Below are 288,358 nucleotides of genomic sequence, written 5' to 3'. Positions count from 1 at the left end.
ACTTTGTGCTGGTGTCTGTGCATTATCCCTTCCAACTACGCCAGCGACCAGATATTGCAAAAGTTGTACGAAAGATACCTTAATACTCCGTAAGTATCTATTTATTCTATTATTACTTTATTTGTCATTTACGCGATAAAATAATAATTTTTTTTCCACTAAATCTTACGTAACAATTGAATTGCATTTAATTTAGAAGACACAGTCATCCACGTTTACTACACCTTTCATTCAAATTGAAAACTTCTAAATTCACCGCCACCCCCCTTTACCTGAAATTAAAGTTATTCTCAATCATTACCCCTCTCCTAAATTTACATCTTCTGTATTCACTACCAACTTTCCTAAAAATAAAGTCTTATACATTTACCCTTCCTTTACCCAAATTAAAGTCCTACTCAATCATTAGGAGAGGGGTCTCCTCAAATTATGTCTTCCGTATTCACTACCTACTTTCTCATAATAAAGTCTTCCACATTCAATATCCCTTTTCTAAAATTAGAGTGTTCCACATTCTCTACCTCTTTTCCCTATTTTTTTATTTACATTCACTAGAAAAATTCCTCACGTTAAAGTCTTCCACATTCTCCATTCCTTATCCTCAAATTAAATATTTTCACATTCACCACCGCCTTTCCTCAAATGACAGTGTTTCACATTCGCCACCGCTTTTCCTCAAATGACAGTGTTTCACATTCACTACCGCTTTTCTTCGAATGACAGTGTTTCACATTCACCATCGCCTTTCCTCAAATGAAAGTGTTTCGCAATCTTTCATCAAAGTCGCATGCCTCACTGCGTTGTAAATATCCAAGATACCAGCAAAATACTTTCGGGAAAAGAAAATTAATAACAAATATATGTGGTTAAAGGTGACATAATGAGGGTATTTAGTCTGTGTGCTGTAGGGCGGCGCATCACGCAAGAAGTGCTGCGGTTTTCGGGGCCACCCTGACGAGGACGATGGTCCTCCATGTTCTGCGGGCTCCATTCAACAGGGCCGTGACCTTCTTCCACCACTGTGTCAGACATAACCTCACTTTGCACCCGTGAGAGAATCGCTGTAACAGGGTAAAGTGCAATCATTGACGATAATTCATTAAGGGTAAGTCATTTTCTTACTATCAATATACTTTTTACATCTTTGTTCTAAACTCCATTACATTTATTTGATTATTAACGCCATTTTAGGGGGCTTACAATATTAGTAAAAATTACCGACACCGTGTTTTCTTTCTTCAGACACAAGTGAAATTGCCCAGTAACAATCTTTTTAATGTGTTAAGTGATAAATTGAAGATGTCCACTGACTCGGTATAATTAATATTCTGGGCAATGAGGAATACATATGGTAGTTGGTCCCAGAATGTCTGCACTGAAATAAAACCCGACTTCTAATACCTATCGTGTAGTGGAATCCGAAAGCTTATCAATGCAGGCAATTCTTGACCATCAAATACATAATTAAGAATTTTATATAGAAATACGAAGTCAGTGAAAATCCTTTTCTTCGACAATTTAAGGCGATGCCATACGTAGTAATGCAAAATCATGTGTTTTTGGTTTGAAAATTTGGTCGCCTAGAAATGTTTCAGATGCTTTAAATAAATACTGCGAGTAGAATACATCTTGGCTTTTGAAATAATCGAGTATATTTTAGATAAGTCTTTTTATAAGCCCAGAAAAAAATTATGTATAAGGCCTATGAAAACTGCTTTAAAGTTCAAAATCTCCTACTTACGAACCCATTTTCGGCTATGATTTTATTGTATATTGTGGAAAATTAAATTATTTATAAAATGATCGAAAAAAATTAAATATTTATGCCTGAACATCCACAAAATAAAACAAAAGGCACTTTTTGGCCATGTTTTTTTCTTGCATAAATCAAAACAGGCGGATGGTGTTAAGCGGGAATTTAAAACTTATCGCCATCTACGTAAGGGTTGTTATTGATGGCGGCTCAATTTAAAATATTACACGTCATAGTGCATTGCCTTAAGCATATTCAGATCAAGAGTGTTGTAGTTCAACAAAGTTGCTGTAATACGCATTTTAAAACTTATTGAAAGCCCAAGAACTTATTTTGCAATCTTCCAATAGCTTGTACACGAATATTGTAAATACGTCAATTTGGTACCACGAGTTTTCTCGCGTTGATATTTATAATATTAAGCCTGAGGTTTACTTAGCTTGCTTTTACCTTTTGAACAAATTGTGACCAGCTGAGAAGCATGACAACGCACAGTGGGCTGAAAATCGCCTTTCATAGACATAGAGACTTGAATTTTCAAGGGAATTTTTTTTGGCTAGAAATGGATTCTGCTGATCATTACTATGCTATAAAATTTCGTACGAAGCAATTACGTGTACAAATGAAGGAGTTATCAAATTTTTAAGAAAAAATTGTTTTTTTAAGAAAAAATTGTATGGCACTGACATTAAAAATGAGGCTATCTCTGGAATCATAAGGTTGGCCATTCTATCCTTACACACAGATATACTACTATTTATTTGTAATTTTTTGACATACTTCGTATTGTGGCGCAAGGTGCGATTTTTTTTTTTTTAAATTCAAGTTGAAAAAAAAACTTTTTTATGTTGATGATTCATTTTATTGCTTAAATGCTTTACATATGAGTATGATTTGTCTAGTTTACAATATTTTATTTACACTGCAAGTCAAAACACTGTGCACAGTGGGCTAAAAATCGCCTTTCATAGACATAGAGACTTGAATTTTCAAGGGTATTTTTTGGCTAGAAATGGATTCTGCTGATCTATAGCTATGCTATAAAATTTCGTACGAAGCAATTGCGTGTACAAATGAAGGAGTTATCAATTTTTTAAGAAAAAAATGTATGGCACTGACATTAAAAATGAGGCTATCTCTGGAATCATAAGATTGGCTAAAACTTTTTAATGTTGATGATTCATTTTAATGCTTAAATGCATCTTGTATGCTTTGTCTAGCCAACAATATTTTAACACTGCAAGCCTACTCATATGTAAAGCATTTAAGTATTAAAATGAATCAATCATCAACATTAAAAAGAGTTTTTTTCAACTTTGAGGATTTAAAAAAAAAATCGCAAGTTGCGCCACAATACGAAGTATGTCAAAAAATTACAAATAAATCGTAGTATATCTGTGTTTAAGGATAGAATGGCCAACCTTATGGTTTCAGAGATAGCCTCATTTTTAATGTCAATTCCATACAAATTTTTCTTAAAAAAATGAAAACTCCTTCATTTGTACACGCAATTGCTTCATATGAAATTTTATAGCATAGTAATGATCAGCAGAATCCATTTCTAGCCAAAAAAATACCCTTGAAAATTCAAGTCTCTATGTCTATGAAAGGCGATTTTCAGCCCACTGTGCGACGTGACGTTAGAGGCGTTGTCCCGGAAAGACAGAGATCCTGGGTTCGATTCCCATTTGAGACCGTTACAATTTTATTAGTCTGTGTTTTATTCTGTTTCATGTTTCGTTTTGATTTACAAGTATAAATCAATGAAATTTATTTTATCCTAAAGGTTGGCATTTTGGGTTACTCAAGTTTGTCTGTTTGAATTACGGCTTTCCCGACGCGATTAATGAGATTCTCTTTTATTATTATCATTATAGTTCCTTGTTTCTTCACCACTTTTGTTTTGTGTTTTTTTTTTTGATTTGCTTAAGTTCCTGGATTAGCTTTTCAAACATCCTAGCAATGTACATCATCTGCTGGAGGCTTAGTCTGTACCTTTCGGGTTAACAAACAAACCAGTTAGTTCGTGATTGATGTTTTAGGGTTTGTGACGTAGCTACTTTTGAAAGATACGGACTAGGCCCATAACAAAACTATTGGATACGATAAATCTTAAAACATCTTATCATATTATATTTCAGTTGAAGACAAAATACACTTCACAATTCCATTCCGATGCTGAAACATGGTATGTCCCTAGAAAAATCAATTGCACAGGTATGATCAAAACTTTCCTTAACTAAATATGATTCCTTTTTTCTTAAGCTATAATAACATAGAAAGAAGAGTTTCTTTAACGGGTGGCCAAAGCTTTACTTTATACTCGTAAATACAGATCTACATTCCGAGATTGATACAAGTTTGCAGAAGAAACAAGCACCCACCCGAAGCAGCAATTTGATTTTTACTGATGAAATTGTGCACACTTGACGTTCAAAATAAATGGAAAATTACAGTGTATGTGATTTCCAAAAACTCTGCGTAAAGTCGGGGCAGCACCACGCCGCACAGTGGGCTGAAAATCGCCTTTCATAGACAAAGAGACTTGAATTTTCAAGGTTATTTTTTTGGCTGGAAATGGATTCTGCTGATCATTACTATGCTATCAAAATTTCGTATGAAATAAGGCTTGCAGTGTAAATAAAATATTGTAAACTAGACAAAGCATACTCATATGTAAAGCATTTAAGCATTAAAATGAACCATCAACATAAAAAAGTTTTTTTTTCAACTTTGAGGATTTTAAAAAAAAAGTTGCGCCACAATACGAAGTGTGTCAAAAAAATAGAAATAAATAGTAGTATATCTGTGTGTAAGGATATAGTGGTCAACCTTATGATTTCAGAGATAGCCTCATTTTTAATGTCAGTGCCATATAAATTTTTCTTTAAAAAATGACGACTCCTTCATTTGTACACGCAATTGCTTCATACGAAATTTTATAGCATATTAATGATCAGCAGAATCCATTTCTAGCCAAAAAAAATACCATTGAAAATTCAAGTTTCTATGTCTATGAAAGGCGATTTTCAGCCCACTGTGCGCCGGGACTAAAACTTCGTGGATATAAAGAAAGTAATTGTTGTCATTTATGTCAAATCACGGAGTGATTGCTATCTACAAAAATATTTATTATTGATGAGAAATTGGTTTCCCGCCTTCATTTCAACCCAAACACCAAACGTATAACTTCCATTGCGTAGCCGTTTTGATAGTCAGTGCAGTCTGATCGTAGCTCAGCGACAGCTGGCACCCGTCCATGTAGTATCTCCCTTTATTTCCACTTCAAATGTATGTAACGCATAGACATATGAATATTAGTAGACCTGCCCTAAGTGATTAAAAGTGTATTATCCCCACTCCCCATACCGGTTCCATTGGAGCCGGCTGGGCTCGCGTATGGCCTCAAGTGAAATTTGAAAACGTGACGTCATCATTCTTGTGCGAACTATGGTCGAGGCATCATCGGTTCATTTTACGAAATAACACGGCAAAATGTTGACTTGTGATATGAAAACTTGTAAAAATAGATGTGAAAAAGAGAATAAACCCAATTGTCGTATTACATTCCATAAGTAAGCATTATTTTACTTTATTTTAAGCTTATTCACACCGTATTATATGGATCAGTTTTAGAAACATATACTATCACATCACAATGTAGCGATTCTCAAGTGTGCTCATCGTTGTTTACTGGGGTAAGTAAATTATGAAACATTTGTAAAAGTGTCTTAACTAAATACTCTGAAACTAACTACGACTCTGCAAACAGAAGAAATTTACTTTGCCGAATTTGGACTTCGCAAATTAGTTCATAACGTGGCGAGCAATTTGCGCTCCCATGTAAAAATGTCTATTCATTCAAAAGCAGATTTTACTTTTAAGAACTAAATGGTGATATTATAATGCGAGATGCCTATTTACTGTCAGATTGATTTATTGACGAATCACAGTCAGCTTAACCCCCTTCGTTCTTCAACAGTTGATTTTACCCCTCGCCATTATCTTCTCGTCTATTAATTCCTATGTCTGTGATGTAACGGATGAAAACGTATCTGACAGACTTGATAATAAGTCAATAATGGGAACTGTCACTGAGCTACGACCAAATTGCACGGACTATCAAAGCAGCGTGGCCAATGAAAGTTATGCGTTTAGTGTATATGTAGAAATAAAGACGGAACATCTGTGTGTAAATATGCGGTTTGCAGTTGTGTGGGTGAACTATGCTGGCGCGTTTTGTGCCACTGATACTAATCATTATTGTTCATGGCCCATCTCCCTGGTTTCTATTATTTATGGTTTAACTAGTACGCCTTTATTTATAGTCGCAGCGTATATATTAGGGTGCATTTAAACACGCTAGCCAAACTGTCGAACTGCCGAGCTGAACCATGACCACAAATAAACCACCTACGACTAATGCGAAACGAACGAAGCAACCGCAAATAGCGCAAAACGCCACTTGGTGCTGCCTCGTTTCTTCCCAAATTCGTGGCTCAGGTAGCGTGTTTTTTCTCACGTGTATACGCAGCATTAGGTACGCGGTGCGTAAGGTCGGAATAGTGTAAAACTTGACTTATTACGACGGCGTAGGTTACCTACTCAGAATAATGTAATTAATTAATAATAATTTTCCCATGATTACGAAATTCAAATAAGATGGTGATATACAATTTAAGGCAAGTGTAAGAGAGACAGACCGCCCTTTAAATGAACTTATTAACAAAAAGTTACAGTCATTGGAACATTTGTTTCCATTCAAATTAGTATTGTAGATTAATTATGTTACATAGGTATGGTTATGTGCCAAGTTGAAACGGCTCGAAAGAATCCAATGCTCCATATACAAGTACGAAAAAAAGCGCGAGCCCAGCCACGAATTATGGAAAAAGGTACCTTTTACGTAATTCTTGGCTTAGCTCGCGCTTTTTATCATACGTTTATGTGTAGCAATATAAGTAAAATGGTTATGTGATGTATTTTATTACCGTTAATGTTGGCAGATAACTTTTTTGATTTTAGATATTCGACTACCTGAAATGTGGTGATAGTATAACCTCCGTCTTCCCCACCGTCATATTCCTCTTATCGGCCATCAGATTGATATGTCAGCTGACATATACTTTGTTCAGGAGGTCGATATTCCGCCGGGTTCCGTGGTGGGAGGGGTGCATACAGGTAAACAATCATCAAGATTGCTCCATTGTTATCTTATTTTTAATAACTTATCGTCATTTTATGTATGATCGAAATATTATCGTTTTTGGCGAAAAATATGTTTAATATACAAGACACTGCATTGTACAATAAAATATGTTTAATATACAAGACACTGCATTCTACAATAAAAAATGTTTAGTATACAATAGGACACTGCATTCTACAATGAAATATGTAGGACACTGCTTTCTACAGTAAAATATGTTTACTATACAAGACACTGTATTCTACAATAAAATATGATTAATATACAAGAGTACACTGCATTCTACAATAAAATATGTTTAATATACAATAGGACGCTGCATTCTACAATGAAATATGTTTAATATATAATAGGCGACTGCATTCCATAATAAAATAAGTTTAATATACAAGAGGACACGGCATTCTACAATAAAAACGTTTACAAGTTCAATTTAAAAAATATATGACTAAGATTATCTGTGACAGTTTCCCTTGATCAACCTTTTTGCGTTCTTATAAAATTGTTTACAAAATAAATTAAAATCACTTTTGCACCAAATATATTCGTCACCTAATAAGGCATATCAAGAATATACGTATTGTTGGCTTGTAGCTTCCTCTTAAGGGCCATCAATCCCGTTGTTAACCAGATTACCAATAATTTGAAGAGATTCTTAATAAATAGGCAATATTCATTATTCTCCGTGTACTTAGTAGGTAACTTGATTTTTTTAAATCCATGTTTTTTTTGTTGTAATGGAAACACTGCTGTTGAAAATTTGCCTGAAATCATTTTGTAAACTTACGGTTAAGGTTAAGGTAAGGTAAGGTTAAATAACAATAAAAAGCGAATATAGACCACGTTTGAATATGGTATTTGGCCTTCCTGAACATTTAATGTTACACTTACTTGGTTTTAAATTGGACGGCCAATTATCTCGTGTATTATTTATTGTAGAGCCAATTTCTAGGGGTGGTCGATATTCCTTGGTTGTTTTGTGGCCATCGAAAGGGATGAGTGCTCATGGCCGGGTACCCCTGGTCCGTTATCTGCGTATAAAAAGAGCAAAAAAGCGCGAGCCGAACAAATTATCGGAAAGGAACGAAGCAACAGCGACCGGGGCGAAACGGCGCTAAACGCCGCTTGCGGTTGCTTCGATCCATTGCCATAATTCGACATGTTTATACGCAGCCTTATGTAATGAATGGTATAAAAAAACATGCACTATGACCATAGTGCTTGTTTCAAGTTCTATGTTTTACCTTTGGATAGCATTGGTGTTGCCATTTTTCAAACCAAAGTAAATTATTGCAGCGTCTCCATTTTTATAAATTTATTTGTTAGACTGTACCGGAGGCTTTACTGATGTTAATTTCTTCTTTTAGGACTTCATAAACATGGTATTGTCAATACACAGCCTGAAAACATGGAGAGTTTATGTTCAAATGTTGGGGTGGCTCGTCTATGTCGCTGCTAATAAGGTTTGATATTACATTGAAATAAATTGGAAACGGTTCTCATATCACGCCAAAAATAGTTGTTCACCATCGCAATAAATATATATTTAGTTTATATTTGTACTGTCCTGATGAAGGTTGAGTTCAACCGAAACCGGTCGACGTCTATAAATGTAATAAAGTGGTTTAAAACAAAGTTATTCTTTAATTTGTGTAAATATATATTTGTTCAAATCATGCTTACGTACTTAAAACCGACTTACATGACTAACACTAGACGCTATGGTATTTCCTTCGATAAACAGGGTTGGGAAATCAGAATTTTTAATTAATTGTTTAATTTCCCAAAATCTCAAAATACTGAGTAGATTTTGGACACGATGTGGAAAATATCCATAAAAGTGAATTTATTTCGGAAATAGTATTACCTTTTTTATTTCTTTGTAAAAACACCACATCTGCTGTTCTTTAAAGCCTGTGACAGACCACGCTATAACCTCGCTATATTTTCGTGGCTTTGCCTATTTCAGCGAATCGCTCGACATACATTGCCATTGGTAGTGTATGGCGAGCAATATGCTGAAATAGACCAAGCCATGATTCGTATAGCGAAATGTGTAGCCTACCTTAACCATAATTATTTTTGCACTACTGTTCGAATTTTTAACACCTTTAAATCATCTATTTTTTCCAATTAATCGGTATTGCTTGATAATTTTGAAAAAAATTACATTTTAAGCTCCCCCAAAAAACCAAAAGCGTCCGGGTTCTATTGATTAGGTTCTTTATAATTCACTGAGCATAGCAAAGTCCTGTTTTAACTCGGACATTTGTTTGTTACGCTCCGGTTCCGGTTCAAGATGGTGGCCGTGTTGGATCCTTACTACATTTCAATCCCGCCAGAGTTTGCATGATCCTATTACGAGCTGTCAAATCTGTAATACTTAAATTAATAATTAATTTTATGCTACCTACCTAATGGCCTCTGATGTACAGAGCAATGAAGATTTAGGAGAATTAGCAGAAGTAATAAAATTAGAAGAAAACATTAACAAATTTAAACTTAAAATACGAAAATATATGATCATTTTTTTAATAATATGTTCATGTGTACGGATTGTTTAGGACATAGAAAAGTATCTACCTATTTAAAATACCACAAATAAATAATTCCTTATTTGAAATTTAAAAAAAAAACGTTACTTAGATTATTTATGGTTGATAATTAAGTAGGTGGATATTTAAGTACCTACTTACAAATCTTATGATTTCAGAGGAAATTTTGGTTTTGATTTATTAAATGAGAAAAGTAGACACATTCGTTTGGCCGTGAGGTCTACAGCTACTGTTCACAGAACTGATGGGTTATTATTAGAGATGGCAAAATTTAGCATTAATTTTCAGATTTTTTAGCATTAACAATTGGAAATTTAGCGTTTTATAGCATTTTGAGGCATAATTTAGCGTTTTGTAGCAAAATAGAAAAAATGTATTTCCTGAATGTTTTTAGCGCATATTTTAAGTACTTTTGGTAAAATATATGTTTTACCTTCATTTGGAAGTATTTCCATGTGAAAGATTATAAATAATTAATTTTAATATTAAATTAATAAAGAAGGAAACTCTAAGTACGGGTCAAACACATACACAACAAATTCAGATTGCGATTAACATCAATAGGCGTTATTTATTTCGCACAATTTGTGTAATGTCAAAAAGCAATTTTAGCCTACAGTACAAAAATATTAAATATTTACACATAAAATAGTAACAAAATTATCAAAAATCGTAGGAAAGGCTTCCAATAGTTAAATAAAGTAGGCATAATACTTTTCCCTGCACATTCACATGAAACTACCTTCCTTATGCATTTTTATCAATTCTTCTTTAGTTGTACTGGACTAAATATTATTTTATCAGCTTCTCCAATTTGTATGGTTCTTTGACTTCTGAAATACGCTATATTCTCGGAAAGCGTTTAAATTCAGCGTACAGTATAAATAAAAAATATTGAATATTTACACATAAAATAGTAACAAAATTGTAAAAAGAGGTAGGACAGGCTTCCAAAAATGAAATAAAGTAGGCATATTTGAAATACAGGTAAATACAAAAAACAATGGAAATGGCGCTTTACTGATTGAATGATAGCATTGCGCACGTTTCAATAGTGGGCTCCTTCATTCTCGAACGCAAATTGTAGTGACGTAGTATAAATATCGATTTTTTGAAATTCTCACATATTATTTTAATACCCGGTATTTTCGGAAAATTCGCGCCTATTTCGCTAAATAGAATAATTTAGCTGAAATACGGCCAAAATCGCGAAATAGAAATCACTGGAAACACTTTCAAATGCCTTGAAACGCAAAGAAAACTTATAAATGCCCTATTTTCGAACCATAAATATTTTTTTGCGTTTTTAGTTAAAACGAAATATTGCCATCTCTAGTTATTATGTAATATCTTGGATATTTTCATAGAGATAACTTTTTTAAATTTCCAGTACAAGTATGTCAAGGGGTATGCTGCATACTTTGACTTGACCATCGGCACCCTGTTGGAGCAGCCCTACTTCCTTCACCAGTCACTGTGCTGGCTTTCCAGTCTCGCAGTTCTCTGGATCACCGTGGTCCTGTTCAGTCAGCGAGACGACACCCATCATCTGATTATATGGTGACTAAAAATCGTTATTTGTTAAAATTATTCACTTATCTTTGGATTATCAAACAACACATGTAGTTATCAATTTTATCTTAGAGCACCAACAATACGATTCATCGTTTTTAATTTTATTTTAAAAAGTCTGTCGTATTATGACGTTGCTTAATTGAAATCCTCATATTCATAAATATCTATGGCATAGCGAACACGTGTTAAGTCGGACATTTCCGTTTTTTTATACCCCGTCACTTAGCTATCTTATTTTATTGAAATGATTACAGATCTGAGAAATATATTTAATTTGTAACGTATGAAAACAATCTTTTGGTAGTTTACTTTATCATACATTTTATATATTTTTAAATAGTTGTTTTTTTTTGTTCATAGTAAAATATATATATTTTTTTTAAATATTATAGTGCGATTCATAATGTCGCTGCATCATTTAAAAAATCTATATCTTAAGGTTATGGAATAAGGCGATGCACTACGTAGTAATTTAAAATCATGTGTTTTTGGTTTGAAAATTTGGTCGCCTAGAAATGTTTCAGATGCTTTAATTTAATACTGCGAGTAGAATACATCTTGGCCTTTGAAATAATCGAGTATTTTTTAGATAAGTCTTTTTATAAGCCCAGAAAAAAATTATGTATAAGGCCTATGAAAACTGCTTTAAAGTTCAAAATCTCCTACTAACGAACCCATTTTCGGTTATGGTTTTATTGTATAATGTGGCAAATTAAGTTATTTATAAAATGATCGAAAAACATTTAAATATTTGTGCCTGAACATCCACGAAATAAAATAATAGGCACTTTTTTGCCATGTTTTTTTTCTTGCCTAAATCAAAACAGCTGGATGGTGTGAAGCGGGAATTTAAGCCTTATCGCCATCTACGTAAGGTGTTTTATTGATAGCGGCTCGATTCAAAATATTACACGACGTAGTGCATCGCGTTAATTACTTTATATTATTAAAAAAAAAGAAAACATAAAAACTCCGACAGTAAATTCAAGCTTTGGACAAAGACACTACCAATACCATGCTATAAAAACTTTCAACAGTGTAAAACTTGAAATTAAAATTGAGGAAAATAAAAATAAATTCACAAACAAAATTACAAAATGGATTAAAGAACAAAAAAGACAATATTACCAAAATGTCATAGCATAAAATAAAAATAAAACTTACAGGTAACACACAAAACCAATATAAACACATATCACTCACAAACACACAAGATTATTTTCAGTGTATTATTTTTTAATTTTAAATATATTATTATGTATTTTTAATTTTCAATGTATTATTTTCTCTTTAAATTTATTATGTAGATTATATTTTCATATTATAAAATGAAGGCCTCAGCACGGGCAAGCCACCCAGTGAGGCCTACATTACTGGAAAACTTAAAATGTAAAAACCAAAATATTGTACCAAATAAAAAAAAATAAAAAAAATATAATTATTTTGTTTCAAAACAGATAAAACACAACCCATAATAAAAGTAGAAAAAATATTTTTTAAGAGGCAATAAACTTAGATATATTCTGCTTCATTTGGCACAATTACGTGTTTTGTAAATAATTAATCTAGATTAACTTTGTAAATTGTTGTTTCTTGGGAAATTTACATTTCTCATTTTATCTAATTTTGTTGCTTTACTTGGAGTATTCGTATAAATTATTTTCAAACACATGTTTATAATTGACTATACCATCGATATGTGAGCAAATGGAGCGAAACACCGCTTGCGGTTGCTTCGTTTCTTTCCCTAATTCATGGCTCGGCTTGCGCGTTTCTTCTCATGTCTATACGTAGCATAACACATGTAAATGCTAAGATTTTGAGTCGATATAATAATAATAATAATGTGTTTTATTATCTTCTTTTTTTGGAACAAATAGATATAATGATATCCTCACTGGGATCTCCCATGCTGAGGATTTCATTTAAATATTATTAAAATTTAGTGGTATGTATAATATAGTGTAATTATAAACATATTAAATAATGTTCTGAATTAATTATAAATAATGTACATGGTGTTTTTCTTTGTTCAATTGATAGGTTTCAGTTTCAGTTTGTATTTGGTGTCAGTATATTATCTATTTCTGATGTCCTTATGTTTTGAATCCAGCTTTTTCTTTAAGATTTAAATGTTAAAATATTGTTGTGAGTTTTGAATGAGAGTGGGATTTTATTGTAGAGTTTAGTACCATAGTATAGGAAGCTTTTTTGCCCAAATTTATTATGTGCGTACAATTGCTTCCAACCGTCTGAAGCCAGTGATATTATGGTATCCCCAATTATTGGTGTATGTTGTGGGGGTATGGGGGAGGTACGGGGGTGAAAAAGATGGGGGAATACAAGGTGGGGAGATATCTGGGAATTCAGCTCTGGTCACCAAACACAAGAAAGATCAGTAAAGCAACGTTTCGATTCTCAGTGTTGGTCTTTCAGCAAGGCGATGCTGAAGATACCTAGAGGTGATAGAGAGGTAGAGTTGTACAGATGCCTGTTTATATGTGTGTACCTAAATGGCAATCAGTATATATCAATATTATGGTTATTTCACTGTCTTGTAGTGCGTTACGTAGTGAATATCGTTAGGTAGGGGATACTGGAAAACATTTCAGAAATTTTTAGTATCAATGGTATCAATCGGCTTATATTGGCAGCGATTCTAAAAGAGTACAACATGACAAATGTAAATATAATTTCTGGCCATAACATTTTGCTTTGTGAATTAGTTTTTCGCCAACTACGCACGTGTGGTTCTTCTCCGTACGTGTGTAAGTTATGTGAAATTTCACGGTCGGCATGTGTCAGTTTGATATATTTATAATACAATCAATACATTATTGTGCCCTCCGTGGTTGAAAGGTAAAGTTTTCGATTAGTATTCCGAAGGTCACAAATTCAAACCCCGGCGTACGCAAGTAAATTTAATTTGATGAATTTGTGCTATTTCATAATTTATTGATTTAAAATAATGTATAGTAAACTTGCGGCACGTTCCATAGTGGAAGATACTCTCAACGCAAGGAGGTGTAAGACAACCATTCTGAATTGAAAAGTTGCATGACATTGTTTTAGCCGTGTGTGGTGACCAGATCTGAATAGCTAGGTACTCTCCCATCTTCATCTACCCCATCGCCTTCCCCTTCCTACTACCTTCAGCCTCACAAAATACCCCGATTTGGGATGCCATAGTCTCACTGGTTCCAGACGGTTGGGAGTAGTTAGGACTCTTGTGCAATATTCACATAAAAAAGCTATATAAAGATAATAGAAACAATGGAGACGGTCCATGAAGGAACCATTATTGGTTTGAAACCGCCAAAAGTATCGCTAACGTCGTTAAAAAACTAACACTACTGAAAATTTCAACTACACACGCTTTTGTTATGTGTATTGAGAACTGATAACGATGGACACTTCTTTGTAATTAAAATAAAATAATTTGATTTTTTTATATCCAGGATAGCCACAAGTCCCTGGACCCACACGGAGATAGGTTCCACGGCCTACTACCTCCACAGGCCCATAGCCCTGCCGGCTCGCAGGTCCGAGAGCACCCTTAGGCTTCGAAAGACCCAAAGTGCCATCACCATCAAGAGGCCCATGTCCGGACTAGTTGCAAGGGCCAGGTCCAAATCTCTCTGACACAATAATTGGTGGCTTCCGCCAAAGTACCACACCTTTTTAAAAACACACACCTTTTTAAAAACACACACCTTTTTAAAGCCTACTTTTCATTAGTTAACTAAAGTTGGGGAGTTACAAACTACATCACATTTGATAGCCACGAAATCGACGATCTGCACCATTTTGTTTTTTTTACATTTAAACGGTCCCCGTTATGGTATCTAACGTTTTCTTAGAAATCAATTCATCGAAAATTAATTCACAGATTCTCGGACTATAGACTATATTCATAGAAAGTTCGACAAAAAATTCATAGAATTTGAAATAACTCTAAAAACCGGTTTGTATGTTTCCTTAAATCCCCGACATAAATAGTTGTCTCCATTAAATATTTAAGTTGAAATCAAGTGTTGTTTTTTTAAAGAAATGCAAAATTTCAAGAATTCGAGAAATTTCTATTCGAAAAATTGATTTCGGTAAATTGATTTCGAAGAATTGATTTTCGAAGAATTTACCTTAAATCTCCCGTTATACACAGATTTTCGGGTTCTTTTAGATTTTTATCGAATTGGGATCATCCTTGTATCAGCTTTCATGCTGTTCAATATTTTGTTATGCTTGTCAGCTGACCACAGTTTGATTAAAGCTCAAACAAGCCAGAATCGGCGTATACGCGGGGACCGTTAAATTGCCAAAAAAAAAAAACACTGGCGTTGGTCGTCGATTTGGTGATCATCAAATGTGTAGGAGTTTGAAACACCTCAAACTATATCAGTTTCGGATAAAAATGAGTGGAGAGCCACTGACATTAACGAGATAATGATAAAAATATGAGAAGTCTGATAGAAAGTAATGATTTCTCAGTAAAAAATAATTGAAATTTGATAACATATCCTCCAAGTGTGTTGTAATTTATTTTTAAAGAAATTACAGCGGTTTTGCGGAAAAACGTGAGCATTGGACAAAAAATGACGTTACGCTTATATTTAAATACATATCCCTAAATGGGCAACAATTTACTTGATAGCAAATATTTTTTCTAGATATTTAAAGAATTTTTAAAACATGTTGCGACTTTCATTTATCAAAAGAAAACTATACGTAAAATAATTCATAATTTGCTCTTTCATAAATGGCGCTAACTTAATTAATTTTGTAAAAAACACCATTTGAAAGTTAAGCATTAAAATATTAAGATGAATTATTATCTATTCAGCGCTCATACATACGCAATACGAATATGAATAAATAGTTTTGTCCTGTATAAACTCAATTCTTTCAAAAGTAAACAAATACAATATTGGATTGAATCACCGATACAATATTGTATTTGTACGCCTTTCTTGAAAGAATTGAGTGTGTATACAGACCAAACTATTTAATTATATTCTTGTTGCGTATGCACAGGCACAAACAAATAATTCGTGTTAATATTTTAAGGCATAATTTTTTTTCCTAAAATAATTAAATTAAACCATTAATCATTTTATGTTTTCTAGTTTAGAATTATCTTTACCTATATATAAATAAACATGTTTAATTAATATTATTGTGCATTATTTAATTGTGTTGTCAGGTTGATAGCTAATTTAATAATTCTCATGACTCATCTCACTATCAACATAATGATCCACGTTTTTACCGATAAGTCATTGCACATGTTGTGGGAGTATGTAATGAGTTTTATATAAACTGACATCAATAAAATAACATGAAATGTTATTCTATAAGACCAATCGTATAACACGACGAAAATAATAATTAAACAAACTAATTTCGGTTGCTGGTGTACGGGTTAGTAAGTAATGTGAAATATTTCTGCATAAGTCCATCCTCTCACGGGGCAACTTTAACTGGTTGGCAACCGAGCTTCTCTCACAGTGCAACTCATAAATAAACCGCAACTCAAGTCTACGATTTCACTAATTATCTAAGCTTGTTTAACCATAGAATGAAGAAGAACACTTCAGCTGTCATCTGTCACTAGTGATGATGAAACCGCTATTATTTTTTTTCTTTGCATAATCATGAAGCCTATAGTCGTAAATACGCGGGAATTTTTCAACCTCCTGTACAAATTTAATTTTTTCCTGCTTGGATAACTCTTGAAGCATGGACTAATCACAAATTTCTGGAAAAATTACATTTCTATGGACAACTGGCAACTGAAAACGCGCAGGCGGAGTTACGAGTGACTGGTTGCGCGTCGCCGTTGAAAACTGGTTTTTGGCAAGTTGCGCCACACAGGATAGCAACTTGAGTTGCCAACTGTTTTTTTTTTCAGTTGCCCCGTGATGGATTAATGCTTAACATTATTCAAGTTCAATGAACTTTTAATTTTCAGAATTGGAACAACTTATCATATCAGAAAAGCTATATAGTAGGTACCAAAAATATTTAATGAATTTAATTATTTATTTTAAATGCAGATTTGTTTTGTTCAAATGCTTCACAAATGATGGATGTCGTAATTTTTCATGTTTACTAATAAACATTCGATAGTAAAATTTATTATTTCGAAAGGTAATCCAAAATGATTTTTTTTAATGCTGTCAAGCTGTCAGCTTAACAAATCCTACAATTATAATATCCCTGGTCGGGTCTGCGCTAGAAAAACATTCTACTGCAAATAATTTTAACAAACGCATTTTAATTTGCCGCCCCGGGAAACATTTATTAGATAACCAACACCTCTGCCATAGATCACCCCAAGTGGTTCGCTACGTTTGGTGACTTAGCAGAGGTGCCCGGGTTCATGGGGTGAGGTTTTTCCGGGTCTTGGCGACATATGCGTCTGCCCACCCCCCACACAGCATACCCAAAGATGACCTAGGCCCCGAGGGGAATTATTTTCCTCAGGGCCTCCTGTGTGGAACTAAAAAGTAAAAATATTTAATATGAAAGTTTTGTGTTGTTACGTAGCTTCTATTATTTATTGAGAAAATGTAGACACTAACAATGACGCCAAGATTTTCAAGAACGTTGTCACAATTGGAATTTGCTTTGTCAGCATTACATCTTTGACATTCAAGCGCGGAATTAGCTAGGCACTAAAAGATAAGATAATCATACTATCTACTTACTACGTGTTGCATTATCGTTTATATAAAATGAAGAATAGGTACCACTTCAAACTCATCAGTCAGACTACAATAATACAGGAGAGGAGTAGTGTTCCGATATTCTGTTTATGCAAAGAAACCTCAAGAAACCCTCCACGTATCCAACAGAAACACTATTCACAGATTTCGGGGTACCCCGAGTAGAAGATATATTCAAGAAAAATGCAATTATCCAAATTTATAAAGATAATATAATCAAAAAAATTGAAACCCACTTATCTAAAAGATATCAATACAATATCAAAATTCCAAAATGTAATACCAAACAAATGCAAAATAACTATAAATATTTAGGAATAAAGTATTTCAACAACCTTCCGATTGAAATAAAGAAATTAAAGGATATTAACATACTTAAACTAAAACTGAAGTTACTCTTTCAGAAATAATTAACTAAATAATTGCCTGTTTTTCCCTTCATTGATATTTATTATCAGTCTATACTCATCTCCACTGTATTTAGATTTTGTCTCTTTATATATTGTTCCTATCATATATATACTTACTTATAGCATAATGATTCTATGTTTCTTATAATTAGTGTAAATCTCTCACCAAGCACAAGAACCAGTTTCTTCATTGGTGAGATTGCGAACATAAATATATTTTGTAATGTAAATATATATTTTTATGTACTCATATTATATCCTGTACCCACTTTACATATATTAAATAAAAAAAACTTCTTTAAGTTGGGTTTCTGACCATTTTCAGACCCTTAAAAATCTTGCAAATGCCTACTGAAATTATTTTTGACATGCGGCCGTCCTATTCGGTTACATTCCACATATTTGAACATTTTCTCTATAATTTATTGCGTACGTACCTGTGAGAAGACATTTTTTTTATTACATATTATAGTTAAAGAAATATTCACATTTTACTTTCTAACGAAATAATAATAATAACATGTAATATTAAGGCGATGCCATACGTAGTAATGCAAAATCATGTGTTTTTGGTTTGAACATTTGGTCACCTAGAAATGTTTCAGATGCTTTAATTAAATACTGCGAGTAAAATACATCTTGGCCTTTGAAATAATCGATTATTTTTTAGATAAGTCTTTTTATAAGCCCAGAAAAAAAAATAATGTAAAGGCCTATGAAAACTGCTTTAAAGTTTAAAATATCCTACCTACGAACCCATTTTCGGTTATTATTTTATTGTATAATGTGGAAAATTAAGTTATTTATAAAATAATCGGAAAAAAATTAATATTTATGCCTGAACATTCACAAAATAAAATAAAAGGCACTTTTTGGCAATGTGTTTTTCTTCAATAAATCAAAACAGGCGGATGGTGTTAAGCGGGAATTTAAACCTTACCGCCATCTACGTAAGGGTTGTTATTGATAGCGGCTCAATTTAAAATATTTCACGACGTAGTGCATCGCCTTAACCTACATCACAATAATAATTTTACACAGTATAACAATAGTACACACCATCTCATTATAATAATCACTCCACACGCTGTTTGCCAATATGTGGGCTTACGTATTTTTCACTATCTATAATGTGTAGATTTAATTTTAATCGTATCATAAACAATTATTTTTCTAGGATGTAATATTTCCGTTTGACAAGGATACTAAATAAGTTAACGCTGTTTATGTCTCTATTTTTTATTATATAAATACTCATCTGCCCCTGCTCACTGAACAAGAACAGGATGTCTTTTGAAAATTGAATGTAGAACACGAATGAATTCTGACAAACCTCCCGACTTTCTCTATGTTTGTACATACGTAGCTACTGAAAAACCTCCCTACTTGCTCTAACTTTGTTATTTGTTCTATGTTGCTACATAGGTACGTGTCGTTGATTATGTAGTAAGTTCATTATTTAGCAGTAAGTGACAACTTGATGACGTAAGACACGATTAAAATATTTAAAAAAACTTTTTAGGCTGTTATCAGCAGCACAATAACAATCAAGTGTAAACATTGTAAAGAACAGGAATGAAAATTGTTAGGTAGATACTTGATTACCCTTTTCTCACACTATACGCTAGTTTCAGGTTCTACGCTCTCCGCGTAGTCTACACTCTTCGCATACAGTTTCCGCCTAGTCTACGCAAAGCGAATTCTCCAAGGCGATGCCATACAGTAATGCAAAATCATGTGTTTTTCGTTTGAAAATTTGGTCGCCTAGAAATTTTTCAGATGCTTTCATTAAATACTGCGAGTAGAATACATCTTGACCTTTGAAATAATCGAGTATTTTTTATATGTTTTTTTATAAGCCCAGAAAAAAATAATGTATAGACCTATGAAAACTGCTTTAAAGTTCAAAATCTCTTACTTACGAAACCATTTTCGGTTATTATTTTATTGTATAATGTGGAAAATTAAGTTATTTATAAAATGATTGGAAAAAAAATAATTTTTATGCCTGAACATCCACAAAATAAAATAAAAGTCACTTTTTGGCCATGTTTTTTTCTTGCATAAATCAAAACAGGCGGATGGTGTTAAGCGGGAATTTAAACCTTATCGCCATTTACGTAAGGGTTGTTATTGATAGCGGCTCAATTTAAAATATAACACCACGTAGTGCATCGCCTTTTTATTTTTTTGTTTAGTTGGCAATTAATTACTTTAAAAAACAGTTACTTTATAATTTTGCAAAAAAAACCATAAATTCTTTGCAATTTATTAATAAAGAAAAAATATCATATTTTAAAATAGTTTTTCAGTAAATATTTGCTTATAATTTGTTTCTAAACAATTATTAGAACGGTCTTGGCCTATGGATGTGAGGCGGGAACACTGACAGCAAAGTCTGCGGAATGGCTGGACACCTTCGAAAGAAAGGTACTTCGAAGAATCTTAGGAGCGGTGCGAGAGGGAGAGGCATGGAGAATCCGCCACAATAAGGAGCTATATGACATCTACCAAGCTCCCAGACTCTCTACTCATTTACGGCTCCAAAGACTAAGATGGGTCGGACATGTGCACCGAATGCCAAGCACACGTGTACCAAAGAAGGTTCTAACAGGACACCCGGGAGGCAAACGAAAGGCGGGCAGACCTAGGCTGAGATGGGAGGACGATGTCAGGAAAGATGCCAGAGGACTACTCCATGTTGCAGATTGGAAGACGACGGCCGAGGACAGAGGGCGGTGGAGGCTCATTTTAAAGGAGGCCAAGGCTCGAAATGGGCTGTAGCGCCATTGAAGAAGAAGAAGAAGAATTTGTTTCTGAGCCTGTTAGGGAAGACATTTTTCCAACAAAACTTGTATACAGCTTTAAAATTATGTGTATAAAAATAGGCTTTATTAAAAACGTACGTACCCGGTACCCGGCATTGCTGGGAGTTATCCGTAGGCCTTTTAATGATATACAATTCCGTAGTACATTATTTTGATGTATCTCATAAGGTTTAGCCAGCGTTAGCAATGTAAGCGCCCGAAAATATATTTTTTAGGATTTAATTACAAAACAACGACTTTTATCTACATTCTATAAATAAAATATGAATGTATTATATATATAAAACTTCCGGAAGAAATTCTCTAAATGATAGTAAAAGATCTATGAAAATACTTTGCGTAGTGTAGAAGAACTAAACGCACAAACAGGCAGGCGGCTCGGACACAATTTTTGTTCGGGAGGGGGAATATTTTCCCCTACCCAATGAAGGGCTTTCAACCTGAGTTGAATGCTCAATGTTCTAAAACTCTTATGTGGAAATTCTAACTTGTTAATATTATTACCACCCATCAATAACAAAACAACAAATCACTTAAAATATTTATTTATAAATAAATAAAATAGATAACTTTCAAACAAGCTACTTAAAATTTGCCTAAAAGAATCTTGCACTAACAAAACGGTTTGTAAATTCCTTGTCTATGACAAAATTAGGCAAATATTTTAACAATATTCTCGTCAAGAGAGTCTTCCGTTTCTTTTCCATACTGGGTGCATTCAGACATGACAATCCGTTCCAATGATCGCACATGACAGCAGCTAAATCTATATCTTGTAATTTCCACATCCAGACTTACAGGAACGGGACGCAAGAAAGAATGTCATCGGGAGCAAATGGTTTCGTAATTGATACTGGTTTTAATACTTTCTCCTTTCCTCCATTTTCATTTGCACACTCATACCTCCTGCCCCAGTTTATAGGGTTTAATTTGTTTCCTAACCAACACTGTACTTGAAAATATATTATGCTCTCAACAAATGTTGATGACACGATTCTAAAGTCGGTGGTAATTTTGCTAAGTCAAATTTAGATTAAAAAGCTGATTTTGTCGAGTACGGTGAACTGAAAGTATCAAGTATTTCTTAAATTATAGTAGCTACCAAGACCATGCATAGCGAGTACGATTTTTTTATTATTTTTTTTTATGATTTTTTTTTTATTCTCTCTTACACTTTCATGCAGTAGGGGGTTCCAAGTATCCACATTGACCAAGTGCCGCTGACTGTGATTCCAAGCCCGTGTGTCAAACCTCCTACAATGATTTCATTAGTCGCATGAGAATATAATTAAGAAAATAACAGAGAATTAGTCTTGTTCTATGATGACAATATTGTTTTTTTGTGATTATATTCCTTAAGTAACTTAAGAGACTGATTATGGCTAATGTGCACTCTTAATAAAAAGTATTTTGCGATCTCAATCAATAAAATTGTTTTATTTCTTAATTTTAAGTAATAATACAGTTTATATTGGGTTTTTAGTCAGTTTAAATTTGCATTTCATATGGATCTAAAATACCTATCAAACTGCCCCACCCCATGTATCAAAGTGCACCACTGGTGGGGCAGAATGATACAAATATGATTTTTTCTTAAAATCAGTTTATCTCTATACGTCGCCAGTTTTTGCGGTTTTTGCGTAGCCAAAATATAAGCTGACATATCAGTCAATGCACACATCAAAACAAATATTTAAATATAATACTTTATGGTCCTCAGAAAAGAGATTGAATTTTTGTGTATCAAAGTGCCCCCCCTCCCCCTAATGTTTATATTACATTTGTCTAATAAAATATGTATTTTTTTGAATATTAGTAATTTAAGTTCCGTGTTTAGACGAAAAAACGTATGGTGAGCCATTTATAAAACTTATATTATTTGATTTCAAATAGTGAAAGTTTTATTATTTAAAAAAATATATGTTTATTTCTAATAATAAAAATAGAAAGCTTATTTCTTCACCTTTGAAAAATAGCTTTTAATTTTCGAATACGTTCAGAAATGTCCCATTTATGTGGAATTTATTTAAAAGCGGAGACACACAATTTCTCCGACTTTTAAAAACCTCATTGCTTTTAACAGCATTTTTTTAAAATATAACTGTCAGTGCGCTAGAGGCCTGAAGGGTTCGGGTGAAAATACATAATATTATTTTTAAGAATTGAAAAAGCATTTGTGTCAGTTGATCGCGCCATCTCTTTCTCGTGTGTCCTCGACATTTTCTATTATTCACTTACACGACATACATTCTCCTTACATGACCGAAGAAAGGGGACTTACATACCCCTAATTTTATCATACATAAGTATTTGTTTCACTTCATCGTGCCATGTTTTCTCGCTCGTCCCAGACTTTTTCTACCATTCACTACTGTAGACCATATTGTTACTGTTAAAAAATCTACATTATATCGTCTTCAATTTGACTCATATCATTTATATATCATTTCATTGCAGAGAAAATGCGTTAAATCTTTCTCGGGCGTCCCCTACTTTTTTTACCATTCACCACTGATAACCACATTTTAACTGTTAGAAAACAAAATTTTATCGAATTTAATTTGAACCGTATGTATTAACATAAGTGCGAGAAAATTAACTTAAAAATAATATTATGTACATTTACCTAATGAAAAGTGAAAAAGATCGTTCCGTTCAGACTCCAGCTGGACTTCGAGCTACGCCACTAGCTTGCGAGCGGCCCGATGCATTTTTTTTCCCGAAAAGTGCCAGAACGGATGCGTATCCTTATTTATACAAAACTTAAATTTAAATTTCACACCAAAATACCCAACGAAACTTTTGGTCGATAAATTGTACAACCATCCCCGGTATTTACCAAGTAATGCTATTTTTTGTTTATGGTCATGGTAGCTTTATTTATGCTTACTGTACTTGGGACTTGGGCATCTATCTATGGAATAATTGTTTATTGAAATTTTGGAGCGTGTCGTTCGCCCGGCGTTTATATTAATTTTAATTTCCAGTAAAAATGTCTACCGACTTTTATATTCGCTACTATGTTGGGCACAAAGGAAAGTTCGGCCACGAGTTCTTAGAATTTGAATTTAGGCCCGATGGAAAGCTGCGGTACGCTAACAATTCAAACTACAAGAATGACACCATGATCCGAAAGGAAGTTTACGTTCATACCTGCGTTATGGAAGAACTAAAGCGAATAATACACGATTCCGAGATAATGCACGAAGATGACTCCGTCTGGCCGCAGCCTGATCGTGTGGGAAGACAGGTTAGAATATTATGATACATTCAACTTTTATGCGAAATTGAGGTTAATGTCTTAAAATTGAGAAACTGTTACTGTTATCAAGGCAGTTATGTCAGAGTAATACAGTTATGTGGATGTTTCTATTGTTTATTCACTATGATGGTGCTCCAGCAATCACAACTTATATAGCAACCACAAAAGGAGAGGATTACGTACTCCTGCTTGAGTCTTTTAGGCTGTAGAAACTTTAAAAATGTCTTTATATGGATTGTAATCTCTCAGGTCCTTCGTACACAGAGATTACATTACACTTACAAGCTACCTGACTGTGATGCAACCACGAGTCGCATACTGATGTGCTACTCTTTAAAGCTGGTTTTCGTGAACAGCGCTACCTGAATCATAGTGAACTTGATAATTTTTTCACATGAAGTTGTGGAGTTAATACAATGTCAAGTGACTAAAGTGATGAAGACAATATTGTTCTTCTCTGTCTTTATTATAAGCATAAAAAACGATCTAACAGATGATTTTGGGTTCACCCATGGAACTAAAAAAAATTGTGTCAAAATGACTCTTTTCCATACTTCATCCACACCTTTTCCGCTAAATCCTTTTTTACGTATTCTGATAAATTATAGTTCCTTAAACATAAATATTTCCAAACTTCTAGAACAAATTTAATATTCAAATCATGCATCATCTTTTGGCTTGTTATTTTTCCTGTCAAGACTTATGAATGTGCCTTTTTGTTTTCAGGAATTGGAAATCGTCATCGGCGAAGAGCACATATCCTTCACCACCTCTAAAACCGGTTCCCTCGTTGACGTCAACCAGTCCCGTGATCCCGAAGGTCTTCGTTGCTTCTATTACCTCGTGCAGGATCTGAAGTGCTTAGTTTTTTCACTGATAGGACTCCATTTCAAGATCAAACCAATATAAGCCAAATCATTCATTGACATCCATCACGCAGTGTATTTCCCAACTATTAATAATTTTATTTTATGTATTTTTTGTCTAATAAATCTAATTGAACCAATTCATACTCTTTTAATTTAAGTCAAATTCTCCCTTGGCCCTAATTTTATTTTATTTTTAATTATGTATTCACCTTTTGACAATATTAGTTTTCAGGACAAATAGCGACAGTTCAATATAAATACATCCAAACAAACGGCAGGTTTGCTTCAAATATTAAATTCATTATACATACCTGTTTGGTTTATTCTTGTGAAAATGCTGTTTATTTATTTATCATTGATTCAGTAGGACCAGTGAAGTCATAATAACATTAAAATTGAAACTGTCATGTTGGTCGACAGGAAGTTTGGTGCATTGTGGATTTTAAAAATACTTTATTATTTAATTGTGAGTGGGGAAGTGTTGACGAACTGCGTTTTTCAAATTGGCGTAAGTTCCCTGGGTAGGATTCGAATTTAGACAGTTTAAGAATTCTGTTCCCACCCATCATTTTTAAAACTTCTATACAATGTCTTCATTTGAAGGCATCTCAATTACTGATCTTGTCTGTTTGATTCAATATCCACTTCAAATTCTCATAAATTAGATAAAATCCAGTCAAAATCTCTTTGCCTTGTCTAAGGAGCCATGAAATCTTCCCCAATCAACACAATGCAAGTAGAATGCTGCAAACCTCCTTTATATATAAGAAGGCGATGCCTAGCAGAAAACATGTTTTCAAAATATGATCAATAACATCCCGTCCCTTGATTCATAAAATTCATTAGGTTAATTCAAATCTCTTCTGGAAAAATCATTCCTCTCCCCTTTTCTACTATTGCTACAACTCTTTATCTACAAACACCTATCTTAATGAATCTCTTCCCTTATACTCATGTCCCTATGAAAGCCTTACTTTTTATCCGAAGGTCCATCAGTTTATAGGAATATAAAAAAAAAACCATTAAAAACTCAGCTCAATCAAATAATGCAAAATTTAACAAAAATATTGAAATCAACTGGCCAAATAATTAAAAAAAATTCACAGATGGTTCCAAACTCAGTCAGAACTCCCATTGCGGGGCCAGTGTCAATGTTCCTCACAGAAAATTGAGTTTCCCACACAAACTTCCCAAAGAATGCTCCATTTTTTCTGCTGAATGCAACTCATCAAATCATTAAATATTAAAAACGCACTCATCCTTTCAGACTCGCTTAGCTCACTACAAGAAATAAGCGCATCCCCACTCAATTCCAGTAGCGACTCTCTAATCTACTCGATCAGGAACCTACTGCATTCCATGTCGCTGGCTCATGCGTTAGTGGTCCTGGCCTGGATTCCGGGACACCTCGGTATTACTGGAAACGACATGGCTGATTATATTATTTATTAATCATTAACGCCCTATCGGGATTTTACAGAGGAAACTGACAATTTATGTATGTAAGTGTAACATAATACACGGATAATAGCATAACTATATACAAAAAAAATAAAAATCAAATGCTAATACTAAGATTAACATTAAATCCAAATAATAACACCTGATATTGTAAATAAGCAAAGTTTCAAATATAAAGTAAGTATGTACATTCGTATATGCATAAAATTATTCATGTTTGTTGCAAACCTGTAAGACTGAAACCAGGAAAATAATTTACTCGTAAGGTATATCAAAAAAAACAAATATTTATAATAAACTGATATGTATTATAAAACAAATGTTTAAAAAAAAGAAGAAAAATAGTGTAATGTAATAATGGCAAAATATCAACGCTGTAATTAATATCGAATTTAAATAATAGTACTTGAAATGGTAAAATAAATCAAAGTATAATATACATATCAAGTATGACCGTACATGCATACAATCATTAGTATATGTGTAAAAAAAAAAAAAACAAATAAACACAATCATATTTCTAAGGAAGCCACTGCCCATGGTCTGTTAAGTGATATCTCTATTCTGTTTAGAGACCATTTACCTATTCTAAAAACTAAGTACATACCAACTCCAACTCCTGCTGACAAACTGCTTGAGCAGTTTAGCGGGTATAAATAATTAAAAAAAAAAAAAATGGTCCTCTGAATGGAAAACATCATCTCTGATAAAAGGTCCCCAGTACTCATTAATTCAACCTTCTATTCCTGTTAAGCCATAGTTTCAGAAATACACTGCCATGCCTAAAAAATAAACCAAATGCGGCTGGGTCACACTTGTTTTCTTGGCCATCTTGCTAAGTTCTACATAGTCAGTTCGCCGTACTGTGGGTCAGAGTGGTCAGAGGATACTCTGGACTATACATTTTTTGAGTGTCCTATCAATGACCAATTTCCAAACTTCATGCATGAATTGGTAAAACTAGATATTGAATTCCTTACCAGTATACCCTGCCTTCTTAGTCTAAAAACTCCTTAAATTTACAATTTATTGGCGAAATTTATTTATAAAAATGTCTTTAATATCTGACTAAGTAATTGTTGTTCCTACTTTCATTTGATAACTAATCCCAACTCTATATATTTTGACTGTTTGAGTTAAAACACTATTTTATAATCATCTGTATATTTTTAATTTTTTAAATATTATTTATTTTTGCTTTCACCCAGTAAGGGTGATCTGGCCATACACGATTAACATTTTTTTTATAAACGAATACAGCAAATGAAAGAATATAAATATACAGATGATTATACAACATAATGTAACATTATTTAACCAAACAAACTTATAAACAAATACATAATTATTTTTAAACACACTTGAAAACAAATACAGAAAAGGCAGTATATAAATATACAGGTGATTATAAAACATAAAGATAAATAAACATAACATGACTTTTTCTACTTCTGTTGATCATTTATTTTTGTCTACTTTTGTTCTTCAAGTATGAGTCATCGTTCGATTTTCCCGCCGAATCGAAACGCGTGAATATATGTTTCAAGTAGCTTGCGATTTTTAGTTCCCTGCGGTTCACTTGACGCCATTTCGATTAATCAATATCGGTTCGAGTTATTCCAAAACGTCTGAACCAAATCCTGTTCAATTTTTGTCGTTCAATAAAAGTCATTTAACTAAAATCGCTCTGTCTGACGGGGCATAATACTCGGCGAAAGTTGAAAGCCCGTCTACTTTTTTTGTTCAAGTATGTGTCATTGTTTGATTTTGCTGCCGAATCGAAACGTGTGAACACATGTTTCAAGTCGCTTGCGATTTTTAGTTCCCTGCGGTCAAAAGTTTATTTTTTTTAAAGAAAGACAAACATTCCAGGGTAACGAATAACCTGACAATATTTGAAAATCTCCTACTACCACCACAGTAAGCTAAAAATGTTGCTTGTGTCGTGATGGAGGACTTGGCCAGCCGAGGAATTGAACACACTACGCCTGGGTGGGTCCCAAACGCGATGTCAACTCAGCCAATGACCGGTCAAAGTAGACGTTCCTAGGTAGTGGTTTTTTTATGCGTACCTAGTACCTACCATCATCGCATCTACTTCAATGAAAGAATGTTTTAAGTGTTCGGATGATATTATGTTTAGATTTATGGATCTATACCAAAACCATCCTTATCTTTGGGATCAGAAGCAAGAAGTTGACATAAATAAGAATGCCCGTGACACTGCAATTAATAATATAATCGATATTTCGATCATGTAAACGTTTCGAACCTGCCCATCACTAGATCAATTCGATTATACACTCGATTTGTATCAAAATATTTCGATTATTTAAATGCTTCGATTATGTCCATCACTAACGACGACCTACGAAAAAGCAGCATTAAAAAATATACGTTCGCCCATTATCTATTTCTATGGTTAGTTTTCACAACACTTTGTAGATGGCGCAATTTTCAAACGCTCAAATCGATTTTTTCAGTTTGACAGGTGCAAGTCGCGGCGTTATGTTTCTAATGATTTGTTTTGGTTATTAGTTATTAATAATTATCAAATATTACAATCTTAGAGTATTCATGTATTGGATATAATTTAATTTTAGCAGTTATGTCTTCAAATGTATTCGAGTGTTCGTTCTGTAATATGAAATTGCCTAGTCAAATCGAATTTCAAGAGCATTTCAGGTGATTACAAACTTCAACCCTGCTACAAAAACATGACTTAAACCATATTTTATACGTTTAGATGTTGATTTTAATCCATGCTTCAATGTATTTAGGTCTCATGCTCACGTCAAAACCAAAAAAGCGGTCAACAAAAGTTTCGAGAGTAAAACGCGGAGTGTTGGAAATCATCAAGAAAATGAGCTGGTTTCGTGTGATGTTTGTGACGAGAAGTTTGAGACAGTTACGAAAGCCATATCGCACAAGTTTAGGAAACATCCCGACACTCCAAACAACAATTTTTGTCCCTGGTGTGGCAAGCAATTTCCAATTAAGGTTTGTCAATTTCTTTCGAAATATCTTCCTGGGGGTCCTGGCTAGGTACTCAATCATACATCAAGTGTGAATAGCACTAATATGCCAATCATCACAATGCACAATGACTTGGGCCTCTCAAATTTATCTGTATTTTCATTTAATACTAGATTATTACACAGGTTGAATAAAAACAAACAGAAAGGAGTTAAATAACCAAATATACTTGAATGGTGGAAAGCAGGTATAAATAAGATTTTAACGTCGATTACCAGATTTTTTAAGGAGCTATGTGGCAGAATTTCAACAGATTTTTTGATGGTTTTTCCAAATTGAGACATTTAATTATATTTATTATTAAATGAATCTGGTCAGATACTTTTCCTTGATTTTCTTATGCTCCCCCATTCCTTACGAGTAATAACTCTTCCCAATTGGGGGCACCAGTTGTGTGGTGTTCACATAACATATTTTTCTTCTTTGAAACTATATTCTAGAGTTTGGTAGGGTAATTACATCATAACACGAGTTTTCAAAATGGAGAAATTACCTTTGTGTTTATATTTCAGCAAGTTCGTGATATCCATCTCAAGACCCACAAAGACCTGACGGAGCCTGTTTTCAAGCTGCCATGTGCGGAATGTGGACATGAGTTTTTCTCTGGAGAAGCGGTGAAGTACCACAGCCAATCTTTCCATAGAAAAGCACATGTCTTTCAGGACGTGCAAACCCCTCCTCCGTCCAAAAAAATCTACCTCAATGGCCACGGAGACCTTCTGTCTGTGTACTACTGCCATTTGTGTGGACAGGAATATGTGATCAAGTATAATTTGCAGGTAAATATTACTTCCCCACCTTCCTCCTCCCCATTTCCTTCCACTCCCCACTACCTTCAGCTTCAAATAACCCAATTAGGGATGTCTTAGTCCCACCGCTTAGAACCCGACATTGAAGCTCTTTCCTTACAATATTTGAATTCCTCCTACTTTCATCATAATATTGTAATGTTGCTTGTGCAATGATGGAAGATTTAGCTGCCATGGGGAGCCATAGCATTGGGCCACAATCAGCCACTGACCATTTAATCTTAATAATGTATTTTTTCAAAGTCAATCACAAAGGTATCTTTGTTCTGCCTTCTTTATCAACAGGGAAAAGTTCTTAATTTTTTACCTAGTCAGGGGTAGGCAGAGAGGATGGACTGCATCTGTGCATACCCTGCTTGCTTCATTCACATTATTAACACATTGTCTCATACTCTTCTGTTATTCTGACTCTTGTCGTGGCCCGACTCAAAAATTTGATTCATTTGACCGTGTCATGTCTTACTCGGGCATTGCTGATTTCTTTTACAATTCATTTCCGCTTAGTAATGTTCTCCTTACACTCCTTGCTTTGTGCGTCCGTTCTACATACCTAAACATCCTAGGCATCCCTTTCTTAATCTTATCCATTACATTTACATCAGCGCATTTTCTGTAACTTTAAATTACCTTATTTGGAAAATGCCTGCACAATTTTTCAACAAACTAGCATACAAGTCCCAGCGAGAGATTGTATGTGATGTCATTGTTCTAGTATCATCTGTCTTTTTTGCTTTTAAACAATACTCGTAAGAAGGAAGATGTCATCCGTACAGGCTCTCGCTGGGACTATTATTTATGTCAGGTCTCAGGTTACAAATTTGCTTACTATTTATTCCAGAAACATATAAATTCTGTACACGGAACAGACCCTATGCCACCACCTGGCGATATTGTGAAATGTAAAACATGTGACGCCCTGTTTTATTCCGTGGGAGCCTATGAATTCCACAACACATTCCACAAGCCGGGGGACTTGTACGTCACTAGCGAAGAAATGAGGTAAGTCTTCAACTGACTTAACTAACCTTTACGCTGTTTCCTGCCAGGGGTAAGCACAAGCCGGCCAAGAGCGAAACGGCGCCTGGCGCAAATAAAATATTGACATACCTTGTCAAAACCAGTTGAATCCTAGATAGGTAGGTGATAACCAAAGATATTAGAAGAACGAGATGTGCTATGCGCAGTTCGTACTGAGTGGAATTGTTTTGCCGAGTGTCGCCGGTTTTGTTCACCAATACTACTGCACACCTTCGCTTGCGCTAAGGTATCTGCACTAATACATAGAACAGATTTCTGTGCGTACACGTCCCGATACCGTTCAAAGTACCCTAATTAGGTAGTACTCCGGCTACGGTCCGGCGGCCAACATAGCATATCTCATTCTTCTAATATCTTTGGTGATAACTGTAAATAATAATATTCAAATGTTTTGTGTATTTTTGTAGCGCTGTTTTTGTGAAAAATAATCACAAGGGCAATGTTTCAGGACTGCTAGCGCCTTGACAATTCGGCACCCGGAGCGGACTGCTACAATTTCGTCTGCATAGGGCCCGCCCTCGGTAGTCAAAGAGATAACCCTTGACTCGTTAAAAAATATTTCCTGCTGTAAAGTTTATACAATGAATACAATTTTTTTTATTTATTTCTTCCGTCATGCTAGGAATGTCCCTGTGTTACGGCGGGTGAAATTTTCAGGTTGAATCAATATGTACCATTGATTATTATAATTGTATTACACAATTCAGATTGATTTATTACATTGTCGATGTGAAAATATTGAATATGGATAATTAAATTAGATAGGGAATGTGAGACATATTATAAGAAGGGTGTTGAAGTTTTCAGACCTGAATTAAAACTGGCGCTGTTAGAACATATTTGATGCTGATAAAAATTGGTAGAGTTATTTGAAAATTTTCGACTTTTTTTTTTTTTTCAATAGTTTATAAGTTATTGCCAATTTCATTTGAAAGAACATTAGGTCTCAGAAAGCGTGTTTGGCATAAAATGACAAATCATACACTGAATACAAAAAACATAACATTTTATTCAATGAAAAAAAACAAACACATTTCAAAAATTTAAAAAAATACCTTCAAAACTTATATTTAAATAAAATCGGGATAAAATTTGGTCCAGATTGAACACAAAAACACATTTCAGAATATTAAAATAGCTACCACCTAAATTAGTAGCTAAAATACAATAAAAAATTACTGCGCAAAACCAGTTGTACCAGCAATTGAATAACGAAATGGCAGCGTATGCATTTGCCCACCTTCTGTGTGATGGGGCGGGGAGACTTGTTGAAGGAGACCTTTTGACCTCTCCAGCTAGACTCCCTCTCGACCCATCCTTTTGCACCGCGGAGGGAGGGATGAATTCATTCGTTCGTCACTCCTAGACACATTGACCCCCAGATTCCTACCCATCACTCTTACCTTTTTCCTTCTCAGAACTTTCTCTCCTTCCTTCCTCCAAAAAATATTTCACACAGCATCCCCAAAGATGAAATAGGCCCTGAGGGATTTTTTTTCCTCAGGGCTACCTGTGTGGAGCCAATGTAAAATAAGAAAAACCAAAAACTGCCAATTTTTATTCGTTCAAGATATGGAGGAAAAATTTCTCAAATCTATATATTTTTAAATATACACACGGTCTGAAAGGATTAAGAGGTAAAAGTGTAGAATATATGGGTATTATGATTTAAATGTACTGCAGATGTAAGGATCACAGCTTGTCACAGAATGTGATAGTGTGAAATTTAGAAACGTTTATATCTAGACAATTAACTTTGCAATACTTGCAAAGCCTATCTAGGTCACTCTGTAACGCTCCGCAGTCAGAAAGAGAACGAATAACTTTGAATATTTTCATGTCATCGGCATAAAGTTCATATTTGGAATTTTGAAAACATGGCCCAGTGTCATTTATATGGTTTTCTAAGTTATCAGGGAGAAGTTAAAATGTTTTTAGGAGCTAGGTACTGTAAAATTCTCAAGAAGTTACAGAAGTTACATTTTTTTTTTATTCTTCATACGAGCACCCTTGCTTCTTCTGCAAAATTTGAATAATAATATAAATTTGCCTATATGGTTTGTTTGTGCTCATTTCAGAAAACAAGTTGTAACAAAAGTTGATCAAGACTTTGATTTCCGGAGAGTGAAGTTGCCGGCACCGGTTCCAGCAGGGAAACAGACTGCCAACAGGGGACCTCTTGTAAGTTACATATTTCATTTTATCGATTGAGCGTAGCAAAGTCCTGTTTTAACTCAACTGTTTTGCATTTCGTCTGTCACTAAATTTGTTTGTACATTCCATATCCGGTTCAAGACGATAGCCGTTGTAACAGTTCAGTAAAGATTCTTTTTTCAAATTGCAAAATCGTGTTATTTAGACATTCTTATTCCCATTATTTCAATATTATGGTACCTACCTGAAGAATGTTTGAAAAAAGAATTGTTGTTGAGATATGTAGTTATGTTTCTTTGGACAAATTGTATAATTTATATTCGAAATAAAAAAATATAATTAAGTGGAAATGTATTTAAGTACCTACTTACAAATCTTATGATTTCAGAGGAATTTTAGTTTTGATTTATTGAACATACTTTTTTGGACGCGACGTCTACTGTTCACAGAACTACTAGATACATAGTAAGTAGTTGAACGGTCAGATCGGGTTGTTTCACAGTATTTGAACAATTCATCAAATTTCGAATTTAAAATTCAAGTTCTGTGGATGTTCTATTATGTGGGAACCTTTCGTGCTTTTATTTTCCCAAGTACTCATTTCATCTGACCTTGTGTCATAGTTTTACATAAATGTGTTAATTTCATTTAAATATCTGTGTGTTTTCAATTTGTGTCAATCATTTTTACAGAAAAACCCCACATTACCTGTCAAACAAAAAAAAGCCAAAGCGTCTCCTGCCGATTCGGTGGAGTCCGGACAGAACGCCATAACTCTTGACGAATTTGTCAACATGAACAAAGACCTGTTTGGAACTCTGGATTCGACTCCAACAGAACCCGTCTTACAAAACCCGGTTAATTCGATTTTGTCCGATGTGGTCATACTCGGCCCAACAATCAACGGTAAGAATATTAAAAACGTATATCCGCATGTGAAGGAATCTTCTGTAGTCATCAAACGTTTACCCTTGCCGAAAGGTGTCTTGAAAGCTGGATTAAAAGTCATGATGAAAGGTGATTTGGAGCTCATGCAAAAGCAAGGCATCGTTTCCCTCGTGAACAAACCCAAATTACCCACAAAAGCCAACCAAGCCCATTCCCAAAGTGCAGACTCGGTAAAGAATATGAGAAACTACTCAAAACCTGAAGATAAACAGATTGTGACGAATGGTGTTGAAACTGGTTTGGTTATGGCAAAGAAAAATATGAACGCAGACAACTCCGCCTCTGTCTCAGTGAACTAAATTACTGTAGGAAACTTTGACAAATTAACCATACTGCCCAAATTTTAAAATATAATTTATATATTAACCACACACATCAGGCCTTGAGGGAAATAATCTTTGGGAAGGTCTTCTTGAGGAGAAAAAGGAATGAACATGGGTATTGAAGAGACCCATGTTGTAGGAGGGAGGAAACACAGAGGCCGGCAAATTGGTCCATAGCCGAGCTGTTGAACTTAAGAATGAGTCGTAGAAATGATCCATTCTCGTATGATAAATGTCAAACGTTGGGCATGCTTTTTGCATGTTTCCCAACTTAGCACCGGTGCTGAATGCATTAATGACCCTAGTTCCTCTGAGCATCTTCCATTGAAATACCGGTAGAAGACGAACAGCATTCCCACCTGACGCCTGCGCTCTAAAGATTGCAATCTGTTTGTTAAGAAAAGGGAATCTTGTTAAAAAGGGGCTAGTAATTTGAAAACAGATTTTATTTTCGAGAAGTGATATTAAAATGCGAGTCACCTATATACTCACAGATTCATTTATTGACCAATTATGGAAAGGGAGACGGTCAGCGGGCTCCCCGCTCCGCGCAAACTGCTTTGTTCCTCTTAACCAGTTTGAATGTCTACGATTAAATTGAAATTGAAAAGTCCTGGATATTTTGTGACAAATAAATTTCAAACGATGAATAAATTAAGGCCATACCTACTAGTAGGTAATGTCATGATTCTGATAAATGAAGAAATCTTCTTGGACATTTTAAAATTGCAATTAAATACCTTATATTTTTTTAACATACATATTGCAACCATGAAGTAGTTTTTTAAATGAATGTTACCATTTAAGAATTTTGATCTCTGTTCTTAAAAATGTAATAATACTATAGTTATAATTTATGATAGATTTTTAAAGTTAAATGCTTTCAATTAATATAACCATTCAATTTATACATATTAGTTATTTAGTGAAGTGACGGAAAAATACATGTTTTCTTTCACGAGTGAGAGATTGATTTAAACCAAATATTTTATTTTAAAAAAACACTATGTGTACAAACATTTGGTTACTTAGAATGAAATGAAAGCATTTGAGGCCTACCGTACCAATTTCCGTTATTTGTCGATTTGGACAAAAATGATGCATTACAACCGATTTCTTATATTAAAATTCCAAGGTTTTTATTTTATACCAAAGGCGACATATTGTCTTTTAAAAATCAGATCATTTCTAAAATCCTTCATATGTATTGCTCTCAAAACCCTCTTATTTGCGTGATTAATTCCTAAACTCGTCTAATTCCATGTAAATTATGCTGCTGATCCAGTTACAAATTCCTGTGTATGCACCCTCGCTTTTAATAACTTAACTGTCATAAGTAAAATATTTTAGTGTGTTTAAAAAAAACCTTCATTATCTGCACTTCGATTCCGAAATCTGATATATTACAAAAAAAATCTTACGGATATCTTGACCTTCAAGTTGTTAATTCCTTTAATCTTTGAGAGACTGTTTATTACGGTAAATATTATTTGACCGGTCAGTGGCTGAGTTAGAATCGCGTTTGGGTCCCACCAAGGTGTCGTGCATTCTCTTCTTCGGCTGGCTAAGTCCTCCATCACGACACAAGCAACCTTTTTCGAAAATATGAAAAATAATTTTCGTTTAAGAATCGCTAATATTGTGTTCATTAGTTAAATATAACAATTTGAGGTGTTACTCATTAAGTTATTCCAAAAAATAAACAACCTTTTTCGATTTACTGCGGTGGTAATAGAAAATTTGCAAATATTATCAGGTTATTCGTAACTCGGGAATGTTTCTCTTTCTGTAAAAAAATAGAAATTTTATTAATTAAATAATTACATTTTCACTGTTTCTTTGTAATAAGTACTCAAAATCATTTTTGTCAATTTTCTCGAGAACAATGAATTTGACGTATTGCGGAAATTGGTACTGGAAATCTTATTTAAGTGAGATGCTCAAATCTATTCATTAGGTAGGAATATTTATTTGAATAAAAGTATTAATTAGAATTATTTGTAATACCTCAATGTGTAGTAGCCTGGCTGACTGGAATCAATTATTATTCCTTTATGATATTATTTTTATTCAATAATTTGTGCCATAAAATTTGTACCTAAAGTTTTAAGTATTTTGTTGTCTTAGTAAAATGATCCTTATTAGTTAAATGATATTTCTTGCCATATTATGTATAATTTATATTATGCTTTGAAGTGAGACATAATAAATGAAAAACATAAACTTAATATATAATTTCAATTTGTGAATCAAAACGACAAATTTTCATATATGTATTCCCCGTTGCCATAATATTACAAAAGTTAGGTTATATCACTCCACCCTACTTATTTTAAAATATTTTCAGACCATAGATAATGGAAACATGGGAGATGGGTCATTAACCATTATTTTTTAGTATGAAACTGCATGCACAAAAGTGTCGCCAATATTGTACATTCATAATACTACAAATCGCATCTGTGCGCAGTGGCACCCCGCCTTTGTTTCTGCTTACACACCAAATGCATAATTAGCTCCGCCGCTTTGTCCATGCAGTTTGGTCATAGCTCAGCGACAGTCAGTATGCTACTATGAAATATATCTTTTTGTTTCTATCATCTATGTCAGTGCTCCGCAACCTTTTCTCACCTACGACACACCAAATTTCTTCCTAGAATTCCGCGGCACACCAAAAGCTAAAATATATTATAGAGATGAGATTGATACACAAATTCATAATATTCATAATACTACCTACCCATCGTGTGTGTGGCAGTGAAATACACTCCACATTAAATTTACTTAAAAACGAGCAATTTGCAAGCAAACTTTACAAAAAGTGTTTCAAAGTTTAATTAATCTGGTGTTTGACGTATCAAGACAATTAGAACTCTGCATCATAGTGATTTCTGTATTATATTGTGAATCTATAATCAAAAATATTCCAGATAAATTGTCCTAATTAATGACAATCTAAACACGCAGGCGCAAGCATAAGTGTAATCAGTTCGGTTCCCCATTGGTTGATAGTGTCGTCATCTCGTTTATCATTGGTTGAAAGTGTTGTCATCATTGCTTAGTGCTCAATTGATTGTGGCAAACAGGCACTACTGCGGAATAAAAACAAACCAACGATTTCAACTTGTCATCGCGCCTCTAAATTCGCAAATTAACCAAGTACAATATGAGTAAACAACGAAAAATGCAGAAAAAAACAGTGACATCGAGTGACACAGACGAAGATGATGTTTCTTCAAACAAATTAATGAAATATATAGATAAGAAATTTCAAGAAATGAGTGAACTCTTTATTAAATCAATTAAAGAACAATTCAAAAACGAATTAACCGACCTCAAAACATCGATTGACTTCTGCTGTACTAAAATTGACGATTATGAAGCTAAAGTCAAAACCCTTGATTGTGAAATAATAACCCTGAATGAACGTGTAAAGATGTTAGAATTCAAAAACAATCTAAGGGATCAATGGGACAGATCCTGTAACATTGAAATCAGTGGAGTCCCGACCTCAGAAAAAGAGAATCTAAACGACATTATTGGCAATATATCCCAAAAAGTAGGATTCCCCATAAAAAGAGAAGACGTTGATTTCATCCATAGAGTTCGCCAATGGCCTAGGTCAACGGCAACTCCCAAAGTCACACCCACACCTACATCTACGTCCAACATTATTCTACGTCTCCTTCGGCGAGATTATAAGGATGCTTTGCTGACAGCTGCTCGACGCCACCGGACCCTGACTTCAGCAGATATTGGTCTTCCAGGAGCAGCCATGCGTATATTCCTCAACGACCACCTCACGCCTTCTAACAAGCTACTGATGAAGAAAGCCAGGGAAATTAAAGCTGAAAAACAATATCGTTATCTGTGGACAAAAAACTGCAATATATTTATGAGAAAAAGTGACAGCTCTCCTGTCATTCGAATTTCCTCTGAGGCAGATATAAGCAAAATAGCATGACTCTCTATAAATACCGTAATAATTTCACTTATATTATTCAAACAAAATCTTTTTTCTTTTCATTTAGTTTCGCATTTTAATTTTATTTCACTTACATTATCTAAACAAAGTATTTTTTTCTTTTCATTTAGTTTCGAATTTAATATTATTAAGTCGCACACAGAACTTAAACTATACTTCATTTTTTATATACTAACTGTCAGTAAACAAACTACTTTCAATCAGATTATGGCATGCTATACATCTCGTGAGGTATTGAATCTGCATCGAACATTTTTTATCTATATGAATCGAATTCACATACTTACTTCATCATACCATTATTATTATTTTTATTATGGAAAATGTATTTTTCTGATATTTTATCTGTGTAATACAATATGGCTTCTTTAACTATATATTATCAAAACGTGCGAGGATTGCGCACAAAGACACATAATTTTCTAAGGGCTGTTCTAAACAATGACTTTGATATTATCTGTATTTCAGAAACTTGGCTTCTCGATAATATTTGTGATCCGGAGATTTTTGACGACAGATATAATGTTTTTAGACGTGACAGAAACTATAATCTCACAGGTCAAACATTGGGAGGGGGTGTTCTTATTGCTGTCCAGTCCAAATATAATGTCACTCATCAAACTAGCTGGTCCACACTAGAGGCTGAAGATATATGGGTAACTATTACTTCAACTACCTCTAATAAAAATATTAACATTTGCTGCTCTTACCATCCCCATGGTACGAATCATATTAGAAATCTTAAAGCTCACTTTGAGTCCGCTAGTCAGCTCCGATTGAACTATCCTGATGATGACTTTCTTCTGGTAGGTGATTATAACATTTCTAGACTTATCTGGAATCTAAATTCTGAAAGACAGATGATACCACAAATACCTGTTGACGAAGCCAGCTTTACTGTTATAGACTTTTTATCTCTTTGTGAATTTTTTCAATATAATAACATCTTAAATGTAAATCAACGTGTTCTTGACCTAGCCATTAGCAACATGAACTGCTCATTACAACCTTGCATTCCTCCCCTTTTAACTGAAGATTTGCATCACAAATCTTTCAAAATAGAAATAAGACTAAAAAACGAACCTTGCTTAATACATCAACCACGACAAGTCTTATTATTTAATTCAGCTGACTACGTCAAGATTAACGAGTTTTTGGAGCAATTTGACTGGTCAAATATTTTTAGTTCAAGGGGTATGGAAGAAGCAACTGATAAATTCTACGAAATTATTAATGAAGCTATTGATCACTACGTACCATCAAAAACCATTTATCTGTCTCCCAAATATCCTCCGTGGTACACTCCCTACCTAATCAAAATCATTAAAGAAAAGCTAAAGTATCACCGAAAGTTTAAAAATTATTCACACCCCTCAGATTATCATACCTTCTCATTACTCAGGACTCGCCAAAAAAGAGCAGAAAAAGAGTGTTATACTAATTATATAAAGAAAGCCGAGTTAAATATAAGGAAAGATGTGAAATATTTTTGGACTTTCGTGAAATCAAAACAGTCATCTTCTGAAGTACCTAATAACGTGTATCACAAAAACATTTCCTCAAGTGATGGTCAACGAATTTGCAATCTTTTTAACGATTACTTCCAATCTGTCTTTATCCCCGATAAAACTACTAATAATACTTCCACAAATATTGTTGATACAAGTAATGATGTTACCATAAATTCAATTAATTTTGATTCAATTGAAATAACTGCACCATTAGTGTTAAAACATCTCAAAAATGTGGACACAAAAAAGAGTGCCGGTTGTGATAAGTTACACCCAATTTTTATTGTTAATTGTGCTGAAACACTAGTTACTCCTGTAACACTACTGTTCCAAAAATCTTTTAAAGAAGGTGTATTTCCTACCATTTGGAAACAAGCTTTTGTTTCACCTGTTTTTAAAAAAGGGGACAAACACAACATTGAAAATTATAGACCTATCTCTAAACTTTGTATCTTAAGTAAAATCTTGGAAAAAATCGTGTGTAACCAACTTTTTGACTCATGTAAAAATACTATTATTAGCCCCCATCAACATGGTTTTTTTCAAGGCAGATCTGTTGATTCAAACCTAGGACAGTTTACTGATTTTGTTCTTAACTCTATGGATAGTGGGAAACAGGTAGATTCTATCTACACAGATTTTTCTAAGGCTTTTGACAAAGTAAATCACGACATACTGTTAAACAAGCTCTCGAAGATTGGTATATGTGGAAATCTTCTGAGATGGTTCTCTTCATATGTTAAAAATAGAAGTCAAGCTGTTGCTTTAAAAGGTTACATGTCACAAATTATAATTATTCCCTCAGGGGTACCGCAAGGCTCCCATCTAGGGCCTCTCTTGTTTATTTTATACATAAACGACATGAATCGTGTTATTAGTAATTCTTTTTTCCTATTTTACGCTGATGACATGAAATTATATAAATGTATTAGCTCCATAGATGATTGCGACCAATTACAAGAAGACCTTGGTAAAATTGAGGAATATTGCAAAAACAATCAACTATATCTAAACATAGATAAATGTAATGTTATTACTTTTACACGAAAAAAACATTCAATTTATTATACTTACAAACTAAACTATGTACCCTTACAACGAGTAGAAACAATAAGAGATCTTGGAGTAATACTAGATTCTAAAATGTTATTTAGGGATCATATTGAAAATATTCTAAAAAAAGCTTATAAGCAATTGGGTTTCATTATTCGCATTACAAAGCCTTTTACGGTAGCACACACCCTAATTCTGTTATATATGTCATATGTACGGTCACAACTAGAATTCGCATCAGTAATTTGGAATCCTCAATATCAAACATATATTGATCGCATTGAAAATATTCAGAACAAATTTATGAAACACCTATCGTATCGTTTTAGTGACCATCGATTTGTCCCTGTCACTTTGTATAAACGCAGAAAAATCTCTGATGCATTATTTTTACACAAAATCGTGAACTGCCTTGTTGATTCATCATATCTGTTAGAAAGGATTGCATTTCGTTGCCCCAAGCAAAACACCAGATCGAACGATTTATTTAGAATACCACATTGTAAATCCAAATACGCGCAAAACTCTGTAATAGTACGTATCTGTGAAACTCACAATGCCTTACGAGATGTAGACATTTTCAACCATAACTTAATATCATATAAAATTCAGCTTAATAAATTAATAAATTAAAATACTTTTATTTTATTCGATTTTTCTGTTGTGAAAATTATATTATTATCACCCGTAGTGAATAGTATAGCTATGCGAAAATTTTTATTTTTTCTATTTGTTTTTAATTTTATGTATTTCTATATTATGTTTATTTTTTTGCCATTTAATATGTTGTGTAGGTAAAAAATACTAAATCAACATTTAACTCAATGGAACTTAATTGGTCTAAAATATATGAATATTTATTGTTATAATTTTTTACTGTACGACTGTTTGCTTCCTAAATAAAAAGAAATAAAAAAAATAAAAAAAAAATTTTACAATAATTTCTTGTTTTTTATTTGAAAAGTATACATGGATACATATAACTATAACATATTTATTTTTACGCAATCTTAATAATTATTATAAAATAAGTATAAATTAATGAGCGATTAATTGTTAAATTAACCTGCGGTTGTTTCAATGAACACAAAAGTTTTATATTCGGCTCGATTTTTGACAGCGCAACCCAAAGTTCCCGGTCAAGACCTTTTAAGCATGACCGTTAACATTTTTAATTAATACAAGCGTTGAAAAACTTTGCTCACATAAATATGTCGTTAAAAATGGAAGTAGTGTTAAGAATGCTTTGACGGAAATATGAGGATATTCTTTTTTAACGTAAATCCATAAAACATCTAATTGATCTTCGGAGAAGTGAAGTTTTAATGTCATGTCATTATTTAAATCTGTAAATTCCACTCGAATTTGCAGAGGCATTGCTTCCGTAGAATTTATTGCATTGGTTGCAAAAGGATTTCGAATCCAATCGTATTGTTCCGTATTAATGGAATAAAAATACCGACCAAATTTCTGCTGAAACATTCTTAAATGTTGTTGGGCCAGATCCACAGTTAATTGTTTGTTTTCAATTTTACTACGGTTGATCCTTTTGTACATTTGCAAACATCCTTTTTGCAACTCTTTCTGCCAAAGTTCGTAATTAAGTTCATTCAAATACTCGAATATATCAGCCATGTATGCAAGTTTGGTTATCCAGTAATTATCATCGAGGTGCTGATATACTTTGGGCATATTTTGATTTAAAAGAAACTCACACACCTCGTGACGAAGTTCAAACAATCTAGCCAAAACTTTGTCTCGGGATAACCAACGAATTTCAGTATACAACAATAAGGATTCATATTCGGCTCCCATTTCTGCACAGAGTATTCCAAAGATTGGCGACTTTAGGGCTCTTGATTTAATTATGTTTACGATTTTAATGCATTCATTCATCGTGTTCAAAAGTTCATCCGGTAAATTTTTGACCATAAATACTTCTCGATGTATGCAGCAGTGTGTACATTGTAACGTTGGATTTTTTTGTTTTACACAAGAGACAAAACCCTTTTTACTGCCTGTCATTGCCGCATCGCCATCCGTGCAAACAGCAATGCAATTGCTCCATTTAATATTATATATTTTGAAGAAATCATCGGTTACTTGAAAAAATTCTTCACCGGTAGTTCGCTCTGGAACCTCCTTACATAATAAATAATGTTCTTTAATAAAGTACTCGTCAACGAAATGTACAATAGCTATCAACTGTGCTTTATTTTTAATATCGGTTGTTTCGTTGATCTGAAGTGCAAATTTTTCAGCCAATTTTTCAACACTTTTCTAATCAGTGTTTCTAATATATTGTGAATACGTCTTTTAACAGTATCTGCAGACAATGAAAAATAGACAAAATTATGAAAAATATGTTGTCATTGTGTATTAAATACATAATGAAATATTGTAAAATGTCAAATACATTGAATTTGACCACGGCACACCTGTGTCCCGCTCACGGCACACCAGTGTGCCACGGCACACCGGTTGCGGAGCACTGATCTATGTTATGGATTGAATGGAGCTTGGTACTAGCGAAACCTGACCATCAACTTAAATATTGATTCCTGTTGATATTAAAATTTTAGTTGCCACGAAGCAACGTGTATTGAAAAATATTATTTTGGAAATTCAGAATTTAAAGTTGAAAAAAAAATTGTCTCTATGGAAAAAACTACAAAAAATTGGCCCGATTGAAAAAATTTTGGGTCTCATAAGAAGTCTAATGTTTATAGTTTTCTAAAAAAAATTGCATTTTTTTTTTTTTGTAATGTTGGATGAAGTGATTTTTTTTTCATATTGAGAAAAACAAAAGTGAAATAAGAGTATGTAAAAAAAATACTTTAGTGCAAGGTTTATGTCTCCTGCACTTTGCATAAAATTAAGTAATTTAAGGCGATGCACTACGTCGTGTAATATTTTAAATTGAGCTGCTATCAATAACAACCCTTACGTAGATGACGATAAGGTTTGAATTCCCGCTTAACACCATTCGCCTGTTTTGATTTATGCAAGAAAAAAACATGGCCAAAAAGTGCCTTTTATTTTATTTTGTGGATGTTCATGCATAAATATTTAAATTTTTTTCGATCATTTTATAAATAATTTAATTTGCCACATTATACAATAAAATCATAACCGAAAATGGGTTCGTAAGTAGGAGATTTTGAACTTTAAAGCAGTTTTCATAGGCCTTTACATTATTTTTTTCTGGGCTTATAAAAAGACTTGTAAAAATACTCGATAATTTCAAAGGCCAAGATGTATTCTACTCGCAGTATTTAATTAAAGCATCTGAAACATTTCTAGGCGACCAAATTTTCAAACCAAAAACACATGATTTTGCATTACTACGTATGGCATCGCCTTAACAATATTTAATTAATAAAGTGACAATATGGTGCTGGGAATGACAAATCTTATAATTTTTTTTTTTTTTTCAAGCGATAAACTATACTGTATTTTGAAAATTTTTTGTAATGACCAAAAAAAATGGAATTTTATTTTTTTTTAATAAAATTATAAAGCTTAGGCCTTCTGCGTCAATATGGGGAGACAGCTTTTTAAAAACGTCTGTTTGAATTTTGATTTTGTTTTTGTGAATGAATGAATGCAAATCTTGGAAGTGCAGATTAACCCATTTCCCGACATCTGATTGAGCTGAAACTCATTGTCGATGACAATGCATTCTATCAACTTTTGGTGGAAATAATGCGGACGTACACGCATTTCTCTGAAATTGGATTACATTACAGCAGTTAATATACGAAATAAATGTCGGTCCTACCCAATCGGGATTTGGCTCAGTTGTTAGCACAATTGAAATCGGCTACTAGCCGGCCCAAGTGATGACGAAACTAGGTCGAAAATTGAAGATAGATGTAGTAAAAAACTTTCTTACGGGTTGATTTTTTTTATCAATTTGAAATTTTGAATTTCCTCATTCTTTTTGTACACCCACCTCAATGTGTTATAATTTTTGAATACCACTAATAATTCCATTTTCAGTTAAAATTTAGCAAGATACACTGCTACCTATAAAAGAATCAATCTTGCTCATAATACAAAAAAGATCTAGATTCTAATTACCAATGTTTTATGATTGATATTGTGTTTAGAAAATAATAATGAAGTGCTTAGTATTTTATGTTCCTTTTATTTATTTATATGATTGTTATGTAATTAGACATTGTATTTTTTACTACGTACCATTTGAAAAGCCAAATTTATCACCAAACAATCGCACAATTTTAAATTTGTTTTAATCTAATGATGTTTATTCCTATTTTGTCGCATTCTCTAATTACTGTGTGTGTATCTATATAATTTCTGTGTGTATATCTATATAATTGTATTATGTTTTATGTGTCTATTAAAAATGATAAGCTCAAAGAATGCCTTTTATCTCACACTTTTACCACCGAACTTCGCACATAGCTTCGATTCTTATTATTTTTCAAAGAAAGAAATACATTCCTAGATTATGAATAACCTGACAATAGTTTAAAATTTCCTACTACCACCACAGCAAGTGGAAAATGTTGCTTGTGTCGTGATGGAGAATTTAGCCAGCTGAGGAAATGAATTAACGATACCTTGGGTGAGATCCAGACGCTATGCCAACTCAGCTACTGAGTCATTGATGACCGGTCATATATACATAATGTATATATACATATATATTGACTAAGCGTAGTTATAATTTATTGACCCCTGTTATAACTTGACCGTTTGGTATTTCATCTGTTCGTAAATTTGTTTGTACACGCCGTTTCCCGCAGGGGTGGCAGAAAGGACGAACCGCCAAACAACTCGGTCTTGGCACACACTTCTTACCTCATTCACTCTTGACATGGCCCGACTCGAGTATCTGATTCACTTGATCGCGCCATGTCTTCCTCGGACGTCCCCAACTTCTGCTACACCTACCTATTAACAAATATTTAAGTTTTGAGCTTTAAGAGGGCCACATATAACTGCACACGGCTACGCTTCACAAGTGACTTTAGCTTTGTTCACCATGAGCTGGTATACATATCAACACGCGTGTGGCCCGCTATGTATGGCTGCGTGGGTATCTGACGTCAGAGGCACACGCGTGGGTTGCAACGGATTCGCCGCCCAAGCGAAGCTTGCGGGGCCACGGTAGCCACTTTTTCTCCCGCTCCCGCCTTTTCCACTCATCAAACTGTCGCAAGCGCTTGAACGAATTACACATGTTTATTTTTTATTTGATAAACATCTTGAAAATGGACGTTTTCGTGGCATTGCTCAGCTAGCAATGTGACCACATTGATGTATCAAGCCACGTAGCTTTCATGTTAACTGTGGCCGTGGACTATGTGCGCAGCTATCTGTGGCCCGCTTTAAGCTTTGAATTTTGACTTTAAAACTTTAAGTTTTATGCTTGGAGCCTTATTTTTTAAGCTTTAAACTTTGAGCTTTAACGATCAAGTGAATGAAATACATGCTTGAGTGAGGTTATCTCACGATTTAAAATGACAGGAGGACATATTTGTATGAGACGATGTGTAAATGTGAATGATGCAAGGAGTGTGTGCCAAGACCGACCTATTTGAAGGACCATCCTATCTGCCTACCCCTGCGAGAAACATTTTCCGTGTTTTTGTGAATATAAAGCAGGGTACTCACCAAGAGTGTAGCACCGTGTAACGTGTAACGTAACGTAACTGATACTGTATCAATCTGCAAGTGGGTACGGCTCGTCCACGGTAACCGCGTATCCAGCTACGAGCTCCCGGATCCGCCTTTAGTGCTCGCAGTGTGATCGCAGTGAATCCGCCGTCGGCGGCTCGCTGCGATCACACTGCGCTCCACCCGCGAGCGGCTCGCAGTAGGCTCGCGCCTACGTACTCACTTGATACAGTATCAGTTACGTTACACGGCTAGATGAGTACCCTGCTTAATAATAAACCACATAGGTACTCCAATTGAGGATACCATGTAAAAAAAAATTGCCTGTGGTGTTTTTCCTTGTCTTTGTGAGATTTGTGCATCTAGGAATTTAAACCAGGACCTTAGACCTTAGTCTTGCCGGGGCTCTACTCTACCCCTGAGCTAATCCGACACTATTTCTTTCAGTCATATTTAACTGTATCATACGTCGTCTAAGAACTACCAACATTACCTTCATCTTCCGGAGGTACTGAGTTCAATTCCTTAATTCTACCGAATCTTTTTTCTGATTTTTGAGGTTGTACTCATTAAGTTATTCCAAAAACACAATACATTATTATTTTTAAAATTTTTATTTTCAATTAAATAATAAATATTTATACATTTCGTAATAAGGTAAATAGTTGAATAGTAATTATAATAATTGGCAGTTAAATTATTAAAAGTAATTTAAATAATTAGGTCTACACAATACATAATTTACAATTAGTTCACTAATGGTCTTTCTGTAAAATAATGTTCCTTTCCCAAATATCACACCAATACAACAATACCTACATAATATTATTATGTAATTTTTCGCCTCATTTTCAAATAAATTTTAACATCATCAGAACAGCCAGGCTCTGCAGAATTTTAAAGCCAAGAAATCTCGAAAAGTACACTACATATTTTATGTATTTAACCCCTATTTTGTATTATGGTGAGAAGTATGATTGAATCAGTCTTAGAAAGAGAGAATACAGTGCTTTCAGTTTACATTAAAAATTTTACATAAATGCTCCAAAAAGTTTTTAAATAATTTTATGAAACGAGATTCATTTTTCTAGGTTCGCAAATTTTGAAAATAAATATTTTTATACTAACCAAAAAATTCAAGTGACAATAACTTTTTAAATATGTACCTTTTCCTAATTAAAGTTCTTTTTTTAATTTAAAAGGTACTTATTTAAAAAGTTAATTGTAATTACAGTTTACATGATAAAGACCATCACTAAGCGACTTTAAAAACTTTGTCTTGTTTGTATTCAAAATTTTAATATTTTTAATTGCGTATGTAAATTTGTAATACTTTAATCTGAAAGAGTCGTTCATCTGCTTTTAAGAACAGTATTTTATTTTGAAAAACATTCAAAAACAGCGAATTTATCTGGAATCAAATGTAATAACATTTTCGGCAGAAACTTTATTGTGACAGTTCTCCTAAGAGTAGTTAAGTGCAAAATATCAGAGGCTTTAGGGATCAAATAATAATGTAGTATTAAAAAATCAAATTATATCATTTTATATGCGACGAACACTAGCAAGCCCCTCACACCTACACGTATGTATACATCCATATATGCACCACATAGAATAGACACATTACGCTGTATTATGCGCGCATAATTTGGGCGTGGCATATAGGTACGTATTAAATGTTGGGGTGACACACTTACGCTATAATCTTCCCCAGGAAAGGGGGTCGGATCAATTGGGGGACTGCCGCGGAATATCATTTCTTTGTATGGGATCTGTCACTTTGACAGATGACAGCCGCGTAATTACGGCGCTCCGTAAATTGTTCCGACTCCTTCTCCTTCCGTAGGTAGGAGAGGGGGTCGCATAATTTTCAAATATAGCCTGGCTAGCAGATCACAGCGAATATCGTCGCCACGCCCACACTTATAACAAGTCATCTTTTTAGGTGTGACTGGTCTGTATGGGATTGTATTTGTCACCCTCCTTAATACCTACTAATACTTCATGTAATTAAATAAAGTATGTTTTCAGAGTTTGCCACTGGTAAAAACTGTACCTAAATGGGTCCGCATGCGAGATAGCAAAGGTATTGTAGATTTGATCAAGCTCAATAAAGAGTTTTTTTTAAAGAAACAAGAAAGATTTTTTAAAAGACAGAATAATGTAAATAAGTTAACATAGGTGAATGTTTTAACAATCTTTATCTAAGTTTTTGGTGCTCATTTTTCGTTTTAAACTACAAGTGGTTAATTAATACATAATACGGTTTACTAAAATATTGGCTAAAAACAATGGAGTTTTTATTTGTACTTGCATAAGTTAAGTTATTAGTGATTTGTCTAATTCTTACGACACTAAAATTAATTAGTAGTATTATTTTACAACATGGCTACTTAAATTATTTTTGAATACCAAGAGTATAATAACTACACTGAAAAGTGTGAAAACATTTTTTTTTAAACAAATCAAATCAGATCTACAAAACTGATATTTATTATACTAGTCCCAGCTAGAGATCGTATGTGACGTCATCGTTCTAGTATCTTCTGTCTTGTTTCGTTTTTAAACAAGGCGCGTGAGAAGGAAGAGGACGAACGTAGATGATGTCCGTACGAGCTCTCGCTGGGACTAGTTTATCTGCAATGATGTTTTTTAACATATTTTTTCAAATTTTGGAATGTATGAACATTCTATTATGTTTTAAAAAGGTTTAATTTTAAAAATAGGATCCAAATATTACTTTTAATAATTATTGTAAAACATTCTAATTTTACAATCTTTTGATATGAAGACAGCATTAATTTCACATATAACTTAGAATTTTGTTCCAACTTTACATACACTATGCAAATGGATTAGTTGTTTGTTCTACTCTTAACATATAGTAATTCTAATAAATTAATATTTCTTATTACAAATACACGTATCACACATGTTTTTTTCTTTCACCACGTGAAATGATCTCTACTTTTGTAATATATACACGACCTATTATTCCGTATCAAAGACATGGACCATCATGCTTGTATTTGAGATCTGCAACAGAAAACAACAAAATAAGTATGTAATCATAACAAATAATACACTAAAAGTCCGACAAATGAATGTAGAAAAATTGGAGGACACTGCAATCATACAAATGGCAACACCTTAAAGGAAGTAGCTTTAAAAAAGCTGTGTCGTCTGGCTTGGTGCATATTTTTCACATTACGGATTAATGGTATTTAAGAATTATTAGGGGTACTTTCTAAAAGGAAATGATTCTACATAATTTTATATTCAAAATTCAATTTAGTGGCAACCCAGAAGTAACTAATACACGTGATTTAAAAATAAGTTTGGCTCATAATTCATAATGATGTCATATTTCTCAAGATACAATATTAATTATCCACGGAAATCACCATCTTAAAGTCAGCCATAAATAAATAATCACGGCATTATGACATCATATACGTTAAACAGAATCCATCAAGAACAACCACATCTATTAATTACTCAATCCCCTTCAATTGAATACCTACGTAATGGATGTATCAAATAACGGGCAAGGTTATTGTCTATGCTATTGTGATCTTGACCATTGTATTAATTACCCATCTGCGGTGTATTGTCATCCGTGGTTAAATCTGGAATAATGCACTTTGACTCAGCTATACTAATAGAGTTTTGTCATTTCAAGGCCTGATTCTAGATTGAAATCACGCAGGCAACTATATAATATTATTTTTATATAGAAACTTACTGAAAAACTTGACAATATTTTAATTCATCCTACTATGTAGTTGCCACCCTTATAAATGGGTGCAAGTTGCTGGTGCAATGATACAACGATAGGGAACGAGAATTAGCTAACAGATGATTGAACCCGCAACGCCAGGGTGGGAATCCAATGCTTTGGACCACTCAACCAAATTAGATAATTTTTTTAAAATAAAGATAAATATTCCCGGGTTAAGAATTTATTTATTTATTTTTCATGTTCTCCGTAAAACGGTTATTCACCAATACATTATGACCTGACAATATTTTAAAATCTCCTACTACCATCACAGTGAGCGGAAAATGATGCTTGTGTTGTGATGTAGGACTTAGCCAGCCGATGAATTGAACACACTACGCCTGGGGGGGACGCAAACAAGATGTCAACTCTGCCACTGACCGATCTAAATATGTTCTCCTTTCACAAAAATGTCATTTTAATGATCCAAAGTTTATACTACAACTAAACATATTTTACAGGTTGAGAAGTAGGTACCTAAACATATGTACGTGTTCTCATAATTTCTAGAAAATTAAATTCTTTTACCGCCGACTCCTACTATCTACTAACGTATTTTGACTCATTATCAGCTGAGTTCCCTAATTCGTCGGGTTCCCAGACGTTATGTATTCAATTTCTCTGGTAGACAAATCCTCCATCTTCACACAACAACATTTTTCATTTATTATGATGGTAGTAAGAGTTTATCAAATATTTTCAGGTTATTCATAGCGGAATGTTTGTTTTAAAAAAACCTATATAGGTAATACAGAATACAGTTGGCATACGATTAATAGAAGTTGATTGATAATTGATACCTTTCTTCCCCAAGTGCTTGACGCACCACAGCGAGTGTATGGAGGAGTAGGAGAGGCCATCGGAGCCGCAGACGGGTTCGCCTCGGTTGATCAGGGGCTTAGTGGTCAGAAGACAGGGGTCGTAGGTCCGAGTGCATCTGCCGGTGCTTACTGCTTCCAGGTCTGCAAATAAATAATGTGATTGAATTTTGAATTTGTGATGATACGCAAGTTTAACGGCTTGCTTTTAATATGTGAACAAGTGCGCGGCCATTGTGGAAGTGTGGAAGTATCATCGACTTTACTTACCTTCTTCTTTGTGTTATTATTTAGATTCATTGTAAATGATCATTATTGTGCTGAAAATATAAAAATTCACTCAGATTTCTTTTTTTTTACTTATGTATTTAAAATAACGAAGAAAAAAATTATTTCTCTGAATATAAGTAGCTATTCTGTGGAAACCACTATTGATGGATATTCACAATTATATGAGAAGACGGTACAATTTAAAGTAAGTTCTTATTCAAAATGTTTTTTCATAAAAACCCAATATTCTTTTTAAAATTATTTTCCCTTAATTTATGACTAAATTCTATATAAAAATATTTTTTTGATAAAATAAAAAAAAAACATGCATTTAAGGGTTAAGGGAAGGAAGGAGAGGAAGTTCTAGGAATGAAAAAGTTGTGAATCTGTGGATCAGTGTGTCCAGGAATTACAGACATATGAATCTGTGGATCAGTGTGTCCAGGAGTTACAGACATATGAATCTGTGGATCAGTGTGTCCAGGAGTTACAGACATATGAATCTGTGGATCAGTGTGTCCAGGAGTTACAGACATATGAATCAGTGGATCAGTGTGTCCAGGAGTTACAGACATATGAATCTGTGGATCAGTGTGTCCAGGAGTTACAGACATATGAATCTGTGGATCAGTGTGTCCAGGAGTGAATATGAATCCATCCCTCCCACTGCAGTGCAAGGTCCAAGTGTTCCTTCTCCCAATCCAGCTGGTCACACAGCTGGTGGGCAGATGCATCCTCCGCCAAGACCTGAAAAAACCTCACCCTTGAACCCGGGCACCCCTGCTCAGTCACCAAACGAAACCACTCAAAGTAACGTAACGTATGGCAGGGGTTTTGGTTATCCAATGAATGGTTCCCGGTGCGGCCCATACCAATACCGGCCTCCCAATTGAAACAGCACTGCATTTTAGTAAATTGATAGCGGTAAAAATCTACATACACCTACCCAAAGAAAAGTAATCTCACCCTACATAATCATAGTGGAATTTCTCAGTATTCCCTCATGGTAAGTGGTACGGTGAGTGGTTTATTTATGGCGGTATGCAACACAAAAACAAATGATGTGAGGATGTACTAAAGTTTCAACTCCAGGACAAAAAAATCTTTGACATAAAATCGTATCTCAGTTAACCTGTGGAATGCCGAGCTCCCGTGACCTAATATATCAGTACCTACTCCGTAGTGATAACAGGGTAAAAATCCCACAACTAAAATTATTAGTGTCAAATTACCAAATGGATACGCCGGTGCTCAAAGGATACGAATTTTTCGTAGTTAGTCAGGGAGGAATCTGCCTAATTTAAAAAGTTAAGTATACATAATAATATTGCCTGATTTGGCGCCTTGGTGAATGGTGGTGCTTGGCAACAAGCTGGGTACTTACATCTGTCACTAGCTGTGGCGCAGTGCAAGTGCTCGTAAGACCTGTAGGAGACACCGTTAGACCCGCAGACCAGGGAGCTGGCCTTCAGTAGCCGGTGATTGATGCTGTCCGCCCGGGAGCAGGCCAGCTGGCGCAGAGTGAAGCACTCACCGGGCTTGGCTGCGCACTTACCCTCTCCAGCTGGGGAAAAGGAACACGATTAATATGAGTCGATCTTATTCTGTATGGTATCTATTGTGCAATTACGAGTTTCGGGGAATATTTTCTCCATGTCTCGTGAACTGAGGGTGTAAAGTACCTGGGGGATGGTTTTTTTCTACCCGATGAGTGGGCTGCCTATAGCAACTTATAGGACTGAAATACTATATTTTTTGTATTTTTTATTTTTTTTTTGTCTGTAGGTATTTTTTAAATTTTATTTATATATATTTTTTTTTGTAAAAGATTTTTTTATTATGATTTTTATATATTATTTTAAATTAATGTGTTTGTAAAATTTATACTATATTTTTTGTATATCTGGTTGCAATTTATTTTTTATTTGAGTCCACTCATCAAGGGGGGAAGGTAATAGAGACTGGGAATGGATAGGTGGGTTTGTCGTCGGGACTTGAGCGCCCGAGACATGCTATGCTCGGGTTTGTGTGCATAGGAAGTTTCGCATAGAATGATTTGGCTAATTCTACCACATGTGTTTTAAATGGGGGGATTTTCGTGCCTGAATTAATAATGCTATTTCGGACAAACCAAGGGCTTTTGGTATATCTTCTAAGTGTGACATTCTGGAATGTGGCAAGACGTTTTGTGTTTCCTGTGCCCCAAATGGGTGAAGCGTATGACATGATGGGGCGTATTTGTGTTTTGTAGATGAGTAGTTTGTTTTGTATGGAAGTTTTTGAGTTTGAGTGTAGCAACGGGTAAAGGGCGTTGGATGTGTTTTTAGCTTTTTGTAGAGTGATATTTATGTGTTTTGTCCATGTGAGTCGTCTGTCAAGTGTAACTCCAAGATATTTGGCCGATTTTTGCCATGGTATAGTCTGGCCGTACATCGTTATTTCCTCTCGCGGGGCGCGGCCGCCCTTTCTACGAGAGAAAAAGACGGCCACGCTCTTTGAGGGATTCACGTCTATACGCCATTTATCGTACCAATCTTGGAGTAAATCTATGTTTTTTTGTAGTCGGTAAGTAATCATCCTGGGTGAACAGTATCTAACCATAACTGTGGTGTCATCTGCGTACAGAGCTTTGTGAGAATTTGAGTTTTCAGAGAGGGGGATGTCGTGAGTGTAGACATTGAAGAGGATTGGAGAAAGCAGAGAGCCCTGCGGGACCCCTGCTGTCATGAAACGTTTTTTTGAGAGAGCGCCACCGTATTTTACTTGAAAAGTACGATGGCGTAGAAATGATTTGAAGGCACCGAGTAGTTGGGGATCGATGCCTGTTTCGTGGAGTTTGAGAATAATAATAATAATAATGATTTATTGTCTTCTTTTCTTATTAACACATAGATATAATGATATCCTCACTGGGATCTCCCGTGCTGAGGATGTCATTTACATATTATAATTTAATTATAAGAAATTAATATTACAACAAAGTATAATGTAGTATATATATATTTTTTAAGTAATTTTAAAATAAGTAAGGTACTGTTTTTTGGTATAGTTCAGTTGATTCTGTTTTAGTCTGTGTTTGATTTCAGTAAATTTTCTATTTCAGATCTTCCTATGTTAAGTATCCAGCTTTTTATTTCAGATTTAAATGTTAAAGTGTTGAGGTTTTTGAGTGTGAGTGGTATTTTGTTGTAGAGTTTAATACTGTGATATAAGAAGCTTTTTTGCCCAAAAGTTGTATTTGTAATTATTTGTTGGATAAGTTTTTGATCATGAGATCTAGTGTTTCTATTGTACGTGTTTGTTGTTATTTCTTGTGTTTTGTGTTTATGAATGTAAATGAGTATAGTTTTAGAATATAGTTGTTTAATAGACATGATGTTAAGATTGGTGAAGATTTCGTTAGTGCTAGTTCTTACAGGAAGAACTAGCACTAACGAAATAAGCACTAACGAAATAACGAAAGAAGCAGGCCGTTTATCCATACTTTATCGAAAGCTTTGGCTATGTCCAGGAAAATGGCGCCAGTTGATCGCTTGGTATTGAAGCCTCCGATAATGATTTCGGAGACTCTGAGGAGTTGATGGAGGGTGGAGTGATTTGATCTAAAGCCGTGTTGCTCTTCAGGTAATGTTGAAACCTCGTCAATGTGCTTGAGGAGCCGTGTCAAAAGGATCTGTTCGTAGATTTTACCAATATTTGATAGAAGGCTGATTGGACGGTGATTTTCGCAGAAGAGGGGGTCTTTTCCCGGTTTTGGGATGAGAATGACGTGCGCGTGTTTCCAGCTTTTCGGGAAATAGTGCAGTCTGAGGGCTGTGTTGATGAGATTTACTATCGCTAGTATTCCTTTTTGGGGGAGGGCTTTAAGAGCGACTGTTTTTAAATATCAATACATATGCATTTTTCGTGCCTGCACGTTTTGGCACGAGACGCGGCCGGTATCATATATTTGGTGGTTTACTGACCAAATCAAAAACATTATGTTTTGTACCTATTTAAAATCACTCATTAGTTTAATAGGTCAAGGATATTTAATTACATGTTATATCTAAAATAGCGATAACAGAATAATTCTATATAATAACCGGTCAAGTGTTCCACCACGTCACAAAATTTTACGCTTGCAATGATGGTAGTAGGAGATTTTGAAATATTTATTTATTTAATTATTAATTTAAACCCCCTGGTGGGCTCTTAAATTTTACATAATTTACTGCATAATACAGTGACTACAGAAGGTTTTTATTTTTAAAACATCAACACAAAAATAACATTTTTTTAAAGTTCACAACATATCCACAAGAAAACAACAAATATACGCAATCGCTCTTTTAATATGCCACGTAAAAATGTCATTCAGGTATCTCTTGAACACAGCCAAACTTATATTAAATATGTCGATATTTAAGGTGAATTTGTTTCCAAGTGTGTGAAAGCGAGAAATAGGTGCATGTATGTGATAGTTGGTACGAAAGTTATTGTTGCAGGATAATATATTTTGCCTAGTTGCTCGAGTAGGTTAAAATAAAAAAAACTCTGAAATCTATGAATTGTAGGAATTCACAACAGTGAACTCCTACAATTCCGTGAATAGAGAATGTTTGACTTTCTTAAAAAAAATATATATATTTTTTTTTTATTTTTTTTATCACAGTAAACGTCTTACTTCGCGAAATTTGCAGATGGGTGAGGAACTAGGTATTAGCTTTTATAATGATAATGCCAAAATAGGTTCCCTAATTACGTTGCTTAGTCACATTATAGCTTATACTTACGGTCGATCTCGATGATTAGTAATAAATATTAGTATGCACCAACAAGGCTAGAAATATGCCCTAACATTTCAGAAATAATATACGCCTAAAATACAGGTAGGTAGTAGGTGCTTATCTACGATTGTGCAAAATAAACATTGAAACATTGAAAAATTGAATTCTTAAATCATAATTTAAAACACAAATAAATAACATAGCACATACCCGTAGTAGATATTTGCTATACCTTTTGATTAAAAAAATTATTATTCTGTTCAGTTGGGTATTTTGGCTTCAAATCCAAATTAATTTTTTTGTATGTTAAAGGCCGCGCAGTCGTTCCTGTGTGTGTTTACATAAAAAAGTGAATATAAATCAAGTTTACAACGCAATCGCAGATTGAAATATAACATTATATTACAATCAAAATATAAATAATATCAATCAACATACAAATTTGTTTGATCTGTCTTGCTGGTGATTCAAGATTTGGGGTTGAAATTTAGCAGGATTTGTGTTCTGTCTAATGGCCGGTGGAAGTGAATTTAGTAGCTTTGTGTTCGTCTAATGGCCGGTGGAAGTGAATTTAGTAGCTTTGTGTTCGTCTAATGGCCGGTGGAAGTGAATTTAGTAGCTTTGTGTTCGTCTAATGGCCGGTGGAAGTGCACTGAGTAGTTTTACTGAAAACGATCTAACATTTCTTTGGTCAAAAGTTGTTTTAGCCAATGGAATAAGTGAAAGATTACGCCCTTTGAATCTAGCATCACGAGCAGTATGTACATTGTCTAATAGAGTTCTGTATGTATGCTAGGTAGTATGTTTTTGGCCTAAAGTTGCCAAAACTAATTTGAAAAACTAAAACAAAAGACACACATAAATAAATAAACAATATTACACATCTAGGCCCGGCCTTATACGGGCGCAATTGAAGCAGTCCACTCCGGGCGCCGAATTGATAATGGTTTAACACCTAACAGTCCTAACACATTGAGGTGATTTTAATTTTATTTGATATTATCCTAACACATCCCTTGAGGTGATTTTTCACAAAAACGGCGCCTAACAAAAATACAAATCGTCCGAATATTATTTATTGTAGTGATAGGCGTCTACTAGTTGTGAGAAGGGGCCGTTTGGCTCAGGGCCGGCACAAACTGATTTCCATTCATGAAGCTTTTAAGTTTTACGTTTGGTTTCTTGGCTGCATATATATGTCTTCAATTTTCTCATGGACACATATAAGATCACAGATGCATTACGTAATGAAGAGTTAATCGTAAAACGATAATGCATTTTAACGACAACCTTGCTGTTAATGGTCGCACATGCATTCAATTAGGAACCCGCGTCATATGTACTTTTAAATGCTCATCTCATTGACATTTTGCCCATCTTCTATCAGTTCGATTGACAACCGATCTTAAATTATGATGCCCTAGATTTATCACTTAGATGAATGTCATTAGTTTATAATAATAATAATAAGTGTTTTATGGTATTTTTGTTGTTGTAACAAATAGATACCTACGAGTAATTAACATATTATTAAAATTTAGTAGTATGGGTAATATAAAGTAATTATAAATAAATTTAATTGTGTTTTTTTCTGAAATAATTAAAAGTATATTACGCCCCTGAGGTGATAACTTACAAAAGCGGCGCTATAAAAATTGTCCAATATTTTTTTTTTATACTTCCGATTTTGTTGTCCGGGTTAAATCTTCCCCAAAGGAAAAACTAAACCCTTCCACACACTTTTCCACAAATTATCATCTAGTCAATCAACACTATGTAAGTGCATTATATAAGCAAAATAAATACAAAACAATACAAGAACAACACGTCAACTCACCAGAGATCAAATGGGAAAATAATTCACCGACTCCAGATATTTTCATATCAGAGGGTTCGGCTCGGTAGAACTTCTAACAGGGCCTATAAATCCTACTGATCCCTCAACATAAATATTTAAAAAAATCTTTCGTTATTCTACATGTATTCAAAATGACCGACTTTTGCATCTTTATATATAAATTGATTATTATTATTATGGTGTTTTATGTTCAGTTGAGTGGTTTCAGATTCAGTCATATCGTCTTTCTGATCTCCCTGTGTCGTGTATTCAGCTTTTTATTTGAGATTTAAATGTTAAAATATTGTTGTGAGTTTTGAATGAGAGTAGGATTGTGTTGTAGAGTTTAGTACCATAGCACAGGAAATTTTTTTGCCCAAATTTTGTAGTTTGTAGTTGCTTGTTGGATATGTTTTTGACACTGAGATCTAGCGTTTCTAATATATGTATGTGTTGGTTGTTATTTCTTGTGTTTTGCATTTATGAATGTAAAGGAGTATTGTTTTAGAATAGAGTTGTTTAAGTGATATGATTTTAAGTTTGTTGAAGATTTCGTCAGTGAAAGGGACTTTCAGAATAAGTTTCATTATGGCTTTTTGAGTTTTAATGAGTGATTTTAGGATATTGTCATTTGCACTTCCCCATTCGATAATACCGTATTCTAAGAGCGATTGACAAAGATCTATGTAGATCTTTCTCAGAGTCTTTTTTTACTAAGGGCAATCCTGATGGTTTTGAAGAAATAACTTAAAATTTTATTATTTAAATAGTTAATATTCTCAGTCCATTTTAAATTTTGATCAATTTTTACACCTAGATAAGTTACATGGTCAACGTTTTCCAATGAGGAACAATTATTAAAATACTCAATTAAGTGATGGGAGTAATGTATTTAAGTTCTGTTTTCCATCCTAGTTTTTTTGTATTTTGAAAGTGATGAATTTGGTTTCATTAGCAGTGTAAGTGAGTGGTAGTCTAGCCATTTTTTATTCTGTTTACTGTGTCTTCGTATTTCTTAAATGTTTCTGCCCATTTTTTCCCTTTTATTAGAAGAACTGTATCATCCGCAAATATAATCATATTATATATATATATATATATATATATATATATATATATATATATATATATATATATATCTAGAAGACGATTAACAACCACAAACACAGTTATTCTTCACAGCACGTGTAATAAACTTAATTAATTTATGAAAATTTCCACTCAAACGATTTTTTGCCAAATTAATACAGAACCTAAAAATATGAAATAAATGTTGACATTTACGTGGATTCATTGCCTTTAAACCGCAGTAAGCAGTAAATATTATGTTTCTTTACTAATATTTTGAGGAATGATATTTATTAAATCGAACGGCCAAATCAAAAAAACTGAACATCCATTGCTCGAGTGGTTGATACTAAAATATTATGACGGAACCCTCTAGATACCAGATATCTATTCTTCGTAATTATACATAACAATCACAGTGTTGAGTGCATATGTAAATCGTGGATCTGGTAGAGGAAGGGTGAAACAGATTGAATGCAGAAGAGATGAGATCTCAGAGTTGTGCTGATGATCAATGTTTTGGACGTGTAGAATGGTTGGTTTTTACAGAACGGCTGGAAAGACAAAGAATTGTCGGGAAGAAAATTATGCATAAGTGGACGGAAGAAGGAATCGGTACGTCCCAAAATGCCTTGGACACGGTGTTATTTCGAAGCTAAAATGAAGAAAGCATTATTGCAATTTTTTATGTGAAACATCTTTAAAACCGATTCTTGCATAGCAAGACGCTATTGCATGGAATTATACTTCATTCAGCCAGCCTCGTGACTCGTTGGCTCTTTCCGCCCGGCCGCCAAAACTCTGTGCGAGGAAGGCTTGCCGAAGAGTTAGGGAGTATGAGAGGGATGTTTTGTTGTCCTAGAGCTAATCTTAAATATTGTTATTGTGCAGTAAGGCTTTCTTATCTGTGATATCTCTTTATTTAAAAATGATTCTTTTACGGTACAGCTTAACCGCACTGTGTAGTATATTTATTTGTGTTGTTTACTTTACTTTTTATTTCTTTCAATAAAGATCAATTTCGATGTTTCACATCTGAAAGGCGTCCAGCGACGGCTATTTAAAAAAATTCATTGTCGCGGAGGGTCGAAATGTAGCAGATTCCCAGCAGTTCCACTACTGTCCCACCTTCCTCTTGCCCATCTCCTTCCCATCCCCATTACCTACGGCCTCACAACATGCCCCAATTGGGGATGTCATAGTCTCACTGGCTCCAGACGTTTGGGAGCAGTTAGGATTCTAATGCGGTATTCACATAAAAAAGTCCATAGGCAATTGCCGATTCAATTGCGATTAGATAATTCAGCAATCTTAAAAAGCACTAGAGTACCAACTGTCCGGAACTAGTGATCCTGTAGGCACTATGGCATCCTCAATTAGGGTATGTTCTAAGGCAGAAGGAAGTGGGAAAAGGAAGGAAATTGGGGAATAAGGTTGGCAAGTACCTGGCTCAGACATATTCACCAAACACATCTAAAGCAAAGAATGGTGATCTTTCACCAGAGCGATACTGAAAGCAGGTAATCCTTGAAACTCTGCACAAGTACAGTCATTAAAAACTAGAACAAACCAAACATGTTTACATGAGACGAAAGCGAAAAATTGTTTCCACTTTTATACGTTGTGTTAATGATTCCATTACACGATAAATCCGAGACTCCCAAAGCATTATGCGGTTATCAGAAGCAGAATGGGCAAATATAATAAATTGATAACTATGTATAGTGCGTACGCGAACTGCATTTGGATTGGCAGTATCGGCACTCGACACACCGTGCGCAACTATTTAACTTTGGTATACCAGAACCCAGTCGCTGTTAGCATTTCAATTATTGCACTTGCTTCGAGCAAACATTTGTAAGGAATGTTAATTGCATCATCGTATCTGGTTCGTGTAAACATTATGGTGCATATCATTATAATGCTTTAATGTCAAAAGATTCATAAAGTAGTGCAAACAAAGGCAATGTAATAAGTCTGTAGCAGGAAGGAATTTTAGGTACGTGGTATCGAATAATTGAATGTACCGCGGTAAGCAAATCGTGTAATATATTAAACGATCCCATACATTTGCGTCAACGTAGACCAAAGTAGAACTTATTTCATAATTACTAGTAGTTAGTTCTGTAAACAGTAAGCCTCGCGTCAAATATAATAAACCCGGTGATGGTCTGGATTGTAAGCCACACAGACCATCAGGGAATTCCCTATGAAAAAATGGATTGATTACAAAATTCACTTTGCAGGAAGCGTAACAAATCCAGCCACCAAATACAAAAAAACAGAGAACTCACCGAATATATCATTCGCATTGAGATTGGCAGCGATTCCTTATTCTCAAGGTTAATCTCCAAATTCGGCAGCGGACGGCAATCAGCACAATAAAAACTTGCATTTACACCATGAAATAATGATCTGTCACGACAAGCTCTTAAGAGAGTGGAATTTAGAATAAAATTGAATTAACACATTGTAATTCTAAAAGTACTGTCACTTTCTTGTGACAAAAATATTTAAATCTTTTAGTATTAAATCGACCAAACAGGAATAGTGGTGCCCTCTTTTGTCCAACAATATAATTCAGATGAATCCAGCCGCTTAATGCACAGATGACTGTATTTAATTATCACTTACCTGCAGAGCAAAATCTATACAATAACTGACCAGGGATGTCTATCCAGCCCTCTATTTTTAATTTTAATTTTTAAATTTTAATTTTCAACTTTTTAAGTTAAATAATTTTAAGTCTACTGCTTCTCCAAAACCTAAGCCAAAATTTCCTCTGAAATCATAAAATTTGTAAGTAGATAGATACTTAAATACCCATCAGATTAATTATAATATATTTATAAAACATAATATATTTTATGCAAAAAAAATATATTTTGAATACTTAATACAATTTGTCCAAAAAAACGTTGATATCTCAAAAACAGTTATTTTTTCAAACTTTGTTCAAGCAGGTAAGTACCATTTTATTGAAAAAAAAAGTGAATAAGTAAGTCCAAATAAACACGATGATTTTACATTAGAAAAAATAATTTTTATTGAACGAATTTACATTAAATTAAATTACACCAGCCATCCCGAAACGAACACGGAATGTATCAAAAAATTACAGACAGACGATATGCAAAATGGTCGAGTAAAAACTCAGTCAATTATATTTTACCCCTGCCACCAAGAGGGGAAAGATCCTTAAAATTTAATGACATGTTCAAATTCTGTGAATCAACCCCTCCTAAATGTGATTTGTATTTTACGTACTACGAATCTTCTTGGACACATTGTATACCCGAAGAAATAATATAATATGCAGTATGTAAACCTAGTTTATTTTCTCAGTATCAGCTATGATAATATAATATAGCATTCAGGTGAAATAGATTAAGCTATGTTTAGCAGTTAGCAGTGGCGTGCATGGTTCTATGACTAAAGATAGGCTGTGTGCAGTTTTCAAGTACGGGTATGAATTGGGCATTCAATATTTGAAAATGGCTATATTATCATCAACTTCCGCTGATGCGTTTGGTATGTAGGTAGAAACTAAGGCGGGGTGCCGCAGTGGGTACATGCGATTTGCAGTAGTCCGGGGTGAACGATGTTGGCGACACGCGTTGTGTGAGGGGTTATATAATAATACTAATAATTATGATTCATGGCCCAATTCAATTGTTTCTATTATCTGTAGGTGAAACAAATGGTTCGAAAAGATACCACATTCAAACATTGATGTTTCACGTTTAGATGAGACATGAAGCGGAAAAATCGGTTCCACTTTTATACGCCCTGGCTACCAACGCTCTAACGCCGAACGACCGAAAACTACCAAATCCGGTCCACGCACATTGATTATCGCGTTGTAATAGTGGAAAAATCTTTCGGCGAGATGTTAGAGCAAAAGCGCGCCTATAATTGTACAACTCTACGCCATCAAAATAACACATTAAGGCGATGCCATACGTAGTAATGCAAAATCATGTGTTTTTGATTTGAAAATTTGGTCGCCTAGAAATGTTTCAGATGATTTAATTAAATACTGCGAGTAGAATACATCTTGGCCTTTGAAAATTCGAGTATTTTTTAGATAAGTCTTTTTATAAGCCCAGAAAAAAATAATGTATAAGGCCTATGAAAACTGCTTAAAAGTTCAAAATCTCCTATTTACGAACCCATTTTCGGTTATGATTTTATTGTATAATGTGGCAAATTAAGTTATTTATAAAATGATCGAAAAAAATTAAATATTTATGCCTGAACATCCACAAAATAAAATAAAAGGCACTTTTTGGCCTTGTTTTTTTCTTGCATAAATCAAAACAGGCGGATGGTGTTAAGCGGGAATTTAAACCTTATCGCCATCTACGTAAGGGGTGTTATTGATAGCGGCTCAATTTAAAATATTACACGACGCAGTGCATCGCCTTAAACTGGTGTTATTAAAACAGAGATCAGTATACATACGTAAAAGGTATTATTCAATATTTAAGCCATCATTTGTCTGTCCGTGCTTAGTCACAAGACGTGATGACTGTGATGAGATGAAAATTATTTATATGTATAAAAAAAGCGAAAGTGCTCTATTTTAAGTAAATGAAAACGTATTTACAGAAAATTTGCAATCTACTGCACACACAACGAATGTTTCGCATCGTTTGGAATGTTTGCACGGGTATGCAAATGTTATGCAGCCAGAATAATAACACACTACACACGGGATCATTATTTTATACTCTCGATATTACATAAGAATAATATTGTGTCTGACATGATTCCAGATGCCAAGTTTTAAGAGCTTTACCGAATCAGAAAGCGCACAGCTTAGAGTTTACAGTGGTAACATCCAAGTAATTACAATTATGTACAGAATACGCAGATTCCATTCGGATATTATCGAATTACTTGGCAAAGACAGCTCGTTAATTCGTACATCATTGAAATGAGTTTAATGAGAGTCGTAAAGTTTTATCGAGTATGCCATGTAAATGCATTACATTAACTCCACGCTGGAAGCCCTGTGGAAAATGATTACCTCATGGCCTGTCATCTTTGGTGATGCTAAGTGGAGGATCTTTTTAATGAAATAAAGGAGATGATGTCCTAGGAAATTTGTTTTCTATGCAGCGAAAGTCGTAAGAAAACAGTTAAAAAAAGGTTAAAAGAAGTCGTACATGCATGGAAAAAAATTAGTATTGCTGATTTATTAAAAATCTCTTCAAATTTTTGGTAATCCGGTTAAAAGCGGGATGGCTGTTTGTTTCCTGATAAACTTTTATTACATTACTAATATATTTGGAACACGTGTTCATATTTAATGCACCTGCGCCATGCCTTGATAACATATACATATATATTGTGGATTTCCCAATAACATGTACTTAAAAGAAAAATGTGCCGACAGTATCGAAGGTATAGTTAATCTATTTGCTGATTCATTTAAAAGTGTTTACGACACAGATATTCGTGTCAATACGATTCCCGATATTTCAGTGGATGAGGTATTAAATCTAAGCCAATGTTTCATCAAAAAAGAATCTATAGAAAAAGTCATAAAAGAATTAGATAGCAATAAATCTGCTGGACCGGATGGTATTCCTCCAATATTTTTCAAAACCTGTGTTAGTAGTCTGATATATCCTCTTTATAAACTCTTTAACAATTCTTTAAGTTCTGGTTCTTTTCCAGCTCAGTGGAAAAAGAGTTATTTAACCCCTATTCATAAAAAAGGAGATAAAAGCGATATATCAAACTATAGACCAATTTGTATAATGTCTGCTTTACCGAAAGTTTTTGAGAAATTAGTCCTAGATATCATTGTAAAACCAAAACCTATCAACAACATTATTGTTCCTAACCAACATGGCTTCATCACATGTCGCTCTACCTTAAGTAATTTAATGATTTATGAAAATTACATATCTGAATCTTTGGGTCTCACACAACAAGTGGACAGTATATACACTGACTTTAGTAAAGCTTTTGATAAGGTTCGACATCACATACTTATTTATAAACTTCGATTGTTGGGCATCAAAGGTAAATTATTGAGTTGGATTGTTAGTTATCTTAGCCATAGGGTGCTTAGTGTAAAGATTAATTCTGTACAATCTTATATATTCGAGGACACAAGTAGGGTTCCTCAAGGGTCCCACCTCGGCCCAATATTTTTCTTATTATTCATCAATGACATTGTTGACCAATTTAATGATGTAGAAATTCTGCTATTTGCTGACGACTTAAAAAAATATAAAAGAATACGAAATGTATACGATTGTCAAATTTTACAGAGTAATTTAGAACAACTTCATCAATGGTGTGATCAAAATGCTTTATTTTTGAACATTCAGAAATGTCAAGTAATACTATTTTCCAAAACTCGTTATAATATATTACATGAATATACATTAAATAATATTAAATTAATACCAGTATCACATATTCGTGACTTGGGTGTAATATTCGTTGAAAACTTGTCATTCATTGAACACATCAACTATATAACTAATAAGGCTTTAAAGATGCTTGGCTTCCTTTGCAGAACTTTAACTGATTTTAAGTCCATAGATTGTATGAGAACCCTCTATATTTCATTAGTCAGAAGTCAATTGGAGTATAATTCACCTATTTGGTCCCCTTTATATAAAGTTCACTCCAATAATATAGAAAGAGTTCAGCACAAATTTCTTAAGTACGTAAATTTTAAGCTCGGAATTCCTATTGATTACATTAATTATGTCAGTTTGATGAATCAATTGCATCTAATAACACTGTCTGACAGGAGAATTATTTCAGACCTGGTTGTGTTACACAGAGTCATTAACAACTTAATTGATAGTCCTGCCATACTTGCCACTATTAAACTACATGTGCCGACTAGGAATACAAGACAAAATATAACATTCTTCTGTAATACATACTCGACCAACTAACAGACACACTCACTGACCAATAGGATGCATGATCTGGGCAACAAGTATGGGGGTGCTATTTATTTATTTATTGACTCCATTTATAGAATTAAGCATAATCTACACCAACACTTTGTTGATTCCTACAAATTAGAGTAGCGTTGGTAAATTAGTTTTAATGATTTATCTTATATGTAGTGTTGTTGTAACTTCTTTTTTACTTTATGTTACTCTTACGTTTTACTAATATTGCTTCATATTTTTTAATATTTTCTCATTATACTTGTAATCACAATTTTACAAGTGTGTATTTTTTACCTTCTTTAAAATGGATTACATCTATTTACTGTCAATATCTCCTGTATAATACTTATTCTCTTATTGTACTGCATCATGTATCACTTCTATGTAAAAGCCTTTTTAGGCGTATATATAAATAAATAAATATAGTGACGAAAAGCGCAATTATTGTGATTTTTTATAAACACGCGTTCCGACATCGTGATAATTAATTTCTCTTTTACTAAAAGTTTAACGGAAAAACTATCAATTTATTCGTTATTCACAATCCCGTTTTTAACCGGATTACGAATAATTTGAAGAGATTCTTAATAATGTAGCAAAATTTGATACCAGCAAGTTTTCTTCGTGTGATTGGTTATTTAGTTGACCTGGAATACTTTACGATACAAACTTATTCTGCCATGGTAAATAAAAACACAGAATGAACTCGCAATTACTAAAATTAGCTAAAATGAGATGAATGTGTGATGTTTTTAGGTATCGAATTTCTAATGTTTCACCTAAGACATAATTTAATATTATCTACCCGTTTCCCTATTGAATATATTATTGTTTTCTAAGTTATCACAATTTCACCGCTGTAGGTAAATATAAACGTTTATTTCTATTTCTGTAAGTAAAAAACAGTAACTCTTTTGAAATTACTGCGTTTATACCATTGATGTATTATACAGTATTTTCCAATAAGAGGTGTTATTTTGATATTCAATCGTAAAAGATCAATGGTTTCGTTGCTTGTGTGGCACGTAGCGCCGTCTTGTTGAAAGTAAACGTTGTCCAGATTAATACCATCCGATTCCGGCCATAAAAAATCATTAATCATCTCTCGATAGCGCAATCCATTCACCGTAACTGTTGCTCCATGTGGCGTAGTTTCTACTTGTCAAATGTCAAAAAATGACAGCTTCAAAAGTAACATCTACCGAAATAGCGGGCTATTCAAAATAACACCTCTTATTGGAAAACCCTGTATTTAGATGAGAGGAAGAGACACGTAACCTTCACAGAGCTTAAAAATCAACTTTGAAATTTGATGAATTGTTCAAATTAGGTGAAAGAACCCGTCCTTAGCCTTTCAGTTTTGGTCTCTAAGTATAGATAAAACCATTTCAAGAAACATTACGATTCTGAATTGTCACCGGGGTGATACTGATAGTACCTTCCACTCTGGAAAGAGATCCATATATTTTTCAGGCAAAAGTCACAAACCCCAAATACAGTTTTATCTACCGCAATTTAAAAGCAGGGATCTGTATCTAAGTTTATACAATTCAATTAAAAAGTTTCCCTGGATTGAAACTGGATTTTGGGATAAGTGACCACTGTCCAATCTACTATATATTGAAAATTCATGAAATTTTGGGTCCAAAACCTAGAAACTTGCCGTTCAGTTACTGAGGTCGTAAAAATGCATGGACAGAGGATAAAGTAAAATACAAGTTCTTTTAGAAAGTTTTGTGATATTCACAACTTCGAACGATACAACGGGAATTTATTTTTGGGGAATATTCCCGAAATAGGTAATATTGCGAGAATCTTCGTCTAAATAGTGATTTCTTCATGAGGTTTTCTCCTAGAATGACATTTCACGTTATTTACGAATATTTCATATTAATTTCATGACATTACATCTTCATGAGGTTTTCTCCTAGAATAACATTTCATGATATTTACGAATGTTTCATATTAATTGCATGACATGACATCTTCATGAGGTTTTCTCCTAGAATGACATTTCATGTTATTTACGAATGTTTAATATTAACTGCATGACATGACATCTTCATGAGGTTTTCTCCTAGAATGACATTTCATGTTATTTACGAATGTTTCATATTAACTGCATGACATGACATCTTCATGAGGTTTTCTCCTAGAATGACATTTCATGTTATTTATACGAATGTTTCATATTAACTGGATGACATGACATCTTCATGAGGTTTTCTCCTAGAATGACATTTCATGTTATTTACGAATGTTTCATATTAATTGCAGCACTTTCATTCGAATTATGAATTGTCCCGAATTGTCCCGTATGCAATTGTGTCTCGTGTGACATCACGAGACACAATTGCATACGTTTTACCCAAGTTCATTTTGAAAGCTCATAACTTCATCATTTTTGGATATGTCGTAAAACTAGTAATATTATCGTTATTAACTACAATAGATTTTCATAAAAAAGATAACTTCATTCAGAATAACTTTCTTAACAAAAAAATAATAGCTGTCACGTCTGAAGATGAGAAACATCGAAATTGATTTTTATTGAAAGAAGTGAAAATGAAAGTAAACAAGTCTTTACATTTAAAAAAAATCTTTTATTATTATTAAATATATTACAAATTAAAAATACATCAACATTAAATTTAAAATAAATCCATTGCCAATTTTCGTGATAAGAATAAAATATATCGCACAGAGTTTTAACGGCCGGGCGGAAAGAGCCGACGAGTCGCGAGGTTGGCCGAATGAAGCGTCACACCCTCTAGGCGAGCAAACAGATGTTTCACCAAATATATCAATAAATTCCCGACTTTGGGGAATTTATATAGTCGGGGAATATTCCCGATTGCGCATCACTAGTGCCTGAGTATTTTGAAGCCGATTTTTGATATGCAATCAATGCATCAATAGGTACCTTGGATCTAGTTCGTGTTCTGGGCGGTCCGCATTCTGCATGCCAACACGGTGACACCGCTAAAGGTGAATATAACAGTGACGTTCTACCGCATATAAATAAGATCATATCGACTGTGTTTAAATTAGGGCCTATCCAAGCACGACGAGATGGTGAATGAAATCATTTGTTGTGATTGCTGTCTCAATATATCATATTGTACCCGCTGAACAATGCTAAAGTAGATTCTTATGTCATGTGTAAACGTTTCGGCAGTGGATGGCCTTTGAATATAAGATATTTCTCATTTTAGGACATTCGAATAATATGAAACCTTTTGATATTTCGTATCTCAGACTTTTGTCTATAACATTAAGGCCCGTAGTAAGCGTTCGGTTTGAAAGGGAGATATTATGTAAATACGAATGTTAGAGGGAGAGCGCTAATATAAAAAAAAACGATAATAATTACGGCGATCCACTACGTCGTGCAATATTTTAAATTTAGCCGCTATCAATAACAACCCTTACGTAAATGGCGATAAGGTTTAAATTCCCGCTTAACACCATCAGCCTGTTTTGATTTATGCAAGAAAAAAACATGGCCAAAAAGTGCCTTTTATTTCATTTTGTGGATGTTCAGGCATAAATATTTAATTTTTTTTCAAAAATTTTATAAATTACTTAATTTGCCACATTATACAATAAAATCATAACCGAAAATGGGTTCGTAAGTAGGAGATTTTGAACTTTAAAGCAGTTTTCATAGGCCTTATACATTATTTTTTTGTGGGCTTATAAAAAGACTTATCTAAAAAATACTCTATTATTTCAAAGGCCAAGATGTATTCTACTCGCAGTATTTAATTAAAGCATCTGAAACATTTCTAGGCGACCACGATTTTGCATTACTGCGTATGGCATCGTCTTAAGTGAAAATGCTGAAAATATTTAATAAAACCCGATTCGATTGAAATTAAAAATAATCTCGACAAATGCTTCAGTTTCATTTAAAGATACACTGTGCATTCTTTCATGCCTATAACATATTAAATAACTGAACAAAACGTGTTTTAAATAATTTTTGGAGCTAATTTTGCGATTTTTTTCATCGAGGGAATTTCATATAATTAACGTTTCGGCATAACAAATGTATGGATATTATCTTAAAAAATAACATTTTTTTAAACTTAAATAGTTAACGAGAAACTTATTATAAATTGGTATAAATTGGGTATGCGGAGGCTTAAGAACGAGTGAATTCATGAAAATAAGATGTTTGCTTCTTGCAGGAAGAAAAATGTTTTCAAATGCAAATACCTAAATGTCTATTGAAGACCAGAATACCTAAATGTCTATTGAAGACCAGAATACCTAAATGTCTATTGAAGACCAGAATACCTAAATATCTATTGCAGACCAAAAGCTTTTTACGTTAGTTTAATGCCATAATTACAAAATGCATTCGACTTCATAATTCATTAGTTGTTCTAACCACGAAAAACCAAATACATCTTGGATGCCCATTAGTGATTTATGTTTTGAGTTCGTGAAGCCAACATCCAGTTTGCCATTACTTCGTGTTTCTATGGCAAGGAATCTCTTATCAGTTTAGTATTTGCGCAAATTTGCATAATGCATTACGTTGCACCGTATATTTGTTCTGATTCACCTCATTCTCCGTGCAAACCAACATGACGTGTTGACATCATTATTCTGGCGTTTACTGGGATAATAATGCCTCATCATGTTGGTATTATTTTATACATAATATCACTGTTATTTCATGTCTTATAACGTATAGGCATTTTAAATGTATAATCGTAACTCTAGCACAATGGGCAGTAAAACAAGAAAACAATGTAAATGACATTCTTCTGAAGGTTTATAGATAAACCAATAACATGTCGGTTGAGTGAAGGTTGCATGTTTGTGACAGAATGAAATATAATAATAAACCCACTAACTTATTTAGAATATAGATCTGGGTAATTACTGTGAGGAGTAAACTAATTCGTAGTACGAACTTCATACTTATAACGTCATTTACACACAGACCCCTACCCATAGGCAGATAGGGTAGATGGGAATTCATGTAGGTACTGCTTAGTACGTAGCATTTTAGAAAGCGGCTCAATAATTCGGGGACCAGTGAATTTTACTTACTCCCTAATGAACATACAATATTACTCACATACAGTTTCACCTTTTCAAACCTACCTTACACACAACATATTATAGTTATAAGTTTGAAATATATCATGTACAAATATAAATAATTATGTGAACACTGCAAATATTATATAGAAATAAATAAATAAAAAAAAGAGTTTTTAGTGTTAATAAGGGTAATAAGGCTAGATGTGAATATGTAAAAAGCGAATTACTTGTTTTTTTCAATTTAAATGTCAATTGCACTGATTTTAAAGATACAAGTTCAGTCAATAAACGATTATTTAAAGCAGTAGCATCTAGTGCCAAATACGTTAAAAGGTGATTTTTTGCTTACCAATAGTAATAATAAATATATGATTATACCTAGCTCTCTCATTAAAAATTTAGGCGTATTAGATCTATCAAAAAATTTATATATAAAAATGCAAAATCAGTTATTTTAAATACATGTAGGATAACGAAAGATTTTAAAAAAATTTATGTTTAGGGAATCAGTAGGATTTATAGGCACAGTTAGGAGTTCTACCGAGCCGAACCCTCTGATGAAACCCTATGAAAATATCTGGAGCCGGTGAATTATTGTCCCATTTGATCTCTGGTGATTTGACGTGTTGTTCTTGTATTGTTTGGTATTTATTCTGCTTATATAATGCACCTGCATAAAGTGGATCGACTAGATGATCATTTGTGGAAAAGTTTGTGGAAGGGTTTAGTTTTTCCTATGGGGAAGATTTAACCCAGACATAAGGTCGGAAAAAAAAGTTTTAATGTTTATATATTTTCATTGTGTTCACCCTCAGAAATTTTCTTTGTTTTTTTTGCCAAAATCAAGGAGGTTTATGATTATCAAAGGACCCTTTGACTTTCAACAAATTGTACCAAAAAAAAATCAAAGGGATTATTATTGATTGATTATTTGGACCATCTGGCAACCCTACTGAAAACAGTACATAACCTTCTGAAAGGCCATATCTTTAGGTATTCCTGATATCGTACAACCCTTTGAGTTGTATGTTCCCGACAATTTCACAAGAGCGCGCAAGCACAGGGCCTTCGTTGTTCTGAGTTGTAGAACCAACCTTCAATTGGTAATCCACTCGGAAAAATGATTCTATAAATAACTGTCATCCAATTTTAAGGTTGTTTTAAAGAGAGGAAAGAGAGGAAGTTCTGGGAAGGAAACAGGTGTGAGGGTGGGTAGGAATCTAGATACTAGTGTGTCCAGGAGAGACGGACGCATGAATCCATCCCTACAACTGCGGTGCAAGGCGATGGGTCGAGAGAGTCCTGTTGGAGAGGTCAAGAGGTCTCCCTCAACCGGTCTCTCCCGATCTGGCCCGACACGCAGTAGGTGGGTAGTCACAGCTAAGACCTAGACAAACATCACCCCGTGAACCCGGGCACCCCTGCTAAGTCAACAAACGTAGCGAATCACTTAACATGACCAATGGAAGAGGTGTTTATAAAATAAATCTCCATCTTAGCACAAACACTCCTTTCTTCCTTCAATGTCATTTTGATTTCACGAGATGAAAATATTTGATTCGCTTAATTGTGTCATGTCTTTCTGGAAAGTCCCGACTTCTTACTTCACTAAAATATTCTCGTCATAATCTTTTTTTTCTTTCATGCACTACACAATGTCCAAAAACAACTTGGCATCCCCATGTAAAGCTTGTTTATTCTTGATATTCGTAAAACGGTAGTACTTCCAATTTTTACAATTTATTTTAACAAAAATCTCTGAAATAAAAATCCAATAATTGGTTCAGTCGGATTTATAGGCCCTGTTAGAAGTTCTACCGAGCCGAACCCTCTGATATGAAAATATCTGGAGTCGGTGAATTATTTTCCCATTTGATCTCTGGTGAGTTGACGTGTTGTTCTTGTGTTGTTTTGTATTTATTTTGCTTATATAATGCACTTGCATAATGTTGATTGACTAGATGATCATTTGTGGAAAAGTGTGTGGAAGGCTTTAGTTTGTCCTATGGGGAAGATTTAACCCGAACATAAAGACGGAAAAATTTTCGTAAGCCTCAAAGATCTCATTTAACAAATCTGAATACCGCACAAGAGTCCCAACTGCTCCTGACCGTCTAGAGCCAGTGAGACTATGGCATCCTCAATTTCGGGGTTTTTGTGAGGTGGGAAAGTCCTGGCTATTCAGATCTAGTCACCAAACACGGCTAAAGCCAATTCAAGCAACGTTTCAATTCTGAATTCTTCCGAACGTTCTGCAAATGTACTATTATATGATTTACTATTTATCGGCACAGGATTTCCTAGTGAGACAGGCAAAGTCAAAAAGAAAATATGTAAACATTTTTATATAGATGCACATAATAAATAAATAAATAAATAAATAAATTGAATATGGTTTGAAATTTTCACGGCCAAAAGTACTAGTCATTTTTTGGGGGGTATTGTGCCGTTTGGCGCTACCTCATTCTTTGCGGACAGCAGAACAGTGTCCGAAACGTTGGCTAAAGAAGGAGGTAGCGTAACACGGCATAACACCCCCAAAATAAATTACTACAATACTATTGATTGTTTTAAATAAATTGACTATTGTGAAGTAGCACATTTTAACCAAGTGAAATTTACTTGCGCACTTCGGGATTTGACCGCGCGATATCCTGATTGCTAGTCAAGAATCTTACCCTTCGACCGCGGAGGCTGTATTTCTGCTGCATTCAGGTAATAGAAAATATTATGAAAAAATATAACTCGCAAACGTATCCAGGATACTATTTTTTTTCTTTGAATGCAACTATCTTTCGGGGAAGCTACTTATGGTAAATTACCATACTATTTGTAAAAAGATATAAACACTTTATCTGGTAAGACGTTACTGTTTACAAAAACATAATTTTGCAAAAAACAAGTAAGTTATTATGAAAATAGTTCAGCTGACGGACGGCAAAAATTTAGCGTCGGAGATCTAGAAGTCGAATCTGAAGGTTGGAGATGTAGTTCTATGAAAAGAGTTTAAATTATACGAATATTAACGAGGCTTTGTCTGAAAATTGAGACAATTTTCTGAAAAACTGAATTTCAAAGAGATAGATGGACAGTCAAAAAGTTATTTATAGAAAATGCAATACAGTTTTCAAATAAACTAATAATTAAGAAACGTAACTGTTTTTCGAAACACTTTCGGGTGCAGAAAAAAATTATGTGATGTTATTTGTTTTATTTAGAATTCAATAAAGGAATTCGCGTGTTAGCTAATTTTTGAAATTCGTTATCATACCATTTTTATGAGGATGAGAAAGTAATTTGTTGCGGTTATCGGATTTTTAAAAATTGTTTTACCATTTTGTAAGCCGATTTTGGCGCTGATATATAATAGTAGGTAAACAAGCTATTTTGTTTATTTATTGCATCTCACTATACATAAATCATGTTTTTTCTCATAAAAATCAACCTTACTAGGACTAAGCCCGTATCGAGGTTAGGTTATAATATACGCCTTTCATGTTACGTACATATTCTGAAGGGTCTAGATGGGTACATACGTTTCATTCAAACGCAGGTTACTTTGTGTCCCACACTGTTGTTACAACGTATTTACGTGGATATCACGCCTATAATATAATAAAAAGGGTAACCGGATAAATCATCACAATGATAATTCATCACATTTTTTAAATGTTATATAAAGTCATGGAAAGTGATGAAACAAAAAACTTTATTAACTGGGTTATGTAGGTTAGGTAAGGTTAGGTTGGGTTAAAAAAATCATCTTTTCTAATGTCTTTATATCACTCTTTAAAAGTGTGTTGAATTGTCACTGTGTTGAGTTATCATGGAACCAATAAAAGAATCACTGAGGACGGTTATAGATAGATTATGCCTAACTCCCAGTCATTGTGATGTTATATTCAAAACCCTCTGACTGCGTTATGGTATCATGCCGCAGCTTTGTGGTGGTCAAGTCTCAGTAAATCCGAGCCATATCTGATCCGCGTCGAATTCATCGTTCTTTGAATGTGTTATTGAGGCATTATAGGACACTGAAAGAATACTGAAAGAGCACGCTTTAACTTTATGATATCGTATCTGAATTCTGGAATGTATTAGCATTTAGTGATATATTGGTTTGTTGTTTGCGTGATTATTCATATTACTGAGAAGAATTTTTTTAGATAATTTAATATATCGTCGAGTTTTTATTACTATTTCCATTGGAACGGTTAACCAACTTCAAGTTAGTTACTTCAGTGCAGAGACAGCTCTACCTTTGGATTCTGAACTTATTGTCTGTATAGATAAATGAGGATATCTTAAGCGTGTAGTGCATTAATTTCGATTCCTAATAGTTGATTTACTTAATTATTATTAAAGAGATTTACTTAATTATTATTAGTCAAAGGAGTGTAAATAGTTCGAATTATTAAGAGAAACGAATCGCGGAAGATTACAGCTAGTGGTGTACGGACATTGTTGTTTCATAGTTACGTATTATGGAATAATGGAAAATTATATTTTTTAACATGAAAATTTATTAAATTACGTCATTTAGTTGTTAAATACAACTGTCGAGTCTGTATATATTTTTCATTAACTATCTAGTTCAAAGGGTAGTGTGTTTTACCATGTCCCATTTCTACATTCAATATGAATCTCTGATTTCGTAATTAATTTTAGGTACACAAGATTAAATTGGTGGTTTTTTTAAAAGATTACATTGTGTTTTTTTTAAATATACATTTTTTACATAAATTTGGACCAGCGTTGGAAAAAATCCTGTTTAACATATTTGGTATGGAATCCGTTAGTTCCATTCCGTGACCATAATACTCGTATATATTTTTTAACACTCTTTTTAGAGGCTTTAACATAGGAATAGTTTTTAAAATTATATAAAACTATTTTACTATTGTACCGTTTTAAAAAAATTACATCACTAATCTGCCCCAGCAACAATCTTTCGTATTTATTAAAAGGAAGCTACAAGCCAAACATGTGTATTTTCTTGGTATGCCTTATATCGTCATGAATATAAGTAATAGGCATTAAAATCGCTTGACAAACAACGGAGTTTAGTTTCGATTTCAAGCAAAAACTTTGTTTTTATTTATTTTGTAAACAATTTTGTAAGAAAGCAAAGAAGTCAATAAAGGAAAACTGTTACAGATAGTCTTAGATATAATTTTGTATAATTTTTAAGTCGTTTCTTTAATGCGTTCATAAATTTTTATTGAAAAAACAATTTTTTAGTAGCTTTAATTTATATATGTTTTTGAGTAATTAAAAAATATATTTGTATTCTACTCAAGGAAAACTATACGAAAAGCTTCAATATATCCAAAGCATATTTTTGGTATTCGTAATGTAAACCGATTCGTTATAAAGATTAATCGAAATAGTGATTTAGCATTAGGCTTCGCCTTAAGTGATAAATTGAGAATTTTAACTAAAGAATCCACAATATAACCCTCCATTAGTATTCCGGTCAATGAGAAGTACATATAATGGTAGTTAGTCCCAGAATTTCTGAACTAAAAACAAAAAAAATCGACTTCTAGTAATCTGGTATTGGTGGAAACTTCAAAATAATACGTAAACTAATGGAAAGTATAAAAAATGATAAAAACATGTACACTTTGGATAAAATGTCCAAGTATTTTAGGTAAAGGTATACTGATGTGGAGAAAAAAGTTTAGATTTTACTGATTTGGACACCACAAAACAAATGAATATTAACATAAACATAAATGTTGATATACTTATATTTCTTGACGTATTTAGAATCGTTGAATTATTTGTTAGCAGTTGCCAGGTTGTTGGTAGGTACTGGTAGTTATACCTATAAATTTCCATAAAATCTACGGAGCTTTGAAATATCAATTATTTTATAAAAAAAGGAAAGACGTTCCTTCCATGTTTAACGATGTGAATGACGAAGCCGAGTAAGTAGTAAAGCGGGTAGGTACACAGGTAAATAGGCAATAGTTAAAACTGTCGATGACTACCCACATCCACGTCTTTGTGACTTTGACTGCTACAAATCTTGTTTGATGGATCTCGTGGTTAATGTAGAATACACCAATGTGTCAGGTGTCACGTGTAATGGTCTAATTGGCAACACCGCAAGACTAAATAGTTTTACGACTATTTGCAAATCTGCCGTGAATTAGTATTAGCCTTCAGTTCCCTTCAGTTGTTGGATTGGCAACTTAGAAACCATTATGTCCAATCAAAGAAAATTTGTTTTCACGTCTTGAGTACGGGTTGCATAATAATATTGATATGTAAACGGTGGAGTTATATATGTAATAATAATAGTTATATATGGGAATTAAATAGAATATTCAAAAATATGTTTCTAAAAAAATAAGAAATTACACAGATTTAGGAAATGAAATTAAAAGAATTTGGCATTCTCAGAATATAAAAATATTACCATTTGTTATTTCGGCTACTGGTGTTATACCTAGCTCTCTCATTCAAAATTTAGGCGTATTAGATCTTTCAAAGAATTTATACATAAAAATGCAAAAATCAGTCATTTAAATACATGTAGGATTACGAAAGATTTTTTAAATATTTATACTGAGGGATCAGTAGGATTTATAGGTCCAATTAGAAGTTCTACCGAGCCGAACCCTCTGATATGAAAATATCTGGAGTCAGTGAATTATTTTCCCATTTGATCTCTGGTTATTTGACGCGTTGTTTTTGTATTATTTTGTATTTATTATGCTTATATAATGCACTTGCGTAATGTGGATTGACTAGATGATCAATTGTGGAAAAGTGTGTGGAAGGGTTTAGTTTTTCCTGTGGGGAAGATTTAATCCGGACATAAAGTCGGAAATTAAAAAAAAAGGAATAGAACCCGCACCTTCTGATTGCCGGTCAGGAGCACGGAACTACTGTGCGGATTATTTTTAACCGTCAAATAATTCAATGAATACTAGTATTTCATTGAACAATTATTGCTTTTTGATTGGATTTGTTATCCTTTGTGCTTTGCATAAAACCATGTCTTGTAAACATATGTTTACCCTTATTAAAAAATAATTTATTATTTCAACTGATAGGAGATCTCTCAATCTTCGTCTCTAATATGTAGTATTATGGTAATTAAATAAGATTTCCGCATTAAATCAATTCCTGATTAAGTTCTAACTATCATTTACATTCTTACATTTCTGATGTCTTAAATAGGTAACAAGAGGTTCTAGCTAACAAAATTATGGAAACGAAAAAATATCGCAACTGAAAATATCTTTCAAAGAGTGAAATTTTAAAATTTATGACAGAGGCAATGAATTATTTTTTAATAAATTTATGATGTATTGATGTTCTTAGATGTTGTTTTCAGTGAAAAATTCAAAGAATTGTAGACGACATTGTGAGCTTCAACTCAAATTTAAATGATATTACATTAACCAAATGACATTTTAAAAGTTTCACATCTTGTACCATTCATGAGCTTTCAATGGGACAGACAAACCCACATCTTTGAATGATTTCAATCTGCCTAATTAGGAACTAATAACTATTATCTAACACGACAAAACATAGTATGTAACCTAGTTTGTAGGTAATTTCAATAATTTTCATCACGATGCAAAGTTAAAAAATGTTTTCATTAATAAATTATCTAGTTTTCTTCTGCCGTTATTGTGTATAAAACGCTAGTACACCAATATATTACGGAGAAGATTAAGATTACGATTAAGATACAGATTACAATATTAAACGGTCATGGGGAATTTTTTTCTATTTTATGACATTCGTCAAAAGTTATTTGCTGAACTGTACAGTAAGTGACGTTGAAAATGTCGATGGCCAATGCAGTTCAGTCGCTATGTGATTGACGCGTTCTGATTCTTCGCTTTCGGCGCATAAACTAAAACAAATTCCAAGGTGTTGAAATTCATACATTCCTGTTAAGAACAAGGAGGGATACAGGAATTTATAGTATGTGTATTCCTTCATATACAAACAGGTAAACCACTTTTATCTATTTCTAGGAATATGGTTTGTGTGTAGAAGGGGCCCAAATAGTGAAGCTATATTCCAGTGTAGGTACTGCGAACAAGTGCTTCATTTGTTTTCCGTATTTCGATTCCATCAGTAAAAGATCTTGTAGGTAACAATCCAATAAAGAAGTATTTAATATATATGTGCGTAACAATGCGAGCTCCGTTTTAACCCCTTCGCTTTACTTTTGAATAAAGGCGCCACAAAAAAATACATTACAACGGACGAATTATAAATATATTACGCTAATACCATTTTAATATACGGTGACCGGATAAATCATCACATCTTTAAAAACTTATATAAAGTCATGGAAAGTTATGAAACAAAATTTTATTAACTGGGTTAAGTAGGTTAGGTTAGGTTAAAAAAAAATTTCATCGCGTCTAATGACTTTATATCACTTTTTAAAAGTGTGTTGAATTGTCACTGTGTTGAGTTGTCATGGAACCCAAATATAAATACTTCGCTGTACCTACACACTAAAAAGTTATTATTTTATTTATTTATTTATTTATTATTTAACATTATAAATGATAACAATATGCAGACTTGTATACATAATTTTTTCGTTATTCTATTTCTCCATAAGTTGAGCTCCACGAGCTCGTGTTTATGGGAGGAGTCTTTTTTTAAATTTTTTTTTTATTTGGTACATTATTTTTTACAATTTATGTTTTCCAGTAATGTAGGCCTCACTGGGTGGCTTGCCCGTGCTGAGGCCTTCATTTTATAATATGAAAATCTAATCTACATATTACATAAGAGAAAGTAATAAATTTAAAAAGAAAAGAATAAGTCAGTCTATGTTTTTTTAGTATTACCTTTAAGATCGTTTTCTGTGCGGTTTCTATGTAATTGATAGCCGAGTTTGTTGCTCCTCCCCAAGCAATAATTCCATATTCTATTATTGATTGGCAAAGTGCAAAATATATTGTTTTCAATTGTTAAGGTTATGTAAGGTTATGGTCAATTACGATTCCTAGATACTTTATTTGTTCTGTTTTTTCTAGAGGAGGGCAATCGCAGATGTTGGTGTTTAAACATTCGTGTATTTTTATGGTGTTTGTGTTGTTTTTTGGCTGTCCCGTGCTATTTATACTGTATGTTGTGAATTTTGTCTTTGATATGTTAAGTGTAAGTATGTTTGAGTCTAGCCATGTTTTCACTTGCGAGATTCCCAAATTTGCTATGTTATATACATTATTCCAATCCTTAGATTTGAAAAGTAAAACTGTGTCATCAGCATAGCTAACTATTTCACCGTCTATTTTCATGCTGCAAAGTTCATTTATGTAAATAGTAAAAAGAACGAGCCCTAGTATGCTTCCTTGTGGAACTCCATATGTAATCGGCAGTGGTTTACTAGTATGGTTGTTAATTTTGACTTGTTGAGTTCTGTTACTCATATAACTTTTTAATAGTTGAAGTTCCTTGCCTTTGATACCCATGTTTTCTAATTTTTTAAAAAGTGGATTGTGGCAGATTGAGTCAAAGGCTTTAGCTAAATCTAGATATATCGCTATGCATTTGTACCCTTGATCTAAGTTGCTATGTATATAATCTATTGTACATGCCAATGCTTCTTTTGTGCCTATTTTGTCTCTAAATCCATATTGGTTATCCGAGATTAATTTGTTTTCTTCTAGGTATTTTATAATTTGGTTTTTTAATACTCTTTCTAAAATCTTTGAAAGCGAGTTTAACAGAGTGATTGGTCTATAGTTAGTTATTTCCATTTTGTCTCCGGATTTATAAATGGGGATAACTAGTCCTTTTTTAATAGTACTAGGAAAGCAGGAGTGTGTTATACTAAGGTTGATTAAGTGTGTTATAGGTTTTAAAATTTCATTTTTTAGTATCTTAATGCAATCCGTTGTTATCTCATCTAATCCAGGAGCAATTCGGTTTTTTATTTTGTCAATTTCCTCTTCCGAGGTTGTTTTTATTGTAAATCTGTGTTGAGTCGGTTTTTTATTGATATTTGATCTATTTGTTTGTGTTGGTGTGTTTGTGTTATGCAATTTACGGTTCGCTAATATATTTATTGAAATTAGAGAAAAGTCCAGCAACTCCGGGTGCACGTCAACCAGTGCTTATGTAAGTACATTTGGATTTGGCTCACTGATTTAATATTCATTTTTTTTTCTTAAATATGTTTATTCTTTTCTCAGTTTTCAGGCTATCGGGAAGTAGATTGTAAAGGTGGCTCTTCATCATACCACTTTCGTCTTTACTCTATTTATGTGCATAATTTATTATGTTGTCTTGTGTAGTGTTCGTGTACTTATGATGTTTTTTATAAATGTTGTGTTTGTGAGTATAAATCCGTTTTTATTTTTTAGATTGTTCATTTTGATTGATGTATTGTTCTTTAAAAGTAATATCCTGTTAAACTGCAATTAAGCAGTTTGTCAACACGATGTTTAATATGTTTAATTTACAATGTAAATACAAGTATACATATCATTATTATTAATTATAATTGTGTACAAACATTGTAATCGTATACAATTTATTTTTTATACTTGGTGGCATGTTGAATGTGTGGGCAAATTATACTCCTGAGTTCGCTGTCCGTATTTATTGTTATAATAGCTGACGCGTACCCGGCGTTTGCTGGGGGTTATCATTAGGAGATAGACGTATACCATGGCTAACTTTTCTGAAAGCTTTTTTATGATATATAATTCCGTAATAGATTATTTTGATGTATCTTATAAGGTTTATCCAGCGTTAGCAATGAATGTAGTGCCCAAAAAAATATTTTTACGACTTGTTTATAAAACATCGGCGTTTCTCTACTTTCTTTAAATAAATATGTAAACCTTCCGGAAGAAATTCTCTAAATTATAGTGAAAACCCTATCCAAATACGTTGGGTAGTTTAGAAGAACTAAGCGCACAAACAGACGGGCGCGGATAGCGACTTTACTTTATACATTTTCTAGTATAGGCATATCTAATATTCGTACAGTTTTTTTAATTTTCAGTAAGTTTGTTTCTTCATATTTCTATTATTAACGGCAGGATCATATTAACATGTAAAGAAGAAGAGGTACTCACGTGGATGGTGGCAGATGTAGACGTAGGGATTGGCGTATGTGAGGTTGTTCTTCCCGCACACCGGGTTCCACTCGTACCTGTTCTTGGCCAGGTGACACGCGAATCTGCGTCCCTGTGTGCGCCGCACCTCTCTCACTGTGCAGCCACCCGAGTGAAGGATGCTCAAACCTGACAACAACAAAATGCACCATAATGTTATCGGTATATTTTTATGATATTATGACTAATTTAAAACAAGATAATTTTTTGTTTCTTTCATATTTCTTAAAAATACAGTTTTTTTAATGGAGAGAAACATTCCTGTGTTACTACTAAGTCCAGGCGCTCGGGAACTTAGCAACTTTAGTTGCGGCGATGATATTTGGAATAACCTGACTATATTTGAATTCCTCCTACTTCTGTAATGATAAGCGGAAAATGTTGCTGTGCAAGGGTGGAAAATGAACCCGCAACGCCTGGGTGGGAAACAGATTTTTCACCTAAAGTAAGATAAAACCGACCTTACTCCAGGTACACAGATTACACACAACACTATTAGTTTTTTTAAATGGGGAGTCATAAATAGCAATGTTCATGTCTATTGTACCCTCCCCCATTTTCCTAACCTATTTCAACTGGTCGATATCCTGAAACGGTAGGTACCTACTATCCTCTTTATTTTTGCGAAAATAAATAAAATTCTTTGTCAATTTCAGTTTAATAATAAAAAAAATATGAGATTTTAATTTTTTAAATTTAATTTAAAAGAATTGCGAACAATGCGGTACAACTCGTGTGATGATGTGATGTCTTATCATGAAAATATCGAAACCATCCTGTGCAAAATACAAATAATTATTTATTAGTGCATAAAGGAAACAGGAAATTTAATATTTACCGACTGCATATAGTTTACGTATTTACATTTGGAATAATTCTTAGAAATATACATAAAAATGTCATGAATGACTTCATGTTAGCAAGAATTGGGGTCACGAAGAAAAATATTTTTATTAGCATGAAAGTTGTTTTTTTATTAAAATTGAATAAAAAGTCATGTCATTAAAAGGTACAAATTATTATAAAAATACACTACCTATAACAATCTAAGTGAGAAGGTCAATTCTAAAAAATGCACCGCTTTCCATTGCTTGAACACACATGAAGGAAAATTTCTCATTTATTAGTTACATTGCAGTAGGAACTAGATGTCTATAAAACTCTAGAAGTTCATTAATTATATTTGTGGTGTAATTATTATTGTCGACACAAACATGTGTGCGGATCTAATTTGATTGGCAGATCGATTAGATCGTTGATTCTGGATCAAGATATCGTGGGTTCGAATTCCGATATGGGCAAAAAAGGGTAAAGGTCCTGTTTTAATTCGACCATTTGGCATTTCAACTTTAAATTAGTTCAGGTTCCAGTTTAAGACGGTGTTGCCATGTTGGATACTACCTCCTATCCCGCTAGAGATCCTTTATGTAATTTCGTTCAAGGTGAATCATTCGAAATTATTAATGAATCGAAAAATAGTCATGGTTATTGCCGTATGATCAATTATGAGCTGAATTCATTTGAAGTAATCCGCTTACAGGTAAGTTAATGAATTATTTAGATTTGTCACGGTTTTGTTTTCCGAGTGCCCTTTCTAGGTGACCTAAATACCGCGGACTCGATTTCGGCGAATGATAATATATCAATACTACACTGATTATAAATATGATAACACGAAGATATAAAAGAGCTATGGAGGATATGTTACCGACTGTTTTGATACAAAGTACAATCAATCTATTAAACTGAAATCAGCTGTCAAGTCTTTTCAGCCCGTAACGCCATTTCTTTTAGAGTTTAGAAATTAATATATATTTTTTGTTAATAAAACTTTTTTGCATATTTACGATAATCCAGGTTTTACAATGGGTTAACTATTCTTCCATTAAAAGCATATCTTGTAGGTGGAAGAGGAGTGTACATTTGGAAAAAAAATAACAGATTAAAAATATAATGATAAATGCATAATTTTGTGAAATAGTTTACTTTCCTGTTTGATAATTCAAACAGGAATTAAAAAAATATATAAATACACAGTTAATCATATAGGTACATCGTAATCATGATTATGAAATCAAAAGATGTAAGTATATATTATTAAAAGACGTAAGTACATATTATGTATTTAATAAGAAACTAAAAGACGTACGTACATATTATGTATTTAATAAGAAATTAAAAGAAGTAAGTACATATTATCATTTAATAAGAAATTAAAAGAAGTAAGTACATATTATGTATTTAATAAGTAATTAAAACACATAAGTATATATTATGTACTTAATAAGAAAATACACAGTTAATCGTATGATTACATCGTAATTATTATTATGAAATTAATAGACGTGTGTACATATTATGTATTTAATAAGAAAAAATATTATTGAGGATAAATAGAATGTAATAGGATTATTAGTATGATTTCCAGGAGGAAATAGGGAAAGCAATTTTTTGTCAATTATTTCTCTAAAATATTTCTTGATGGAGTTCAATATTAGTATTTCATCATTAAACTTCTGATTTCTTCTGGTAATATATTACAGAAACATTTTCCTTGGAACATATGAAGTGTCAAAATACTCGTATGAAGAAAATATACATACCACGGTGTTATTTTGTTCAAATCTCTAGCATAACCGGGTAGTAATGTAAAAAAAAACAAGACCGGAAAAAGTTGTTATTTTATTACTTAAAAATGTAAGTACTTAGGTACCTATCCAATTAAGGAAGTTATGAAGCTTGATCAATTTAATTTAAAATAAGATAAAATATACCTCACTTTAAGCAACTACTTTAACGGTTTATCTCTTCAGTGGTTTTCTTGGCGTTTAATCAATAAAAATTTAATTTGACTACCTAAGAGTAATATGCAAAACCTTAAATAAGGTTCCATGATAAATTAACACAACGACAATTAAACACACATTTAAAAAGTGATAAAGTTATTAGAAACGATGAAAAAAAATTTAAACCTAACCTTACCTAACCTAACTTACATAACCCAGTTAATAAAGTTTTTGTTTCATCATCTTCCATGACTTTATATAACTTTTTAAAGATGTGATCCGGTCACCGTTTATGTTGCATAATTTTCTGTACATATTCTATTTTATTCTGTCATTTGTTCATAAGATAAAATGTAAATTGTGAATGCAGAAGATTACCCTAACTGGGTGAAGCCAAAATAAAGAATGGTAAAAAGGAAGTGTTGTGACTCTTTGTGAATTGTTTAGTGTATTTTACAAACATTTTCTGCAGTCTCTACGCTTTGGTAATATAAAGACGAATTCAAACAATCCAATTGTAAGGCCAAGTTTAAAATGATCATCTCGCAATATCGCCGCCTTTGATCACAGACACTTTATGAAGTCACATGACGGTTGCCCATTTGACACTTCAGAGATTTAGCTCAATCGATAATATCAATTATCATTCGCCCTTTGAGAATCAATTGAATGATTACCTACTGATCGAAATCACAACGTTTCAATTGCGGCTTCTTTGTCCTGCTTCTGATCTTTAGGGCACAGGTCATGATTAATTATTAGAGAATTCAACGAAACTTTGGGCTAAATTATGTTATTGAGAAAAATATCCACGTGTTTTATACCTACTTTTAATCTTTCTAATTTATTTAGTGTATTAAATGATTGTATTTTTCCTTTGTTAGAAGTCAACTTGAGTACAACGCTCTCGTCTGGAATCCACATTATAATATTCATATACAAGCTATTGAAATAATAAAATAAAAATTACGTTTTTAAGTTTTAAGGCGATACCGTGCGTAGTATTGCAAATTCATGTTTTTTTGGTTTGAAAATTTGATCACTTAGAAATGTTTAAGATGCTTTAATTAAATACTGCGAGTAGAACACATTTTGGCCTACGAGATGATCCAGTATTTTTTTAGATAAGTCTTTTAATAAGCCTAGAAAAAAATAATGTATCAGGCCTATAAAAACTGCTTTAAAGTTCAAAATCTCCTACTTACGAACGCATTTTCGCTTACGGTTTTATTGTATAATGTGACAAATTAAGTTCTTTATAAAATGATCGTAAAACAATTAAATATTTGTGCCTGAACGTCCGCAAAATAAAATAAAACCCACTTTTTTGCGATGTTTTTTTCTTGTATTTATCAAAAAAGACGGATGGTGATGAACGGGAATTTAAACCTTATCGCCATCTACATAAGGGGTGTTATTGTTAGCGGCTTGATTCAAAATGTCATACGACATATGGCATCGCCTTTGGAATGGTATTCCAGCTTTTTTGTTTAACTGTAGAATATGCTTAAATTGTTGGACAGAAATATTTTCACTGACTTGGTATTTCTATATAAAATTCTAAATGATGTATTTGATAGACCAGAATTGCCTGCATTGATTAGCTTTCGGATTCCACTACGTAATAGGTACCTACTAGAAGTCGGAATTTAATTCAGTGCAGAAATTGTGGGACTAACTACCTTAATGTACCTATTCCTCGCTGCCCAGAATACTTACAGAGGGAAATATTTATACCGAGTCAGTGGACATCTTCAATTTATCACTTAACACATACAAAAGATTGTAAAAAATTGTAAAAAAAACACGCGCTATTTTTATCTATCTGCACAGACAGAGAGAGCCACAGCAACGCGTGGCGGGGTACAGCATGTAATCCAATAAATACTGTACCTAATTTTTTACTATTCATATCTAAGAGCCCCTAAAGAGGGCGTTAATAAACATAAATAAATAATTTAATGTTACCCAATCCAGATTTTGTCCTTTGTCTGAGGTCATTTGGTCTTCCCCTTCACATTTTAGAAATATTTTTGTTTTGTAAAATTAAAACATGTTGGTGTACTCCATTTCATTGTAAATAGGAAAATATTTTTGTTTTGTAAAATTAAAACATGTTGGTGTACTCCATTTCATTGTAAATCGGAAAATATTTTTGAAGTAGTAAACAATCTACAAAGCTGAGCTCTTGCGTAATTCACTACCTTATCAAACGGATTGCAATATTTAGAATACAGAAGTCAGGTGGGAATGCTGCTCTTGTTCTACCGGTATTTCAATGGAAGATGCTCCGAGTAACTAGCGTCATTGATCCCTTCGGGACGGGTGCGTAATCGCGAAACACGCCTAACTCGCTCTCAACATTTGTGACATGAGAATGGGTCGTTTCTTAGACTCGTTCTTAAATTCAATAGCTCGGCTTCTGTGTTTACTCCCTCCAACAGCATTGGTCTTCACGAGACTCATCTTCACTCCTTCCTCTCAAAAATACCCTCCACACAGCATTCCCAACGATGACAAAGGTACTGAGGGAAATTATTTTTCTCAGGGCCTTCTGCGTGGAGTTAATGGTAATTTTTTTTATTTTCTTGTGTAATTTAGGCTATGTTGTAGGGCACCCCCAGCGTTGATGTTTAGCAAAATAAATATGTATGAAAAAATTACCATTATTTGTATTTAGTCTATATACTACAAAAAACAGGGTAGGCAATAACATTACAAACACATAGACACTCTATTGTCTCAAAAAATTAAAACAAAATATTGCAAGTAATTTGCGATTCCAGTAAATTCGTAATTCAAAATTTATTCATGAGTGACAAAAATAGACCATCAAAGAAAATGTCTGAATGAACGAAATAGTTATATGAAAAGGCAGCGTTTATGTACTTATAAGTTGCGGCGAAAATACATTCTACATCACGGGTGTGATTGAGATGACAATATACGCTTACTCGCTTACTTAAGACGAATACGGAACGTTGCATGAGCCGACATACTGCCAGTAGGTTATCATTTTTAAACTTAGATATGTATTGGTACGTTTGCTATCTGACTTTATCTAATGGAGCTTAAAATCTCCAAGAAAGTACAACAATTACCGTATATTTTGCTTGCAAGTATGAGATCTCTACAACATGCCTTTATGTCATTGAGTGTAGGTGAAAATCCGATGCTTCAGAATAAATCATAAAAACCGGATGGACATGTTCAATCTTTTATCAGGTTCTTAGTAGAAAGTTTGCTAAAAAGTAAAATCAATAAGTGAGGTTAATTAGCTTATCGGAAAAAGAGCGAGTCAGAATGCATTTTCATCAAATGAGTAGGTACTTAATCTAATGGTTTATTCCCGGCTTGTAGTTATTTGTACTCGTATTATCTGCGATCAACATCGAGATAGTGCGTTCCCCTTGCATTCCAATCGCCACTTCGGTATGCAAAGAATGTAATCGCGGAATTTAATCAAATGCACCGATGACATTTTTATTTATTTTTACAATGGCGAAGCGCGCATGCGCCGGGGCGCGGGATTGCTTTGAAGTCTCGTCCAATATCGTGGAAATAATGAGCTACTTGCATGCATTTTAATTCATTTAAAAATATATATATAAATTGTTCAAATCAGTGCTTTAGATCGTGACCTCACTAATTGAAAACAAGGGCCGACTGATCTGGCCTTGATGATAAGTTTATTTTTAATATGCTATTGAATTGATTTATTTCTATGTTGTTGAAACCTATTGGAAGATTAGATAAATGTTTATGCATGCCGGTAATTGTATTTTCAGAATTCACATCTGACAAAAATTATAGCTGTGAGCAACGGGGGTTTTACATAGCTTATTTAATTATATTATACTACTCTTATGTCTGTTTAAATAACCAAATAGTTAATGCACACTAGAAATGACTTAATACATTTTGGTTCTAACCCATTTAGCACGCGCTCTGTCTCTCTTACACTTGCCTTACATTGTATATAGCCATCATATTTGAATTTCATAATAATGAATGATGATGAAACACAGTTTTGTATTGTAAATTTAATGTCTGATTTTCCAGACTTTTGGATAACGAAACACGCCCGCGTCGCACTTCTTGTATTTTTCTTTATTCCATCGTCAAAACATTGCCATAGATAATTATGGCTTGCATAATTGCCATTTATGGCTTTTAAAAATGCTTCATATTAAAATACAATCTTATCAATATATAATGCTGCTGTTAGAAAATGATCTATTCGCTATTTCGCTGCAGCGGTACAATAGTTAATTTTAATTCTGATGTGAAATAATTAAATTTGACAGCTGAGTCTAAGGTCTGAGAGACCTATTGTTATTTTCTCTTGTTTCGTGCGAGATAATTTTATTAACGGTATACTGAAAACATGCTGAGAAACTTCGCACCGAGAGATGGCGTTATTTTCAATATTGTCGAATAATAACACGTTATAGTTATTAATTGTTGGTTTACTCTTGTAGACAAGATATATAAATTGTTATATTTGTGTATATAAAACTCAGGTCTTTGAGATAGGCATAAAATCACACATGTTTATCGCAAAAACACGTACAAAAAACATTAGCCTGCACGTGTTGCACATCAATAAAGTAAGCAATAGAAGTAGAAAAAAAAATTTATCAAACCAAAACATATTTGGAAAAAAACTGCATCTCAAAGATCTACTGATTAACACATAGGTTCAAAAGAGATGGAAGACCGGAGGATTGTTGAATGCAGTATTAATATTATTAAATATTGTCACTTTGTTTTGTTTATTTTCATTATTTATTATTCAAAAAAATATTTGTGTAAATATAACATTTTTCTGTACGACACCTGTATACAGTTATGAGTCCAACATCATTATTGACCAGTTTGCTTCACAAAACTGAGAACTTGAATAGAACCTCTACAAAACTTAAATCAACTTTTAAATTTGATGAATTGTTCAAATTCTGTGAAATGAGTGAAAAATAAGTGTATGTGGAGTCCACGAGACTCTCAAGTAAGCAACTTCTCCCTGGTGCAATCTGCAATCACTTATGGCATAATAGGATAGGGGGGTGCACCTGATACATTTATTAAGCCCCTACAAATAATTCAAAAACACATAATTAAAGTCATATATAACAAAAATAAAACATTCTCGACCGACCTATTATACAAAGAATCTAAATTATTTAGCATTCGTAAATTATTTATATTACAAACAATGAAATATTTATTTAAAAACAAAAATAATTTCAAAATAAATGAAAAAAGAATGAGCAAAAGAACAAATAATATATTTTACACCCCCCAAACAAATACTAAATTAATGCAGACTTAGCAGTTTCATTGGTCATCGTACATTCAACCTTCTACCAATACAAACCCAAATGATAAATAAAACAATAGAATATGTTAAGGAGGTAAAATTATGGCTGAATGACACAGATATTGAAACGCTTTTTATATAAATTTATTGATCCTTTCTACAACTCACTTGCTGAAACTTTATAAACTATTGTATATAATGTTTTCTCTTTACTTTTATAATAACTATAAACAAAAAAAAAACTTTTTCTACTTATATATATTATACTTAGGTACTTGAAATATAGTAATGGTTTTATATTAACTTATTAATTAATTGGTTTTAACACGAGCTCCTGGAGCTCAACTTATGGAGTAGTAGAATAAAAAAAACAAAAAAATTATATATATAAGTCTGCATATTGTTATCATTTATAATGTTAAATAATTTACAAGTAATAAATAAATAAAAAAATTTAAAAAAAAATATATTACCCACACTCAGGCATTTCTTGTGTATACAATTTTGGTATATATATTATGTTATTATATTATATTATATATATTATATTATATTATATTATATTATATATATTATTATATATATTATGTTACTATTTACTGTCTATTATTATGTATAATATATGTAAAGAAATGAAAATAAATAAAGTAAAAAAAAAAAAAAAAAATAGAAGTTGAAAAAAATATATTTATCATGCAATTGGCTCATTCTGATTTAAATGTATCGATTATGTCGGTATCGGAGCCATCTTGTGCTTTATGCTAACCAGGAAATCATGCAAGAAGGTGGATAATTGAAATGATGTGATCGTTTGTTCTCCAGTGGCGGCGTCCCACGGTCCATCATAGATCACAGGGGAGAAGAAGATCGTTAGCTCTAGAATTACCAGCCTAAGTAAGGCCTCGCAATAGATACATTAGCAAAACGCATCCATCAGTATGCAGCTCTGCACGCGTATCTACTACGAAATTCTAATTATATATCGCGCACGAAAGTGTGTTTTGATCATTAAATCTCTCAGGCTAAATATTGAAGTAATCGGTCAACAAAAATAATACCTGAGCATCAAAACGCGATTGCAATCATTAATTTTGTTAAAGAAAGGGTCGTTTCCACGAGAATAGAGTTCAACAGCTCGGCAATCTATGAAAACTGACAAGTTATTATTATTATTGACTGAATGGTTCAAAGTCGGGATTCCACCCTGGCGTCGCACAGTGGGCTGAAAATCGCCTTTCATAGACATAGAGACATGAATTTTCAAGGGTATTTTTTTTGGCTAGAAATGGATTCTGCTGATCATTACTATACTATAAAATGTCGTACGAAGCAATTGCGTGTACAAATGAAGGAGTTATAATTTTTTTAAGAAAAAATTGTATGGCGCTGACATTAAAAATGAGGCTATCTCTGGAATCATAAGGTTGGCCGTTCTATCCTTACACAAAGATAATACTTCTATTTATTTGTATTTTTTTACATATTTCATATTGTGGCGCAAGGTGCGATTTTTTTTTTTAATCCTCAAAGTTTAAAAAAACCCTTTTTAATGTTGATGATTCATTTTAATGCTTAAATGCTTTTAGGCTTGCAGTGTAAATAAAATATTGTAAACTAGACAAAGCATACTCATATGTAAAGCATTTAAGCATTAAAATGAATCATCAACATTAAAAAGGGTTTTTTTCAACTTTGAGGATTTTAAAAAATAAAAATCACACAAAAAATTGAAAAAAAAAATCACAAGTTTCGCCACAATACAAAGTATGTCAAAAAAATACAAATAAATAGTAGTATATTTGTGTGTAAGGATATAATGGTCAACATTATGATTCCAGAGATAGCCTCATTTTTAATGTCAGTTCCATACAAATTTTTCTTTAAAAAATGATGACTCCTTCATTTGTACACGAAATTACTTCATATAAAAGTTTATAGCATATTAATGATCAGCAGAATCCATTTCTAGCCAAAAAAAATTAACTTGAAAATTCAAGTCTCTATGTCTATGAAAGGCGATTTTCAGCCCACTGTGCACAGTGTTTTGGGTTGCAGTGTAAATAAAATATTGCAAACTAGACAAAGCATACTCATATGTAAAGCATTTATGCATTAAAATGAATCATCAACAAAAAAAAGATTTTTTTTCAACTTTAGGATTTTTTTTAAAAAAATCGCACTTTGCGCCATAATATGAAGTATGTCAAAAAATACAAATAAATAGTAGTATTATCTGTGTGTAAGGATAGAACGGCCAACCTTATGATTCCAGAGATAGCCTCATTTTTAATGTCAGCGCCATACAATTTAAAAAAAAAAATTATAACTCCTTCATTGCAGGACTGAGGAGAAGGATAAACCATTCCAGAAACATTCTTATCATAGAATCCCGTCTGACTTCAGGATCGAGCATTGAAGACCATTGGAGAAAGATACTTGCTCCCACAATCTTAGATCCGATGGATTCCCGTGTCTCTCTGGTTTAATTAGATCTTCAATTTAATTTTTAATTTTTAATGTCTTTTTATTTATTTTACTATATGTAAATATTATCTGTACTCAGAGGCGGCTCTAGGGATTCAGTCGTGGTAGGTCATTTGAAAAAAATGTGTGACTAATCTTTATTTGATATTGTGAAAAATGCCCATATATTATTAACTATATCAATTTGTTATAGAGTTTTAGAGTCGCGGACTCTAAATAAATATTATGTTAATATAATAAATTGGAAATAAATACACAATCCATGTACTTACGGCAAATTATTTTTAAGATATTAAGTTTTAATGTAGTTGTCCACAACATTAAAATAAATAAAATCAGTGTTTGATTCTATTTGACAATGATTTTTTACGTTTTTTGTTTTGTTTCATTCTAAATCGATAACAACATAAATAATTATTCTAATCCTTTCCCGAACTATGCAATTGAAAAACAACCATTGTTCCACACACTACAAGCGTGTAAAATGAAAAAACGACATTTGTTTATGTCACCATCTCTGTAAAACATATAATATTCACCGTGTTGTCTCCCCCACGGTCATGACCTAAGCGTCCCTAAACTTTCTTCGGAAGCTAATTTTTACTTCGACGAAAAATATAGTGCCATCTCGTTTATTCTATGGCGCGCGTAGGGACAGAAGATGCCAAATTGGACATTCTTTAAATTGACCCAGCGAATCGTGTGGACTTGTGAATGAAAGCTTCTATTAGAGACAACAGATGTCACTGCTAGTCACTCGCCGCCGCCGCTGTTTCGCGTTACATTTTAAATGTTTTGATGCACATAATTGATTATTATATTTATTATTGTTGTCTTATAATTTTGGGGGGTCAAACACCAATTGACCTAAGGGAAGAACCGCCACTGTCTGTACTTATATCCTCTATGGGATGTGTGGGATTGCACTAACCTCCCCACATCCTGGAATAAAGAATTTATTATTATTATTATTATTTGTACACGCAATTGCTTCGTACGACATTTTATAGCATAGTAATGATCAGCAAAATCCATTTCTAGCCAAAAAAAATACCCTTGAAAATTCAAGTCTCTATGTCTATGAAAGGCGATTTTCAGCCCACTGTGCGTCGCGTCGCAGGCACCATCTTCTGCTAGTTTTACAGAAGCAAAATTATCAATAAATATCGTCAGGTTATTCATAACCCGGGAATATTCGCCTTTCTTTAATTTAACAAAAAATAAAATGTTGTCTTAATAGATTATGTTCTAGCACGAGTATTTTCATATCGTATCACTATTATTATAACTAATACCTACGTAGATCACGTTCCTACATGACAGAATGCAATGTCCATTTAAAATGAAATGTGTAAATATTACCGACAAGTTCGGCATTCTACCATTTTTTTACCATCCTTTAATATTATAATAGTGTCATGGAATGCAGAGAAAAGATATAGCGGAATGTAGATCAAATGAATAATGTTTTAAATTAATTGCTATTTGTACTTAGAATTTGTGGAATTTTCGCATATTTCGACGTGTCCTGCTTTCAAATCTGCCACTTTACAGCAGCAAACTGTGAATTAGGTAACTAATAAAATTGATAGTTTTGTCATAAATTAAAATAATATAAATAAAGTTGATTTTTGAAACTAGTTCTTAAATAATAAAACTAATCAACTCTTCAATATATTAATCAGAATAATATTTATACCATTCTGTGTCCCGGTTAACTTCACCCGAGGCCGCCAACACAGGCTAATGAATCTCCCCAGGTGTAGAACTAACTTACCAAATGTGCCTGTGAAGGCTTGCTAGATTAACATGCCAATCAATTCATCAATTTTTCCATCTGCGATATTACGGCCGATTATGTGTAACGTTTTCTACTAACCTGTTTTATCCTTCCGTATTATCTATTATGAGAAAGACGGTTAGTATCATAATAATATCTATTTATAATTTCACACATGTAGGGGAGAGTATGGTATATCGTACCACTTCGCACTTAACTCTCAATACTGTATGATTGAAATGGGTTAGAGAATTGGAGTTAGGTTCGAATAAATACTTATTTTATTGGGTACGATATTTATTTAAATCATATTTTACAGGCATCTGGAATGCTTTCAAATTAAACGTTTTATAAAAAATGATTTTCGGTACGATTTAACGAACCGGTACGGTTAACCGTACCACCGGTATGGTAAATCGTACCCAGACCATTATTCCAATTTATATCGAAGAAAACATGGTCATTTTTAAGGCATGCATGTGTCGCAAATGTCTGGGTTACTGGTGCAAGCTTCATGCACCCATTTATGGCAACGAACGCACTGGATCCAGTCTTCTTTGGGTCCTGCCTTTTCAAAATAATTGCCAAAGCATAGGTGGCATACGTTTTCTTTATCGTCATCATCAATATCCGTATCCGAATCATTCGAAACGACAATACTGTCAGCATCTTCACTATCACTACTTTTGCAATTGTCTTTCTTTCGTCGAGCACACTTCTTACCCTTAATGGGCTTTTTATCAGTTTTAATAATCTTATTTTTCTTTATTAAAATTTTTAATTTGGGCATTTTGACAGCTGACCGTCTACCAGCAGCAACTTCTAGTCCTTTTTTATACGTAGGTACTTTCTGTTATTTCAGTAGCCTTTTGTGCCATGCGCGTGTTCTTCTTTCCTTGGTTCTTTGGTATTGGAGAAATCTGAAGAATTGATAGTTGAAAAGATGTCGACGCGTTTGAATTCGTTTACCCCAATTCAACTTTCTGAACTGCATCTGGTGAAAAGGAACACTCTGACGAGGTCACTGGTGGTGGTGGACGCAACAAAGGCTCTGACGAGATCTCTGGTGTTTGTTGTACTGAACTCTTTAATTTAAAACTGGAAAATAATTTACTTAAAAAACAACTAACAAATTACGGTAAATCGTACAGGTACGATTTACCAAACAACTTGTGGTACGATTTAACAAACTCTGAGTTTTTATGCAAAAATGAAAACAAAACATGTAAACGACAGGTGACAATATGATTTAATTTGAGAAAACTAAGTGAACTTAATTTGAGAAAAAACTAACATACCTACCATTGAACACGAAATTACCTTACGCAGGAGCCGAAAAAATTAGATGAAAATTGTGAAAAAACAAAAATACTCCACTGCCCGGGCACGCACGATCCAACACTAAATAAAAATGGCAGGACAACTATGACGCTTCTAACGGATGGCAGGATTCAATGTGATGATCAGGATTAAAAAAATAGAGACCCGTAGCAAAACTATCGAGGTGGTACGAATTACCGACCGGTACGATAACCATACTCTCCCCTATGTATGTGATTTTCCTGGAAAATCTGTATCCCGTACTGAAGATATAGTATAAAAAATACTATTGAGTAATACAACTACGCAATTTCAACTAAATTCTATTGTGTAAAATATCTACGCAATTTCAACTAAATTCTATTGTGTAAAATATGTACGCAATTTTAACTAAATTCTATTGTGTAAAATATCTACGCAATTTCAACTAAATTCTATTGTGTAATTCAACTACGCAATTTCAACTAAATTCTATTGTGTAAAATAACTACGCAATTTCAACTAAATTCTATCGTGAAATACAACTACGCAATTTCAACTAAATTCTATTGTGTAATGTAACTACTCAATTTCAACTAAATTCTATTGTGTAATACAACTACGCAATTTCAACTAAATTGTATTGTGTAATAAAAGTACGCAATTTCAACAAAATTATACTGATTTTTCTTTTTTTCAAAAGAAGCTAATACATTGTGACTTGACATTTTAAATAATAAAAAGGAAAACACTTTGTTTAAAGTCACTTTATTGAAATTTTTAAAGTCTACCGGTTTCGGTACCTCCGTACCATAATCAGGACTGTTATAAAAATACTAACAAATACAGAATAATACACATATATATAAAAACAAATAGTTGAGAGAGAAAGAGATAGAAAAACAGAGAGAGACAGTATCAGTTGCGGGAGGGAAGTGGGGGTGGGGAGTTAGGGATAACAGGAAACATATTTATTATAGGGCTGAATGTTAAATTTAATTGATTATTGATGATTTCAGCCTTTGAATTGACTGATTTCTTTATTTCCAATGCTTCCAAATTATTATTAAATCGTAAACCTATCTCATTTTTGTGTAGGACTTTAATACCCGTGTCACGGTTAAAAGTATGATCTTTATTAATTAGATGTTCTGCAAATTCTCTCTTCTCTCTCAACTATTTGTTTATAAATATGTGTGTATTATTCTGTATTTGTTAGTATTTTTATAACAGTCCTGATGATGGTACGGAGGTACCGAAATCGGTAGACTTTAAAAATTTCAATAAAGTGACTTTAAACAAAGTGTTTTCCTTTTTATTATGTAAATTATATTGTGTAATACAACTACGCAATTTCAACTAAATTCACCCTACACTGCATCTTGCATTACCTCAAAAATAACTCAATAGGCCATTCTCTCTTTGCAGAGCATTTAAGTTCAGTATTTACATTTAAAAAATCAACTCGTAAAAAAAAGTTTTAACTTAATAATAATAAGTAGGTACCTACATCTTTTTTTAAATGTATTTAAAACTTGACTGAGGATTGTACCTTTCTTCCCAGGAACCGCACTAACAATCTCGCCAAATGCCGATCAGGTAGGACCAACATTTAAATAGTATTGCTGCAATGTGTGTTTATACGTGATTGACACCAAAGGTTGATAAAATGCACTGTCATCAACAACGAGTCTATGAAGGGATGTTGGTTAATTTCCGCTTCCAACATTTTCATTAATTCACTATCGAAGTTAAATTCAAATTAATTAAGAAGTATATAATAAGTGATACAGTGCAACAGCACCAACTGCCCGCAACCAGTAGGTCTATGTCTGTGGAATCAATTGGGGTAATGTTGTTGGGCTACAGTAAAAGTGCAGGTGAGTGAGACAAAGAAAATAATATATCTGGAATGAAGTGTAAATATACCATTCTACTAACAATAATTTATAAAGCAAATGATTTTTATTTGTTACAGCATTTTCTTAAATAAAGTTTTTTTACTTCTTTGAATGAACAACTTTACTTTAAATTTATATTGATTAATTTATTCATGAGTGAACTCTACGTATGCCCATTGTTTACGAACGTAATCAAAGTTAAACGGGATTGGACTATCAGCGAATAACTTTACTGCAGATGCTGTCTGCACTATGTTGATATTATGGCAATGATTTAGATTTTCTGTCATTGATATCCCAGCCAATGCACATCGCCGACCATGACACAGCTTTGGTGCAATCTGATACCTGCTGGCAGTCCTGGCACATCTGATCCCCGGGAACAAATTAAACATCTCAGTTATAATATTACGCAGACTATATCAAGGGTTATTTTGCAGAGCCCTACATAGCATAGTGGTCTAAGCACTTGACTTTGAGTCGAAAAATCTCCCCCAGAACGTACAATAATATTGACTGAGGAGCGCAGCGAAGTCCTCACCTGCTTTATCTCGAGCTTTTTGCATTTCTTCTGTCTCTAAATTGGTTTGGATCGGATCAATCCTGTCAAGATGGTAGCCGTGTTCCATAGTACCTTTTTACTCCGGCAAACTTTGTATGAGCATTACGGGCTGTCAAATTGGAATAATCAACACCACGCGAGGTCTACTGTAGACAGAACTACTAGTATTATATCAATATTATACATTTTTCATAATAATTATAAAAAAATATCGCGATTGGCGTGTAAACAGGCGGTATGGTATGTGAGCACTCCTTGGGTTATAGCACAGTGAAATCGATAACTTCACAGTATCGTATCAATAGGCGTAAATACCGATGATTTTATACTGATTTTCTGAGCACGGTCGTGCTTTTGATAGCCAGATCGATATTGATAAGACAATAAATTAGAGAAAGACAAACGCTGGCAACACAGAAGCAAATTTAAGTTATTAATAAACGTTAAAAATACTAATAAATTGACAATGTCGAATTTAAATAATAACTTAAATATACTCGTACTTTGGCAGTCCGCATGCACTTCTTAACACTAAAAAGGGAGTTAATTAGTCATGTCATAACAAACAACCTTTGTTTCTCGATCCTGGAACGGAATAATAATATCAATCGCGTCTTAGATAAGTTAATTAAGTATATGGATCTTTTATACGATTTATTTTAGTTCTAAAATCTTAGTTAGTTCACCCCCATTCATTAATAAGCCAGTAATTTTGCATTCCGAACGACATTATCCAAAAAGTTGTGCATATTGACGCGCCAAAAGCAGCTTGCTTTTATGTACCGACTTTTGGAATCATATTCTGACCATGCTTACAAAAACTGCTAATTGCCCATGGATGACGGATTTCATCAATATCGTATTGACATCATTGATGCAACTCTATGATTGACATAGGGCTTTATAAATCGTCCGTGCCAGACAATCAGTTAGTAGGCAAATGGTTCAACAAATATGGTGCTTAATTCATCAGCAAATGACTGCAAAAGAATGGGTCTCATTTTGCATAACCAATAATGTTAAATTTATATCAATCAAATTAGATTAGTTATAAATATTACGTACAATAATTTTTATTTTCTTGCCGCTTGATTTTTGTTGATTCAAAAATGTGCAGATCCCAAACTGTAAAATTATACAGTTTGCTTTAGCGACGTGCGAATTTCTACGTCTTGATTTTTAATGGAAGAGTGTTGACACGGGATGTCGCCACTTCCTGTTAGTTTATGAAAAAGTCGAGATTCGGTTGCATTACATTTTTTTTAAAATTATTTGCCATGCCAAACAGAAGATGCCAAGCATGCCATGCCAAGCAGGCAGAATTTCTTAAAATTTGGCGAAAATTCTGATAATAATACCACCGGGCTGCAAACTGCACGGAGAAAATGACTACTGCTGATTTATTAAAATCGCAATTTCCCAACGAAATATTAGTATATTTAGAATATTTCGGAACACGTGTTGTCGCAGCTGCGCTTATCCTAATGAATATAATGACGAAATGCGAAAATATTATAATTTTTATGAATCCTCATAAAATATTCGTGTTAATAATTAATAGTTTTTTTAATGAAATCTGTCAAATTATTCTATAAAGGACTGCAGTCCCATTCGGTACAGCAATTCGATAATTTGATCAGGAATACGAACAATTTGATCAGATTTTAAAATTAGGAATATTTTATATCAGTTGAGTTTTCTCCGTGTGCGGGGTAAAGATTTTGCCGATGGTGGCCAACCTCAGATAGGGGACGGCCTCCTTGGTCAAAGGGGAAAGGCACTTGAACTCTTGACTACGGATCCGTAATCCGCGAGCCGTCGCGGGTTCCTTTCCTGGCGTGCGCAAGTAAATTTTAATAGATTATTTTTTGTTGTTACACAATTAATTCACTAAAAATAATTTATGGCATATTTTCGGCACATTCCCTAGTGGTAGAATCGCATTTGAGAAAGACAGCCATTCAGAATCGCAACGTTGCGTGTAATGGCTTTAACCAAGTTTGGTGACCCCGATCTAAATAGCGATTTAATAGGTATATCCCCATCTTCCTCTCCCACAACTTTAGCCTTACAACATACCCGAATTGGGGATGCCTTGGTCTCACTGACTCCAGACAGTTGGGAGCAGTTGGGACTCTTGTGCGGCACTCGCATTTAAAAAAAAAGATTAATATAATTCGCGACCGTCCGACATAGATGGAAATATAATATTTCAATTATAAAATAATTATTGAATGTAATATTAATAATCTTATTTAATCGCCAAAAGAAAAAAAAAAGTTTTTAAGTCTCAGATATCGAGAGGTTAACAACGTCAGTGCTAACTTTATACTGCAATATACAAGGTATCCAGAAATTCGTAGCACAAGCGGGAAACTGGTGAATCTACATCACTTGAAGAACTCGAAAAGAAAAAAAATCGACTAAGCGCTGCAAAATCAACACCAAATGTGATGTGGATTAAACAGTTAACTGTTTGTACTACGAGTTTCCAGACACCGTGTATTATAATGATCTTATCAATTATCTTTATAGTTAATGACAAACTGTATGATTATACCAATTATGTAGTTAAAAGTGACATCTTATTATTAACATCTAAACTCAAAAGACGCTTAATTAAATCACGAAGCTTGAATTATTGCTAAGTAATTTGTAATGTACACCGGAGGAAGCATCATCATTATTTATCAAGTCATTTATAGAAGATAAGCCAAGGCTTCTCTATTGTTAGAGCTGTTTTCAGGTTATATCCACAGTCATACATTGTACCCACGATGGATTTTTGTGCGAATTGTTTAACGAACATACTCAAATTTCCAAGGCTATCTGAAAACGCAGTAAATGAATGCAAGCAGGTTGATAGCGATAAAAATGCAATTAAAAACTTGTAATGGTTTAAATGAGTCACTTGCATGCATTATTAATCTCATTAGATTAGCTATTAATACTGAGAAAAAATAACGTTTTGTAATAAATTACCATACATGTGACGTCCCAAAAATGAAAAATAACAGATTTTTTATTAGCTGTGTTTATTTTTATAAATTTCCATACTGAAAGGTTTTTCATAACTTTACTTTAATATCTAAATCTAAACAATATAACTCGATGTTATTTAAGTATTTTTACACTAACAACGGGAAATGTTAGCTGTAGCCATTGATGTGCAATTGATCGATGGCTGTACCAATACCATAATTGGAATTTGTTAAATGTTACGCATACCCAATTTCTATAACAAGTTTCTCGATAACTGTTTAAGTTTTGTTGTTCCAAAAAAATATATGTTATTTTTTAAGATAATATCTATAAATTTGTTATGCCGAAACGTTAATTATATAAAATTCCCTCCATTGAAAAAAAATCACAATGTAAGCTCCGAAAATTATGAAAAACACGTTTTGTTCTGTTATTTAATATGTTATAGGCATGATAATTCACAGTGTATCTTTAAATGCAACTAAAGCATTTGTCGAGATATTGTTGCTCATGTTGTCATGTTTTACAAAATATTTTCACTATTTTTGCTTAATTATTATCTTTTTTAAATATTAGCGCGCTCCCTCTAACATTCGTATTTGCATATCTCACTTTCAAACGCTTACGACGAGGCCTTAAACAAAGGGTTTATATAAAGTGCTTCAATATTTGCAGGTATTAAAAATTAAACACCTTCTTTAAATGCTGAGATTTGAAGAGTAAAATATATAAACAATGTTGTGAGTGTCTTATTAATATTACCAGTAAAATTATGCTGCATTACATCAGGCAAGTCGTAAACAAATACACCGTATGTTGTTGTTAATTCAATAAAATATTGACAATGATATAAATTTTGTGATTACATTACCAATTAATGCGCATTGTTTATTTAGTTAGTTCTGAATTTATCATTGGTGTTAATGAGATTATGTCAGGCGAATCATTTTGCATTTCCGATGATGGTATTATGCCCTCACCGTCGAGTTTGTTGTATAAATATTAAATTATATCCATAAATATTATTTAATTTTTAAATAATTTATGCATGTCTGTGTGCCCGAACCTCTTGTGAAATTTGAAACGTTTTAATTTACTTAACCTCTTGGGTAATTTCGGGAAATATTATTCACAGACAACGAACAACCGTAGAGTTTTTTTTAGATAGTACCATATACCAGCCTGACACGGTACCGTTTGGTAAAAGTTATGTATATCATTTTGTATTACAGTGAGAAATGTGATTTAAATAGTGTTAGAAGGAGAGAAAACCGCGCTTTCATTTTGCATTAAAAATATCAAAAAACCCCAATACAAAAATACAAAAATTTGAAATAATTTCATAATTCAAAATTTGAAAAATATTTGACAATTTAATAAATATTTTTATGTTAAACGAAAAAAGCGAATGGACAATTACTTTAGTAATACCTTTGTCTAATTAAATATGTTTTTAGTTTCGTGTAAAGTACGTACCACCTTGAAACGGAAACACGTACAAATTTATAGACAGATGGAATACAATTCGGGCAAATTAAAACAGGACATCGCTCAGTTAAACATCGTAGAAGGGGCAATAGTAATTTATTAATTTATACGTGTGCTATAACAAGCATTAGCAAAATAATAGCAAACCCGAGTAAACCTTAATATATCCTGTTCCACGTTAGTAATCTTGCCGCTTTATCTCGCGATTAATTTTAATCTTGGATTCATAAAACAACGGGTCTTCAATGATAGCCACGGAATAATTGGTTTGAATTTCCCTCTGAAGTTAGTACTAGAGCGTGACTCCAAGACGGGAACTAAGTACTAACGGCGACTACTAACAAAGATGGCAAGTTATCGACCCTCGGTTCAGAAGGATAAGTTCTACATATTTAAAAGCAGTTTAAATGAGCTAACGGATTTCTTTGCATATTATGTTGTATGCCTATGTAAGTTCGGCTCGTCCCAGTTGTGAAAGAAACAAAGAAAACGCGTTACATCGTGAACTTGGAGAGATAAATTACTAAAATGTTGTTATTTTGCAGTTTTTCAAAAATGGGTAACTTTTGTATCTAGAATCCATTTGAAAAAAAATGGCTTGCTCTGTTTGTGTATAACCCCTTAGTGAAAAAATATGATGATTCATAACTCAGTGGAACTGCACAAATATCTCTGAATCTTTATATGTATACTCACATTAATTTATTATATGTATAACATACATCAATTTTTGACTACTGTAATGCGGTCTTTCGTGACAGCAAGGTGGTATCAGATTTTTAAAATTTTTGTTTATGATGAAATTATCCGGTATTTTATGGCCCCCGTGGCCGAGATATCGTGACAAGCTATTTGATTAATTTGTGTTATTTAACAATTTATTCAATTAAAATAATATATATAGTAGATTTGCGGCACGTTCCAGAGTGGATGATACTATGACTATCGCCCTGGTGTAAGACCACCAATCAGAATTGAAACGTTACTTGAAATGGCTTGTTTGGTGACCAGATCTGAATAGCTAATTACTTACCCACTTTCTCTTCCCCATCTCTTACTCCTCCCCACGACTTTCAGCCTCACAACTTACCCCGATTGAGGATGCCATAGTATCACTGGCTTCAGACGGTTGGGAGCAGTTGCGGTGTTAAAAAAACATCAAGTTTTGCTGTAGGAGACGGGTCACTTATTTTTTCCACTACATTACTACCAAACCATTTAATTAAAAAAAAAAAAAAAAGAACAAGAATTGCGTAATACTAAAGAAAAAGTCACATAGCTTCTAGCTTGTGGTTTCATGGAAACATTCGCTACAATGTTATAATCTCCATTCCTCCGTCCGAAGGCTACATCACAAAAGCGCTCGGAGCTTTTCGTGTCTTGTCGGAGTCAATTTTCGTCCAAACCAAAGTCTTCATAGAGACCTCGCCATTACTCTCCTTTCCGTACAGTACACGGTACCTACCTTCCTGGTTACTAGCTTAGCCTACTCCAATATCACAGAAGTTAGCACGAACGCCTCGAGCTTGCTTTGAACAATGGTCGATTATCTGTAGAAAGCCGCAGGTTTGCATAGTTGCAAAAATTTAATATTTTTAATAGATTTTTTCTAGGGTGCAATGATTTTTCACAGATTGTTACCAAAATGTTTTTCAAAGATTTATAAATATTCTCGTAATTGAAAATTTTGTCATTTGTTTCTCCTTTGGCTTAGAAAAATTGGTATGCATCAGTTATATGAACTAACTAAATATAATATTTTTAAAAGTTATGTCTATTATGAGGATACTAATTGTGTCAAATTTACAACAAATATATTCCAAATTTTACCTTTGAAACGATTAAAAAATACGGAATCCTCTACTAGACCGCGTATTCATCATACTAGATCGAATCAAAATGACGTAAAAAACTTTCCAAGTTATGCAACCACATTCGTACTAAGAATCTACATATATTTAGCAACAAAACTTCACAACATCCTTTCCCTAGATATAAAACGAATAGATTAGTTTAATGAGCGTAAATCAAGAATTAAAATCTGCCTGAAAGAGGTCAATGAAAAAACTCTGCAAAAACATTAAAAACGACATAGAAGATAAATAAATTAGAACTACATAACTTTAGTCCGCCTCATCACAGGATACCCTAGTTGACTAAGAAATACAATTACTATACAAAATTGTATGTACCTACAATGTCTAAGTCACTAAAATTAAAATAAATTAATAAATCTTCATAGACGATGGAAAAACCCATTCAAAATTGCACCAATGTTTTTTCGCTGTGAATACTTCAAAAGTTGTTCATCTAATTTAATGAAATTTCAATTTTCTATAATGGTCATAAAATTAACTTCAAGTGAAATTCTGTTTATTTTACAAGCATCAATATTATTATTGGTCGTTTGTTGTGCTTCCTTTTCACGGTACATTTGATTTCAATTTAGAAATTGGTTTCAGTAATGCATTATTTGATGTCAACAATATGCCTAGAAATCAAAAACACTTTAAACGTCAAGCTCAAATAATAACAGAGAGCGTTTTAAAATTAGTTGTACACATTATGTACACTCAAATTCAGACGTTCGGAGTGGTAGATTCTAGATAGTGTTTGGTGACTGAATAGCCAGGTACTTCCCAACCTTCCTCTGCAATGTCTCCCTCCCTTTCCCACTCCCACATACTCCGATCGGGGATGTTTTAGTCCCACTGGCTCTGGACAGTTAGGAGCAGAAGAGACTATTTTTCACATTAGGTCCTCGCAGGAGGACCTATGTCATATTTGGAGATGCTGTCTGGGTTTTTTTTTAAGGAAAGGAAGGAGAACAGGGAGAGGAAGATCTGGGAAGGAAAAAGGTATGAGGGATAGTAGTCTGAGGGTCATTGTGTCCAGGAGTGACGGACGTTTGAATTCATCCCTCCCACTGCGGTGCAAAGCGATGGATCGAGAGAGTTCTGCTGGAGAGATAAAAATATATCCCTCAACCAGTCTCTCCAAATCCGGCCCGCCACACAATGTCGGCAGATGCATCCGCCACAAAAAACCTAGACAATCCTCACACCATGAACCCGGGCACCCCTGCCAAGTCACCAAAGGTAGCGAACCACTTGGGGTGGCAGAGGTGTTGGTTATCCAATTAATGGTTATCCATACCCACCCCCCCAAATTTATGACCGCATTCACATAAAAAAGGATTTGTGCCTATGTTCCAATTTATTTTTTTTATATTTAAGAGTTCACAACGTTTAACTTACAACGTTATGGAACGACATTCCGAGTTGTCAGTCACTAAAGTTAACAGTCGATCCTTATAAGTCGGATAATACAAGGGAGGGTATTGTTATAAGATGATGTGTTTTGCCCCATCTATTCCCGGAACGTGCCCATCTAACTGATGATCCTACGTCCTACGAGGAAAACAACCTAACAACAGGCACCTACTATAAACGATGCGGAAGTTAACGGGATCATTCTAACGTGCATCTTATTTTACACGATCCGTCAGACATTATTAATGGGGCCAAATTGGCAAAGACCACATCACTAACTTTTTGCACTAAACGTTCTGAAACTAAAAAAACTAACTAACTAACCATCACGCCGTTTCTCCGCAGGGGTAGGCAGAGAGGACAGACCGCCAAACAACTCGGTCTTGGCACACACTTCTTGCCTCATTCACATTCATACATCGTCTCATACATACTCTTCTATTATTCTGACTCTTGACATGACCCGACTCGAGTATCTGTTTCACTTGATCGTGCCATGTCTTCCTCGGGCGTCCCCGACTTCTGCTACCATTCACATTTGCATCATATATCCTCCTTACACTCCTATCTTCGCTCATTCGCTCTACATGCCCAAACCATCTAAGCGTCCCTTTCTTAATCTTACTCATTACGCTTACATCAGCCTTGCACTCTTTGCGGATCTCCACATTCCTCACACGATCAAACATGGTTTTACCACACATACGCCTCAGGGATCTCATTTCAACAGCATTCAATCTACTTTCATCCTTTCTTTGCCAGTTCCATGCCTCACTTCCATACATCAAGGTAGGTACCAGCACTCCTAAATTTTCCACGTTCTGAAACACTTGTAAATAATGTAGGTAAGTATTGAAAAAGTAAATATTAATATATTTGCAGTGTTTTGTGACCAGATCTAAATAGCCAGGTGCTTCTCAACCTTCCACTTCCCCATATCCCCACTCCCTTCAGCCTCATAACATATCCCAATTGAGGATGCATATACCCACCGGCGCAGGAGAGTCGGGAGCAGTTGGAAAATCCTTTAAATCCTCACAGGTAAACATACTGATTGAGAATGAATCACTGATATATTACTTACTGAGAATATTACGTAGTCAATTACATGGATTTAGATTTTGAACAAATAATTGAGTTGTGATGCTTTTTAGATCTGAGTAATGCGATAGTACCCACAAGGTACACGTAACCAATTATCACTAGCTCTGATCGCCACGCTTGTAATTTAACTGGGAAGTCAGTTAATTTATTCAATACAAATAACTTAGTTAATCTAGTATTCTGATTCCAAGTTACATTAATTCCCTCTTGATTTTAGTACCTACAGTGGGTGATCATCACTTTACGACCAGTGGTATTTTTTTGCAATTATCCTATTTGGATATTTTTGCAAACACATATTATAATAACTGCAATGCAATTTCAAGCTTACGTTTTCAATCACAAGCTATATTTGAATAAAAAATAAGCGTTAAAATAAAAAAAATCACACATTTATTAGGTAGACAAGTGAGTACTATACTAAGTTGCTATTTTATTACGAATTTCTTCAAATTATCGGTAATCCGGTTAAAAACTGGATTGCCGGCCCTTAAAGAATGTATTAATAGGTTTCCCGATTGACTTTTTTCACCATGTCATATGTGTTCATAAGAATCCTAATATTTCCGCATTTCATCATTGTATATTATCAAGGCAAATGCAGGTGCATGAACACGTGTTCCGATATATTAGGAATTTGTTTCGAAGTTTATCAGGAAACGGGGTGAAATCCCCTTTTTAACCAGATTACCAATAATTTGAAAAGAATCTTCAATCACGGCTTCAATACGCCGTGGCATGCTTGTAATGTTTTTCTCATGGTTTTTCGCAACTCTAAGTCATGTTGCCAGTTGCCAGATCCTGATAATCTTTTCTATAAGATCTTGCTTAATAGTTAGAATTTATTTCCATATTTTCCGTTTATTTTACTAAATCTATTAATTCAACTCCGTATCTCATTCCAATGCAGAGATATAGCGTTAAGTTTTCCTCGAACGTCCCCGACTTCTTTATCATTATTCTTCTTCTTTCGTATGGTGGGGGGGGGGGTCAGAGGGGGACACTAGGTCTGCGAGCCATTCTCGGGCCTCAGACGTCGCAATGTGAACCTCATCAATCCCGCCGGGGAATGAATAGAGCAGGCATTCGTTGACCACATCTTCGGTGGTCTGTGCCGCACCACATTCAAGCATCGCCGTCTCTTTAAGGACCCATCTGCGCATCATGTGGGCACAGCGGCTATGGGAGCACCTAAACCTATTGATGGCGTACCAGGTTTTGCGAGGCAATGAGAACGCAGGCTGTCTTTCGGTGGGGTCCTGTATGAGGTGGGCATTTTCCACGTTGGCGGTTTGCCACTCAAGTTTCCACCTATCTTCTGGGGTGAGAGGTAATCGGAGGAGCCTCTGTCATTCCGCCCAGAAGGGCTGAAGGAATATTATTCAAATCATTCTCACATTCAACACTCCTTGCACTAATAAGAAGAACAAACTTTGAAATTTTCAGCGAAATCGGTACTGTAGTTTTAGAATCTTTATAAATTAAATGGTGTGGTCCCAATGTGATGACCACACACTGTACAAGGTACGCGTAACCAATTATCTCTTCCTTTCGATCACCAAGTGTGATTAATGTGGGATGAGTAGTCAGTTAATTGGTTAATCTATTCCATGCAAATAATTTAATTAATCTCGCATTCTGATTCCAAGTTAATTAATTATTCCTCTTTGTAGGAAACTTTCAGTGCGGTTAACGTAGTTTATGAATTAATGGGAATGGTACAATTGGTTTAAACTTTAAACTTCCGTAATTATGTAACTATAAGAATCTAGCTAACGTGATTTATGACTAAACTACGTCACGTAGAAGGTATATTTTGTGGAACATTGTATAATTCAGGGGTGAACAAGTTGTTTTTTTATAGAATCAATTTATTCGATTGGTTGGTTGTTTGAAATGGCCTTAATCGTATTAAGTGACAATATCTAAACAGACGGGTACTTTACAACCTGCAATTTCCCCATTTATTTATTTATAGCTCACTTTATCTCACTATTATCTCACTATACATAAATCATGTTTTTTGTCATAAAAATCAACCTCACTAGGGCTGCCAGTATCGAGGTTAACAGTTTAAATTTAAGTGAAGCAAACATAGAGTAATCACAAACATAAAGTAATACTACATACAAACACAAGATATTTCAAAAAGAGAAAAAATATATGTACAGGGTTTTCCAATAAGAGGTGTTGTTTTGAATAGCCCGCTATTTCGGTAGATGTTACTTTTGAAGCTGTCATTTTTTGACATTTGACAAGTAGAAACTACGCCATTAATAAAAATGGAACGATACACGCTTCAACAAGCACTAGGACTACGAACTTAAAACATTAAAAAGCAGGAGAGACACTGCGGACATGATTTACTTACACAAAGTGTTGAGTGGTCATATTGACTGTCCAGCCCTTTTGTCATCAATCAATATTAGAGTCCCAAGTAAGAAAACTAGAGACAAATCATTGTTTCATATCGAAATTGCTTCAACGAGTCTCAGGCAAAATTCTTTCTTACTAAGTATCATTATAATAAAACTTATTTTGATGCTGATATCCTGTCGTGTACCTTGGGAGCTTTTAAAAAAATTGTTAACAGAGTATTGTAATAATTAACCCTTTTCTAAATTTAATACATTACATTCATCATTTATTCATTATCACTCTTACATATTATTTGTATTTAATATCGAATGTACGTGTGTGTATGTATGTATGTATGCATGTATGTATGTATGCAACTATGTATATGTATGTGTGTACGTATGTATATATATGTTTGTATGTGTTTATACGTGTATGTATATATATATATATACATTTTCTCTTATTATTTCCTTGTTTTAAACATTTCTTTGTTTTTAACCTTTCTTTGTTTTCTTTGTTTGTTTATTGCTTTTTAACCTTCTTTATCTTTATTGCATGATGCGAACATTGGTTATTGGGTTGTAACCTAATTCTTTTACTTATTTTTTCTCTCTCTCTATGCATGTTATGTTATAAACCTGTTAATGTTCCTAATAAAATAAAAAAAAAAAAACAACGCATTGAAATTATTAAAATTCACTTGAGTGAATCAAATGCAAATCATCTTGAGTGATGAGGCCCATTTCCACCTCGGTGGCTTCGTCAATAAGCAAAATTGTCGCATCTGGGGCTCGGAAAACCCAAGAGTTATTGTTGAAAAGCCTCTCTATCCTCAACCTATGACTGTTTGGTGCGGTTTATGGTCCAGCGGAGTCATTGGACCTTACTTTTTCGAAAATGAGGCTGGAGCAATAGTTACGGTGAATGGATTGCGCTAGCGAGAGATGATTAATGATTTTTTATGGCCGAAATTGGATGGTATTGATCTGGACAACGTTTACTTTCAACAAGACGAAACCATTGATGTCTTACGATTGAATATCAAAATAACACCTCTTATTGGAAAACTCTGTATTAGATTTGTTACCAGATGAGTATTTGTAATAACCATAACTACTTATCAATCATTATTCCCAATAGTAGATAATATCCTCATCTCCCTCTACCTCTATGTAAATAAAATGTAAATGTTTGTTTGTACAAAATCTTAAATCTCCGGAAATTCTTCACCGATTGCTTTGAAATTTGAACATTTTGAACATTTCGAATACGCGTGTATTTTTATATACCTATATTAAATAGATGTCACCTTTGACAGGTAAAAATATGCTTTTTTTGAAAAACAGCGCCATCTGTTGGACAAACATATTTTTTTTAAAACACAGCGCCATCTATTGGACAAACATGCATTTTTAAACAGCGCCATCTGCTGGACAAACATTTTTTTTTAACACAGCGCCATCTATTGGACAAACATGCATTTTTAAACAGCGCCATCTGTTGAACGTAAAACAACCAACACGCACTATTATTTCTCTATCTGCACAGACAGATTGAGCCGCAGCAACGAAGGGTACAGCTGGTCAAATATATATTTATATATGTCCAAAATAATTGGGGAGAAGCCGCGAGTTACATTCGTAAAATAGCACACACGGAGAAAAATAACTATTGCTAATTTGTTAAGAATGTCTTCGAATTATTGGTAACTCCGGACAAAAACGTGATTGCAGGCCTTACAAATGAATTAACTGGTTTCCTGATAAACTTTTTAATAGATAAACACAATCAAATATCTAGGAGTAATTATCGATAAAAATTTGAATTGGAAGGAATAAATATGTCAAATTGTAAAAAAAATCAGAAAACTGATATATGTATTTTTAAGAATCAGAAATTTTTTATCTTTAAAAAACCTATATTTAATATATTATGCCTTGGTCCAATCAACGCTACAATATGGTATCATTAGTTGGGGATCCACATACAAAACTAACCTTACTCCAATAGAAGTGGTACAAAGGTTAATAATTAAAATAATATTACGAAAACCTTCCGATTACCCAACGGATCGATTATTCGAAGAATTTCAAGTGCCTTCATTTAAAGATCTTTATATTAAAAATGCACTAATTCAAATCATAAAAGAAAAAGACAAGTATCAATTTCTAACTGAAAACCGTACTAGACTTAAATATATTTTTCCATGCCCAAAATTAAACACTTCCTTTGCACAAAATTATTACACTTACCGGGCAAGAATTTTTTTCAATCGACTACCTGAAGAAATTAGAAACATTAATGATAACATCAAAATAATAAACACTGTAAAAAAATATTTTAAAGACAAACTCACAAAAAATAAAAATGTTTCCAATTGAATTAATCTTAAGAATAACTCACTTCATGAAAAATAACTCACTTCATTTAAATGAGTTTAAAATCATTTTATTTTTAATTACATACTTATTGCAATAAAACAATGTACACTCCTCTTCCAGCCACAAGCTAATGCTTCTATGGAAGAGGAGTCCTGAAATATTTTACCTTATATTGTAACAAATAAACAAAAATGTACTTATATAATAAATGTAATAAATAATAAATAATAATAAAAAAAATAATGAATATATTATCATGATGTCGGAACATGTGTTCACGAAAATTCTTTCTATCGTCAATATATCATCAAGGTAAATTAATAAAACATTCTTAAATTGATTAAATTTAATTAATAAGATCTGTTAATTTATCTGTTTATCCTCTCCGTGTAGTTAATGGCTCTCTATAATATATATATTTTTTTTAAGTTCTTAAAGTTGTTTTAAGTTCTGTGAAGATTCTATTCGTGTTCTATTATTATATTATTAGTTCAATAGAAAAGGTGGTAGAAATGGCAAAGAAACGCTCGGACACGGAGACACCATTTGATTTAAAAATTACGAATGTTAAAATCGGTTCGCGATCGAACAGTTGGCAATCAGTGTTATAGCTTATGTCAGTTGACATATATTCTGTCTTATAGTTAAATGGAATATTTTAGGTCATGAACGACCTAGAGGTATAAAAGGTTAAATTTCTTTTTGTGACGATTACAATAGATGTCTTCAAGTGACTAGTTACTGAATGAAATATGATGGGTTACTAGGTAACTTATAGAGTTTAACGATCACGGTTTTACTATTGATTCTTCGTTTATTTATCAACGAGACCTTCATTATTGTTTACGGATTATTAATACAATTAGTTGATGGATCGATTAAAGCACCACATGTTGGCAAATAATAGATTTTGTAATGACTATGTATCACATAAATATTAATATGTTCCATTGTTTTATATCGATTGTTAGGTGTAATAAATGAATATATGATAATTTTTTAGTAATTAAACTAAATCGAGTGTGTTATTATTATTGTTATAAACAATGATTTAAATTCATACAGAAAATCTAAAAAAACGGATAGAGGAAAACCTTTTAACGGAGGTAGGTTTTATTAATTTGCTATTTGAGGAAAACCTCGAATGTCGAAATCCACCACCATTAACCGAAAATACCTAAAATTCTGATCTTAACCGATTAGAAAGAAAACTGAAGTCACCAATTTACAATAGATTTTTGAATAATTCGTGGAAAAAATTACTGATGTAAAATTCTGCAAATTTATTAAGAATTCCTTCAAATTATTCGTAATCTGGTTAAAAAGGGGATTGTAGGCCCGTAAAGAATGAATTGATAGTGTTCCTGATAAACCTTTACTAAAATGACAATGAATTACCACGATGTCGCAACACGTGTTCATAAAAATTAAAATATTTCCGCAAAATACATTTTCGCATTTCGTCACTATATATTATCAAAACGCAGGTGCATGAACACGTGTTCCGATATTATTACGAATTGACTAAAAGTTTATCAGGAAACGGCGTGCAATCCCGCTTTAAACCGGATTACCAATAATTTAAATTTAAAGAGATTCTTAATAAATTAGGAATACCTACTCATTTTTCTCCAATGACATTAGTGATCTGTTTAAGGTTAAACGCAACGCTCGTTGTATTCTACGTGTTCACAGATGGCGTTAATTAATTAATTTTGTTTAAATACGCTTTTGCAAGGTATTGCTTTACAGTATTAAGACAAATTATTTGTTTGCGCCCTCATATACGCAATATGAATATGAATAAATAGTTTTGTCCATATAAAAACTCAATTCTATCGAGAAAGGCATACAAATACAATATTGGATTGAATCATCGGTAAAATATTGTATTTGTGTGCCTTTCTCGAAAGAATTAAGTCTTTAAACGAACAAAACTATTGATTCATATTCATATTGCGTATATACGGGCGCAAACAAATGATTTGTCTTAATATTGTAAAGCAATACCTTGCAAAAGCGTATTTAAACAAAATTAATTAATTAACGCCATCTGTGAACACGTAGAATACAACGAGCGTTGCGTTAAACCTTAAGATGCGTGTTAATCCCATAACAATATACCTTCCCATAAAAAAAAATTACTTAGGTATTGGCAACAAATCAGCTTATAAAAAGGGTTATTTAAGACCATGATTGTAATTTGTTGGAGTGTTGAGAGGTGGTACTCACCAGGGTTGTATTTCCGCAGGCAGCGCACCTCAGCGACGCTGCTGTAAGTGAGGCCATTGGAAGCGCACACCTTGCTGTATTCGCTGCGGAAGGAGGGGCAGATCAGACCACCGCATTCGCCCCGCAAGGAGAAGCAGACCAGATCAGAGCATTCGCCCTTTCGCACCAGGCTCACATCTAGCGATGGACAAACAATACTTTAGAATCTCGGTATTTGCAAATGCAATATAAAATATGGGTTTTGGTTCTGGGCGCAGAGATAACGGAAATAAACACAGAGAAATAAAAGTAATGAAAGCATGTTTTTCACAAATTTAATTCATAACAACGGTACACTGTTGGTCGCATGCTGGAAAACATCCAGAAATAAATCCTAAGGTAGTCCATACGCTGGATACCGAGGATCATGCACCGTAAGGACTATTAAGGAAATAAAAGGCCATTTATATATTTAGCATAAACAGCAATTATTTACAATATTAGACTAATGATGTTCCATTAATTCTAGTCGTTGATTCAATATTTGCACCTATACAATATATTAATAAATGACAAAGAAATATAAAGAATAAACATTATAAGGAATTACAAAATGTTATAAAACAATTAAAGACAGTTAGTAGTAATACAATTTTCGCATGATTATAATAAAAACCATAAAATAAACTAAGATGATAGGATTATTTCACAAAATAAAAAATTAAATTATCAGTTTAGTAGGTTGCATTTTATATTATTTTATTTTTATTCTAGATAAAAGAAAATTACATTTTCACTTATTTAACTAGAAATAACAAATACATTACACATAAATATATTACAACGATATTATTCACTTTCATTGTTTTGTTGATTGAGCATAAAACTGAACAATTTTTTTTTACATGTACCTACACTTTTTAATTTTTAATTTCGTCTGGGAGGCAATTATATATGTTGCTCCCCTCGTAACCAATGGATTGCTTGCCATAATTAGTATGTATGGTGTTTCAATGTATTTTATCGTGTTGCCGTGTAAAGTGTGTGTGTACTTGGGACGTTTTAATATGTTTTATATGTTTTCAAGTTACACTTGAAAATGTCTACATCTCTAGAGGCATTGTGAGTTTTACAGATACGTCCTATTAAAGAGTTTTGCGCATATTTGGCTTGACAGTGTGGTGTTCTAAATAAGTCGTTCGATCTGGTGTTGTGTTCAGGGCAACGAAATGCAATATTTTCTAGCAGATATGATGAATCAACAAGATTGTTCATGATTTTGTATAAGAAAAGGGCATCAGAATTTTTTCTGCGTTTATATAAAGCGGTAGGGTCAAACCGATGATCGCTAAAGCGATAAGTGTTCAATAAATTTGGATTGGATATTTAATACGATCAATGTATGTTTGATATTGAGGATTCCAAATGACTGAGGCAAACTAGAGTTGTGACCTTACATATGACATGTGTAGCAGAATTAGTGTGTGTGCTATAGTGAAAGGCTTTGTAATGCGTATAATAAATCCCATTTGTTTACAAGCTTTTTCTAAAATATGTTCAATATGGTTCTTAAATAACAATTAAGAATCTAGCAGTACTCCAAGATCTCTGATTGATTCTACTCGTTGTAGGGGTACATGGTTTAATTTGTAAGTATAATTAATCGACTGTTTTTTACGTGTAAATGTAATAACGTTACACTTTTCTTTTTCTTAACTTAGAATCCAGACAGTATACAAATCTTGCAAAACGTAGTTTTAGTATAATTCATAACTCTATTGAGCCCATTCTTCTTCAACCATCCTTTGCCGTAGGATTTAATGACACAAATTTAGTTCGCTACGTATGCTGGCTTAGTAGGAGTGTCCGGTTCGTGAGGTGAGGTTTGTCCTGACTCTGCCCACCAGAGTAGGCCGTAGAGGAAGACCCTTTGACATCTCCAGCTGGACTCTCTAGGTCTCTAGACCCATCGATAGATTCATACGTTCGTCACTCCTGGACACCCTGACCCCCAGATTCCTACCCACCATATCTTTAATATATTTAATTATACCATTCATACAGCATCCCCAAAGATGATACAGCTTGTGAATGAAAATATTTTCCTCCGGGTCTCCTTTGTGGAGTTATGTAAAAAAAGTCCTAGAGAAATTGGTTGGTCCAATAATTAGGTCCCATTGATTTGATTGAACGAAAACCTGTATTTGAAAGGCTGCCTTCTTAAAACGATTTCAATTTAAAGTAATTATCCGTAGAAAATCAGATAACGTCCGCTATAATAATAAAGCTGACGTTATCTGAAGTCTGTTAAGCAAATCTGGGGCAATTCGATAGATTAGTTTACCTTGAGATATATTTTAATGATTGAATGCACTCGATTGTACTACTTTTTTTTATTTTCTAAGACAGAACTTATATGTTCTGTATTGTTCGAAGAAGACAAACGTTTTATATTATTTATTTTTTTAAATAAAAAAAGATTTTTAAATTTTCCCACACGCAGAACCAATGATAGAAAAAAACGCCATTCCCCATATACGTGTGCAGTATAACACAAAATTTCACATGTAGAAATTCTTAACAATAACCTTTAGAAATATCGAACAAAAGTAACGTATACGATCATAAATTAACACACGATTGTGGAATTTATCGGGAGCATCTCCTATCCTTGTCCTATATTCCTATTCATCTGCCATAGAGCTAGTAATTAGTTTTAATACATATAATAAAACTCCTACTTATCTCTTAGCAAATTGAGCTTAAGAAACTTGTTTGGCTTGTAATAATTAACCTCATGATTATAGATAGATTTATTGGGAGCACCTCCTATCCTTGTCCTATATTCCTATTCATCTCGCCTATAGCTAGTAATTAGATTTAAGACATAATAAAAATCCTACATATCTCTAAGCGTAAGAATCTTTTTTGGCCCATAATAATTAACCTCACAATTATAGATAAATATATTAGTATTATATTTTAGCCGTTTGTTTCTTGCAAATAAATAATATATGACATAGTTATTGAAGAATAAGAAAAAAATGCAAACACAAAAAATGGCTATGATCGAGAATTGAACCCGAAAATCGAAAACTGACAAAAATCTACTATGAATATCTATAAATAACTTTTCTGGATGCTTTCCTAATTCGTGTTGTTCGAATGTTATGAATTAATTTTCAACTTATTATCATAAAACAATTTACTTGCATACAAAAAGTGCGGTAAAACACCAAAAATAAGAATTATTATTATTCACAATGCGGAATTACGCCAACTATGTTTTCGTATATCAAATAGCTTTGCAAGAAAATAATTTAAAATAATAAATTCCAATGTACGGCCCAGCAACTGCGTTAATTATGCATCAAGCAGCAACTGGCATGTTGATGATACTGATGTTCCTGATTTCAGAAGACATCTGCCTTTTTTCAATGATTAACAATTGCCAGATCATTCATCTTGAACATTAACGGTGCCAAATTATGTAATGTCAAGGTCACTGTTAGAGCTTTAAAAGAAGAATCACAGGGGTGGATTGAGTGCCGGTAAACCGAGGTATTTTTTTAAAGTAATACCCATATTTTTGTTGTTGTTGGACGTGCTTTGTGTGTTTTGGACGATTTTTTCTCGGAACCGTGTTATTACGAAAAATCGATACGGATTCTTAATTCCGTGTACGTCAGTCTCTTGCGGTATGTGTAGGTGAATCAATGAAGAACTGTTGTGCCAAGCAATTCGCTACGCGTACCCAGCGTCCAGCTCGTCGGCGCTACGTCGTCGGTCGACCAACGGTACATGTGGCACTACTTCCAGCCCTAAGAATTATTCGATCTTAAATTATTAAATTTCCAAAAGTATCTATCTAACAAAGAAAATTTCGAATGAATTCGGTTCGGTTCAAAACCGTGATAAAAATAAACTATTTTGTTGACAATGCAAACTACGTTTTTAATCATAAATCCGTAAACAAACTGCATATTTTATTTCTTTAGGCTATGATTTTTCTTTGATTAGTATGTTATTTTCCCCGATTCGACCTTTCCTTGCTGTGGTTTTGAATGACAATAAAAAATCAGCTGTGAATTCTTGGAGAGTTGTCAGGTTTTTTTCAAATGAACCTACGGAATAATCAATAACCGCCACAAACTAAACAACTTATCTATTTACGGAAAAAAAACATTACCAATTTCAAAATAACTTAAACAAACCACAGGAATTCACTTAAATGATGAAAATTCGTAAAAATAACCGCAGCTACCAGAACTAACTATTTTGAAATTTTATTTGTTTGAATTCACAAAATTAAACTAGAGACGCTACCGTATGTAAAGATAACAATGTCTAGCTGTAAATAATATGTTCTGGTAAGTGTTAGTTAGGTTATAATGAAATTTTCTGGAAGGAAAACGAATGTGTGGATCTATTTTCCATTTACGTCACAATGAAAATAGAAACTGAACGGCCAAAACAATTAGAACCGGTATATTCACGGTCGTGTGTCATCGATTGAATGGTCACGGTCAATCAACTATTCACATGTTAGTCATATTATAAGGATCCAATGGACATATCAGAAGCAGACATAGGTGGGTATTTATTTTATTCGAGTTCTTTTCAAGATCTTGCGATCCCAATGAACAATTTTTTGCAAATTTTGTAATTTTACGCGAACGCTGTGAATTTAAAAAAAGATCTACTAAGGTATGATATTCTGTTGTTTGAAGGTTTGGAGATAATCATGAAAATGTATTTTAATATGTTTTCCCTTACAGCGTTTTAGGGTCATATATGACGGGGCGTGCATATTTTAATATGTTGTCCCTTCCAGCGTTTTAAGGTCTTATATGACCGGGCGTGCATATTTTAATATGTTGTCCCTTCCAGCGGTTTAGGGTCATATATGACCGGGCGTGCATATTTTAATATGTTGTCCCTTCCAGCGTTTTAGGGTCATATATGACCGGGCGTGCATATTTTATAAAAGTTTTTTTTTCTTCATGCGGAAATACTTTTTTTTTTTGAATGTTAAAGAGATACAATAATTCTTTCAACTTTGCTTCAAATATTTTACTGGATGCCATTAATAAAATCCTAAAAATGAATCATTCATATTTCGCACCGCTATCATAATAATCAGTTAAACTTTAAATTTTTTTTTTTTTTTTTATATGAACGACATTTTTTTTTTTACAGTATTACCGCACAAGAGTCCCAACTGCTCCCGTCTGGAGCCAGTGAGACTATGGCATCCCCAATTGGGGTATGTTGTGAGGCTGAGGGTATTGGGGAGGGGAGGGAGATGGGGAAGAGGACGGTGGGGAAGTACCTGGCTATTCAGATCTGGTCACCAAACACGGCTAAAGCCATTTCAAGCAACGTTTCAATTCTGAATGGTGGTCTTACACCAGGGCGATACTGAGAGTATCTTCCACTCTAAAATTGATGTTATAGTTATCTTGTAAATTCCCTAAACAAAATGAATATGTTTTCGAAATATCGAGTTCGCTCCATTTTTTTACGATTGGAGTAAAAAATTATGTTAAAATGTGGTTAGTGATTTTAATTTTATTTTGCATGTATATTTACAATATTGTCGTACCTCTACCTACTCTTTCTATTATCTATCTATTGACTCTATAGTCTAAAGTGTATACAACTTTGTAATTTGTATTTTGATTTAGTTATGCATGTAAGTATCTGAATACGTCTGTCTCGACACAGGTGTACCCTAGTGAGACAGATGTCGATAAATACACGTAAAAAACTTTATATTGATAGATAAATAAATAATAAAAAAAATAACATTTTTCACGTTTGATTTTAAAATTTTATTATTTGGATATAGTAATGTTTATTTCAAATGCCGGAAAGATAAATTTATCTAGTTTCTAAAACAGTACTTGTTTTAACGGAAAATAAAAAAAATAAGTATATATATATTGCATTTGAAATACACAGAAAACATTGCAAACTGAACAAAAGTGCTGAAAGTACTGAAGGGTGAGATAGATTTGTATGGATATGTTAGGTTATGATAAATATATATGAAATTGTTTTAACCAATTTCAACAAACGAATATCTAGAATTTGTGAGGAAAGTAACAATTGATAAAAATATTACATTTCTTTCTAGCGAAACAACTACGTCACGCAACAAATTACTTGACAAAAATTTTTTTCCACAAAATGAACGATCTGCGCTGGTTTCACGAACGTTTTTTGAACGATAAGTTTACATCAAGTTGGGCATTGTTATTATTATATTGGAATTGATATTACATATCGATGGTCTTACCGTATCCAGGCTCCATGGCGTTCTTGCATTTGAGCGCCTCGACGTTGGCGTACGTCATGTTATCACTACCGCACACCGGCTCATACAGCATGTTCTTCTCACAGGCCTGGACAGCGTCCGACACCTCCTGGCACTCTCCATCGTGTTCCACCTCGATACCTGCCAAAATAACAGGACAATAATCAGAGTCAAACAGGGCAAGAGTTTTTAATAATCTAATGAAAGTTTTTGTTCAGGGAAAAGAGAAAACATTCATTTGTAAAATGTATGTAAAATGATAAGGAAATGTAATAATTCTTCAAAAACACCGCCCCCTTCACTGCAAATCTGAACGTAGAAAACTTACCGATTAAAAAACAATCTCTTAAAATTATTCGTAATCCGGGTAAAAATGGTACTGTAGGCCCTTAATGAATGAATTGATAAGTTTCCTATTAAGCTGTTAGTAAATGAGAAATGAATTATCGCGATGTCCGTACTCGTGTTCATAAAAATAATAATATTTTCGCATTTCGTCATTATATATTATCGAGGCATGGCGCAGTTGCATGAAAACGTGTTCCGATATATTGGGAATGTAATAAAAGTTTAACAGGAAACGGCCTGCAATCCAGATGTTAACCGGATTATTAATAATTTGAAGAGATTTTTAATAAATTAGCAATACTCATTTTTCTCCGTATAGTGGAGACCGTATTAGTGGAGACCGGTTCGTTTATGTTCCGGGCGTTAACATCCTGAATGCCGAAGTCCTGAAAATCGAAATCATGATGGCCGAAAACCTGAAGGCCGAAATCATGATGGCCGAAAACCTAAAAGCCGAAATCATGATGGCCGAAAAGCTGAAAGACGAAATCATGATGGCCGAAAAGCTGAAAGACGAAATCATGATGGCCGAAAACCAGATAGTCGAAATCCTAATAGTTGAAAACCGAAATCTTGACATTTGTAATCCTGAAAGCAAAAACCTGAGAGTGTAAATACCGAAGAAAACATTTGCATTAAAATACAATAACTTAACTTACCATAACCTAGTGAAAAAGTGTTTAAAATATAAAACAAACTTCAGCCGTGTGAACGATTCAAGCATATTTCCGTACTAGTATGCTGGTAGGCCGATAGAAACAATACATATTGCCTAAATTCTTGTGAAAATCGAGGTCATTAATTAAGATCAGGATTTTAAGCACAATTCTTTTAATAAAAAATCTCCGACCAGCTTAAATTCCGAATAAAGAGACAAACTTTTCTATGAAAGCGAGATGAAAAGTTCTCCACGGATTTCGATTTCAATACGGGGGGATAATAATATTGGAGTTCTAGATGACTTCGCTTAATCCAGCATTATTTGAAATTGAAATTTTTTTCACCAAGAGTAATGTACGATCAAATGATAACTTTTTTGGTAACCACTCAAGAAGGGTCTCTTACGACAGTTGGGAATCTGCCTGAAGCCAGTGGGACTATGTCATCCCCAATTCGGGAAATGTTGCGAGACTGTAAAAAGTGGAGAGAGGAATAAGACGGGGAAGAGAGAGAGTTTGCAAAGTATCTGACAATTCAAATCTTGTCACTAAATTTGTCTAAAGTAATTCGTGAAATATTCATCGATACGATACAAAAAAATGATGTTATTAATTTCAAGTTGTAATTTTATTTTAAAAAAATATCGCGTGTTGATGTTTCGTGTATCTTATATTTTTAAACATGAAATCACATCAATTATTGATTCTTTCAGTATCGTGTTATTTATGATAGTAAAATGCATTTACAAGAAAACATTAAATACATTGTATCTACGAAATGTTAATATCAGCTGGCGACCTTTAAAACAATTTAATTATTAATTTATTATTTTTTCAGTTCCAACTAATAATTTTAAATGACGTTACTACTGCTATTCACAAGATAAATAAATCAACTTTTTTATGTTCTCCATATAATGAGATATTTTGCCGCATCTGGAGGATACCTACAATGTCATTTGATAGGTACTTCTCCCCACACAAAAGTTGGCCGAACGATTTTTTTTTTCATAACAAATTTGCAATCAACTTTTGCCGTTAGTTTTGATAATGTGGCATGTCGGATATTTTCATCCCAAAAATGATACCGGAAGTCGTCGCTTTCCAGCACTCCTCCCTGGCCGAAATCTGGATGAATGCGTTTTTTTAATTAATCTTATTTGGGGTTAAAGCCCAGTACTAATTTGGTTCATGTGGCCTATGGGATGGGATTTTTACGGTCATCGCTTGGACTATAATGGCCTGTTTACATGAGGACAGTTGTTATAAATGAAGTGGTAACTTAACAACTGCTTCATTTTAAGCGAATGCCGTTTACTGAGAGTCAGTGAGGAAACTTTTTTGGGACACTCGTTTAGTTACACCCTCGTGTAAATGGGCCATAGTATTTTTTTTACACACAATCGCCTAAACTGCCAAAGTATCAGCAGGTTAATTTAAAAATAATTTATTATATAACTAACTATTAAATTTGAATAACGAATACATTACACGATAACTTCAATGGTTGTATTATTTTTTTTAAGGCAGGGGTACGCACATCTTTCGTTAAAGTTTTTAATATTGTCTTCAATGTCTAAATGCTACAATTTGGGATTTTACTCATTAACGTATTCCAAAAATAAAAATACTTTAATTTCGTCAAAAATACTTTTGCAGCATTTTTTTAAGCCTGAACAAAAATGCTAATAAGTTTTTGTTTAATTGGGGAATTTTATTTTGTTCACCCTAGAGGTGAGGCGTATATACAACAGATATTTGGAACAGGTACTTATATTAGGTACTTACTTACCAGGTACTATCAAAGATACTTTCGTACTTAGTATTTGTTCATGAAAGCAAAATTTTTTTTTGTTACCCTTTCCATAATCATAATCAAGCAACTCATATCATGCAGATTGTTTGTGTCGTCTGTATTGTAAAATAATAGCTTAGTAGATTACGAACCTGCAATATGTAGGAAGCGCCCGGCAGGATCTCCTTCCGTTGATCCTGCCGTACCCTTACTAAAACCCTTTTTCAGCAGGCTTTCAACAGCCAATAATTCTCCAACTTTAGGGATTCACTGATTAATATAATTACACAGTTTTTTTTTTAAATTGATGAAATATTTATATGCATAGTCATTAAAAATAACATGAGCATTATTAAAACATCATATTATATTAATAGTGTAAACAGCACACTGCAAGAAGCAGGGTCCAATTCGAGGAAATGGATTTTGTTTTAAACAAGCAACATATCTTTGAAAATAACACATACATTTTACTGAGATTTTCTTCATATGTAGTTTGTAATGAGACTCCATAAACTGAATTTAAAGTCAGTGTTTATCCATGTAGTGGTGTTTTATTTGTAAAAATTGACGAAATTAACTATTTATATTTTTCTTCATTTTTTTTCGCATCAAACCTCTCCAAAACAATCCTTCTACGGGTTCATATACAGTTTCCTTTTGATAAAATATTTTTCCACACAAAAGACAAGAAGGTGAAGTTTGATTAAAATTTTTAAATTCATATGCATTTAGTTGGAACCCTTACAAAGAGATTGTTAAAAAATATTAGTATAAAATTATCGGACAGCAATGCATTTCTCGCCATTCAAATAGGACCGGCGTAAGAGCTAAAACTACCTTTCCCACCCGAAGTGTTAATAATAATACTTTTAAAAAAAGACAAACATTCCCGGATTACAAATAACCTGACTATATTTGAAAATCTCTTACTACCATCACAGTAAGCGGAAAATGTTGTTTGTGTCATGATGGAGGACTTAGCCAGCCGAGGAATTGAACTCACGACTCCAGGGCGGGACCAAGCCGCAATGCCAATCAAGCCATTGACCGGTCATAACTATGTTAGTTATATTATATTATAACTATTATATTACATTTTCATTGTAATTTATCATAAAAAGGTGTGCTGCAAAAGCCCTTTCAACTAGAGATGGCGTATTTATCGTACCCAGTAAAAGTACCGGGTATAGTCATGCCGTACTCTGTACTTGTGACAAATCTCCAAAATACCTGGTTCCAAAATACTTGGTTTAATATTTGTATCACAGGTCTTGAAGTACTTCGTACTTGAAAATATTACTGACTTCTCACTCTCGTCGGTTAGAAAGTTATACGAGGAAAAGGGACAAAGAAATATTTTTGCTTTCGGCACTGTAAAAAACAGATGCCTTTTCGCTCGTTCCTATTAGACAAGTGTACGAGGAAAAAGGACAGTTATGAGTATTTAGCCACGGTAATCTCCATTGTCTGATGGTGAATGTCTATGGAAAAACTGTTGACAGCTGAGTGTCTATGGCATGGTGTTTGATAGAATGGTTTATTTATGTTTATGGTGTTTGACCTCTTCACATTTTGAACTTTGTGTAGTTACTGCGCCGTTGTGGAGATTTTATTGGCAGATTTTAATAAATTGTTTATCCGATATTAGCTCGATGGCTTTGTACCACTGGGATCTTCCACATCCGCTACAAGATAGTGGAGGGTGGCCGAACTCCACTATTGAAATATACTTCGCAGATTACTGTTTTCTTTCAGCGCATTCGAAGTCACGAAATAGTTGACTTTGAACCTTCCGTAGTATTCCAGGAATAATACGGCGGTAGAGGTGACGGAAAGGCATTGAATTTATCAGGTAAAAAATCAACATAAACATTTAATAACAAAAATCTTATGTCTTGAAAATAATATACAGATCTTTGTGAGGTTATGATGTGTTAAAAATTCTGGTAATTTCCTAGGTATTGCTGACTACTTGTGCGCACATACTCTGATCAAATCCCATGCCAGGGTCTACCATCTCTACGAAGGTGTATTCAGGGCAACGCAAAATGGTTAGTAGAAGAGAAAACTTGTTATTTTTATTATTTTACATGTAATTCATCAACAATGTAAACGGCCAAATGCCTGTGTTGAAAAAGTATTAAGAATCGATCAATTGAAACGAAAACATTGGCAAAACCAATAAATATATTAATCCACTGCTTTAGTGCTTTAAGGAAGAATAGGAATGAGTATTAACGTTGATTGGAATGAACCAGAAAATCCAAATTCTGCTGCCGATGTCGCGGCAAACAGGTTTTGAGTTCACAGTAAGTTACTTATAGAGATGATATTACATACAGCAATGTAGGAAAACGTGTTAATTTAATTTCATGATCATATAATATATGTTTTGTTAAAATGATGTTAGTGTTTCATGCTTAGTAAATAATTTCTAGGCAGTGTAATACGCCTTACAACACATTACGCTACGAAAGTACAAAAAATAAAAATTATATAAAAAGCTTGCAAACATTATTTATTTTGAACACCTGTAATTATATATTATTCCTTCTTGTTCCTCCCTTCCCTTCCCCTCAACTTCCCTTCTCAGTGCCCAGCACGCCTAAAGTCCCCGTGACTCGCCGTCCCCAGTCCCCAGATACGGCAATTTTCATACAAACTGTTTGTTTGCCCCATTCGAAATCTACAGATAATATTTTATTTATTTTAGTACTGAAAAATAATACTAATAATGATTTTTGCGCTAACGCAAATTTTACTGTTATATTACTTATAATAACCGAGTAATTACATTAGCAAAAGTCATTATTTTTCATCTAATTACTGTAAGTGTTAGTGACACAAGTAGGTAAAAACGCTACTCTAGCCTGTCCGTACACTAGAAGAGATATACTTCTGTGGGAGCAGTTCCGATATATATTTCACAAGAACGTTTGCAACACATTCCTACGGTTCTAAAGTACCTAGATAGATGCATTTGTAGTAAAAATGTCAAGTTGCATGGAATGGTTTTTTATGCTGATAGAATAATGTTTTCGCTTTTTTATAAATGTTCCAGTATTACTGAGCGCACGGAATATTTGCGACGGAGGCTTACAGTAAAAGGATTTTAAAAATTTGGTGGGGAGTACCGATTTTGAAAAAATTTTGTGGGGAATCATGGTTTACAGAAATTCTCTAACAACCTCCCCCCCCCCATGGAATCAAGCTCCCGTAGAATATTTGTGGGGAATATGTGGGCAGAATTTATGCGAGTCGTCGCTTGGGGAGATTGAATTTTTTATAAAAAACGCTGGCTAGGTAACAAAGCATATGGCGCGTTGCTGGCCTTAACTGGACCTTTTTTTTAAAGGCCGCTTGCACGACTTACTATGGCCATGTACATTGTACAATCCATAGCGTAATACGAATCACAAGCACACAGCCACTAGGTATAGATTCCTATAATACATCAAAGACTAGCACAACGACGAGCATAATGGTCTTTTGCACAAAGTGAAACTTTTTGTTGAATATGTCTATTTTTTAACACTTAAATGCTTAAATTTATTTTATTTAATAGCAAACTGATATAATTTAGTAACACTTTTACTTCACGACTTTTCGAATGATTACAAATTGATAACGCAGTTGAGGTGTGAATGTGGGTCAGTTATAGTTCATAATAGATTTAGACTTTCTCGTGATTTTTAAACGAGATTAGGATTAATGATTACTTTTACTGAAGGTAGTTGTTACACCGTGTTTACAGTATATATCAAAGGGAGGAGTTGCTAGGAAAACATTACAAATAATTGCTCTTTTGCAAATCGCAATTCCTATCGTACTCTTATCTTATATTGCACAATATGTTGTTCTTTCCATTAAGGTATATCGGATCACTGTCCGATGTGAGATATCTCGGGTATCAGTCAGTTACAAGCGTTTGCCGGGCACAGGTCTCCGTCGATAACTTCAGAATGCCAACATGCGCGCTGAGATATTGTACAATACGTACTGGAAAATATAGTGAAAGCAATGCTATAACCTTTCATCAGTAGTAGGGTTTTACAGTAGTCGTGTAAATTGACTTATTAATGTTAAAAACTCGTGGAGCATTTGCGCGTCGGCGCGTAACAGCCTCTCACCTTCGACTCGTTCGTTGGGTTCGTTCGCGATCGGAAGGATTCGGGCGATATCGACAGCCGCCACACCCCCTTCCTACTTCCCGCACGGGAACAATATTTCTGATATTATTTTTGAATGAAGACTCAATGGTTTTTACCTCAGTTAATTTTTTGTATAGATAAGTATATTGCACCGATAACTAGTACTTCATGTTCATACATCGATGGGTATAATGTGAGGTTTAAAGACAATACATAAATAATTCTCCTACAACAACACTTAACGAACTTTGGTACACAGGCCATCGAGGTCAGATGTCCTTAGGTATTAGGTTGTTATCGCACAACTGTTTAGCGTGTAACATTGAACGTGAACTGTGGTCTGGCTGTGAACAACTGTCGTTTTTTGTCTTATTGCTTTGAAAAAAACACAAATGGCCATCAATTCTTAGGCAATACAGATTAATTACTTTCCAAATTCCTCTCTCCTGTTCAATTTTTAATTTAACGTCCGACTTTTGGTTCATCTTTTAGGCGTTTTTACTCACAATAAATGCGGAAAAGGGAAAACAATTGATTATTATTAAAATATGTATTTATTTGAAAGATATTATTGAATCGGTGACTCCAGGGCCGGCTCTAAGTCAAATGGAGCCTGGTGCTAGTAAAAACATTAAGGGAGCTGTATTAGGTATTTTCAGCGCCTTGGGTTCTTGAATCCCTAGTGTGTTGACTGCTCCAATAACGCCCGCACAGGGCCGGCCCTGGGTGTCCCGTTTTCGAGCGTAACATTAATTTACAGTAAGCCTGAAATTTGTTTTTTGTTCAAATGCTAACTCTCATCGGCTTTAAAACCATCGTTCCATAACTTCATCGGCGCTCGGAGCGGACTGCTCCAATCACGCCTGCACAAGACCCACCCTGATAATTGCACTAATCAAAGACCCATATTTGTCAGCTAGGGCCCTACTTCTAAGAAATAATATTGGTACGTAGGCTATTAACGCATTACAATTATTGTTCAAGGACTTGGTCAATGAAACGGGAAATGTTTCAGATTAAAAGATCGTAACGTGTAGGTACGTACGTGGATACATATTATATTATATACCTAATTATGTAAGTCTTCGTCTTCGACAAACGTTTGAACCCGATTCATAAAATACATATTATCTTAGACCAGAGGTTCCCAAACTTTTTTGCTCCGTAGACCACTTGCCAAATATTTTTGAAAGCCTGCCGAATATTGAATTTTCCTAAAACTATTAACGTCCCATGTGATAATCATTTATTTTTTTCGTAAAAAAGATTCCCTTCCCTCGCCTGCCCTACAACCGGGTGGCGATATAGTTCCTCTGTGTTTGCAGTGTGCAGGGCGCCCTTGTGAGGTATTACCTAAACCAAATGAAAGTGGAGCAGGATAAGCAACGGGAATTTCTTTCTGTAGCTGGCCCCACAGAACTGCTCCCTAAGTTTTTTTTTGTTGTTTGTTTTTGGGGTGTTATGCCGTGTTGCGCTAACTCCTTCTCTAGCCGACGTTTCGGACAGCGTTGCAGTGTCCATCATCAGGGCAGATCCGGTAGATCCGAAGATGTGTCTTGAGCGCAACACGGCATAACACCCCAAAAGCAAACAACAAAAATGCTTTTGGCCGTGAGAATCTAAAAACTTACCTGCTCCCTAAGTTCTTTGTTAGCGCTTATTCCGATCAGTTTTTCTTGTCATATGATATCCGATTCTTTATCATTCCATTTCCACAGTCAAAATGTCCTCAAAATTAGTTTGTCTGTGTGAAGTACATCTAAATGTTGAATTATTACCCTGGACGTTTTTCAAAAACAAGTTGGAGACTAGGACAACTTGGAAAATTCGCGTCTTCGGGGGTTTGGTTTGATCTATTAATTCTGACGAGAAAAGGAACGTATACTCTATTTATATACCTCAATAAACAACTTTACGATATATAAACATACAAATATCAAATAAGTAATTTCTCAGTCTATTATTAGTATTACGTAAACTGTGTTATTTGTGTCAGGTGTATTGTGTCGTTTACGGAACTCCTAAATATTGTGTTGAGGTAAATGGGGGTCCGCTCGTATGTACCCCCATTTGAATCTCGTGGACCCCCAAATTTTTTTTTCGATTACATAGACCCCCAGCAAGCCGATATCGACCCCTGGGGGTCCATATAGACCACTTTGGGAACCTCTGTCTTAGACCATTCCCTACCGCAGTTTAACAGACTGAACACAAATACACTTTAATATTAATAATACGTCCAACTCCAGTGAAAAAGTGGCAATAACAACAGCTCATAAATAAACCATTCCAACAACTCTAGCCGCTAGAGGGAGCTAGTGTGGCACGTTAACACGTTGACTTTAACATTCCTTTCAATGGCGGAAAATTGAATTTATTTATTACTTGGTCACTTGGTGGCGGTGTTTTGGCGTTTTCTAATTTGTATTTTGATAATAGGTATTAAAACAAGTTTCCGTGGTTAAGTTTACGAACAAACAACAAAAAACACTGCCAAGTCTTTGTCAAGATACCAAAAAACGTCGATAGGTTGTAATTGGTAAAATGATTTCGGTGTCCTAGCAAATAAAATGTTTTTAATTTCGTAAAATGTGAATTACACCATGAAAACACAATTATAAAAATTTCAAGGTTAATTCAGCATAGCTGTGTTAGTTCCATTTAGCATTCTGTGTACAACCTGAAGTTATAAATAATCGTCGACACCTCATTAATTAAATATATATATAAAATAATATAATAATTATATTTAATTTATTACATATTTATTTATACTTTAATATTATTAAATATATTGATATGTCTTTGTAAAATTACTCACAATTATAAAAGTATTTGATTATCTTTCAAAGAGAGTTAATATGCGATTTAATATTTTTTTAATGTATGAGCAAAAAAAAACAGTAAGGTCGTGTAAGCAGTATAAATAAAATACCATAATTTTCGATAAAATAATATTTTTATCTTTACAAAACACAACAGTAGTATTGTTTTAAAGACTTTTTAACTATTATATACGCACCCGCATCGACCAAATTTAGTTAGGTACATATGCCCATCATATATTGTAATTTATTTGTGTTCTTATATCCTATGTTATTTTTTAATATTTACAATTTTGTTTTTTTTTAAATATTTTTTGCCCACGGGTACTGGACCCTCAGTTTGTTGTTATAATTTTATGTTTAAGTGAAAAACTGGATATTATTATTATTGTTTATAAGTTTATTATTTAAAGATGTAAAAAATCTATTGTTTTTCCTAAATATATAAAAATATATACCTTATGCCGTTGCACACCTGTCATCTCGGACAATGTCATTTAACCATATACATATATATATATATATAATTAATAAATAATAATATGTAACCTGTATACATAATATAATGTTGATTTAGGGCAGAACGCTAGAGAATTAACCGTTTAAAAAAAATCAAGGGCATGGAATTCTGAAAAATTATTTACTTACTTAATTATTTATTTAATTATTTATTATTTTTATTCGTATGTTTTTTTTCTATTTTATCACTCATCCGTGTGAATTGATATGAAGTACCTATATTAATTTAAACATAATATTTTTAACTTCATAGGAAGTATGGTAAGTTTAATGAAAGTATGTACCTAAGGTACATACCTACCTAATCATTTTGATTAGCGTTTATAGTTCAACATATCGATAAAAGATGGCGTTGCTTCCTTGCGCGTTTCGCGTGTGGATGCTTTCGGCATGTTGGTTTATATTCCAGAAAGACCCAGAACGGTACCTTGGTTTCCGTCTTATAACGAATAAACCAATCGCATTTGACTAAAGATCTCCGTTGAGGGGTACTTCCCTTGGTGGAGGGGCTGCGGCCCCTCCACCGAGGCGACCCTCCACGGAGGGGATACTCGCCTCGGTGGAGGGGCCGCAGCCCCTCCACCAAGGGAAGCACCCCTCAACGGAGATCTTTGGAGCACTCAAATGAGTCTAGACTCATTTTAAACCAATTTTTTGTTCCCTGCTTCTTGAAGCGGGGCCCTAAATAAATGGCGACTTAGAGGTGAGTCGTACTAGCTTTTCTTGGTACTCGGGAGAATTGGTACAAGTATTAATAAATACCTAGTCCAAATACCTGTTCCCTAGTATTTCACTTGCTCATGGGGGGATTGTTAGAGAATTTCTAAAAAAGTAATTCCCACTAGAGGTGAGTCGTACTAGCTCTTCTTGGTACTCGGAACAATTGGTACAAGTATGAATAAATACCTTGTCCAAATACCTGTTCCCTAGTATTTCACTTCCTCATTACATGGGGGGGGGGGATTGTTAGAGAATTTCTAAAAAAGTAATTCCCACAAAAAAATTAAATGACTGTCATCCCATACAACGAAAGCGAATTTTCATTTTATAATGAAAATTAGAATGTTAAAATTTCCCAGATGCAGATTGCCTTTTATAGTAATTAAGGTGAAACAAAAGGACGACACAGTGCTACTAATAAACATGGACGGAAATAAACAACATGGTCAACACAGATACATCAATGAACTAAAAGAAGTGGTTTGACATAAATTTACTACTTAAGAGGAAGGTAAATGCTAAATCACTATTTAGATTAATCTTTGCTACGAATCGGTATACATTATGAATACCAAAAAATATACTATGCATAAATTGAAGCTTTTTCTTTCTTTATTATTGATCGGAATTAAAATAAAATTATTGGTTGCGTTACAAAAAATATAAACGTAAACCACTGATAATTTTGTTTTTTCTTGAGGTAACTAAGAACTCATATAAGAAACACCTTTAAAAAAATACCGTTTTGTGGCTAAGATTATTTTTTATAATTATTATTGACTAACTTTTTTTCATTCATATAAAAATATTCAACAAATAAATAAAACTCACTTTGGCGCTTACGTCAAATATATCCAGACTCCGCTGGTCAAGCAATTGTCGCCTCTATTCGTGGTGATATAAGACGCAAACATTCTAGGATCTGTACAGAAGGCCGCGGAACGTGGCACGGAACGGAAGTCGGTTTGTGACAGTTTTTTCGACGGTTTTTTCTTGTCGGCATTATTTTGGTTACGAGTATTATTGGTTCTCAAACGGTGAGGGAGTTTTGTGTGATATTGTTATTATCACCAAAATATTATACTTTTTATCTCAAAATACTTTTGAATGTATAGTTTTATTCATTATTTAACAAAATTAATGACTTACTTCTTTCGGAAAAAATGCTTTCCGTTTGCATTTATGTTGACTAATAATGCGTATTTACAGGTCCATAATTTATTGAAGATGGGGAATAAAACGAAATAATGTTGTAGAGAGGTTTAACGGAATAATAGCCAAATTTGTAGGTGGAAAAAGGATAAATTATTCCAATAAGCAATCTTATCAAGGGCTATGCTATGCAGCGGTTGTATCCCACAGCTCTCGAAAACCACTGTATACATTACATAAACAGCTTTTAGGGAAAACTCCTGGAGGCAGACTAAAAAAATCAGAAGAAAACAGACTATCGAAATGTTGTCTTACTTTGCGATATTTTCGGAAGAAAAATCGAATTCAGCGACACATGAATCGAAAAGATGCTGAGTATGGAGAGTTCTGCATAAAACCAGATATTCCTGAATCTATTTTCGAGGCGGAGAAAGAAATACTTTTGGATGAGTTGAGAGAAAAACAAAAAAAATAGGAATAAAATAGAACGGGAAACAATTTTACAGAGTAAATAACTGCAGTGAATGGATGGAGTTGCGGCGTAAAATGATCACAGCATATTCATTTGTAAAAGTTGTACGTAGAAGAGACAATATAAGCAGTGCAGTTCTTGTAAAATTGTTGCTGTACAAAGTCAATATCTCTCATGTATCTTCAATAAGTCACGGAAGAAAATATGAGAAAGAAGCTTTACATCAGGCTAGCGTTGAACACGATATTGAAATTCAACCGTGTGGGCTATTTATTGACAAGAAATTTCCATTTCTAGGAGCTTCTCCGGACGGTCTTAGCGACGATATGCTAGTAGAAGTAAAATGTCCTTTAACCTCCTTCAAACTTGGCTTAGAAAGAGCTATTCAAGAGAAGAAAGTTACTTTTTGGAGGACAAACAAAGATGGAAGTATGAGCATAAATACAAAACATGAATGGTATTTTCAGGTTCAAGGGCAACTTCACATTACGGAAAAAATGTCTGTTTATTTGTTGTATGGAGTGGACGAAAATATCCTTTAAAAACTGAATACATTTATAAAGACGACGATTTCTGGAAAATAAAAATGGAACCCAAATTAGTCCGATTTTATTTACATTGCTAATTGCCTGAAATTATTAATCCAAGAAATAACAGGAATATGCCAATTAGGAATCCTCCTTTTATAGTCGATGCAATCAATGACAAACTAAAAAAAACACTCTCTCAACCTCCAACAAAGCGTAAATTAACATATTCAGAAAAAATACCAGATCCGTGTGATGATGTAGAAGTTACGCCTATAACGCAATCATCATCAATGGAGTTACAAAATGGCATAATTACAGACGATGTGTCAACAATTGTTTCTGATTTCAACTCTATTGATATTGAGAATGTTATATCATTTGAGAAATTTTAGGTTTATGAATATGCTACATAAATTCACAGTATAAGTATTTTTTGTTTTTCCAATGTTTTTACATTATAATAAAAGCAGGTATAAGTACATTTTTTTAAATACATGTAAAGCTAATATGTTCTAATTAGTGGTAATAATACCTCCCTAGTTAAGAAATTATCGTGATTAGAGAGGGAGTACTATCACAAGTTGATATTACATTATATATTTAATAGTTGCTACAATTAACATGCATGTAGAATTATATACTCATGCACTATTTTTAGAAAAAAGAACTTAAGAATTGTTCCTTGATAATTTCTAATACTGGATATTTGTTTGATAATTTGATTGTTCTTCAAAAATTATTTGTAAATTGAATTTAAAAAATATATTAGCAACATAAATTTGATAAAAGTGTATCTAATTTTTTTTAAATAATATATGTAAGTGACATTTCAATGTAACGTATTATTAACAAATATTTTATATGTATTAATAATGCATACAAATAAAATCAATAAAAAAATATACAGTTATTATTAAACGTAATTATTATATTAATCACTAATATCCCCACAGTTTGAGTCCATCCGGCAGTCATAGCTCTGCCGCTGTTGTCCAAGTAAGATTGATAATAATCGTCCACCAGTTAAAAAGGTATTAGTAGGTATACGAAAACATTGGCGAACGGGGAGGCCTGGTCGGGCGCTTCCTACGTATTGCAGGTACACAGTACGTGGCTACTGCAATTACTTGTCTCGTGCAGATAAGACCAAAAAATGTGCACATTTTATATTCTGATGGAAGGGGTAGAAACCCAAATATGTTTGGCGTTTATATTCGCCTTAACACTATGTTTAAAAAAAAATTATTATATACAATTCTGCATAAAAAACAAGGAACACTCAAGAAAAATAAATTATAATCTACTCTAAGCAAATACACAACAACATATCTGCAATATCTTGTGTTTAGTGATAGAAAGCCAAACAGAAATAAAATTCCTATACATTACAGAAGACAAATTAATGGATAAAATCGTCCACACACATTAACGTACTCAAAGACAGAGTGAGGAAACTAAGATACATCATAGATTCAAAAAAATAATAATTAAAAAATAATTCCACTTAAATCATACAGGTACATATTCATCAGAACTTCTGTTTAAAGAATTTAAAGTCAGAAAACTAAATGCATTATTTTTATATCACGTAATTTTACAAATTTACAAAGAAAATAGTCTAAATAAAACTGCACCTTTTAAAATAATAGAAAACCCAGATAAACATCAACTCTCACAACTCGAAAAAGTAATTAAAAAAAACAGTGCAATTCAACTATAAATATCTTGGATTGAATTTTTTTTAATACATTATCAGAAAGTATTAGAAATAACAATAAACATTTTAAATACCACCTTAAAAATACACTGAAAATATAAACAGAATACTCATAGTAAAAATAACGAACATAATATTACACCTCTACATACACAAGCCAAGCTTTATTATGGTGGTGCATCTCAACAACAAAGATTTTAAATGTCAACAAAGAACACAGTGAAAATATTTTTTTATAAAGCCCTAGTATTTTATTTCTAGATGGCGCCACTTTCGTTCACAGTTCGCACAAGATAGCTTCCAATTTTCGAAAGCGAGAAATAATACATTAGCCGTGCACTAATTGTGTGCACTAGGTAGGAAGCGCCCGGCCGGACCTCGTCTCCGGCGATTTTTTTATTTTATTTTTATAGTGAATGCCTCACAAGAGTCCCAACTGCTCCCATCTGGAGCCAGTGAGACTATGGCATCCCCAATTGGGGGATGTTGTGAGGCTGAAGGTAAGTGGGGAAGGGAAAGAGGAAGGTGGGGAAGTACCTGGCTATTCAGATCTAGTCACTAAACACGGCTAAAGCCATTTGGAGCAACGTTTCAATTCTGAATGGTGGTCTTACACCAGGGCGATACTGGTAGTATCTTCCACTCTGGAACGTGCCGCAAATATACTGTAAATTATTTTAATTAATTAATTGTGAAATAACACAAATCAATCAAATAAAATATATTTGCGCACGCCGGGTTCGAACCCGCGACCTTCTGAATGGCAGTCCAATGCGTTACCACTGGACTATGCCGGCCGTCAATGGTTTTGTACTCTTGCCAAAACCTTTTTTAACTGGTGGACGCATACTGTAGGAATTTATTGACAATACCAGTCGAGATCGCGCTGATCGCGATCTACTAAATTCAGTATCATATCCTTTCTCGCTTACTCACCTACATAAGAAGAGTGTTTCCCTAATATTCAAAGATTAGGGAAACACTCTTCTTATGTAAGCGAGTAACGAGATGCCTATACATATGCCCCGCCCTCAGTATGAATACGCGAGACGCGCAAGACTAGCAAGACGCGTAAGACGTCCAATACTCGCAAGACGTGCAATACTCGCAAGACTCGCAAGACGTCCAATACTCGCAAGACGTGCAATACTCGCAAGACGTACAATACTCGCAAGACGTGCAATACTCGCAAGACGCGCAAGACGCGCAAGACTCGCAAGACGCGCAATACTTAAGGGCCATCTCAAAACATTTTTCGAAACTTTACGCCGATAGATGGTGTTATTTTCAATATCGTCTAATAAAACACTTTTAACACGTTATGCTTTATAATATTGAGATGAATTATTGGTTTGCGAACGTATATAAGTAATATTAATCTGTATAAATTTTTTATGGTACCTATAATTACATAATCGTAGAAAACGGCTGAAAAATACACAATTTCATTGCAAAAAATACGTACAAAAGACATTTCACGCAGCTCCGCGCGCGTTGGTACAGGAAATTTTTATTTACCCAACCAAAACCATTTGCGAAAAAGACTCCATTTCAAAAAATTTACGATGTTTCGCATGAGTATGAAAGAGACACGAGATAGAGGTTTGTTCAATTCACTAAACTAAATCAATGCCTGGGAAGATTAAATAATTTATAAAAGGAGCCGGCTAGGAACAACGGTATGTGTGCCGGGAGCTGGCGTTAACTGGACCTTTTTTTTAAAGGCCGCTTTTGCTAAATGGACATAATCATACCAAGCGATGTAGGTATATACCTACATAGTAACCATGTATTCGCTCGGTTGCTTGCTCACAAAAATTTCGCGAATAAGTCAAAAGGTTACACTTTTTCTTACATTTCTATGGGGCGCATTCATCAAACCAACGAAGTGGTTAGAATTGCCAGACGGAGAAACAAATTTGTCATATGCACAAGTCAGAAAGGGCTCTCGTAACCAGTGGCGGCCAGCTAATATGTGCTCCCGAGCGCCGAACAACCAACAAGATTTCCGACATGGCTAATCACAATACGAAACTCGGTTCGTTTATAATATCTCATTCAAAAGGTACCTACTTATTAGGCGCGCTTAACTTGCAGACCGACTTTGACTTGTGCCTATGTTCGTAGCAGTTCGTTTTCGATTGCGATCCAAAATTTAACTGCTTTGTCGCATATTCTGTGGAACAGTCAAAAGCGTGGATACTATTATTTGCAAATAATACCTTATCATGGACGGCGTTCGGGGTTTTACCACCACATCAGAAGGAACGGTTTATTCAGTAGAAAGTTAAACTAAAACGCGTATGTTTTATATTATTGTCGATATCGTGGTTTTAATTTACCATCTGCTATTTTTCAGCGAATGTTCCGCTTCTTCGATACAAGCATACATGATAAAACTTGTCATTAAGAGATGAGTGATGGTCAGATTACTCATTATCAGTTTAGTCAGTACTCGCCGTTGCCGGGTACGGGCATTATCTGTTGAATTTAAAACTTTTCTTACTCTGCGAAAGTTGTGATATTTAATTGCAGGTTATATCGATCTTGTATATCAATTATTAATAAGGCATATCAATTGCAGGTTGTACTAATTTATGATTACTTTTGTGTTTGTTCAAAGTATAAATTAAGAATGAGTTTGAATGTGGAATACATTAAAAACAATAGGTCGAGTTTTGAAAACAAAGTGATAATAAAAAAATGCCGTTCCACCTAAAACCTGAACTGATAATAAAACAAGAGTGAAAATCTGGATCGAAGAAGTTTACTCGATCATTTAACAAAACATTGTATAACAAAGCTTCGTAGCTCTGTGCATGTGATCAATTCAATAGTTTATTTTGTTTTCCGTGTTTAATTTACGATGTTATAGGTATCTACCTTTATTTAATTTATTTTATGACTTAATGTTTTAATCCAGTGAACCCCCACATATTTTGACCACCGGCCGCCACTGCTCGTAACATCATAACATCATCTCGCATATAAATAATATAGGCATTGTTTTGAAATCAGCTCGCCACGTGCGTCGTAATGCCGGCGCCAGACATGTGTTCAAATAAGTGAACACTTATTTGAAGACTTTGCTCACACATTTGGTCACATATGTGTGTCTCTGCCAGATATGTGTTCAAAGATTTGATCACTTCTTTGAGCTCACAGTTTTCAAATAGACCTCACATAACATGGACGACGATTTGGTCGACACAGTTTGCTTATATTATTTATGTCCTAGTAATTATATATTACACGTGCAAATAAATAAACAAAAACAGCCAAAACGATTAGCGATTCTCATCACGATTCTGAAATTTCAGCCTGTTCGATTCCATAGAGCCAGAAAAAATGGCTTTTAATGTTCGAAACCAAGTCTGTTAAAGTGCCCATAGTAATGATAAATTTTCCAGAAATGCTACCTTATGCAGATTTTGAGACTGATTTCGATTTGGACAATGATTCTTATAACGATTCCGAATTTTCAGCCTGTTCGGTACCATATACAGAGAAAAATTGACTTTTAAAGTTCGAACTCAAGTCTGCAATCAGTGCCCATAGAAATGATGAATTTTCCTAAAATGAAACTTTATGCATATTTTGTGACTTTTTAAATTTTAACCACTATTCTTATAACGATTCTAAATTTTCAGCCAGTTTGGTACCATAGAGCCAGATAAATTGAATAATAAATAAATAAGCGCTACTGGGCTTCCCGCAGTGTGGCAGGCATGCAAACATTTTGACTTTGATTCCTTTGATGTGCGGCAAAGAAACCGACACGGAACGGCAAAGCGCACTTAAGTGCGCAAATAAGTGAACACAGTATCAAATGCCCGTGCCACACATGTGAACACTTATGTGAACACTTCTTTGAACACATGTCTGGCGCCGGCATAATGCCGGCGCCAGACATGTGTTCAAAGAAGTGTTCACATAAGTGTTCACATGTGTGGCACGGGCATTTGATACTGTGTTCACTTATTTGCGCACTTAAGTGCGCTTTGCCGTTCCGTGTCGGTTTCTTTGCCGCACATCAAAGGGATCAAAGTCAAAATGTTTGCAAACCTGCCACACAGGCGCGAAGGCCAGTAGCGTGAACGTCGCCGTGGAGAGTTGTCGTGCCGCGTGCGTACACAGACAACCCATAACCAAGCGAACTAGCGATGGAGTGGAACAATGAGGGCGTGTTTGAATTCATTGAATTATTACAAGGAGAGCCTGACATATCGAGCCTGACAATTACTAGCACATAGACGGCCGGCATAGTCCAGTGGTTACGCATTGGACTGCCATTCCGAAGGTCGCGGGTTCGAACCCGGCGTGCGCAAATAAATTTTATTTAATTAATTTGTGTTATTTCACAATTAATTAATTAAAAATAATATATAGTATATTTGCGGCACGTTCCAGAGTGGAAGATACTACCAGTATCGCCCTGGTGTAAGACCACCATTCAGAATTGAAACGTTGCTCCAAATGGCTTTAGCCGTGCTTAGTGACTAGATCTGAATAGCCAGGTACTTCCCCACCTTCCTCTTTCCCTTCCCCACTTACCTTCAGCCACACAACATCCCCAATTGGGGATGCCATAGTCTCACTGGCTCCAGACGGGAGCAGTTGGGACTCTTGTGAGGTATTCACTATTAAAAAAAAACATAAATAATATAAACAAACTGTGTCGACCAAATCGTCGTCCATGTTATGTGAGGTCTATTTGAAAACTGTGAGCTCAAAGAAGTGATCAAATCTTTGAACACATATCTGGCAGAGACACACATAAGTGACCAAATGTGTGAGCAAAGTCTTCAAATAAGTGTTCACTTATTTGAACACATGTCTGGCGCCGGCATAATATATGAGTGTCCACAAAGACGATGCCTACAGTGTGCATATGAAGTCGCCTTTTACATTAAAAAACTTTTTGTATTTTGTAAATGGGTATATTTTATTTTCACAAATGACAAACATGTCATGTTAATAATAGTAAATCCTTTATAAGGCAGAAAGGTGATTGAAAAAAAAAACTTTTTGTACAAATATCTTATACACGGTGTCCATAAACTAGTTGTAAAACTGCCATCACAGTAAGCGGAAAGCGTTGCCTGGGTCGTGATGGAGGAATTATCCAGCTGTGGAATTGAACTCACGATGCCTGGCGGGAACGACGATAGTAAAAGATTTTTTATTTACTTATTTATTTATTTTTTATTCTTTTCACATATTCTGTCCATATTTCTTTTTTTTTGTAAGATCCTTTTTCTTTCATTGTTTGTTTTAATATTTTGTCCGATAGCTTGAATTGGTCTACTATGTCCAATTAATTCATCATCTTTCTCACAGAGAAGCAGTCCTGGATTTATCCTCCTGGGTCTCGTCATTCGAACACTTGTTTTCTTTATTTCCGCGCCAGTGTTTGTGGGAACTAAAAGATATAATATAAAGGCATTAAAGGAGTATAATTTTTGAGCAACATTAAATATGAATCACCCTATACCAAACGAGCGACATGGGTCATAAAATAACAAGCGTGATGGTTAGTTAGTTAGGTAGGTACCGAGAAAATATTTAAAAAATAATAAAATATTTTGAAATAATTTCATAATACTTACCTGTATTCCGATTCGCCGTGCTGACGTTTCATCCCGTTCGCACTTAGTCTTGGATTCACTCTTTTCCCGGAATACTGATGATTCTTATAAAGGGCACGCCTCATTTTTATGGAATAACAATGCTGTACAAAATCGAAAAAGTGGGTGTGTCAAGCCTACGCAAGACAGAAGTGAAACTTCTAGTATTCCTCTCTCTCTATTTTCAAATTTAATTTATTCCTCTCTCTCTATTTTCAAATTAACCGTATGAACCACAATCAATTACGTATTTCACTCGTATTACACTCACGACGCAGTATACTAACCAAGCAGCTGATGCTTGGCGTGGCGCAGTTCGCTGGTGTCTGAGAGAGAGGAAAGAAGAGAAGAGAGAGAACGTTCGTGAGCGGCTCCCCCACCTCAACAAGCGCATATGGTGAGAGAGGGACAGTGAACGGTGAGCGGTGGTGGGGGTACCCGCATTTTCGTGTCGATCCTGACTCGGTTTTACTCCGTCCCAGAAAATCCATTACGCGCCTAAAGAAGTTTCACTTCAAAAAGTCACTTCAAACCGCGGCAGACAATGACTGTAGAATGAATGAATGAGAGAATGTGAATTGGCGGGCGTCTAGCTAGTGATAGTTACAGATTTAAGAAAGTTCTAAATAATTACAACCGCTCTCACTATAATTATTATACAGTTAATTTTGCCTTTTTTACTGCGTGCCAAAACCGCAAATGTTCCTTGCGACGAGTAATACTGGAACATTCGTAAAAAAGCAAAACGAACATTCTATCAGAATAACAAATCAAGCCGCGCAAATTGACATTTTTACTACAAATTTACTGACCACTTTAACACCGTAGGAATGGGCTAATAGCGTGCACGTGAAACACATGGCTCGCACATATGTTTGTCTCCTTCTAACACGGATTCGGGCATTTCGGCTGGCGGTGCCCGCATAAAATAATTACTTTTGTTAATTTAATTACTTGGTTATTATAAGTGATAGAACAGTGAAATTTTCGTTCGCGATAAACTCATTACGAGTATTATTTTTCGGTACTAAAATAAATAAAATATTATCTGTAGTTTTCAAATGTGGCTGAAAAATAGATTGTATGGGAATTGTCACATCTGTTTCACCTTAAGAACAAATACTAAGTACGAAAGTCTCTTTGAAATATCTGTTCCAAACATCTGTTCTAGTAAATACGCTTCACCTCTATTAAAAACTTTATTTATTTCTCTCCGAACGAACCGGTTTCGGAGATTCTCATCTTACCTAACCTAATTAATTTGATAAATGAGTCTTAGCACGGAAAACTTGCTACCTAAATAAGAGGCCCCAAGAAGTTAAATTATTAAATGTCTGTCATCCCATACAACGAAAGCGAATTTTCATTTTATAATGAAAATTAGAATGTTAAAATTTAAATTTCCCAGATGCAGATTGCCTTTTATAGTAATTAAGGTGAAGCAAAAGGACGACACAGTGCTACTAATAAACATGGACGGAAATAAACAACATGGCCAACACAGATACATCAATGAACTAAAAGAAGTGGTTCGACATAAATTTACTACTTAACACTATGTTTAAAAAAATATATTATATACAATTCTGCATAAAAAATAAGGAACACTAAAGAAAAATAAATAATAATCTACTCTAAGCAAATACACAACAACATATCTGCAATATCTTGTGTTTAGTGATAGAAAGCCAAACAGAAATAAAATACCTATACATTACAGTAGACAAATTAATGGATAAAATCGTCCACACACATTAACGTACTCAAAGACAGAGTGAGGAAACTAAGATACATCATAGATTCAAAAAAATACTAATTAAAAAATAATTCCACTTAAATCATACAGGTACATATTCATCAGAACTTCTGTTTAAAGAATTTAAAGTCAGAAAACTAAATGCATTATTTTTATATCACGTAATTTTACGAATTTACAAAGAAAATAGTCTAAATAAAACTGCACCTTTTAAAATAATAGAAAACCCAGATAAACATCAACTCTCACAACTCGAAAAAGTAATTAAAAAAACAGTGCAATTCAACTATAAATATCTTGGAGTGAATTTTTTTTATACATTATCAGAAAGTATTAGAAATAACAATAAACATTTTAAATACCACCTTAAAAATACACTGAAAATATAAACAGAATACTCATAGTAAAAATAACGAACATAATATTACACCCCCACATACACAAGCCAAGCTTTATTATGGTGGTGCATCTCAACAACAAAGATTTTAAATGCCAACAATGAACACAGTGAAAATATTTTTTTATAAAGCCCTAATATTTTATTTCTAGATGGCGCCACTTTCGTTCACAGTTCGCACAAGATAGCTTCCAATTTTTGAAAGCGAGAAATAATACATTAGCCGTGCACTAATTATGTGCACTAGGTAGGAAGCGCCCGGCCGGACCTCGTCTCCGGCGATGGTTTTGTACTCTTGCTAAAACCTTTTTTAACTGGTGGACGCATACTGTCGGAATTTATTGACAATACCAGTCGAGATCGCGCTGATCGCGATCTACTAAATTCAGTATCATATCCTTTCTCGCTTACTCACCTACATAAGAAGAGTGTTTCCCTAATATTCAAAGATTAGGGAAACACTCTTCTTATGTAAGCGAGTAACGAGATGCCTATACATATGCCCCGCCCTCGGTATGAATACGCGAGACGCGCAAGACTAGCAAGACGCGTAAGACGTCCAATACTCGCAAGACGTGCAATACTCGCAAGACTCGCAAGACGTCCAATACTCGCAAGACGTGCAATACTCGCAAGACGTACAATACTCGCAAGACTCGCAAGACGTGCAATACTCGCAAGAGGCGCAAGACTCGCAAGACGCGCAATACTTAAGAACAAATACTAAGTACGAAAGTCTCTTTGAAATATCTGTTCCAAACATCTGTTCTAGTAAATACGCTTCACCTCTTTAGTGGTACAAAAAAATACCTGACCTGTGACAAAATACTCAAAAGTATTTAATACTGACCTGAGGATTGATTCAGATTATTCAGGAAGATATCTATCAATTTCTATGCTGGTTGGTTATGGTCGGAGTGTCTCATCACCACATAAATCAAACCAAATCAAACATATTAGTTATTTTAACCCATTTAGTAATTTATTCTTTTGTTATTTAGTTTGTGTAACTATATTTGTGTTAATCGTTAAATATTGTGTTATTTTATCTGTTTGTCGGTAAGTCTTGTTAAATACTTGATGTAGGTAGGTTAAAAATATTAGTATAGAGATGGAACGGGCTAAACCTCCTGATCCCCCGGACGAAATCAACGATGGCTCTTTTTCAGACTCCTCGGTGGGCTCAATGGAAACGGTTGCCACCGATATTCCAGAACCCTCAGACTTCATCACAGTAACGACTAAAAAAATGAAAAATTTAAAGCTTGTGCGAAATTCCAGTACAGATTCCGAAAAAGTACCCCACAAAATTCCTACCCTTGATAAAAATAAAAGCTTTGTAGACAATGGTATTCTTCCGTCCAATCAGCAGACCCAATCTATCCAGCCACTCAAGTCGTGGATCACAACGCCAACTGCTAGTCCAACTACTCCTGTCCCCATACCGACACCAGCCCCTACACCCTCACGAATTTACATACAGGCCACCATACATTACACATGTCACTAAAATTTCAAAGGAAGGAGATCCAACAACATTGTATGACATTGACTTTGGTCACTTTCTCCACAAAAATAAAATCAGTCCTGTCTGGAATGGAGTTAAGTCGGTTGGTCGTAACCGTCTTTCCGTCGAGTTTAAGACAGCGGCTGAAGCCAATAATTTTGTTAAATCAGCGGTTGCCAAGGAAAACTCCTATAACGTATTCATTCCTTCTTACCAGGTTACTAAACTTGGAGTCACTAAGGGGATTCCTCCACACTGGATGACAGAGGACATCTTGGAGAACATTAAGGTTCCCCAGGGTTACGGGAAGGTCATTAAAGCTCGCAGACTAAATTATCGGTTTAACACTGGAAACGCCATAGAATGGAGACCCTCTCAGTCTGTTGTCCTCACATTCGACTCCAAAGATCTCCCTCAAAATGTCATCATGTTCCACGTATCCCTACCAGTGGATCTCTACGTGTTTCCGCTTTTTAATATTGAGGTAAGTTATTGGTTCGCGCATGCACATAAAATATATTAATCTGTTTAAATTATTTTTCGTACCAATACTTTTATAATTTTACAGAACGGCAGAAAAACACACAATTTTATTGTAAAACCAACACGCACAGAAAACATTTGGCGCGGAAGAATTTTAATACCAAACCAAAATATATTTGTAAAAAATCGTGCATTTCAAAATTTCTACGATAAAACGCTCAAGTCTAAAAGAGAAGGATGATAAAAGTATTGTTGAAATTTATTTTTCTTGAGTGTTCCTTGTTTTTTATGCAGAATTGTATATAATAATTTTTTTTTAAACATAGTGTTAAGGCGAATATAAACGCCAAACATATTTGGGTTTCTACCCCTTCCATCAGAATATAAAATGTGCACATTTTTTGGTCTTATCTGCACGAGACAAGTAATTGCAGTAGCCACGTACTGTGTACCTGCAATACGTAGGAAGCGCCCGACCAGGCCTCCCCGTTCGCCAATGTTTTCGTATACCTACTAATACCTTTTTAACTGGTGGACGATTATTATCAATCTTACTTGGACAACAGCGGCAGAGCTATGACTGCCGGATGGACTCAAACTGTGGGGATATTAGTGATTAATATAATAATTACGTTTAATAATAACTGTATATTTTTTTATTGATTTTATTTGTATGCATTATTAATACATATAAAATATTTGTTAATAATACGTTACATTGAAATGTCACTTACATATATTATTTAAAAAAAATTAGATACACTTTTATCAAATTTATGTTGCTAATATATTTTTTAAATTCAATTTACAAATAATTTTTGAAGAACAATCAAATTATCAAACAAATATCCAGTATTAGAAATTATCAAGGAACAATTCTTAAGTTCTTTTTTCTAAAAATAGTGCATGAGTATATAATTCTACATGCATGTTAATTGTAGCAACTATTAAATATATAATGTAATATCAACTTGTGATAGTACTCCCTCTCTAATCACGATAATTTCTTAACTAGGGAGGTATTATTACCACTAATTAGAACATATTAGCTTTACATGTATTTAAAAAAATGTACTTATACCTGCTTTTATTATAATGTAAAAACATTGGAAAAACAAAAAATACTTATACTGTGAATTTATGTAGCATATTCATAAACCTAAAATTTCTCAAATGATATAACATTCTCAATATCAATAGAGTTGAAATCAGAAACAATTGTTGACACATCGTCTGTAATTATGCCATTTTGTAACTCCATTGATGATGATTGCGTTATAGGCGTAACTTCTACATCATCACACGGATCTGGTATTTTTTCTGAATATGTTAATTTACGCTTTGTTGGAGGTTGAGAGAGTGTTTTTTTTAGTTTGTCATTGATTGCATCGACTATAAAAGGAGGATTCCTAATTGGCATATTCCTGTTATTTCTTGGATTAATAATTTCAGGCAATTAGCAATGTAAATAAAATCGGACTAATTTGGGTTCCATTTTTATTTTCCAGAAATCGTCGTCTTTATAAATGTATTCAGTTTTTAAAGGATATTTTCGTCCACTCCATACAACAAATAAACAGACATTTTTTCCGTAATGTGAAGTTGCCCTTGAACCTGAAAATACCATTCATGTTTTGTATTTATGCTCATACTTCCATCTTTGTTTGTCCTCCAAAAAGTAACTTTCTTCTCTTGAATAGCTCTTTCTAAGCCAAGTTTGAAGGAGGTTAAAGGACATTTTACTTCTACTAGCATATCGTCGCTAAGACCGTCCGGAGAAGCTCCTAGAAATGGAAATTTCTTGTCAATAAATAGCCCACACGGTTGAATTTCAATATCGTGTTCAACGCTAGCCTGATGTAAAGCTTCTTTCTCATATTTTCTTCCGTGACTTATTGAAGATACATGAGAGATATTGACTTTGTACAGCAACAATTTTACAAGAACTGCACTGCTTATATTGTCTCTTCTACGTACAACTTTTACAAATGAATATGCTGTGATCATTTTACGCCGCAACTCCATCCATTCACTGCAGTTATTTACTCTGTAAAATTGTTTCCCGTTCTATTTTATTCCTATTTTTTTTGTTTTTCTCTCAACTCATCCAAAAGTATTTCTTTCTCCGCCTCGAAAATAGATTCAGGAATATCTGGTTTTATGCAGAACTCTCCATACTCAGCATCTTTTCGATTCATGTGTCGCTGAATTCGATTTTTCTTCCGAAAATATCGCAAAGTAAGACAACATTTCGATAGTCTGTTTTCTTCTGATTTTTTTAGTCTGCCTCCAGGAGTTTTCCCTAAAAGCTGTTTATGTAATGTATACAGTGGTTTTCGAGAGCTGTGGGATACAACCGCTGCATAGCATAGCCCTTGATAAGATTGCTTATTGGAATAATTTATCCTTTTTCCACCTACAAATTTGGCTATTATTCCGTTAAACCTCTCTACAACATTATTTCGTTTTATTCCCCATCTTCAATAAATTATGGACCTGTAAATACGCATTATTAGTCAACATAAATGCAAACGGAAAGCATTTTTTCCGAAAGAAGTAAGTCATTAATTTTGTTAAATAATGAATAAAACTATACATTCAAAAGTATTTTGAGATAAAAAGTATAATATTTTGGTGATAATAACAATATCACACAAAACTCCCTCACCGTTTGAGAACCAATAATACTCGTAACCAAAATAATGCCGACAAGAAAAAACCGTCGAAAAAACTGTCACAAACCGACTTCCGTTCCGTGCCACGTTCCGCGGCCTTCTGTACAGATCCTAGAATGTTTGCGTCTTATATCACCACGAATAGAGGCGACAATTGCTTGACCAGCGGAGTCTGGATATATTTGACGTAAGCGCCAAAGTGAGTTTTATTTATTTGTTGAATATTTTTATATGAATGAAAAAAAGTTAGTCAATAATAATTATAAAAAATAATCTTAGCCACAAAACGGTATTTTTTTAAAGGTGTTTCTTATATGAGTTCTTAGTTACCTCAAGAAAAAACAAAATTATCAGTGGTTTACGTTTATATTTTTTGTAACGCAACCAATAATTTTATTTTAATTCCGATCAATAATAAAGAAAGAAAAAGCTTCAATTTATGCATAGTATATTTTTTGGTATTCATAATGTATACCGATTCGTAGCAAAGATTAATCTAAATAGTGATTTAGCATTTACCTTCCTCTTAAGTAGTAAATTTATGTCAAACCACTTCTTTTAGTTCATTGATGTATCTGTGTTGACCATGTTGTTTATTTCCGTCCATGTTTATTAGTAGCACTGTGTCGTCCTTTTGTTTCACCTTAATTACTATAAAAGGCAATCTGCATCTGGGAAATTTTAACATTCTAATTTTCATTATAAAATGAAAATTCGCTTTCGTTGTATGGGATGACAGTCATTTAATTTTTTTGTGGGAATTACTTTTTTAGAAATTCTCTAACAATCCCCCCCCCCCATGTAATGAGGAAGTGAAATACTAGGGAACAGGTATTTGGACAAGGTATTTATTCATACTTGTACCAATTGTTCCGAGTACCAAGAAGAGCTAGTACGACTCACCTCTAGTGGGAATTACTTTTTTAGAAATTCTCTAACAATCCCCCCATGAGCAAGTGAAATACTAGGGAACAGGTATTTGGACTAGGTATTTATTAATACTTGTACCAATTCTCCCGAGTACCAAGAAAAGCTAGTACGACTCACCTCTAAGTCGCCATTTATTTAGGGCCCCGCTTCAAGAAGCAGGGAACAAAAAATTGGTTTAAAATGAGTCTAGACTCATTTGAGTGCTCCAAAGATCTCCGTTGAGGGGTGCTTCCCTTGGTGGAGGGGCTGCGGCCCCTCCACCGAGGCGAGTATCCCCTCCGTGGAGGGTCGCCTCGGTGGAGGGGCCGCAGCCCCTCCACCAAGGGAAGTACCCCTCAACGGAGATCTTTAGTCAAATGCGATTGGTTTATTCGTTATAAGACGGAAACCAAGGTACCGTTCTGGGTCTTTCTGGAATATAAACCAACATGCCGAAAGCATCCACACGCGAAACGCGCAAGGAAGCAACGCCATCTTTTATCGATATGTTGAACTATAAACGCTAATCAAAATGATTAGGTAGGTATGTACCTTAGGTACATACTTTCATTAAACTTACCATACTTCCTATGAAGTTAAAAATATTATGTTTAAATTAATATAGGTACTTCATATCAATTCACACGGATGAGTGATAAAATAGAAAAAAAACATACGAATAAAAATAATAAATAATTAAATAAATAATTAAGTAAGTAAATAATTTTTCAGAATTCCATGCCCTTGATTTTTTTTAAACGGTTAATTCTCTAGCGTTCTGCCCTAAATCAACATTATATTATGTATACAGGTTACATATTATTATTTATTAATTATATATATATATATATGTATATGGTTAAATGACATTGTCCGAGATGACAGGTGTGCAACGGCATAAGGTATATATTTTTATATATTTAGGAAAAACAATAGATTTTTTACATCTTTAAATAATAAACTTATAAACAATAATAATAATATCCAGTTTTTCACTTAAACATAAAATTATAACAACAAACTGAGGGTCCAGTACCCGTGGGCAAAAAATATTTAAAAAAAAACAAAATTGTAAATATTAAAAAATAACATAGGATATAAGAACACAAATAAATTACAATATATGATGGGCATATGTACCTAACTAAATTTGGTCGATGCGGGTGCGTATATAATAGTTAAAAAGTCTTTAAAACAATACTACTGTTGTGTTTTGTAAAGATAAAAATATTATTTTATCGAAAATTATGGTATTTTATTTATACTGCTTACACGACCTTACTGTTTTTTTTTGCTCATACATTAAAAAAATATTAAATCGCATATTAACTCTCTTTGAAAGATAATCAAATACTTTTATAATTGTGAGTAATTTTACAAAGACATATCAATATATTTAATAATATTAAAGTATAAATAAATATGTAATAAATTAAATATAATTATTATATTATTTTATATATATATTTAATTAATGAGGTGTCGACGATTATTTATAACTTCAGGTTGTACACAGAATGCTAAATGGAACTAACACAGCTATGCTGAATTAACCTTGAAATTTTTATAATTGTGTTTTCATGGTGTAATTCACATTTTACGAAATTAAAAACATTTTATTTGCTAGGACACCGAAATCATTTTACCAATTACAACCTATCGACGTTTTTTGGTATCTTGACAAAGACTTGGCAGTGTTTTTTGTTGTTTGTTCGTAAACTTAACCACGGAAACTTGTTTTAATACCTATTATCAAAATACAAATTAGAAAACGCCAAAACACCGCCACCAAGTGACCAAGTAATAAATAAATTCAATTTTCCGCCATTGAAAGGAATGTTAAAGTCAACGTGTTAACGTGCCACACTAGCTCCCTCTAGCGGCTAGAGTTGTTGGAATGGTTTATTTATGAGCTGTTGTTATTGCCACTTTTTCACTGGAGTTGGACGTATTATTAATATTAAAGTGTATTTGTGTTCAGTCTGTTAAACTGCGGTAGGGAATGGTCTAAGACAGAGGTTCCCAAAGTGGTCTATATGGACCCCCAGGGGTCGATATCGGCTTGCTGGGGGTCTATGTAATCGAAAAAAAAATTTGGGGGTCCACGAGATTCAAATGGGGGTACATACGAGCGGACCCCCATTTACCTCAACACAATATTTAGGAGTTCCGTAAACGACACAATACACCTGACACAAATAACACAGTTTACGTAATACTAATAATAGACTGAGAAATTACTTATTTGATATTTGTATGTTTATATATCGTAAAGTTGTTTATTGAGGTATATAAATAGAGTATACGTTCCTTTTCTCGTCAGAATTAATAGATCAAACCAAACCCCCGAAGACGCGAATTTTCCAAGTTGTCCTAGTCTCCAACTTGTTTTTGAAAAACGTCCAGGGTAATAATTCAACATTTAGATGTACTTCACACAGACAAACTAATTTTGAGGACATTTTGACTGTGGAAATGGAATGATAAAGAATCGGATATCATATGACAAGAAAAACTGATCGGAATAAGCGCTAACAAAGAACTTAGGGAGCAGGTAAGTTTTTAGATTCTCACGGCCAAAAGCATTTTTGTTGTTTGCTTTTGGGGTGTTATGCCGTGTTGCGCTCAAGACACATCTTCGGATCTACCGGATCTGCCCTGATGATGGACACTGCAACGCTGTCCGAAACGTCGGCTAGAGAAGGAGTTAGCGCAACACGGCATAACACCCCAAAAACAAACAACAAAAAAAAACTTAGGGAGCAGTTCTGTGGGGCCAGCTACAGAAAGAAATTCCCGTTGCTTATCCTGCTCCACTTTCATTTGGTTTAGGTAATACCTCACAAGGGCGCCCTGCACACTGCAAACACAGAGGAACTATATCGCCACCCGGTTGTAGGGCAGGCGAGGGAAGGGAATCTTTTTTACGAAAAAAATAAATGATTATCACATGGGACGTTAATAGTTTTAGGAAAATTCAATATTCGGCAGGCTTTCAAAAATATTTGGCAAGTGGTCTACGGAGCAAAAAAGTTTGGGAACCTCTGGTCTAAGATAATATGTATTTTATGAATCGGGTTCAAACGTTTGTCGAAGACGAAGACTTACATAATTAGGTATATAATATAATATGTATCCACGTACGTACCTACACGTTACGATCTTTTAATCTGAAACATTTCCCGTTTCATTGACCAAGTCCTTGAACAATAATTGTAATGCGTTAATAGCCTACGTACCAATATTATTTCTTAGAAGTAGGGCCCTAGCTGACAAATATGGGTCTTTGATTAGTGCAATTATCAGGGTGGGTCTTGTGCAGGCGTGATTGGAGCAGTCCGCTCCGAGCGCCGATGAAGTTATGGAACGATGGTTTTAAAGCCGATGAGAGTTAGCATTTGAACAAAAAACAAATTTCAGGCTTACTGTAAATTAATGTTACGCTCGAAAACGGGACACCCAGGGCCGGCCCTGTGCGGGCGTTATTGGAGCAGTCAACACACTAGGGATTCAAGAACCCAAGGCGCTGAAAATACCTAATACAGCTCCCTTAATGTTTTTACTAGCACCAGGCTCCATTTGACTTAGAGCCGGCCCTGGAGTCACCGATTCAATAATATCTTTCAAATAAATACATATTTTAATAATAATCAATTGTTTTCCCTTTTCCGCATTTATTGTGAGTAAAAACGCCTAAAAGATGAACCAAAAGTCGGACGTTAAATTAAAAATTGAACAGGAGAGAGGAATTTGGAAAGTAATTAATCTGTATTGCCTAAGAATTGATGGCCATTTGTGTTTTTTTCAAAGCAATAAGACAAAAAACGACAGTTGTTCACAGCCAGACCACAGTTCACGTTCAATGTTACACGCTAAACAGTTGTGCGATAACAACCTAATACCTAAGGACATCTGACCTCGATGGCCTGTGTACCAAAGTTCGTTAAGTGTTGTTGTAGGAGAATTATTTATGTATTGTCTTTAAACCTCACATTATACCCATCGATGTATGAACATGAAGTACTAGTTATCGGTGCAATATACTTATCTATACAAAAAATTAACTGAGGTAAAAACCATTGAGTCTTCATTCAAAAATAATATCAGAAATATTGTTCCCGTGCGGGAAGTAGGAAGGGGGTGTGGCGGCTGTCGATATCGCCCGAATCCTTCCGATCGCGAACGAACCCAACGAACGAGTCGAAGGTGAGAGGCTGTTACGCGCCGACGCGCAAATGCTCCACGAGTTTTTAACATTAATAAGTCAATTTACACGACTACTGTAAAACCCTACTACTGATGAAAGGTTATAGCATTGCTTTCACTATATTTTCCAGTACGTATTGTACAATATCTCAGCGCGCATGTTGGCATTCTGAAGTTATCGACGGAGACCTGTGCCCGGCAAACGCTTGTAACTGACTGATACCCGAGATATCTCACATCGGACAGTGATCCGATATACCTTAATGGAAAGAACAACATATTGTGCAATATAAGATAAGAGTACGATAGGAATTGCGATTTGCAAAAGAGCAATTATTTGTAATGTTTTCCTAGCAACTCCTCCCTTTGATATATACTGTAAACACGGTGTAACAACTACCTTCAGTAAAAGTAATCATTAATCCTAATCACGTTTAAAAATCACGAGAAAGTCTAAATCTATTATGAACTATAACTGACCCACATTCACACCTCAACTACGTTATCAATTTGTAATCATTCGAAAAGTCGTGAAGTAAAAGTGTTACTAAATTATATCAGCTTGCTATTAAATAAAATAAATGTAAGCATTTAAGTGTTAAAAAATAGACATATTCAACAAAAAGTTTCACTTTGTGCAAAAGACCATTATGCTCGTCGTTGTGCTAGTCTTTTAGTCCAGTCAGTGGGGAGTTTTACCTTGCAAAAGGTTAGGTAGTAGCGATTTTGATATATGTTGTTAAGATTGGGACTCTAAGGAAAAAAAAAAGTTTTCGACCTTGGGAGGGTCGAGCTCGACCCGCCATCTTGGATTGAAGGTGCCAAAATTTGTTTTTTTCAAAATAATTGTGAAGTGGTCGTTTTTACAACCAAATTGTTGAAGGCAAACTTAAAGACAACTAAATTACCTACATTTTTTGAAGATGGTATTTTTTTGTAAGTCTAATAGGTAACGAGTTACAGTGGCGGAAATGTGAATATTTTTCTAAAAAATGATGAAATTCCCAACTTCGTAAACTCATTTCCACACCACCATGAGGTATAGAACATGGCGCATTTTTTTATTTTGGTTTCTCCAGTAGGTCTACTCCACAGATATACCAGCGATGGTAGATTTCGAAATTATGTTACATTACTATGAATTATGTTACTATAAATTATGTTACTTAATAACAGTCTTCGTCACCAATGTCATCATCTAACTCATTGCCTGCGATACTGAGATTCTGGGCTTTCATTGACAAAATCTCTTCTTCTTTGTCCTCGACATCGATGTGAACCTCTAGCGAATTTCAGCATGTTTGACCATTACAGCACCCACATACAATAGAACACTTCAATCCAGCTTTCGTGCAGCTACATGCAACTCCGCATCCTTTTTTACAATTACATGAAATAAATTTTAATAAAGTCTCGGGTGCTGGTTTCTTTGTCATTCTTACTGGAACAAGCCCGTTGGTGTCACGTTTCCAGCCCCAGTTTCTGGATTTTTTTGGATTCCATACCATTTTTGGACCTGATGGTACGTTCTTGCAGCGTCGTTCGTTGGTGGCAAAGAGGCAAGATTGAATTTGCTTTTTGTTGTCGACTTTGCGAAACGTTTGTAGCGGACTTCTTCCAAGGTTTCCTAATCCATGTCACCCCCGTACAAAGCAACAAGAAAGCGTGTTCTTGCAACTGCTATGTCTTCTGGTGTTGCATCATGTTGTTTGAAGATTCCTATCATGGCATTGAGTCTTGTGTCGTTTTGCACAAGCGAACAAAATTTTGTTTTTCCTTGGTTGAAGAAGGACGATGTTGTATCGCAGCCGCTAAATGCCTTAAATGCCATGAAGAAACAGAATATTCTCAGCCGCCTCTTTGTATTTCACACTATTCGCGGAACACAGTCTTTCAAAAGTTTTGCCTCTCCCGGGTTTGCGAAGATATATACTACTGTTGGGTGGTGCTAATGCTGTCAGCAGAACTAGGAGATCAACGTCTTCGCCAATAATGAAAACAGCGTCATATGATGAACACTAGGAAATCGCAGTATTGACAATCAACTCATCAGCATCTTCTTCAGCCTGCTTAACTGTAAAATCATCCTGTATAAATTGCTTTGTAAGCATCGAAATCAGACGGACTTTGTTATTTTCATTGGCTAAAAATCGTTCTTGTGAAACTTGAACTGGCATTGTTTCATCGAAAAGAACATCTGCAGACATGAGCATCCAGGCAACGTCCTGTAACCAGGACTCAATCAGTGTTGCCATGTCAGCTGTAGACTAGGATCCCACTATAACAAATCAACGTCATCGAGTACACGGATGATGCTATATAAGTATATTGTAACGTAGAAATACGTTAAAATGATATTGTGTAATATGTTCGTACAAAATTTATCAAGAAAACTGGAGTTTTACAATTTTTTGTCAAAATTTTCTTCTTTCAACCGCTGTAACTCGTTACATATTAGATTTACAAAAAAATACCTTTTACAAAAAATGTAGGTAATTTAGTTGTCTTTAAGTTTGCCTTCAACAATTTGGTTGTTAAATCAACCACTTCATAATTATTTTGAAAAAACCAAATTTTGGCACCTTCAATCCAAGATGGCGGATCGAGCTCGACCCCCCCAAGGTCGAAAACTTTTTTTTTTCTTTAGAGTCCCAATCTTAACAACATATGTGAAAATCGCTACTACCTAACCTTTTGCAAGGTGGAGCCCTTTTTTATCCCCCACTGACTGGACTATTTGATGTATTATAGGAATCTATACCTAGTGGCTGTGTGCTTGTGGTAGCCCATCGATTATTGTGCCAATTCTCAATCATTATTATTGTCCGATGAGGATAGGTACTGTAAACGGCTCAGAAAACGCTTTTTTCGTTTGAAAAAGATGCGCCGTTCTGATAACTAAATAGTCTGATTTAGTTTAGTTTTTTTGTAAAACTTTTGAATGAGCTGTCGTGATTTTAAAAGCTTCATTTGTTATTTCGACTTGACAAATCGTCTGTTAGGCTGTTAGGCTAAAAGGCGTGTAAAGGTAGGTACAGACTATCGTAAAAAGGGTATAGGTACCTCAAAGTGTACCTGCTTATGTTTTAGAAAGAATTCATCAGTGGGCAGCAATTGAATTAATGAGACGAGGTTGGCAAAAACTAGAAAGGGCTTTGAACTTGAACTAGATTGCTGTGTCCGCGAGAATGAGTGTTGGGTTAAAATTAACTGGGCTAAAAATAAGGTATCCAAACAAGCAAACGAAGGTACATAGGTGTCAATTACTTTGATTTATCAATAAATTACAGTCAAACTAAGAACTTAGTTAGCTGAGTAATCTATGAATGACATTTGTGTTATGGTTAAGGTTTTCACGGGTGTAAGATGTAGAATATTTTTTTCGGTTTACCTGCGTAACGTAGTCCTTAAAAGGACTTTTTAACTTAAAAATATCCATTCCAATTTGTATTAAGCGCCCTTGAGGTGATTTTGTACAAAACGGCGCTATATAAATCATCCAAATATTATTATTAGACGTTTCCATCCGCCACGTTGTTAGATATTTGATTTAACAAGCGAGTTGGCCTCGCAGCCTAAAACTAAAATGTCGTTAGTATAAATTGTAGCTATTAAGACATTAAGAAATGAATTACACATTTAGAGCACAGGAAATAGTATCTACCTGTAGGAAATCGACTAGACGTCCTTTGTAATGAAACTAATGAATAATGATTGATTCTTATGCTTGTTATAATAATAGGTAATAATCATTATTAGTCTACATCTTTATGACTTCATTATGTTTCATATTCTTAAACATAATATCTTGATCCAACAAAACTGTTTTTTAGTCCAAGCTTAGCATTTGTGTAAAATTTAATTTTATGGTGCATGTTTATAAGTGCACGACATACCGTTCATAAGACATAATTTAATATTATGCGGTACTTGCTTACCTATTTGAAACTACCGGTACTGTTACTCATGGAAATTCAGAATCAAAGGAATCATCCAGTTCGAGGCGATTGATACTTGATTTGAAGGTAAAATGAGAATTTATTTATAAGATCCTCCGGATGTTCAAAACATGGCTAACTGACGTGGTAGAGAGGTAAGGCTCTAGACTAGCAAGCTGGAGTTCAAACCCCGGCGTGCGCAAGTAAATTTTATTTGATTATTTTATGTTATTTAACAAATTATAAATTAAAATAATATATAGAATATTTGCGGCACGTTTCAGAGTGGAAGATACTCTCAGTAAAGCCCTGGTGTAAGACCACCATTCAAAATTGAAACGTTGCCTGAAATGGCTTTGGCCTGTTTGGTGACCAGATCTGAATAGACCCCCACCTTCCTTTTTTCCATCTCCTTCCCTTCCCCACTAATAATAATAAAAATATTTGGCTATTATATTTATTAAATAATAAGTACTAAAACTACTGACTTAAAACTAGTTACTTGCGACCTAATAACTATTGTCTTAATGACATATATATTTACATATGTAGAAACTTACAGCTAACGTACTTACATTTAAAAATATATCGATAAATACTCTTTCTAATTTTACTAGCGCCAGAAGAAGAAGGAAGATCTATAATATTAGGGTGTTTCATAATTAATTTTAGAACACGGGTGCAACACGCGCCCAATGGGTTAGCTGGATTTATATAAAAGTATACATAATATGTATCTTAAACGAATTAATGAAATCAATCGCCGATATTTGCCGCATTTATATGATTCATCTGCCAACAATTAAACCGGTTGACGTGTTATGTTCCCGCTGGTATTGTCCGTTGGTACGCAAGTCAATAGCATTTCGACTTTATCATAAGAACTTGAAAGGAATCGCTAGAGAATTTATGTGTGTGCATCAACAATTACAGTATAAAAAAAAGGGAAAAAAGCAGTATTTGCATAGAATGACGGATTTATGGAAATAAGTGTCTGTAAAAGTGAGTTTTTAGTTTGGATCTAAATTCTGTTGGGCTGTATACAGGGTGTATCGGCACTAACCCGACAAACTTTAACCAGCTATTCCTTAGCACATTTGGAGTAAAAAATGTTATGGGCACTTTGCTGTCCGGTAGCATTTTTTTTTCAATTAAAAACAAAAAAATTTAAAATTTCCACACTACATCACTGTCATTGGCATTGCGTTTCGTGTTAAACAGCTGTTATAAGCAAGTGTGTCAAAAAGCGTCTTCGCTCTTTCGCACACACTAAATAATAATAGTTAAAAATGAGACGAATGGTGCCGTGCTATTTCGTTGTGACTGTAAACGTGCGCCAATATAGGTACACACGTGCATTATTCAACGGAATTCGAATAAAATATTTGCCAGATGGGTTTTCAAACTTTATCAAAGGATAAAACAGTGGTGACATGTGGTGAAAATATGAATAATACATTTTTTATTAAAAAAAAACGTTACCGGACAGCAAAGTGCACATAAGATTTTTTACTCCAAATATGCTAAGGAATAGCTGGTTAAAGTTTGTCGGGTACGTGCCGATACACCCTGTATGCATGTGAACAGTCTTGCGGTTTAATATAAAAAAATTAACATCAATGGTTCAAATACTATAAAAATTTCAAGTAATCTTCTTTATAATTAAAAATGGGTCCAGTGGGACTATGCTATACTATACTCCCCAATAGTGTTGTGAGGTTGAAGGGATTGGGAGGGAAAGGAGAAGCAAAATGAAGGTTAGTAAGTACCTGATTAAATAGCCAAATGTGAGCTGAAGGTCAGATCTGGTCACTAAACACGACTTTCGAGCACGCATTTCGAGCAACATTTCGATTCTGGATGGCGATCTTTCACCAAGGCGATACTGAAGAGTATCTGCCATTCTGGAACTTGTGGCAAATGTATCTACTGCCTATATATTATATTATTTTAATTATTTGTAAAACATATTGCATATAAATTACAACACATTTATTCGAACCCGCGACTTCAAGATCCGGGGCCACAGATCTAAAACCCGCGACCTCGGGATCCGGAGCCATTGATCTAAAACGGAGCCATAGATCTAAAACCCGCGACCTCAGGATCCGGAGCCATTGATCTAAAACGGAGCCATAGATCTAAAACCCGCGACCTCGGGATCCGGAGCCATTGATCTAAAACGGAGCCACAGATCTAAAACCCGCGACCTCGGGATCCGGAACCATAGATCTAAAGCGGAGCCATAGATCTAAAACCCGCGACCTCACGATCCGGGTCTTACACAAGCACGCACACTATGTAGTCGAAGTATATTTTTGATACAACATAAGAGTCTCAACCTCCCATGCCCGTAAGATTACAGCAACCCCACCAGATAAGATTTTTCGAGATTTCACCGAAAAATAAATTACATTTTTGAAGTGAAACTTCTTTAGGCGCGTAATGGATTCGGGGACGGAGTAAAACCGAGTCAGGATCGACACGAAAATGCGGGTACCCCCACCACCGCTCACCGTTCACTGTCCCTCTCTCACCATATGCGCTTGTTGAGGTGGGGGAGCCGCTCACGAACGTTCTCTCTCTTCTCTTCTTTCCTCTCTCTCAGACACCAGCGAACTGCGCCACGCCAAGCATCAGCTGCTTGGTTAGTATACTGCGTCGTGAGTGTAATACGAGTGAAATACGTAATTGATTGTGGTTCATACGGTTAATTTGAAAATAGAGAGAGAGGAATAAATTAAATTTGAAAATAGAGAGAGAGGAATACTAGAAGTTTCACTTCTGTCTTGCGTAGGCTTGACACACCCACTTTTTTTTTATGTCATATTTATCCTGATTGTTCCTAATTTCTTCTAGAAGTCTTTTTAATTAATTAAATATCTTGTTTCAAAAATCGGTAAAAGCAATACGGTCCGCCACTGGAAAGCATTTAAAAATGAATGGGTTTTTGAAAATATACGTTCTTAAGTGAAGGAAATCTCTAAAAACAAAGTCACTTTCCGCGTCTGTCTGTTTGTGAGCTTAGTTCTTCTAAACTATGCAACGGACTTTGATAGGGTTTTCACTATCATTTAGAGAAATTCTTCCGGAAGATTTATATATATAATACATGGATATTATATTTATTGAAAATAGAGAAAAAACGAGCTACGCCGGGTACATGTCAACTAGTTTATTATAGAAAACCATAGACATATGAATATTAGTAGACCTGCCCTAAGTGATTAAAAGCGTATTATCCCCACTCCCCATACCGGTTCCATTGGAGCCGGCTGGGCTCGCGTATGGCCTCAAGTGAAATTTGAAAACGTGACGTCATCATTCTTGTGCGAACTATGGTCGAGGCATCATCGGTTCATTTTACGAAATAACACGGCAAAATGTTGACTTGTGATATGAAAACTTGTAAAAATAGATGTGAAAAAGAGAATAAACCCAATTGTCGTATTACATTCCATAAGTAAGCATTATTTTACTTTATTTTAAGCTTATTCACACCGTATTATATGGATCAGTTTTAGAAACATATACTATCACATCACAATGTAGCGATTCTCAAGTGTGCTCATCGTTGTTTACTGGGGTAAGTAAATTATGAAACATTTGTAAAAGTGTCTTAACTAAGTACTCTGAAACTAACTACGACTCTGCAAAGAGAAGAAATTTACTTTGCCGAATTTGGACTTCGCAAATTAGTTCATAACGTGGCGAGTAATTTGCGCTCCCATGTAAAAATGTCTATTCATTCAAAAGCAGATTTTACTTTTAAGAACTAAATGGTGATATTATAATGCGAGATGCCTATTTACTGTCAGATTGATTTACTGACGAATCACAGTCAGCTTAACCCCCTTCGTTCTTCAAAGTGGATTTTACCCCTCGCCATTATCTTCTCGTCTATTAATTCCTATGTCTGTGTATAAAACATTGGCAGGTTTTTCAATGACTGAGAAATACTGAATTCTGTAGATTAGTACTGAAGATTGTAGGCATATTCGTTTGCCTGGAATGAGCTCAATTTTCTGTTACTTATACTGAAATAGTTTCATGCATTTTTAAATATCGAAATTCTTTCTTGAATAGATGACAATAAATTGTTTAAAGCATTTTCATATATCGAAATTCTTTCTTCAATTGATAAAAATAAATTGATTAAAGCTTTTTAAAAGATCGAAATTCTTTCCTGAACGGATAATAAATTGATTCAGGCATTTTCAAATATCGAAATTCGTTCATGAATAGTTGAAATTAATTGATTTAAGCATTTTCAAATACAGAAATTCGTTCATGAATAGAAGTAATTAATTGATTCAAGCATTTTCAAATACCGAAATTCCTATTTAATAAATAATACATTTCACGGCCTGTCTGGGCACAATAAGTAAAGGTCTTTTAAAATCTAAGCTGGCATCATTTTTCTTTAAAATTGGTATACATCTTACTTACCGAAATGTTATGTTCAATGGTTCACATAATTAGTTTGGACAGTAATCAAAAGTTTTCAAAATACACCTCCTACTACAAGAAGGCAGCGTCAGTGAGTGATCTTTATACTTTAAAATATTTGCAAATGGTTAAAAAACAATCATTCAATAATGACGCAGTGTTCAAGAAAAGGAAGATGTCTAATTTTGTTGTATCAGAACTACATAAAAGATATATGGAATGCATCATCATTTGAGAAAATTCCAAGTAATAAATCACCTCTATAAATATGAGGATGGAATGCAACAGCATATAGGAACAAATTCCAGGGAGAAAGCCCGGGTAGAAAGGTCGTTATTATTGCTTAGAAAATGCATAAATCCTATTTTTATATTTTTATTATGTGATTAACGACTGCTCCCAGCCGTCAGTAGCCAGTGAGAATATGGCATCTCCAATTGGGGCATGTTGTGATGCTGGATATAATGGGGAGGGTAGGAAGACGGGGAAGTACCTGGCTATTCATATCTCTTTACCAAACATGGCTAAAGCCATTTCAACCAACTTTTCGATTGTGAATGGTGGTCTTTCTCCAGGGCGATACTGGTAGTGTTTACCACTCTAAAAAATGCCGAAAATATAATGTATATTATTTTTAATTAATAATTTGTGAAATAGTTTAAATAAATTAAATTTACTTGCGCACGCCGGGATTTGAACCCGCAACCTACGGATTCGTAGGCTAGAATTTTAACTACTCAAACACGTAGGCCGTCATAAATAAATGAAGTAAAGAATGTACTGTACTGCACAAAGACAAACACGATGACTCGTTCAGGTATGCTGATTTTAAAAATACGCGACCTTGACGTGATAATGATCTTATCGAGAAGAATGCACATTCTTAACCTGCCGTAAGATGGGGTTGGATTATTCCACTTGTATGATTAATTTAAAAATTAGAGATATATTATCTCCATTTAATGTCTCTGCTATGTCTGTTTAATGATTTAGATTGGCGGAATTAGACAGTCATTAACACAATATAATTATATCGAGTAAACAGGTGTTGAAGTTGTCTTTTATAGTCCTTTCTTCTCGCTTTCTCGTGCCGTCTCTTTCAAACTAGACGCCAGTCGCACGTTCGCTACAAGATTTTTTTGTTTGCAGTGTTTATGATTTGTATAAAAAAATATTACAATTGAATAAATGGCCTAGCATACCCCTGAAGGGTGAAAGCTAGAAAAATTTGGAAAAAAATTAAAATTATTAAAAAAAAATTCGTAGAAGTGCGTCATTTACATTTTTGCGAATATTACTTTTTTTAAGTGGCGTATTGTAATTCCTAGGAATGGACTTCTTTACACAACCCTGCTTTTTACTTTTATTAATTTGAAAAAATTTACATAACTAACACACAACCATTTACCCGACAGTGATGGTTTGTTTATTAGTTGTGTAAAATTTAAAACTCGTTTATTAGAAAGGCCAAATATTGTGCATAATATTAATAGTGTTAAAGCAAGATTGGCGTAGTTTGTAAATATGTTTATTTTAGTATCTTTTATGTAGGAGTTTTGTGAACATCTATCTAGGACAACATTTGCTGAAGTGTTCACGTGTTTTATTTTATAAGTAATATTGTTGTGAATTTATTATATTATTACGTTGAAGAAGACCAAAAAAAACGTATTGATGATGTGTAAGTGTGACGATGTGAAGGTAGCTATTGTAAATGATATGTAATATATTATAGTGTTTCGCGAACACCTCACCAAGAGATTTAAGATTATTCATTGAAGTACCAAGGTCAGTGGCGCACCCAGGATTTTGTCTTGGGCCGAGTCAAAATAGTGAAAGTATGCTAAGCATAATTATAGTTATTTTTGTATTTATAAATTCAATAAACGTCACAAACATAAAACAAGGGTATTACAGATGTTCTAATGTAGGAAAGTGCACGGAGAAAAATGAGTATTGCTAATTTACTAAGAATTTCTTTAAATTATTGATAATCCGGTTAAAAGCGGGATTTCAGGCCTTAACGAATGAATTAACAGGTTTAACTGAAAAAACTTTTAGTAAATCACGAATATATTATCACGATGTCGAAACACGTATTGAAACCCACAGTTATGGGTTGGGGGAAAACTTTAGCATAGAAGTAAATTATTTTATCTTCGCAAGGTGCAGTCCGTTTCCGAAATTGCAAGGTCGCGTGGTGCATCAAATGTGAGAAAAAGATTGCTCACTTATATACCACTTGAAGTAATAAAAACCACTACAAGCATTCTAAATTTATTTAGATAAAAGATGACATTTTAAGATAGTTCAGAAGTGGGGTTAAAAGTGAACTGCCTGTGCGTAAGATAATTCAGAAGTGGGGTAAAAAGTTAACTGCCTGTGCGTAAGATAGTTCAGAAGTGGGATAAAAAGTGAACTGCCTGTGCGTAAGATAGTTCAGAAGTGGGGTAAAAAGTGAACTGCCTGTGCGTAAGATAGTTCAGAAGTGGGGTAAAAGTGAACTGCATGTGAGTAAGATAGTTCAGAATTGGGGTAAAAAGTGAACAGCCTGTACGTAAAGTAACCCCATCAACCTACTTCTAACATTTTTTTAAAATGTTTACTTAATTAATTAATTTTCTAAAAGTCGCCTTATTTCCAGAGTTAGACATAATAAATATTATGTAAGATAAAATAATACTATATAAAACAATACTTGACTATAATATGTTATTACACCTTCAACGGCGCCGTCCTTGTGAAATATCACCTAAAGGATGCTTCACAGAGCTAGAAATTACATCATATAAAACTAAAATCAAATCAGCATTTATAGCTTACAACTTAGATTAATAATTTGCACTTAAAAACATGTAATAATTTTTTTTAAAGCGATATAGTTAAGTTAAGTGGAAACTGGTATTTATGTACATATTCAGGCTTTGGCCATGTTTGGTGACCAGAGCTGAATAGTCAGGTACTTCCCCACCTTCTTATTTCCTATCTCCTTCCCCTCCCCACTTATTTCAGCATCACAACATACCCCAATTGGGGATGCCATAGCTTCATTGGCTCCATTAACTTTAGCTCATGGCGGTGCATATTTTGGAAAACAAAAAGGCCATCTGATTTTAAATCACGGGATATTATAATTGTAGGATTTGTGAAGCTGAAAGTATTTTTAAAAAATCTCCAGGATTATTTCCTTTCATGTAAGTCATACTTATCTACTGCACTGTTAATGAGTATATTATATAAATCGTCTAAATTCATGTGTAAAAGATACGGGCGTAAATAAATAAATACAATTTCAAATCAAGCACCGACAACCGAAATTAGTTTGTTTAATTTTAAATGCTCAGAAATCAAGGAATGAATATTATGTGTGTATATGTGCAAGGTTACACCCACGCCAAACTTGTCAACGAACTTTTGCCGAAGATCAACAAACCCATAATCAAGTGGCCAGCAATGTTTATTTTTTCGTTATAATTTGTTTGCAATCAACTTTATTGAATGAACATCGTTTGAAGGGTCACCAGCAATCTGAATTAGGTGCCTACTTCCTGCCGTCTGCGACACTCATACGGACTCTCAAAATATCTCGTTTCGCAATTTTTTTTTTTATAAAGACGAGACAAAACCCTAAGATAAAGCCAGAATCTTAACGACGTAAGTCAAGCAGCCGCACACACACACTATTATGCGACACGCGGTTCTGGTGTATTTAACAGACCTGTGGTTGATTTTGCCCTAGCAAATCTCTTAAGGCGAAGCTTAATGTCAAATCACTACTTTGATTAATCTTTATAACGAATTGGTGTACATTATGAATACCAAAAAATATGATTTAGATAAATTGAAGGTTTTCCTATCGCTTCGCTTGAGTAGAATACAAATAAATATATAAATTACTCAATAAAAAATATAAATGCAAACTAATAAAAAAATTTTTTTTCAATAGAAATGTATGAACGCATAAAGGAAACAACTTTAAAAAATAGTTTATTATAGCTAAGATTATCTGTGACAGTTTCACTTGATTAAATTTTTGATTAGATACTTGATTAGACTCCGTTCGTCAAGCGATTTTAATGTATTATTTTTTCTATTTTAATGTTTTATTTTTTCTTACTACAACATATGGTTTTATTGTAATTTATAGCATTATGACTACCACAACACGGGCATAAGCCTAGTGTGGCAGTTATTAAGTACACAAAAATTGTAATTCATAAAATTCACTGAATAAAAAAAAAAAATTAAAAAAAAAGCCTATTACCTACGATATAAGGTATACCAAGAATATTCACATTTTTGGCTTGTAGCTTCCTCTTAAATAATGTAGGAATCTTAACATAAGTAATGAAGTCGTGTTAAAATCATATTCGGCGCGCGGCCTGGTGAAGTGGACGGACCTACGGTCGACTTTGCCCTAGCAGGCCTAGAAGATCTACCCGTGGTTAATAGTTTAATTATTTGTGATGAAAATATTTTTAGAATCTCAAATTTTTCTAGAGGGATTCCTCAGGATGTTACTAATTCATCGTCTAGAAAAATAAAATCTGGTGCTTACCGTTAATTTTATAGTTGAAAAACGTTTTATAAAACGTTAAAACCGTTTTAAATAAAATATTTGAATGGTAAGGTCCTGTTTTTATTAATCTTAATTATAAATAACCTACATCCATTGAGAACCCTCTAGAAACATTAGAAATTTTAGTAATACGTTATCAGAAATAATTAACCCACGATCACTCGCGTGGTTTTTAGCCTCGTGAGCACTCGCGCGGTGTTTTGGCCACCCCACATACTCAAAGTACATTTTTATACATATAGTATCAGTTAATGGAATTATACCAGCATTTTATTGTTTAGTGTTGTATGACGTATGTAAATAAAAAAACGTAAATATTATAAAACAACTTTATCACTGTTCTGCAAAACATTATAATAATCAGTCTTTTGAGTCATAATATTGAGATTTTTCATCAAAGATTTTTCCCAAAAAAAAATTACTTTTTTGTTTTTAACATAAACTTTCTCATTGAAAATCATAAAAATAAGGGTTAATTAACAAAATCAAATCAAAGGTTAATTATCGTAACCTTGCTGATAAGTAACCCCCGCAAAAGTATAACACGAGCACTAGCGGGGTGTCGTGACCACCCCACGCAAACTTTGATACGTCCTCACATTGCGGGTGTTGGCGCCACACTGCCCCTCCCTCCCCGATTTGACGGGTTTAAAGGTCACTTGAAGGTACTGAGACGCGCGGACTCGTAACTAGACAAATAATTATTCATTTTTACGTTAAAAAATGCGTGGGGTGCTGACAACACCCCACGCGAGTGATGACGTGTTAAAATGCTAGCGTGGAGCAAACCCCCGTTATTCTAGCCTTACATCGCATTTGAATAAAAATGAATTTGGGCACACGGGGTTTTAAACCAATAATCTTTGGATCCGGACACGTGGATTGTAATCCGCATATTATATGCATGTAGGTACTAGGTTATAACAATAAGAATACATTGTTTTGTAACCGTAAGTTAAAAACTTCAAAACCATCATTTTTAGATAAACTACAAAAAAATATATTTTGAAATGCTGACTTGAAAACAGCTGATGTTAAAAAATGCTAATAATGTCAGTCATAATATTAAGAATTCACGCAAAACAAAAATGAATTTTAAAAAACATTTACAAATTCTTTCGCCTCCGATTTTCACTGATTCATTTAATATTTTTTATAGCAGTCGAACAAAGTCCAATTTCACTGTGCACCGTTCGCAATTTATTGGATCGCTTGTCGTGTTTGCTTATCGATGCAGTACTGTAATGTATTACATAATATGATGCAAATAATACGATACAAAGTTCACGAGGGATTCCACTACTAAGAACTAATGCAGGTTTGCGTTAATTAGGCGACAATAGTCTCGAGATAACCTCAGAAAGGATATTGGAATTTCAATGCCAACAACAATTTTTACTATATAGTACATATTATTGAATGTTTCCCGGGTTATGAAAAAGGATTGTTAAGGTTTACTAAGGCTTCACGGAGAAAACATACTGATACAAAATATTGCTAAATCATAAATTTTATTAAAAAATCTCTTCAAATTATCGTATTCCGGTTAAAACGGGACTGCAAGCCTTTAAAGAATGAATTGACAGGTTTCCTAGTAAACTATCAGTAAAACACGAATGTGTTATGGCAATGTCGTAACACGTGTTCGTAAAAATTCTAATATTTTCGCATTACGTCATTGTGTATTATCAAAAGAAACGCAGGTGCATGAACACGTGTTCCGAAATATTGTTAATGTACTAAAAGTTTATTAGGAAACAGCATGCTATCCATTTTTAACACGATTTTAACAGATCAGCAAAACTCATTTTGCAACATGAAAAAGAACAAGACAAAGAAAATAAAAAGTTTATGGTCTCAACAGGGGAATCGAACTCAGGATCTCTGTCTTACCTGGATAACGTCTTTATTATATAGATATTGTATTATTTAAATTATTACTAGTTGAAATGTTGCTTGTGCAGCGGTGGGGGACTTAGTTGGCAGTAGATTGAACCTGCAACGCCTCAGTGGGAACAAACCAATTTGTCCAATCGGTTGCTAACCGGTAATATTGTACAATTTTAAATTGTGGTCTGATGGATAATTTTTATTACTTTTCATTTTACAGGTAAGAAAATTAAAATTAATAACACCTTTTCTTGAAAAAAAATACTATAAAAATTATACTATTTATTATTACAATGAGTCATAATTTCCATTATGATTTAATGGACATTCTTGGTGAAATCTGCGAGCAAGCAAATCGGCATAAACTCATATACGAGGAATTATCGTTACATTATGTTTGACTCAGAGATTGCATTTCTGAAGTAGACATTAAATTCACATTCACTTAGTAACGAGTTCCTACTTTTTTTTTCTGTTTTAGCCACTATATAAAATTACAATACATTATACATACAACATATAAAGCCCCCGAATTCCGAATTTCTACCGATTTATAACATTTCGACACTCTTTAAGACATTATGTTTTTAAGTTACCTACTAAAAAATTTATGTTATTTTCAAGATAATATATGTACATTTGCAGAGCCAAAACGGTAATCATTCAAATTCACTTGATAGAAAAAAATCATAAAGAATGTTAAAATTATTAAAAACGCATTTGTTCTATTATTAAACATGGTACAAGTATGAAAAAATTCAGTGTTTCTCTAAATACAACTAACGAATTTATCGAGAGATTTTTGCTCTATTTTAAAAGAGTCGTGTTTTATTAAAAATTTTCACAATTTTCATTTAATTTTTTATGTTTTTTTTTTAAATTGTCGTGCTCGCTCTACATCCGTATTTACCTACATATCTCCCTTTCAAACTTTCTTCTTTTTCTTTTTGAACGCTTTACTGTGGAGCCTTAAAGTATAGTAATGGTGTTTCATAGTCCTTCTGACTAATGGAAGGCATAATAAAGTTATTTACTTTTATTTTATTTGTCTTCTATGTCGTTTTAGTGTTTTTTCAGTTTTTCATTGACATCTTTCAGCCAGATTTTGATTCTTGATTTGAACTCATTCAACTTTTCGTTTAGTTTTATATATATGGGGGGCAAGATGTTGAAGTTTTGTTGTAAATAAATTAAGTTTCTTTGTCGGAATGTGTTTTTATGTTTTGTCTTTCTTTTTAAAACATTTTTACCGTCTCAGCAATGCTAAAGATCAAAGTTCGGACGTCGATTTCATCATAGATTTTATTTTTTAATAATACGGCTAACAATATAATGCTACGTCCAGCAATTCACGCGGGTACTTGCAAATACACTAATAATGCTTGCAGACTGGAAATTCCGGAGATTGCAACCTAAACCATACCAACAAAACAGATTGCAAAAATAAACATAACATTGTATAGAATGGACTTTGACCTGGGTATACGATTTATTATATTATACTTGGTTGACAATTTTAGTAAGTAACCGATTGTTATTATTGTCTTCTTGTACCATGCGTGCTGTCCAATTAATTTAATCGACAATTAAATGTTTAGTTCTATCGGTTCAATCGGTTGAATCCTTGTAGATCACGGCCTTTTGACGGCCTTCGTAAGGCTCTCGATTAGCAATCCGAAGGTCGCGGTTTCTAATCCCGGCATGCGCAAATAAATTTGATTTGTAAAATTTTTGGTTCTTTTCACAATAACTTATTCATTAAAAATAATGTATAAGTATACTTGCGGCACGTTCCAAAGTGGAAGATACTCTCAGTATCGCCCTGGTGTAAAGACCCAAATTCAGAATTAAAACGTTGTATAAAATGGTTTTCGCCAGTTAGGTGACCAGATCTGAATAGCCATGTAATCCCCTATCTTCCTCTTCCCCATCTCCTTCTCCTCCTCACCACCCCAACTATTGAGTACGTATAGACTCACTGGCTCCAGACGGTTGTGAGCAGTTATAAAACTGCTCACATAAAAAGTTCATTTTTTTTTAAATCTTATTTCCCCCTCACTACATATTTTAACGTTTCTCAAAGTTTTACATAACTGAAATTTTATTTGAGACTCACAACCAACTAATTGAAATATCAATTGACAAAGCTGTAAAATTAGAATTTTTGTGTCAAGATTTAGATAAGTATTGGCTTAAGACGGGACAATATCATAAAATAAAGTCGGAAACTTAACGACGTAAGTGAAGAAGCCGTGTACAAAAATAAGCGACTCTCAACCCTGTGTATTGGACAGACTTACGGTTGAATTTTCCCTAGAAAATCTCTAAAATAAAGTGGGAATCCTAACAAAACAAGTGAAGAAGTCATATTAAAAAATATTCGAAGCGTGGCCCGGCGGGCGTGATGGACGGACCTACAGTCGAATAATTTAAATATAATTAATTACATCCGTAAGGATCGCTCTAAAAAATACAAATATATTTATAATTCGTTGGAATTAATAATGTGATCCTCGGCGGATCCCATCAGATTTTCCACTTCTTGCGCGAAAAAAGGATTCTCGCGAGTGGTGTCTTTTAAAACTAAATACAGAAATCGTCTATTATCACTTGAAAATAATTGACTTATGTGTGTTTTAAATGTCGATCGACGCGACCTATAGAAAACCTGTTGAAAAACAACCCAACTTTCACATTAATTAATTATTAATTGAAGGATTGTTGTGCACAAAAAAAACATACAAATCTTTATTTATTAGTTTACTAGATGTACCCCGCCACGCTTTGCTGTTGTTCAGTTTGTCTGTGCAGATAGAGAAACTTTTTACTTTTAGATTTTTTTTAGGTACAACAAATGGATTTATTTTTCAAAAAAGCATGTTACGCCGTTTCCCCGCAGGCTAGGCAGAGAGGACGGACCGCCAAACAACTCAGTATTGGCACACACTTCTTGCCTAATTCACATTCATACATCGTCTCATACATACTCTTCTATTATTCTGACTCTTGACATGGCCCGACTCGAGTATCTGATTCACTTGGTCGTGCCGTGTCTTCCTCGGGCGTCCCCGACTTATGCTACCATTCACATTTGCATCGTATATTCTCCTTACACTCCTTTCTTCGCTTATTTGCTCTACATGCCCAAACCATCTAAGCGTCCATTTCTTGATCTTACTCATAATATAAATCAAAATTTCAACGCATTTTCGAAGATTTAAGATTTTGAACAAATGAACATTTACATAAGTTTTTAGATTCTCACGGCCAAAAGCAATTTTGTTGTTTGTTTTTGGGGTGTTATGCCGTGTTGCGCTAACTCCTTCTTTAGCCGACGTTTCGGACAGCGTTGCAGTGTCCATCATCAGGGCAGATCCGGTAGATCCGAAGATGTGTAAAAGGAGTTAGCGCAACACGGCATAACACCCCAAAAACAAACAACAAAAAGAACATTTACATGTTTATTTATATGGAATATTATGAAGTAGGTAGTAGGTATGTAAAACATAAAATTCATTATTTAATAAAATGGTTTTTCGCATCCGTGGCTTATTTTTTTGAGAGATTTAGAATCGATGATGCAGATATTATAATAAGGCGCGGCGGCGAGGTAATAATGATCACGACATTTCTTTGCTTGTAGATGTGTAAATTTACCTTAATCTGTAAATATTTGATGCGTTTAAAAACACCAAAAAAGCTTTCCTCTATCAAATTAATGAATTTTATACTTTCATAAAAAACTCAAATCTCGGGGATCAAATAATGTTTGTTTGATGCAAACAATCTTTGTAAAAGGTTGATCTTCCTTCTGGGTTCACATTAATTTAGCCGCCGCCGAATTTTCAGATAATATGAACAAATTTATTCGTATTATTAATATTTTACTAAGTTACTAATTGACTGTAATGTAATGTACACTCACGCTATTTGGTCAATCACCTGATTCGGTTGGGTAGATTGCAATACTTAGATGAACACAATATTTTATACCAAGAACAATCGGGATTCAGATGTAATAATTCTTGTGAAACAGCGTTAAATGTAATCGTTGAAGAATGGAAAGAAGGAATGAATAGTAATAAATTTATCTTAGCAATATTCTTGGATTTTCAAAGGGCATTCGAAACCATAGATCGAGAAATATTTTTTTTTTTTTTTTTTTTTATATTTACTCCACACAGGAGGCCCTGAAGAAAATAATTTCCCTCAGGGCCTATGTCATCTTTGGGGATGCTGTGTGGAGGGTCTTTTTGTGGAGAGGAAGGAGTGAACATGGGTCTTGAAGAGTCCCATGTTGTAGGAGGGAGGAAACACAGAGGCCGGCAGTTCGTTCCACAGCCGAGCTGTTGAACTTAAGAACGAATCATAGAAGCGACCCGTTCTCATGTGACAAGTGTCAACTGTGTACAAATGTTGGGCGCGCGTTTGGCGTGTATCCCGACTACGCACCGGTGCCGAAGGGATCAATGACGCTAGTTCCTCAGAGCATCTTCCATTGTAATACCGATAGAACAAGGACAGCATACCTACCTGACGCCTGTGCTCTAAAGATTGCAGTCCGTTTGTTAAGATTGGGGAATCTATCAAACGGACCGCCCGTTTCTGCACAGAGTCAAGGGTTTTTTTCAGGTATTTTGGGGCTCCAGACCAGAGATGGCTGCCAAATTCGACAGTAGGGCGCACTTGCGATTTGTACAGGGTGAGCAGTTGTGTACTATTAAAGTATCTGCGGGCCCTGTACAGTACGCCCAGCTTCTGAGAGGCCAACTTTACTCTAGCTTCGATGGAGCCCCCGTACCTGAGCTGGTCACTTATAGTTACACCAAGCATATCAATGGAAGGCCTGTTCGGAAGATTGCTTCCGTTGAAGGAGACTAGATTATCATTTGGATCCCTTTTAGACGTAATCAGACAGGATTGGGTCTTTGAAACATTAAATTCGACGAGATTATTTTTACCCCAGGAGGAAATACTCTCGAGATAACCGTCCATTCTCTGCTTCAAAGCCCTCCGAGCCGTTGGAGTTTGTGTGCCCTTTGGGGGCTTGTCAAACAAAAAGCTATCATGAACTGTACTGTCATCCGCGTAACAATGAATCGGTGCACATGTCAAAAGGTCATTGATGTGCAACAAAAACAAAGTCGGAGACAGAACCGATCCCTGTGGGACGCCAGCATTTATGGAGTGCGAGGAAGAGGTGAAACCGTCAGCAACCGCCTGAATCGACTTATCCCTTAAAAAGTCAGCAATCCACGTACACAGGGATGCGGGAAGTCCGTAAGAATGCAATTTGTTGACAAGTCCTCGGTGCCAGACCCGGTCAAAGGCCTTGGATATGTCTAGTGCGACCGTTTGGGTCTCACCGTGACGTTCCAGGCACCGCCCCCAAACATGCGTCACATACGCGAGAAGATCACCGCACGAGCGGTTCCGCCGGAATCCGTATTGACGGTCGTTGATAATTTTGTTCTTCTCGAGGTATGTGAGCAGTTTGTCGTTGATCACACGTTCCATCACTTTGGACAGAACTGATGTGATCGCTATGGGGCGGTAGTTGGCCGGGTTGGAGCGGTCACCTTTCTTGGGAATAGGGTGAATTACCGCTTTTTTCCAACCAGAGGGCACAGTGCCACACTTCAGGGACATTTTGAAGAGCTTTGTCAAAACTGGAACTATTTCCGCAGCACACCTCTGCAATACCAGGGCAGGTATTCCATCAGGTCCACTAGCTTTGTTAACATCGAGCCCCCGTATGACGTGGAGTAGATCCCGATGCCGGATCCTCAGCTTTTTCATATAGAAGCCGCAGTGAGGAACCGACGGCGGAACAGCACCCCCGTCGTCGAGGGTCGAGTTTTCCGCAAACATTTTCCCTAAAAGGTTTGCCTTTTCGGTGGCGGTGTTTGCTAGTGAGCCGTCAGGTCTGGTAAGAGGTGGCAAACTGGGTTTGCAAAAATTTCGACCTATTGAGCCCGCAAGCGACCAGAATGCTCTGCTGCCATGCGGGCAGGCAGCCAGCTTTTTGCTGATCTGCAGGTCGTGTTCGAATTTTGACCTATTGATGATTCTCTTTCATTCCTTTGCCGATTTGTTGTATGCTGATCTGCTTTCGGGCGTTCGAGATGTGTTGTAGGCTCGGTAAGCCGCGTTTTTTCGTCGAACTGCTTCGGAGCATTGTCGACTGAACCACGGCTTTGAGCCCACACCAGTTTCTTTAGTAGTCGATTGTATGAAGCCATCCATCGCCGAATTGATGACTTCACCAATCTCCTGGGCACATCTTGAAGGGTCCGAAGTCCGAAAACAAACAGATGACCACGGAAAAGCATTGAAATGGGCCCGCATACCGAACCAATCTGCTGACCTATAGTGCCACACTTTTCTCCTCAGCCTCTCATTGGTTGGTCTGAGGCTAACGGGGATTGATGTCGTCACTAGGCAGTGGTCAGATGATCCCAGAGGCGCTGTGACGTCAATCTTATAACCGTGTGGCACAGTAGTTAAGAATAGGTCTAACAGATTGGAGCGGTGAGTCTGGACATCAGGAACCCTTGTAGGCTCCTGAACCAATTGCTCTAATCCGTAGCAAATGGCAAAGGATTCCGCCTGTCGGCCAGCCGAGTCCGTTGGGCCTGAGAACTTCAACCATGGTTCGTTATGAACGTTGAAGTCCCCCAGAACAACAAACTCGGCCGAAGGGTAGCGGGGCAAGAGATCATCAATAGTATCGCTCAAATGTTTGAAGAGCTCGGAAGTGTCTGATTCGCTATGGTTCGGTGAGCGGTATAGACATGCGTAGAATCTTGCCGTACTGGCAAGATTGACGCGCACCCACATTACGTCGAATCTGGAGTTTTCCAGACTCAATAGTCGCACACAGTTGACGTCAGCTCGACTATAGAGGCAGACTCCTCCTTTCAGTCGGAATTTGCTTGCGATAATATTGATAAGAAAGCTTAAAGAAATTGGTTTCTCAACTCTAGCCATTAAATTAATAAAAGATTATTTGAAAGACCGAATACAGGTAACAAAAATTAATAATCAATTTTCAAAACCAATGGAAAATAAATTAGGAGTACCACAGGGATCAGTCCTTGGACCTCTATTGTTCATACTCTATATTAATGACATGGTGAAAATAGTTTCAAAATGCAAAGTACGACTATTTGCCGATGATACACTTATATATATAATTGGAGAAAACTATGAAGAACTAATACATATTTTAAATAATGAACTAGATAATGTATCAAGATGGCTAAAAATAAATAAGCTTAAATTAAATACAAAAAAACAAAATGTATGGTAATTGGTTATAAGAAGACATCCAGTGAAAGCAAAATCAAAATTGATGGTGAAATTATTGAAAATGTTACCAATATTAAATACTTGGGAGTTATAATAGATTCCAAACTGAACTTTAACAAACATGCGGAATATACCCAAAAGAAAATTGGTAAAAAAATATCTTTTTTGGGAAGAATTCGCCAAAAACTGTCCGAAAAAACTGCAATCACCATTTATAACTCCATTATTGCTCCACATTTTAATTACTGCTCAACTATCCTTTTCCTGTGTAACGACCGAGAGCAAAATAAATTTCAAATTCTCCAAAATAGGGCAATGAGAACAATACTCATACGAAATAGGTATTCAAAAGTAAATAAAATGTTAAACGAACTAAATTGGCTAACGGTGAAACAGATGTTGACCTTGAACACGATGATATTTTTACACAAAATTGTAAACAACCTGCTACCCAAATATTTTTCGAATAAAATTGTATACAACAAGGACATACACAAACATAAAACTAGGACGTACAATCAAATTAGGCTACCAAAGAAGGACAAAGCGAATACCCAGAATACTATATTATATAAAGGGATGAAATACTATAACGCGCTGCCGGAAAACCTTAAGTCTGCCCCAATTGAAAAGTTCAAGATGTTGTGTAGGAGCCACATCAAGCAAGAAAAAAAAAACATAGTATATTTGAATGTAATAATTAATTAGTCATTTGTAAACTTAAATGTACAAATTACTAAAATAAAAACGATAAATAAAAAAATAAAGATTATGCTCGTGTTCTCTGCAAGCATTTAACCGATGAACGTAAGGCAATTTCAAATACCTCGTACATGTATTTTAGACTGTAATTTAAATAATTACATCCCGTGTTTTTTACGGGTTACATTAAAATCAGCATTAATTAATAAATTTTTATGTAATTCTTTAGTTTAAATTAATTATATTTCAAAAACGCCGAATTATCGAAACTGAACTGAAAAAAAATTGAAAGATAAATTTCGTATTCTGAAAACGATCCTGTTAAAAAAAGTGATAGCATGCCAATTTCCTACTATCACATTAGTCATTCAGAATATATCGAGAACACGTGTTATTTTCCTAATAAATATCATGACGGAATGCGACAATATCAGTATGTTTATGAACACGTGTTCCGCAGTCCTCATAAAACATTCGTTTTTTAACTGATGCTTTCTTGGGAACTCTGTTAACTCATTCATTCAAGACCTGTAGTCCTGTTTTTAAAAGGAAAACAAATAATTTGACCAGATTTTTAATAAATGAACAGCAATTTATATAAGTAAGTTTTCTCCGTGGAATAATGATTCTGAGGCCAATTTTTTTTTTTATTAAAAGACTTTAAAAATGCTGCGATTATATATCCCGTGATTTTTCACGGGTCTTTGTCGTAAGTATAATATTAGGGTGACCATAATTTTATTAAAGGCTACTCACGTTCTCTACGAGAGAGATGCCTGTTGAGGCATTTGACGTACATCGAGTTGGGGTAAGTGGTGCCCCCCCGGGCGCACACCGCCCCCCCGTAGCTGTGGGGCAGGTTGAATCTCTTGCACAGGATGGAGGGCGAACCGGAGGGCGGGGACTCCCCATCTATGTAGATGATGCCGTCCCGTCTACCGGTCCTGGACTCCAAATGGGAGTGACCCTGCTCCAGGAGGACTACCCCTGGAATAGATTAATAAATAAGTCAATTGTATCACAAGATAATAACATATGTTTTACAATTGTATAGAACAGTTGAAAGGGTGGCATAGAATATGTTACAATAGAATCTGTAACATAGAACAGTAAAGTACAAAAGTTTTAGGGTAAAGTTTTAGATTAACTGGACGCGACTAACTTGTCTTGTCTCCAGTTGAATTTCAGTCGTGCGCCGGCTAATCCTATTTTCGTAATAACGTACTTGTTTTTTGCAAAATTATGTTTTTGTAAATTGTACCGTCTGTATAATACATAAAATATTTGTAAAAATAGAATACCGTAAGTAGTTTCCCCAGAATAGCTAGTCATATTCAGAAATAAGATTTTTTAACAGTATCACGAGAGATTTATACAAATATTTTTAAACCAACACTTCGATTCAACTTAATTACTATAAAAGACAACTACGCTGTTGAAGATGGGAAATCACGCATTTTAAAATCTATTTCGTTAAAAATACGGATAGTTTGACGGGTATTCACGGCATGTTTTCACTTAATGGTATGAAAATAGATTTTTTGGCTAGTTTTTCTCTTCCTTTTTAAAAATTAAACACAAACTAAGAAAGTTTGTTAGGTTTTTAGTTTTGGTTAAATAAAATAAGAAAAAAACTAACCTTAAATGTTGTTTCGAAAATAATGGCCGCCAAGCAAACAAACAATTTTAACGAAATATCTTTAAAATGCAGTATTTTCCATATCAAATAGTTGTCTTTTATAGTAATTGAATTACAAAAACTCACAAGAAATATTCGTAGTAAGCGTGTCCAGTTACTCTAAAACTTTATCGGGTTAATTATTATATAGGAAACATTACACTATAAAGTGGTAAAGAAATATTATGTGAAATTTCGTAAAAGAGATGGAGTTTATTCTATCGACTTAAATATATAAGTAATAAAATCGAAAGTTTTAACCAACAAAAATATCCAAGACCGGATTTGATTTAATTTATCTTGATCTTCGAAACTTCATATCGAGGCTTTTATTCAAAGTCAAGAGATTCAACTCCGATTACGGCTGCTGTCAAGTTAACAAAAGTAATTGAAGTACTTTGCCGTATCGGTACCATGCGCTGATTTATTCAGCAAACGCCGTTTCTCTATAAAGTTGGGAAATCTTTAATATTATTTAATCGTACGTGCATTTTTTTTGGCCACCGGATAAACAATCCAAGATGGATGCGTTACTAATCCTTAGGTGTGAATGTTCAGTTAATTATTCGAGAGTCAGTAGTTGGAATTCAGTAACAATAATATTGTTTAGGTACATGGTGTCCGGATACTAGAATCCACCTCGTATTTGGAGTCGATTTGATAATATTTGAAATATCAGCTGTTTATTGTGTTTTAAAATGCGTCTAAGCTCAGACCCGGCACCGTCTATATCGATGTCCGGCTCTATCTACATCGATGCCCGACTCCATTTATATTGATGCCCGGCTTCATCTATATCGACGCCCGGCTCCATCAATATACAGACAGACCGATATCCATGCACATTCTCGATGGGACTGCCAGTGGACGGATGTAACACTCTCCGGTAAAATTTATATACCTATGTTCAAATGTAGATTCCTACAGTTGAAACATTAATATATGTAATGAGTTTTCTTTTTCATTTTAATTCTTATTTTTGTTTTTTCTATAGATGGCCTTCAAGCAGCTATTTCGTCCATTATTATTTTTTATTCTTATTTTATTTTAACTATACCTGAACATATTTTAATACTGTTAATTATGCTAACCACTATGCAGGGACATTGGGGGTCTAGATTAGTTTTATAAAAAAATGTAGAGTCGTTTAACCAAAAAAAATTAGAGTCCTTCTGAAGGAGAAACCATCTATTATTTTTTCCAGTGGCTCCATCAATATAGATACCCGACTTCGACTACATTCTGCGTAGCTTCATCGTTATTGATGCCCTGCTTCATCTATGTCGACGCCCGGTTTCATATATATATATATAGGTATATCTGTGCCCGGCTTCATCTATATCGGTGCCCGACTCCAACTACATCGATGGCCGGCTAAAACTACATCGATGGCCGGCTCCAACTACATCGATGGCCGGCTCCAACTACATCGATGACCGGCTCCAACTACATCGATGGCCGGCTCCAACTACATCGATGGCCGGTTCAAACGTTTCTTGAACCTAATGTTTCAGAGAAAAAAATTGATGTTTGCTGATTCCCTAGTTTCCCACTTATACAAACAGTTTCCGGACACCGTATATATATATATCAATAATTCACATTATTTATCTCTTTCACCATCTCCGTCTTCTTATGCATATTCAAAAGAACACCGTTTCAAGGCTCTTGTGTGTCGTGCTTTGAATAAGGGGGCTTTTATAAATATAATTTCTCGAAGGATCAATGTCGCCCCGGTGACTGCCGGAGCCAGTTGTACTAAGTCACCACCATTTGGGGAACGTTGTGAGGCAGAAGGAAGTGGCGATTTAATAAACTGAAATTAATTACATGTTAGGTTTTGAAACCACTGATTTGCACTTTACCAGTCTCTGTCACGGTTACAGTTTATTTACAAATTGTGTATTTGTGTTTTTAATGAATGCATAAAATTGCAATTAAATTTGGAGTATTCGTTTCAATATGTGGAAATTTTGAATAAGTTATTTTACTCTACATTTATATTGCAATATAATTATAAGTACCACTAGAATAGATATAGTAAGTAGATAGTAGATATATAGGTAGGAAGGTGCCTAGTGACTATGTAACTAATAATTACATGAAGTTAATTTGTAATCAAATCATTATTGTAATTAAATGTGTACGTATGTACTTAGCAGCTAAGAATACTGCTGTCGATCTTTTGAATAAAGATAAGATTGTGTGTCTAATACTGTCTGTGTCACAAAAATAATAACAATTTCAAAATTTGAACAAGTTTAACAATAAATATGTGTGCAAAATTTCAAAGGTAGACAGCTCATAATTGAAATGACATTGCAAGCTGAAATTTATTGCATATGCCTAGAAATTACAGACAGAAAACTGTGTAAATTTATTTACGACAGAGCTCAAAGTTCGAGTGTTTTTAGTGAGAAAAACAAACAACATATCTACCCATCTTTCAGAAAGATTGGTAATTTAATAAAAAAACATATTCAATCTATTTATGTTTTGAAAAACCCCAAAATCTTCTGGTTCTGGGGATGATTCATCTATCTTATATCATATAGCAGAAATTCTGTTTTCTGTAACAGCAAAAACTCTCGAACGGTGAACTCTAAAAGCCCAGCTACACTACTCGCGAAGTTGATCGAAGTTGACCGAATACGATAGTGTGGGCACGAACTTCACTTCGCTTCGGGCAACTTCGCTTCGCTTCGCCCGACTTTCGATTGTTGTCGGTAAATGCGCCCGAGTCAAAGGACTGGACTGAGTTACTCGCGAAGTTGCACGAGTGTGGCACGCACTTCGAACTTCGGCTAACTTCGTCGAGGACTTCGTCGAAGCGTCGAAGCGAGTAGTGTAGCTGACGCTTTACATCGTTTAACATCGCAACTTCATTTAACAACATAAGCTCTAGAGCTGAGAAATAACCATTTAAGTTTCACTCAAACTTTTTAGTCATGTTGTCTTATTATTATTTAACCGGTTTTCAATTTTTAAATAATTTTTATTTATTTATTTTTATTTTTATTTATTCATTTTTGGGAAAATCAACAGTTTACATTTTTAAGTAAGTAAGTAAGTAAAATAGCCAAAATAAAACCAATTACGGATTTCCTCCTTGTGATTTTACGTAAGACAGCATTAGAAGAAATAATTAAATTTATGAGAAATGTGAAGTTATAATTATATAAAATAAAAGAATTGTATAAAATAATAGAAAAAAATAATACAACAAAAATAAAAATAAAGGGGGAAAAAAAAAAAAAAACTAAAATTTATATAAAATAAAAGATTATCGATACATTGGTAACCATAAGAATACAAACAATATTGTGCATATAAATCATATCATAACCATAACCATAAGAAGACAATGTTGTGCATATAAATCATACCATAACAGGATTTTAAATATATATAAATACTAGAAACATAAACATCAGAAACATCAATTCAAGAAACATCAGTGAAATACTCTTTTAAGGTCATTTTATATTTAGTAAATTCGCAATTGAAGATGTCGATATTGAATAATATGTTATTGTAATTATTACATATTCTGTTCAGGCAAGAATTTTGTCTACAGTTCGTTTTGCTTTGATCGATTTTAAACAGGATAGAAGACCGTGTTAAACGTGCAGGCACATTAAATTTAATATTATTTAGCAACTCTGGGCATTGAATATTATTATTAATTAATTTATATAGGAATAGAGCATCTGCATGATGTCTTCGTACACTTAATGAATCAATTTTAAAGTACGAAGCTGCCTCTGCATAATTATGAAATCTTACAAATGACCTGTAACAGAGATATTTTAGGAATTTGTTTTGAATTGCTTCGATTTTGTTTATGTGGATTTTATAGAATGGAGACCAAACAATTGATGCAAACTCCAGATGACTTCGTACGTAGGCAAAGTAGAGTTGCTTAATGATATTGATGTTATTAAAAAGTTTTGTGTTTCTAATGATGAAACCTAACATTTTAGCAGCCTTATTTGTGATTTGTTGTATATGAAGGTTATATTGAAGTTTATTATCAAGAGTTATTCCAAGATCACGAATATTTGAGACTGTTGCAATGTTGATGTTATTTAAAGTATAATTAAATAATGTTTTATTTTTATTTCTGGAAAAGACAATGTGATGACATTTTGAAACATTTAGAAATAATTGATTTTGTTGGCAATAGGTAGCTACATTGTTTAAATCATGTTGTAAATTAATACAATCGTTTAGACTTTTTATTGGCTTGTATAGCTTAGCATCATCAGCAAATAATTCTATTTCAGAGTTTTTTACAACATTGACCAAATCATTAATATATAAAATGAAAAATAATGGTCCGAGATGTGAACCCTGTTGGATCCCCGAGGAAATTTGATTGAAGTCTGATACAAAGCCCTTTATTGCTACTGCCTGTGATCTGTTAAGTATATAAGATGTAACCCAACGAAATAAATTACCACGTATACCTAATGCCCAAAGTTTTCTTAGTAGTAATTTTTGATTAATTTTATCAAATGCTTTGGCAAAGTCTGTATAAATGATATCTACTTGAGTGCGATTGTCCATGTGACCAACAATGAATTCGGTAAGAAGAACGAGATTACTTTCCACATTTCTGCCTTTTGTAAAACCATGTTGTTTTGTTGTTATGATGTGATTGAGTTGTGGACTTAGGTATTGGTAAACAATTTTTTCCATTAACTTACTGAATATTGTTAGTTTTGAAATCGGACGATAATTTTTAACATTATTTTTTTCGCCATTTTTGTGGATTGGTGTTACATATGCTCTTTTCCATATTTCAGGTACCGTGCCTTCGTTCATTGATTTATTATATATAATGCAGAGAGGTTTAGCGAGTGTTTCAGCACAATTAACTATAAAGTATGATGGAATATCATCACACCCCGCGCTTGTGTTTATGTCAAGAGCTTTTATTTCTTTTAAGACTATTTCTCGTGTGAATTTAACCGTGGTGATATTTATGTTATTTGTGTTTTCTGGTATGTCAAATGTTGGTAGGTTATTATCTTTTATGTAAACTGATTGGAAATATTCCATAAAAATATTACATACATCTTGGCCATTTTCAGCTTTTTTGTCATCTAGATGCATCGTCCTTGGAAGGGACGATTGTGTTTTTTTCATATTATTGAAATGATTCCAGAAGAGTTTAGGATTACCATTCATGTTACTTTCAGCAGTATGTATATAATTAATGTAGAGTTCTTGTGCAATTCGTTTTTGTCTAGATCTTAAGAGTGAAAACGTTTGGTAGTCACGTGGATTTTGAAATTTTTTGAAATATTTATGATATTTATTTTTTTCTTTAATTATTTTTATGAGAGATGATGTATACCATGGCGGATAATTATAATTTTTTGCTGGTTTAGTTGGTATGTAATTTATTTTAATATTGTTCAATATGTTGTAGAAGACGTCAGTTGCGGATTGAGTATTCAGATGGTTCAGATTATGATCCCAATCAATTTCGTTTAGTTTTGTGTTTATCATTGAATAATCTGCTTTTCTAAATTGTAATACTTGCTTTGTGTTAGTTTTCAGGTTTTTATTTTTATTTTTAATAGGAATTGAAATTAGCAGTGTTTTATGATAAACATCTTCTGGTACTAATGAAATGTTATTGTGAGTAATTTTCAGTTGTATGTTACTTAGAGCTAAATCAAGAATGCGATTATTTATATTATTACTCTGAGAGTTATATTGTTGCAGATTATTAAATGATAAAAATTCTATAAAGTTAAAATGGGCGGGATTTAATGAATTGATGGGTTCAGTGTACATATAATCACAGTTGTCATTTATTGGTAACCAAAGTAAGTGAGGTAGGTTGTAGTCTCCCACTATAATGAAACTGTCATTATTGTTATCCGTCATAATCTGTGATACTTTGTTTATGTGAGAAGTAATATTTATAAGATGTTTATTGTCAGGTGGGATGTATGAAGTACATATGTGAATTTTTTTACCAGGAAGTGATATAGTTACCCATATGTCTTCCGCTTCAGAATCCCATTCTAGTTTTTGATCAGAAATTAATTTACTTTTGACTGCAATTAAAACTCCACCACCGCGATTTTGATTGAGGTTATGATAATCTCTATCTCGTCTGTAAATATGGTACCGTGGATCGAAAAGTTCCTCATTAAAGATTGAATTGTTAAGCCATGTTTCACTGAGACATATAATGTCATAGTTGTTTTGAAAAAAAATATGTGTCTTGGTTCTGAGACCTCTTAAGTTTTGATAGTATAATTCTAAAGATTCCATTGTATTAAGTATATAGTGCAGTTAATATAAAGTTGCTGGAAAGTTATATAATAATATAATATAGGAGTAATGTAAAGAATGGTGTGGTATCTCTTGCTAAGCCGGGTATTATTTAACTACAAGGTATAAAACAATCTGAGAAAAAAATCTATTTTTCCAACCCTCGTGTTCAATGTAAAAAAAAACTAAAAATCAAAAATCATAATGCTCGAAACATTGTTTATTATATATACTTTCAGCAGTTGTAGACGGTTGACATCATTTTTCACATGAGAATGGGTCGTTTCTGTGTTTACTCCCTCCTATAACCCTGGTCCCTTCAAGACCCATGTTCACTCCCTCCTCTCCTCAAAAAGACTCTCCGAACAGCAGAAATTATTGTACTCAAGGTCACCTGTGTAGAGTTAATCTAAAAAAAACCTCTACGGCAAAAAGACAAATTGATATAGATAATGTATATATACATTGATATAGAGCATTTTTTAACAAACAAAAAGGTAGGACTTATAACTTGTTTCGAAATATTATTGTCTATATATTATATTAATTTGTGTGCATACATATATTGACTTGATGATTTTTTAATCAAATAAAGGCTGATTGTAATGTTTTATCAGAGGTCATGTCTAATTTGAAATCATATTTATACGTGAACTTGAACGTTTTTATAAATACATATACATATGTATGTATGTTATTAACAAGTAATTCTTTTATTTGTTTTATGAATTTCAGTACGAAATAACTTGAAACGAATTGTAAAAAAAAGGTAGGAAAATTTACCTATGAACATAGTACAAACATATTCGTATTTATTGATATGGATCATAAATATGTGTGATATTTGAAAATTGTTGATCAATTTTAGCATGTGGGAAAATTGAGTTAAGTTTGTATACACATAACATATCCAAAATACACTAAAAGGACTATAATAGTAGTGAAAATTGTATTTACCTAAAACGGCCAAAATACAGGCAGCTCTGTAATACATCGTCTTGTATTTATAAATAAATATTCACAAACACTCACGCAGCGCACTTTACAAAACAAATAAGTTTTTAAAAAAGCGAAAAGAAAATCGAACACAACAGTTTATATTTTGAAAATACCGCGAATATGAAAACAGTTGAATCTCCACTAGATTCAAATTTCAAATAAAATTTAATAATTCGCACTTTTAAATCGGTAGGTAGGCGAAATTCAAAAAAAGAATTAACTATGATAATAATTTTTCCATAAGGGGCGAGTTTGTTAGAAAGAATCTATCTCGACTACGGAAATGACATTTCCGTATTGTTATGACGGGACGGCTACGACTTGCGCCTGTGACGGGAGCGATTCTGCCTGTGACCGCGCGGAGTCGGGCGGGAAACGGTTCTGGCGACTCGTTCTCGCTGCTCGCTGCAACTGCCGCCGGGCCGCTGCAGTCATCATAATATATTATTATTTGGATGCACCGCGAATAATTCGTTATGTCATCCGTGACGACACGCGGCGTACGACGCGCTGCCGGCGGCTCTTCTAGGCCGACTGAAGGAACAAGGAACTCGCAATCTCGCGCCGCGATGGGTTTTGGATCCGGATGGCCGAATCTCGACAAATAGCGGACAGATTTGACAAACGAGTGACTGCTGCCTGTGCCTGCTACTCCGTGGACCATGTTCGGCGAGCACTCATTAGTATAATTCGAGTACCTACCGACACTGCCTAATACGGATGAATACATCAATCCAAACTCAAAACGAAGGCCTTTCCAAACCTTGTCTGTAGCTGAGATGTATACAGGGTGTATCGGCACTAACCCGACAAACTTTAACCAGCTATTCCTTAGCACATTTGGAGTAAAAAATGTTATGTGCACTTTGCTGTCCGGTAACGTTTTTTTTTAATAAAAAATTAATTAAACATATTTTCACCACATGTCACCACTGTTTTATCCTTTGTCAATATTTGAAAGCAACGTCGCAACTGCTCGCGTGTCGCTGCGAACGAAGCCCGTATTACATAATCCAGTACCAGAAAATAAATATTTTATTTAACAATAATGATTATTCACATTTTTCGTATGCGAATCACTGATTGTCTTCTTGTATTGTACACATCAGTTTTATTTTTGTATCTAAATTGTTTCACTTCTGGAATGCTCTGGTTTCACCTCTTACGCGTTTCACGTATTAAATAGTCTAATTTTGAAACTAAGAAACTAATTAGTAGATTTCCTGAATTTATAATCGAAGTCCAATAATTCTGAGCACTTTTAAAAACAATTTTCCTCACTTAGGTACTTATCAATTATAATAATTGGATTATTTGAACAGCGCCGTTGTTTTTTAAATCACCGTAAGTGCTCTGTCAAAATATTACTTGCTAGGCTATCCTACAACGTATATTTTTTAATAAATTTAGTTATTTACAACTTCGCGGAATGTGATTTATGAATATTATTGCTTATGTTAAAAGCTTTCCAGAATTACCGGAATATAACAAGCAGCTTGACACACTTAAGTTTATTTCCACTAATTTGAAGGTACAAAGAATGTATAGTTTTAAAAACAATCCCGATGAATCAAAAAACGGTTCATATAAAACTGCTGCGCAACACACTCACACAAAGGAAAGCACTCACACAAACGTCATGACTGCATTGGATTGACCACCTGCAAATGAATGCTGCCAGATTGCTAATTTATTTACATAATAATTACTAAATTTTATTTAAAATATCGCAAATTTTTAAAAAAATCGACAATAAATTACAACTATAATTTAAAAAAATATTCTTAACCCCACGCTTTTTCGTAATTGATTAATTAATTCAGAATTTAAACGTTGCTTGAAATGATTAGCCATATTTGGTGACCAGATCTGAATATCCAGGTACTTCCTCACCTTCCACTCCTTCCCTTAGCCATAAAACTTTCTCCAATTCAACATAAAAATTGTGTAGATATATCGGATGTAATGAAATGCATGATAATTAGACCCCAAAATACTTACTTATTCAGGGAAATAAACCCCTGAGTCATCAGTTATTCGTAATTGATTAATTAATTCAGAATTTAAACGTTGCTTGAAATGACTAGCCGTATTTGGTGACCAGATCTGAATATCCAGGTTCAGAATTTAAACGTTGCTTGAAATGACTAGCCGTATTTGGTGACCAGATCTGAATATCCAGCTTTAGAATTTAAACGTTGCTTGAAATGACTAGCCGTATTTGGTGACCAGATCTGAATATCCAGGTTAAGAATTTAAACAATGCTTGAAATAACTAGCCGTATTTGGTGACCAGATCTGAATATCCAGGTTAAGAATTTAAACGTTGCTTGAAATGACTAGCCGTATTTGGTGACCAGATCTGAATATCCAGGTTTAGAATTTAAACGTTGCTTGAAATGACTAGCCGTATTTGGTGACCAGATCTGAATATCCAGGTTCAGAATTTAAACGTTGCTTGAAATGACTAGCCGTATTTGGTGACCAGATCTGAATATCCAGGTTTAGAATTTAAACTTTGCTTGAAATGACTAGCCGTATTTGGTGACCAGATCTGAATATCCAGGTACTTCCTCACCTTCCACTCCTTCCCTTAGCCATAAAACTTTCCCCAATTCAACATAAAAATTGTGTAGATATATCGGATGTAATGAAATGCATGATAATTAGACCCCAAAATACTTACTTATTCAGGGAAATAAACCCCTGAGTCATCAGTTGGAAATACCAAGGACATTAAGTGAAATTTTAAACAATGCAATAATAGGAATTAGCAAATAATAATTTACGACAATTTACTCGGAAATCAATAAAGCCAGGATAATAAAAATAGAAAGTTATCACTTACGTCGTCTGTAAGTGGCTTCACCACAGTTTGATAATGCCGTCAGAAGGTGAAACCGCTGTCACGCGTAACAATAATTACAACTAGCAGAACTTGTTTATAAACACACTGTTTTTATAAATTTAATAATGAGACTGTTAAAAATTAAAAAAATCTCTAAATTGAATGGAGTAGCAGAAGTCGGGGACGCCCGAGGAAGACATGGCACGACCAAGTGAATCAGATACTTGAGTCGGGCCATGTCAAGAGTCAGAACAATAGAAGAGTATGTATGAGACGATGTATGAATGTGAATGAGGCAAGGAGTGTGTGCCAAGACCGAGTTGTTTGGCGGTCCGTCCTCTCTGCCTACCCCTGCGGGGAAACGGCGTGATGGTTAGTTAGTTAGTTAGTTAGAGTTCTACAAACTAAACTTAAAATCAAATAAATTTATTGCGAAGATTCAAAGTACTGTACTGTAATATTATATTAAATAATACTTGGAAATATTTTAATAAATTTTTACGTGTTTAATTATTGTTTGAAGTCAGATTAAAGCGATTAAAAAACCCACCTGGCAATTCTTATTCGAGTTTCGTTGTATACTTACGTATTGGCGCGCTTTTACAATAACAATGGTATGGCATCATTCGTCTCATTTTTAACTATTATTATTTAGTGTGTAGGAAAGAGCGAAGATGGTTTTCGACACACTTGCTTATAACACAGCCCACACGGGACTTGAGACAGAATACGTGTGAAAGAGATGACAGTAGCGCGGCGTTGCCAAGTACTTTACCCCTATACTGAGGGCAGTAACGGAGTGTGGAAATTTTATTTATTTTTTGTTTTTAAAAGCAAAAAAATGTTACCGGACAGCAAAGTGCCCATAACATTTTTTACTCCAAATGTGCTAAGGAATAGCTGGTTAAAGTTTGTCGGGTACGTGCCGATACACCCTGTATAGGACAACGTACATCTTGTCAATTTAGAAAAATATACCAAGTTCTTTAAAATTAAAAATTAAATATACATTTTTAGTAACTTTGGTGTATTTCATCACCCTCTTGTAGCTTATTTATTTATTTATATATACAGGGTGTATCGGCACTAACCCGACAAACTTTAACCAGCTATTCCTTAGCACATTTGGAGTAAAAAATGTTATGTACACTTTGCTGTCCGGTAACATTTTTTTTCTTTTAAAAACAAAAAATAAATAAAATTTCCACACTCCGCTACTGCCCACAGTATAGGGGTAAAATAATTGGCAACGCCGCGCTACTGTCATCTCTTTCACACATATTCTGTCTCAAGTCCCGTGTGGTTCCCGCCACCCCGTCTCGTATCAGTGGTCAGTGCTGTTTTGGGAGTTCGCATGTCATCAAGTTTCTAGTTTCGTTTTTGTTTTGTTATCTAAGTTTTTACTGTTGAAATATGCCCCTCAATTATCCACCTGCCGAGCAAGCAGATATTGTTTTTGTTTATGGATTTTGCAATGGAAATTCACGAGCAGCCGTAAGGGAGTATCGCATGAGGTTTCCTGGAAGACGCGTCCCACACCATGCTACCTTTGTCCAGGTTTGTACCCTATCAATTGTTTATTGAAACTATTTACATTCATTGATAATGCCAAAAAGCGCTTTTGAAATTTAAACTGGGAACATTAAAAACATAACAAGGGGCCACCAACTTTAAAAATGTAAATTGTACTTTAGGTGATTTGTGTTCAGTGGTCACTAAACGGCGTTTTAAAAAGTTAATTAATTTTAATCTCTAATAAATGCATCATTCACTGCAATTGAATTCACTCCCTTTCTCACCATGGGATTATTTAAATTACTTGAATTCAATTTCACCCCTGTGAATCCAAGATATCAACCGTACCTAGTTAAGAAAATTATAATTTAAAACACTTTGTTATACATTTTACTATAAAAAAATGAAATAAATGAAGAGAAAACGTAAGTTTTCTGATATGTGCCTAAAATAAGTGTTCTTTAAAAATAAAATGAGTGAAAAAGCCCGCGATTGTTTATTTGACATTATTACTGAGCTGAATAATAAAAGCAGTTGTTATTTGTTGTTTTGTTTCAGATGTATCAACAATTGCGTGACTGTGGCATCGGACGGATTGAAGGCGCCGGCGGAGGACACAACATCGTTCCTGTGGCAGTTGAGGAGAGAATCCTGAACTTAATTACCGAAGACCCCACGCTGTCCGTGCGTCGGGTCGCTCTGATGATAGGACACAGGGAACACATGGCGGTATGGAGAGTTCTGAAGAAGCACGGGCTCAAACCTTTTCACTATAGGCGCTGCCAAGGCCTCATGGAGAATGACCACTTTTCCAGAGTCGTGTACTGCAGAAGAATGCTGCATAATGTCATAAGAGATGCAGACTTCATGAAAAACATATTGTTTACCGACGAAGCACAGTTCACTAAAACAGGAGTGCTAAATGTGCACAACTTGCACCATTGGGCTGAACAAAACCCCAAGCTTGTTCGGGAGTCGTCGAGCCAGGACAGATTTTCCATCAACATGTGGGCAGGAATCCTGGGAAATCAAATACTCGGTCCAATCGAGTTGCCTCCCAGACTAAATGGACCGATGTATTTGGAGTTCTTACAAGTGCAACTGGGCGAGATTCTGGAAGATGTGAACCTCGAATTACTACGGAGAATGTGGTTCCAGCACGATGGAGCCCCACCACACTATTCGATTGCCGTGCGGAACTACTTGGATGTCGAGTTTCCTGGTCGTTGGATAGGCCGTGGAAGTCCGGCCATTGCTTGGCCACCAAGATCACCCGACCTGACCCCCCTGGATTACTACCTGTGGGGGGCTCTCAAGGAAAAAGTGTATGCTAAGCCAATAGCCTCAAGAGAGCAACTGCTCGAACGAGTGATGGAAGCCGCTGCAGAAATTAAAGCAAATCCTGCAAACTTAAATAATCAAAATATAACAAGACTACACGCTTGCATCGAAAATAATGGTAGTCACTTCGAACAAATGCTCCAATAAAAAAATTAACATAAACTACATGTCCGCATTTTCATTTATTATTTATTGGTAAAATTCTCACAATGTCATTCATTTACACATCAATATTACCTACATATCAATATTTAATAAAATCTGTAGAAGAGTATGCCCGTCGGCATTCAACAAGTTTTTCGACAAGTGTGTCGAAAAGCGTCTTCTCTCTTTCCTACACACTAAATATTAATGGTTAAAAATGAGACGACTGATGCTTGTAAGCGCGCCAATACGTAAAAACAACGAAACTCGAATAAGAATTGCCAGGTGGGTTTTTTAATCGCTTTAATCTGACTTTAAACAATAATTAAACACGTAAAAATTATTTAATATAATATTACAGTACAGTACTTTGAACCTTCGCAATAAATTTATTTGATTTTAAGTTTAGTTTGTAGAACTCCATTTCAATTTAGAGATTTTTTTTATTTTAACAGTCTTATTAAAAAATTTATAAAAACAGTGTGTTTATAAACAAGTTCTGCTAGTTGTAATTATTATTACGCGTGACAGCTGTTTCACCTTCTGACGGCATTATCAAACTTTGGTAAAGCCACTTACAGACGACGTAAGTGATAACTTTCTTTTTTTATTATTCTGGCTTTATTGATTTCCGAGTAAATTGTCGTAAATTATTATTTGCTAATCCCAATATTATTTGCTAATGCTAATAATTAAGTGAAATTTTAAACAATGCAATAATAGGATTATTGCATTGTTAATTTCACTTAATGTCGTTGGTATTTCCAACTGATGACTCAGGGGTTTATTTCCCTGAATAATTAAGTATTTTGGGGTCTAATTATTATGCATTTCATTACATCCGATAATTTAAACAATTTTTATGTTGAATTGGGGTAAGTTTTATGGCTAAGGGAAGGAGTGGAAGGTGAGGAAGTACCTGGATATTCAGATCTGGTCACCAAATACGGCTAGTCATTTCAAGCAACGTTTAAATTCTAAACCTGGATATTCAGATCTGGTCACCAAATACGGCTAGTCATTTCAAGCAACGTTTAAATTCTGAACCTGGATATTCAGATCTGGTCACCAAATACGGCTAGTCATTTCAAGTAACGTTTAAATTCTAAACCTGGATATTCAGATCTGGTCACCAAATACGGCTAGTCATTTCAAGCAACGTTTAAATTCTGAACCTGGATATTCAGATCTGGTCACCAAATACGGCTAGTCATTTCAAGCAACGTTTAAATTCTAAACCTGGATATTCAGATCTGGTCACCAAATACGGCTAGTCATTTCAAGCAACGTTTAAATTCTGAACCTGGATATTCAGATCTGGTCACCAAATACGGCTAGTCATTTCAAGCAACGTTTAAATTCTAAACCTGGATATTCAGATCTGGTCACCAAATACGGCTAGTCATTTCAAGCAACGTTTAAATTCTGAACCTGGATATTCAGATCTGGTCACCAAATACGGCTAGTCATTTCAAGCAACGTTTAAATTCTGAATTAATTAATCAATTACGAAAAAGCGTGGGGTTAAGAATATTTTTTTTAAATTATAGTTGTAATTTATTGTCGATTTTTTAAAAAAATTGCGATATTTTAAATAAAATTTAATAATTATTGTTTAAATAAATTAGCAATCTGGCAGCATTCATTTGCAGGTGGTCAATCCAATGCAGTCATGACGTTTGTGTGAGTGCTTTCCTTTGTCTCAGTGTGTTGCGCAGCAGTTTTATATGAACCGTTTTTTGATTCATCGGGATTGTTTTTAAAACTATACATTCTTTGTACCTTCAAATTAGTGGAAATAAACTTAAGTGTGTCAAGCTGCTCGTTATATTCCGGTAATTCTGGAAGGCTTTTAACATAAGCAATAATATTCATAAATCACATTCCGCGAAGTTGTAAATAACTAAATTTATTAAAAAATATACGTTGTAGGATAGCCTAGCAAGTAACATTTTGACAGAGCACTTACGGTGATTTAAAAAACAACGGCGCTGTTCAAATAATCCAATTATTATTATTGATAAGTACCTAAGTGAGGAAAATTGTTTTTAAAAGTGCTCAGAATTATTGGACTTCGATTATAAATTCAGGAAATCTACTAATTAGTTTCTTAGTTTCAAAATTAGACTATTTAATACGTGAAACGCGTAAGAGGTGAAACCAAAGCATTCCAGAGGTGAAACAATTTAGATACAAAAATAAAACTGATGTGTACAATACAAGAAGACAATCAGTGATTCGCATACGAAAAATGTGAATAATCATTATTGTTAAATAAAATATTTCTTTTCTGGTACTGGATTATGTAATACGGGCTTCGTTCGCAGCAACACGCGAGAGTTGCGATGTTGCTTTCAAATTTTGACAAAGGATAAAACAGTGGTGACATGTGGTGAAAATATGTTTAATTAATTTTTTATTAAAAAAAAACGTTACCGGACAGCAAAGTGCACATAACATTTTTTACTCCAAATGTGCTAAGGAATAGCTGGTTAAAGTTTGTCGGGTTAGTGCCGATACACCCTGTATACATACCTTCTATGTAAAAGCCTAAAAAGGCTTTTACATAGAAGTGATACATGATTCAGTGTACATAGGAGAATATGTATTATACAGGAGATATTGACAGTAAATAGATGTAATCCATTTTAAAGAAGGTACAAAATACACACTTGTAAAATTGTGATTACAAGTATAATGAAAAAATATCAAAAAAATATGAAGCAATAAAACGTAAGAGTAACATAAAGTAAAAAAGAAATTACAACAACACTACATATAAGACAAATCATTAAAACTAATTTACCAACGCTACTCTAATTTGTAGGATTCAACAAAGTGTTGGTATAGATTATGCTGAATTCTATAAATGGAATCAATAAATATGTCAATAGTACCCCCATACTTGTTGCCCAGATCATGCATCCTATTGGTCAGTGAGTGTGTCTGATAGTTGGTCGAGTATGTATTACAGAAGAATGTTATATTTTGTCTTGTATTCCTAGTTGGCCTATATAGTTTAATAGTGGCAAGGATGGCAGGACTATCAATTAAGTTGTTAATGACTCAATTAGATGCAATTGATTCATCAAACTGACATAATTAATGTAATCAATAGGAATTCCGAGCTTAAAATTTACGTACTTAAGAAATTTGTGCTGAACTCTTTCTATATTATTGGAGTGAACTTTATATAAAGGGGACCAAATAGGTGAATTATACTCCAATTGACTTCTGACTAATGAAATATAGAGGGTTCTCATACAATCTATGGACTTAAAATCAGTTAAAGTTCTGCAAAGGAAGAGTTGATGTGTTCAATGAATGACAAGTTTTCATCGAATATTACACCCAAGTCACGAATATTTGATACTGGTATTAATTTAATATCATTTAATGTATATTCATGTAAGATATTATAACGAGTTTTGGAAAATCGTATTACTTGACATTTCTGAATGTTCAAAAATAAAGCATCCATAGGATAATGTTTATTAATACATTGGCAGTATTATAGAGTGATAATGTCGCACTCCACCACTGTGTAATATGTATTATTTATTTATTTATACGCCTAAAAAGGCTTTTACATAAAAGTGATACATAATGCAGTGTACAACATAGGAAAATATCTGTATTATATAGGAAATACTAACATAATATAGATGTAATCCATTATCCAGTAGGTACAAAAAAGATCTATAAATACACAAATGTAAAATTTGTATTACAAGTATAATGAGAATATATTAAAAAATAAAAATGAAACAATATTAGTAAAACGTAAAAGTAACATAACATAAAACAGAAATTAGAACAACACTACATTTTAGACGAATCACTAAACCTACTTTACCAACGCTACTCTAATTTGTAGGATTCAACAAAGTGCTGGAATAGATTATGCTGAATTCTGTAAATGGAGTCAATAAATATATCAATAGTACTCCCATACTTGTTGCCCAGATCATACATCCTATTGGTCAGTGAGTGTGTCTGATTGATAGTTGGTTGTGTATGTATTGCAGAAGAATGTTATATTTTGTCTTGTATTCCTACAACATGGAATTTAATAGTGGCAACGATGGCAGTAATTTCAATTAAGTTGTTAATGATCTGCTCTGAAACACAACCAGATCTGAAATAATTCTCCTGTCAGACAATTATAATGTAAAACTTTTAGATGTTTTACTTTATTTTTCACGTCCTGGGGGTGTGTTTAGGATGGAGGAAGTAGGCAGGGGAAGAAAAGGGAAGCCTTAAATAGATTTGAATGGAAGTCAATGTCGCCATCGACTACCTTTTAGTTCTATTCCATTTAGCACGTGCTCTCTGTTCTCTTATACTTGCCTGACATAGTATCGCCATCCATTTGTATTTCGTAATTATGGTTAAACACAGTTAAGCATAATATGAAATAATGGTCAAATTTTTGGATCACGAAACACGTACACATGACATTTCTTGGGTTCTACAATATTCTACATTATTCTTAAGTATAACTAGTAGCTATGCGTACTCGCATCCAAAAAGTATGTTTCTAACTATCTCTTCTAACAATTAAATAAATCAAAATTTGTCTGAAATCATAAAATTTGTAAGCAGGTACTTAAATATCTACCTGCCTAGTAAATTATAAACCATACATATTTTAAGTAACACTTATTTTTGTTTCAAATAAGGAATTACATAATGTGTTCAAAGAAATGTCACAATTTCATTGATCATTCTTTTTTCAAACTCTTCAGGCGGGTAGGTACCATAGTATTGATTATTCCGATTTGACAGCTTGTAGTAGGAACTGCGATCAACTCTGGAGGGATGAAAAGGCGGTAGGTATATAATACGGCCACCATCTTGAACCAGAACCAATATATTAGAAACAAATTAGACAGATGAAATGCCAATTTGCCGAGTTAACACAGCAACTACGCTCAATATAATATTTAATAGCGTCATTTTTGCGAAAAATCACTTCAGGGGCGCTGTTCCGATGTTTAGAACAGAAGAGTGATTTTTTTGCGTATTTTTTTTGGAACGCTGTGATTTTCGTTGTAATTATTTTATTTACTGCAGGAAATGCGATATTCAAACAACCGGCACTAGTTTGCGTAGGTAGGTACCTACTGCTGCTATTTACGTACAGAGTTAGTTGCTTGTTGAAATCACACTCAATAATTTACGAATGAGTTATGCATAGATTTCCACGTAATGAGAGGTGTAGTTGACCGCTGCTACCATTACAACATTCATAATAATAATTATAGTTATTATTATTTTTAGGTGGCTACAGTTAGATTCAATTGTTGGCTGAACGCTGGCTAGGACTGTTTCAGTTCTGCGGCATTTACAATAAATTAACTCCACGCACAAGGAAAATAAATAATAAATTTATAAATAAACATACATTAATTAAATTTGTACACGAATGAAGTAACTTTTGGTTCTGAAACATGAACCCAGATAACATTTAATAAAATAGTCATTTAAACAAAAATAATTATTATCATTTAATTTAAATAAATTTTATTTGTGTTATTTCACATTTAGCTTAAAATAAAAGTGCCACATGCTTAGTGACGAAATCTGAATAGCCAGGTACTAAAAAAAAAAAAAAAATATTTATCATGCTGTAAATCATGTAGAATCCCATCAGGGCGTTCGTAATTAATGCATAATCTTATTCTCTTCCCACATCCTTCAATCCTCACAAAATTGGCTCCGGGGAGTTGGGACTCTTATGCGGTATTAAAATAAAAACAGCCATCATGTTTTCCCGATAAGCATTACACACAAAAATGAAAATTTACTCTCATTCTGAAATTAAGAGCGATGTTCAGATTGGTTTCTATATTAAACTAAAAAATGCTTATCAAAGCTGACTGTACTTCCTTACAGTGTTTTTTTTTATAAAACACCATATTTGTTTCTTTGCCATAATCATAAATAACAATTATTTAATAACAGGCTATTAAAATTAAAGCATATCAAATTCGCCTAACGCCAATAATTAACGCCGAGATAAACCTGACAAGATTTTCCAAAACTTCTGCAATAATTGTTAATTAATGAAAACAGAACTTGGCTCGTAATGACGTCAAGTTTTTGCAGCTCAAACAAGCGCGAGCGCCGGGAAGTTTCAAGTGCGTCTCACGTCATTCTAAAGTAGTTGCATCGCGGTACATGATGCAAGTTTTCAAGTGCACAACATACCGTACATATGATATACATTTTTATCCTATGCGGAACTCGGTACTTGCTCCATTGCTTGTGTGGAAAAGCTGGAACTGCCACTCAGGAAGAAACAAAGGAATCATCCGGCTCATTGTAATACTTGATTTGAAGGTAAAGTGAGAACTTCTTTATAAGATCCTCTTGCGTAAAATGGTTCAGAAAGCATTTACTTTCGTCTTTCTAACCTCAAATTACGAAATCAAAGTACGAATATATTTTATATATTTATTTGTCAGTAGTTTACATAAAACAGACAGAGCCCTAAAAAATATTCTTGTCTTTAGAAAAATGGTTAAAACGAACCATTTTTCAATCTTATTGAAAAACCTGTTGTAAATATTACGCGGCGCTTATGGTGGGAACAGTGAAAAACTTGACTTATTAATATGGCGTTTGTTTGATAAAAACGTTCTTGAACGAGGTTAAAGGCCGGCTTTACCACAACAACGTTGAACGGGCTTGTGAAAATGTTGTTTATGAAAATTTAACACACGTCATTATTCTAAAAAACATATTTTTTTACCCTATTTCTATCAATAGTGCCTTACATACAGCAACATGCTCATTTAGCGGAAATCCACGGTTCCATGATATTTCATCAAAATGACAATTAAACACACCTTTAAAAAGTGATATAGAGTCATTAAAAGTGATTAAACAAAAACTAGGTCAAATAGTTAACTATTTAACCTAGTTTTTAATTATCTATATCTAAATTCGTCGACAGCCCTATTGCCGGAATTCTGGGGAATTCAAGGTAGGCTGTTCCTTCATTCCACTTTTTCCTGTGATTTATTCAAAACCAATTGAATGAGCTCTTCATTGACGTATTTACTGTGGATTTGATTAACGGTTCATTTACGTGTAATAGAACACGTTACAGCAGGGTAACGAATTTCGCCAGTTTTTGAATTTTGGTAACGAAAGGCCTGTGGCAGCATTATAAAGATTGATTTATGTGGAAGAACTTTGAATAATGTTGTTTGTCAAAATCACTGAGTGTTGTTTAATTCATAGTAATAAAAGGAGAGGAAGGACATCTTACGGTTTCTACTGCAAATACTTCAGATCCAAAAAGTTGAAAAATACAGGAATGTAGTATTTGTCCAGTAAAAATATTATTAAGTCGTTGAAACAGGTTAGTCGAATAATGTTGTAAGTTGATCTCATGTCAATATCTTTAGAAATATGCTTAAATCCTATATAAAACATGTGGATATAGGTGACCGGGTATCTCATCAAAATTACAGTTTAACACACCTACAAAAAGTGACATAAAGTCATGAAAAGTGATGAAACAAAAACTAGGTTAAATAGGTTAGGTTTGTAGGTTATTTTTTCATTGCTTTTAATGAATTTATAAACCCCTTTTAAAGGTGCATTGAATTTTCACTGTGTAAAGCTACGATAGAACCATTATTTGTTTACTCGACTTTGTAGATTCGTGGGTGTGTTAGAAATGCAAAACACTATGACAAAAAATTACACTTATGCTAAAAAACGAATCCGTCAGAGTGTTTGAAGAAAAGTTTATTTTTCTGATTCTGATCATTTTATTAAAAATGTGTAATTTTAATATTTTCATTCATAATTATTGATTTTAAAAACGCTTTAAAACTTCATATTGCGAAACCGTTCCCAACTAGCTACGACGTCATTATGACGGCATTAAGATTGCTGGCAAATCGAATGGCTAAATTTGACATCTTCATATATGAAAATGTCCACTGACTCGGTATAATTATTTCCCTCCATAAGTAGGTACCTATTCAGGACAACGAGGAATACGTATGGTAGTTAGTCTAAGAATTTCTTCACTGAAATAAATCGCGACTTCTAGTATTACGTAGCGGAATCCGAAATCTTATCAATGCAAGCAATTCTGGACCATCAAATGCATCATTTAGAATTTTACATAGAAATACCAAGTCAGTGAAAAATAGGCATTTTAATTTAATTTAAATGAGGGTTATAGTTCAACAAAATTGCTGGCATACGCATTATAATGTTTAGAAAATGTAATGGTACGTATTCACACGCGAACCAAATTGCCAAGCTGAACCTCAACTTATGGGAAAGGAACGAAACAACAGCAAATGACGCAAAACGCCGCTTGCAGCTGCTTCGTTCCTTACCCGTCATTCGAGGCTCAGCTCGCGTTTCGGTTCGCAAATATATGCGTACCATTAAAAATTGTACATGAATATTCTAATGTTGGTTTCAGACGGGAGAAGTACTCAAGTTGAGTCCTAACAAAGGCAAATTATAACAGCTTAATACGCTTAACATTGTTGAATTTTTGGATTAACCAAGTTTTAAATGCCAACGTTAAGCCTTCTTAGAGATTGACGTTATGTGGTTAACAAATAAAAGATTTGATTGAAAAGTGATACCAAAGTCTTAAATTTGGTAGCTCGCATAGACATATGAATATTAGTAGACCTGCCCTAAGTGATTAAAAGCGTATTATCCCCACTCCCCATACCGGTTCCATTGGAGCCGGCTGGGCTCGCGTATGGCCTCAAGTGAAATTTGAAAACGTGACGTCATCATTCTTGTGCGAACTATGGTCGAGGCATCATCGGTTCATTTTACGAAATAAAACGGCAAAATGTTGACTTATGATATGAAAACTTGTAAAAATAGATGTGAAAAAGAGAATAAACCCAATTGTCGTATTACATTCCATAAGTAATAGAAAATATTAAAGGAAGTTACATACACACAAAAATACAAACAAAAAAATACTATCGAACATCTAAATATTAACTCGAAAAAAATAGATGCCAAAACAAATATAGAAATGATGGCAAACCACGCAAATAACTTTTTTGCAACTATAGGGAAAGTTTTAGCGAATCGTAAAAAACACAGCACAAACACACTAACACAAACAAACAGATCAAACATCGATACCCAACCAACACAACACAGATTTATATTAAAAACAAGTTCGGAAATGGAAATTAACAAAATAATAAATACATTAAAAAACCAGATTGCTCCTGGATTAGATGAGATAACAACGGATTGCATTAAAATAATAAAAAATGAAATATTAAAACCTATAACACACCTAATCAACCTTAGCATAACACATGCCTGCTTTCCTAATACTCTTAAAAAAGGACTGGTAATCCGTATGTATAAATCCGGAGATAAAATGGAAATAACTAACTATAGACCAATTACTTTGTTAAACTCTCTATCAAAGATTTTCGAAAGACTATTAAAAAACCAAATAATAAAATACCTGGAAGAAAACAAATTAATCTCGGACAAACAATATGGATTTAGAGAAAAAAGAAACACAAAAGAAGCTTTAGCAAGTACAATAGATTATATACATAGCAACTTAGATCAAGGGTTTAAATGCATAGCGATATATTTAGATTTGGCTAAAGCCTTTGATTCAATATGCCACAAAACACTTTTTAAAAAATTAGAAAATATGGGTATCAAAGACAAAGAACTACAACTATTAAAAAGCTACATGAGCGACAGAACACAACAAGTCAAAATTAATAACTATACTAGCAAACCACTGCCGATTACACACGGAGTTCCACAAGGAAGCATACTAGGGCCCGTTCTTTTCATAATTTACATAAATGAACTTTGCAGCATGGAAATAGATGGAGAAATAATTAGTTACGCAGACGACACAGTTTTATTATTTAAATCTAAGGATTGGAATAAGGTTTATAACATAGCGAATCTAGGAATCACGCAAATGAAAAAATGGTTGGACTCAAATACACTCACACTAAACATATCGAAAACAAAATTCACAACGTACAGCATAACTAACACAGGACAGCCAAAAAACAATACAAACACCATAAAAATACACGAATGCATAAACACCAACATCTGCGATTGCCCCCCTCTAGAAAAAACAGAACAAATAAAGTATCTAGGAATCCTAATTGACCATAATCTTAGATGGACACATCACATCAAACAAATCACAAATAGACTCCTCAGAACAATACACATTTTCCTAAACATAAGAAACATATATAAAATAAAACAATTGAAAACAATATATTATGCACTATGCCAATCAATAATAGAATATGGAATAATTGCTTGGGGAGGAGCAACAAACGCAGCTATCGCTCAAATAGAAATCGCACAGAAAACGATATTAAAAGTAATACTCAAAAAACATAAACTAACCGACACAGACCAAATATTTAAAAGCTGTGACGTACTTGATATACGCCAATTATATGTTAAAACACTACTAAACTACATTTTCGACCAAAAAAACAAACCCCAACAAACACAAAATATCACTAATATACCGGTCAGACAAGCGTACAAAGAAAACATAAAAACTCCGACGGTAAACACTACCTTTGGACAAAGACACCATAAATACCACGCTATTAAAGCATTCAACAGTCTTCCACTTGAAACAAAAATTGAGGAAAATAAAAATAAATTCAAACACAAAATAAAAAAATGGATTAAAGAACAAAAAGACAATATTACCAAAATACTATAACATAAAAGAATAAAACATATACACGCAACACAAAAAAAATATATATATAAAACACGCAACACGCACAAACACATATATCATTATAAATGCCGATTTACATTCTCTTTTGATATTTTTCTTTTAGTGTTATAATTATATTTTAATTTTTAATCTTTATTTTTTATTTTAAATTTATCTTTATTTTAATGTTGTTTTTCTTTTATTTTTTTTAAATGTATAAATTCTTAAATTATAAAATGGGGGCCTCAGCACGGGTAAACAACCCAGTGAGGCCAACATTACTAAATTGAAATATGAAATATTGTAAAAAAAATGTATCAACAATAAAAAAAATAAAAAAAATAAGTAAGCATTATTTTACTTTATGTTAAGCTTATTCACACCGTATTATATGGATCAGTTTTAGAAACATATACTATCACATCACAATGTAGCGATTCTCAAGTGTGCTCATCGTTGTTTACTGGGATAAGTAAATTATGAAACATTTGTAAAAGTGTCTTAACTAAATACTCTGAAACTAACTACGATTCTGCAAACAGAAGAAATTTACTTTGCCGAATTTGGACTTCGCAAATTAGTTCATAACGTGGCGAGTAATTTGCGCTCCCATGTAAAAATGTCTATTCATTCAAAAGCAGATTTTACTTTTAAGAACTAAATGGTGATATTATAATGCGAGATGCCTATTTACTGTCAGATTGATTTATTGACGAATCACAGTCAGCTTAACCCCCTTCGTTCTTCAACAGTTGATTTTACCCCTCGCCATTATCTTCTCGTCTATTAATTCCTATGTCTGTGGTAGCTCGTAAGTAAGTGGGTAAGTAGGAACGTTTCGCATTGTGTCTGGAGTGTTCCGGTTACGATGCTTTTTATATTGGCGAGTCGTTCTAGATAAATCTCGTCGATCGCTACACTGTAATTAAAGTTCACTGCATTTTTTAATCGTGAAAATCTGATTAATATTATAAAATTTTGATAAATGAAAGTTATCATTCAGGTAACAAAAAATGTTCTCTTGTTGAAGTGGTCAGTATCACAATCTTGCCTGCGCTGAAATATTTCAGAAAATCAATAATAATATACAGGGTTTTCCAATAAGAGGTGTTATTTTGATATTCAATCGTAAAAGATCAATGGTTTCGTTGCTTGTGTGGCACGTAGCGCCTTCTTGTTGAAAGTAAACGTTGTCTAGATCAATACCATCCAATTCCGGCCATAAAAAATAATCAATCATCTCTCGATAGCGCAATCCATTCATCGTAACTGTTGCTCCAGCCTCATTTTCGAAAAAGTAAGGTCCAATGACTCCGCCGGACCATAAACCGCACCAAACAGTCACACGTTGAGGATAGAGAGGCTTTTCAACAATAACTCTTGGGTTTTCCGAGCCCCAGATGCGACAATTTTGCTTGTTGACGAAGCCACCGAGGTGGAAATGGGCCTCATCACTCAAGATGATTTGCATTTGATTCACTCAAGTGAATTTTAATACTTTCAATGCGTTGTTGAAGCGTGTATCGTTCCATTTGTATTAATGACGTAGTTTCTACTTGTCAAATGTCAAAAAATGACAGCTTCAAAAGTAACATTTACTGAAATAACAGGCTATTACAAATAACACCTCTTATTGGAAAACCCTATATTATGGCGATAAAATAAATTTTCGGCATATCTGGGTATTTGGAATTGTGCCGAGTTAATTTCGACCATCCCATTTGGCGCAGTGAATATTCCGAAATAAATCATTATCCGCATGGAAGTTGGAAGAGATGGGTGATTTAAACATTCACGAGTGCACTCAGATCACTGCATTTTTATGTTTTAACTCGACCATTTGAAGTTTCATCTGTCTGTAAATTTGTTTGTTACGTTCCGGTTCCGGTTCAAGATGGTGGCCACGTCGGAAACTACCTTTTTATCCCGCCAGAGTTCGCATGATCTTGATTGCCACATAAGAGCTACAGCTACTGCCACACTAAGAGCTATCAAATCGTAATAATCAATTTAATGGTTCATTCCGGCCTGAAGAAAGATTGAGAAAGCAATTGTCATACTTAAATATTTATGGTTTATAATAAAGTTGGTACGTATTTAAGAACCTGCTTTCAAATCGTATTGATTATGGCGAAATTTTGGTTTTGATTTATTTAATTACAGAAAACTAGAAACATCTTTTGTCGGACGCAAGATCTCTACTCATTTTTAAAATTATAATAATCATAACCTTGCGCTAAAACAACGTTTAGAAAAGAAAAATTAAATACTTTGCAACAAAGCTATGCAACTGGCCTTTAGACAGAACTCAAATAATCATCACCCAAAACAGAACTAATATCAAAGGTTTTATTAAAACCAATTTATAAGTATGCATTTCCAGTGGCTCTATACTGATTTTTTTAAACTTAAACTGAATTGTAATTTATATTTAATTATTATTTATATAACTGTGTTGTTATTTATATTTTTATAATAAACTACTGTACACTACAACAATTTATTTTATAAATTGAGCCTGCTCTCAACACAGGAGTTTCTAGTAAGTCAGGCACAACACATCACTCATGTAATAAAATTATTAAAGAAGAACAAATAAAAAATAAATGTAATAATTACTAATATTTATAAATAAACATATAAGATAAGATTTAGATTTTTATTTATTTTTTATATAGTATTCATGAAATGCTACATTACAGTAGAGTAGCCGCTGATTTCTCTAGGAAATTCCTGTGTCGAGAATATTAATATAACATTAATAATTTTACGTAACATATATACTACAAAAACGCTAGTTAAGGCATATGCTTTGCATTTGCTCTCTGATTATTTTTTGTAATATCATATAGAAAAGAATTAGCTTTGATCTCAAAACATATAAATATTTAAAGAAGAGTATATCAGATAGCGCAATAAATAAACTGCCAGTAAGCCATAGGATATTTAGGTAAATAAATACGATTTAAAAAAATATATTATTTGAGGAACCCAGTAACCAAGGTAAACAACAATATTTGACATTCATTTGAAAAAAATAAATTTTAAAGGTATATTTTTATGTTATCGTTTTTTCTGGAACATAATATTTCATAGATTTGTAATGTTGAAAGGTAGTTGAATTGGAAATTATAGATTTGTTATGTCGAAAGGTAGTTTGATTAGAATATTTAATTTGGTCATATTGAAAATTATTTGTTGATTTGGTTACTGGAATGTAGCAGTAACGATACAATCATCTCCTAGTTGTTTTGCAAACTGACAACAATGTCATTTGCAACCAACGTAGATGAACAGGGGATTATTATGTCATCTATACAGATGAACATGGATAGTCTAAGACCCCAAAAAACAAAAGCAGGTATTCCTAGACAACGTATGAAATGGACGAACGATGTCAATATGTTCATTGTTCGTTCATATTTTTATGTAACCAAACTAGAAACAGATATGTTGTTATATAGGAAAAAATTACATTCACTTTTCTCACAAAATTATCCGATTGCCCAGGTAAACGAACAAAGATTAGCAGACCAAAAGCGAGCAATTTTCAAAAATAATTTAATTCCTGTAGTCACATTAGAACAGATTAAAAGAGAAGTAGCAGATAGATTGCAAATGGTAAATAATTTAGAACAAATTAACACAAGTACTGTCATATCAGATGCATTGAATGTAGATAATTTGGATAATATTCTAGTCGAAATGTCCAATGATATTACAGTAGATTCAAATAATTTAGACGTTATTTATAATCTTAGGGAAATCAACATTGCAAATTTAAACTTTGTTGATGATAATGTAGTAGAATTAGCTAACTTACTTCATAATAATATAAAAAGATATATAGATGTAGAGCCAACAGTTAGACCAAAATTACCAAAATTACATACGTCAAAGAAATTATCTAAATTAATTTTTGAATTAAATAACATAATTTTACCAAAAATCATATTTGACGAAATTAGTTTTTTAGATCTTCATACAATAGTATATGCTACTGCTATTACTGTTTGTAATAAGTTAGGAATCAAATTATCATCCTCTGATGATAGATCATATAGTCATAGTAAACCAGAATGGCAGATCAGATTAGAAAATGATGTAGTATTTTTAAGAAGTAACATAGCTAGAGTAATAGAATATAAAAATGGGAATAGAAGTAGGAAAATTTTGAGACATGTAGATGAAATTGGGAGAAAATTTGGTTATAATATAGATAGTCATAATAATGAAAATATAATCAATGATTTATTGGATTTATTAAAACAAAAATTAGGCGTAAAAGCTAGTAGATTAAAAAGATATAATTATACGTATAATAAAAAAAATAATAACAGATTATTCCATAAAAATGAAAAAATATTTTATTCCAAACTTGACGATAAACAAAATATTATTTCGAATAATAATATTCCGTTGCCATCTGAATCAGATATGCGCGATTTTTGGACTAAAATTTGGAGTAAAGATATAAAACATAACGAGTCAAGTCCCTGGATAGAAAATGAAGAACTCAATTTTTCAGGCATTGAACAAATGAGTTTTTCTAATATATCGGTTGAATTGTTAACCAAAATTATTAAAAATACTCATAATTGGAAAGCCACGGGTTGCAATTGGATACATAATTTTTGGTACAAACGTCTAACTACTTTACATCCTCTTTTGGCAAAAAATCTTTCAAAATTTGTCAGTCAACCACAAAATTTACCAAATTTTCTAACTAAGGGCATTACTTATATGTTGCCCAAAAGCGAAAATATTAATAATCCCTCTCAGTACAGACCCATTACATGTTTACCGACAATATACAAAATATTAACCTCTTGCTTGACAGATTTAATATATACTCATTTAGATGAAAAAGATATTTTATCTGAACAACAAAAAAGGTTGTCGCAGAAAACATATGGGATGTAAAGAACAATTAGTTATTGATTCTGTAATTCTAAAACAGATTCAAACTCGAAAACGTAATTTACATACTTGCTATATAGACTACCAAAAGGCTTTCGATAGTGTCCCGCACTCGTGGCTGATCAAAGTATTAAATATATATAAAATTAACCCCATTATTATTAGCTTTCTGGAAAATATTATGTCCTTTTGGAATACCAATTTACTTATCAATTTAAAAGGTAAGAAAATAGTAATACCGGGCATTTCAATTAAAAGAGGAATTTTTCAAGGAGACTCATTGAGTCCTCTTTGGTTTTGTTTAGCATTGAATCCTCTATCTAAAATGTTAATTAAAAGCAAGTTTGGAATAAAAGTTAAGGGTAATACAAGGGAGAGTAGTACAATTTCGCATTTATTATATATGGATGACATAAAATTATTTTCGAATTCTGAACAAAATTTAGAGAAAATGATCGAGGTAGTTAAAAACTTTTCAGATGATATCAAAATGACTTTTGGTTTAGATAAATGTAGAACGATCCATATAGAGAAAGGCAAAATTGTAGATGGGGACGAGAGTATATTTAGAAATTTCCAAATTACTAGTATGAAAAGGGATGAGGTTTATAAGTATTTAGGATACCCACAATCAAATAGATTAGACCATAGTAGTATTAAAAATGATATTAGGATTAAATTTCAAACTAGGATCAGGAAAATTTTAAAATGCAATCTATCTGCTAAAAATTTAGTAAAAGCAATAAATACTTGGGCAATACCTCTATTAACGTACTCATTTGGCATAATTAAATGGTTTAATACAGATTTAGATAACTTAGAAAGATTAATTAGAACTACGCTAACAAAGTTTAATTGCCATCATCCAAATTCAGCTATAGAACGAGTTAATTTACCTAGAAATTTAGGAGGTAGAGGTATAGTCAAAATAACTTCTTTGAAACATAATCAGGTAGAAATGCTAAGAACTTTTTTCCATAGGAAAGCTCATAGCTCAGAAATGCACAAAATAATTTGCAAGGCAGTATTACACCTTTAAATTTATACGATGAGAATGCCAACATTTTTATAAATCCCAACCAGGAATTATTAGATTCCTGGTCAAATAAAATTTTACACGCAAAACACTTCAATTATCTCAACCAAACGTATGTTGATAAAATTTCGTCAAACAAATGGTTGAGTATTGGAGAGTTGAGCGCAGAAATAGAAGGATTTATGCTTGCCATTCAGGATAGAGTCATTAATACTAAAAATTATAGAAAGCATATAATCAAAGATACAAATCAAATTGATGATTTGTGTAGAAAATGTTTGGCTTTTCCGGAAACTATAGAACATATTATATCGGGATGTTCTATATTAGCACCGTCCGAGTATACATTTAGGCACAATCAAGTTTTAAAAATAATTCACCAAAATTTGGTAATTAAACATAACTTGATTGACTGCCGTAATGTAGTACCATATTATGAATACGAACCAAATTCATTTTTAGAAAACGAATTTTATAAAATATATTATGATAAAACTATACTAACAGACCGAGCGATTAGTCATAATAGACCCGATATAGTTTTACATGACAAAATTAAAAAAATAACTTATATCATTGATGTCGCTATTCCAAATTCCTGTAATATTCAAAAATCTGTTAGTGAAAAAATAAGAAAATACACAGATTTAGGAAATGAAATAAAAAGAATTTGGCATTATCAGACTATAAAAATATTACCATTCGTTATTTCGGCTACTGGCATTATACCTAGCTCTCTAATTAAAAATTTAGGCGTATTAGATCTATCAAAGAAATTATATATAAAGATGCAAAAGTCGGTCATTTTGAATACATGTAGGATAACAAAAGATTTTTTAAATATTTATGTTGAGGGATCAGTAGGATTTATAGGCCCTGTTAGAAGTTCTACCGAGCCGAACCCTCTGATATGAAAATATCTGGAAACGGTGAATTATTTTCCCATTTGATCTCTGGTGATTTGACGTGGTGTTCTTGTATTGTTTTGTATTTATTTTGCTTATATAATGCACTTACATAATGTTGATTGACTAGATGATCATTTGTGGAAAAGTGAGTGGAAGGGTTAAGTTTTTCCTTTGGGGAAGATTTAACCCGGACAACTAAATCGGAAGTTTAAAATAAATACAAAATTATTCCACATTTAGGTACATTATAATTTTATTCACTTATCTTAAGATTGAACAGTTTTTTGTTGTTATTATTTCTCTGTTTTCGGGTTATCGGAGACTGTAAATGTGTATTGTGTGCACACACCCTCATGGTCCATGCTTCTTTCAGTCTTTACTGTATTAGTTTTCAATTTATTATGTTGTCTTGTATTATACTTATGAAGTTTTTATAAATTTTGTGTTCATTTGTATTTATTTTGTTGTTGGAAGACGAGCTATACCAAACACACCAATTATTAGTAGTATGATTTATTTTTATGATAATATTGCAAATTGCCAATTATTGTTATCAAAGTTAAGAAAAAAAAAATTATTTGTCACGCGCAATACATACATTGCTTCCGATCAGTAGTGGGTAGCTTGACTAATCATGTGCCGTGACAGAGAAGTATGATCGGCACTGACGTTTACAGAGATGGACTCCGTGGAAGTGTTTTTAAGGACCTCATAAACAGGAGCGCACTCCGCAAAGAGAACTCGACATCACCTTATATTATGTGTCTAGCTAAACTATTACTATGTGCCTACTTTATGCAGGGGCGGCCTGTGGTAATTAAAATAAGTCCTAACTAGGTATATATATATCGTTATGTGGGAATCGCACAGAAAACCATCTTGAAGGTAATTCTTAAAAACATAGAATAACATCGTAGGTTCTAGATCAAGGCTGCCCAACCCCAGGCCCGCGGGCCACAATGTGGCCCGCGAACGAATTATAAGTGGCCCGCGTGAACCATTTTCAAAAAACCCGCCAATCCGCCAATTTGAAAAAGTGTCGCGGGCCCGCGGTAAAACAAACAATGCAGCTTGCGCGCGGTCATCAGTGTTGCCAACGAAGGCGATTTATCGCTATTTAGGCTACTCAGAACTTGAATCAGCGACGAAAAAATCTAACCTGTTGAACTTACTTTTTAAACAAAAATACACCGGTTTTTGATATAATATTTTTTGTGTCCGAAATGCAATCTTGTAGCCACCCCCCCCCCCCCCATGGAATTCAAATATTTTGTGGGGAGCACTCATTTTGAATTTTTTTTGTGGGGAATTATGTTTTATAGAAATTCTCTAACAACCCCCCCCCTCATGGAAATAGGAACCGTCAGGTATTCAGTGGCCCGCCAGTGATTCAAAATCGTCAATTTCGCCCAACTGTTAAAAAGGTTGGGCAGCCTTGTTCTAAATGTACGCCAATTATACATAAAAACACTATCAACTGTGTTTAACTAACACAAACTATCATTAATAGACTAGTTAGACAAGCGTAGAAAACAACACAGAAACTCCGACGGTAAACACAACCTTTGGATTCACCACAGATACCAGGCAATAAAAGCATTCAACAATATTTCAATCGATACAATAAATGTGGAAAGCAAAAAACATTTCAGGTACAAAATTAAAAGATGGATTAGAACAAATAAAAAAGGCAATATTACAAAAATTAATAAAACGTATGTATATATGAAATACACAATCAACAATACCATTACAAAACACACTTTATATGTACAGCCGTACTTCATAATATTTACAAATTTTTTTCATTGCCGCCTTTATTACTGCATTTTATTTTATTTGATCTCAGTTTTATTATTTTAAATTTATTTTTTCATAATATCTTTTTACTGAATTTTATTCTTAGTAAATTGGGACCCTCAGCCAAATAATTGTTTAAAATATGTAAAGTTATTGTATCAAATAAAATATATATGTGTGTAATTTAGGGTGTCCCAGGACATAAGGGAGAATTTTTTTTTCATGAATTTAAATATGCATACCCTCTTATTTTATTCCATTTGATCCCAATAACTCATATAATAAATATTATTTTGATTAAACACCGGCAACCCGTGCCGACTTGATGCCAAACATATGGTACAGAGTTAATATGGAAGGATTTTCAACTTTCATTTTTGTCGGATAAATAAAATTTAAAAATGCACAAATGTTCAATTATGTAGTATTTCATATTTAAAAATGGTTTATTGATTAAATTTTTTCTTCATAGTTTGTTTTTTACAGTCAGGATAAATCTTCCGGTGTTCCTGAACGCATCGTAATAAAAAATATTTTTGTTCCTCTTCGACCTAAATTGTAGGCATTCAATTTTAAGATTAAGCCATGAAAATCTTGCATTAACTTAACAGTTCTTTCAGCTGTATAATTCACTACCCTCAGCGGCGACACCTTCTTTCTGACTTCTTGATACAAAGCATTATTTGACCACATCGTAGGTAATTCTTTAAGAAAACTGGCATCTGTTTTCAGACGATCAAATAAAAACTTGCTCTTGACTGAAATGAAGTCGTAAATATTTTTCTCTGAAACAAAAGTCACAAAATTATTATATGAACAAAAACCTCAATACAAAACATAATTTAAACTACTTAATAAACTTACTATACAATTTACCATCAAGATCTTCCTTCGATGGGATGTAACGTTTGTCGTTGATAAATTATTTTTTTGAAATTTCGAGCATTTTTATTTTAGTTGTTTGATCCACAGCGTCGTCAAACAGCGATAAAATAGATCCTTCATCGGTCAAATACCATAACTGCTTACTGAACAGAAATAAAGCTGCCATTGAGATGTTTTCATCATTTTTTCCTTAATCCTTCACACAGACATAGGAATTAATAGACGAGAAGATAAAGGCGAGGGGTAAAATCAACTGTTGAAGAACGAAGGGAGTGAAGATGACTGTGATTCGTCAATAAATCAATCTGACAGTAAATAGGCGTCTCGCATTATAATATCACCATTTACTTCTTAAAAGTAAAATCTGCTTTGAATGAATAGACATTTTTACATGGGAGCGCAAATTACTCGCCACGTTATGAACAAATTTGCGAAGTCCAAATTCGGCAAAGTAAGGCAGCTTCTATATTCAGAGTCGTAGTTAGTTTCAGAGTATTTAGTTAAGACACTTTTATAAATGTTCATAATTTACTTCCCAGCAACCAACCAGCTTTGTGTTTCGCGTCCAGACGTTTCTCGATGTGATAGTAACAACTGATTCATATTATACGATGTGAATATGCTTAAAATAAAATAAAATAATGCTTATATATGGAATGTAATACGACAATTGGGTTTATTCTCTTTTTTCGCATCTATTTTTACCAGTTTTCATAGTACAAGTAAACATTTTGCCGTGTTATTTCGTAAAATGAACCGATGATGCCTCGACCATAGTTCGCACAAGAATGATGACGTCACGTTTTCAAATATCACTTGAGGCCGTACGCGAGCCCAGCCGGCTCAATGGAACCGGTATGGGGAGTGGGGATAATACGCTTTTAATCACTTAGGGCAGGTCTACTAATATTCATATGTCTATGATCCTTCATCGATTTCAAAAAGCACAATCTTCGATTTCAAAGTCCTGGTAAGGTGCTTTAACTGCTATTATACATTGTAACCATGGCTTAACATAGGATGTTACTATGAACAGGCAAACGTCTAAAAGTGCCGCCTTATCCTTACCGGTAATTTTAAATTGCGCACAAATTAATGATATTTTCAAGGAATAAAGCGCCTTTGCCATCCATCGAGCACCTGGAGGCCGAATCTTAAATTTTCTCGCTGTATCTCCTCCTAAAACTATCACACAGAGCTCTAAAAACTTTCAATAGTCATCTTCAAGTATTTTTGTTGTCAGTGCAGTACGGTAAAAGTCAAGCAAATCATCGATTTCGGAAGCGGTTAGGTGCAATGTGAGATTTTCTCTGTAGCACTGAATTTTATCGGGATCAACATTTTTACAGTTATCTCGAAACTTTTTGAAGAGTGGTATGTCAGGGCTTGTAGTCACTCGACTGATTTTTACTTCAAACACAGCTTTTAATACCAACTATGGCCATATTTGGGATATATTGACAGTTAAATTCACTTTCCGGATATTGTAGAACAAAACTTCAAGAACTTGTCCATTAGATGGCAGTTTAGAACCCGATATTTGGTGTTTTACGACTCCTATTAAAAATATACTCTTTTTAGAAGTGCGTAAATCTAACAACATCTTGCCTGAACGAGTGATTTTCGTTTACTAACAAAATAGCAAGTTACTACAAGCTCATCAACACGTTTGCTCGCTGGCGTCTTAATGTACAAGTACTGACATCTTTCGATGCAAGTCGGCACGGGTTGCAGTTGTCCAAAGTAAACGAAATTTTTTTTATAAGTGTTTTGTCATTATTAAAACAAAATTACAGAGTATGCGTTCAAAAATAACAACTTTAATTTTTTTGGGACACCCTAGTGTGTATACAGGTACATAAAATACATCTATGGAAGGGGTCAGTCCATCTGATTACAAAATCACCTATAAACCGATTTCCTATCTCTTATTCAATTATGTATTGGTGATAATATATATACGTGTATACACAGGTACATAAAATACATCTATGGAAGGGGTCAGTCCATCTGACTGTACAAAGTCTCCCATGTATAAACTGATTTCCTGTCTCTTAATCAATTATGCATTGGTGATAATCGCTACGAACTTTAAATATTCAATATATTTCCATAATATTATTCATGTACATTTTTTTCTTGTAAACGGTCTTACAGAGGCGCGTCGTTACCAATTACTATGCCACATGAGAATGTCTATGTACGCCACTGATTTTCTTTATTAAACATATTCACGGCCCTCCGTGGTAGACGCGTAAGGCTGTAATGGATTAGGCTATGTTCGGTGACCAGATCTGAATAGCTAGGTACTTCCCTACCTCCCTGTTACCTACAGCCTCGCAACATACCCCAAATGGATATGCTAGTCTCACTGGCTCCAGACTGTTAGGGCAGTTGGGACTCTTGTGCGGTTTCACACATATTTTTTTTTAAAATATTTAATTTTTAAATTTTAACTATTTTTTGGAACTACTTTTATTTTATGAATTAAAAATTATTCTATATTCTAAATGCGTATTTCTTTTGTTCAAATGCTTGACAGATGGTTAGACGAATTAATATAAAGAAGATAGAAAAAAAAGAGTAGGTAGGTATTGCTAACTTATTTAACATCTCTTTTAATTAAAGATATTCCGATACAAAACAGGATTTCAGGCCGTTTCCTGATAAACTTTTAGTAAAATCCTATTATATCAGAACACGTGTTCTGATATATTAGGATTTGTGCTTTGGATCAACGTGCCTTGATAATATACAATGACGAAATGCGGAAATATTATGATTGTTATGAACATGTGTTCAAGTTTATCAATTCATTCGTTAAGGGCCATCAATCCCGTTTTTAACCGGATTACGAATAATTTGAAGAGATTATTAAAAAATTGGCAATATTTTTAATCAGTATTTTTTTCGCGTGAGACAACATGCGTGGTTTCACTAAATTAGGTCCAGGGCACATACTTTAGCGGCCCGTTCATGTGCATATTCTTTGAATTGCTATCCTTTTCATATGCCGTACCTTTCCAGAACTTCCTCTCCTTCTTTCCCTTAAAAAGACCCTCAATACAGCATCCCCAAAGATGACATATACCCTGAGAGAAATTCTTATCCTCAATGTAAAGTAAAAAAATAAAAATTTCATTGAAATTATCTTCCAATATTCCACAAAAGGTTAAACATTTTTTTCCGGGAATTCCCCGGAAGTTCTTGCCTGACATCATACAACGTCGTAAGTATGTATATAATATCGCTAAGTCTGCTTTCCACGCAGAAGTAAAGCTCTTGTCGCGCGGCCGCCAATTGAGACGGAAGCTCTCTACGTCGGCGTCGGAAGCGAAAACGGAAAATGCGTGGATATTCCACATTCCACACTCCGTATGTCACTCCTCTCATCTTGCTAATTGCCTCGCGGCATATTTTCGTTCTTACTTTTCTAACGAGATAAGAGTTTTGAAAAAATCTCATCAAACTACTACCGGCATTGCTTGACTTTTCTCTACTTTCAATAAATATAATATCCATGTATGATATATCCGGAAGAAATTCTCTAAATGATAGTGAAAAACCTATTAAACTCCGTTGCATTATTTAGAAGAACTAAGCGCACAAACAGACAGATGCCGATAGTGACTTTCTTTTATACTATTTAAAGATGTTTAGTCTCTACCTTGGTTGAAATAGATTGATAACGTATTATACACAATTAAACTTAGATAAAACATATGAATGACTCAACGTAGCGAGATCCTGTTTAAACTCGACCTCTTGGCATTTCATCCGTGTGTTAATTTGTTTATACGTTCTGTTTCCGGTTTCGAATATTTGCTGCATCAATATTATTATTCAAACAAGCCTTTCTTTGAATAGATGGCAACTTTTACTGAGCTTTTCGATAATATAATACATATGTACCTACCTGCCAAAAGAATGTTCGAAAAAATAATTTTATTGAGATATTGAGGTTTCTTTGAACAAATTGTATATTTCCTTACTTGAACAAATTGTATATTTCCTTATTTGAACAAATTGTATATTCCTTATTTGAACAAATTGTATAATCCTCATTTGAACAAATTTGTATTCCTTATTTGAACAAATTGGGTATTTCCTTATTTGAACAAATTCTATATTTCCTTAATTGAACAAAAAAATATTACATAAAATATAATATGGTTTATAATTAAGTAAGCGGAACGACATTAATAGCCACAAACATCATACTCTCATTAGCATTAGAGGCTCTCAAGGACAGATCTGGCAGGGGCGTCCATACATTGTAAGAATTTTTTTTCTATAATGCGTAGATATGAGATTTATTCTTCGTTGATAAGATAAATAATTAATAATTTAGGATAAAATCCAAAAAATGTCAATGTGTATGATTACAAATTGGCGTGATTTTTTCTTTGACAGTTATATTTTTATTGTATAACCGGGCAAAAAAGCGAAGTAACGAAGTGAATTCCCTCACGAAAGGAATGTGCTCTCTAAATATCGAATTCTTTCAAAATTATGAACATTTCGAGTTAAAATGAAAGATTTTTTTATTAAAATTTTCATGTTTGATATTAAAATTTTACTTTTTAGAATTATCAATACATATTTCAACGATAATTTTTTTTCTTTTTTCGTAACTTCAAAAATAAGAAATATGTACTTAGCACATTTTAGATACCTCAGGAGAACCGAGAAACTCCTAAAATTTTACCGCGTCGTTGGGACTTGGAGGTAAAAATATTCTAAAACCTGAGTTAAGGGTCAACATACTTATAAATATGCATTATGATTTCAGATGAACTTTGGATTTTAGATTTATAAAATAGAAGAAATTTAGAAACACACTTTTTTGGACGCAAGATCTACTGTTCATATAAGTACTAGTTTTAAAACATACCATTACAAATCCTTAAAGTATTATAGAGGAACAATGTTTTAAATAAACACCTGTTCTTCCGCCCACGCAGCTGACATATTAAAATAACACACAATTTATTATAGTGATTCTATTTACATTTTGTTAAAATAGATATCTATTTTGCGAAGCTGACTCACTACAATAGATTTCCATCCCATTGGCAACACATGTTTATCAGTTCAGGAATTCTGCCAATAATTTATTACTAGTAGTTCTGTGAACAGTAGACCTCGCGTCGTCCAAAAAAGCATGTGTCTAATTTTCTCTTATTTAATAAATCAAAACCAAAATTTCCTCTGAATTCATAAGATTTGTAAGTAGGTAATTCTTAAATATACATACATTTATAAACTATAATGCATTATATTTTAAGATTTTTTTTAAATTTCAAATAAGGAATCATAGATTTTCCAATCCAATTAGAGTATGTTGCGAGGCTGAAGGTAGTGGGTAGTTGATGAAGATGGGGAAGAGGAAGGTGGAGAAGTACCTGACTATTCAGATTTATTCAGTATCTTCCACTTTGGAACGTCTATACTATACAGTATGTCCAGGGTTAAAGTGTTGCTAACTTCGGGAGGTGATTCTACATAATGGTAGAAGTAAAAAAGATAAATAGCTTTTTTAGAAATTCAAATGTTTATTTTCTAATACAAAAATATTTTTCCATAGAAGAATATTTATTTTCACATAAAAACAATACAACTTTTTTTACCTAAAAACTACCTTAAAACGTTGAAATTTCTAAGAAAGTTATTTTGCTTTTTTACATCATCTAGAATCACTCCCCGAAGTTAGCGCACTCTGCCCCCGGACATCTGACTATATTATTTTACATGAGTAAATTAAATAATTAAATTTACTTGCGATCTCTGGGATTTTAAACCGCGACATAAAACCTCTGGTTTGTCAGTCGAGAGCTTTACTCGTCGACCACGGAGGCCGTCTCCTATTCGAGGTTGGTTATCATCGGAAAAATCTTCACCCTGCAATTTGCACTACCTCAATGACAATAATTCGATTTTCAAACATTCTGCAGGCAGGTATGTACCATAATAATTTTGATCGCGCTAATATAAAAAAACGATAATAGTTAGGTGAAAATAGTGAAAATATTTAATAAAATGCAACTCGTTTAAAATAGAGCAAAAATCTCTAATCGACAAATGCTTTAGTTGCATTTAAAGATACACTGATAATGTTTTCATACCTATAACATATTAAATGAGAGAACAAAACATGTTTTTAATAATTTTCGGAGCTTAGCGATTTTTTTCTATCTAGGGAATTTCATATAATTAACGTTTCAGCATAACAAACGTATAAGCCCTATGTTGCATTTAAAGTTACACTCTGTTTTTTTTTCAAAGCTATAACATGTTAAATACCAGAACAAAACGTATTTTCAGTAATTTTAGAAGCATAGTTCGTAATTTTTTTCTGTCGATTGAATTTCATATTACCTTTTATTTGAATTACATATTTCCATAATTACCTTTTCGACTTAACAAATGTGTAGATCTTATTTTTAAAAACAACTTGTATTTTTATGAACTTAATGTGTTCAAGGAAAATATGTCATACATCGGTATAATTTCGGAATGTGGGGGCTTAATGTACCTTTGCAAATATTATCATTAAACCGCAGAGCAAATATACTCTTTATTACCGTAACTGAGTGGGTTATTAATATTGGTTTAGGTGCTGGAAATGATGTCCAGTGGGAAGGTAGCAAAACGAGTTTAATCGAAATCTCAATCGAAGTCAAAGTTAATGCTGACTGATTTTGTAACCTGAGAGATATCGACGTAGGAGGACCGATTATACAGATCAAATACCTACTTCTCAAAATTTGGTTAATATATTTGATATTGATTTCTTAACAGCAGCTTTGCTGACATTTTACAATCTTTAAAAGTTAAACTAGAGCATTTATAAATTCGAAGATTTTGGTGTACGTACGAACAAAAAAATTGTCTCAGTATTAAATTAAGCTTTTGATTTAAGGTGCTGTAGAAGAGAGAGATAAATTGCCTATTATCGCGTTTTGCCCATAAACATTCAAAGTGTTAGACTTGTCCTAACATGAAATCTAAGCATTTTTGGACGACCTGAAGGCAAACCACGTAACCATTTGTATAGCACCATGAGGGTTCGAGAATTCTTTGAATAAACTACAAGATTAGTCTTACATTGACCGCCGAAGAGCGCACATTGAAATAACCAGACCCTCTACAGAAAAGTTAATTTCGCTAAAGTAAGTTTTTTTTCGTTTATTGAAATACAGGGTTTTCCAATAAGAGTTGTTATTTTGAACAGCCCGCTATTTCGGTAGATGTTACTTTTGAAGCTGTCATTTTTTGACATTTGACAAGTAGAAATTACGTCATTAATAAAAATGGAACGATACACGCTTCAACAATGCATTGAAATTATTAAAATTCACTTGAGTGAATCAAATGCAAATCATCTTGAGTGATGAGGCCCATTTCCACCTCGGTGGCTTCTTCAACAAGCCAAATTGTAGCATCTGGGGCTCGGAAAACCTAAGAGTTATTGTTGAAAAGCCTCTCTATTCTCAACGTGTGACTGTTTGGTGCGGTTTATGGTCCGGCGGAGTCATTGGACCTAACTTTTTCGAAAATAAGGCTGGAGGAACAGTTACGGTGAATGGATAGCTATCGAGAGATGATTAATGATTTTTTATGTCCGGAATCGGATGGTATTGATCTGGACAACGTTTACTTTCAACAAGACGGCGCTACGTGCCACACAAGCAACGAAACCATTGATCTTTTACGATTGATTAAAATAACACCTCTTATTGGAAAACCCTGTATAATTCTTACATTTATATACAAAAAAAGAGTATAACATTATTAGAAGTAACCACAAGTAATTAATTATCAACGATTAGGTTATATAAAAATAAATAAAATAATATAAAACGAAAATCCAAGACATATAAACAATGCAACAAAAATAACAAGTTCCAGGCTGTTAATTTAATTAACACATCCCTAATTGAGAATAATTCGTGGTTAGGGAGGGAGCACAGTTCGGATTTTTGTACGCAGGATATAAATGTTCCTTTTTAATCAGCAATTTGCGCGCCGTTGTGAAAAGGACTTTTTAAGGATTTTGAAGGACTGAATATTGTCAGATTCATTTTTTGACATATCGCAGAAAGGGGAACGGTGACGGCGCCTCCCGCTCTCCTCGCACTCGATTTTTTCCCCTTTCCTTTAATGGTTGGTCTACCAATTTTAATGTCGATGCTATTGCCGAGCAATTGTCTTGCCCGTCTTGCCGTGTAGTTCGAACTGTTTTGCGGTATCATCTTGACAAAACATGAAGATGGCTCACGATGACATTATTTGAACTTTAAACTCGTAATTCATAAAATATCTATCTTTCGCTCCACATCCCAATTATTTTACAATATCATAAACAATATTAAAGACATTATCTGTATCCTGCGGATGTTCTAAATTCAAAGTTGACGCCCTTTCCTGTGTTGTTTTTCGTAAACTTAAAAATAAAAAATATTACAACCTGCCATTGAATTAACCTCGTCTCATATTAAACTTGTTTTTATTCACCGAGCATTAATTATTTCATTTATATCAAAGCGAATTAGCGAAGCAACCTGCAATCTAAGAACACCCATGAGGTGATTGCAATAATAAAAGTATTATTTATGTTGTGCACTTGTATTTATGTTGTGTACTTCATTCTGGTCTTCTCCTTCCTTATAAACATGGACACTATCATTAAAATAGATATTAACAATAATTATTTGAGGAGAACTGATTCCGATTGATATGTAAGAAACCATTCATGTTAGACTACAATATTTCGTACACACCAATCTTAGATAATATAACTGCAAAATTACAGATTTACTTTAAAACGAATAATAGGTATTCAGATCTGAATACCTATTATTCGTCAATAGAACAATCAGGCATCAATCATCAGTTTCAAAACAACAAAAAGATTTGATCAAAGTCTACATGGATTTCTTTAAATCACTGTTACAATACGGTATTATCGAATGGGGCAGTGCAAATAATAATGATCTAAATTTATGAATAATAACATAACATAATCCTTTACTTGCATAAATATAAAATGCAAGAAATAACAACAAGACACATAACACTAGATCTCAGGGTCAAAAACATATCTAACAAGCAACTACGAATACAAAATAACAACTAGACATATAACACTAGATCTCAGGATCAAAAACATATCTAACACGCAACTACGAATACAAAATAACAACTAGAAATATAACACTAGATCTCAGGATCAAAAACATATCTAACAAGCAACTACGAATACAAAATAACAACTAGACATATAACACTAGATCTCAGGATCAAAAACATATCTAACACGCAACTACGAATACAAAATAACAACAAGACACATAACACTAGATCTCAGGGTCAAAAACATATCTAACAAGCAACTACGAATACAAAATAACAACTAGACATATAACACTAGATCTCAGGATCAAAAACATATCTAACAAGCAACTACGAATACAAAATAACAACTAGACATATAACACTAGATCTCAGGATCAAAAACATATCTAACACGCAACTACGAATACAAAATAACAACAAGACACATAACACTAGATCTCAGGGTCAAAAACATATCTAACAAGCAACTACGAATACAAAATAACAACTAGACATATAACACTAGATCTCAGGATCAAAAACATATCTAACACGCAACTACGAATACAAAATAACAACAAGACACATAACACTAGATCTCAGGGTCAAAAACATATCTATCAAGCAACTACGAATACAAAATAACAACAATACACATAACACTGGATCTCAGGGTCAAAAACATATCTAACAAGCAACTATGAATACAAAATAACAACTAGACATATAACACTAGATCTCAGGATCAAAAACATATCTAACACGCAACTACGAATACAAAATAACAACAAGACACATAACACTAGATCTCAGGGTCAAAAACATATCTAACAAGCAACTACGAATACAAAATAACAACTAGACATATAACACTAGATCTCAGGATCAAAAACATATCTAACAAGCAACTACGAATACAAAATAACAACTAGACATATAACACTAGATCTCAGGATCAAAAACATATCTAACACGCAACTACGAATACAAAATAACAACAAGACACATAACACTAGATCTCAGGGTCAAAAACATATCTAACAAGCAACTACGAATACAAAATAACAACTAGACATATAACACTAGATCTCAGGATCAAAAACATATCTAACACGCAACTACGAATACAAAATAACAACAAGACACATAACACTAGATCTCAGGGTCAAAAACATATCTAACAAGCAACTACGAATACAAAATAACAACAATACACATAACACTGGATCTCAGGGTCAAAAACATATCTAACAAGCAACTACGAATACAAAATAACAACTAGACATATAACACTAGATCTCAGGATCAAAAACATATCTAAAAGGATCAAAAACATATCTAACACGCAACTACGAATACAAAATAACAACAAGACACATAACACTAGATCTCAGGATCAAAAACATATCTAACACGCAACTACGAATACAAAATAACAACAAGACACATAACACTAGATCTCAGGGTCAAAAACATATCTAACAAGCAACTACGAATACAAAATAACAACAATACACATAACACTGGATCTCAGGGTCAAAAACATATCTAACAAGCAACTACGAATACAAAATAACAACTAGACATATAACACTAGATCTCAGGATCAAAAACATATCTAACAAGCAACTACGAATACAAAATAACAACTAGACATATAACACTAGATCTCCGGATCAAAAACATATCTAACACGCAACTACGAATACAAAATAACAACAAGACACATAACACTAGATCTCAGGGTCAAAAACATATCTAACAAGCAACTACGAATACAAAATAACAACTAGACATATAACACTAGATCTCAGGATCAAAAACATATCTAACAAGCAACTACGAATACAAAATAACAACTAGACATATAACACTAGATCTCAGGATCAAAAACATATCTAACACGCAACTACGAATACAAAATAACAACAAGACACATAACACTAGATCTCAGGATCAAAAACATATTTAACACGCAACTACGAATACAAAATAACAACTAGACATATAACACTAGATCTCAGGATCAAAAACATATCTAACACGCAACTACGAATACAAAATAACAACAAGACACATAACACTAGATCTCAGGGTCAAAAACATATCTAACAAGCAACTACGAATACAAAATAACAACAATACACATAACACTAGATCTCAGGGTCAAAAACATATCTAACAAGCAACTAGGAATACAACATTTTGTCAAAAAAACTTCTTTTTAAATAATAATTGCGACAGATCAACGCTAAATGTAAATACTAGATAGTACAACTAATTCTTCTTTTTCAAAACCCAAATATAAAATTTAATGGAAACTTTGACTCGACTTCAAATTTTATGATTTTTGAACCCCCGTCACATTTAATCGCCGATTAATGCCATTTTTTTATTTTTTTTTATTTGAATGGTCTGTCATCAATCCTCAGCTCATTTTAACTTTTGATCTAATTTTGTTCATCGATCAAATGTGACGGAAGTTCAAACAACCCAACCTTACCGCACTTTTTCTAATCGTTAATTACATTTTCCATTGTTTGCTAAAACAAGATAGTAAATATTTTTTGTAAGGCACATCAAACAAAACAATAAGACTCAAGAATGCCAAAAGATAGTCGCAACCCTAACTCAAAAGCTGCTGCCAGGGCCTAGCTGCCAGATAACTAATTAATCATATTTATTATCATTTTTTTAATGATAAACTATTGTTTATAAGGCAAGGTTTTATGCATAGCACAAAGGATAACAAATAATTATAAGAAATAATTAGTCGCCTGAAATATCACATAACAACCAAACCACAACATGAAATATCAATTTGTATTGATATTTCAGGCGACTAATTATTTCTTATAATTATTTGTTATCCTTTGTGCTATGCATAAAACCTTATCTTATAAACATTAGTTTATCATTAAAAAAAATAATAATATTTGACAAGTCAAAATATTTCACCAACAAATATAGATATAATATGTCTCGACGGCATCTAGTGGGAAATTTAGCACTAACAAAGCCTTTCCTACAAAAATAAAGTTGGTTGTTTACAGGTGAAAAAATATAATAAGCAGTAATTTTTGATTGAGGTACTAGTACATATTGAATTATTTGTCGTGTTGGAAATAAGCTGACATAGCTCAGTGGTCCAGAGCACCTGACCGGACATAGAAGGTACGGGTTCAATGCCCGTTGGCGGCTTTTATTTTTACTCGGGAGATATTTTCAATTTGTATTGATATTTATTATTGCTTATAATTATTTGTCATACTTATTATCCTCTATGGTTCTTTAATACTTGGGTAACAAATTCAACATAAAACAAATGTTTCAAAATGGCGTGGCCGAGAATAAATTAATGCAAATTATATGAATATATAGACTGGGTAGGAACTCCGCTCCTTCTTTGGCCGTTTCAGATTTCTTGCTTTCAGTCAAACAATGTCAGATTATTTGTATAATAAATCCTCACCAATTTATCTGCAGCTGTTCAACAATATTTGAAATACGAAGCGGGGTGAAAGGGCCCGGTTTAGCGAGAATAATTATCCGGATTATAATATCACACAAATAAATTATCATTTACATATTTCGGAGAATCTTTTGTGTAGGGCAGATTTTGAATCTAATTAGGAACATCCCTTCGTCACCCCTTATAAACCCTTCTGTCCAATTTGCTCCCTTACTGTTGTAGTGAGAAATGTGATCTACACGGTTTTAGAAAGATAAAACACCACGCTGTGTATTCAAATCTGGCAGTGAAAATGTGCATCTTTATTAAACCAAAGATTCCGACAGCAATTTGAAAAAAACTTATGAGACTTCGTGATTTTTTTAATGTAGAACCTCATAATAGCAAGGTGACATTAAGGTTTAAAATAAATTTTTTCTAATAAAATGCGTTTGTTGTTATCATTAATTTTAGTTACAAAAAAACGTTAAAAAAAATTACATTTGCATTCAGAATTTTAACATTTCAAAAAATAAATGTTTATTTCTAGAAATAAAATTTGAAAGCCTTTTTCGTCACCTTTGAAAAACAGTTTTCGGATACGTTCAGAAATAATCCGTTTATTTGGATTTTATTGAAAAGCGGAATTACTTTTCGACCTTCTGACAGAATATGTTTGATACCTGAGGAGTTTAATGGGGATATGAAGGGAATGAGAATTATTTATATTTTAATCTAATTACTGTAGATAATTCTATGATTTATTGGAACGACATATTTATTTTCATTATTTTAGATTTGAATAGTAGGACTGATAAACAGTTAACAAGGTTTTATAAATGATTACAAGGATCGCTGCCAATGACATGACGCTATGAAATATCTGGTGTTCAAAGATGGTTTGAAAGGGAATTATGTAAATAAGAATGTTTCAGGGAGCGCTCTAATATTAAAAAAAAAACAATAGTAATTTAACAAAAATGGTGAAAATATTTAAAAATACACGACTCGTTTGAAATAGTGAATACACTGTGAATATTTTCATACATATAACATATTTTCGGAGCTTACTTTACGATTTTTTCTATAAAAAAATCTGAAATCGATATACGCTGGCAATACTGGCGCATTTCTCTGTGAATTGACCCTCCTAGACGTCAGACAACTTCGTAAAAGTTAAATATACAAATAAATTTGCAATGCAGAGTTGAAATATTAACTTTAATATACGTTGGCAGTCCGCGTGTACTTTATTAGCCATAACTAAGAACATTTGCTTCTCGAAAGTAGAACGGAATCAATTGATCGCGTCTTAGGTGAATCAGTTAAGTCTATGGATCGTGTATATGATTTCTTTCAGTTCTAAGAGATTAGTTAGTTCACCCCCATTCATTAATAAGCCTATTATTTTCCATAATGTCGATCGTTATGAACGACATTATGCAAAAAGTCATGCACATTGAGGCCGCGCTAAAATTAGCGGCTCATTCAACCGACTGTCGGAATCATATTCTGACCGTGTTCGCAAATGACGCTAACTGACCATTTACTGACGTTTTTCATCAATATCGTATTGACATAGGGCTTTATCAATCATCAGTGCTAGACCTCCAGTGGTACCAGTAGGTTATCAAAGTAATTCAAATTCGTTAGCGGCCCCACCCTACATCTCTGAACTATGCTTCCCGGAAAACACTGGTCTGAGGCAGTCAACGCTAAAGTGTCAGCTACACTACTCGCTTCGACTAGGGTTGCCATCCGTCCGGGTTTCCCCGGATTTGTCCTAGTTTAGAAGGCGTCCGGGGAGCGTCCGGGCGGGGTTTCATTTGTAGTCCGGGATTAAAAAGTCTTGGGCCGCCCGCCACACACGAACTGTATTACGTAAAAGAAACGTAGAATTTTAATTTTTAATTTTTATTATTTCATAGATTTCTTGAAATTACAATTGTTATGTTTTTTTACAACCATACTAGGCTAATGCCCGTGTTAAGGTAATATGGCTGTTGATTAAAATTTAAGGTGATATAAATGAGAATAGTTTTGGATATTTTATGTTTTAAAAAATTAATAATTTAACATACATTCCAGTAAGTCTAAACTTTAAAAAGGGTCAGTTTTTTTGCTTAAGATTTAAGAAGACTGAATATAGTTCATATTATGTTAAGAGCACAGACATAGGAATTAATAGACGAGAAGATAATGGCGAGGGGTAAAATCAACTGTTGAAGAACGAAGGGAGTAAGGCTGACTGTGATTCGTCAATAAATCAATCTGACAGTAAATAGGCATCTCGCATTATAATATCACCATTTACTTCTTAAAAGTAAAACCTGCTTTTGAATGAATAGACATTTTTACATGGGAGCGCAAATTACTCGCCACGTTATGAACAAATTTGCGAAGTCCAAATTCGGCAAAAAAATTCGGTTCTATTTTAAGAGTCGAATATTTCGTTTAAGTATTTAGTTAAGACACTTTTATAAATGTTCATAATTTACTTCCCAGCAACCAACCAGCTTTGTGTTTCGCGTCCAGACGTTTCTCGATGTGATAGTATATGTTTCTAAAACTGATCTATATTATACGATGTGAATATGCTTAAAATAAAGTAAAATAATGCTTATATATGGAATGTAATACGACAATTGGGTTTATTCTCTTTTCAAATCTATTTTTACAAGTTTTCATAGTACAAGTCAACATTTTGCCGTGTTATTTCGTAAAATGAACCGATGATGCCTCGACCATAGTTCGCACAAAAATGATGACGTCACGTTTTCAAATTTCACTTGAGGCCATACGCGAGCACAATCGGCTCCAATGGAACCGGTATGGGGAGTGGGGATAATACGCTTTTAATCACTTAGGGCAGGTCTACTAATATTCATATGTCTATGGTTAAGAGGTATTTTGTTGTGTAAACGGCTGCTGATACAAATTTAAAGAAGATAATTATTATTCAGTTAAAAGAGTTACCTCAAAAATTGTAAGACTGAATACTAAAATGGTCTCAGTATTTTTAAGTTTTTTTTTTTTAAATTTAATTGAATTTTGTTAAGTTTAATATTCTAATAAGGTATAGTTTTCATAACAGAGTGTATTAATAATTTTTGTTTTATTTTAAGAATGAAAAAATTCTAACTGATTATGAAAACAATGTGTAACAAACTGTAGTAAGATTCTGTTTTGTTAGGTACATTTAAAATGATGATAAAAGATGACAAAATTCAATTTTAAGGTCTGAAAATAAATAAAAAGGTGATTTATGACATTTTAAACTGTTTTTATTACACTGACTGTGTTTAAAAAAAACCTGTTGACATGTCTGGGTTATGGGCTCTAAAATCCGGGGTTTTCACGCCTCTTGTCCTGGTTGCCAAATTTTAGAGATGGCAACCCTAGCTTCGACGCTTCGACGAAGTCCTCGACGAAGTTAGCCGAAGTTCGAAGTGCGTGCCCACACACTCGTGCAACTTCGCGAGTAAAAGCCCAGCTACACTACTCGCGAAGTTGATCGAAGTTGACCGAATACGATAGTGTGGGCACGAACTTCACTTCGCTTCGGGCAACTTCGCTTCGCTTCGCCCGACTTCCGATTGTTGTCGGTAAATGCGCCCGAGTCAAAGGACTCGATGCGTTAATCGCGAAGTTGCACGAGTGTGTGGGCACGCACTTCGAACTTCGGCTAACTTCGTCGAGGACTTCGCCGAAGCGTCGAAGCGAATAGTGTAGCTGACACTTAAGTTTGGTGATCGCGCTTTCGGAGTATCTGGGCCGAAGGCTTGGAATAAACTCCCTCCGGAACTAAGATCCATAACAAGTCCAACAGAATTTAGGTCTAAACTAAAAAATTACCTTTTTAAGCTGTCGTACCCTTAAATTAAATATACCAATCCTAAGAGAAAGTCCAGTTATATTCAATTTTTCAATTAAGTCCTAAATCCTGTATCTAAATTTCGCCAATAAACAATTAGATAATATTAATTAAGTGTTAATCTCAAGTGACCTACCAGGTAAGTATTGTACTGTATATTTTCTCCATAAATAGTTTAGTAATAACATAGATCACTGTAGAAATGTATTATAAGTTTGTACAGCAACCTTGAGGTGTTTTTGCTCAAAAAACGGCGCTATACAAGTCATCCAAGTATTATTATTTATTATTATTATAAACAAGTAGGTAAGTAGTAACTGATACTTCACACATCGAAAGTCGATTATTACAGTACGAGACAGAAATCAACGATCGTTCAAAAGGTTTTATATGACCACGTCAAGAAGGATCATAGGAAAATGAATGTAAGTTTAAAAAAGCTATGGTGTTCATTACATTACGTTAAATAAGTGGTAAGTACTTTACGAAAGGTGATGATTCTCATTGATATCTACACAGGGCCGGTCCTATGTAGGCACAATTAGAGCAGTCCGCTCCAACTTGACAAGTACGCACGGAATAAAAACCGGTATTATTCGTAATCCGTTTAAAAACGGAATTTCAGGCCCCTAACGAATGAATTGATAGGTTTCATGATAAACTTTTAGTAAAAGAGGAATTCATTATCACGTTGTCGGAACACGTGTTCATAAAAATCATAATTTTTGGCATTTTATCATTATCCTGTCACGTATTGTTTATATAAGGAGTTTAACAACATTTTATCAGGTAACGGCCTACAATCCCGGTTTTAACCGGATTACAAATAATTTTAAGAGATTCTTGATAAATCAGCAATACTCATTTTTGTGCGCCGAGAAGCAAAAAAGCCAAGGCGTCGATACAAAATAACCTAAGGGTACGTATACATTTGCGAACCCTACAAATGAATTACGGCCCTGATTCTACACCATATTCGAAGACGATTTAAAAAAATATATATTTATTAGGAAATAAGTTTTTTTTGTATTACTGAAATCTAAGAAATTTATCAAAATAGCTATTTATGAGATCTGATTTAAAATAAAAAATAAAAGACAATTAATTCACAGATAAAAATTGGAAATTTAATTTAAAAATACCTAGAAATTTAATTACTATGGCAACACCAAGCTACTCACTTTGTCTCTGAAATTTGTACCTTACATTCAAATTTCACCACATTCTAGTTTGACCGTTCTCTTTACGAAAAATTATTGTAAGTAAATTTAAAAAAAAAATCAATTAAAAATATCGTTGTGTTTTGGGTTCCTTATTCGTAAAGAGAACGGTCAAACTAGAATGTGAATGTAAGGTACAAATTTCAGAGACAAAGTGAGTAGCTTGGTGTTGTCATAGTAATGAAATTTCTACATACATATAATAATTGCTTAAAGTGATTGCCAAATAGTGGGTAATACCTACCCACTGTTTGGCAATCACTGTATACCACAGGGTGCACTAACTTCGGGAAGTGATTCTACATGATGATAGATTTAAAAAAACTTTTTTCGAAAATTCAATGTTTTTCCCCAAATAATTTCCATAGAAAAATATTTATTTCTCTATGCAAACAAGTAAAATGTTTAACCTAAAAACTACTTGAAAACGTGGAAATTTTTGGAATTTCGAAAAAAGTTTTATCTTTTTTTTTACTTCTACCATCATATAGAATCACCTCCCGAAGTTAGCCCACTTTACCCTCGGACACCTCGGACCGTGTTCCATTTCGTTGGTAATCTATTTGCAATAATGTCTGCGATAGCAGCAGTGTTATGTAGGCAAGTAGTCAAAATGCATGGCCATTATTTATTGCTTATAATATAAAAATAACTTACTACTATCATAACGTGTCCTATAGGTACTTACTCAAATAATTACACTAATAATATATTAAATTATTGAGCACCAACCTTCAAAATGAAAACTAAAACGATTATATCGGACGTGCAGAGCCAAAGTCATTATGAGATAACAAGATCTCAAGTTTTTACGATGTCCTTAATATTTTTGATAAAACCATTTAGATATCTGCGTCAAAATAAATATGATACTATAATATTATTCCACATCCTTAATGTGCGACTGCTATAGTTAATATTAATGGATTTTCGGCGCCACCATACATTTAAAAACTAATGTTTTTGTTTTGTTCAACACAGTGAAGAGATAAGGGTGATCGCTAATTACTCTCATTGAACATGTGTGAAATTTAATGTATAATTTTGTCCAATAAATAGAGAAGTAACTGGTACAAACAGTCACTTCTCATCCGAGAGTTCTCGGGAAAGTAATACTTGTTTAATTTAATGTTTTCCTACTGCCCCTGCAAAAACTCTCAGATCAAGGTGTCAATGTGTGCCGGTGCCCTATTGAATTTGCAGTATTTGTGCGGGCTTCACTAACTTGGTCCCGTACAACGATCTTGTAACAAATTTTGTCAGAAAGATTCCGTTTGATTTACTTACATACTTTACCTAGTTTTAGATGTATTCATTATAATAATTACAATTTATTGATATTGTTATATCTGCAGACGACCTAAATATTTTTTTGGTAAATATTTTCAAATTGTTATTATTTGTTTGCGCGCAGGTGTTAATTTTTATATTTATTTATCTACGCTATACTGCGCTTCTACATAAAGATGGCAAAATTAATTGTAAAACAATAGTATAAAATAAATAAATAAAAATATATAACAAAAAAAAAATAAAGTATAACTTTCACACTTACTCAAAAAAACTTACTTAAAAAATTATGTACTTGTAATAAAAATAAAAATAAAATATATAGTGAATAATTAATTAAGCATTGAGGTTTTTACTAGCCCCAGGCGTCATTTGGAAGGAAAGCGTGAAAATTGTTACCATTTTTATTTACTATTCTTCGTGACCGATTTGCACTCCGTGACATCTGTAATGTAACGTGACGTCTGTAATTGAAAAATTTCCATTTAACTATTTTATTATGTATTGCTATTTCGCATACCTAATGCGGCTAGTACACGTTGGCCCAACGTGTCGGTAAGGGCGACTTGCATGCGTTGGCCGACGACGTTGGCCAGTCAAACCAAATTATTGTCGGTTTTCGTGCACACATCAAAGGATCTTGTTGTCCCAAATAGGATTTTTAGTAGATAGGTATGTCTTTTTTATGAAAAAAGAAAGTTGGCATTTCAGAAAAAGATACCCCTACCAGCATGTAGAATCACCTCTCGAAGTTAGTGCACTTTACCCCCGGATACCCTGTATTTTCTACGAACCTTGGGCTGCCCCGCTTCCCCAGTTCTTAGTCAGTTTGGTTGTAGCTAGGCGACAGTGGGCACATTTCACTTTATTTCCATTATCCATGGACTTAATAGAGAAATCCGTATAGAAATGATCGACTATTTCGATGATCGAAATATTTTGAATTAGTCTAAAAACTTCACCACCGCCGATCAGGAATGTATGTGGGTCAATCATCGACCAATTAAAGACATTAAATCGCTCAGACGATTTAGTAATTATCTCGATCAACTGTATTTTTCACAATTGGTTCAAAGAACGATGCGATGTTGCTTTATAAAAACGTAAGCCACATTTTACCGACTGTCCTGTACTAATAAAACAGAATTGATTTTAAAGTACCTACGCGGCACACGCGTTCGTGCAATCTTTTTAATAAAATACACTGTGAAACAAAAAACTCAAATCAAAATGCTCGCCTTATAAGTCTTTGTTCAATGTATATAATAACACTCTCTCTGGTGTAAATATCTTCAATTGAAAACGAAAATAAGTATAAAATCTCTATTAAAAATGTATACATATCCCAAGTAAACCAAACTACATCAAATGTAGTGATATATTATGGAGTATCTCTTGTTGTAATAAGGAACAATTTACAAAAAAAACAGACTTAAAAGATAGGTCACTCGTCACGTTCAAATGTAGGTTGGGTACGTTTTCGGGAGAACCGAAAAAAAACTATTAAAACTAACTATAAAAATAAAGAAATACTGTTATTAAAACTAAAATATATATTTTTAAATGGATTAAATTTCCTTATTATATAATACCTAGTCTGATTTATTGCTAAATACTTACAGCCTTACTAAAAAACGTGGTGTAAATATTACGCGGCGCGTAAGGTCAGAAAAGTGAAAAACTTGACTTATTACCATGGCGTTTGTTTCGTTGAAACGGTCTTAAGAGGAAGCTACAAGTCAAAAATGTGTATATTCTTGGTATACCTTATATTGTAGGTAATGGGCATTAAAATCGCTTGACAAACGAAGTCTAGAACCATTCGATTTCAAGCACATACTGGTTTTTATTTATTTTGTAAATAATTTTATAAGAAAGCAAAAGAGTTAATCAAGTGAAACTGTCACAGATAATCTTAGCTATATTACTGTATTTTATAAAGTTGTTTCCTTTATGCGTTCATACATTTCTTTTTATTAAATAATTTTAATCAGTAGTTTAAATTTATATTTTTAATTGAGTAATTTATTATTTTATATGTATTCTACTCTAGGGAAACGATAGGAAAACTTTCAATTTATCTAAAGCATATTTTTTGGTATTCACAATGTACACCAATTCGTTATAAAGATTAATCAAAATAGTGATTTAAGCTTCGCCTTAAACCCGGCTCCATGCCAGCTTTACCACACCAACTTCGAACTGGCGTGTAAGAATCTAATTAGTAAGGAGGATAATGTATTAGTACCTGTAATGGGGAAATCTATAATTGCTTTCCCAGTTATGTAAATTGCACGTGTATAAACCAATCCTATTGTAAACTGTGGAATTCCGTAAAATAGAATGGATAAATATTGGCGTAGTCAATACACATTATAAAGTAAACAACTTACATTTTGTGGATAGTTTAACGATATTTTAATGAGGGAGAAATACCGATCATTCTATTTGGTTCCCGAGGAGAGCCAAATACTTCCAACATAAATAGGTTACCTAATTATCTACCAAGATTTCGCATAAAACACGTATTTCCGATACTGCTAATATTATTTTCACGCGCTATTCTAACTGGATTACACGATTATTTTGTTATTTTATTTTATAATTACATTTTTACAATAAATATATAAATACTATTTTAATGTTTGATTATTTTGATTATTTTATTATTTTATTTTATAATTACATTTTTAAAATAAATATATAAATAGTTTTTTAATGTTACACAGTGTAGATAGGTACAATAAATTAAAAAGAATAATAGATTTTCCTCACAATAAATATGTAGACAAGGCTTTTAAATAATATAAGTGGGTATATATTGGGAATAATAATAACAAGAAAATAAATAAATAAAAAGTAAGATATATCGATATAATAGAGGTATCTTTAAAAAAATATCAAATATGGACTCATAGGACGGGAATAATTAGTCGCCTGAAATATCAATACGAATTGATAATATCTCCCGAGTAAAAATAAATGCCGCTAACGGGAACTGAACCCGTACCTTCTGATGTCCGGTCAGGTGCTCTGAAACCACTGAGCTATGTCGGCTTATTTCCAACCCGCCAAATATTTCAATATGTAGATACTAGAACCTCAATTAACAATTACTGCTTATTATATGTTTTTCACCTGTAAACAATCAACTTTATTTTTGTAGGAAAGGCTTTTGAAAATTTTATTTTTACTCTGGAGATATTTTCAATTTAAGTATATTGATATTTCAGGCGACTAATTATTGCTTATAATTATTTGTTATCTTTTATGCTATGCATAAAACATTGTCTTATAAACATTAGTTAATCATTATAAAAAAAAATTTAAAAAATTATTTGACAAGTCAAAAATATTTCACCAACAAATGAAGATATAAAATGTCTCGACGCCATCTAGTGAGAAATTCAGCACTAACAAAGCCTTTCCTACAAAAATAAGTTGATTGTTTACAGGTGGAAAAATATAATAACCAGCAATTGTGTAAAAAAACAACAGTAAAGTGTGTTGAATTATCATTGTTGGGGTCATCATGAAATAATATTCTCGCTTGTATCTAGATTGCATGTAGTTGGCAATAATTTCGCAAAAATAGTAGATGTGTTCAACAGGACAGAAACTAGTAACAAGAAGGCTATGATAACATACCTCAATAATAATTAAGGTTAGCATAATTATATTATTCTGCATGCGTTCTATATAATTTAAATAGCAAATTTTACTTCATTACTGTTCCATTAATTGATTACTGTTCCACTGATTTATTATGGACATCATTATGTTTGTAAAAGCCAGTATTTATTATGGACATCACATGTTTGTAAAAGCCAGTATTTATTATGGACATCACATTTTTGTAAAAGCCAGTATTTATTATGGACATCACATTTTTGTAAAAGCCAGTATTTATTATGGACATCACTTGTTTGTAAAAGCCAGTATTTACTATGGACATCACTTGTTTGTAAAAGCCAGTATTTATTATGGAAATCTCATTTTTGTAAAAGTAAAAGCCATTATTTATTATGGATATCACTTGTTTGTAAAAGCCAGTATTTATTATGGAAATCTCATTTTTGTAAAAGTAAAAGCCATTATTTATTATGGATATCACATGTTTGTAAAAGCCAGTATTTATTATGGACATCACATGTTTTTAAAAGCCAGTATTTATAATTGTGATGTATGGTAATAAGGTTGATATTTAAGCGATAGATGACGCTAATCATAAAGCTTACTGCAGAGTCCGTCAGATGTCGCTAGAGTGTAACAAGTACTTGTGAGATGATATTGACAGGGAACAAGCTTCTAGAAACAGAGAATTACCAACCCTCGGGTAATGAACAGTGTATCTATTTTTAATCCAGATATTTTTATTGTAACTTAAATAAACACAATTATAAGAAGAACCTTTGACTTTTAACAAAGAGTTCCCAATACCGAAATCTGCATAGTAACGCAAATATAAAAAAAAATATGGACATCACATGTTTTTAAAAGTCAGTATGGGCGTATAATATAAATAAATAATACCTACGAAAGACTTAACACACTTACAGAATTTTTTATTTATTGTTTTTGTGTTTAATTCATAGAACTCCATTTAATTTTTTAAAATTTAATTAAAATAAAATTTAATTATATAATTATTAAGTTCTGCAAGTATTTTTTGGTTTTTGTTATTGTTACAGCTGTTTAAAAAAAAACACTTACAGAAAACTAATAATGTTTTTTACTAGAATTCCGCACAGGAGTCCCAACTGCTCCCAGCTAACCGGAGCCAGTGAGAATATGAAATATAAGGAGAGGAAGGTTGGGAAAGTACCTGGCTATTCAGATGTGGTCACCAAACGCGGGTAAAGCCATTTCAAGCAACATTTCGATTTTGCATCGTGGTCTTTAACCAGGTCGGTAATGGGAGTATCTATTATTTCACTTATTTTTAAGTTGTCGTCAAAATCAACGTAAAGCGTATCTAATACATAAAATGAAACTTGTTAAAACGTAATTTTAACTAAAAAAAATCTTACCTTAAAAAAAGTCAACTCAATGCTGCGAGCATTAAAATCAAATGAATGGTATCAGAAATCCATTGTGGACTGCTAGTTTCGCTTTGAAACAACATTCAGTAATGCTGTAACGTCTTCTCCTTCTTCTGGTACTCTGGAGGTTGAATATCATCAGAACAAAATTAACTCTGAAGCAAGCGAAGTTGCACTCGGACCAGTCACATGGGACCGGTATATCAGTTTGCTCGCTAAGTACGTGGATCCTTGCTAAAATTTAAGCTAGCTAATTTATTTACATGTTATAGACATGTGCGAGTTTATTGAATAGGTAATACCCATCGATCAAATATGTTACCTTATTACTAGTGAGGTGTTCACGAAATGGACAATAAAGTATATTAACATATTATTTAACATAATCGATTTACGGTACATAACAATGAATTATCTTTACCATAATTGAAAAACAGTTAAATAAATAAATTCGGATTAGTATTTTTTTAGCAATTGGTATCACGGATATTTGAGTTGGTACCTATGTCAAATGAGCAACTTGTATGATGATTTGTTTTCATTTCTGTTATAATTTTTTTTTAAACCGCAGCAATTTTATTAAAATAATCACAGCTATAAATATAAATATATACTACATACATGCCTTTTATAAACAAGAAAATTAAGTCATATTGACTTTTACAGTCACATTACGTGATTTTTTGAAAAGCGCATACTTACTTGGCTTACTATAAAGAGGCAACGTGTGCTCTTTTTTGCTATCTCAGCAGTGACAAAAGACGTCACTAAAATTTAGTTTTAATTATTTAATCAACCATCAACCAAGATAGTACAAATAAAAAAAAATAATTAAAAAACATTCAGGATCTTTTTTGAAGATAATACTATTAAATCGAAACGAAACGTGAAACAGAACGAGACACAGAAAATATTATAAATATATAACGGTCACAACTAGGAATCGAACCCAGGATCTCTTTTTTTTTAAATTTATTTATTTATTTAACGCCCAGATGGCTTTTACATGGTTGGTAGTATAATTTTAATTTGACAAATACTTTCAAACATAAAAAATAAGAATAAAATTACATTTGATAAAAGCTATGCAACAAGTCATACAACACACAAGAAACAAAAACAGAAAATTACAGCTATTTGTTGGTTTACATGATGTGTTTAGGAGTATTGTTGAAATAAATGTTTTAAATGATCCACAAAACTTGCCAAGTTGGTATTGAATATGTCAACATCACCCAAGTAATGATTTCCCATGGTGTGAAGTCGTTGTATCGGAGAGTGGGCAATGTAGTTACGCTTATGTGTGCTGCTGTAGAATATTGTATTTTGTCGTGTTGTTACTGTGGGTGTATGTATGTTTATAAGTTGCAGGAGTTCACAACAGTCGAATTTAGAGTTAAGTATTTTGAATAAGAACGTTAAATCGTTTATTTTACGTCTATCTTCTATGTATGTATTTTTAGAGTATTTAATAAGAAATTGTATTTTAAGTCTTCGACAGGGATATTTAATTTAAAATTTATAAAACGTAGAAATTTTTTTTGTATTCGCTCAATGTTGTTAATGTGAATTTTATAAGATGGAGACCAAACTACTGAGTTATATTCAATTAGACTTCTTACTAGAGATACGTATAATAGTTTAATGGCTTGTAAAGAATTAAAGTTTTTAGTTGTTCTTAATACGAAGCCTAGTGTTTTCATACCTTTGTTCACAATTTGATGGATATGATTGGTGAAACTTAGTTTTTCGTCCAAAATAATTCCAAGATCTCTCATTTCCGTGACTCTTTCTAAAGCTATGTTATTGATGGAATATTCGAATAAAACAGGATTTTTGTTACTGAAGAAAGTCAAGGTTTTGCACTTTACTACATTTAAAAATAAATTATTTTGAACGCACCAATCTCTAAACTTACTAATATTTGACTGTAGTATATGGCAATGATTTATATCAGTTATTTTCTTGTATAGTTTGACGTCATCTGCAAAGAGCAATACCTCGACATCGTTGAAGTAATTGGTTATATCATTGATGAAAATGAGGAACAAAACCGGGCCAAGGTGACTACCTTGCGGTAGGCCACTGGTAGCCCGGAAAGCTTTCGACATCCAAGATTTTATTTTAACGAACAGTTTACGATTTGAAAAATAGCTACTAAACCATTTTAGCATGTTATCCCTTATTCCCAGAGCAAATAGTTTTTGGATTAGTAGTTTATGGGATACTTTGTCGAATGCCTTCGAAAAGTCTGTATATATACAGTCGACTTGTTTATTTTCTGCAAATGATTGTATAATGAAGTTTTGAAATACCGTTAAGTTAGTTGCGGTGGATCTTCCTTTGATAAAACCGTGCTGTTTTTGATTAATTAATTTTATTAATTTGGGATAGATTTCATCAAGGACCAATGATTCAAAAAGCTTTGGCAGTACTGACTGTATACAAATGGGGCGATAATTAGCTATGTCAGTATCGTCTCCTTTTTTGTAGATCGGTGTAATGAAGCTAGATTTCCAGCGGTCTGGAAAATGTCCAAGGGACAAGAGACGGTTAAATAGTAATGTAAGTGGTTTAGATAATGTATTAGAGCATGTTTTGAGGAATATTGGTGGAATGTTGTCTGGGCCAGCGGATTTGTCAGTGTCTAAGGAAAGTAATTTTTGTTCGCAACACTTTTGTGTGATTTGGCAGTTTGTTAAGTTTGTGGTCATATTAAATTTGTATTCGGGTATTTTATCATCTGGAGTGTCTTCATCATATACATTTTTGAAGAAGTCCGAAAAAAGGTTTACAATATCCTGTGTATTGTTTGCACTGATTCCATTCATATGCATTATTGGCGGGTAGTCTGTATTTTCATTGTTCATTTTTTTAAGAAATTTCCAAAGGTTTTTGGATTTAAAGACAGTGTCCTCGACAGAGGTTATGTACATTTTGTAACATTGTTTGGAAAGATCTTTACATTTTTTCCTAGTTTCGCTAAAGATTATATAATCATTTATGGATTTACTTTGTTTGAATTTTTTGTGTTGACTCTTTTTTTGCTGAAGAGAGGCTGTAAGCTCTGATGAAAACCAAACCGGGTAGGTATAGCTTCTTGGTGTGTAAAAAGGTACATAGGATTCAATAGTATTAGAAAAATATAAATAAAGTTTATCTAACGATTCATCAACGCTTTCATCGGATAAAAAAGACCAGTCTGTATTTGAGAAATGGGAGTTAATTGAGTCGAAGTCGGCTCGTTTAAAGTTTAGGACATTTTTATTTTACAGAGACTGCGTCTTAACCACTCTGCCGTTGGGACCTAGTTATTAAACGTCATATTCGCGTAATTATTCACACATTTGACCGGTCGGTGGCTGAGTTGACATCGCGTTTGGGTCACACCCAGGCGTAGTGTGTTCAATTCCTCGGCTAGCGAAGTCCTCCATAACATCACAAGCAACATTTTCCGTTTACTGTGGTGGTAGTACAAGATTTTCAAATATGTCAGGTTATTAGTAACCCGGGAATGTATTTCTTCCTTTCTAATTTTTTTTTAAATTATAAAAATTTAAAGAACATTAAACAGCTGATATTTTAATCAGCGGGACCGATTATTTTCAAATTCAAAGAAAAGCTCAAATCAAATAAAGATTCAACATAATCGACTTCAAACGTGATGCGGGATGTAGATTCACAAGTTTCCCGCTTATACTACGAGTTTCCGGACACCGTGTTTAATCAAACTAATTTATAAATTTGGAAGTCAATTAAAAATCATGTAAGTAGCTCATTGTTGACCTCTATAATTGCTACCTATTATTAAAATTCATACGGAAAAATGGCAAGTACCGTAAATGCCCGGATAAAATGTTCGGATGGATGGTTTCTTCATTCCCGGGCGGAAATATCAGATTATCTCAACTACAGGTGATCTGCATTACAAACCGCCATTTTCAACCGTTATGTGCCATGTTTTATTATTTTCGTGCACGATCGATATTAACGGGAGTACGCTTTTTTCTGGAAGCAAAAAAAATGGATGTTTTAAATGAGTGACGATAAAAAATAATACCTTCCGAATAAATGGATTAAGCCGTGTTTAGTGACCAGGTATAAATAATCAGGTACTTCCAAATATTCCTCTTACCCATTTCCTTCCCTTCCCCACTTACTTCGGCTCACAACATACCAAATTGGATAGGCTACAAGGAGAAAAATTAGTATTGTTAATTTATTAAAAATCTCTTCAAATTATTATTAATCTGATTAAAAACGGGATTGCAGGCCTTTCCTGATAAACTTTTAGCAAATTCCTAATATTACGGAACACGTGTTCATGCACCTGCATTTGCCTTTATAATATACAATGACGAAATGCGGAAATATTAGGATTTTTATGAACACGTGTTCTGACATCGTTATAATAAATTTGAACTGTAGTACAAGTTATTTCCGAGGAAAATAATTTCCCCGGGGCCAATGTCATCTTTGGGTATGCTGTGTGGATGGTATTTTAAAGGAAAGGAAGGAGAGGAATTTCAGTGAAGGAAAACGGTATGAGGGGAGGGTAGGGATCTGGGGGTCGGTGGCACGTATGAATCTATCCCTCCAACTGCGGTGTAAGGCGATTGGGTCTAGAGAGTCCTGCTGGAGAGGCCAAATGGTCTCTCTCAACCTGTCTCTCCCGATCCGGTCCCCCATCCGCCGCCAACACCTAGATAAACCTCACCCACGAGCCCGGGCACCCCTGCTAAGCCACTAAACGCAGCGATCTATTTGGGACCATCCAATGTGGAGGTGTTGGTTATCCAATAAATTGTTCCATATTTTTCAATTGTTAATCCATCTTTGACTCCCATTAATATACTTAAATTAACCTAATTATAATTATCCTAAAATCAAACAGTAATATACATACTAGTACCTAACTCAATACTAATCTCCGCACTAAAACGTATAATGTTTTTAAACAGATAGGTCTAACACACTAAAAACCAGAATAACAAATAAATCTTAACATGACTCATCCATCACTCATCACCTCATTAAATTATATTATAATGAGTCACTCATCTCATCACTAAAGGCATAAGGGTTTCACCAATGTAGGTGTTCACTTTCTAGTGACGCTATTTTCACAACATCGATTCTCGACGTACCTATTATTATGATAAATCATATGATAATATACAATTGTGGGGTACCTTGACAAACGCCGCCTGCAGTCTATGATTTTGCATAATGTTACGACCTAAGGGTGCGTATAAACAGAACGAAACGAGCCGAGCTACGAATTACGGAAATGAACGAATAAACCGCGAACGGCGCGAAACGCCGCTAATAATACAGGGTTTTCCAATAAGAGGTGATATTTTGATATTCAATCGTAAAAGATAAATGGTTTCGTTGCTTGTGTGGCACGTAGTGCCGTCTTGTTGAAAGTAAACGTTGTCCAGATCAATACCATCCAATTCCGGCCATGAAAAATCATTAATCATCTCTCGTCATCATCAGTCATTAATCATCCTTCGTCATCAGTTCATCAGTCATTAATCATCCTTCGTCATCTCTCATCCATTCACCGTAACTGCTGCTCCAGCCTCATTTTTGGAAAAGTAAGGTCCAATGACTCCGCCGGACCATAAACCGCACCAAACAGTCACACGTTGAGGATAGAGAGGCTTTTAAACAATAACCCTTGGGTTTTCCGAGCCCCAGATGCGACAATTTTGCTTGTTGATGAAGCCACCGAGGTGGAAATGGGCCTCATCACTCAAGATGATTTTTCGATAGAATTCTAATAATTAATAATAGTGAATTTTAATAATTTCAATGCATGTTGAAGCGTGTATCGTTCCATTTTTATTAATGGCGTAGTTTCTACTTGTCAAATGTCAAAAAATGACAGCTTCAAAAGGAACATCTACCGAAATAGCGGGCTATTCATAATAACACCTCTTATTGGAAAACCCTGTATATAATAATTTTATAATTCGCAATTTTTTTAATATCTATTATCTCCATAGACATATGAATATTAGTAGACCTGCTCTAAGTGATTAAAAGCGTATTATTCCCCACTCCCCATACCGGTTCCATTGGAGCCAGCTGTGCTCGCGCATGGCCTCAAGTGAATTTAGAAAACGTGACGTCATCATTCTTGTGCGAACTATGGTCGAGGCATCATCGGTTCCTTTTACGAAATAACACGGCAAAATGGTGGCTTGTGGTATGAAAACTTGTAAAAATAGATGTGAAAAAGAGAATAAACCCATTGTCTTATAACATTCCATATATAAGCATTATTTTACTTTATTTTAAGTATATTCACATCGTATAATATGGATCAGTTGTAGAAACATATACTATCACATCGAGAGATACATCTGGACGCGAAACACAAAGCTGGTTGGTTGCTGGGAAGTAAATTATGAACATTTATAAAAGTGTCTTAACTAAATACGTAAACGAAATATTTGACTCTGAAAATAGAAGAAATTTATTTTGCCGAATTTGGACTTCGCAAATTTGTTCATAACGTGGCGAGTAATTTGCGCTCCCATGTAAAAATGTCTATTCATTCAAAAGCAGATTTTACTTTTAAGAACTAAATGGTGATATTATAATGCGAGATGCCTATACAGGGTGTCCGGAAACTCGTAGTACAAGCGGGAAACTGGTGAATCTACATCACATTTGGAGTCGATTTTGTAGTATTTTTTTTTTTGATTTGAGCTTTCGTTATCGAGTAAATCGAGTTTGAAGTTGATTTTTTTTTTTTTTTTTTTAATCAAATTCTTATAAATTATTACTGAAGATCAAAGTACCCAACTAATTAAAACTATTTGAAAGTAAAACAAATGAAGAAACTCGGATTTGAAGCATTATTTTGAAATCACCCTTCATTTAACCCGGTGTAATCATAAAATATTTCTGCTCTGCAGGGTTAAAACATCTGTTGTTCAACCCTAAACACCAGAAAAAACTTTTACCCTAAAATAGCCGAAAAATATTTTTTTTTGTTTTTTTTTTTTAATGAAAATGCTCAAATCAAAAAACTTTTTGTTTTTTTGGGTTCCCCATGTGGTGTAGATTCTCCAGTTTCCCGCTTGTACTACGAGTTTCCGGACACCGTGTATACTGTCAGATTGATTTATTGACGAATCACAGTCAGCATTTATTTATTTATTTATTTATTTCTATATATAATTTACAGTTTCACATAATTATTTATATTTGTATTTGGTATATTTCAAACTTATAACTAAACTATGTTGTGTGTAAGGTAGGTTTGAGAATGTGATACTGTATGTGAGTAATATTGTATGTTTCGTGAACACCTCACTAGGAGAACCTGTGCTGAGGTGTTCACGTGGTTATGTATAGGTGTGACAAGTATTTATGTATTGAAGGAATTACCCCCTTCGTTCTTCAACAGTTGATTTTACCCCTCATCTTTAATTTCTAGTCTATATATTCATATGTCTGTGATTATCTCTTATCTCTTGGGCCAGTTAGTAGCCAATTTCAAAAAAAAAAAAAATGGTTTGGCTGAGGATTGAACCTTCCTCCCCGCAGGGCTCAGAATCAAAACAGCTAATACCTATGCCAAATCATGATTGGATAGTTCCGACATTTATTTCGTATATTGACTGCTGTGAATTTTTAAATATAATGTCATCCACTCTCAGAAAAAAAGCGCATTTTTACGTGCATGAGTGCCACCAAAAGATGATAGAATGCATTGTCAACGTGTCTATCTGCCGAGTTACAGCTCGATCGGATGTCGGGAAGTGGGTTAATTTCCATTCCGTTGATTAATTCATTTAATCAAGTAAAAAAAAAAATTAAATATGTAGATGTATTTTTTTAAATTTGGCAGTTTTGTTTTTCAGGTTCAGGTGGTAGCTATGGTTTTTGTTGTTTGTATAATGTTTTACGTATTATTTTTATTAGTGATTAATTTGTGTATTCTTTCAAATTCAAACAATAAAATTTTGTAAATGGATTGATGAACTTGCTTTAATTTTGCTTCTATCAATGAATATTACTAACGCAAATCTGTGAAAAATCACGGGATACTATAATTGTAGGATTTGTGGATTTAAAAAATAAACATTGTCAATTTTATAGACTGAGGTGATTTTCTCACGAAAACGGCGCTATATAAATAATCCAATCATTATCATTATTATAGACCATGGGAAATTTACCTCTCAAAAAATTACGACATCTGTCAAAAATTTAAACAAATTAAATACATATATAAAATAATATTCTTGGTAAGTATCTCGTTTAAAGCTTGCCTGAATCGTTCGCACAATCATTTCCAATACTGAAAATCAAAAAAAATCCCAGTTATAGAGGTCATTGAACCAGTCTTACACAACTAGACACATAGAAATCAAAAAAAATAATTATGTTCCTAAAAATCATTAATAGTAATTATTTATTCAGTACCAATTGAAAAAGAATAAAAAAATAATAGTTGTACAGGGAATATTATTCCGCGAGTGGTTTATTAATAAGCCCTGGACGGAGCAATTCGAGAACGATTTGAAGCAGCGGGTTTAGTGGGAAGATGTGTGAAAAATGACAAAACCTACTTAATTTTTTTAATAACGTATCCCATTCCTTGTCTCATCGAATACCCCAAAAAATGATACGCCTTTATAACTGCACACGAATATAAAATAATAATAGTTCATTATGCACCACTTTCCATACAAATCTGTTCAAAAGTTAGTCATACAAGATGGCTGCCAGGCAATTTCCCCTCACCCTAGATTTGACTTCAATTCCGTTCACACAAAATCGCACTAATGGTCTGTTCAGGACTTTTTAGGTCCATGTGATTATTCCTCCTTCTAGCAAGCATCAAAAAATATTTTTTACAACTGCCAGTTTCAGTTTTTTTTTTTTTATTTAAATTCAGGTCTGAAAGGGTTAACGGATGTTTAGCATCAAATCTCGGAACCCATAATAAATAATAAGTAATACTGCAAAGACGCGATCTATGAAATTACTGCAGTAGATGTGCAATTTCAGTCCTGGTGGATACTGGGTATTGTTCTGGAGATACTTCAGATACTCGACTATTTCAGACCAAAGATGATCACTAAACTTATGAATGTCAACAATTTCACTCCTGTCAATATACTTACAGTACCAGCATAAGTGAAGTAATTTCTGGAATTCGTGACACGAGAACGTTATGATTTCACTGGGAGGTAGGCAATTACTTATTGTATTTTGAGCAACACTTTACAATGAGTCTCTTGAGAAGAGTATCACACAGGGACGGCTCGGTGCAAGTTCAATTGGTGCATTATACTCCGGGCACTGACTTGCCGAGGCGCCTAGGAGCCAATGCGCTGATAATACATAACACCTAATGCTACGTATACATCCGCGAGCCAAACTGTCGAACTGAACCTCAACTTATAGGAAAGAAACGAAGCAACCGCAAAAGGCGCGAAACGCCGCTTTCAGCTGATTCGTTTCTTTCCCGTAATTCGTGGTACGGTTCGCAAATGTATACGCACCCTTACACAGCACCCTTGGGGTTTTTACTAGCGACAGGCGCCGTTTGTCGTTTGTTTTGGTCAGGTCAGGCCCTGAGAGTATGTATGTGTATGTCAATGATGAAAAGATATACATATATACAGATTTGAATGAAGCAAGGATCTTGAGATTTCGGATGGTTGGCCAGCGAAATTAAGGACAATAGTATCTTACCATTTTTATCTATGTTTTTCAATCTGATATTTTGGTGATGCAAAATGGATGGCTTTTTTATATTTTGTTCCCTTCAAGAATCAGAAGGACATTACTAGCAACAAATATACAGGCTCTAAAGGACAGATCTGACCATAAATATACCACTCTCTGGATCTGACTGGGGTATTCATACAGTATTTAACTATTTCTACCTTTTTTCTGATGCATAGATATGTGATTTATTCGTCGTTAGAAAGATAAATAATTGTGCTTCTCAGTTTGTCTCCTAAATATGTAATTACATGGATAAAATCCAAAAAAATATCAAAGTATATAGACAGTTGAAAGTTAAAAATAATATTAAGATTTTTTTATTGCGTAAACGGCACAAAATATGAAGTGACAGTTTTCTTACTAATTCCCTACACAAAAGGAATGTGTTTTCTAAATATCGAATTCTTTCAAAATTATTAACATTTCGAGTCAAAAAGTCAGTTTTTTTGTTAAAATTTTCATGTTTGAAAATAAAATTTAAAATTTTAGAAATATTAATGTTTGTTTCAAATACAAACATTTCGAAGATATATTTTTCTAGATTCTAAAATAGTACTTGTGTATACGACGTCAAAAATTAGAAATATGTAGTACATTTTAGATACCTAGAAGCTTTCCGAAATTGCATGAAATTTCACCGTGTCGTTGGGCCTCATAGTTAAAAATATTTTAAAACCTGAAGGGTTAAGACTGATTTTTCCTTTTTGTTTTCCGGTTTCATGTCATGACTAATCAGGACAAAGCACCAACAGGGTTGGATCTAATGGTCAGCATTTCAGCAAATGTTGACTGGTCCCGAAGAAATCCTGGAAGGCATTATCAGTTTGATAATACCTTCAGAAGGTGAAACAGCTGTTACGATAAATAATAATTACACAGCAGAACTTGTTAATAATTTCACTTTCTTATAAATTGAATAATAATATTATTGAGTAAGTATATAAAGGAAAAACTTCGAATTAAAATGGAGTTCTACGTAATAAAATTAATTAATAATTCTTTTTATTAATTATTATTAAAGTAGGTACATCAAATAAATTAAAAGGTTACTTGAAACATAACATGTCATTAGAATAGTTTAGTCATCATGCATGACTGTAAATGAAAATGTACTTTAGGTATAAAATACAGACGCCAGATACAGACGTAATGCATCATCACGGTCAGGGCCGGACTCCTCCAGTGGCCCCATCCTAGCGCCCCAACTTCGGAGGGGGGCCCGGCCAGGGACCGGTTAAATTACATATTTTTAATGTTAACTTCGAGCAGGAGGTCCCGATAGGAAATAAGTTCCTTGGCATAATATGTCATCTTTGGGGATGCTACGGAAATGGTACACATTGACTTGGAAAAAATACTTCACATTTTTATGTAAGAGGAAAATGTTGCTTGTGCAATGATGGAAGACTTATTTAGCATTGAACTCGCGACGCCTGGGTGGGAATCCAATAGTCCACTCTACTACCTATGTTTTAAAGGTTCCGTTTTGAACAATACTAAATGATTTCTATTTATGAAAATGCTAAAGGATTTCTGTCTAAATATTATAAGACTAGGTACTGACTTTTGTATTTCTTTCCCCCCAACCTAAAAAAATTTTCACCTGCTACGTTTTTTCAGTGTCTTGGTGAATGTACTAATTCATATTCCTCTCGCTTCACCTACACATACTCGTATGTATCCTTATTTGAGATGCCGTATAAAAAATTGCATCTGCAGCGTTTTTCCGTGTCTTTGTAAAGTTACAACAGAGTTTCCACTTCCTTTGCTAGTCACTTATCCAGTTGGGCATGCCATAGTTCCAGAGGCTCCGAGATAATTGAGGAATTGGGTCTAATTTGCGGTAATCGCAATTTTATAAGTTCTTTTAATTTCTCTGTAGGTAATTAATTCAGTTTTGTCAGAAATTTCGACATTAAATCCATAATTAAGTTTTGTATGAAAATTATGAAACTGTCGGCATCCCAAATAAAATAAATAAATAAAAAAAAGGCTGAGCAGTCGTTCCTCTTAAATTAAATTTAAGAGGAATGGCTCCCCCCTCCTCCCCTCTGAGGACCCCTTGGTTTGCTATATATTTATTTATAGAGAGAAAGATAGAAGAATATGTAGATTAAAAAACCATAAAAATGTGTAACATTTCCCTTTTCTTACTAGAAAAATCTATTTACATGAACTTTTCCTAACCGAGAAAAATTCTTTGGATGACATTACTGTTATAAAGGTTAAAATGCATTAAGATAGGTATAAATTGCAATCCGGCAGCGATGAAAAGTTCATATTACGATAAAACCATTATCAATACGCCGTCATGTTCTTATTTTAAATAAACTTCTAAGAATAAAACACCACAAAATATTAAATAACGCATATTTATTAACAGATAAAAAGTTAACTGCAGACTTATAAAATAATATAATGTACAGCTAAAGTCTATGGAGATAACAGTTCAGTTATTACAATCATTATTTTATGCCTGTAATTAGTGGTTTTTGTCATGCATCGTGAAAATTCTAATACAATAACTAATACGCTACAAAAAGTGTATTAACCAATTTACTTTTTTTCAATATCAATACGTAGTTACAACAATTGCTGAATATTGGAAGTACACCATTAAAATGCTTATATAAAATAAATATAGTTTTTGGTTTGTTAGGTATTATTAATGTAGGTAATATTTTATTAAAAAATTGCATTTCAGTTCAAAATGCCCGTTCACATACCTAACACATACTTCTTCCAAATATCACACCATAAGAAAATGAAAAAGATGAAAGGGAACAGAAAAAAAATGTTTTAGGCACAAAATATATAAATATCTATAAGAATAATAAACTCTTTCTATTAGTCATTCTTCTTTCATTTCATAGAATAATTTGAAAAAATGACAGCTTGCAGAAAAATATGATGAGACCAGAATTTAGTACAATCAGAATAAATTGTAAAAAAAAATATAAAATAAAGATAATAAAAATACTAAATAATTCAAGTAAAAGCATTTAAAAGTAATTAGTCATAGAGTATTAAAAAAAACACCATTACCTAGTAATAAAAAAATCAGACGACAAGTGAAAATAAGGTAGGACCCATCGGCATACCCTGTTGCATTTTATTATTGTTAATAATCATTGAATTTTTGTTTTGTTTGCAATCAATTATATTTCAAATGATTAACTTTGTGATGAAACATTTAGAAATGAAACTCTGTGTACATCAAAATTGATAACAAATAAAGTGATGTACACAAAGTTAAAGTGTCCATTTACAAAATTCTGCATTATCCATCAAGAAAAGTGTGTTCCAAACTGAAAGATTTAAAAATGTAATATTTTTAAAATCAATCTCTCATTCAAAAAAACTATAGTAAAAGACAACCGCTTGATATAAATACTCGACCTATAGCATACAAAACCTATCCACAACCCTTTTCCACCACTTATTTTTACTAAATCTTTAACATTCTTAATTTATAAATAGTGATAGAGCATGTGACTAACGATTATATAAATCCAATAAAAATAAAACTCAATTGCACCGCCTTACAGATAAATTTGAAAAAATACAACATCTTTATAATGGCTTATGTCAGAGGAATCAATTTTATTCATAAACAATATATATAGGATATATTGTCGAGTGTTCATTGACAAAATATATATGGTAAGTGCTATTTTATAAGCAGAATCTCAATAATCTCACCAATTTTTATAATTAATTGTGTTATGGTGCCGATTTTACTGTATCAATCCACTGGTATTTGAAGGACTCCAAAAGCTTCTATGAAATAATATGTATCTACTTTGTATGTACATATTAGTGTATTATTTCAAACATTCAAAGCATACAGTCTACCAATCTCCTAGAGACGAATTGCATAATTCTTATACATAGCAACTTGATCCCATATTCTGCCAAACTTTTAAACATACATATTTAGTTACAAATATATAAACACCTTTATGGAAAAACATTTATACAGGATACATATTAACGTAGATATTGCAAAACGAGAATATTATGAATAAATTAGTGTAACTCTGTTATTTGCACAGATAATTGTATAATCAACTATGATTTAATTAATTACTACAGTGGAAAGGGATGAAGCAGACCCTATTTTGTATATTTTTTAATTTCCAACGAATAGGATATACAAAATAATTAAAATATGTCAATCTTTGTAAGTATGTTATTATTGTACTTGAAAATTTTAGAAGTGTCTGAATTCATCACTTCAAGCAAGGTGAATCAGGACAGCTATGAAATGCGGAGAATGTACACCTAATAACAAAAAAAATATAATTTTCAAATGTTGTGCATAGAGAAGGGTTGACATAAGTGGAAAATAATAACTTTGCTTTTTCCCAGGTCATCAAGAAAATTAGTTTAGTCACAAAGAGAATAATACATTTTCTGGGGGAATATTTTTCAAACTCTTGAAATATTCTTTTAAAGTCATTTGGTCAATCCATTTCGCACTCTCTTGCTGCGGTGACGCACAAAATACGGTGCCGCCCATTCCTTTCTAGATTTATCTTATCGCTTAACCAATATCCCAACTCTATTCAAATTATCTTTTATCAGTAGACGAACATCAATAACTCTCGTTGGAAATGCCCACTTGGCAAGCTTTAAAGTTCCTTAGTTAAGATGACCATAATGTTCTTCAGCAGTTTTGTAGGCGTTGTCTGAATTCACCTGCCAAGTACGGATTCATCCCGTTCGACACTACATTATTTTATTATGAAATAACACAAACACGGTTAATATTCAAACATATCAAAAATAAACAGTCGTAAATTTTAATCACTTGTTAATTGAATGCTTTGGTAAACAAGTTCACTGGGTTTTATAAAATATGATGAACTCTGTACAAAATATTACATAATACAAGTAGATGTTTCCATTTAAGTTCATCAAAATATTGATAGTTAAATTAATTGAATCAGCCAGTAGAAACATTAATGTTGTCCAGTGCCACTTGTAAAGGATTATGTAAGTTTTTTTAAAATTCATTCGCATATTTCAGGATTCGTAAGCTCTAACGATAATTTGAGTAGTGCTCGACCTTTAATTTAAAAAAAACCATTTACCCCTCGGTAGAAAACATTCTTTTTCCATCATCTTTATTTATATATTTTTTTATGGAAACATTGAAATATTAATTACATACTATGATTGTAACAATAATTGCTTTGCAGAATGCACAAACTATGTATTTTTTACAAAAATGTCACAACAATTTTTTTTTATCGAAATTAGTAGAATACAAGTTACAATAAGTTGGGGATGAAGTTTTTTTTATCAAAATTGGGAAAATACAAGATACAATAAGATTTTCGACGATAATTAATTATTTATAAATTACAAAACACACAATGTATTTTTTTTTAAAGTTATTAAAAAAATGCAATACATGCAGACGTAATTAGAACCGGTTGACAGCAACATTATTAATAATACATATATATCAAAAATGGGTTAATGGCTTCCTTCTTCCAACAAGTTTTTACTACTACAAACATGCTTTTACAATGTACGGTGTTTGATAAATACAACTATCAAGGATTTTTAATTTGTGTGTTATTTCTAAAATGTATGTTATTTTTTTATGTATGTTAACGGAAAAGACGTCTCCTGAAAAGTAATCAAATAAATATATATCCCACGTCTAGCGAAGAATAAGAAAACTAAAAAATTTACTCATTTTTTAGTTCTTCCTTCGGTGATTTTGGTTTCTTGTCCTGCCCCTGAAAAATAATGTTAGTTTAGACATTGGAAGATTATTAGTAGGAAGGAAAATTAGTAGTTGAGTTCAGAATAATAAGGGAAGATATTATACAAGTCCTGAGACATTTGAAAAAAAAAATTACGAAGAAAAGTAATATTATTTATTTGTTAAGTAATTAATGAAGTTGTTTATAAAAAAAAACACAGTTGCTTAAATAATGGACTGTTTTTAGCTTACAGCACTAATAAAATGTAAAATTTAAAAATATCTGATTGAACTTTACAAATTCAATACAGGTTAATGTTAAATGAACGATCATTCATGGCTTTGCAAAACCCTCTCTGGAATTTTTTGCTGATTTCGAGATTATTGCAAAAATCCATTTAAAACAATTGAACGTAAATAAAATAACACTATTTTCGTTGAATATTAAAATAACAATGTAACTTAAGCATAAATATGCGTTAGTTTTTTTTTAGAAAATTTATTGTGGGTAAGAGCGATAAGTGGTTAACATTTTTGCCAAATTGCATTTTTAATAGCCTAGTGTTCTTTACAATGTCGTTTATCATTGAAAGAAATTGCTTCATGATAAAAGACCCTGTAAAGATACTAATAGTGGCTTTTGGTTATTAAAAACTAGATTTGGCTAAAATGTTAGTTAGCCATTGTCGCTCAACCGACGTGTTTGCGACTATCTTGAAATCAGCAAAATATTTCCAGAGCTGGTTTTGCTACTCCATGGCTCAAATTTAAACATTGCAAATTTAACCTCTAGGAGAGTGAATTTTTGAGAGAAGAAAGTGATCAAAAGGTTCACTTTTATTAGGTGTGTTGAACTGTCATTTTGATGAGAGAGCCGGTCACCTGTGTAACCTATTTAACCTAGTTTTTGTTTCATCACTTTTAATGACTCTATATCTCTTTTTAAAGGTGTGTTTAATTGTCATTTTGATGAAATATCATGGAACCATTCAAAAGATGTAGTATTTATAATATGTATTAAAAAAAATCTAATTTTGTTAAAGAAGTACCTATATAATATCAAATTAGCCGAATTAATCAGATATTAACACACCTCCGGCGGGAAGGGTAGTTCTACCTTTTACGCCAAGCCTTCTTGAATGACGGAAAAGGCTTTGCTGTCCGATAATTTTATATCAATCTCTTTGTAAGAGTCCCAACTATATGTACATATATGAATTTAAAAAATGTGAACCAATTCTTCAATTCTTGTCTTTTGCATGGAAGAATATTTTATCAAAAGGAAACAATATTAAACCTGTAGAACGCGTAAATACATCCTTACACTTATCGCGCCGGAGATGCATATATTTTTTGTTTTTTTTTGTCATGATTTGCGTTAAAATTAAAACAATTTTTTTTAATAATGAAATACGCAGTTCATTTTTTAAAACATCACTAAATGGCCCAACACTGACTCTAACTTCAGTTGTCCATAAACTTACAAAAATGACAAAAATAGGCTTTAATTTCAGACAATAATTTATTAGTTAGGGTGTGATGAGCACCATTCAAATATTTCATTTAAATCAAGTATTATTAATTTAAGATGTAGCTGTTGAAAACAAAATCCATTTTCTCAAAATTGGACCCTTGTTTTTGCCCGCGTGAAGTGTGTTAACAAAAAAAAATTAAATTTATTATTAAAAATTAATATTATTAATAGAAGGATTTCTACAAACAATCCTGTACGATGAACGATCATACTCCTTTGCGCAGATTTTTTTATGGACATACACGGTACGGCCATACTCTCCTAGAGGTTAAACATCTTGTGTATTAAAGTCAATTCGATGCAAGAATAAATACAAAGATAACATTATTAGAATGTATCCCAGAAATAGAATTTGTTAAAAAGGTTAACCCAATATTTCGATTTTGATTAAATTAATTGAATGTTTAAATATGTATTCCTTGACAATGAAAGATGGCATTGCATAAAGAAGAAAATGGGTCAGGTGTTACACAACAAACACTAAAAGCATTAATATCGCATTGAAGAGTGCTTGATAACGCATAACACGCATCTAATTTTATTACCAAAGTCTACAGCACACAAAAGCATCAAAAACAATTAAATCTCTACGATAAAACCAACATTCAAACTATACTTAACACATGTGCAAAATGGTTTCCTTGGCTTAGTTCCATTTGGAAATAGCGGGTAATAAAATCCCTGTTACTATTTACTTAACTTGTTATAGGTCATAACTGCGAGAGATGGACGAATGTCATCTCAATTCATCACAACCTTCAAGAGTTATTGGCGCATTCGTCACCATCAGCTGCTTCTAAATGAAACCTATTCATTTCAGGTAAACGTTCTTTATAATTAAATGCTATTCAGTCCAATTTACTTATACATAATGTATGATATTTTTAATTTAAAGCGATCCATCTCAACGTTTAACTTTCGGAAACAGACGAATTCACACAATCCTTACACGTATGACGATAAGGTTGAAATTCACACTTAACACACGAATTTGCATTACTTTGCATTGCATCGCCTTAAGCCTCTGCATTCCCAATTCCTACCGATTTATAATAAGTTTCTCTATTCTATTTTTGAAGATAATATTATTACATATTATGTAATTCCCTCGATAGAAAAAAATCGCAAAGCTCTGAAATTTTTAAAAACACATTTTGTTCTGTTATTTAATATGTTATGGGCATGTAAAAATCACAGTGTATCTTTAAATGCAACTAAAGCATTTGTGGAGAGATTTTCACTCTATTTCAAACAAATCGTGTTTTATTAAATATTTTCACCATTTTGATTAATTAATAAAAGTTTTTTTTTTAATATTGGGCCATTCATCTTTGAAAGCTTACTAAGGGGCCTTAACAAATAATGACTTTCATCTTATATACTTATACTAAACTACAAAATTTAACTGTAGGGAATTTTGTAAGACTGGAGGAAGTGAGGGAGGGGAAGTTTTAGAAGTACCCGGCTGTTCATATCTGGTCACTAAATATAGCTAAAGTCATTTCAAGCAAAGTATAGATTCTGAATTGTGTGTCTCATCAGGGCTATACAGAGAGGATATTTTCCACTCTATTGTCAATCTATGTTGTATTAGACAAGAATCAATCTCAAAATCTAATTGAAGCAAAGTCCATTAAGTTTGAATATTTAATCTTGCTAGAAAGTAAGCTCGTTTCGATAGGGGGAAAGAACAATTTGTAAAAAAAAAAATATTTTATATAACAGTAAAAAAAAATTTTGAACATCAAAACGTACCGAAGGATTTTTGTGGAAGTTCAACATGGCCACTAGCGCCTTCAGTCTATACCTCAACATAACCTTGCTCTTCCACTTCTCTGGCAACACCAGAAGAATGGTGGCCATGTTGCCGGCAAACAAAACGAAGAACAGTGCGGCGATCGTCGGCACCTAGAGCATTAGTACACCAATATCAAGCAAGCGTGCAGTTACACTAATAAGCACATACTGGGAAATTAGGTATTAGTCAAGGAAATTGTATTTGCTTATTTCGGGACAAAAAAAATTGACTTCATTTCAATATTAACTTCACGTCAAAATTAACTTCACGTCAAATTTAACTTCACGTCAAAATTAACTTCATGTCAAAATTAACTTAACGTCAAAATTAACTTCACGTCAAAATTAACTTCATGTCAAAATTAACTTCACGTCAAAATTAACTTCACGTCAAAATTAACTTCACGTCAAAATTAACTTCACGTCAAAATTAACTAGACGTCAAAATTAACTTCACGTCAAAATTAACTTCACGTCAAAATTAAATTCACGTCAAAATTAACTTCACGTCAAAATTAACTTCACGTCAAAATTAACTTCACGTCAAAATTAACTTCACGTCAAAATTAACTTCACTTTACGTTCATCAATAGAAGATTCTGCTTGGAAAAAAATTGTGGCAATTTTTTGTTGTGTTTTTCGGTAGCTTTAAAAAATTCTCTCATTTTTAACTGTCCGAAAATAAACAAACACTCTACGCATTAAAATCATATAACAAATGAAAACAATAAAAAAGACTGTTAACTACATATCACTGAAAAGAAAAGAAAAACACAAAACATGCTAAATTAATATAATAAAGAAAATACAATCAAATATCAAAATAAAGAAAATCAGATCCAGGTAAGTTAAATTACACAAGCGATTTTATTATTAAATTTTAACAATATCTATTAGGCTGGATAAATACTTTTAACAAGTACAAAAAAAATTGAACACTGAATTACTCTAATTACTGCAAGATGAAGCACAATTTTTTTAATATAGGTACATAATACATTGGTTTTTAAAACAATTTATTTTTGTAATAAAATTGCTATCCACCCTAATGCACATACTTTATTTTGAATAAAATTGAGATAATGTAAGAAAAAGTTACGGACAATATTATGTAATAAGTAGTTTGGTGTAGAAAATACAGGAGGAAAATGTTTAACAAGTACGCATATTTACTACCATTACGTATTTTACTATTATCTTCTTATTCTTAACACAACATTTTATTTATTTATCCCCTCAGGATAATTTGTTCGGATTTAGGAACAGACAGCTATTATCCATTGAGTCAATCTGTTCGTTTTTAGCTCATATGGTCTAATAAAATGTAAAAGGAAGTATAGCCGTTTATGTATTTAAAATTTAAAAAAATTAATAATAAAAAAATTTAAAAAAATAGAAATCGTTGTATCTCCCTTACTGTCATGGTGAGAAATATAATTTAAACAGTGTTAGAAAGAAAAAACACCACGCTTTATATTCAAATCTAGAAGGTAACCAACCACAAAATAATTGAAATGTACACCTCTATGAAACCAAAGGTCTTGACTGTAATTTGAGAAAAATTTAATAAACTTTTTGAAAATTTTATTAATTATTTTTATAAATAACAAAAAAAAGTGACATTACTGTTATGTTTGTAATATATTTTTCTAATATAATGTGTGTGTGTTTTTTTTATCATCAGTATTTTTATTTCAGTGTTTAGATGAAAATAATTAAGCTGAGCCATTTTTAAAACTTTTTTGCATTTAAAAAAATTATATGTTTTTTTCTAATAATAAAATTTGAAAGTGTATTTTATCACCTTTCAAAAAATAAGTTTTTAGTTTTCGGATACATTCAGAAATTATTATTATTATTATTTTATTGCACAGCGGAAATACAAACAAATTCTCCGACCACCTGACAGCGTCTTTAGAGAAATATATGACATATAACGGTCAACGTGCCAGAGGCCTGAGGGGTTCAATATTGACTACATCCACACAGTATTATAATTATTTTGTCTCATAATATACACTTATTAAGAATGTCTTCCCTTGAGCTTTATTTTTAATATTAATTCCGCAAAGCCCTAAAGTACAGTAAGTATAAACATACATACATATTTATGTAAATATATATCTAAGGGTATTATGTACTTTAGGCAGAGGAAGGGTTAAAACTGGATTTTTAAGTCCACTTATCCAGTAATCAAGAAATTAACACTATGAGGTAACCAATAACTAATGTTTGAATAACAAATGAAATACCAAACCCTTGTCAAACTACTAAAATTATATCATTATATGTAGTGTTTATTGGATAATATAATCTAATCTAATAATACCAAATCCCAAAGCAGATTTTTTTCTTCTAAAATCTGTATCAGATACTACAATAAAGCTTGTAAGTATGTACCCTAACCTCAAAAACACATTCTTCATATTATTGTTACAAATACTATTAAAAACAATAAAACAAATAAAAGCCAAAATCTGGGCTAGTGAAACACAATCAAAAAATATTTTAGCAGTCAGTCAAGCTCAGACTTAAAAATTAATTATTTAGCTACTGCTAATCAATCGAAAGTCAATTAATATAAAAATATTAAAATTATTATAAACACATAATATTGTAAGTAAAACAATTTTTCAGTATACACCGTGTTTTAGGTCCATACTATCTTTGTTAAATCTAATTTCATTGGGTTCAAAATGTTATGAACTGATAGAACCCTTTCGTATGAATGCTGCCGAGTTTGTGGACAGCATTCAACGCACTGGGTTAATGTTTGCCGTTTACTCTGAGTTCAGAAACTAGTTTTAAAAACTTATAGAGTAAATTAATAGCTTTTCAGAAAAGGCTGCCTGCCTATATAAAGCTTCATTGAAGTGATTGAATATTTAACACATTCACGGACACAATATCTATTGACGTTGTTTTAGAGGAGATGTGATATTATGGAACATATATATTTGTGTCTATTACCAGGGATGCGATATGACACAACAGACTTTGAAGTCAAGTTTTGTTTTCTGCCGTTGTAAGAAAAAAAGGAACTGGAAATTTTCAATGGTCACATTCTGAAAACGAGCCATTTCATGTTTATCAACATATTAAAATAAAAAAAGTACATCAGAAGAATGCGATTATCGAAAGTTTCCAGCTGCCTTTTTGCTTATGTCAGCACTATTGTAGCTTGTATATTGGTGTCACAGTGCAAACACTTCTATACTTGATAGTATAACTCCCGAAGAGGGAGGGTTTAGAGTCATTCATAATAATTATATGTAGAATCGTTTTATTAAAAAAAATAGCGTCTTGACGTGTACGAAGAAGGAGGTAAACAATCAGTTTCATTATACCATCGTTGGAAAAGTGGTGGGGCCCCTCCAATGTCACACCCAAAGACGAAAACTTTTTATTACTGATTTTCATCGACTTTCCAAAACGCGTGTCCTGTGACAAAAGACAGCATGTGTCGTATCACGAACCTCTGTTTTCCGGCAAGCGTCCGTCAATGTGTTAAAAGGCGTTATATTATAAAGTTGACTATTTATTATAATTATTTAGGTGGGTTACTCACCTTCCAGATGGGATGCAAATATGTGTTAATCTAACTGAGGTGTGTAACCACAGTAAGTAAAAAGTATTTCTTGTTTAAATAACGATTAATTTCAGTTTGAAAATTTTATTAGAATTTATTTAGATTATAGTGAACTTCTTGAAGTTTAGTGGCACGGACGTGAAACACGGTGTAGACATCATGCGGTGCTAAAATAAATGCCCAAATCACGAGATGAAATTTTACTCCTTACTAATAATTGATTGCTTCCCTGCGAACAGTGGGTTACATTATCATTATGTGGATGTGTTTACAAATGGAATGGTAAATTAAAATCTGTTTACTAAACAGTTTGTCCAATGACATCATACTTGTAATAATTATGATGTTCAAAAACAAAAAAAATATATATCTTCAACTATTTTGTATTTTATCATCCCAATTATCTAGTTATCAAAGCATAAAATGATGCATGGGATAATCCAGATAATTTATGACTTAGTTAATGCCAATAAACCTGGTTTTGGTTATGTGAATATAAAGCTGCACTTTTCTTTGCAGCTTCCATCGATTTTAACAAACATAGTTTTACTAACCAAAATCTTACTTGAAAATAACATTAATTTTAATGCCTTAAATGGTTTTAAACTTCACTTTTGTCAATTTTATCAGATCTAACCGAACTCTCACTTTAAGCAATGGATAAGGGAAACTAAATTGAACGTTAGGGACATAAATTCTGGAATAAATTCTTATTATTATTATTATTATTATTATTATAACATAACATGATATTCTTTTTTCCTTCACGCGGTAAGTGAGTTAAGTGTTTAGAAAATAATTAATAAAACTATTTTGTAACAAAAAACGCCTGAAGATTAATGACTTTGGACAAACTGTCTGCAATCTGAATATCTGAACACATACAGTCTGACATTTAATAATAGACAAAAATTGAGGGCACTGCAATCGTTTAAAATATTTTATATGGCAACACGAAGATGATTCGTAGGAAAATGAATGTAAGCTTAAAAACGCACAAAAATCCAAGAGCATTTTTTTTTACTTTTACCAAACGGTGTTAAAAAATGAGTGGTACTTTCCAAAAGGAGATAGAAACTACATAATGTTCTAATACATTTTTTATTTAATCTTTGCAAGGAAGGTAATTCTATGGAAAGGCATTTTTTTATTTCTGATATTTATTAATCAAAATAGCCATTTATTAGAAGATTTAAAAACAAATTCACACATCAAAATTGTAAAATAAAATAAAAAAATGTAAAAAAATGGATGTATGCTGTTTTCCCTTTGAACTTTGATGTTTGTTGAAAATGAACTGTCAAACTCGAATGTGGAGAAATTTGAATGTAAAGAACAAATTTCAAAGACAAAGTGAGTATCTTGGTGTTGCCATAGAAATAAATAATGAATACCATTTGAATAAATTTCTAGAATATTACGCCAAGCTGTTAGTTGAAGAGTGATTTTTCGTTTTGTGATTAGGGCGTGACGGCAGAGTCGCGATGAAAACACGGTGAACATCAAAAGCAGAGACAGCTACACATGCTGCGGCTAGCTGCCTACGGACACTGGCCACCGTCTAGGGACTGTACTAGTACGGTATAGTGCAATCCGGGCGAGGCGTGGTTACGCTACCTGCTCGGACAACTTCTGCGGGATGACCATCAGTGTGGTGACGATGTTTCCCACCGACAACACGAGGAAAGATAAACTCAGCGCTGGGACCTAGCGGGAGACGGGTCAGACAGAATGTGGTACACAACAAGGTAAAAACAGGGAACAGAAAAATTCATTGCTATAAAATATTATTAACACAAAAAGTGTTTCTAATTCATATTAGAACACAAAACAGAACATGATAAAAGAATAGGTTGGTTTGTTCTTTTTATTAGCTTATCTGTTTTGTCATGGAACCTAGCATAACACATGTGACGCTCAATTTCAAATCCCCAAAAGACCATGACGTGTTGGGTAAAAGCATAATGCTGAAAGGTCCAATGTAACCTCTCACTCTTCCCCATAAACGACTTATCTAATAAATTGAGGTTGTAATGTAGGTCTTAGGATGGGTTGTTTCGGAGAATTTGAACAATTCATCAAATTTCAACGTTAATATGCGAGTTCTGTGAAAGATATTTTCTAGTTCTGTTATTATTTCAGTTCTGTCAAGCAACTAGCGTATAATGATATAATATCAGAACTTGAACAGGACTTTCACAGAACTCGCAAATTAACGTTGAAATTTGATGAATTGTTCAAATTGTCCGAAACAACCGGTCTTAGTGACTTTTTTTTTTATTTTTTATAGTGAATACCTCACGAGAGTCCCAACTGCTCCCGTCTGGAGCCAGTGAGACTATGGCATCCCCAATTGGGGGATGTTGTGAGGCTGAAGGTAAGTGGGGAAGGGAAAGAGGAAGGTGTGGAATTACCTGGCTATTCAGATCTAGTCACTAAACACGGCTAAAGCCATTTGGAGCAACGTTTCAATTCTGAATGGTGGTCTTACACCAGGGCGATACTGGTAGTATCTTCCACTCTGGAACGTGCCGCAAATATACTATAAATTATTTTAATTAATTAATTGTTAAATAACACAAATTAATCAAATAAAATTTATTTGCGCACGCCGGGTTCGAATCCGCGACCTTCGGAATGGCAGTCCAATGCGTTACCACTGGACTATGCCGGCCGTCAATATTGCTGGACCACAGCTAGAATTTTTGTAGATTTTTATGTTAGATACAAAACCTTTTTTGTTTTTAAATCACATTAATACGCCGATTGCTTGTATAATATTCAATTTTTTTAAATAACAATTCAAAACATCTAAAATAGTTTTACAGGATTTTTAATTGGCCGCCACATGTATTTATAATGAAATTCATTATCAGTCTGTATTCGGAAAATCTACACTGGTTCAAGCAATTTCTGCAAAGCAAGTCCATACATAACGATTCTTATTCATGAATACTGCATATAGCAAGAAAATAGTTTTCACCTTGTCTTAGAACAGTTTATACCTTATTCCTAGAGGTACAGAAATGAAAATCCAATAAACTAGTCGGCAAATTTTGAATCCTTCATCATTGTAAAAAGAGAACCTTACATCAACAGATATGAATAAACTAACCCCACATCAACAGATATGAATAAACTAACCTCACATCAACAGATATGAATAAACTAACTGCTGTAGTAGTTTAACCGTTTCACGGCGCTCATTAGGTTTATAGGATAAATTACGTACTTTTATGACACATACATACATTTTCTAAGAAAATGTATCGTCGAGGGCACTTATATGTGCCCGTAACAGCGAAGAACTTAAAAGGCTGTGATTAAATTTGACTAATATTTCAAACTCAGTTACATTTGATCAACGATGAGTGACATTTTAATGGTTCTTGAACAATGATTCTCGATCTATTGATGAAAAATATTTATTAACAAATCTGCTGACAAGCAGAACGGTCAAGTTGTTATGCTCGTCAGTGGATCAAAATTTGAACAAAAGCTAAAACAGGTTGAGAATTCACGTTCGACCGCAGCCGTTCAAATGTCACATAAATAAAAAAGGGTTGATCTTCGATTTACGAGTAATTAAATGTGATGGTTTGAAACACCACAACCTTTAACACAGTATTTTTTATGTGAGTACCACAAGATTCCCAACTGCTCCCAAACTTCTGGAACCAGTAGACTATGGCACCCCCCTATTTGTATATGTTGTGAGGCTAAAGGAGATTAAATAACGGATCAAGTCCGGCACTAACCTGCCAAGTGGCCTGCGGATGGAAGGAGATGTGGAAGAGGGTGTAGGCGTTGTAGAGCTGGAAGAGGTAGCCAGCAAAGAGGAAGGGCAGCAGGAATGACAGGCCCCTCCACATCCAAGAGTGAAAGCCCTCGATGGTGATGTCCATGTTGTGGCGGGCGCCCAGGGCCTTCAGTCGGTACAGCACCCCGTGCTGGTAGCGGAACTGCAGATATTGTACAACACCTACGAAAACAATAATTAATGCACTAAAATGCTTTCTCTTCTCCATTTTGGACAAATTTTTCAGCTTAACAATAGTAGATTTATATTCCGAATGCCATTGTCTCCGATGTTTTAGATGAGAAATTAGGGTAATGCGAAACCTCAATTTTGACAATTTTATGTAAGTATATACAGGGTTTTCCAATAAGAGGTGTTATTTTGATATTCAATCGTAAAAGATCAATGGTTTCGTTGCTTGTGTGGCACGTAGCGCCGTCTTGTTGAAAGCAAACGTTGTCCAGATTAATACCATCTAATTCCGGCCATAAAAAATCATTAATCATCTCTCGATAGCACAATCCATTCACCGTAACTGTTGCTCCAGCCTCATTTTCGAAAAAATAAGGTCCAATGACTCCGCCGGACCATAAACCGCACCAAACAGTCACACGTTGAGAATAGAGAGGCTTTTCAACAATAACTCTTGGGTTTTCCGAGCCCCAGATGCGACAATTTTGCTTGTTGACGAAGCCACCGAGGTGGAAATGGGCCTCACCACTCAAGATAATTTGCATTTGATTCACTCAAGTGAATTTTAATAATTTCAATGCGTTGTTGAAGCGTGTATCGTTCCATTTTTATTAATGGCGTAGTTTCTACTTGTCAAATGTCAAAAAAAGACAGCTTCAAAAGTAATACATACCGAAATAGAGGGCTATTCAAAATAACACCTCTTATTGGAAAACCCTGTACATATAATCAGCCTGAGATGCAGTTGTCCCTTTCGCTCAGTATTATGTATGTAAATAAAATATGTATACTTATTATTATGTATGTATTATTATTTTCTTTACTCTAATTATGTTATATATTATTTAAAAATATGGAATGTATATTATATATCCTATCGCTATCCCTGCATTCTGGAATAAATTTTTATTATTATTCAAATTTCTTGACACCCTTGATTCCTCTTACGAAGTATCTTTTTGGTCCCTTGAAAAGTAACCAAAAAGATACGTGAACCAACAATATGTTAAAGATTTTCCCACGTTAATGAATAGATCAGTGATTTCCAACTATGTTATGTAAACCAAAAATGTGTTAAAGATTTTCCCACGTTAGTGAATAGATCAGTGATTTCCAACTATGTTATGTAAACCAAAAATGTGTTAAAGATTTTCCCACATTAGTGAATAGATCCTCCACCTCCCGGCAGAGTTGTTCAAATATGGAAATGAGCATCTGAGAAATCTGCTACTCAATTTAATAACTAAAATATGGACACTGGAAAAAATCCCAGAGGAATGGCAAATAAGCATAATATGCCCAATTCACAAGAAAGGTGATAAATTAAAATGCGAAAATCATAGAGGCATATCACTCCTATGCACAGCATATAAAATCTACACCATGATACTGAAACAAAGAATTGATAAATATGCAGAAAACCTACTGGGAGAGTATCAGGCAGGCTTCCGCACCGGTAGATCCACAACAGACCAACTGTTCACCGTCAGACAGATCTTGGCAAAGTGCTGGGAATTTGACATAGACATACACCAACTATTCATTGATTTCAAGCAAGCATATGATAGCATAGATCGGGAGTGTCTATATGACATACTACTACAATTCCAGATTCCACCTAAATTGGTTAGGCTCATAAAAGCCACAATGTCAGACTCAAGATGTCAGGTCAAAATAGACGGAGAATTGTCGGAAGAATTTACAGTATCACAGGGACTTAAACAGGGGGACAGTCTGGCTCCCACTCTCTTCAACATTGTGCTCGAACATGTAATACGAAAAACACTAATAGACACTGGCTCCAATATTTGTTTCAAGAGCAGTCAAGTTGTCGGATATGCGGATGACATCAACATTGTCGGAAGATCAATTTCAGCCATTAAGGAGGTCTTCGACCCTTTAGAAATAGCGGCGCGGGAAGTAGGACTGCGAGTTAATGTTGACAAAACAAAAATGATGGTACAGAGCAGGAACCCTTCGCACAGAAGAAGAAGTAGTGCACTATTTAAAGACAACTACTCATACGAAGTGGTCGATCAATTCACCTACCTGGGCTCCAGCCTGACAGAGAACAATGAGGATCCAGCAGAAATCAGAAGAAGAATCACAGCAGCCAACAAAACATACTTCTCTTTGGTGCCAGTGTTTAAGTCACGTAGTGTCCACAGAAAAACCAAAATAACCATATATAAGACCATTGTAAGAACTGTATTGGCATATGGATGTGAGGCGCTGACACTGACAGTAAAGATGGCTGAAATGCTGGATACTTTTGAAAGAAAGGTGCTGAGAAGAATATGTGGACCGGTGAAAGAGGACGAACAGTGGCGTATCCGGCACAATAGAGAATTGTACGATATATATAAGGCCCCTAGCATCTCTGCACACATGAGACTCCTCAGGCTGAGATGGGCTGGTCATGTACAGAGAATGCCGGATACACGCGTCCCAAAAAGAATTCTGACTGGTCACCCAGGTGGAAAGAGAAAAGTGGGAAGACCCAGACTGAGGTGGGAAGATGAGGTAAGAGGGGATGCAGCACAGCTTCTCCAGGTGACAAACTGGAAGTCAGCCGCTGAGGACAGGAGGAGTTGGAGGCGACTGTTGCAGGAGGCCAAAGCTCGATATGGGCTGTAGCGCCATCGAAGAAGAAGAAGTGAATAGATCAGTGATTTCAACTATGCACCACGTTACATACATTGAGTATTGACTTACTGATATAAGCATTAAACCACATGAATTGGTCCCGGAACATCTGCCAGGGTTCGTTCTGCGGCCAGATCAGCAGCACTCCTGCCACCGCTGTGGAGATGAAGTGGTGCAGGCGCCACCAGCCCTTGATGCGGCTGCCGTTCACCTTCAGGATGGACTCCCTGATAGTCAGGGTGCAATAGTACCACACCAGCAGGAACATGAGGATCAGCTCCAGGGTCCTGGTGATCATGAGAAGTCAAAACATTAACTTTTTTAAAGACATAACTTATCATCACAAAAGTCACCAAACCACAACACATAATTTTGAGTTATTGCAGATTTGAAAGCTAAAATACACCGTGTCTGGAAACTTGTAGTACAAGCGGGAAACTGGTGAATCTACATTGCAAAAAACCCAAAAATCGACAAAAATTTATTTTTTCGGTCTGAGAATTTTTATTTTATATTTTTTACATTTTCTATTTTTTTGGAAACTAAAGTGTTAAAAAAAGCTATATACCTAAATATAAAAACTATAGCTTATCTCCCTTTGTCTCTATTATCTATGGGTTATAAATATCCTTCATCATTGTAAGCGGTAAATATTGCTTGTGCAATGATGGATCACAGGATAGAATCCGCGAAGCTAGGGTGGAAACACTCAGTCCTCCGTGGTCGAAAGGTATTGGTCTCGACTAGCAATCCTAAGGTCGCAGGTTCAAATCCCGGCGTGCGCAAGTAAATTTTATTAGATGAATTTGTGTTATTTCACAATTTATGCATTTAAAATAATATATAGAATGCTTGCGACGCGTCCCAGAGTGGAAGATACTCAGTATCACCCTGGTGTAAGACTAACATTCAGAATTGAAATGGCTTTAGCTATGTTTGGTGACCAGATCTGAGAAGTCAGGTACTCCCTCACCTTCCTCTTCCCTATCTCCTTCCCCCTCCCCCACCACTACCTTCAGCTTCACAATATACCCCAATTGGGGATGCTATAGTCTCTTTGGCTCCAAACGGTTGAGAGCAGTTGGGACACTTGTAAGGTATTTACATATAAAAAAATATATAAAAATTTAATTTCAATTTAAAAAAAATAAAACAGTATTTATAACGTTGTATATACAATATATACATATATATAAAACAGATATAATGTACAGCGGTACATTTTCTCCCCTTTCTTTCCTTCACATAAATTTTCTATTTTTAAAATTGGAGCTAAAAAAGAAACACTGTTTCTGGTGAGTTCCATTAACAATAAAAAATAAAAAGTTAATGCAAGTAGGTACTTAAAAAACGATATTCATAATCCGAGGGGTGAAAACACTGTACAGGTTTTGAAGCAAAAAAATGGCTTTTCTATTTTTAAGTATTCAAATGAGTACGAAAAATAATTAAGCCCAAGGAAAAAAATACTTAATCTTACCTGAAGTTTGTGAGCAGATTTATAACTGCTAGAACGAACCCAATGACGCTCAATATCAATTTGAATTTTTCGTATTCATCCTTGTATTTGAATCTGAAAATAAAAGAAAAAACATTTAAAACGACTGACGAAATAAATATCGAAAATATTTACGACTTTACGCATTCTTCATATCTTTGCCGGTCAATGTTAGCAAGCAAGAATAAAAAAGCGCTAAAAAAAGTACGCCCATTTTGCGACATGACAACACCGTACACAAATTTGACGTTTCGCGAAGTTTGACATATTGTCCGGTTGACAGGCGATCGCAATTCGCGCGCGGTGTGTATTTCATTATCGAGTGGCGCGATTATTGTTTCCAAAATATATTTTATGTCGAAGAACCTATCCAAAAAGACCATGGATCCACTATCTTTATTCATACTCAACGACGGAAATGTGTTTCCCCTGGTAGGATTCGGAACTTTCCGTATACAAGGTCAACAGAAAATAAAAATGGTTCTAGACGAGGCGCTCAAGGCGGGGTATCGATCTTTCGATACTGCTGCTGTTTATTCAAACGAAACGGACATCGGCGACGCTTTAAAAGAATTGCTACCGAAGTATAAACTGACAAGGCGAGATATCTTCCTAACCTCAAAACTGTCACCTAGCGATCAAGGCAAACAGCGTACGGAAAACGCAGTGTTGACCTCGATACACAAGTTGCAGTGTGAATATCTGGACTTGTTCTTGATCCACTGGCCCGGTTCTTCCAAGCTGGATGTTAGCAATCCTGACAACATGAAACTCAGAACTGAATCGTGGGCCTCTCTAGTAAAGCTTCAGAAGAGAGGAATGCTGAAGTCGATCGGCGTATCCAACTACACGGTGCGTCACATCCGGGAGTTGATCAGCGACTGTAAGGGAGTCATGCCGGCCGTCAACCAGGTAGAGTGGCACCCGCACTACCACCAAGATGACCTCATGAAAGAATGTAAAACACACGGAATTCTCTTGCAAGCTTATTCTTCCCTCGGGGGCTCTTACAACAAGGCTTTATTGGGCGATCCCGACGTAAGTGACATGGCCACAAGGCTCGGCAGAACTGTATCGCAGGTCCTTCTACGATGGGCTCTCCAGCAGTACATTGCTATCATCCCAAAAGCTGAAACTGCTCAGCACATACAAGAGAACATCAACCTAGACTTTGTCATCCCCGAAGAAGACATGGACAAACTGAACAACCTCAAAGTCAACAAAAAGTACGCTTGGAACCCGGATAATGTTGTTTAACAGGGTTTTCAGTTCATTTTACACAAAAGGCTACATGAATTTCGTCCCAACTACAATATATACAAGTTTATCTTAAAGTAAGGAAACCAAAATATTTATTATATGATGCAAGTACAATAACGCTAGGTACATATATACATATTAGTTTAGCTGCGATTAGTCAAAACGTTAGATTATTGTGTGCTTTAGCAATATTGTGTATCTGTCGGCAAAATGAATGTCATTTTTATTGAATGAATATAACAATTTATTGATGATTCATTTTGATGAAAATATTTTTCTTAAAAATAAGAAATAAATCATTTGTATAGAATCGAAGGTCAAATATATGAGAAAAGCATGTTCACATTAGACTTCACGGTGTTGATAGAAAATTGCCTTATGATTTTAATTCTAAAGTTTGCTCAAATCACGTAATGACATTAGGTTAAGGAATTTTTAAACACAAAGTACTTATTTATCTTTTGTCTCGTGTTTTATAGGAATTGTGCATTTAGTAGTTGACTGATCTGAACACCAGAAGTCTGTGAACCAGTGGCGTGGCGTGGCTGTGATATGTTTTCGATTTTCCAAAACAAAAAGTTTAAAGATAGTATTTTTTTAGACAATTTTTTTTCATTACAATTTTCAACTTTTGCCCGAAAATGTATTATTTTGCTTCTCCGAAGACTGAAATTAATGCTCCTCATTGTTATTAAACTGATACAAAGTGTAAGTCCAGCATATCTGGATAATTACCGACAAAATTACATCAACATCAAAAAAGAGTCACAATGACACCCCTGGTACCAGACATATTAATTTATTAGTTACTAGCTGTACCCCGCCACGCGTTGCTGTGGCTCATTCTGTCTATGCAGATAGAGAAACAACAGCGCGTTTTGCTTTTACGTCCAACAGATGGAGCTCTTTTTTTCTATATAATATAGATATATAATATATCTATACAGGGTGTATCGGCACGTACCCGACAAACTTTAACCAGCTATTCCTTAGCACATTTGGAGTAAAAAATGTTATGGGCACTTTGCTGTCCGGTAACATTTTTTTTCAATTAAAAACAAAAAATTATAAAAAAATCCACACTCCGTCACTGTCATTGGCATTGTCAACATGTGTGTTCTCGTGTTCAACAGCTGTTATTAGCAAGTGTGTCAAAAAGCGTCCACACTCTTTCATGCACACTAAATAATAATAGTTAAAAATGAGACGAATGGTGCCATCCCATTTCGTTGTGATTGTAAAAGCGCGCCAATGTAGGTACGTTCGTACATTATTCAACGAAACTCGAATAAAATATGGCCAGATGGGTTTTCAAACTTTGAAAAATGATAAAACATTGGTGACATGTGGTGAAAATATGAATGATTTTTTTTATTAAAAAAAAATGTTACCGGACAGCAAAGTGCCCATAACATTTTTTACTCCAAATGTGATAAGGAATAGCTGGTTAAAGTTTGTCGGGTACGTGCCGATACACCCTGTATAATATAGGTATATAAAAACATACGCGTATTCGAATGCGACGTTTTGTCAAAATTTCAAAGCAATCAGTGAAGAACTTTCCGAGAATTCAAGATTTTGAACAAACGAACATTTTTATTTATATAGTTTAGTTTCATTATTTTTCAAACTGGAGATTATGTACTTCCCTATCTGGTTTCATATCCATTTTATAAATTCAAGATTCAATCAATACCAATTATTTGGTGTTTAAATAACTACCTATTATCTATGCAACTTTTTTGTCACCTGAAAGCATGGAATTTTCTAATAATAAATGTACATTGTGAATACACAGCTATTTTGTGATAAGTGTTAAAACACCATTTTTAAACTTGTAGTGTGAGAAAAACTGTTAAACATTTAAGTGATATTTTTAATAATAAAACTATTTAAGGTGAAAGTTACATACAATTATTATTATTGAATAAATTTCCAACCTATTTTAATTAATAGAAATGTTTTACTGTATTAGAAACAAAAAAGGTACAAAATAGTAAACCCCTAAAACAGATGTTTAACAAATAATGATGTATTTACTGTTTATGTATTTACGTAGGTATTGGTCGTAGAAGGGTGACGTAGAATGATTGTGCTCAGCCTCCTTACGAGACAAAATAATTATAAATCACGCTTATTACTTATGCTGGTAATTATAATAATAATAATCTAATAAACATGAGGTCAGTGAAACTGATCAAAGTTAAACAGTTTTTAAAATCATAATATTGTCGGTGTAATTGAATAAATGTTCAGAAGGGACTGCATGACTATGAAAACTATCTAGGGATATATACGCGCTCTTGCTTGCTTATGTACTGGTATTCATTCGCGGTATGGACTTACTACCAAGCAAGTCTATTAGTCAATTTAAAAATTTGTGAGCACCAATCAATGTGTGTGCTGTTCACCTGAAATGGCCAAAAAAACGTATTTTGAAATTATTGGCTCATATCCTGTATTGAAGTTGCATAGACGATATGATACAACCTGAGAAATTCATAAGAGACTAAGGACAGGATGTTTTGGAGAATTTGAACAATTCTTCAAAATTTAAAGTTAATTTTCAAGTTCTATGAAAGATTTTTTCAAGTTCTGTTATTATTTCAGTTCTAACAAGCAACTAGCCTATAAAAATATATTTACAGAACTTGAATGGGACTTTCACAAAACCTTAAAATGAGCGCTGAAATTTGATGAATTGTTCAAATTTTCCGAAATAACCCGTCCTAAAAAAGCGTTTTTTCACAGAATTTGAAAAATTCATCAAATTTCAAAGTCAATAATATTCGAGTTCTGTGAAAGTCCTACTCAAGTGGTGTTATTATCTAATATCTGTTCAACTGAAATCCGCCAAAACGTATTTTGAAATTATTGCATAGACGATATGATACAACCTGAGAAATTCATGTTTCATAAACTGCTATAAGAAACTAAGGACGGGTTGTTTCGGAGAATGAATTCAAAGTTAATTTTTAAGTTCGGTGAAAGATTTTAAATTTTTGAAAGAATTGTTCAAATTCTCCAAAACAACCCGTCCTAAAGATGGGTTATTTCACAGAATTTGAAAAATCATCAAATTTCAAAGTCAATAAAATTCAAGTTCTGTGAAAGTCCTATTCAAGTGGTGTTATTATCTAATATCTATTTAAGTACTCCAACACAACAGAATATGATTAAATAATAAGGACAGTTTTTTCACAGAATTTGAACAATTCATCAAATTTTATAGTTGATTTTCGAATTCTGTGAAGGTTCTATTCAAGTTTTGTTATTACTTCAGAACTTGAATAGAACCTTCTCAGAACTTGAAAATAAGTAATACATAACTGTTGAATCGTCACAAAAGGAGATCAACCCTCAGGTTTTATGAAAACCAAGATATATTATTTCGAGTCCTTTTTAATGTAGCTATAAATATAATGTATTGTTGTGATAGAATAGACAAATCAAAAGAAAATTCTCTTAATTACTCTACAATTTATTTTGTACTGGTTTTTATTAAAATATTGATATTGTTTACTTTTGTCAAGTTTACACATCTATTTATGATTAAACTGCAAATATTATTAGAATGAGCTTAAATATAATGACAATATTGCGTCAATTTAACTGACAGCAACATATTAATGGACATTTTTTTAAAGTCGGATGTAATTCAAAGTCTTATAAAATACCAAATGCCTTTTTGATATTTGCGAAAAAATTCAAAAGCTTCAATCTTGCCAGATGTAAATATAATTATGTACGTAGAATAGTTTTGCTGTTGTGAAATGGAAACATGCACACAAACTTATCATAGCGAAGAATGTATGTTACATAAAATATATTAAGGTCCAGTTATTTTGCAGAAATTGTAATAAGCTGACAAGCTTTACAACATTATAGTTGTCCTCTTCTGCAGATCAAATTCTATTTACTTTTTGCTTACTGCATTTAATTATTGTGTTCGATTTGCAGAACTCTTATATAACTCTAACTCTTATTTAACTACATATAATTATTATTATGTTTTTATAAATAAATTCATCTTTATCAATGGGTTATATATTTTACTTAGCTTTCATTTGAATATCTTTGTCGGAGGGATTGGAACGAAACATTAAACGTAATTTATAAAAGTACTTATTGTCAATTTGGAACAAACATTCCAGGGTTATGAATAACCTGATAATATTTTAAAAACTCCTACTACCATCATTATAAACGGAAAATGATGCTTGTGCAATGATGGAGTACTCAGCTAGATGATTTATCAAAGCAAAAACTTTTACAGTACAAAAATGTTTGAATTAATCACTGTCACACCTTTCAAGGGATATTCCTTATTCATAACTTAATATTATAAAGTGTGTTTGTTTGTTTGTCCTTCTCTCAAGTCGCAATGGAGTGACCGATCGACGTGATTTTTTTGCATATGGATAGTTGGACGACTGGGAAGTGACATAGGCTACTTTTAATCTTCTTCTTTGTACAGTAAATTTTTTTTAGTCATTTCTCCCTAATATCACGCGAGCAAAGTCGCGGGTAAAAGCTAGTAAAATTATAAAAACAGTTACCGTTTTCGAAACTACATAAACTAACATAATATTAGTGAATCATCACAAAAGACACACCTACATAAACTGATATAATATTAGTGAATCATCACGAAAGACAAACCTACATAAACTAACATAATATTAGTGAATCATCACGAAAGACAAACCTACATAAACTAACATAATGTTAGTGAATCATCACGAAAGACACACCTACATAAACTAACATAATATTAGTGAATCATCACGAAAGACAAACCTACATAAACTAACATAATGTTAGTGAATCATCACGAAAGACACACCTACATAAACTAACATAATATTAGTGAATCATCACGAAAGACAAACCTACATAAACTAACATAATGTTAGTGAATCATCACGAAAGACACACCTACATAAACTAACATAATATTAGTGAATCATCACGAAAGACAAACCTACATAAACTAACATAATGTTAGTGAATCATCACGAAAGACACACCTACATAAACTAACATAATATTAGTGAATCATCACGAAAGACAAACCTACATAAACTAACATAATGTTAGTGAATCATCACGAAAGACACACCTACATAAACTAACATAATATTAGTGAATCATCACGAAAGACAAACCTACATAAACTAACATAATGTTAGTGAATCATCACGAAAGACACACCTACATAAACTAACATAATATTAGTGAATCATCACGAAAGACAAACCTACATAAACTAACATAATGTTAGTGAATCATCACGAAAGACACACCTACATAAACTAACATAATATTAGTGAATCATCACGAAAGACACACCTACATAATACTACGAAAATATTCTACCTCGTTAAATAAATAAATACAATGAACTTATTGTGGGGTCAAAATCACACCAACTTAACATTTATATGTTACTGTGTTATTTTAGAAATAATTATTCCATAGTGCTGGAGGAAAACAGCCAGACTTAGTGATGTGTTAATATATTACCAATAGATGTTGAATAAACAATATGTATTGAAATTTACTGTCATTTTTATTAACCTTTTTAATGCTGGCCTTTACAACACAATCTTCCATGTTTTGGCAAAAAGTATGTGTTTTTGCCAAAACAAAAAGTATGTATTTTTGCACATATCCGCGTACGGGGATAGCCGCCGATGAATCACATGTGCAATATCTGCCGATGAATCTCATATCCAATATCTGCCGATGAATCTCATCTGCAATATCTGCCGATGAATCTCATATGCCATATCCCCGTATGGGGATAGCCGCCGATGAATCACATATTCGATATCTGCCGATGAATCACATATGCGATATCTGCCGACAGTCACATATGCGACAGTCGGGTAGATCATGTTAAGAATGGAGACATGTATGATGTATTAAACTTACTTGTCATTTTTGTTGAGAATAGAAACGTTGACGTTGCCTAGTATTATTTTCAGATAGACGCTGTTCTTCTTGGGGAGTGTTTGCTCGATCTCATGTAGCTGGGCATTCCTCTTCATCAGGTCCTTCTCCAACTTGGCTATCCTCTCATCGTCAGGCACCTTCAGCCGGGATTTTGCCAGCCTAAATAAACATCAAATTGATATTAACCTTTACAACCAGTGGGGTGGGGTAAGGGGCGTTGAAGCAACTCACTCCCTAAATTTCAGTGATCTAGAAATAATGAATTAATGATTATCAACCAACAAAAATTAGAGCAGTAATAAATGTAATACTATAAAAGTATTAAGTTAAATTCAACCAGCTCGAATTTTAGTTTTTTGTATTACGTGTCAAGTGACATGGTGCAAGTGGGTTCCATATCGCTCATTGAGAAATGTCACCTGGGAACATCAATTATCTATGGTGACCTGATAAATCATCACATCTTTAAAAAGTTATATAAAGTCATAAAGTGATGAAACAAAAACTTTGTTAGCTGGGTTAAGTAGGTTAGGTTGGGTTAGGTTAAAAAAAAAATTTTTTCATCGTCTTTAATGACTTTATATCACTTTTTAAAAGTGTGTTGAATTGTCACTGTGTTGAGTTGTCATGGAACCATTATCTATACGTGCAGAGCGAGAAAGTCGACCATAGAATTGAAATGTCTCCAAAACATGAACGACGCTCACCAGTACCTCGGAACTCTTCGACGAGGCGGAAATAACTTAAGACACAATACATTTATTTGTCACGCCGAGATAGCGCCATTTTGGTTCACAGTTCTCACACCGATAATTCCAGCAGGTTTGTAGGGGTACACTTCAAAATTGCTAGTATTCTTTACCTGGCATAGGGGATAGACTGACAATATTTTTAGCGCACCATAATTTTAATGATTACGAGCCGCCACTGTTTACAACGCTGGCTTTTTCAACACAATTTATCCCATCACGTGGCACATTAACGTGTTTTAGCGAAACTTCATGGATTGCATGTGCGACAGTCGCATAGATCAGATTAAAAACTAAAATTGTATTGAAAGGCTTGGATGACTTGGAACTTTAAATTCACTCAGAAGAAAGTAAACATTCACGGACTAGATAAAGTAGATTTGTAGTATAAAGGCTGTTGACTAAACCCTTGGAACACCAGACCCTTTTTGAGGGAAATCAAAAATGAACTCTAAAATGTTTCAAGTACAAGCAAAGATATTAGAAGAACGAGATGTGCTATGAGCAGTTCGTACTGAGTGGAATTGTTTTGCCGAGTGTCGCCGGTTTTGTTCACCAATACTACTGCACACCTTCGCTTGCGCTAAGGTATCCGCACTAATACATAGAACAGATTTCTGTGCGTACACGTCCCGATACCGTTCAAAGTACCCTAATTAGGTAGTACTCCGGCTACGGTTCGGTGGCCAACATAGCATATCTCGTTCTTCTAATATCTTTGAGTACAAGCGATTAAGTTAAAAAAAATTGTGCACTTTCTCATGGCATACAGGTATAAATCGCATAACAAAAATTTTCATCTAGGGTTAAATTCCAGCAGCACATGAACGATTTGTCGGCGGGAAAAAATTCTTGTCACTGGTGCACAAACAGTTTTCCAGAAAGGATTGGAATACTTGTAGACGTGTTATTTGAAAAATTTTAATGTTTGAACTAATAGTTCGGCAAATGTTTATTACTGGTTCAGAAAAAAACATCAAAAAAGAAAACAGATAATATAAGTTTACACAAAAGTTAGAATTTCTCTAAATTCTGAAAATGAAGTTTACGGAGTAAGTGCGACTAAACAAAATCAGTAATGTTGGTTCAGATATTAAAAATAATTATTTGCATCAACCAAAAAAACTGCGAAGAAAATCTTCCTCGCAAAAAAATTGCCATGAACTGAACTAATTCTAATTGTGTTGGCTTTAAAGATAACAGGACGTTAAATTTGCATATTCGTATTTGCATTTTTAACATCCATTGAGAGTTCATATTTTTTAGTTTATTTTTAAAATCAATCTTGACAAAGTGAACAAGAAAAAAACGACAACACATAAGTTTTAAATAATGAAGAATTTTACACTAATATTTAAAGAAACGAGTGGATATGAGTAAATTGACATCAAAGTTGTTTACACAATTGGATAAATTCAAATACCAAATTAGTGAAAGTTGAAGGTCATACAATATCTGCAATTGAATGATGGGTACTAACACCTTCACACACACGGTAAAAAGGAGTCTTATGAGGTAAAAAAAGGCAGTATATTTCTACACAGCCAAGTTTTATTGATCTTTGAACATTGATTTATCAACAGTGTATTTTTGTAAGCAAAAAGTTTTTAAAAAAATCTGTGACCATACCAATATATTATGTATCCAGTGATAATCGACTCTACAACTTTCCGACTCAAAACTCTAATGTATTTTTTTATGTGAATACCGCACAAAAGTTTCAACTGCCCGAAGCCAGTGAGACTTTAGCATCTTCATTCGGGGTATGATGTGAAGATGAAAGAATTGGAGAGGGGAAGGAGATTGAGAAGAAGTCTGGGAAGTACCTGGCTACTCAGATCTGGTCACAGTATTGAAATTAAACCATACACAGAGTGAGAGTCAACCCAACAAATAGTTTAATTAATGTTATATAATTTAAATAATATAATTTTTTTATTCGTTATTAATTTTTTAAATATACAAGATACATGATGAAATTGACTTCTTTTTTTTACAGAACGTGTTACAACCAGTGGCGTAATAATAATGTTGAATTATTCAAACTTAGTACTATACCACACACAAAAGTCACGAGCCGCCACTGGTTACAACCATTTTTAAATTTTCAAGTGCCAAAAGTACCCATTGGATAGTGAAAATTTGTTTGTTGAGCGCCGGCCCATCCATATATGGTTATCAGAAAACAATGCCTTCTCTTTGTGGAATTTTTACCCTCTGCACACTATATAGGTATTAGGTCGCGGGAGCTCGGCATTTCAAAGGTTAAGAGCGTAGCTCGTGCAACGTAAGATAATTAATGATACAAAAATTACAAATAAAAAAAAATTTCAGAAATGAATTAATTTTCCATTGAAGAGGAACATAATACTAATAAACCTAAACGGAACATGAAACAGAACAAGAGAGAAGAATCATTTTACATTATGAAACGGGTTTAAAGTTCATTTGAACTTGTTTTTTTATCATTAAATACTAAATATCTTACATAATACTTTAAATAAATAAACAGTTTAAACCGTAGATAAGGTAATCAGTAAGAAAGATTATGACAGTAAAAAAATGTGCAATATTTTTTCTGTTCAATGTACAATGTACACAGATACATTATGAAATGGCCAAAGAATGGTATTACACTGAATTCATCAGAGGCATTGTCTAACTGAAGGATTATTCAGAGGTACATTACAACAAGACATCTTAACAACAAATCCGAAAATCTGTTTGAAATTTTGGTCTCCGGTCTAAAAAGTATCTATACTACATAAAATTATGAATGCGCGCTCAATATTTGTACAAGGTTGACATTTGTCACATGAGAACAGGTCACTTCTACTACTTGAGTTCAACAGCTCGGCTGTGGAACGATTTGCCGGCCTCTGTGTTTCCTCCCTCCTACAACATGGATCTCTTCAAGACCCATGTTCACTCATCCTCTCCTCAAAAAGACCTACTACACAGCATCCCCAGTGAGTCCCTAAGGGAAATTATTTTCCTCAAGGCCTCCTGAGTGGAGTTAAAGTAAAAAAAAAAATTTTAAAGTGATGAAACGAAAAAAAAGGTTAAGTAGGTTAGATTAGTTTTTTTTCATCGCTTTTAATGGCTTTATATCACTTTTTAACCCTTCAGTGCTTTCATTACTTTCGTACACATGTGTTCAGTTTGCAATGTTTTCTGTGTAATTCAAATACGCTATATATACACACATTTTATTTTTTTTAATTTTCCATAAAAACAAATACTGTTTTAGAAACTCGATAAAATTATCTTTCCGGTGTATGCATTTAAAACAAACATTACAATGTATTTTTAAATAATAAAATTTTGATATCAAACGTAAAAAATTTTAGAAATGCTAACCAAATTTTAACTTAAATTTTTACTCCAATCATAGAAAAATTGAGAGAACTCGATATTTTGAAAACACATTTATTTTGTTTGGGGAATTTGTAAAAAAACTGTATGTTTACTTTTATCTCGTTCGTATAATAACAATTTTAAAGTTTAACCGTTTGTTACAATAGCGGCGCGAAATATGAATTATTCATGTTGGCTATTTTTAGGTTTTTATTAATGGATTCCAGTATAAATATTTGAGGCAAACTGGAAGAATTAGATAATTCCACCATGATAGAAAAAAAGATAAAAATACATTTATAAAATATGGACACCCGGTCATATATGACCCTCAAACGAGGGTGTATTGAATTTTCCTTGTGTTGAGTTATCGTGGAATCATAATAACTATAACTATCCAATGCCTACTTATCCTCGTTTTCCTGTGAATAATGTATGGCATCCTAATAAAAATTTTTAAATTCTCCTAAAACGTACCTTTCTTATCATAGATTAAAATAACTGATCCATTAATGCCTCACTGATAATTGGTTTAATAACCGCATATTTAATAACAAACAGTACATTAAGATTATTAACACATTGTTTTTTTGGCCAATCCGCTCTGTAATGTTTTTTAAATTTGCGTGCAAAATCACATTACATGTTAAATAACTCTGAACTTATTTTAATTACGTTATTATTATCAATACTAAAATTAAGACACAATTGCGATAAATGTAATAATTACAGAAAAACGTGTTTACTCGTCTTGCGCAATCTACGTGTTAACTCTTTTTGTCTCTGTACGCTGCACTTTTTTACTAATACCCCTATTATATGTATATTTACTAACTAACTAACCAATACGCCGTTTACCCCCACGGGTGGGCAAAGAGGATGGACCACCAAACTTCTCGGTCGTGGCACACACTCCTTGCCTCATTCACATTCATACATACTCTTGACATGGCCAGACACAAGTATGTGGTTCACTTTATCGTGCCATGTCTTCCTTGGACATTCCCGATTTCTTCTAACATTCACATTCGCATCATATATTATCCTTACTCTACTTTCTTCATTAATTCCGCTCTACACGCCTAAAAATTAAATGATAAAAGAAAGTGTTTTTTCAGTTGCGGTAGGCAAGCAGTGCCCTTGATGCTTAAACTCGAAAACCGTTTATGCACCAGTGACAAGAATGTTTTTCCCGCTGACGAAGTTTTACTCCGCTGCTGGCATTGAAATTTCGATGGAATGTTTTGATATGTGATTTACACCAGTATGCCATGAGAAAGTGCATAATTTTTTTTATCAGAATTGCCTGCAATTAAAACACTTTAAGAGTTCCTTTTTGATTTCACATTTAATTTCCCTCAAAAGGGGTCTGGTGTTCCAAAGGTTAAATAAACCAACCGCCTCGCTAACATATTATGTACCAAAGACATTCCTAAAGCGGGAATGCAAGTCTAATTGCTTTAACCGTGAGCATTTAAACCACTTTCTACAAACTCAGGGTTTTGTCGGAGAGTTTTATTCATGTTAAGTGATTGTGATTTATAGCAAATTCAAAAGCAGATATGCAACAGCTATTAAAAATAAAAGACCACGGCATAAAGAATATACATTTGTTGAAAAAATTCTTACTTTTTCAAGGCCCCATTGATAATAAACATCCGATACCGTTGGTGGGTGATTTCTTTGAGGCATTTCCCCTGCAGCTCGCCAATCTCCTCCAACTTCCCCACATAATCTCGATTAATAGCCTAAAACATAGATACAGAGTTACTTGAAGCACAGGACAATTCATAAATGCGCAAATAATAGGCAAGATAAACAAACATGTACAACGGCTTGAAGATGTATTGAATTAATGGAAGTATTAACTAAAGATATTTCATAGTAAAGTAATAATAATAAAAAGAAAACATTAGAAGCACCAAGTTAAGTCACAACAAAACCATACAAACGACATTGACATAACCTTAATTATTTGACATGAGAATATGACAAGAGGAACAAACCTCCAAGTTTTTGAATTCCGTAGATAAATCGGTCCATTCTTTTAAACACTCGTCGGGATCCATAATTACAATTTATGAAAACTATAAATATTTAGCAATTCCACCGCTCCTTCGTAAAAAAAAATACCAGCTGTCATCCACCGAATCAAAATCATACGAGCATACGAGATACGAGATCAGTGATGGTATGCCGAAAAAATAAATCTCCCCAGCTTTTTCGCCTAAACTCCCCAGATTTCAGAAAACTCACCAGATTCGAAAAATTCGGTATCTCGGAGAGGGGGAGAGAGTACTTTTTCTCGTATGAATAATGTTTAATTTCCTAATATTTTGACAAAGCAATACTATTCATTTTAAGATAGTTAATACTACTTCCTAACTTAACAGACTTAAATGTCTCTCTATCCAGGCTTAAAATGCAACTGATACACATTTAATGTTGTTGCTCATAGTGTTTCTCTCTGGCTATGGCCATAGCCAGATACCTACACTACTAGATGAAAACATTGAAATCCTCTTACTCACATTTATTATTTCATAAACGTAAACCATTTTATAAAATCTAAGTTTCTTCACATTAGCCGCCAACACATCGCTCATAGATGGCCACGCCACCATAAATAAACCAAATGGCCACTGAACAAAATGCACGCTTACACAATCCTCATCCACAAAATCCCCCAGATCTAGGGACTTCTCCCTAGACATACCATCATTGTACGAGATCCCTGACAGCGTTGCCATGTCAAAAAATATAAACTCCCTAGCAAAGTCCTAATAAATCCCTATAAATGCCCAAAAATGTGGAAAAATTCACTATATTTTTAATAGTTGCGCTCTATTGTTGAAAATGATAATCATTTTCCACTCGGTAAGGGAAAACATACCTCATAAAGTTGGACAAAACTACTGAAATCTCAGAGATTGGCAACTATTGCTCAGAATTGTCAAAAACTCCATTTCTGTACTTGAAGCTCTCAATTTCTCCCAGGTCTCTAAGGTCTAGGGATTTCTCTCTAGACGTCTAGACGCGGCAACGCATCGGCAACGCTGTCTGCATGCTGTCTGTAACCATTGGTAACCATTCTGTAACCGTGGAAGACGCGCACTGCACACTGGTGACAGAAATTTCAACTTCGGCTGGGAGCAGGTACCGATCATTGTACCAGCGAGAGTGGTTTATTTATGGTACCAGCCGAGAGTAAAGTAGCAAATGCAGGCGCACAAAACTTAATGAAAAAAAAACCAACGGATTCGTAAATTCCTAGATATTGGTATATTACACACAATCGATTGTGTCATTTTCCGTATAATTTATTTTTCATTTTGTTATTTATCGAATTAGTTAATTTTAGGTACCCTACATTTCTTATTTTATCCTGCGCTGATTCCTTTCCACTATTATTTTTATGGGGTCTTTTCTACTATTATTATCAAGTAACTTTCTTTTTACCCTACTTTTCTTATTATTCATATTATAATTCCTCTCTCCTTGCTATGAGTCACTTTCTTTTCTTCTTCTTGGTGGAAGAGAGTTGATGGAACTCAAAGCATTTCTAATTTTACTTGTTTATAAACAATAAATTAACTAAACGAAAGGTGCAGATGATTTTTATCGCTCCCTTTTTGGTAATTTATTATAGAAATCTACCCCGCTGGTTTGATGTATTTACCAGAGATGTCGCTTATCGGATGTTTGTCCTATGTTAATAGGTACGGACGCAATCATGAGAATAAGAATGATTTATTCAGGTTTATTTATGGACATGCTTGTTTTAGGCTGGCCGCATACATACGTTTTTCGTATTCGATTTCCGAATTCGTTTTCCGTATTCGGACATCCGAATGCACGGAATCAGTAGAAAATACATTAACTGCCGCACACGTTCGTTTTAGTTCCGAACGGAACAAATTCCTTACGCACGTTCCGTTAAGCGCGTTAAGCGTACTCCTGAATGAGCGTACTCAAAGCAAACAAATGAACACAAAGCAGGCTCTTAGCCAAAATGGAAGCTTTGCAAGAAAATTCAAGCTTTCCAAAACAGTGTCAGTTTCAAATAAAGTCAGTTCCATTCGCCCAGAACTATACAAAATAATTTGTTCGCAATGCAATTATTAAGGAAACTTTAGATGAAAGAGAAAGAAAATAAAAGGGTAGATTTGGCTCCAAAATAACAACGGCCATTTTTGTTTGAATTATTTTGGTTTTTATTTATTGGTTTTAAACTGCAGTAAGCAGTTTCATGTTTCCATATTAATATTTGGAGGAATGGTATTAATTAAATAATATAGTTAATGTATATACCTACATGACACTAATCGCTCGAGCGTTAACCTAGTTTTTTGTTGAGTACCTTTCATGACTTTATATCACTTTTCAAAAGTGATATAAAGTGATTGTCCGGTTACCATAATTATTAAATACACTTTCACTTACCCACGTCGCAGGGCCGGCCCTGTGCGGACGCACTTGGAGCAGTCCGCTTCGGGCGCCGAATTGTTAAGGCGCCAAGCTGATAATACATGACACCTAATAGTCCATCTAACACAGAGGTTACCAAAGTGGTCTATATGGACCCCCAGGGGTCGATATGGGCATGCTGGGGGTCTATGTCAGCGAGAAAAAAATTTGGGGGTCCACGAGATTCAAATGGGTGTACATACGAACGGACCCCCATTTACCTCAAGTCAACATTTAGGAGTTCCGTAAATGACACAATAGACCTAACACAAATAATTATAATAGACTGAGAAATTACTTATTTGATATTCATATTTTTATATTTCGTAAAGTTGTTAATTGAGGTATATAAATAGAGTCTACGTTCCTTTTCTCGTCAAAAATAATATATTCAAGCAAAACATTGCACATTGGAAGCTGCAAATTTTCCTAGTTCCCCAACTTGTTTTTAAAAAACGTCCAAGTAATAATAACGCTCAACATTTAAATGCACTTCACACAGACAGATAGGAAAATTCAATATTCAGCAGGCAGGGGGTCTACGGAAAAAAAATTGGCAAGTGGTCTACGGGGCAAAAAAGTTTGGGAACCTCTGATCTAACACATCGCCCTTGATATTATTTTTCACAGAAACGGCGCTAGACAAAAATACAAATCATCCGAATATTATTGAGTACAGTGATCACCTACCTAAGCATAGGGTGTCAAAATTTTACTCGCGCCAGTACCTACTTCTGTTGATTAGGGGCCAGCCCTGCCTACGTGATCGATATTTTTATACAGTACTGAAGATATCCACATTAAAGTAACGTTATTTGACTATCATTATCATAAACTAGTCAATCATTGATTATAAGTCACTCTTGATACATTCGGATTACGAATTAAACTTAATCAGAGGATTGATAAGTTGGTTACCCACTTATTTTTTTATGCGGACGCAAATATTAATATTAATAAATCTAATTTAGTGTGTAATTAGGTATTGACGGTTGTAATCTGATAAAATTAATTAAAGGCTATATAAAGGCGACATGTTTTTATAAAAAATAGCAGTTGTACAATCAATCTCTGCGGTGAATTAACAATATATTATAATAATCATCCAGCACTATGTGTAGATCAGTTTTCTATATTTTTCTTATCTGCGCAATCTCCGTTGTTGTGAGTAAAAATATGTTATTTAATATAAGTTTAAGTTTTGATTCCAAGATTCTCGGTGTCATTCTGTGTGTGAATGTTTTAAATTTCCACTGATAAATATTTTGTTTTTAGCTTTAAAATAATCGGAAGTTTTTGATTTTTTTTTCTTCAGTAACTTCGAGGGGTACACGATAAAAAAAAATCGAAATTCTAACGTTTTAAGGCAATTTTTAGGTAAAAAGAAGTTTAATTTTTTGGATGGGAAAAATAATTATTCTTCTGTGGAAAAATATTTTTGTTTGGAAGATCGAAAAAAGTTTTTTTTTTTTTACTTCTACTATCATGTATAATCATCTCCCGAAGTTAGCACACTTTACCCCAGGACATCCTGTATAGCATTCCGAATTTCTAAGTTATATGTATAAGTTCTTCCCTTGAAAACTTGTTTTTGAGCTCTCAAAAAGTATAATATATATATTTTTAATAATCTCTGTAATTGCTTAGTTAAGAAAATGAATTACGTACCTATATGAAATTTCCTCCATAGATAAATGCAACGAAAATTATAAAAAAGTTCAATGGTAACTCAACACGATGACAATTCAACACACCTTTAAAAAGTGATAAAAAAAGTCATTAAAAGCGATGAAACAAAACTAATCTATAAACCTAACCTACGTAACATATTTAGTCTAGTCTTTTGTTTCATCACTTTTCATAATTTATATCACTTTAATGTGTGTTGAATTGTTATTTTGTTTGATGAGTTATCCGGTCACTATAAAATAACATATGGTTCTCTTATGTAACATGTTATAGGTATGAAAAATTCACAGCGTTTCTTTAAATAAATAAATAATGTAACATTTTCAGAGAGATTAGAAACTCACTAGTTTTTTTATACATAAAACATTCTCTAAAATTCGTATTTATGTAATATCTTCCTTTTAAAAAAAAACTTCTTCTTTTTGATTCCGGCCTGCCTATTTTTATGTGAATACCGCACAAGCGTCCCAACTGCTCCCAACCGTCTAGAACCAGTGAGACTATAGCATCCCCGATTTGGGGTATGTTGCGAGGCTGAAGGTAGGGGGGATGGGAAAGTGATGGGGAAGTGGAAGGTGGGGGAGTACCTGGCTATACAGATCTTTTTTAAAAAATTATTTATTGCATCAAAAAATTACAGAATATATAATATATCATTAGTAAGTAAAATACCTATATACGAGTTAGTAACAATGACATTGTTGAAAAACTAGTGTTATAATAATAGAACAGTTTCTAATAGAAGAAAACGTAAATATGTATGAGTGTTATAAAGATATGGCATAATATACTATATTGTACGTTGTGCATTTCCTGCCTCGCTAGGCGAACCTGTGTTGAGGCAGATTTTTTAGTTAATTATTTCTCCATTTTGTCTATGGTTTGCTTATATGTAAATGTTTAATATAGGTTCCTATACAGCAATACATTATTTTAGGTTACATTTTTATTAGCATATACACAATACATTAAGTTTTATCACCATAAATACTACAATAACTGTCAGTGACAAGGCGTTTGGGTGAGGGCACCAGTATATGCTCGATCATTTGAATAAATCCACATTTTTACATTTTTTTAAACTCTTTCTGTGTTTGACTCAGTTTAATATTTTCTGGGAACATGTTGAATATTTTTGTGGCAAAGTATCTAAAGCTACGTTGACCAAAGGTGGAAGAAAGTGATGAAGCTTGCAATATGTCTTTGTTCGAATTACCCGTAAATCTTAAGTTATTTTTTTTCTGAATCTGATCACCAAACACGTCTAAAACCATTTCAAGCAACGTTTCAATTCTGAATTCTGGTCTTACACCAGGGCGATACTGAGAGCATCTTCCTCTCACCGTGCCGCAAGAATACAATATATTATTTTTAATTATCTGATCAGATCTGAATAGCCAGGTATTTCCTCACCTTCCTCCTCCCAATCTCCTCCTCCTCCTCACTACCTCCAGCCTCACAACATACCAAAATACGCATTCAAAATTTATAATTATTAAAAAAATATATTTTAATAATTTAATGCGAACATAAAAAAATTGACTTAACGTTTATTGAAACTAAAATTACTGATAATGAAAAAATGTATAAAAACACACGCATTTTATAATACAAATGTATTACATATATAAAGGTACACATTTGAATTCTTCTGTGGTTAAATTTTGTATTTGAATATAGAGCGTGGTGTTTTCTCTTTCTAACACCGTTTAGATCATATTTTTCACCACGACGAGTGGTTCCCAAAAGCGAACAAATTAGCCATAAGGACAATAATAAAAATATGATAGCAATATTTTTTTACGTCACAATTTGCTTAAGAGCGCTCCTGTGTGTAAAGGCAAGCGAGCTATGACGCCACCCAGTTGGGCAGCGCTGTGAGGCGGTTTAAGGTGGGGGCTGTAAGAAGGGATTTATTAATACGGATCTTGAAGAAGCACGGATTATAAGACGGTGGAAAAACAGATACCGGTAGCTCGTTCCACATACGAGCCGTCTTATACAAACATGAGTCGAAGAAGCGGCCCGTTCTCATGAAGTCAATATCAACTGTGAACGGGTGTTCCTCTAGGGTGCGTCAAATTTCACGCACATACACCGATGCACGGTGAATTGATGGTGCTAGATGCTTAGAGCAGGTTCCATTAAATTACCTGTAGAACAGACTTAGCATGCGACCTAGCATTCGGTCTGATAACGAAGGATTGTCAATCCGACGGACCGCCCTCCTTTGCACAGAATCAAGATCAAGTATAGCGGGACTTCAAGACCCGGTGAACCTCTTTGTTCCGGATCTTTGGTTCCTTCGTTTGAATTTAATGGAAGGGGGATCTCTCAGTTATCTTAAAAAGTTGAGTTTTCCGCGAATATTATCTATATTTTTATGATAATCAAAAAAATATTATGATTTACAAATTTTTTTTTTGTCAGACTTTATAACTGCTCCTCGTATATAGGTACACAATATATTTTTATAAGATCTATGTTACGATGGCTTCATATCTTATATCTTATACTTTGTACTTAAATCTTATCTGTGTCTTGTTTGTGTTGTTTAAATTATAGGTTTCCAAGAAAATATTGAGTGGAACTTATCTGATCGTGTTAGTATTTCAAAGTCAATTGAAAACATTTTTGATTGTTGTAATCGGAAGTGGTGCCCTCTGTTATTTTAAAAAAGTGAATACCCGAAGAGAAAATGTAAAAAAAAAATTACTAACACTTGGAATTTCACAGTTCCAAAACTCGGAATAATTTCTCAGAAGAACATGGATAATTTCCAAACTGTCAAAAATATATGTTTTGATAAAAATTTCTGCTCATTTTCCTACCAATTTTCCAGGAAGACTTTTTTTCAGAAAAATATAAATTTTCAAAATTCATATAAAATCAATAAATAGGTTCTTATAAAAAATTCAGGACCCGTTTCCAGACCCATTTTCCGACCAATATTTAGACATTTTTTTTAAAATCTAGTCTATTTATGTGATCCACTAATATGTATTGATTCCAAGTTATAATAATTAAATATTCCATTATCTACATTTGTAGGTCTCCGGATATGAAGCCATCGACTACGCAAAGCTTCTCTCCCAGGAAGAGCTGAAGCAGCTGCAGGATGGCGGCACTTACGAGTTCGACCACTACAACAAGCTCCTCTACAAGCTGATAGACTCCACCAACTGCACCAAGCCCGGCCCCATCTGCGGCAGCTGTGAGACGGTGTTTGAGTGCATCCAGATCGGAGGCGGCTTCATACTCGAACAGCTGGACGACTGTCCGGCCGGGAGCACTTGCCTGGAATCAACCGGCACCTGTACGCCGGCAGGGAACAACCCCGTTTGTGACGACAACTCTGGGGGCTATAACTTCACCTGCCGCCAAGTTGGAGTCTTTCCTGACGCATTCAACTGCCAGAAATACCACATCTGTGTGCCACTCGCCAACAGTACAATAGTCATAGCAGAGTCCATCGCCCAAAGCTGCAATGAAGGATTCTACTATGACCCCAAGACCACGCTCTGCAGGTTCAAGCTGACGAATGACACCAATTGCTCTGTTGTTGTCCCCCCTTGCATTTCCGCCGGTGAAGCTGGAGTAGTTCCCCACAACCCCGCTCTGTACTATATTTGCTTGAGATCAACCGGCAGTACAATCTACTCCCCTCAGATGTTTTCCTGCCTCGATAACACGGTGTACGATTTGAATGCCAAAGCTTGCGTAGACCCCTCCCCCATCACTGGCACTGACGACAACGATAAGTGCATCGGCGCGGGTAACTTCTACGATCCTATCACTGTCTTCTTTTACTTTGAATGCTCCGATAAGGGAGTGAGTCCCATCAGACGGGCCTGTAGCTCTCAGAAGCGCTTCGACTATATTTCTGGAGAATGTGTGGACATCACATGGGTAGATTTTGAGTGGTAATAGATATTACAGTAATGTGTAATACAAACATATAGTATAGGTATACAAACCATCGTGCCAAGTCTATTTGAGGTTTTTAATTTGTAAATATACAATATAGAACAGCAGACTATTTACAAATAATAAAGCGAAAGAATAAATACTGACTTTATCGTTTTATTATACATTTTAACCCATTGGCTACAGACTTATAACCTCTTGTGCAGAGATGTGCTTTATTTCAAATAAATCCATTTCAAATGGAAATGCAAAATGCAAAATGGGTATTTTCCATTTTGCATTTTAAATGCTTTTCTAAAAACCATTTTGCATTTTGCATTTTAAATGCTTTTCTCAATGCATTTTCCATTTTAAATGCTTTTTTGCTACATTCTTCCTACTATCTCCACTCATCTTTTTTTCATAAGCCCCAAATATCAGTCAGTCCTCAACCTCGCTATGAGAGATAATTTACATTTGTCAAGTTGCTCCCTGGTAGAAGCCCTGGCAATTGAGTGATACCATTACAAAAAATACTGATTCAAAAACTGAACATGGGGCCATGACGCTGTAATATTAAATGTTAGATAGCAGTTTCTATGTTTTTACGTTGGCAACATTAGTCCCGCGCAAATTTTTCGTGGTTTCATAATCTGTAGTCGTGGTGTTTTTGGATTTACCATCATGTAATATGTTTGTTCTACATTGATATGCATTATTAAATGACAAAATTGTTTGAAAATTCTATAATTATTTTAATTGTTTGACCTGATGAACCATTTTGCATTTTCAATGCATTTTGAAAATAGGTATTTTGCATTTTGCATTTGAAATGCTTTTCTAAAAACCATTTTGCATTTTGCATTTTCAAATGGAAAAGTTTTGACCCATTTCCATTTTGCATTTCAAAAGCTGCCGCCGAGCCAGTTTGTGCTACCTGTACCA

General features: G+C 33.7%; 5 protein-coding genes across 7 annotated transcripts; 3 read left to right on the top strand and 2 right to left on the bottom strand.

The window, feature by feature from the left end:
• The first annotated feature begins 23,965 nt into the window (after positions 1-23,965).
• Positions 23,966-25,323, top strand: mago (mago, exon junction complex subunit). Its single transcript, XM_089636189.1, has 2 exons — positions 23,966-24,305; positions 25,044-25,323. The coding sequence occupies exons 1-2, from the start codon at positions 24,048-24,050 to the stop codon at positions 25,224-25,226; spliced, it is 441 nt and encodes a 146-aa protein (XP_089492315.1). The 5' UTR covers positions 23,966-24,047; the 3' UTR covers positions 25,227-25,323.
• A 3,801-nt stretch (positions 25,324-29,124) lies between these two features.
• LOC149420523 (uncharacterized) lies at positions 29,125-35,439 on the top strand. The gene is made up of 6 exons (XM_089636188.1): positions 29,125-29,332; positions 29,428-29,647; positions 30,196-30,462; positions 31,331-31,491; positions 33,609-33,711; positions 34,377-35,439. Exons 1-6 carry the CDS (start codon positions 29,256-29,258, stop codon positions 34,929-34,931), a joined length of 1,383 nt encoding a protein of 460 aa, XP_089492314.1. The 5' UTR covers positions 29,125-29,255; the 3' UTR covers positions 34,932-35,439.
• Positions 35,440-48,401: 12,962 nt separating this feature from the next.
• On the bottom strand, positions 48,402-185,480 carry LOC149420522 (serine protease inhibitor dipetalogastin-like). Its single transcript, XM_089636758.1, has 8 exons — positions 185,312-185,480; positions 177,139-177,369; positions 121,045-121,203; positions 114,765-114,941; positions 82,774-82,941; positions 53,410-53,589; positions 51,738-51,899; positions 48,402-50,192 (listed from the first exon to the last, which is right to left on the bottom strand). The coding sequence occupies exons 1-8, from the start codon at positions 185,346-185,348 to the stop codon at positions 50,158-50,160; spliced, it is 1,149 nt and encodes a 382-aa protein (XP_089492884.1). The 5' UTR covers positions 185,349-185,480; the 3' UTR covers positions 48,402-50,157.
• A 62,126-nt stretch (positions 185,481-247,606) lies between these two features.
• Positions 247,607-279,511, bottom strand: LOC149420521 (transmembrane protein 120 homolog). 3 transcript variants are annotated; one of them, XM_089636757.1, is made up of 8 exons: positions 279,358-279,511; positions 278,981-279,099; positions 273,225-273,404; positions 266,010-266,102; positions 264,599-264,816; positions 261,651-261,874; positions 259,510-259,599; positions 247,607-251,006 (listed from the first exon to the last, which is right to left on the bottom strand). In XM_089636757.1, exons 1-8 carry the CDS (start codon positions 279,418-279,420, stop codon positions 250,956-250,958), a joined length of 1,038 nt encoding a protein of 345 aa, XP_089492883.1. In that variant the 5' UTR covers positions 279,421-279,511; the 3' UTR covers positions 247,607-250,955. The 3 variants fall into 3 exon arrangements, with proteins under 3 accessions (XP_089492883.1, XP_089492882.1, XP_089492881.1); XM_089636756.1 differs by lacking the exon at positions 259,510-259,599 and adding an exon at positions 254,262-254,414; XM_089636755.1 differs by lacking the exons at positions 247,607-251,006; positions 259,510-259,599 and adding an exon at positions 251,033-254,414.
• A 3,290-nt stretch (positions 279,512-282,801) lies between these two features.
• LOC149420520 (uncharacterized) lies at positions 282,802-288,042 on the top strand. The gene is made up of 2 exons (XM_089636187.1): positions 282,802-282,982; positions 286,559-288,042. Exons 1-2 carry the CDS (start codon positions 282,932-282,934, stop codon positions 287,432-287,434), a joined length of 927 nt encoding a protein of 308 aa, XP_089492313.1. The 5' UTR covers positions 282,802-282,931; the 3' UTR covers positions 287,435-288,042.
• The last annotated feature ends 316 nt before the right edge of the window (positions 288,043-288,358 follow it).

The sequence above is a fragment of the Hesperophylax consimilis genome, chromosome 10 (genome assembly GCF_061612785.1).
Source record: "Hesperophylax consimilis isolate HC1 chromosome 10, BYU_Hcon_1.0, whole genome shotgun sequence".
In the NCBI taxonomy this organism is placed as follows: Eukaryota; Metazoa; Arthropoda; class Insecta; order Trichoptera; family Limnephilidae; genus Hesperophylax; species Hesperophylax consimilis.
The sequence above is the reverse complement of the archived record's forward strand: the minus strand, read 5'-3'. Positions and strand labels throughout refer to the sequence as shown.

Coding starts and splice junctions, on each gene's coding strand:
- LOC149420521 (XM_089636755.1), bottom strand. CDS start 279,420: ATGGATCCCGACGAGTGTTTAAAAGAATGGACCGATTTATCTACGGAA. Junction 279,100..279,357: donor CGGAATTCAAAAACTTGGAG/GTTTGTTCCTCT, acceptor TCTATGTTTTAG/GCTATTAATCGAGATTATGT. Junction 261,875..264,598: donor GTGGTTTAATGCTTATATCA/GTAAGTCAATAC, acceptor TTGTTTTCGTAG/GTGTTGTACAATATCTGCAG.
- mago (XM_089636189.1), top strand. CDS start 24,048: ATGTCTACCGACTTTTATATTCGCTACTATGTTGGGCACAAAGGAAAG. Junction 24,306..25,043: donor CTGATCGTGTGGGAAGACAG/GTTAGAATATTA, acceptor TTTTGTTTTCAG/GAATTGGAAATCGTCATCGG.
- LOC149420522 (XM_089636758.1), bottom strand. CDS start 185,348: ATGTATTACAGAGCTGCCTGTATTTTGGCCGTTTTAG. Junction 82,942..114,764: donor CCTGCGGAAATACAACCCTG/GTGAGTACCACC, acceptor TGTTGTTGTCAG/GTTTGAGCATCCTTCACTCG. Junction 51,900..53,409: donor CGCCACAGCTAGTGACAGAT/GTAAGTACCCAG, acceptor ATTTATTTGCAG/ACCTGGAAGCAGTAAGCACC.
- LOC149420520 (XM_089636187.1), top strand. CDS start 282,932: ATGTGTAGATCAGTTTTCTATATTTTTCTTATCTGCGCAATCTCCGTT. Junction 282,983..286,558: donor TCTGCGCAATCTCCGTTGTT/GTGAGTAAAAAT, acceptor CTACATTTGTAG/GTCTCCGGATATGAAGCCAT.
- LOC149420523 (XM_089636188.1), top strand. CDS start 29,256: ATGTCTTCAAATGTATTCGAGTGTTCGTTCTGTAATATGAAATTGCCT. Junction 29,648..30,195: donor GCAAGCAATTTCCAATTAAG/GTTTGTCAATTT, acceptor TTTATATTTCAG/CAAGTTCGTGATATCCATCT. Junction 30,463..31,330: donor TGATCAAGTATAATTTGCAG/GTAAATATTACT, acceptor TATTTATTCCAG/AAACATATAAATTCTGTACA.